This window comes from Schistocerca gregaria, chromosome 5, assembly GCF_023897955.1.
Source record: "Schistocerca gregaria isolate iqSchGreg1 chromosome 5, iqSchGreg1.2, whole genome shotgun sequence".
Taxonomy (NCBI): domain Eukaryota; kingdom Metazoa; phylum Arthropoda; class Insecta; order Orthoptera; family Acrididae; genus Schistocerca; species Schistocerca gregaria.
The window spans coordinates 475,064,576-475,352,933 of NC_064924.1; the positions used below are offsets into that span (position 1 = coordinate 475,064,576).

Here is a 288,358-nt window from a genome sequence, read left to right on the forward strand (position 1 = left end):
TTAAATGTTTGAAGAGATTTAGAGATTGCAGCCAGTTGTTGTAAATTTCACTCCTAGGTGTTTTGACAAGACACCTGCCAGTCAGCTTCAGGTGAGCCATCAAAGACTGATGAAAATGTTCTCCACTCTGTCTTACATAGTGTGCTGAGAGTACTGTCATGCATGCGTCAAAGTCACATTACCAGAAGGACCACAGTGCTCGGAGGCAGTGCCCTTGCTGGCAGAACTGCAAAGATCAGCTGTCTTCAGCACTGCCGCTTGCCACAGCCATTCGAACATTCTAGCGTATTTGTCTGAAGCAAATCATTGAGGCAATTGGATTCCTTGCATTATCTAGCTGGCAGCTGCTGTCATGGTTCATTACATATTCTTGATGTGTATTTCAATGGATACCTTCATAATGGAGTCCCACAAAGATGATGCTGTAGCCAAAATTAATGTTTTGTCGTACTCCATTAAATATCTATTGTAGATATAATATTTTGTAGATGCAATGTTTGCTATGGCCAAAGTTATTTTTTGTCATACTCAATTAGATGTAGTTTCGATACACTATGTTTCGCAATCACAGACTTGCTGGGTTGCAGAAGGCAAATGCAACATTTATGTTCTGTGTAACGTTCTTCCACTGTGCGTGTTGTTTGTCCTATATAGGCTATACACACTGGCAAGGTGTTATGTAAGTTCTGAACTTTCACAATAACAAATTATCCTTCACTGACCCAACAGATCCAAAACCTTAGATGGTGGGCAGAAAATCATTTTCACCTAAACTTTACTAAGGATTCTTGCTGTTTAGAAGGAAATATTTCCAATCAAAGGAAGAAAAGCAGAGATTTTGCTGGTGTATTCTCCTCTCTATCCACTTCCCAGTTCGTGGTTTTAGCTGAGAATGCCCCTTTAATTTGCCAAGTCAAGTATCCATCATCCCTGGACACTGTCCTTAAACGTACAAGCTCTTTAGCCAAGCTATCTGCATTCAACTCTGGATGTGCCTTGTGTACAAGGGTTTTAAGCACACTCATGGTTTGGGAAGGGTGATGGCAACTTCAAGAGTGCAAGTAAAAATCAGTGTGAGTGCACTTACGATAAACAGAATGTCCCAGAGAGCTGTCACTCTTCTGACAAACCAAAACATCCAGGAATGGGAGACAACCATCTTTCACTAATTCCATAATAAACTGAAAGTTCTCATGAATGGAGTTATCTTCCCCATGGGGCCACACTGTGAAAGTATCAATCATGTACCTCCAAAAAACAGTTGGTTTAAGAACTGCTGATCCAAGTTGTCTTCTCTCAAAACCTCCATAAAATAGTTAGCCACCAGGGGAGACAAAGGCCTGCCCATGGCAACATCATCAGTCTGTTTAAAATATTCTTGGTTAAACATAAAATAGGTTGAAAAAGAGCATTCCAAAACAAAGCTGTGATATCTGATTGAAACTGTTTACCAGTTAGTGCCAAGAAATCAGCAAGAGGTACATCTACAAAAAGAGATACTACATCAAAACTCTCTATAAGATCTCAGGTACTTAGGTGGAAAGCCCCCAGTCTGTTCATAAAAATATCCAAGTTCTGTATATGATGCGGACATTTGCCAACCACTGTTCTCTGCAAGAAAGCAAGGTGTTTGGCTAAATCATAAGTGGGATGTCAATATTACTCTCTATAGACTGTAAGTGAAGACCATCTTTGTGCACTTTAGGAAGATCATACAATCTTGGAGGCACCTAAGTAGTTCAGATCTTTTAGTAAGTGGCAGTTCTCTGGGACATCATTCTGTTTATTGTAAGCCACCCACAATGATTTCTAATTGCACTCTTCAAGTTGCCAGCATCCATGCTAAATGGTAAGTGTGCTTAAAACCCTTGTACACAGGGCCCATACAGGGTTGAATGCAGATAGTTTGGCTAAAGAGCTTGCATGTTTAAGGAAAGTGTTCAGTGACAATGGATACTCAACTCGGCAAATTAACAGAGCATTCTCAGCTAAAACCAAGAACTGGGAAGTGGATAAAGAGAAGAATACACCAACAAAATCCCCTGCTTTTCTTCCTTTCATTGGACATATTTCTTTCAAAATACCAAGCATCCTTAGTAATTTACAGGTGAAAGTGATTTTCTGCCCACCATCTAAGATTTTAAACCTGCTGGGACGAGTGAAGGATAATTTGTTGTTGTGAAAGCTGAGAATTTACATAATACCTTGCCAGTGTGGTATGGCCTATATAGGACAAACAACATACAGAGTGAAAGAATGTTGCACAGAACATAAATGTTGCAGTTGCCTTCTGCAAACCAGCTAGTCTGTGACTGCGAAACATAGTGTCTCGAAACTACATCTAATGGAGTATGACAAAAAATAACTTTGGCCATAACAACACCCCTTTTGGACTCCATTATAAAAGAATTCATTGAAATACACAGTGTGGAAAACCTAATGTACTGTGACAGTGGCTACCAATTAGATAATGCATGGAATTCCACCATCTCCATGATTTGATACAGACGAAGATGTCAGAATACTTCAATGACTGCATCAAGAAAGTAAGTATCAGGAGCAGACTAAATTCTCTGAGGAGTATTCAGATCTTCATAAAAAGTAACTGCAACAAAACTATTCCATTTGCCTTTAAGGATAATGGATTCAGGCAAATTACACTCAGGCTTCAAGAAGCATTTAGTAATCATAACTCCATAGAAAGCAGATGCTGGCTAGCCAAACCACCAGGTTGCCCAGAGTATAGCTTGGTACAGAAATGAAACCGTGGCAATGAGGAGTACAGACAAGAAGAGCACAGAAGCTTTTGAAATCTTATGCTACAGATCAGTGCTGAAGATTAAGGGGGTGGGAGGTAGTTTGTATAGTTATGGGGGTGCAGAATATGAAGTAGTCAAGAAATATTTTAAATTCATAGCATCTGACAAAAGTAACCTCTCAGACATCCACCTGAAGTCAGTTAAGATAGATATTCTTTGCTTTCAGCAGTCTGGTCCTGGCTATTGAATACTTAATGTATGCTTTTAACTTGAGCAGTTTTATTAGGAATGAAGTGTGTTTTTTCAACCCCATTGCATATTTGTATACTTCTATTAACTCCTCTACGGTAATAAGTTCATAGCTAATGAGAAGTACTGAATCAAAAGGAGAAGAAAAGAAATTTATGGTACAACCTGATGCTTAAGGAAGTAGTGAATTTGGTAATGGAGGGAAGTATGCAGTGTAAATCATAGAGGGAAACAAAGACTTGAATATAGCAAGAAGTTTTAAGTGGATGTGGGGTGCAATAATTGTCCTCCCATTTCTTGATTTTTCATGTCTAACAATGACAATTACTTTAGCCCAGGTCTGTTTCTTTATCTGCCAGTGGAAATGAATTGATGTGTAATGGTCAATACTTTTTCTTACTTTTCCGTGCAAAGTTTCATTTCTCTTTCTGTCGTTGATAGCTTTCTTACTTTTTTTATCCTGTGTAACCTCCCTTGCTATTCTAGTTATATCCATCCATATTTCATTTTAACTATCATGTTGATTCCTATCAGTTATTGATTCTCTCAGTTTTTTTATTGATAAATCTTCCTTTTTGCTTTTTCTTTCAAATTTTATGGAAGGCATCTTTCTGTTTGTGATGCTTTTCTGTTGATGTTAGTCTGATACTGCAATTTGCTAGCACTAGTACATGATCACTGCCTGTCTAGTTCTGAATAACTATATAGCTTTACCCCATTTTTATGTATCTGTATAACTAGAATGTAGTCTAGCAGTTGTCTTTTATTATTTGGTGAGTTACCTGTTCATTTTGACTGGAAAAATCAGTGAACATATGTCTTCTTTCATTTTTTTTCCAGTCTAACATTATCTGCAGTCTTCTTGTTTACAGGTAACCAGTTATGGAATAAAATCATTATTGACTTTTATACTATCCCAACCTTTTTACTAGTTCATTATTTATTCATTAGTTCCACACATGGTTCTTTGTGGGTTGAAGTAGGTAAGTATACTTGAATATTTACCATTTCAACAGATGCAGAATTTATCTTCACCATCATGCCAGTCATTGATGCAGTATGTTCTGTATATAATTTTTGTCCATTTACCTCTTATTATTGTGGAAGCTTTATTCCTTCCATTTGCATAATGTACAAAACTGTATGTGCTTACAATCTTGTCCCAGATAGCCCTAGAACATGTGTTTCATTGTTTCTCTTATCATATTTTATGTCCTCCATACTTCTCATTTTCAGTCAAATCTGTACATCCCATAAACTTATACTGATATTGGCTTGAGAGAAATCCAATGTGCTCAATTGTACTTTTGAATTTCATTACTAAGTACAAATTGCTTGTAATATCCCCAAGAATCTTTCGTAGAATGGTTTCCCATTGCACTTCTCTGTTGCCCTACTCTGCTCTATATATCATCATCCCTTAAGGGATGATTCCTCTCCTGAAGGACAAGAAATATTTCTGTTGTACTCCAGTTTTCAGCTGGAATACATGGTTGCTATCATGCATCATGTGATGTCAGCACTACAAAGTCCCAATTTTTGAGAACAGCTTTCAAAGAACAATGTACTTATCTTTTGTCAGAAAAATCTTCTGGACATTGAACCTGCATTGTTGAGTGTCTCGGGATCATTTTCAGTTCCATACAGTTCCTATCATAATAGGCTCTATTCTATTTGAATTGGAAATGCTAGCTGTATAATTCAGTTTGAGAGACACATTACCTAAGTGGTGGATTGATTCTTTCACAGTGTAACATCACATTACACAGTCAGTGCTTCTATTGCATAATACTTTAATAGACAAGAATACTTTACAAACACATCTGCTCATATCATGTCAAGAAAGTGTATGTGATTTCATATCAAAAGTGTTCAGACAGGTGGAATTACTTCCAGTTTCTAGTGATCAATTACATTTTGACCTCCTTATGCAGGTGATTAACACAAAACAATATTTCTGATAATAGCAGATCAGCTGTCAATGATTGTGATGAACAAATTATGTAGTTTTGAGTCCATTTATTTTTTAGTTTCTACATCTACATCTGAAAGCCATCAATGGTACACAGCAGAGGGTATGAAAGGGAAATGACTTCTAGTCAATTCCCTTTTGGTTCCACTCACAAACAGAGATTGGTAAAAAGGACTGTCTATATGTCTCCATACAAGTCCTAATCTGTCTAATATTATCTTTATGGTCCTTACACAAAACATATGTTGGTGGCAGCAGAATCACTCTGCAGTCAGCCTCAAATGTCAGTTCTCTGAATTTTCTTAATAGTGCTCCTTTAAAATAATATTGCCTTTCTTCCAGTTATTTTCATTTGAGTTCCTGAAACATCTCCATTATACTTGCATATTGCTGGAATCTTTTGGTGACAATTTAGATAAGAATTACATTCAGTTTCTGTTCCATAGGCCCAAAAAATGAGATGATTCTCATGGGTGTGGAACATGTCAGAAAGTATAACATAAAAACATAATAAAACATTTGAATTTAACACTTACCACCCTGATCATTTGTCAGGAGATGGTCAAAATAGTCAAATACAATGTGATAAATGGGAAAAGCTAATATTTACAGAATTAACACACTGTCAGAATGAAACATCGTTACGCACTGTTAATAAATTTATCATACACACAATACCTAATCTTGACTGTTGTGGCCAAGTTCTGTCAAAACTGAAATCTAACAGACATTTTTATTAAGCTGGCTTTACAGTCTCTGTTAAGATATTCATCTATAGAGTAGAAGGAGTGGCCTACCAAAAAGTATTTCAATCTTTGTTTAAACTATGCTTTTTCTGAAACCAAGTTTTTAATGGCTGCTGGCAATTTATTGAAAATGTGTGTTCTTTAACATTGGATCCCTTTTTGGACCAAGGTAAGTGATTTTCATTCATTATGCAGATTGTTTTTATTCCTAGCATTGATACTATGTATTGTATTGTGTTGTATTGTATTGCATTTTTATTGATCCAGGCAAACATAGTATTGTACAACTGTACATATGATATTGGACAGGTCATGAGAGCTATTTACAAGTAATTTTTACATTATTTTGTAGCAAGGAAATTATCCATCTTAAACAAAACAGTTAATACAAATGTTGTATGGTAAAATACAAACAGCCAATACAAATGTAATAGTAAAGTAATCCAGTGTATTTCATAGACATGCACAGTATATAATAATCCAGTATATTTCATAGACATGCACAGTATATAATTTTCAGACCTAATTGAACATTTATCATAAAATTGTTTACAATTTTAACCCCTTTCAAAAAAAATGATCAACTGCATAAAAGCAATGGTCCAAGAGATATTTTTTTAACTTATGTGTGAAGGCTCTTGGGTTCTTTGTTGCTTTGATTTCATTTGGTAAATTATTATACATTTGTATCCCAACATTTAAAACACTTTTTTGGTAGCAGGTAGTTCTAGACTGAATCATCTGTAGGTGAGATTGCTGCCTTGTTGCATAGTTATGAATATCTCCATTGAATTGTAGTGTGCAGTCATTGTTTAACAGGTATGACTTGACAAATGAGACAATACTATAAATGTAAGCAGAGGGAAGTGTCATAATGCCATTTGTTTTGAAATGTTGTCTGCAGGATTCATTATGTCTTAGATTACATATTATGCGTATTGCATTTTTTTTGCATTTTGAAAATATATTCACCTCCAGGCAAGTTCCCCCAAAATATGATTCCATACTGTAATGTAGAATGGAAGTAAGCATAATATACATGTATGAGAACAGATTTTGTGACTGATTTTTTGAGTATCCTTAAAATGTAACACACAGTTGATAGCATTGTATTGAACTATTGGTTGTAAATAGAGATATGTTACATGCAACAAATTTCATTGAGGAAGAAATGTACTGAGAAGCAGTGGTTAGAATAACCTGTTCCTTGAACAGGTTTTTACATGATGTTCTTGAATCTGATTACACACTTTTGCACTCTAAAAACTTTTATTTGGTTTAGTGAGTTGCACGAAAATTTAGTTCTATATGATATTATAAAATGAAAGTAAGTAAAGTACGCAAGTCTTTGTTTATATATATATATATCTCCTACATATGACACCATTTCATTGCAAATACAGACTAGTTTAGCTGATTCAGAATTCTGTGGTAAGTCCTCCTCTAATGAACTTACTATCGAATTGTAGCCCCATAAATTTAACACAGTCAGCCTCTTCGATCTACATGTCTTCATATGTTATACACATGCTGTAAGGAAATCTCTTACAGATTCTGAACTGCAGATAAGGGGCTCCTCAAAGTTTACTGACAGTGAATTAGCTTTGAGTCATTTATTCATGTCATTGAAAATGCGATTAGCAGCTGTTTCTAAACCTGTACTTGACTTGCTTATTGCAATGTTTGTATCATCTGCAAACAAGACAAACGCAACAGATGACTGGTCATTAATGTACACAAGTAAAAGCAATGGACTCAAAATGGAACTTTGATGAGCGTCATATGTAATTAATTATGACAGATGAAGACTGACTGCTTACTGTACAGGTATTTCACAGCAACAGACTTCATTTCCTGTTAAACAGATAAGACTGAAACCATTTCTCAGCATGGCCAGTAACACCACAATATTCTAATTTACTTAAGAGAACACTGTGGTTTACACAGTCAAAGGCTTTTTTGACAGGTTGCAGAAAATGCCAGTAGCTTCTAATTTATTATCTAATGAGTTAAGTACATTCTCACTGTAAGTGTAAATAGCTTTCTCTATATCAGAACCCTTAAGAAATCCAAACTGTGACTTCGACAATGTATTATTTGCAGTCAGATGCTTAAGGAGATAATTGAACACAACCTTTTCAAATTTTTCTGAGAAAGCCAGCAAAAGTGAAATTGGTTGATAGTTTGATGGTATCTCTTTATTCCCCTTCTTGTAAAGAGGCTTAAATTCAGCATATTTTAGCCAGTCTGGAAATGTTCTGGTGATAATATATTGATTACACAAATAACTTTAGATAGAACTCAACTCGCAGCAGCACTCTTTGATTAACTTCATTCATGTGTTATCATACCCACTGGAATACTTAGATTTTACGGATTTTATGATGGATCCTACTTCTTTTGGAGACATGAGTGTTATTTCGATTTTACTGAAGTTATTTTTAAAGACTGGTCTCCGGTACTCTTTTGCACTGTTTACTAAACCTGATAACCCCAAGCTGTCAGTAACAGAAATGAAGTACTCATTTAAGAGGTTTGCAACAGTGTATGCACTTATACCAAAGTCTCATCTATTTTTAGAGCTATCTGTTCCTCTTCCTTTGTGGATCTGCCTGTCTTTGTCTTCACTATATCCCCAACAGCTTATATTTTGTTGCTTGATGTAATTATCTTTTTCTCATAATAAAGCTGCTAGAATTTCTGGATTACTTGATACTTTTCAGCATTCTTTGCAAAGCATTATAGTTCTAATATCACAGCTGTTCCTAGATAGTCTCTTTTTTCCCACATGATATCTTTGTTCCTTGAGTAACCCATGACTTATTTTTTGATTTCTGTGGGATTTGAGTTACCTTTAAGGGAAAACAATTTTCAAAAGTGGAAGAAACCTTATTAATGAATGCTTTGTATTTTCCATTTGAGTCTGAAGCATTGTAAACATCTATCCAATTTATATCTTTGAGCAGTTTCCTGAACTTCTCAATTTTTGACTTATTTATTATCCTCCTGTACTCAGATTTAATAAATATTTTATCTGACAAGTTTCAACATTTAACACAAGATGCTGCATGTCATGATCAGATAGCCCATTTACTATTGATTTTGTGATATGACTTTTTTCCCTAGATTTGTCTACAGAGATATCATTAGCTGTCTCAGAGCATTTACTTATCTTAGTTGCAAAGTTCACAGTAGGGACTAAATTCAGTGATAATGTTACTGACTGCAATAATTGTTCATTGACAGAGCTTTTCAATAAATCTACATTAAAATCACAAGCAATCACTATTTCCTTGTTTTTCTTTTTAACAGAGTTTCCAGATTTTTTATAAAGAGGTTAAAATTTCCTGAAGGTGATCTGTATATACCTACTACTATGAAGGACTTATTATGAAACAGTACTGCTGTTGCACAAGCTTCTTAGTGCTGCTGTGAGCAAAATTTACTAATATCTATATTCTTGAAAACAAAACAGTTTCTGGCAAATGTGGCAACTCCTCCTTTCTCCATATTTCTCTACAGAAGTAAGAAGCTAACTTGAATTCTGTTACATTTAACAAATCTATACCAGTGGTCACATGATGTTCAGAGAGGCAGATTATATCAACTGGTTTGCTCAACTCTAATTCTTCAACACAAACAAGCAACTCATTAAGCTTATCCCTTAATCCTTGGATATTCTGATGTCATAAGGATAAATGATTTTGTGCACTGGCTGAATTACAACTGAATGAACCTAATTTCCCTGTCAATTTTTGAGTATCTCTAGTATCAATCAGAGGCAGTCTGCATGAACTGTGTACATTAAAATTTGCTTTCTGGCTGCCTGTTTTATCAATGTGAATGTCATTTTCACCCTGTCTCTGAACATCTTTTGTTTCTGCCCTCCCTACCCTAAAAACACTGCTGATCTGTCACTTGTAAACTTGTAACCACTGGTGACAGTGCCCCCCCCCCCCCCCCCCCCCCCCGCTCCCTTTTAAGTTATTTGCAATTAGCCCAGACTGTTTTCCCTTTCCTGTTGAGGTGAAGGCTGTGCCAAGTATAGTCTCACCTGCTCATAGAGTCAACAGGAACCACACCAATATGAGACCCCACCTGATCCAAGCAGCTGTTCCACCTTTAAATTAACTCTCGTAACAGAAGAGTTGAAATGAAGCTGGTCATGGTGCCTCAGAACTGACACAACCCCAACACCAGTATGTCTTGTTGCTGAATCTATCATTACTAGGTCACTCTCAATTGAATAATTAGGGTTCCTATCCATGCTGTTGTCCACCCCACCCACTATTACCATGGTGTCTTCCTTTGTGAAGTCTTTGCAAAGTGAACCTACATCCTCTATCACTTGGCCCAGACTTGCACTAGGTTTAAAAAAACTTGTGACCTGGTAACCTGACCCTAGTTCATCCTGCAGCATTTGGCCAACACCTCTCCCATGTGATCTACCTAACAACAAAATTTTCTACTTCTTCACAACTTTTTCTCACTTCTTACTTTTCAAGCTTTTTTTGAAAGTATGTTGTGTTCTGCCTACTCCTAAATCTACTTGGGGCTCATTAGTTTCCAACTGTGACAACAGATCAAACACTGTCTGATAACATCCTATTTCTATTTTTTCTATAACCTGTTGTCACTTCCAACCTCTCTTTTCCTTTCTCTAGCGGCTTATCTCTGAATTGCCTTTAGTAGTAGAGGTACTTTGTGTATGGTATTTGCTTTGAAAGTCACTTGATAACTATGAATTTTAAAGTCAGTTTGCCTCAGAATGTGAAGTATTGTTTATCAAATTAAGAGTATGCTGATTGAAAGAGAATTCTGGTATTATACTTCATCTCCTAAATTTTCAGATGACCTTTGCATCCTTAAAAAGGCAAAAACCTGAAGACGCCTGAATAAGGTGAAACGCATCGTTGAAAAATTAAAAAAAAAAATTAAAATTGCAACCGAGTCTGTTTTTAACCAATACTAAATTGCTTTTTGTAATAAGCAAATTTGTAAGTTCAAGTGGCTTCTTAGCTTCTTACAAACACTGCAATCATTATCAAACTAGTCTGAATACTATTGTTATTTAAATTTCTTTGATTCTGTTGGTTTTGGATGTGTGCATTTGTCAAACACGTCCATAATTATGGCTTGTAAACAGACAAACTCTCTTTGATAAACATAAAAGTATGAGCCAGCTATTATGACAGTGTCTAGGTGTAGGTATCGCAGATCGCATATCAAAGTTTGTTATTTTAACTATCAGTATTATTTGCTGATACAAAGTGTGAAAACTTCAGCTGAAGAATGCAGTGCCAAGCACCATATGATTCAGTGTTCAGTACCTGACCAGATTAGTTCTTGAATCAACCAAAACCACATCTAAAATGTCATAATTCTTGGGAAATTATGCCAACAATAATCATGTGATGTTATCAAAACTCACTGAAAAACTGTAATATTTTGAAAGCAATTAAGACTAATGATTACTGTTTTGCATTATATCTCCTGTTTTGTGTTCCCTCATTCTGAATTTAGTTATACTCCATTGGTACAGATTGACACATTGTTTTGTGTTATAAAACTATGATTCTATACATGTAAGAGGGCTACATTGCTTAATCCACCTAGAGATTTTTTGCAACCGTATAATATCATTAGATATTTAATTTTTATTTTCACCAATTTGATTTCGTAATGTTTTATAGTTTACACAAACAAAGACCTCACTACTGTAAGAGAATGTTGGCCTATTAATGTGATAACTTTCTTGTTTAGCTCTTCCTGGACTTCATTTTTTAGACAAAATATGGCTATCTCTATGTCATACCCTCTGACACACCAACCAAGGGGACATTTAATAAGTTCCAGCCAGATAATTTACGGAGTATGCTGTTCAGTACAAACCCTCATAAAATGTTGAGAAGACTCAAAGGAATGAAACAGATGTATAAATAGAAGTGGTTTGCATTTCTCCATTTTTCATTGATGGTTGTGATAAAATACTCAGATAAAGGTACAATATAAATACAAAGAGTGTGCTGACTAGTGGTATACACAAACACATGGTTATAATAAAATAACCTGACATTTTATGTTGTTGGGTACACACAATTGATATGGACAGTCTCCCAGATGTGATCCTCACCATTTCAAGAAAATCGTAAGTAAGCAGGTAAACGTTTCCAGTTGGTATAAATATATTTTAAGTGTTGTTACATTAGTGGAAGTGTTAGTGAAGTGTTAAATAAGATTAAATGGGGTAAGAAGTTTATTTTCCTTCTCACGCCTATAGCACAGACTTAAGGCTGCGCCGCGTGTATCATAAGTAAACAATGACTTAAACTTATATATAATCACCAGTGTTTTTTATTCATTACTCTTTCAACTTATTTATATCTGCCTGAATAGTTTCTAGGGTCCTTTGTTTACGTATTACCCAGTACTTAAATCAGTTTATATGATTTCTGTTTTTGCCATGAGTGATAAGTGTGTGACATGCCGTAGGATCGTTAGTTCCGGGGTATGGTGTGATGGGTGTTGTAGTTTCTTTCATTGGGGTGAATGTAGTGGCGTGGGAAATGGGAACATAAATGAGGCTCACCAGTGGTATTGTAGAATCTGCAGTAGAGATAGGAAAATACTGGAAGAGGAAGGGAAAATTGCAGCTCTTGAAGCTGACCTAGACAAGACAATGGGGGATCTGGACAGGTTAAAGACAGAGAAGGGTGAACAGAGGTGGGAAGTGGCAACAGGTAATAGGGGGAAAAGGCAAAGGAGTGCATCAGACAGCTTTGTGATGAATCTTGAAAATAGATTTGACCTGTTGCCTCAGTCAGAATCGGATGAGCCTCACGTAGCTGAAGCTGTAGAAAGGGCACAACAAGCTTTCAAGGACTTGAAAAAGGTAGGGAAATTTGTAAAGAGAAAGAAAGTTCTGTTGTTAGGTACTTGCCATGGTAGAGGTGTCGGCCAACTACTGCAGGAAAATCTAGGTCCAGAGTACCAGGTCACAAACTTTTTTCAAGCCTAGTGCAGATCTGGGTCAGGTAACAGAGGATATAGGTTCTTTATGCAAGGATTTCACGAAGGAGGATGCTGTGGTTATAGTAGGTGGTCTGGCAAACAGCATTGACAGAGACTCTGAATATTCCATAGAGAGTGACCTGGTGAAGATAGCATCAGCAACGAAGCATACAAGTGTGGGACTTGTGTCTGTGTTGAAACGCCATGATCGGCCTCATTTGAACTCTTCTGTAGGGAGGGTGAACTTGGAGTTGGAGTGGCTGCTTAGGACGGATATATGGTCCCATATTGGTTTGATTCCTATGGATGCTATTGATAGGTGGGACTACACTAGGCATGGCCTTCACCTCAATAGGAAAGGGAAGGGAAAACTGTCTGGCTTGATTGCAGAAAACTTAAGGGGGGACACTGTCACAAGTGGTAAAATACCAGTGGTCACAGGTGTTAGAGGGATGCCTTTTTTAGGATAGGGAAGGGGGATAGAAAATGAGTTTTAAGAGAGATTGGCAGACACACTCAGTTTGAGAAAATATATGAACAGGAGTCAGATTTTAGCGTACAGCCTCCATTTAAACAATGTTTCGCAGAAAGTAATCAGAAACTGCCAGTTCATCTTCACCAAAGCAGTTATAATCCCATTAGTATGCAGTATCAGTTATCTTTATTACACCAGAACATTCCGGGACTCAGAAATAAAGTTGATGAACTACTCATTTGTATCAATGAAATGAATTCATTTAACCAAATTGACATAATCTGCCTCTCTGAACATCAAGTGACCACTGGTATAGATATGTTAGACATTTCAGGATTAAAGCTAGCTTCCTACTTCTGCAGAGTAGATATGGATGGAGGAGGAGTTGCCACATTTATTAAAAGCTGCCATAAATTCAAGAACATTGACATTAATAAATTCAGTTTAGAGCAGCATCTAGAAGCATGTGCAACAGAAGTAGAGATCCATAACAGATCCTATATAGTAGTAACTATTTACCGAACACCTGCAGGAAATTATAATCTATTCATAAATCATCTAGAAGCTCTTCTGGGTTATTTAACAGTAAGAAACAAAGAAATTTTGATTGCTGGTGACTTTAATGCACATTTTCTAATTAAATCTTCCAGTAAACATTTACTGCAGTTAGTAATGTTGTCTTTCAATCTAACTCACACTGTAAACTTTCCAACTAGGATCACTAAATCCTCAAGGACAGCCATTGATAACATTTTCATAGACAAATCAAAGGAACAAAATCATATCATAAAACCTGTAATAAATGGACTATCAGATCATGACAGGTAGCTCCTTGTTTTAGATGTAAATTCAAAGCAGATTATCAAGACTGCTAAATCTGAGTACAGGAGAGTATTCAATCAACCAAAAATTGAGTGTTTTAGAAAACTGCTCAAAGATATGAACTGGAAAGATGTTTATAGTTCTCATGACATGAATGAAAAATATAACACATTCATGAACAATGTCAGAACCATGTTTGAAAACTGTTTTCCTCTAAAAGTTACTCAAATTAAACAGAAGTCTATAATAAAACCATGGATCACACAAGGAATAAAGATTTCCTGTAAGACAAAAAGCAAAATGTATCTGTCAACCAAGAATAGCTCCAATGCTGATGAGTTAGCTAAATACAAGGAATACTGTAAAATATTTAAAAAACTAATTCAGACATCTACACAAATACACTACGAGAAGAAGATAGCAATGTCAGGGAACAAAATAAAAACAATATGGGATATAGTGAAAGAGGAGACTGATAGAACCAGAAAGGAACAGGAGCAAATAGCACTAAGGGTAGATGACACATTAGTAGCCGATGGGCAAAGTGTGGCAAATCGATTTAACAAGTACTTTATATCCATTACTGATAGAATGGGATTGTCAGGATCAGTAAATAATGCCCTTGAATATCTGAATCTAGCCTTTACAAATAGCTTCAGGTACATGAATATATCACTCACTTCACCAAAGAAATAACTTCCATAATAAAATCTTTAAAAACAAAGCATTCTAGTGGTTACAATGAAATATCAACAAAGTTAATTAAGGCATGTTCTTGTGAGTTTAGTACAATTCTAAGCTACTTGTGTAACCAGTCAATTATAACTGGGACATTTCCTGACTGGCTGAAATATGCAGATGTTAAGCCTCTATTCAAGAAAGGGGATAATGAGATGCCATCAAACTACAGATCGATTTCACTTCTACCAGCATTCTCAAAAATTTTAGAAAAAGTAATGTACAGGCAGCTTCTTAACCCTCTGACCACAAATAACATATTATCAAGAACACAGTTTGGATTTCCGAAGGGTTCTGATATCCAAAAGGCTATTTACACCTACAGTGAAAATGTACTTAATTCATTAAATAACAAGTTACAAGCAGCAGGTATTTTCTGTGGTTTGTCAAAGGCATTCGATTATGCAAACACAACATCCTTTTAAATAAATTAGAATTCTATGGTGACACGGGCAGTGCTGCAAAATGGTTCAAGTCATACCTTACTAACAGGAAACAAAGGGTGTCAGTACAAGGGAATAGTGAATTAAGTCATCAGTCATCATCAGAATGGGAAGAAATTACATGTGGTGTCCCACAAGGATTCATCTTATGGCCATTGCTTTTTCTTGTGTACAGTAATGATCTCTCGTCAGTTACACTGTCAGAAGCAGAGTTTGTTTTGTTTGCAGATGACACAAGTATTGCAATAAATAGTATGTCGAGTGTAGTTCTAGAAAGATCTGCTAATGATATTTTCATGTATATTAATAAATGGTTTAAAGCCAACTCACTAACATTAAACTTCGGAAAGACTCACTATATGCAATTCAGAACCTGTAAGAGGTTTCCACCCAGCATATGCATAAAGTACGAAGAAGAGCAGATAGAAGAGGTTGACAGTCTTAAATTCCTGGGATTACAACTTGATAATAAATGCAGTTGGGAGGAGCACACCACAGAACTGCAGAAACGCCTTAACAAATTTGTATTTGCAATTCGAGTGTTAGCAGAAATAGGCGACATACAAGTGAAAAAGCTTGCATACTTTGCCATTTCATAATGTCATATGGTATAATACTTTGAGGTAGTTCTTCAAGACAAAGAAAAGTTTTCAGAGTCCAAAAGCGAGTAATACGTATTATTTGTGGAGTAAACTCACGGACATCTTGCAGAAACCTCTTCAAAGAACTGGGTATACTAACTACTGCCTCTCAGTATATTTACTCCTTAATGAAATTTGTCCTAAATAATATATCTCTTTTTCCAACAAACAGCTCAGTTCATACATAGAATACCAGGAACAAAAATGATCTGCACAAGGACTTAAAAGCACTTACTTTAGTTCAAAAAGGGGTCCACTACTCAGGAACACTCATCTTCAATAATTTGCCAGCAAACATAAAAAATTTAGTTACAAATAAAGATCAGTTTAAAAGGAGCCTGAAAGACTTACTAGTGGCCAACTCCTTCTACTCCACTGACGAATTTTTTAAAAGAAACAAATGATGTGTTGTATATATTCATACTATTAGTATTGTTATTTCAGCTTTAAAAAAAAAAAAAAAGTGACATGTTCCACATCCACGTGGATCTCCTCAACACTGATCTATGGAACGAAAAACTAATCTAATCAGCACTGAATTGCATGGTGCACGCATTTGAATGTGCACAAATGTTTACTGCGGAGCAGACAAATGTACTCCTGATATTCAATATAGGGGCACCACAATGAAAGCTGCTGTGTGCACTATGGTTAACAGAGTTAAAATATGTAAGACTTGTTCAGTGGCATGCAAGAAGAGAATAGAGCATGGATCCTCCCACACATAAATTCATTTGTCAGTGGGACAGACTTCTTCAAGAAATGGGAAGTTTGTTTTCAAATGCTGGAAAACATTATAAAACATGTGTGAATGAAGAGGCCGTGGAACATGTGTTTGAAGTATTCACTAGAAGCCCACATACATTCATTAGATAAGGAAGTAAAGAACTACCCATCCCTTATTTGATGGTGCATGACATTACGCACAGATGTCTCTGGTTGCATGCTTACAGACTCCAACTTTTGCATTACATTAAGCCTGAGGATCACTGCATATTATGTAATTTTTGTGTTGAAACATTGCATCATACAGGTGAAAACAATGACTACCGTATTTACTCGAATCCAAACCACTCGAATCTAAGCCACACTTGAAAAATGAGACTCGAAATCAAAGGATAAAAAATTTCCCGAATCTAAGCCGCAGCGGAAATTTGAGACTCGAAACTCAAGGGGAGAGAAAAGTTTATGGCCGCTCCTCCAAATCGAAACAAAGTTGGTCGATTGTACTATGAGGCACAATTTAGGTCGAATGAATGACGATACAGCCACAGTAGTTTGGTTCGAGTCGTAGCTTAGCAGTTAAGCTTTACCAGGGAACCATTGCTATGCGTCAGGCGCTTCGTCCGTATTTATACGGGTACCCTTCCTTCTTCACGTGCTTCGTCTCGTTTGAATTCCTTTCTTGTTTTTCTTTGATCTGATAAGTGCCGTTCTCTTTGTTATAGGTGTTTACGTCATTCTAAGCTGAAAATGCCTTATTGTACTGTGTCATCCATTTGTTGTCGCATTCCGATGATGAGTGTTTACGACTTGTCGCCGATTGCGGCATGACTTGCTTTAGAGCGCGCTGCCGCTGCTTACAATTTAAAAAAGAAAGAGAAAGGAATCGTCATTAGTGAAACAATGGCATGAGACTGCTATTTGTTGTTACTTACACTGCTGCTTTCTTTGATAATGATCAACAAGAACCAAATAATAGACTGCGTATGATAGAAGATGTTCTGAACAAGAATTTGGCAAAATTTTTCTCCGTTTGAAAATCTTTGCAGGCGCCTCTTTAGTACATTACATTTTGCACAGAAATTAGAGTCATCTTAGATTTAAAAATCTAGTCAACTGCCGTGCATCATTTATGACTGTATCACTATTAGTTATAAGAATAATACGAATATAAACGTGACGTGATATGTATATTCTTCCGCGTTTGCTGTTGTCTCACTCTAGTTTCGTTGTTTATGAAGCAGACAGGATTTAAATGAGATAGCAGCAAACACGAAACAATACATGGCAAAATGTTTATGTTCGTATTATTCTTATGGTGAAGAGTATACTACATGTGATTCACAATTCACAAAAGTTCATATTAGCAACCATCTCTTCTCACAAGTTGGAAAAAATTCAGAACGTAGAGTTGACCATATTGACAAACATCCCAAACAGTCTCGCCAGTGGATTTTCGTAGTACATTGAAATGCTGCTACATACGAAAATGAACAATACGGAATTTGTATTTACTTCGTTGGATAATGTGTGAAAATGCAGTGGTCGAAACACGGGGCGGAGAAAAAAGCTCGTCTTCCACCTTTTTTTTATATTTATTTACTGACGCAGAGGTTTTGGCGCCAGTATTTATCTCTGTGCCTGCAAAGCATGCCTATGTAGTGCTACATGTACTCGACAGCAGAAGTTCGTTGTGGCTGCACCTACCAACATTTTTCAGAACTTCCGCTTGCTTTGCACTCGATTCTAAGCCGCAGATGGTTTTTTGGATTACAAAAACCGGAAAAAAAAGTGCGGCTTAGATTCGAGTAAATACGGTACCTCAATGCAGTGATATTCAGTGATGAATCTACCTTCCACATCCATGGCAAAGTTAACTGATATAACTGTTGAATATGGGGAAATGATGTTCCAGGAGAAATAACAGAGTATGAAAGGGATAGATTGAGAGTTAATGTGTGTTTGGTATTGGTGTGATTGATCCATTTTTACAGAATCTGTAAAGACAGGGCACACCTATCTCACCATGTTGGAAAACTATGCAGTTCCATGGATGCCTCTCAGTGCCATTTTACAGAAGCATGGTGTCCCATTCCACTATCATGGAAATGTTACCACATTGCTCCATGAGTGTTGGAAGGGAAAGGAGGTGGGTTCCCATTGCACTCAGTCTCCCAATCTGATTTGACTGGATTTCAGTGCATAGAGGTTTATTAAGAACGTTGTTCACAAAACAAAGATTCAAGATTTGGTAGATTTGAGATAATGGATTTACACTGCAGCAGAAGCCATTACACTTGTCAAGTTTATGAAAATGTGATCAGAATTAGTGTACCATTTCAGTATCTGTTGAGCTACAAATGGTGCTTACACTGAACTGTACCAACATGCATTAAAATGTTTGAGCTCATGTGTCAAATTTTAGATAAATAAAGTTATGAATCTTAATAGTTACTGAAATACAAACAGATGTTTTCTATATCTCAAGCCTGGGCATCATGTATAAGTTTGTAATGTAGGGAACTTAAATCCAATTTTTGCGCGTGTAGGTATTCCCCAGTCCTATTGCTTGTTATACAATGGTATGGTCTTAAATGTTATTGAATTGAAAACATAGGCTATAAGAAATGATCTGATTGAATACTGTGGCCAAGTGATAGCCTTAAGGCTGATCAGTAGTAAAACAGTAAGTGGTCACATCCAAGTTAAACATGCTAAAATTATAAATATTGAATCCACTAGACAGTTTACAAGTAGTTTACAGGCAGACACAATGGACCAGATACTCAATCCCTTTCTGAACTTATTTCTTGAACATTTTGAACCCTGATTCCCCGAAAAATTGATTAAAATCAAACCAACTTATAGTGGAAGGAAAGGATGGTTAACAAACAGCATTAAAATATCATGTGCCAAAGAGAGGAATTTGTATACAAAAACCTATCAGTGAAATTACATTACAAGAAATAGTGTGAAATTCCAATGAGTGTGATCAGGAAGGCCAAGCTCATACATTATGCACAAAATGTTAGCAGCTGAAAAATATAGTAAAAATCATATGGAACATAATAAGAAGTGAGACAAATAAAAACATAAAATCAGAACAAACAGGGATACTACAGTAAAGGTAAACACCAAAATAATCAAGATATTTCAGCATCAGATTTCAATAGGTTTTTCTCATAACAGCTGAAAAGACAGGAAACCAAAATAAACAATCTCACAGAAACCATAGAGCTACTTAATGGCATGCAAATCATACCATTTCACTTCAAAAGCACAACCCCTAAATACGTAAGAACTACAAAATTACTCACCTTACTACCTCTCAGTCTTCCAGATGTAATGGTCTACCAAATAGGATTTTAATATTATGTGTGCACTTAATCAGTCAAATATTGTACTATTTGTTTAAACGGTCGATGACAACTGGGGTAGTTCCATTTAGACTAACACATGTGGTACTGATGACAATCCTCAAAGCTATTGGCCCATTTCTCACAGATATTTTAGGAAATAGTGTATGACAGGATTTATAATCATGCTACACAAAATGACTTACGGATACCTACACAGTTCTGCTTTCATAAGGGACTGTCCACACAGAAAGCTGTATTTAATAAAGCAGATGAGTTTCCCGATGAACTAAATTTCAGAAGGTATCCAGTGGAGAACTACCATGACCTTACTGATGGATTCAACTGTGTACTTCATAATGTATAAAGCTTCCACAATATGGCATCAAAGACATAACTTTCTTGGCTAGATTTTCACAATTTAAGGATGACACAGATAAAGTATCATGAAACATTAACAGCTTGACTGAAATGAATTCATGTGTGGGGTCATGTTGCCAAAGGTCTCTCAACTGTGCACAGAAAGCTGGAAGTCACATGGCTGGTGTCAGATTGACTGAAGTGTCAGGTGGTGCTAGCCCCACAACTTAAGGTAACTTCAAATAGGACAGAATCATCAAAAGCCTGGAAAAAGGATGAAGTGTGATGAGTCTAGCCCAGGAGTTTGGTATTGCTCACAGTATTGTTTCACGTGCATGAGGTGCATTCCAGACCACACACACTGCTGCATAACAGAGAGGAAGTGGTTGATCTCACCCAATTACAACAGTAGATGACTGCTGCATTGTGCAACAAGTAAGAAGAAGCCTATATCAATCTGTGGGTGTAATTCCAACCATATTTAACAGGACTGCAAGGCATGTGGTCTCGCACTTTACCGAGGCACAATGACTGCACAGGGGTTGTTTCTTTGCCCAATGAGTATATTGTATTCCATTGACACCCACGCATCCATAACACTTTTTTATGGTTGTGCCATTAAGACAGAGTGACACTCACTGCATGTCTGTTCCATTCAAATGCCAAGCCTCATCTCTCGGTGTCCCTCCCCCCCCCCCCCCCCCCTCCCTTCCCCCAGTTCATGACTCTTTGTGGCACTGAGGTCAGACTCCACCATTTAACAAATTTTTACTCTGTTCGGAATCACATCAGTCTCTCCTGTTTACACACATGAAGACAAACTCTGAACATCTCTATAATAAATATGGCAAACTCTCTACTATATGCCACAATAAAATGTAAGGTGGACCATTTTTTCTTGCTGCTGGATCTACCAATGGACTCATTCACAGAAACAACCACCATAACAATCACAAATAGAACACAAAGTGACACACATTTTAGATACAGAAGAAAAATTTCAGCTGACATATATAGAATACAAAGACACAAATACAGACTTTAGACCATTCTTGCATAGACCACCAAATAACCCACAAGTCAAAACAACAATAACAACTATCAACACAATCATAAACAACAAAATAAATGGAAATACAACTATGGAAGAGTTACAACTACTGGTTTATATAGGAGCACTCACTACACTAAATATACACACTAGGCAGAGATCAGAACCAACCAACACACAGAAGAAACCCACCAAACCAGCATGGCAACAAAGACTACAGATCAGAATAGAAAAACTGAGAAAAGACATTGGACAGCTAACACAATTTATAAGAAATGAAATATCAGACAAAAAATGAAAAAGTTAGGTAAAATCTCACAACAAGAAGCAATAGAGCAATTAGATGAAAAGAAACAGAAATTACAAACGACTTAAAAGATACAAAAAAGTGAAAATAGAAGGAAACAAAACGAAACATTCAACACAAACCAAAAGAAATTTTACCAGATAATAGATAACACACACATTGAAATAGACAATCCACCAAACATAACAGACATGGAACACTTCTGGAGCAACATATCGTCAAACCCAGTACAACATAACAGGCATGCACGGTGCATACAAGCAGAAACAGACACATACAAGATGATACCACAAATTCCTGAAGTGATACTTTTGCAACATGAAGTCACCCAAGCAGTTCATTCTACTCGCAATTGGAAATCCCCTGGAAAAGATAAAATAGCAAATTTCTGGCTAAAGAAGTTCACCTCAACACAATCACATCTAACTAAATTATTTAACAGTTACATTGCAGACCCATACACATTCCCTGATACACTTACACATGGAATAACTTATCTGAAACCTAAAGATCAAGCAGACACAGCAAACCCAGCTAAATATTGCCCCATAACATACCTAGTCTATTAAAAACCATATCTCAGCTTTTGTAATGCCCAGAGGATCATGAATAATTACAGTGACCTGAATTCATGGTTCCCCATCAAGTAATTTTTAACAAATTTTATTTTGAAAGCATTGGCCATGTCATATGTAAAGTTTTAATTACAGTGTCAAAAAGGCTGCAGGTTTCCATCTCAGGGGAAGCTTTTTCTTGGTGGAAGCTTTTTCTGGGAAAGTTCCCCTATGCACTCCCAAGGCTGCTATTGAAACTTTTTTGCATTATCCTTTCCTGAAGCTCTACAAATTTTTTGGTAAGATGTTTAACCACATTGTTATCAACATCTTTCTTGAAGTCACAAACATGACTATGAATGCCAAAATCTGCCAGTCAGTGTTAGTTTTAAAATATTCGACTTTCACATCAAAAAATTATTTTGTCTGAACTACTACTTTTTGAACACCATTTGTATATGGCCAGTGCTCCATTGTTTAACTTTCAATAAGCCTCATTAACAGGTTGCAGGCAAGCATCCACATACTTCTACAATAGTTTACAGTTGAACACCATGATCAGTAAAAGCTTAATCATACAGTTCACTGTTCTTATAGAATAATAAGGTGTGTATGGAACAGAGACTGTCATTGCTTTAACGCATGCCCTATTGGTGTAACATTTATTTCATAGTTAAGTGGATGCATTGTTGTTGTTCTAACCAACATGTGTTCCTTGTCTGAAACTCAGCCGTGGACTGACTGTCTTGCGACCAAAAATCAAGCCCTCTTGTATTCTCACAATAAGAGGTACTGAAACTACACATTGTTTGAAGTTAAATTTACAGAAATTACAATTAAAGCTTAACTCATCAAATTAAGTGAATACATTGAAAAATTGGTTCTTTTTAACAGTTTCTTCCACTACAAGGGTTGCCTAATTATTTGTTTAAAGATGAAATTAACAAATATCATTACACAAACAATACTTTTTAGAAAACTGTTAATTATTTTGGAATTAATTAAGAGCTGGCTTTGCTAACATGTTTTTGAATGAAGTGAAACTAGTCCTTTAAGAATACTATTAGTTGTTCCTTCAATTGTTTATAATTAGTACAGAACTTATATTTGTTCATACATCAACAACAGAATTTAAGTTATGAAACAATTACTGATTTCACCTTATAACAAAAGTTTTAACTAGTAATAGTCAAAATAAATTAGAAAATGAATAGGTACATAAAACTAAGCACGAAGTTAGATCTGGTGTTATAGTCTTTAAAACTGAGGGCCAACCTTCCTCTTTTATGAAAATGCAGATTATACTCACATATGTTAATTGTAATTAGTTAAAAGCGCAAAAATGAATTTTAAGGAGGCAGTTGGCAAAATAAGAGGGAATGTAAAATTTTCCCAGCTTGCTTTGCCACAACTTGTCCTACCTGCTGACATTGCACAGCCTATTACTGATGGCCATCAACAAGACTTACCACCACTCATAGAGTGCATCCACCAGGACATTCAGAAGGTGCACTTCCCACTTCCACCTCCCCATACATCCCCCCAAGGTATTCAGACACAAAGATCTCTCTACATGGGAATTTGTCTTTGTGAGAAAGGAGATGGTTGGGCAACCCTGCAGCCACTGTACACTGGCTCATATCAGGTACTCCAATTATGGATGCAGATATTTGTTATCTTGCTTCACAGCAAGACCACTACAGTCTCCCTTGACTCATCTGTGCTTGGGCCCTACAAGATGTTCTGGGTACACTGCATCCTGAGGGCTACATCACAGCCGACACTACTGTCGACACCATCAGCAGAGTCATGACTGATCTGATGATCACCACCATCACCCCCAGATTTGCCATTTGTGTCATATTATGGCCATGTATGAGATCCATCACAGCATCTGGCACCACGACACATCTACAACCTATGCTTCAATTATGACAGTCACTTGAGAAACAGTCTGGCCGTGTCCACTTACATGCCAGCCATGACATGGCCAACCAAGTGCACACATGCCTTCATCACCTCACCTACTGCTCCACTCCATGCCACACCTAAGTAACAACAATTGAAAATGCAGCCACCACAAGAAGCGGTCCAGCTGCATCCACTAGTGCACAAGCGATGACACAGTCATTCAGGCGCACCTGCACTGCTGCATTTGTTATTTATGGTTACTGTAAATACCAACCCACACTGTGATCTACTTGCACAGTTTAAAAACAAAAAAAACATATATAATTTATATAAACAACAATTTACATACAGTAATGCTTTGAGACGTGTCTCATTTGATTTGCTAAGTAATCTGGTCAGTTGTCTAGCACTGAATCACATCTTGCTGTGCACCAGTGTCTTCAGCTGAAGTTTTTATGTTTTGTTTCAGCAAATAACACTTATAATTGAAATTTCAACCATTGAAATACTGATTGAAATAGCCATATTTACTTAATACTTTATTACTATATCTTCGTCGTTTACCAGCCATGGCTGGACACACTGCGTCACAAATACAATGTTTATCAGCTAACATTTATACAACACCACATACAAAATTTATATTACAAATAAAAGTAAATATTTATGCAGTGCACAAAAGCACATAGAACATAGAGAAAATGAAATATAACTAAACAGGAAAGTAAAACTTCATAGCAGCAAATGAAAATACCATAAAGCAAAATGTTTACAAGACCATGTAGATCACACACTTGAAGTTTCATTTTGGCAAAACATGCACTTTAAGTAAAACACAAAATTAAATGTGGAGTTAACTGAGAACATAAAAAAAGATTAAATGTAGGCAAACTTGTATATAAAACATAACAATATTTATTATTTTGTCCATTCACTAGAACCACTGTTGAAAAACTTTTCTAAGGAATATAGTTGATGTTTTTTCAAGTCCTGAGCAATTTTTTTCTGAAATAATTCAGGTGGCAGGGATTTCACTTCTGGAGGTAGTTGACTGTACATTTTTAATGCGACTGTTGGAAAGCTGTCTTGTGTACTTGACAGGCGACACCTTTTCACTTTAATGTTCCTTTTACAGCAAGTGTCATGATTATGTATTTCTTGTCTTATGCTAAAATTCCTTTTATTTTCGTTTATATAAATGAGGCAGAAAAACACATACTGACTAAAAACAGTCATTATGCCTAGCCTGGTGAAAATAGGCTTACAGTGGTCAAGTCTTTTGCTAGAGGATATGATCCTGATGGCTTTTTTTGTAATAGCAACACATCTTTTCTGCCTGAGGAGTGTCCCCACAACAACAGTCCATAGCTAATGTGGCTGTGGAAGAGTGCATGGTAGACTATTGTGAGAAACTGGTCAGTTATTACCCTCTTCAGCTTCCTCAGGAGGTATATCACATGAGAAAGTCATAACAGCCACCTTACTCTTCTTATTAGCAAGGTTTATTGACACACTATAATTGCAACCTTGTTTCAAAACAAGCAATTATCCAAAATTAATAGATGACAAAGCAGTGTAAATCACAATAGCACTCAAATAAGTTTGAAATGACTAAAACATTTCAATAGATATCTGAATTATTACAGAATAGAAATGGAACATAAATTGATGAAATATGTTACTGGCAAAATCACTTCTTACAAAATGTAATTAACTTTTTATGGATTTATATCTCATCAGGGAGCTTAGGAGATGCAATACCTGGAAAACAATTTTGTATTATGTGATATTTTCTGGGCATTATAATAACAGTGTTGGAGTAAAGTTGCTGCAGAATGGAAATATTTTGAGATTAAAGGAGACCACTCATTGAGAGGCAGAAGCATTGAGTTCCCAATAGGCATACAGAACAAGGCAACAGCGTGACAATTGATTAATTTCCATTGAGAAAATTGGCAATATCAGAGATCATAGCACAGCCAATGTCATGTGATTGACAGCAGTGCCCTCTGGATGGCTTATATATATGGCACTCACTCGTGCTCTCATTGCAGTTCACCAGTTGTCCTCGGAGGATGCCTTCCACAGTTGAAGGCGAAACGTCAGGGGAGAGTCTTATGTATGGACCACGGCATCTCAACCCAGAAGTGTTAAGTGAAGACAGAGGCCATTTGGATGCCCTAATGAGCACAGAGCAGACATGGATGTAATGTGATTATGGCATAATAATACCACTGACTGTGCGATATATTGTCACACTGTGTTTAAGTTAATGTACCTGTAAACAAATGGCTTTATGCAAAGAAAATTGAGAGGACAGAATTTTTATTTCTAGCAAAGTATATCCTATTAAACACTATCACAATAATAATGAGCCTGGAGAAAACCTATGCTGCAACTTCACTATGGAAAATATTGATGTGATATGGGATAAATAAAGTTTCATTTAACTGTTTGGTCATTCTGGATATTTCTGAGTTTGTTGTACTGACCTCACATAAAAAGTAATTCCACTTACCGATTCTAGGCAAGATTTCTGATACCAGTTTCAGTACATACAGGTCATATCTGACAAGGATGGGACATAATCATCCATGGCCTTTTAATAAGAATCATTAAGGCATTTACCTGAAGTAATGCAGAGAAATCATGGAAAATCTACATCATGTTGGTTGGATGAGGCAATTATTTTTCCAACAAACTATTCACAAATGGAATGGAAAAGAGAGGAAGTGACATTGGTAGAGAAAGAATCCTCTGCCACACACCACATAGTGGCTTGTAGAGCATAGATGCAGATGCAGATGTAGGTGTACGTTTAAATACTGTTTTGGTTATAGTGATAAGCCATAACATTATGACTGCTGCCCACCACAAAATTGGATGCTGCCTGGTGACACTACAGGCACCTGATACAGTAACAAAAGTATGTATGAGGAGCAGACACAAATAGGGGATTGTCCTAGTGAAGATATGGGGTGCAAATGGGAAAAATCCTTTGAGATAAGCAACATTGACAAAGAGTAGGTTATTATTACACAGAGCTTGTAAATAAGTACCTCAAAAATGGTGAAGCTGCTAGAATGTTGACTTGCTACTGTTGCAAGCATCTACAGAAAGAGGTAGAAGGACAGTGACACTACCACTAGGCGCTAAATGGTTGGACATCCACAGCGCTAACACAGAACATGGGGTTTAGAGGCTTGTGTGCTCTGTAAAGTAGGACAGATGGTGGTCTGTGCCATCTCTGGTGAAAGAGTACAATTCCAATGCACATGCAAGTGTTTTGGAGCATACCATTCATTTACATTGTTGTATATGGGGCTCCACAGCAGATGACCACTACATGTTCACACATTGATCCAATAACACCATCAGTCATGATTGCAGTGGGGCACAGGACCATTGGGATTTGATCATCAAGCAATTGAAATATGTCGACTCTTTGGGTGAATCATATTTTTGCTGCACTAGATCTTCTTCACAAACATCAACATTGAGGAGAACAGTGGCTCAAAATGTGCAGCACACCATAGGCACAGGCTGCCAGGAGCAGCAGTACACAATGGGAAACATTCTCTTGTGCTTGCATGGGACCTGTAGTAGTGATTGAAGACACTGTTAACTGTGAGCTACCTTTGGCCCTTCATGCTTGAGGTCTTCCCTGACAGTGATGTCATATTTCAGTAGTATAACTGTCTTAAGTCATAACTGTGCTGCGGTGATTTGAGGAGCAGTATAGTGAACTCATATTGATGTCTCAGTGACCAAATTCACCTGGTGTAAAACCTATGGCATCCCTCTGGGTCACTTCTGGGCACCATCTCCAGATACACAAAGCAGGGGCCCATTATTTAGTGAATTACATTACCTGTGCATAGACATCTAATGCCGCATACATCCAATAACCTACCAACAAATTGTCAGATACCTGATATGCAGATCAGTGATGTATTTCATCCAAAAAATAGACAAACAACCTATTAAGCAAGTGTTCATAATGTTTTGGCCAATCGGTGTATACATACTTACATGAAGTTATTTCATAATTAAGCACACTAGTGCTACACTGTTCACTTTTATCTCAACACTAATTATTGTAAACACTACAGACATTATCGGATGACATTAGGACCACAGTGGTGATATTTGGTTTCCATTTTGTGTACTGCTGCTTAGCATTTATGTATGTGCAAAACTGAGTAAATATCCCTCTATAATGAGTCAGATGTTGAACTCAGGAAGAGGACCAGCTGTTAGTGTCATCCATTGCACAGCTTTGATGTAAGCTTTTCTGGGAAAAGAGAATCATTATGGTACAAAATTGTGTGTGAGAAACAAGTAGTGAATTATTAACATGCAAAAGTCTGCATAATCATGTCAGTAGCTCTGCTCACTGCTTACAATTTGTATTTAAGTAAAGACTTTGAAATCTAAATGTAAATTTGTTCAAATTTCCACACAGCATAAATGCCTTATTGTAGTAGATTGGTGCACTTAATTTACTAAATTCGTGACTGAAAGTCTACCGGGAGACATTTTTAGACTGTATAGTACACAAAACCCATCCAAAGAGTGAGCTTTTTGGGGGCCATGAACAGAAAGAAAACAAAATTCAATTGAAAGATTTACTGGAACAGGTACAAGAAATATTGAGCTAGTTTTTCAACATATTCACCTCTGGAATTCAGATTTTTGTCATATTGTGGGACCAAATTTTATATTGTAATGTCATAGAAGTCTTCCTCCTAGCATTGGAACCATGTAAGACAAAAATCTCTACCTTTTGAAAATGCTGACTTTGACAGACAGGAATTCCTTGGGTTTCCACAACAGCTGTAAATCACTGTGAGCAAGATCCAACCTGTAGGGTGGACGACAAAACACCTCCTAGCAGAATAATTACATGAGCTCTGTTGTTCTTTGAAATGTGTGTGAGCAAGTATTATGATGCAGCAAGACAACACCAGCACTAAGTATCCTGCACTGCTTGTTCTGAATGGCTCATTGCAGTTTCTGCATTTTTTGCAGTAATGCTCAGCAATCACTATCTCACCTTTGGTCATAAATTTGATGAAGTCAACTCATCACTTGTCCCAGAGCACTGAACACAGCACTTTCCACACCAACACAGCTCGAGTGAGAGCTATGGTAGAGCCATGGTGATAATGCACTGACTACTACTTGTGTTCTGAAGTATTGTGCGTGACCCACACCTCACCACATGTGATGGTCTAGTCCAAAAACTTGTCTGCATCATAATGCTACTACTGCAGAAAAATCAAAGCTGGTCCCATGTGCTTTGTTTTGTGTTAAATGCTTTGAAAAGGAGACTGAACAGCAAGCAGGAAATGGAAGGGAGCAAGTCTCCTTGACAGCTGTATCAGTGAGTTCATTTCTTCAGATTCCAATGCACCCTGGAACCCTGTAGAAAATTATTTTCTTCTCCTACCTTGCAATATAAGGTGAGTGTCCTGAATATCTTGCATGCTCCTGTCTGCTGGTATATGTCATCAATAGCAAGAAAGGCACTTTGGGAATCTGAGCAGAAGAGGGATTTCTTGCCATAGCGCCACCTTATCTGCTACAGTGCCCTCAGGATAGCAAACAATTCTGAATATTAACAGGAAACTCTTCTGTGAATCCTGTCCTAGGGATGAATTCAGGGAACATGACAGAGTAGCGTAGAGTAGAGGAATTCCCTCCTGGTTTAGACCCATTAGTGTGAATACTAACAAAATCTGGATGGAGATTTTAAAGCTAGTAAAACTTTTTCTTAAAAATATAATCTGGTGTACAATTCTTCCTATAAAAATGAAATTCAGAAATGATACTGGGCCTCTTCAGTAGCCCCAATCCTGGCTGTGTACATAAATGCCCTCCACCTGCAATGAGTCAAGACTCTCCTTTGTATAGATCCCAAATGGCTTATTGCCCAAGTATAGTTGTGCGACATACAATCCATTAGTGACTTGGCAATGGAGATGGAAACTGACAATTTTGGAACAGACATATACGCTAACTTTTTGATACCATGAGGAGAAGATGTCAAATAGACAGTGGAGGCTCACTAGTCTCTGCACACAAGCTAGAAACTAGACTTATTTGATAACCCCTATAAAAAGACTAATACTTTTCTTGTGAACTGCAATGGGCATTCAGAGGTACAAAGATCTTGCTGATCCATAAATTTGTCACCAGTATTTAGACCAAGGTCACATGAAGGCTTAATGAAACTGGAGCAGACAAACCCGGTCGGCTCCTCAAGACATATGACTGCTGCATTTAAGACTGTTTTAAGACTTCAGGCATTTCATTTTCAGTTCCTTAAGATGTGACAGCCATATTAACAACTAGAGAGGTGACGCAATGGTTAGCACACTGGACTCACATTCTGGAGGACGACAGTTCAAACCTGTGTCCAGCCATCCTGATTTAGCTCTTCCATGATTGCCCTAAATTATATGAGACAAATGTCAGGATGGTTCCTTTGAAAGGGCACAGCCAACTTCCTTCCCCATCCTTCCATTATCTGATTGGACTGGTGATCTAGCTGTTCCCCAAATCAATCAACCAACCACATTAACATCCCATTAAAAGTGAGGCTAAGCTAGTTAATGTTTTCCTTAAAAATGAGAACAGTTTCTTCCAGTTTTTGAAATATGTAAATCAAAAAGAGATCAGGAGTGATTAAAATCAATATAAACTGTTTTATTCAGAGAGTACTCCAATCCCCTGACGTCAGTTGTAATTGCTGAGTGGCTGTTGCAGGGCTGGAGGACACTTGAAAAATGGGGAAGGCACCTACAAATAAGGAGGCCTAAGTGGACCACATACTATAGATTAAATACTGTTGATCAGAGTGACAAATGCCATTGTACATAAAATAATCACTTGAGGGATGCCATTCTACTGCTTAAATTGATCAGACGGGATGTTCCTGACGCTATATCTAAAATACCTTTCTTATAGGTAGGAATGGTGGAAAGTGGGGCGATACCCTTGGAAACCTCAATTGCGGAGATGCAACGATATATTATGCCTGCAGGTAGTATTGCAGGCCTTTTCCAAATTGAAGAATGCACTGACAAGTAGTTGTTTATGGTGACCAGGAAGGCTGTGTGTTTTCCTTGCTAAAACTACAGGTTTTAGGTACATTTTTCTTGGATACTACTTAAGATATTAGGATGAAATTTTTACATGTTGTTAAACAGGCTTTATTTAGTATTTAAAAATGTTTGGAAGCAATGGACTGTAATTTGAAAAATAATATTTTCTTACCTGAAACTAATATTTTATCAAAAAATAACACATAGAATATTGCATAACATTTTTTCTGTAACATGAAATTCAGCAGAAACATTTTAAAATAGTAAACATACCTATTAAAACAGCATGTGAACGTTTGAGCACTGTATGTATTATAGTTTTAAAGAAAATGATGCTTATAACGTAAAAAAACATAAATTTGAGAAACGAAGCTTTGAAATTTGTTGCCTGTTTATAACATTCCAGCTGCATAGGATGGATTATCAGTCTTCACTCTCATGTAATAGTTATATTTTTTACACTTTTTTCTGTTGAAGTTTGTTCTCATAAGCAGTTTGTATCCTTTCAGCATTTCTTCTTCTTTCACAGTCTATCACAGCCATGAATTGAATTGTGAAGCATCCTGGCTTTAGTCCTAGCCTCTTCAGACCTTCAAATTTAGTCACATTTTCTTTGTTGTAAACAGCTGCTGCATCACAGACTCCAAAATGTAGAGTACTAATTTCCACAAAAACCCTTTTGGGAATGCAGCTTCAAATTACATTATTCACACTTTTGTTGCAATTTTGTGTTTTTCCATGTAGACATTTCTCCAATAATGTTTGATTTGACAGTTCTCTAAATATTGGCTTAATTTCTTCCAAAATTGCTGGAGGTAAATTGTGTTTGTAGTCAAAGATTTCTCCTGTGTTTTTCATTTTCTTATACTTACACCATTACAATGGACCAAGTGGACATAAACTGTGCTCAGGTTTTGCATCTGTCAACATCATATGGAAAAATAATTACAAAATTGCCTTTCTCATATCACTTACAAATTTGATAGCCTGCCTTGTACAAAGCCCCATAATGTCTCTGCAATCTATCTAAGACATCATCTGTCAGCCTGTTCATACCTCCAATTGGCTTTCCATCAACAAGTTGTTTTCTTTCTAATTTTGTTTTGAACTGCCTCAGTCATGACTCTGTTCTCTTCTGAATGTGACCAATTCACTCCAATCTTTTTGCTTGTATGTCATTACCACAGGGTTTCAATCCTCAATTGTTTTGAAACTTTTGCAGTCACCATTACCTTGGAAATTGACGTATGTAGCATTATACTGTTAGATAGATCTTTACCCCTTCAACTTGCATACCACCACTGCTTCCACTATAATAAGCTTGATAGCTTTCAGAATGTTTATTTTTAATTCTGTCATGGCATCTGCATTGGTACCACATCATTGAGTGACTGATGCCTCCTCTTTTGCCAGGAATCCTCTAAGCCCTCAGTAAGGTCCCTTTTGTTGAGACTGTCATTGACACAAACAGCTTCTTCAACTGCTTCCTGCATAGTTGCTTGTGCAATATCTCCACTACAGACCTTAATTTTTTACTGTAAATACTAAATTTTGTGAGAGGCTTTGCTAAGTTCATAAGACCACACATCATTCGTCCTGCGTTTGCATGTTTTCCAATAGAGTGAAGGGTGTGAACCAGTCTCAAATTCAGTTCAGATAACTTTCCTAACTCACTTTGCACAGAGTGACAGTTAAAAATTGATACTTTGTAATCACACATATCATGTGACAGCACTATTTCACATGCAAGGCCAACATGTTGCTTGACTTGAAGCTCAGTACCTTCCTGATATAAATTTTAAAAATATCTGACAGTACACTTAGCTCAAATATTTCATTTACAATGTTTTGATCTGTTTCCTGAGACATTTTATTGTAGCTGTCTTCACTAGTATTTAGTTTCCTCTTGGATTCACTGCACTGGGACCAAGAAGTCTCACTATCTGCTTCAGACCTAATCTCTACATTTGCAGAAACGTTTTTCCAAACATGCTTCTTCCTTTTGTCTCTCCACTTTTTAAACGTTCTATTATTCATGGAATTTTCTCTAAAAAAGTGATATTCAGACAAGAATGCACCCACTCTGTCTGCCTACTTAATGCACTTCAGAACAAAACTCTCAAAGTGTGCTCGAAAACCACACAACAACAAACTTCAGTATACAACTGTCTTATTTTATGCCAGAGCTGCCACAGAGTCCACATGTTGAAGAAAATAGAGGGAAGTTTAAAAGATGTAAAAACCTTTCTTAAAATAAAAAAAATTAAGGTAGATGTGTGGTTCTTGAAGCAAATTAATCAGAAAACTCAGCAAATTTGAATATGCAGTAACAAAAATTCCACATTTTTCACCTTCTGGGTGCCCTATTTCAGAAAACTTGGTGAAATGCTGTTCTGAAGAGGATCAGGTTATTGAACCCACACTGAAAGCAACTAAGAAATGACCTGATTTAAAGAATTCATACTACGCACCAGTAGACAATATGTTCCAGTATCTTACCATTACACCTTGTGGGACTGATTCTAAGGTGACTACTCACTTTAGTAATATCCTACCATGGTTTTAGAACTAGGAATAAAATATTTTTCTTCCATGAGTTGGGAAATACTACTGTCATTCACATTTCATTCTAGCTGGGGGAGAACCTCCTTTGACTGCTGGTTCAACTGCTTTAACATACTGTTTTACTAGGTTGTGACCAGGTGCAGTATCAAGAACTATGGACATTTCAGAAGCCAGCTCCCAGAGACAGAAAAGCTAAATGTATTCCTACTTACTAGTGGTATGGAAGTTGCAACCAGTTGTGCCCTGTATCACCTGATCACAATGGAAAGCTGGATCCCGGCTAGAATTGACCATAATATTCTTGTAAGATTCAGCCATTGTCCCAAAAAATATTCTTAGTGGTGTTAGGAGACATTCCAGCCCTCTTACGGCTGCTATTAATAGTCATGAAATCCACTTGGAAATTCTCCTAGTGACTTCCCATTCCTTATTGGTGTTGTGGATGGACCTATTGATGGAGCCTAGGAACTCTTTCCAAAACCTCTGCTTAAACTGTAGGGGCAAATTTAAACTCCATCAATGACAAGTTGAGAAAACTTCTGCTCAAAATATTTTTAAATGTTTTTGGTGAAAACTAAATGTATTGGAACTGTACTCTTAGTGTGAACACATTACACTTATTAGCAGCAAACAAGCCTGGTATCTCTGAGGATGTTCACTTAGAGGTTGGGATCAGCAGCCACGTAACTGTTGTAGCAGCAATGATCAGCAAGGTATCGAGGATTATAAAAAAGCAAGTAGAAAAGACTACAAGTTCACTGAAATGTGAAGCCATTGATATTAAAGTACCTTGACTGAGGTCTTCTCCCTCATTCAGATGATGTATAAGTTGGTGCTTGGAATTGTTTTAAATAACACCCCAAAATGATACTATGGATTTTCAACTACAGAAGATTCATTTTTTGTAACCATACTAGCCGACAAACCTGGCAGTGCCTGGCTATTCATTTTGCCAATTTTCTGTTTGAAACAAAAACAAGTCATGAACTGTGTTTGAAATGTAATATTCTGGACAGTTTCTGTACACTGGATGCAGCTTCTCTGTGTGTCTACAGTACAGTCGTGTAAATGTCTCTATGACAACACCCCTTTGTAGCTCTATAGAGAGTGATGTTTTCGAAGATTTCTCCTGCATTTTTCAGTTTCTTACACTTACAACATTACAATGGACCAAATGGACATAAACTGTGCTCAGGTTTTGCATCTGTCAACATCATATGGAAAAATAATTACAAAATTGCCTTTCTCATATCACTTACAAATTTGATAGCCTGCCTTGTACAAAGCCCATAATGTCTCTGCAATCTATCTAAGACATCATCTGTCAGCCTGTTCATACCTCCAATAGGCTTTCCATCAGCAAGTTGTTTTCTTTCTAATTTTGTTTTGAGCTGCCTCAGTCATGACTCCGTTCTCTTCTGAATGTGACCAATTCACTCCAACCTTTTTACTCGTCTCATTGTTTATCATGCCATCTCCCCTGAACTATGATAGGTAGGCGATTCTTACCCCAATGGCAATTGTCAACAAAGATTCCAAGACTTACCAAGCGTGAAAGCGCTGGTAGACAGGCACAATAAAGTAACACACAAACACACACAAAATTTCTAGCTTTTGCATCCAATGGATGCTTCTTCAGGAAAGAGGGAAGGAGAGGGAAAGACGAAAGGATGTGGGTTTTAAGGGAGAGGGTAAGGAGTCATTCCAATCCCGGGAGCGGAAAGACTTACTATAGGGGGAAAAAAGGACAGGTGTACACTCACACACACACACACACACACACACACACACACACACACACACACACACACACACACACACACACACACACACATATCCATCCGCACATACACAGACACAAGCAGACATTTGTAAAAGCCTTCCCCCTTGGTAAGTCTTGGAATCTTTGTTTTTCATATATACACTCCTGAAAATGGAAAAAAGAACACATTGACACCGGTGTGTCAGACCCACCATACTTGCTTCGGACACCGCGAGAGGGCTGTACAAGCAATGATCACAAGCACAGCACAGCGGACACACCAGGAACCGCGGTGTTGGCCGTCGAATGGCGCTAGCTGCGCAGCATTTGTACACCGCCGCCGTCAGTGTCAGCCAGTATGCCGTGGCATACGGAGTTCCATTGCAGTCTTTAACACTGGTAGCATGCCGCGACAGCGTGGACGTGAACCGTATGTGCAGTTGACGGACTTTGAGCGAGGGCGTATAGTGGGCATGCGGGAGGCCGGGTGGACGTACCACCAAATTGCTCAACACGTGGGGCGTGAGGTCTCCACAGTACATCGATGTTGTCGCCAGTGGTCGGCGGAAGGTGCACGTGCCCATCGACCTGGGACCGGACCGCAGCGACGCACGGATGCACGCCAAGGCCGTAGGATCCTACACAGTGCCTTAGGGGTCCGCACCACCACTTCCCAGCAAATTAGGGACACTGTTGCTCCTGGGGTATCGGCGAGGACCATTCGCAACCGTCTCCATGAAGCTGGGCTACGGTCCCGCACACCGTTAGGCCGTCTTCCACTCACGCCCCAACATCGTGCAGCCCGCCTCCAGTGGTGTCGCGACAGGCGTGAATGGAGGGACGAATGGAGACGTGTCGTCTTCAGCGATGAGAGTCGCTTCTGCCTTGGTGCCAATGATGGTCGTATGCGTGTTTGGCGCCGTGCAGGTGAGCGCCACAATCAGGACTGCATACGACCGAGGCACACAAGGCCAACACCCGGCATCATGGTGTGGGAAGCAATCTCTTACACTGGCCGTACACCTCTCGTGATCATCGAGGGGACACTGAATAGTGCACGGTACATCCAAACCATCATCGAACCCATCGTTCTACCATTCCTAGACCGGCAAGGGAACTTGATGTTCCAACAGGACAATGCACGTCCGCATGTATCCCGTGCCACCCAACATGCTCTAGAAGGTGTAAGTCAACTGCCCTGGCCAGCAAGATCTCCGGATCTGTCCCCCATTGAGCATGTTTGGGACTGGATGAAGCGTCGTCTCACGCGGTCTGCACGTCCAGCACGAACGCTGGTCCAACTGAGGCGCCAGTTGGAAATGGCATGGCAAGCCGTTCCACAGGACTACATCCAGCATCTCTACGATCGTCTCCATGGGAGAATAGCAGCCTGCATTGCTACGAAAGGTGGATATACACTGTACTAGTGCCGACATTGTGCATGCTCTGTTGCCTGTGTCTATGTGCCTGTGGTTCTGTCAGTGTGATCATGTGATGTATCTGACCCCAGGAATGTGTCAATAAAGTTTCCCCTTCCTGGGACAATGAATTCACGGTGTTCTTATTTCAATTTCCAGGAGTGTATATGGATTTACATGAATAAGGTTGCTACTGCTAAAGTTTGTTAAGAATAGCACACCACATAGCCTCCATTGATCTAACCTTAATTACATAAGCAGTTGTACTGCATAACAGTGACTCCATAATGCTAAAGAAGGGCTGACTTCGGTAACATCTTTCAGTTAATGCTGATTGATGATGCAGTAAAATTGATTGCACTCTACTGTAGCTCAGTGTTGACTAAGTGCTGATTTGTCCTTGCCTATGCAGTGGTGCTCAAGTCAGAGGTAAGTTGATTCAAATCTGCTGGTGAATGAAATTCTCACTGTCAACATATGGCAGGAAAGAAGAGTAGAAGTGGTAGCATGAATTTTCTGATCGCCAGTATTTGCACCAATATCATGGATTAAATTCCAAACCTCTGTGCAGTTTCTCATGAATTGAGGCCATATTACACTGTTGTTGGCAATCCTCTCATTGAATGAAGATGTTAAGGTCAGTGGTCCCCTTTGAGCTATTCAAGAGAAATAGGTTATATGCTAGTACAGTGTTTTGCCATCTCACTACTCTGACCATCAAAATCATAATCATAATCATCCAACACAAACATAACATTACCCTATACATGCGTCCATTACACTCCACACATATATTTACAACACTATTGGCCTTGGAGGTGATGATGTCCATGTCTGTAAGCATAGCCGAATCTTGCAGAAGAGCTTCTGTAAAGTTTGGAAGGTAGGAGACGAGGTAGTGGCAGAAGTAAAGCTGTGAGTACCAGGCGTGAGTCATGCTTTGGTAGCTCAGGTGGTAGAGCACTTGCCTGCAAAATCCAAAGGTCTCGAGTTCGAGTCTCGGTTGGGCACACAGTTTTAATCTGCCAGGAAGTTTCATATCAGTGCACACTCCGCTGCAGAGTGAAAATCTCATTCTGGAAACATTCCCCAGGCTGTGGCTAAACCATGTCTCTGCTATATCCTTTATTTCAGGAGTGCTAGTTCCGCAAGGTTTGCAGAAGAGCTTCTGTAAAATTTGGAAGGTAGGAGATGAGATACTGGCAGAAGTAAAGCTGTGAGTGCCGGGCGTGTGTCGTGCTTTGGTAGCTCAGATTGTAGAGCACCTGCCCGCGAAAGGCAATGGTCCCGAGTTAGCGTATCGGTCGGGCACACAGTTTTAATCTGTCAGGAAGTTTCATATCAGTGCACACTCCGCTGCAGAGTAAAAATCTCGTTTTGGAAACATTCCCCAGGCTGTGGCTAAGCCATGTATCTGCTATATCCTTTCTTTCAGGAGTGCTAGTTCAGCATGGTTCGCAGAAGAGCTTCTGTAAAGTTTGGAAGGTAGGAGACGAGATAATGGCAGAAGTAAACCTGTGAGTACCGGGCATGAGTTGTGCATCGGTAGCTCAGATGGTGTTGCACTTGCCCGCGAAAGGCAAAGGTCCCGAGTTCGAGTCTCAGTCGGGCACACAGTTTTAATCTGCCAGAAAGTTTCATATCAGTGCACACTCCGCTGCAGAGTGAAAATGTCATTCTGGAAACATTCCCCAGGCTATGGCTAAGCCATGTCTCCGCTATATCCTTTCTTTCAGGAGCGTTAGTTCTGCAAGTTTCCCAGAAGAGTTTCTATAAAGTTTGGAAGGTAGGAGACAAGATACTGGCAGAAGTAAAGCTGTAAGTACTGGGCATGAGTCGTGCTTCGGTGGCTCAGATGGTAGAGGACTTACCCGCAAAAGGCAAAGGTTCTGAGTTCGAGTCTTGGTCGGACACACAGTTTTAATCTGCCAGAAAGTTTCATATCAGTGCACACTCCGCTGCAGAGTGAAAATGTCATTCTGGAAACATTCCCCAGGCTGTGGCTAAGCCATGTCTCCGATATATCCTTTCTTTCAGGATTGCTAGTTCTGCAAGTTTCCGAGAGGAGTTTCTTTAAAGTTTAGAAGGTAGGAGACGAGATACTGGCAGAAGTAAAGCTGTGAGTACCGTTTGTGACTGTGCTTCAGTAGCTCAGATGGTAGAGCACATGAGGCAATAACAGATAAGAATAGGGTTGAGGTTGTAGGAAGAGAGGATGTACTGATGGAGTTTTCACAAAAAAATGAACGCTGATTTGAACAAAAAACACGATGGTCATGAGTGAAATATGAACAAAAAATTTGAGCAAGAAAATAAAAAACTGGGTCAAAATGTTAGATGAAGAAGGTGAATTTTTGTAATGAGTTTCAGAGACAGTTTAATGATTTTGCTCAGTAATGTGTGAAACAATTGGGGTCCATGCACAAGTTTGCAACATGGTGTCAAAAGATTAAAGGCATTGTAACTGAGTTACAGAAACAAGTCAATTCACAAATGGAAGTAGTAAAACAAGCTTCACCGAGCAGTGCCAGTTATAAATAATGAGGTAGTTCAAGCTCAAATTGCATGTGAGGAAAATAAGAAATTGGTCATTAAAGTATTATCAGGGTGCAACAACAATGTTCCAATCTAGAATAAAAAATATTGGCAATGGAAGGCACAGTGGAGAATATAAGAATATCCCATACCCCAGTAGGTACAAACATTATCTGACAAGAAACAGAAATGTTAATTCAAGAAAAACATGGTACAGGTGGTTGTAAAAACCTAGTTAACAGTGTCCTTTGTCAAGCAAAGTTTAAAGAATTTGTCCATATAACCAATTACATCCCATGGATTTCATGAAACAGTTTAAAGTTGCATTTGTATGAATTCAAAATGAATCAGAAAAAACCAATATCTGTGTGAGACATGTGAATACTAGGATTAGATTATATTAGATTAGATTAATACTTGTTCCATAGATCATGAATACGACACTTCGTAATGATGTGGAATGTGTCAGGTTAATAAAAGATGTCTGTACAAGAAATTACATTACACAAAATATTGCATGGCACTAATGATTAAGTTTTTTTTTTTACTTAGTTTATATCTAAAAATTCAACCAATGAGTAGAAGGAGTTGTCATCTAGAAATTCTTTTAATTTATTTTTAAATGTTAGTTGGCTATCTGTCAGGCTTTTGATGCTGTTTGGTAGGTGCCCAAAGACTTTTGTGGCAGCATAATTTACCCCTTTCTGTGCCAAAGTCAGATTTAACCCTGCATAGTGAAGATCATCCTTTCTCCTGGTGTTATAGGTATGCACACTGCTATTACTTTTGAATTGGGTTGGATTATTATCAACAAATTTCATAAGGGAATATATATACTGTGAGGTTACTGTGAGGATCCCTAGATCCTTAAATAGATGTCTGCAGGATGACCATGGGTGGGCTCCAGCAATTATTCTGATTACACGTTTTTGTGCAATGAATACTTTTCTACTCAACGATGAATTACCCCAGAATATGATGCCATACGAAAGCAGTGAATGAAAGTAGGCATAGTAAGCTAATTTACTGAGATTCTTATCACCAAAATTTGCAATAACCCTAATAGCATACGTAGCTGAACTCAGACGTTTCAGCAGACCATCAATGTGTTGCTTCCAGTTTAACCTCTCATCAATGGACACACCTAAAAATTTTGAAAATTCTACCTTAGCTACAGACTTCTGTTCAAATTCTATATTTATTACTGGAGTTGTGCCATTTACTGTACGGAACTGCATATACTGTGTTTTATCAAAATTTAAAGAGAGTCCGTTTGCTGAGAACCACTTAATAATTTTGTGAAAAACATCATTTACAATTACATCACTTAGTTCTTGGTTTTTGGATGTTATTACTATACTTGTATCATCAGCAAAAAGAACTAACTTTGCATCTTCGTCAATGTGGAATGGTAAGTCATTAATGTATATCAAGAACAGTAAAGGACCTAAGACCGAACCCTGTGGGACCCCGTGCTTGATAGCACCCCAGTTTGGGGAATCAGCTGTTGTTTTAACATTATACGAACCACTTATTTCAACTTTTTGCATTCTTCCAGTTAAGTATGAATTAAACCATTTGTGCACTGCCCCACTCAAACCATAATGATTTAGCTTATCTAAAAGAATTCCATGATTTACACAATCAAAGGCCTTGGAGAGATCACAAAAAATACCAATGGGTGATGTCCGGTTATTCAGAGCATTTAATATTTGATCAGTGAAAGCATATATAGCATTTTCTGTTGAAAAGCCTTTCTGAAAACCAAACTGACATTTTGTTAGTACTTTATTTTTACAAATATGGGAGGCTACTCTTGAATACATTACTTTCTCAAAAATTTTTGATAGAGCTGTCAGAAGAGAGATTGGGCGGTAGTTGTTGACATCCGACGTATCCCCCTTTTTATGCAATGGTTTTACAATGGCATATTTCAGTCTATCAGGGAAAACACCCTGCTCCAAAGAGCTATTACATACGTGGCTGAGAATCCTACTTATCTGTGGGGAACAAGCTTTAAGTACTTTGCTGGAAATGCCATCAATTCCGTAAGAGCTTTTACTTTTCAGTGAGTTTATTATTTTACTGATTTCAGAGGGAGAGGTTGGTGGAATTACAGTTGTTTCAAACTGCGCAGGTATGGCCTCTTCTATTAATAGCCTTGCCTCTTCTAGTGAAGATCTAGATCCTATTTTCTCCACAACATTTAAAAAATGATTATTCAAAATATTTTCAATTTCTGATTGTTTGTTAGTGCACTTGTCATTCAGTTTTATTGCACTAAAGTCTTCCTGTGCTCTTGGTTGCCCTGTTTCCCTTTCAATAATATTCCAAATTGCTTTAATTTTATTATCAGAGTTACTGATCTCAGACATGATACACATGCTTCTGGACTTTTTAATAACTTTTCTTAGTACTGCACAATAGTTTTTATAATATTGAACAATTTCGGGGTCAGTACTCCCTCTTGCTGTTAGATACAGTTCTCTTTTGCGGTTGCAAGATATTCTTATTCCTTTAGTTAGCCAAGGTTTTTTATATGTTTTCTTGGAATTATGTTTAACTATTTTCTTGGGAAAACAATTTTCAAATACCCTTAAAAATGTATTGTGAAATAAGTTATATTTCAAGTTTGCATCGGGTTCCTTATACACTTCATCCCAGTCTAGCTGCTGTAGGCTTTCCCTAAAGTTTGCAATATTTATATTGTTAATTGAACGCACTGCTTTGAAAGTCTGATTTATTATACTGCATGGAGCTATGTCATGTACTGTAACAAGCTGTGCACTATGATCTGAAAGACCATTCTCAACAGGATAAGCATTTATGTCCTTAAACTTATCTTGGTCTATAAAAAAGTTATCTATCAATGTACTGCTGTTCTTTGTTATCTGAGTAGGAAAATCAATGACGGAGCTCAAATTGAAAGAACTGAGTAATACTAAAAGGTCATCCTTCCTATTACACTCTTTCAGGGAATCAACATTGAAATCCCCACAAATGATAATTTGCTTCCCCCTGTCTGACAGATAGCACAACAAAGCATCCAAGTTTTCTAGAAATAGCTGGAAATTCCCTGAGGGGGACCTATACATGGGGAGATTGATCGGTATACTACAATTGCAGACTCTGAAAGAGCATTTCTTCACAAATGCTGGTTGCACGGGAAACAATAAAACATAAAAGAGAAATTATTTGCCATGGATAATTATGATCCTATTAGTGATGGTGATTTGATCACAATTATGATAAAGCATTTGCCATGGAAAGTAAGGGAACAGTGTCATGAAAATTTGATGATTTTGATGAGTTATTATGAGTAGCTGGTTGTTTAGAAGAAATAGATAATGAAGGAACTCTGGGTGGATCAGAGTTAAATTCGACTGATCATGATCAACAGTTTCAATGAAATGATGCACTGTGTCAAGAAAATTATGGATTTCAGTTGGAGGGACCAACAACGTAACAATTAACAGCAACACAATGACATGTGAGAAGATGAATGTTTGAGAAATTACCAGTGTAATGATGACCAAATTCAAAACAATGAGAAGAGGAAAATGATTTAGGTAAGGGTAACCAGCAGACAGTAGATGATGAAAGAGTTTAGGATCATTTGTCACTAAGAGATACAAATGACAGACATTGACAACATGTGCAGTAAACTAGAAGTTTCAGATGATACCCACTTCAAAGTGCAACTGGTGTTGAGGATTTTTTCCATTGAGTTAGGATAAGAAACTGGTTGAGGTTTCTCCCTGTGATCTGTTAGGAAGTTGTTAATTACAATGAATTTATGAATAGTTTGATTTTTTGCAAGTTCTATGAGGTGATATATCCTGTGAAAGTTTTCAGACTTAATTTGTTTAGGAATTTTTACAATGTGAATATAATTTGTGTTGCACAGTTTTGAATTGTACTGTGTGCATGTGATGATTACATTTGTTTTTGTTGCTGCATGAATTGCTAAAGTGAAGTGATCCTACTGCATGTTTTCTTTCTGTTCTTACGGGGTACCCTAACCTGACGACACTACACCACCAATACATCAGAGCATGCAAGCTGCTGGCTCATGGGAAATAACCAGTGCCACAACACGTGACATCCAACAGTTTATGAATTCTCTGCTGAGGGGCACATGGTGACAACAAGACATGCCATATTACCGCCACTGCTGTATCACAATTGGCAGTTCAATCATCATAACTCCCCTCCCCCCCTTCCCCCGCTCCACCAGAGCATCTCTGTTTGCAGTCCCTCTATCCAGCAGGCCACAGACAATGGGGAATTTATCAACAAACCATGTGATGTCGAGTGGCAACAGCATTGAGAATCCTGTGGAAGTATTTACTGTGACAGTTAGGTATTTATCAAAAAAGCAAAGTAACAATGAGTGTAATGATTAAATGTGTTACAAAAGTGCAATGAAAAAATATTTTTCGGTACTGCAAAGATGCAAGGTGTTTATGTATTTGTTTACTTGTTCCATGGACTGCATGTTACTGAAATAATATTTGCCCCCTTATTCCTTTTGAATCTCTGATAGTGGATGTCACTTTGATTACTAATTTATCTGTGTGCGTGCTTTGTGAAGTCTGTGATTACTTCTTTTTTTTGTTGTGTCATGACAATATTTTACCTTTGGTTATGATGATACCAAGGACATTACATTTTATTAATGATTTTTGCTGACCAGTTTATCAGTGCTTTATTGACTAATCTTATGAAATTTATTACTTCACTGACTAATTAAAAGGTTGATAGCTTCATTAGTTACTTTAATGATGAACTTTAAATTTGATGAATTGAGTTAGGAACTGAAGACAGAAAAATTTTAATTTGCACACAGAGGCAAATAAATTAATATATATTTGCAGTACAGACATTGAAAGTTCATGACTTAATGTTTTTAACTTTCTTTATTTATGTTTCATGGACAAAAATTGGATTGTTTTGATGATGTTAAAAATACTTTCTTTTGGTAATGTTGTGATGTAGTAACACTCTTAGAATGTCAAGAACGTCAATATTTCTTTATTTAAGGTTATATTTTATTCTCTTCTTCTCTTTCCTGTTTACTGGGCCCTTCTTACATGATCAAATATATATATTAAAAACAAAGATTCCAAGACTTACCAAGAGGGAAAGCGCCGGTAGATAGGCACAATAAATAAAACACACACAGAGAATTTTGAGCTTTCACAACCGGCGGCTGCTTCGTCAGGAAAGAGGGAAGGAAAAGGAAAGATGAAAGGATGTGGGTTTTAAGGGAGAGGGTAAGGAGTCATTCCAATCCCGGGAGCGGAAAGACTTACCTTAGGGGGAAAAAAGGATAGGTATATACTCGCGCACACACACGCACAAACACACACACACACACACACACACACACACACACACACACACACACACACACACATATCCATCCATACATATACAGACACAAGCAGACATATATTATTTGGCCTTTAAATATGTCTGCTTGTGTGTGTAGATGTATGGATGGATATGTGTGTGTGTGTGTGTGTGCGCGAGTATATACCTATCCTTTTTTCCCCCTAAGGTAAGTCTTTCCGCTCCCGGGATTGGAATGACTCCTTACCCTCTCCCTTAAAACCCACATCCTTTCATCTTTCCTTTTCCTTCCCTCTTTCCTGACGAAGCAACCGTTGCTATTCACAATATACGTAAATGACCTGGTGGATGACATTGGAAGTTCACTGATGCTTTTTGCAGATGATGCTGTGGTGTATCGAGAGGTTGGAACAATGAAAAATTGTACTGAAATGCAGGAAGATCTGCAGCGAATTGACGCATGGTGCAGGGAATGGCAATTGAATCTCAATGTAGGCAAGTGTAATGTGCTGCAAATACATAGAAAGATAGATCCCTTATCATTTAGCTACAAAATAGCAGGTCAGCAACTGGAAGCAGTTAATTCCATAAATTATCTGGGAGTACACATTCGGAGTGATTTAAAACGGAATGATCATATTAAGTTGATCGTCAGTAAAGCAGATGCCAGACTGAGATTCATTGGAAGAATCCTAAGGAAATGCAATCCGAAAACAAAGGAAGTAAGTTACAGTACGCTTGTTCACCCACTGCTTGAATACTGCTCAACAGTGTGGGATCCGTACCAGACAGGGTTGATAGAAGAGATAGAGAAGATCCAACGGAGAGCATCGTGCTTCGTTACAGGATCATTTAGTAATCGCGAAAGCATTACAGAAATGATAGATAAACTCCAGTGGAAGACTCTGCAGGAGAGATGCTCAGTAGCTCGGTACGGGCTTTTGTTAAAGTTTCGAGAACATACCTCCACCGAAGAGTCAAGCAGTATATTCCTGCCTCCTATGTATATCTCGTGAAGAGACCATGAGGATAAAATCAGAGAGATTAGAGCCCACACAGAAGCATACCGACAATCCTTCTTTCCACGAACAATACGAGACTGGAATAGAAGGGAGAACCGATAGAGGTACTCAGGGTACCCTCCGCCACACACCGTCAGGTGGCTTGCGGAGTATGGATGTAGATGTAGATGTAGATGCTTCTTCAGGAAAGAAAAACCCACATCCTTTTGTCTTTCCTTCTCCTTCCCTCTTTCCTGAAGAAACAACTGTCAGTTGCGAAAGCTAGAAATTCTGTGTGTGTGTTTTATTTATTGTGCCTATCTACCGGCACTTTCCCGCTTGGTAAGTCTTGGAATCTTTATTATATATATATATATATATATATATATATATATATATATATATATATATAAAACAGAATGAAACTTCCACATGGGAAAAATATATTAAAAATAAAGATTCCAAGACTTACCAAGCGGGAAAGCGCCGGCAGACAGGCACATGAACAAAACACACAAACACACACACAACAAAATTACGAGCTTTCGCAACTGGCAGTTGCTTCGTCAGGAAGGAAGGAAGGAGAGGGAAAAATGAAAGGGTGTGGGTTTTAAGGGAGAGGGTAAGGAGTCATTCCAATCCCGGGAGCGGAAAGACTTCCCTTAGGGGAAAAAAAAGGACAGGTGTACACTCGCACACACACACACATATCCATCCGCACATACACAGACACAAGCAGCTGCTTGTGTCTGTGTATGTGCGGATGGATATGTGTGTGTGTGTGCGAGTGTACACCTGTCCTTTTTTTTCCCCTAAGGGAAGTCTTTCCGCTCCCGGGATTGGAATGACTCCTTACCCTCTCCCTTAAAACCCACACCCTTTCATTTTTCCCTCTCCTTCCTTCCTTCCTGACGAAGCAACTGCCAGTTGCGAAAGCTCGTAATTTTGTTGTGTGTGTGTTTGTGTGTTTTGTTCATGCGCCTGTCTGCCGGCGCTTTCCCGCTTGGTAAGTCTTGGAATCTTTATTTTTAATATATATATATATATATATATATATATATATATATATATATATATATATATATATGTGCGGATGGATGTGTGTGTGTGTGTGTGTGTGTGTGTGTGTGTGTGTGTGTGTGTGTGTGTGTGTGTGTGTGCGCCAGTGTACACCTGTCCTTTTTTTACCCCTAAGGGAAGTCTTTCCGCTCCCGGGATTGGAATGACTCCTTACCGTCTCCCTTAAAACCCACATCCTTTCGTCTTTCCCTCTCCTTCCTGAAGAAGCAACCATCAGTTGCGAAAGCTAGTAATTCTGTGTGTGTGTTTGTGTGTTTTATTCATTGTGCCTGTCTGCCGGCGCTTTCCCACTTGGTAAGTCTTGGAATCTTTGTTTTTAATATATTTTTCCCATGTGAACAAAAACAAAGATTCCAAGACTTACCAAGCGAGAAAGCGCCGGCAGACAGGCACAATGAACAAAACACACAAACACACACACAGAATCACTAGCCCTCGCAACCGATGGTTGCTTCTTCAGGAAGGAGAGGGAAAGACGAAAGGATGTGGGTTTTAAGGGAGAGGGTAAGGAGTCATTCCAGTCCCGGGAGCGGAAAGACTTCCCTTAGGGGGAAAAAAAGGACAGGTGTACACTCGCGCGCACACACACACACACACACACACACACACACACACACACACACACACACACACACATATATCCATCCGCACATACACAAACACAAGCAGCAATGTTATGTCTGTACCTATGACTATCCCACCACAGGTGCAGCTAAATGATGCATGCCCTCTGGCGTGGACCATGCAGAGAACAGATCGCTGAGGGCAAGGGATAAAAGTGTGCTGAGTGCCCCCAGAAGCTCAGTTCATCAGCACACCTAATAACATCTTTTCTCTGATGTGTCTTTTATCACATAACTGTTGTACATGCTTGGAACTATGAACTGGCATAACACTGTTTGGTCAATGGATATGCCAGGAGAAACTCAAGAATGGCACTGCATACCTTTAGAGGAAGGAGATGTATCATGCAGCATGACAAAATTTGACAAGCTGCACCATCAAAGATGCTGTTAGCTTAGTGTTGTGCATTTTTGTAGAGATGTTGTGCCGAGCATGTTGTGTAGAACTTTACTAATGCCATGCATCACATCATTTCAGTGGAAAATAGGAGAATGAAGAAGCCCTACCTTGGTATGTGACAGGGCACAATTTACTCACCAGAGCATTGAGTTCAACTCCAAGACACTATTTATACCACATCTACAGCTGGCCAATCATTTTTACCTCTATACATGAAATTGGATTGATGGGGTAGCCACTTCTGCACATAGGATGGCTACAGGACGTTGAACATATACATTTTTATTTATCTTTGGCAGACCAGCTCATGAAGCTACATGTAAGACTGTCATCAATCAGCCTAACATTCAACTGAGTAGATATGTAGTTTCAGTTCTGCTCCCACCACTGCCTGAAGCAGCTGAAATAGTATGTTGTGCTCTGATGAATACTAAACCTATGAAACCAAACATTAACAGCAGAGACAGAGCAGCCATTTGGGACCTGAGAGCATGCCCTGAGCTTGTTGTCTTATCTGCTGGCAAATACAATGCTTCTATTGTTCCCTCCCAAAAGGACTACACTGAGAAAGTGCAGACCTTGCTAGATGTTGACTCCTATAGGAATATCAACACTGACCTCAACAAGAAGGTGGAGAACAATACCAAGGTACTTCTCAATGACAGATTTTAGAGAAGAGAACACCAAGAAATTGTTAGCACAAGGACCTGTGCCACAAAGAATTCGGTTCTCTAAGACCCCAGAGATGGGGTGACATTATGTTCCATTGTCAGCAACATCGGGGCTCCTAAATATTGGCCTTAAATGGTTAAATGACCCCACCACACCTCAGTAACTTCAGGTGGAAGGACTCAGATATCCTGGTGAGATTTGATGTTGGTTCACTGGAACTCACTGGTCAGAAATTTGACAGGATGGGCACTGAACTTTTTTGGCTTCCACATATTTTCTGTTTAATGAAGAATGCCATGAACAAACAGAGGAATGGGCAGCTGACATATCTGTGGTCGTGAATTTGTATATGGATAATCTTAGGAAGAGGCCCTAACATCATCCAAATGGAAACACACTTTCTTTTCCCAGTATGCATATGACATGTTTGTCATCTGCTCCACTGAAGAGACAAACATGTTGACTTGCACATCATCTCTTAAGAAGTAACACCGTCTATGTTACAATTTTTTTGTGATGAAACTAAGCTGTTATTGGCATCATTGTCAAAGTGATGCCAAAATTTCTACCTCTCCATACAGTAAGGCTGAAAATTCATAGTAAACACTGCGTATCTCCTTTAAATTGTAAAGGAACCAATGACAGCACTGCTTATGCCACATAAAATTATAGTTTTACTAATTAAGTTAAAATTTTTAATAAAATACAATAAAAGCAACAACAATAAGTATAAAAAACATAAAAATGGAGGTCCACTAAAATTTTAACAAGTTTTATGCTGTTTTTTCTCTCCTGAAAACTGTCAGAAGTGAAACAAACTTTAAAACATTGGGATAGTGTCATTAGACAGACCATTGTAATTCACGCCAGGCCAGTCTAATCAACTGAGACTGATGCTGCAATCTCAAAAAGGCTTGGGAACCACCACTGGATCTAATCAAGAAGACACTCAGCAAACACAACAATCTGGTGGCTAATGTGGACAGAGTAACAACACCTATGCTACCACAGATATTCATACCCTCTCATCCACAGCCAACACCACGTGTCCTAATGTGCAGACTGCTTAAGGAGTGGCTCATAGTGGGAGGGGATATAAATCAGCTGCAAACACCCAGGAACTCAGTTCATCAGCACACTTGATGATGGTAACATGTCTGATCACCAAAATATTGTACCCGTTGGACACTGTGAAACTGCAGCTCATCCATGGATGGTTTGATCATATGTAAAATGTGCCTATATTTTCTGTTGAGCATGTTGCCACGTAAGGGAACTGACTATCCAGAATTTCTGTGGATCCATATCAATGGTGGGCAACGGCCTTGCCACAGTGGATACACCGGTTCCCGTGAGATCACTGAAGTTAATCACTGTCGGGTGTGGCCGGCACTTGGATGGGTGACCATCCAGCAGCCATGCACTGTTGCCATTTTTCGGGGTGCACTCAGCCTCGTGATGCCAATTGAGTAGCTACTCGGCCGAATAGTAGCGGCTCCGGTTAAAGAAAACCATCATAGCGACATGTTATGAGTGGTGTGGTGACCACATGCCCCTCCTATCCGCATCCTCACCTGAGGATGACACGGTGGTCGGATGGTCCCGATGGGCCACTTGTGGCCTGAAGACAGAGTCCATATCGATGGTGGAATGTAGTAATGTTTTATGGGGAATTTTGATATTTTAAAAATGATTGTCTTTCATTTATAATCTTTTATGATCGTTGCCTGTGTCGTGAAGATATGTGCTGTGAGACTGTAAAATATACCAATACTATAAACTCATGTTGTCACTGCCGTTGCTCAGTCAGCAACACAGCTTACTTAAAAGCAACATAAATGAGATCAAACTCAGGTTCAAATGCACTTTGACAGACCCAGAGGTGTAACGTACATGATAAGTGCCTGTTTGCAAAAATAAAAATTCTGACCCCCTGACAAAAATGTATAACCTATCATTAACTAACATAACTTTCATTACTGCAGGTAGATATAGAAATTTCATGGAGTATGTTGTAAAATTCCATGAAATATAAATTATTATATTTGAAGTATTAAACAAGAATTATTAATACTGATAAATGTTTTTAAAAATTAAACACATTATAGTGATTGACAGTCAATATCAATAATCATAGGCTTGTAGTTCTATCTGTTGTTTGATTGATTTGTGTTTATAAAGCCTCACTGTACACAATTTGACCTCTAGTGAAACTGGACCATGCATTGTACTTTCTGTGAAGGAAGGTATTGATTATTTCAGAGGCATCAATAGATCACTTTGGATACCGTGGAGGTTGAGTTCAATAACTCTGTCTTCAGTCATAGAATACCACAGATAGTTTATTTTAATAAGTATGAGCTTCAAAAATAAGGAATGAGTTGAAGAAAAAGCAACAAGAATAGTTGTAAACAGATAAAATTTTGTGCATTCATCTGGAATGCTGCAGCTATGACTGAATTCTCTGTTACTAATGGTGTAGTGGAGGTTAATGAGGCCATTTATTTTTTCAGACCTTTTTGGTCTTCGAATTAATTGGATAAAACCTCCTCACAATCATTTTGAAACATTACTATGGCATTGTGAATCTCATCGTTGGAAGCAAAATTTATAAATTTTGGGAAAATAATTTTGTAGAAATAGTTAACATTATGTATACCCTCAGATTTACTCTTTGGCTACAACGATGACCAAACAGCCATTAAAATGTCCCATTTATTTTCCAGAGATGTAGTCACTAACATTACTTCTTAAAAATAGTGTCAATCGCAAGATTAATTATCAGCTCCATCTGAATAAGAGAACATGTTTTATGAAGCTCTACATTTTCCATCAGTATAATTTACAATGCTAAATTGCAAAGCTTTAATTGCAGCACTATCTGAAATATGAATCCACATTTTTCTGATTGGTTTTTCAAAACAACTGCTTGTTGTTACTTAGATGCCAATATTGACTTTTTACAGAGCCTTAAGCAGCCTAATAGACACAAGCATAATGCAGGGCTTTTAAAGACTGGTATCTTGAAGATGAACCTGATGGGCTAAATATTTCTAAAGTGCCATCTTTTAATTCTATGACTGATGAAAAAATACATTTCTACTGTGTTGTAAAAGCACCTTATTTCTTGTATTCCACATGTAGCATCGTTAACTGTTAGACTTAATGTGTGCACTGCACAATGTGCAGATTTTTTTCGGGTTGACGATGGTTCAAACCGGTTGAGCCATCTTGATTTAGGTTTTCTGTGATTTCTCTAAATTACTTAAGGCAAATGCTGGTATGGTTCCTTTGAAAGAGCATAGCTGACTTCCTTTCTTATCCTTCCCTGATCAATGACCTTGTTGTTTGGTCCTCTCACCCAGGTCAACCAACAAACATATTTTGCTGTCTTTTGTCTTTGTTGAATTCTTGTACTGACAGCTTTGTGTATCCCTGACATATTATCATAACCATCATAAACTTGACCACAGCATTTTGTTAATAAGTCCCTTTTCAATTCTGGCACATAGAATTCCCTTTTCTGTTACTAAGGCAATTTGATCTTTTATTTCATGAATGCTTTAAAAGCTTTCATGTATCTTCACATCACAAGGCTTTCCACTGAAACATATCTGAATATCTGAGGTAACTGATATTTTTATGTAATGTTCTATGTTGCTTGTGTAATAGCAGACAATAATGGTGAGGTGTGGCAATTATTGACTGCAAGAGTCGACCGCCTCATCTTTGAGAACGAACTTCTTTGAAAACTGCTGATCTCAGTGTGTTCTGAACTCTGTATTCGAGCAGATATGTTTGTATCGATGTGATCAAAATAAAGTTAATTCATTATAAACGAGCAAATACTTAATGTTGGGTTCGATATTACCATACATAACATCTCGATCCCCACACTGGTGACCCTGACACTCATGAACGTCGCTTAAGACACCAGAAATGTGTACTGGAACATCACCATGGACAAACAATGCAGCAACACTTTGTCGGATTTCTACGTCCATCAACTTTGCATCGCGCCGCACCTGGATGCAGTGTATGGGAAGTGTAATTAGTGTGTAAATTCCCAACTTTTGTGTGAATTGTGCTTTTTGGTAACTTTGTCACCTTCTCATACATCAAAAATGTGACCGATGTGCACATGTCGTCCATTGAAACCCACTCAACGCGTTGGTAATTTCACTTCCGGACGGTGCAGTGCTCCTTCGCTCATTAATTTGGACAATTTTGACTTGCTTTTGTGTAATGAATTAAATTTGTGCAGTGCTTCGACATTGGACAGTCATGCCATACAATGGACTGCAACAAACGGGGACTATGTTTCAAATCCCAGTTCGCACAAACTTCGAACTTCAGCTAAATAGCATGCCTGGTCGAATTCACAAACGCCCGTCATGACTATCATGTCTTCCACACCGCATGCAATTCGTTCAACCCGGTTTCCGCACAGCCCGTCTTCCAGAGTTCAAATGTTCGTGCCAACTTTTCCGCCACTTCTCCATGCTTGTCCCTCATTTGCAGCATCACCGATGAAAATGAAAAATACCTCGTACTCTTCAGGCACCTCAAGGACTATCATCATATAATTATGGACATTTTCTGTGACAATTTGAATGACAAGTACACCAGAGCGAAAGCCGCTTTAATTCAGCACCTGTCACCAACATCACAGGAACAATTTCATCAAAGGCATCCTACCAATCAACGACAATACACCAATTACACCGACAACAATGCCAGCTGTTCCTCAGTGGAACACTGCACGTGCCACACCTCCCTCTACCAACAGCGACGTCATGGCCGCCGCCTGCTGGCTCACTGACCTCGACCCAGTCAAAACAAACAGCTGCGTGATATATGCTCCTGCCATGGCTACCACACCCGCATCTTGTCAACAACTCGCCAACACTATCCACGCTTACCGCCCGGCCGTTCACTACTCGATCACGCCCACAACTTGTTCACCTACTCCAGAAGACGATTTCAGCCATATCAATGCTTCATACAGCAGTGAACGCGTTCTCACTCCGCCACCACCAAGTACTGAGTTTCACATTCGTGATAGCACATATGATCTCTTCTACTCGAACTGTTACATCAACACTGTGCCGCTGACCTTGTCTTGTACATCAGGCTACCCTTTGATAGAGACAGATTCTGATTTTGAGCCCATCTTACTCAGTGATACACAGCAGACTGCTTCATGACATACATTTTCGCCCGAACAACTGCAACAGCTACGTGAGCAAATTGCGACATACAACTTGTTGGTACAAGATCAGTTATACATGCTGCAGCCGACACCAACCGAGCACGACATGCAGCGAGATGCTCCTGTCATTGTTCTGCCTCTGACTGCTGATGATCCTCTGCCATTAGTAGCAGATACAACTAATATCCTGACGATCACGCTACATGGATCTATGTCCCAGATGTAACAACTGTCATCATCAGGCCGCCTCAAGTGGAAATTCTACGTTACTGATGTAATACAAGCAACTTACTTATGCTGCTGCCACCTTTCCTCAGTAGTTCCAGACACTTCGTTTCTGAACCACGGCATAACCAGCCACATTCCAGTGCCGCTTGCTTTGCCACCCTCTTCACTACCTCCTCAATTTACAACCAACACATCTGCCATTTCTGCTTCGACGAGTGAGCACCTTTCCGCTCCGACACACGACCGTGCAGCAGTTTCACGTGAGCAGCTCGCAGTCTTATGACTCGGCTGCAGCACCAACAGCAACAGCACACACGCAGCTCCAGTTCCATCGAACTGTGTCGCCTCTCCGCCACGGACCAGTAGTTCATCCGCCGATTCGACTTCTTCACATTCACATCACATCTTATTACCTTCCTGCTCTGACCATGGTTTCGCTGGCCACGTCCGCCTTCCACCACCTCTCGCTGTCGCCATGCCTCATGCTCAGGGCTCAGGGCCACGCCCCCCAACCTTCGATCATGCCTGTTTCGCACATCAAAACACTGACACTGTCAACTCCGCGTGAAACATCTTGCCATCTACTGCTGTAACACACTCACCGTCCACGGACTCTGAGGTGATGCTTCCGTCGACACCGAAGTCATCCACTGTCAAGGTCAGTCATGTGCAGCTTGCTGTTTTCTCACCTGCTGCAACATCAAGCACCTCTATAACTCCATCATTATCGCAAGTGTTGCTCATCCGGCATCTCTTACGCAACCTGCTAAGCCACAGCATGCTTGCTCCTTTATGTCATACGGCCAATAACAAACTGTTACCAGACATGTTGCACTGACCACAGTGCTCACCGGCAAATACTTTGGCAATACATCACATCATATCTTCGACGCACTCCGCGCCTTTGATCAGATCAAAACCCCACTGCGCTGCACGGCCTCGGCCTGGCAATGTTCTCCCCACCGACATGCCACTGCCTTCTGCTTTCACTGTGCCATCAGCAGCATGGCACGGCCAACCTGTGGATGCCTTCCGCGCCTCCTTCCCTCCACTGGTCGTGCCCACAAAGACATCAATAAACGGTCCAATCACTCCTCGCACCAGCAGTTAAGAAAAATTGGTGATGAAAGGGAGGATCCAGATGCCCCAGGTTGTGAAGCAGCCATTGAAATCAAGAATGTTATGTTCAGCTGCATGTTGTGCCACACGGTGATCCAGTTTCCTCTTAGCAACAGTTTGTCAGTGGCCATTCATCCTGGTTGACAGCTTGTTGGTAGTCACACCAACTTAAAAAGTTGTTCAATGATTGCAGCAGAGCTGGCATATGATGTGGCTGCTTTCACAGGTGATCCAGCCTCTTATATGATAGGATACTGATGTTCCACCAGACACTGCCGATTCATTTTTGCTCACCGGTCCCCTGCTTTCCTGACCCCTTCCCTGCCCCACTCTAGCCTTTTGCTCCCATTCAAAATGAATCATTGCACTCTGTGCAGAGTGACCAGAGATAGCAGTCATTTGTGTATGAGGTGTGCTTGCTTGTGTCAATGTGCAAACATTTTTGTTTTTCTGAGAAGGCTCTGCCTGAAAGCTTATGTGTAACAGTCTTTCCATCTTGTCTATCTGTGACTCAGCATGTCATCATTACAGTGAGTAGCAATCTATCCTTTTCATAATATTGTTGTTATTCCAACCTGGACTTTCAATTGAGTAAGAACAAAATTTCTGAAAGTGGGAAACTGACATACTCTGCATCTCATGCTCTACAGTGAGGGAGTTGTGCAACAAAGCAGCTGGTAGCATTTTGAACGTTATAATAGAGTCTGCTGTAGTCATTTTGTCCTCATACATTGCATTCTGTTATCAAGATAGTGTTTTATAGTTTTATAAATTGTTTGATAACAATTTTATTATGAGTCACAGCTCACAATGTATTATTCTCCAACTCAACATTTATAATTCTGCTGATTGGTAACTGATGATGATTGTTGTCAACCAAGTTACCTTCAGTGCTGATTCTCTCATAGACATTGTGTCTGGTTTCTGAAAATAAAAGTATGTTGTGATGTTGAACTCAACTGGATGAAACTGTGATTCTTTTCTACGAATGAAAATAGAAAAAAGAGCTCAGTGAACAGTTTCATATGATATTTCATGATAAGTACATTATTATTATTATTATTATTATTATTATTAGTAGTAGTAGTAGTAGTAGTAGTAGTAGCAGCAGCTGGTAGTTGTAGAATCAGAAGTTGTTGTTCTTGCTTTTGTGGTTTGGAATTCAAAATTAAGAGTTCTCAGGTCACCAGTAATAACTTATTCACCTTCTGTTTTCCAGAAACTGAGATCACTGCAAAATACCCACCACATTTCAGTGGACTAGTGGTTGAAAAGGTTGTCACTGTTACCACATATGACCACTCTTCTATTTGTATCTATCACATCATTTCATCTACCCTAATAAATAATGTGTAATTTTTTGGCAGACAGACAGGCTGGTTGTTGGGGTGACTAATCAGAGAGAGAGAGAGAGAGAGAGAGAGAGAGAGAGAGAGACCCTAACTCAACAATAAAATATCATAATTCTTAGGACAAAGAATATGCATAAGCTGTCAGTACAGTAGGCAGAGGCAAAATGTAGAAGGAATGCTTTGTCACTCAAACACTGACACATTCTATTTTGAGCTTACACGTATATGGCGAGTTACTACTTTTTTGTGTCATTTCAGGTAAGTACAGTTTGCTGTTACTTGCAGTGTAAGCTAATATTGATAAATAAGTAAAGCATCAGACTTCTCAATTTAATATTAATCATGAAAACAGATTGCATATTTCAGATTTGCTGCTGATGTACACTGCATAAAGAATATTGGTAACTTTATTAAGTGTGTGTTGAAATTTGTTGATCATGGCTGTGTAAGCTGCCACCAAGTTCTTACATTTAGGCAGCTCCCTAAACAGACAGCTGTAGGTAAAATATAGTTTCCCATCTATTGCATCACATCAAATCTTCACAAGCAAATGGTTTTTCTTTGTCTCTATCAAACATGTTCCAAACAATATTCATCCTGTTTACAGTAGAGACTTTCCATTCAAAATTGAATTTGGAAGTCAGGAACTTCAAACTCATTTAACTGATAAACAGAAGCAAGCAACTGATATCACAGATATTCATTGCCATGTGGAGGGAATGGCAACATCAATGGATGTCCTAAAGAGCTCTGGAGCATAACCTATTCAGAGGTGAGCAGCCAGTCAAGACATTAGTTGCACTATTAGTTTTTGGAAAAAATTGTTAGGATATTAGAGAATGAATAATCTTGACCGATGTAATTATTAGTTTAATACTGCATTCACCACTATAAACTGTTGCTAAGAGGAAACTGGATCACCGTGTGGCACAACATGCAGCTGAACATAACATTCTTGATTTCAATGGCTGCTTCACAACCTGGGGCATCTGGATCCTCCCTTTCATCACCAATTTTTCTTAACTGCTGGTGCGAGGAGTGATTGGACCGTTTATTGATGTCTTTGTGGGCACGACCAGTGGAGGGAAGGAGGCGCGGAAGGCATCCACAGGTTGGCCGTGCCATGCTGCTGATGGCACAGTGAAAGCAGAAGGCAGTGGCATGTCGGTGGGGAGAACATTGCCAGACCGAGGCCGTGCAGCGCAGTGGGGTTTTGATCTGATCAAAGGCGCGGAGTGCGTCGAAGATATGATGCGATGTATTGCCAAAGTATTTGCCGGTGAGCACTGTGGTCAGTGCAACATGTCTGGTAACAGTTTGTTATTGGCCGTATGACATAAAGGAGCAAGCATGCTGTGGCTTAACAATTAATGAAATTTATGAAAAACCTACATTCAGAGGATACAGGGTGTTACAAAAAGGTACGGCCAAATTTTCAGGAAACATTCCTCACACACAAATACAGAAAAGATGTTATGTGGACATGTGTCCGGAAATACTTAATTTCCATGTTAGAGCTCATTTTAGTTTCATCAGTATGTACTGTACTTCCTCGATTGGCCTAATTGAAGGAAGGTTAATGTTGACTTTGGTGCTGGGTTGACATGTGACTCATTGCTCTACAGTACTAGCATTAAGCACATCAGTACGTAGCATCAATGGGTTAGTGTTCATCATGAACGTGGTTTTGCAGTCAGTGCAATGTTTACAAATGCGCATTTGGCAGATGCCCGTTTGATGTATGGTACGTTTGTATCGAGACAGATTTCCAGAACGAAGGTGTCCTGACAGGAAGACATTCGAAGCAATTGATTGGCGTCTTAGGGAGCATGGAACATTCCAGCCTATGACTCGTGACTGGGGAAGGCCTAGAACGATGACACCTGCAATGGACGAGGCAATTCTTCGCGCAGTTGAAGATAACCCTAATGTCAGCATCAGAGAAGCTGCTGCTGTACAAGGTAACATTGACCACGTCACTGTATGGAGAGTGATACGGGAGAACCAGTTGTTTCCGTACCATGTACAGCGTGTGCAGGCACTATCAGCAGCTGATTGGCCTCCACGGGTACACTTCTGCGAATGGTTCATCCAACAATGTGTCAATCCTCATTTCAGTGCAAATGTTCTCTTTACGGATGAGGCTTCATTCCAATGTGATCAAATTGTAAATTTTCACAATTAACATGTGTGGGCTGATGAGAATCAGGACGCAATTGTGTAATCACGTCATCAACACAGATTTTCTGTGAACGTTTGGGCAGGCATTGTTGGTGATGTCTTGATTGGGCCCCATGATCCTCCACCTACGCTCAATGTAGCCGATTATCATGATTTCATATGGGAAACTCTACCTGTGCTACTAGAATATGTGCCTTTACAAGTACGTCATAACATGTGGTTCATGCACGATGGAGCTCGTGCACATTTCAGTCGAAGTGTTCGTATGCTTCTCAACAACAGATTTGGTGACCGATGGATTGGTAGAGGCGGACCAATTCCATGGCCTCCACGCTCTCCTGACCTCAACCCTCTTGACTTTCTTTTATGGGGGCATTTGAAAGCTCTTGTCTATGCAATCCCGGTACCAAATGTAGAGACTCTTCGTACTCATATTGTGGATGGCTGTGATACAATACATCATTCTCCAGGGCTTCATCAGCGCATCAGGGATTCCATGCGACGGAGGGTGGACGCGTGTATTCTCACTAACGGAGGACATTTTGAACATATCCTGTAACAAAGTGTTTGTAGTCATGCTGGTACATTCTGTTGCTGTGTGTTTCTATTCCATGATTAATGTGATTTGAAGAGAAGTAATAAAATGAGCTCTAACATGGAAAGTAAGTGTTTCCGGACTCATGTCCACATAACATATTTTCTTTCTTTGTGTGTGAGGAATGTTTCCTGAAAGTTTGGCTGTACCTTTTTGTAACACCCTGTATAGGGATTTACCCAGTATGTCATCAGTGACTGGACAGAAATTAACGTTTGTGTTGCCCACTGAGTCATATTCAGGTACCAATGGAGCACTAATATGGTAACAATATGCTCCAATGTACCTCAATAATTGTAAGTATTCTGATAGACTAAAAGACATTGTTAGTTTTAAACTATAAGAATATTAATTTAGAACAAACTGCATGAACTTTGTGGTGTACTTTGTAGCACCACATTACCGTCTCAGCTCACTGAGCCATGTAATTTTAATTATAACGTAGATTGCAATCAGCACATCTGAACACAATTCCTAGTTGCACTTTACCTTCTTACATCATGTACATAAATGCAAATCAGGCTGTAAGGGAGATGCTCTTGTTATTTTGGTGTTGCTTCAGCTTGGCACCCCACTACACCTCACATCTGAATCAGTACAATTTGGGCTGTGCTTAACAATGGAAGAAGTTTGGATCAGCTCAAGAAATGGATTACCTTCCTTTTGATAGTGTAATTTTGAGTTGACAAAACTGTGGGAAATGTTACAAAAACTTTTATCTTGCACTGATTTACAGGTGCCTTGCTTCATTATCTGATTAAGTTTACTCAATATTCCATTAAACAATTTAACTGTTTTGTCGATCTATTAAATAATCTGAATGATTCACATGTAAGATGATCCACTGAATATGTAAATTTAATTTTTCAACTTCAGGGAGGTTGTTTCATGTATTTGTTGCAACTAATTATATCAGCCATAGTGTGGGATGTCTGCATTAAACAACAGAGCAATGAGGGAGTAGTTTACAGTTGGAGTACTGTGCTACTTTAAGAGTTTAGCTCTCACTGTAGAGCCATAATAATTTAAGTTAGACACCTTTTGTTTCTTTTCTTTTTCTTTCTTTTTCTTAAAGAAAGAAAAAGACAGTTGGAAATCACCAAGACAAAATTCAGTGATGAAATCATGAGAAAAGCTCTGCATTAATACTGCTAGTATTGCATCAACATTTGATAATCATCAACATTTTACTTGAGGGTGACCATGTTCATTCATTACTGTCACTATTTTTTCAGGTATCAGAGCCATCTTACATCAGTGGAGTAGCAGCAGAAGCAGTTACCAGTGAATTTCTAGGTTGCTGTCGGCTTCATCATAACTGTCACCAGAAGCAACTGTCTTTCCTGTCTGCCCTCTTAGCTGAGTGGTCAGCACAACTGACTGCCGTGCAGTGGGCCTGGATTTGATTGGATTGGATTGGCTGGGTTGCAGATTTGTTTCCACTCAGGGACTGCATATTGTGTTGCCCTCATCACTTCATCATCATAGACACACAAGTTGTCCAATGTGGCATCAACTGAAGAGACTTGCAACTCAGTGGCGGAACTTTCCAGGTCTGGACTCTGGCCATCAATGCCATATGATTTTGTTTCACTGTCTTTCCTCACTCATGTTGACTTTAATGGGGAAAGTTAACTACATGTTGTTGAGATTGAGGAACAAGTAAAATATCAGTATTATGAAACATGCATCAGTGCTGTACATGCCTACCTTTAACTGTGAATTTAGCATTGTTATTATTATTATTATTATTGTTGTTGTTGTTGTTGTTGTTGTTGCTGTCGTTGTCATCATCATCCACTTTTCCCATATAGCTAGTCTAAAATAGTAGACAATTCCAGAATCAGTTTTTACAATGTGTATCTTATGCTTCGTGTATCTTCTGTGCTGGAAGAAACTTTTCTAAAGAGTTTAATAGTGTTGATTTTTCTTGCATTTTGTTCATAGTTGATGTGAGACAGTGTTGATCCTTCTCCATACTGTCTGAAATATCTTCCAAAAAATGAAGGTATGAAATATCTGTGACTGGGTTCATTTGGTTCCCATAAGTTAGATACAGCATTTAAAACAGATTTTCTTCTATATTTGGAAAACACATATCACAATAAACATATATATGTACTGTCATTCATTTTACAATGTAATTTATGTGAAACTATACACAAGAAATTGTATTAAACACTAATGTAAAGCTACAACATTTGACTTTAAATCACAGTTAACTTTTTCAGTCTCTTGTGTTAACTCAGTAGAAAGACACCAGGGTAATGAAATGGTGACAGCTGACTTATTCCCCTGAGTCATAACACAGATAAACAAGATCACTTTTATAGTCACTTGTTTCCACTAGAGGATGACGAATGCGAAGGAGGTGGTTTTCCAAGCGACAATCCAAGGCTGTGATGATGCCAACAAGTTGGCACCTTCCTTAGCTGACTCTCATTCACAAGTGTTGTGTGTCTGTACAAAATAAATACATAACTTTTACTTTTGACTTATAAGTGTATAATACACAGTTTCTACTATTTCACGAATAGCAATTATTTCTTGCAAGTCAGTCATGTTATGGAAATACCTTGGATCAAAAATAAATGAGTATGTGAAATGTGGCTTTGACATAGGGTCAGCCATGGGTAAAATGATTGGCAACAACTAACATAAAAAATCTACTTACAAAATTTTATTTAAAGAACCATTTTTCACTGAGGAATCTAGGAATATCCTGCACCCCCTACATATCACTTCCACACTGACTGAAAATAAAATAATGTTAGGTACAACTCAAGCATAGACTTACTTCCCAGTAATGGAAAAAAATGAGAACACTCAGTTTATGGTTCAAACTAAAGAAATTTTTGCTACAGATATAAATTAAATGAAAAAGGAGAGCAAGGGTAACCTTGTTGGACACCTTGTCTCATTGTTGTCTTTTTCTTAACTCTGTTGATACCTACAGAAATAGATATCAAGGTCAATAAGAAAAAGGCTAGGACAAGAAAAGGCACCTGAAAAGGCTGACCTCTCTCCCCTTAATTTATTTACAAAAAGTGCAGAACGAACAGTAAAAAGCGGCACCAAAGAGCTCAAAATTTACGTTAAACAAATATATTGCATTCCATTTGCTCTTGGTATAGTAGTCTTAGAACTTTCTGAAAAGGACCTGAATTATATGTAAAAAAAGTTACTGATGGGCTTGGATAGCGACAGAATGAAAATAAATGACAAGACTAAAACAATGGTGAGAGATACACTGAACAGAGACATATGGGTGATCATTAAGGTAGAAAATAAAATGCTAATGAAAACGAATGACTTCTGCTACTTAGGAAGTACAGTAACACATTACAGGAGTTGAAAGAGACTTCAAACTACAGAAATGAGCAGTGAGGTTAATATGTGGCATCTCTAACAGAGCATCATGCAGAGGTCTCTTTAAGACTCTCAGGATATTTATGTTACAAAGCAATATATATACTCACTGATGATGTCAGTAGCCAGGAACAGGGAATTATTGCAGAAAAACTGTCACATTCACAAGCATAACACAAAGCAGGGGAAAAATTTCCACCAAGCCTCTGCAACTCTCACAAATGTCCTTAGGGGAGTAACCGAGTCAGGGATAAAAATGTATAACAAGCTTCCCAGCAGTATAAAAAAAGAAAATCAATAACTTGCAGGTTTTCAAAAGGAAACTGGAAACATTCCTCAGAGAACAAACTTATTATAAAATGAATGAGCTCCTACAGTAATAAGGTATATTTTTGAGTAAAGAAGGGGGAAAAAAATCTTTTTTATGCCATGAACGTAAAATTGTACACTCCTAACATAAATAATATGATAAAATGTAAATTCATTTATATGACAGGTTAACATGTATACTACCATTTATTCTACACTATTAAGTATTCACTTGAGATTACTTATCTGATGCAGATAAAATTTTTGTATTTTAATTTGAAATGTAAATTTCATTATTTATTTTTGACACTGAGATAAAAAAATGTGTTCTTTCATTCATCTGCTATTTTAAGCACTCACCTGGACATATAAAAGTAAAACGCAGACTGTAATATTGTTTATGTGTGACTTTTTGTGCACACTACTGTGTATGTTTCTTATTTATGACGTAACTAGTTATAGCCTGCATGTATTGCAATACCTCTTTTAATTTCCAAATAGATGCACATATACAAAGCAGACACACATTTACATTTTCAAAATAAATGAAAGATGATGATTTTTTTGTACATTAAATTAAATCTGGAATTACTCTTTGCCTATAGCTTCATCTGTGCATTGTGACACACACACACACACACACACACACACACAAAGAGAAGAGAGAGAGAGAGAGAGAGAGAGAGAGAGAGAGAGAGAGAGAGATAATACACATATTTTTTCACTAACACTTAACATATTTCACACATATTCCATTGTTGTTGCTGTTGTTGTTGTGGTCTTCTGTCTGAAGAATGGTTTCATGCAGCTCTATGGTACTCTATCTTGGGCAAGCCTCTTCATCTCCAGATAACTATTGTAACCTGCATCCATCCAAATCTGCTTATGGTATTCACCTATCATTCTCCATCTGTGACTTCTACCCCTTGCACTTGTTACCAATATTAAATGGTCTTGATGTCTCAGAATGTATGCTCTCTACCAATCGCTTCTCTTAGTCAAACGTGTCACACATCTCTTGTCTCCACAATTCCACTAAATACCTCCACATTAGATACACAATATATCCATCTAATCTTCAGCATTCTTCTGTAGCACCACATTTCAAAAGCTGCTGTTTACTTCTTGTCCAGACTATTTGTTGTCCATGCTTCACTTTCATACATGGCTACACTCCAGACAAATACCTTCAGTAAAGATTTACTAACACTTAAATCCATATTCGATATTAAAAAATTTCTTCTCTTCAGAAATTCTTTCCTCACCATTGCTAGTCTACATTTTATATCCTCTCTAGTTCAGCCATCATGAGTTACTGAACAAAAACAATAGTACTGAACAAGGAAAAGGGACACAAGGTTCATAAAATTATAGTATTCCAAGTTAACTGACTGCAGGAAAGAAATATCAACAGGTAATTTTTTGTAGTTTATACACGTGGAATACTTTTAAATTATTAAGTGTGATCTGTCTCTTATCTGTGTTATGACCATAATAAATTTTTCTCTATAGAAAGTGAGACATATGCCATATTTGGCAGAAATTCCTTCAGGGTTTACAGAGACAACCAGACATGTCTTGGCACACATGTAACTATACCCTAATTCCAATGGTTAAATATCATTGTAACTATCATCAATAATTGCTCCCTTCCAGTATGAAGGATGGCAGTGGGCAGCAATAACATGATTCAGTGAACTTACAAAATTGTCAAAGTTGCACAGAAGTTTGTTTTTATTTGAGTGGTGACCAGTTTTGGACTTCTGTCCATTATCAAGCCATCCACATAAGTCCTAACATAACATCATAATGTTTGTACATGGCCACAATGCTTGTGAGTGGCTAAGTGCAAGATACATTTGCATATGACAGTCCAGTACTACATGCACCAGTAAGTCTAGTGACTCTGAAAACCATGGATTTGATACAAATGTTGGTTGTTATCGAATATCTTTACATGTCACATTTTCTCATTCCTCCTCCCCTCCCCAGCATTTGGGGTGGTAGGGGTATATTACCACTAAAATATTTTTATACAAATAATTATACAAATAATGCATCATGTATACACAAAATTTTATTGAAATTTCTCCAAATGTTTCTGTGTTAAGCTTCTGTGTCACCCTATTTAACCCCCAGCCCAATGTGTGGTAGACGCCAATCACTTTTATTCTAGCAGACATAACTATTCTCAACTTAAAAGAATTTTTTTTTTAAATTAAAAAGGATTTTCAGGATGTTCTTCAACTTAACATAAGATTCTAACCCCTCTTCTCTAGGTGATAAGACTCTCTGCAAAAGAGAAGAGTTCTACCTAAACAGCTCCATAACACACAATAGTGTGCACATAAGCAAAATACGCTGCCTTTGTACCCATGTTGACCAAGACATCAATGTGAGTTCACTATCATGCTCCTCAAACCTCTGTAGATGATTCTGCCCTAGTGATATTAACAGTTATCCTCATGGAAGATATCATTGTCATTGTCAAGGTGTCCAGCATGAAGGGAAAGTAGGTATTGCATAATAATGTTCATGTAGTCCATAGCTGTTATATTACTTCTACAGCTTCCACAGAATCTCAGCCAAATGCAACCATAACAGTACTGCTACCATTGATCTATTTCCATGGTGCAGTACATCATTCAATCATCCATTCACATTGACAATGGTGTGTACAGATGTGATCAGCCACACAATGTTACAACAACAATGATTCGCCTGAACAAGCAACATTTTTCCATTGATTCACAGTCCAATCTTGACACAACTAAAACTGAAAATGTAGTTATGTCACCTGCTACAGAGCTCAATGTTCTTCAATGTGCACTGACTGGTGTGCTCTGAAACACTTTTGCCTCTACCAGCACTGTACTCTGTTATCAAATCTGCCACAAATCACCACTTAGTCTGCTTTATAGGGCACTCAAGCCTCCAAACTCCATGTTCAGTTGTGAGACATGGACCCCAATGCCTCATTGCCTGCTCTTGATTTCACCATCCTTCAACTATTTTCCACAGATGTTTACTGCAGTAACAAGACAACAGTCAACAAGCTTCACTGTTTCTAAAATATTCTTGTTGAAGTGCCTTGCCAGAACAAACTTCTCTTAGTCAGATCACTTATGGTAGTGGATTTCTCTATTTGCAGACAATATTGTCATTAGAATGATTCACCATTCATTTCATCTCTGCTGTACACTTTCTTTAATGCAACACATGCCAGTAATGCAACCAGGTAATTCAGTCTCTCAGTGGACAACAGCCATAATGTTTTGGCACATCAGTGTATCTTAATGAGCTGTAATTATGAATTATAAGAGCACCTTATTGATGGATGTAGATGACACCAGCATGGTGAATGAATATTTGGCAACTGCACACACAGATAACCTCTTTCAAACAGTGCTTAAGAGGTTTACCATTAATTCACTTCATTCAGTTTCATGAAAGCCATAAGAAAAGAGAGGAATTTATGGTGTATTACAGAAACATATTTAATGAGAGCAGACAGCACTAAGCTCATAACTTTAAACTGAACTGAGAATGTCACACAGTTCACACCACTAAGATACTGAACTCATTTGACTATACTTTAAGAATATTTTCTTATACTGGTGACCAGAAAAGAGTGAAGGCATCTTATTTAGCTATACTCCATTATGTGTTATGGAGCTACTTAGGTAGAACACTTCCCTTTGCAAAAGATCTTCATCACCTAGAGATGAAGGGTTAGAATCTTATGTTGAGGTGATGAACCTCTTGCCACAAATTTTTTAGGCAGTTGAGGATACTTACATTTACTAAAAAAAAGTGATTCACACTATATAACAGTAATGGCTGACTGCAACGCCAAACATTCTTCAGTAGGAAACTTTAGAGTGTATACAAGAAATTGTATAGGGAACATGGTAATGGAATTCATTGAGAAAAACTGAATGTGTAATCAAACATATTCTTCAAGAAGATCCCAGACAGAAAATTGGCATGGAAGGGTCACATGGAAATTAAATTGAGGCTGATTTTGTATTGCCAAACAACAAATGAATTATGCAGGATGTGTTAGTTTTGAACAAGTTCAGGATTTCAAGTGACCCTAGACTAGTAAGATGCAAAATAAAATTAGACACACAGTCAGAAAGAACTAAACTCACTAAGCTAAACTCCCATTTCATTGGGCTTAATAAATTTAGGTGTAAATGAGGTGGAAAACCAAATAAAATTAATATCAGTAAATAGGTTAAGCATCTAGAGAATGAAGAACCATTAACTTAAATATGATAAATGGTGTTTTGTAAGGTTTGTACTGGAAACAACAAAAAATGTTGCAGGAGCATTGAGGAACAAACAAAATGAATCTGAGTATGCAAGACAGTCGATGAATAAGATGAAATGATAACCGTTGTTGAAAATTAACTGAACTAAATAAAATTATTTAGAGTTGTTTACAAGGAAATGTCAGAAAGTAGAATGAGGCATCATATCACAGGAGTTATGTTGATAGAAGGCTAGGTTAGAATGAACTTGTGAATTTACGAGCCTGGATGACTCCTGGCTTGGGGGTGAAGGAGGCCTTAGCAATTGAAGTATGTAATTTTACATTATTGGCTCAATGGAGCTCAGTCTGGACAGAATGTGAGGAAATAATGAGCATTCAGTAGATAATGGCCTTGAAAATCCTAGAGAGGGACCTAATGACCAAGTCAGCAATGGGAAAATTAATTACTGCAGATTTGCCTTCTGCCACTGATGAAATATAACTCAAGGTTCTACACATAAAAATATTAAAAATAGTCTTCTGGAACTACATAATAAATGATGATATCAAATTGTGTGCCTTGAAGTCACAAGTACAGTGCACGACACTGAACAAAGTCCACTTTTTAACTAAGTGATTTTTGTGAGCAATGGTTGCAAAAATACTTTAAATTACACTACTGGTAAACCAAAACTGCTACAATCACAAACAATATGTTGGATGTAAGCTGGACCCCTACAGTGAATACATACTAATGCCAATTGTCTGTAGCTTAAATTAATCCAGAACATTAAGCCTTTAATTAAAACTGTTTAATTAAATTGAGCAAAATGGATTGCTCTCTACAATTATACATATTATGAAGATAGCATGAAATGTCCTTTGTCTTCAACATTATGAATATGAGTTTAGATATGTAAGCTACTTCAGTGTTAAATTAAGTATAATTCAGTTTTATTGAAACAAGTCTTGAGTTAAACTGGCCATATCTTAATTGCGTAGGCTTCCGTGGTCAGAGTCAGTTGACATAAACGTTTCCTGGGTATGGTACCAAGTCATATTGTACAAAACTACTGCTGGAGAAAACCAATCTGTTTTCAATGCCTAAGTGATGCCCAAAACATAACACGCGAGCTTAAAAGGCTATGCACAATATTTCTAGCCAATGGCTACAGCCATAAGTTGATCCACATAGCCTTATCAAAGACTATATGTAAGCAAGATATGGAAGAAATGGACAAACTGCAGCCAGCAGTGTATTTATATTATGTGAAAAATGTCACTGACCAAATAGGCAAACACCTTTGCTGGGTTGGGGTGCAACCTGTTTTTTATAGTGGCTGCAGGATCGCAGATGTTCTAGGCTCTACTAGGAACAAGTAGCCAGTAGCAATGTGCATTGGGGAACACGGGTGCTATATTTTTCTAAGGCAACATAACAAGCAGTGGTAGAACATCAGCAAGATTGCGGAAAACAAAATTCAGTGGAGCCTGTTTGTTGGCCAAGCAGCCAGTCATGATGGAATGTACAATTAGAGAGGCCATTGAAATACTTAAACACCCTAAGAACATGAATAGAGTGGATGGACTCAGGGTTGTCCCATCTTAGCTGCCAGCAATCAGGGACCAAAAGAGCGCACTGTCAACATGAGGCATGGGCGTTGGCATTACCACCGAGTAACTGCTGCCATGGGGCCTATGTCCAGCATTTGGTAAACAGGAACCAACTTCTCATTCACTGATGACCACCAATCATAGCACATAATACAAGAGCTAATAGACAACAGAGGTTACACTCTCCCCCTCCACCTCAGTAACTTATTAAAATAAAGTTCCCTCTCCTTCTTCCTTAAGTGACCAATGAAATAAACTATCTTTTTTAAAAATTATGGTGTAATGGCATGTGCAGTGAACAGCAATAACAAAATATAAGGGGCACTGCATAGTTAGAACGTACCAGTAGACCCAGAAGAAGGCCGCTGCAACCATAACTGAAATGTTGGTTTTCTCAAGCAGTAGTTTTATACAATATGACACGATACCAACCCAGAAAACTTTTATGTTGACTGCTCATATATTGAATTTGGTGAGTTTTATACATATGCCAGTAATGCCATGTAAAAGAGCAGGTAAGCATGCTCTGATCTGAAATATAATATTTCTTTGTGTAGTAATATTTTCTTGTATTTATTAAATAAATCAATTGTGTACTATGTTACCATATCATATTTTTATAATTGATGTGATATTTATGTGAAACCGATTTATAACATCGGAAAAAGAGCTGTGTGGAGTGGCACTCCTTTTAGTATGCATCAAATTAAGAAAACATAGAATTTAAATGATGGTCACTGTAAAAAAAATTTAAGAACTGTAGGTAGGATTAACACTAGAATGGTTGAAAGGGTCAAAATGACACCTGCTTTTTTTTTTTTTTTTTTTTTTTTTTTTTTTTTTTTTTTTTTTTTTTTTTTTGAGTTCACTGTCATATTCAATTCATTTTCTTTGTTAATGAAATTATATGACTTTTTCTAATTTTTTTCCTCTTTCTGAAGATGTTTTAGTGTTTACAAAATATTTTAATTTGCTTTTCCACTTCATCCAGTATACCTAGAATGGCAGAAGGGGTCAAATTGACCCCAGTGTAATTTTGTCTTCTAAATACAAGTAAGTTATCCAGTAACAGAGTCAACAGTGAGCAGTAATGCAGATAAGTTGCTGCTCATTGTTGCAACTTGGCACATATACATTCCAGTCTGCCACAGCTTATGATGTTGTGTCACTCAGGCAGTCTTTGACCATGAGACATGTTTTCAGTCACGTATTGTCAAGCATGGGGTTTCTGATGAAGAAGTGTTAAATCTCTCAGAGAATTCCAAAGCTGAATCTGAAATTGACTTCACTGATGAAGATGATGATTATGTACCTGACACAAGTGAAGATGCAGACATTGTGAAGGAGGGTTGATTAGTGGAAGAGGATTCAGATGCTGACATACATCAACAGTCACCTCTTCCACCCCAGCAGGCACAGTTGGAAGCATCTACAAACATGATTTTGAGGGATGGAACCTTGTGGGACATTGGAAATTATTCATCTTATGGAAGGTGGTCAGCTGTAATGCTCTGAAGGAGAGAGGAAGTCCCACTGCTTATGCTTGCCAATGAGTAGACAGCTCTGTCATCAGTGTCTTCTGTCTTATTTTTGATCAAGCAATGCTACATCTCACCTAGAAATACTCAGAACCAAATTCTCAAAAAGTACTAAAAAGCAATGACTGGACTGTATCACTTGAGGAACTGGAGAAATTGATAGTCATCATATATGTTTGGGGTGTATTGTGCACAAAAGGTATATCTGTGGATGATCTCTGGTCACTCTCTTGGGGGCCTGCTTTTATCAAGGACATTATGCCATGGGGTTGATTTCAGGAGCTTCTCAGATTTCTCCATTTTGATTAAAAATCAAACTGCACTGAATGCCAGGCAGCCAACAAATTCACTCTTATATCTGAAATTTGGGGAAAGTTAATTGAAAACAGTATTTGCACTTACCGCCCTGGAGAAAATATAAGCATTGATGAGCAACTGTTATGAAGTAAAGCAAGATGCAGGTTTACTCGATTCATATCCAACAAATCATACAAATGTGGCCTCAAATTCTGGTTGGCTGTTGATGTAATGGCAAAGTATATTTAATGCTTTCCCATACTTCGGGACAGAGGACATGCACAGAGAGAAACAACCACTTGGATAACACGTCATTCTGGGTCTCATGAAGCCATTTGTAAATCAAGGAAGAAATGTGATCACAGACAACTTCTTTTCATCTCTTCAACTTGCTAACAAAACTCAAATAAAAGAAAACTTCATTAGGTGGTAGAATGAACAAGATCCACCATGGAATTTCTGATGAAGTAAGGAAGCCAAATGCTGAAATACACTCCCCCTCAATACTGCACAATAGTGGCAACACAAACTGCACCTTGACTGTATACGAAGGAAAGAAGAATGAACATGTCATTGTTCTGAGTACACTGGATGCTGAAGAAGCAATAAACAAGGAAGGAAAGAAAAAACCTAAAACTGCAAAGTTCTACAATGCAAGAAAGTATGGGGTGGACATGGTTGATCAAATGGCCTGTAAATATACTACGAAAGTTGCATGTAGGAGATGGTCAATGAATTACTTCTATACATACTGGACATGGTGGCAATAAATGCATGGGTCATCTATAACATGGTAATGAACAAAAAAATGGAAAGGAAGAAGTTCAAGAATGAACTGGCACATGAACTCAAGGAAACAAAAGGGCAAGAAAATCAGGCAAAGGAAGAGGATATGGGACTGAAGTCATCTAGATAGCAGAGGAAGTGCTAAATCAGCCTCTGCAAAGGCTACAAGACCAGCTAAAAATGTGAGGGTAAAATGGACCAAATATAGTAAATGTATCTACAAGGTTGTAAGAATAGTTAATAAATTAAAATCTGTAGTTAAGAAACTGATTAGCAGTAGCAACAATAAATTTGTATGATACATTGTTGTTAAAATAAATTATTAATTATTATTTATAATTGTGAATAATTGTTGTGATTACTAGATATAAAATATGGATTAACAAACACTAAAAAATACTTGTTTAAGCCAAATATGAAAATATTTCATGTGGGGTCAAAAGATGCCTTACTGCCATTTTAGGAATGTCAGAAATTTCGCAGTTAACATGGTACAGATCCACAAGGTTATAAATAGGTAGCTTTCAAGCATTTTGTGGCGACTTCTGCTTAGGGTTTTAGGAGGTTTTTCATGGCTGGAAGGTGAATAGATAATTGTCCTTAATAATACCCTCCAAATAAATTCCTAATTGGCATATATAAGAACCCACTCAACTTCACAGAAATAACAATGAAAGTATGAAGAGAATAATGTAACACACTAACAGACCACCACCCTCCATAAGAAGATGGGATGAAAAGTAATAAAAAATTAAGAAAGCACTCTATGGCACCTGAGTCATGTGAGATCCTGGAGAAGTTGGTGGGAAATGCTGAGTCTATATAGGCCTTGGGTTGTTGTTGAACTTAGTTTCTAGGCAACAAGTTAACCACACAGTTTTGGTACTTTGAAATTTTATGGGTGATAGAATTTTGAGCAGTATGTTGGGAATCATACATTTTCATTCTGATTTCAAGTGGTGTAAAGTTACGTGACTGGTGGCTTTGTTCATGATGAAATTTTGCAGACAGTAAAGCAGCATCATTGATGGACTTTAACATTACAGCAAAGCCATGACTTAGTTTCTTGTCCTGTTTTCACTGTAGATAATCTAACCAGAGAATCTATGTAAGCTCTTTACGAAAACTTCACTGCACACAGCTCTTATTTCATTTTCTGATTTTAAGCATTGGAACTCATACACTAGTATGAAATTGATAGGTTGCTAACCACCATGCAGTGGAAATGTTAAACTGCAAACCAACAGAACAAAAAGTCTACTGAACATATAGGGTTTCAGACAGGAGGCCTTCTTCTGAAATAGACAACATACACACACACATTCACGCAAATGCCGCTCTCTGGCTGCTGAGGCTTGGTGCCTGAAGAGACTGCACTCAGCAGCCAGAAACAGTAGTCATATGTGTGTGAGCTACATTTGTGTGAATGTGTGTGTGTATGTTGTCTATTTCACTAGAAGGCCTTCTGGCTGAAAGTTTATGCATTTAATAGTCTTTTTGTTGTGCCTGTCTGCAACTCAGTATCTCCACTATATGATGAGTAGCAATATACCCTTTTCATAATATTATCATTATTTCATACTGGACTTTGCATTGTCAGAGCTCATATAGGCCTACTTTTATTAATAATTTGAAACAAATCCACACATATTTTCATGATTTAGTTTGAACGGTGTGTAGAATTCAAAATTATCTTTCCTACTTTGTCAACTAAAGTCATTAATTTATTTCTACAATTTTTTGTTTAACTTGTTTATTCAATTACTTTTGGAATAAATGTCTGCCTCTCTGTGTGTAATTGGTGCTTGCCTGGTAAAACCCTGTCTTAAACAGCTGATGCTGGTATTAAGGCTTATGCATAGCATTGTATAATGCTCGACAAAGACAGCAGAACCATTCTGTACATCAGGGACATTCACTAGCCTGAACATCAGTTAAACATCCAAGTAAATTTGAAACTATTTACTCCTTTTGTGATGAGTGTGGTGTACATTCAAAAATTGGTAGACATTACCAGAGGTATTTGAAATTTCTTCTAAAGTGCGTATGGGGTACCTAAAGAAATTGACATTGAGATAGTAGACAGTGACAGTAGATACACTCTGAAAGCATTACAAGAAGCAGGGCATGCAGTTGATAAAAGGAATGAGGAAAAGGCCCTGGATATGACTGAAAACAATAAATAATAAAAGCAACGGCCAATGAGGCAAAAGCAAACCATGAACAGTTGTTCCAAGAATGTTAACAAATAAATACCCCACTCATACGGTTATAGTTGGTGGGGACTTCAACCTACCCTCGGTATGTTGGCAAAAATACTTGTTCAAAACCGGTGGTAGGCAGAAAACGTCTTCCGAGATTGTCCTAAATGCTTTCTCCGAAAACTATTTCGAGCAGTTAGTCCACGAACCCACGCAAATTGTAAATGGTTGCGAAAACACACTTGTCCTCTTAGCCACAAACAATCCAGAGCTGATAGAGAGCATCATGACTGATACAGGGATTAGTGATCACAAGGTCATTGTAGCTAGGCTCAATACCATTTCTTCCAAATCCATCAGAAACAAACGCAAAATAATTTTATTTAAAAAAGCAGATAAAGTGCCACTAGAAGCCTTCCTAAAAGACAATTTCCATTCCTTCCGAACTGACTATGCGAATGTAGACGAGATGTGGCTCAAATTCAAAGATATAGTAGCAACAGCAATTGAGATATTCATACCTCATAAATTGGTAAGAGATGGAACGGATCCCCCGTGGTACACAAAAAAGGTCCGAACGCTGTTGCAGAGGCAACGGAAAAAGCATGCGAAGTTCAGAAGAACGCGAAATCCCGAAGATGGGCAAAAATTTACAGACGCGCGAAATTTGGCACGTTCTTCAATGCGAGATGCCTTTAATAGGTTCCACAACGAAACATTGTCTCAAAGTTTGGTAGAAAATCAGAAGAAATTCTGGTCGTATGTAAAGTACACAAGCGACAATACGCAGTCAATACCTTCGCTGCGCAGTGCCGATGGTACTGTTATCGGCGACTGTGCCGCTAAAGCGGAGTTATTGAACGCAGTTTTCCGAAATTCCTTCACCAGGGAAGACGAATGGAATATTCCAGAATTTGAAACACGAACATCTGCTAGCATGAGTTTCTTAGAAGTAGATACCTTAGGGGTTGCGAAGCAACTCAAATCACTTGATACGGGCAAGTCTTCAGGTCCAGATTGTATACCGATTAGGTTCCTTTCAGATTACGCTGATACTATAGCTCCCTACTTAGCACTCATATACAACCGCTCGCTCACCGATAGATCTGTACCTACAGATTGGAAAATTGCGCAGGTCGCACCAGTGTTCAAGAAGGGTAGTAGGAGTAATCCATTTAACTACAGACCTATATCATTGACGTCGGTTTGCAGTAGGGTTTTGGAGCATATACTGTATTCAAACATTATGAATTACCTCGAAGGGAACAATCTATTGACACGTAATCAGCATGGCTTCAGAAAACATCGCTCTTGTGCAACGCAGCTAGCTCTTTATTCGCACGAAGTAATGGCCGCTATCGACAGGGGATCTCAAGTTGATTCCGTATTTCTAGATTTCCGGAAAGTTTTTGACACTGTTCCTCATAAGCGACTTCTAATCAAGCTGCGGAGCTATGGGGTAACGTCTCAGTTGTATGACTGGATTCGTGATTTCCTGTCAGGAAGGTCGCAGTTTGTAGTAATAGACGGCAAATCATCGAGTAAAACTGAAGTGATATCAGGTGTTCCCCAGGGAAGCGTCCTGGGACCTCTACTGTTCCTGATCTATATAAATGACCTGGGTGACAATCTGAGCAGTTCTCTTAGACTGTTCGCAGATGATGCTGTAATTTACCGTCTAGTAAGGTCATCCGAAGACCAGTATCAGTTGCAAAGCGATTTAGAAAAGGTTGCTGTATGGTGTGTCAGGTGGCAGTTGACGCTAAATAACGAAAAGTGTGAGATGATCCACTTGAGTTCCAAAAGAAATCTGTTGGAATTCAATTACTCGATAAATAGTACAATTCTCAAGGCTGTCAATTCAACTAAGTACCTGGGTGTTAAAATTACGAACAACTTCAGTTGGAAGGACCACATAGATAATATTGTCGGGAAGGCGAGCCAAAGGTTGCGTTTCATTGGCAGGACACTTAGAAGTTGCAACAAGTCCACTAAAGAGACAGCTTACACTACACTCGTTCGTCCTCTGTTAGAATATTGCTGTGCAGTGTGGGATCCTTACCAGGTGGGATTGACGGAGGACATCGAAAGGGTGCAAAAAAGGGCAGCTCGTTTTGTATTATCACGTTATAGGGGAGAGAGTGTGGCAGATATGATACATGAGTTGGGATGGAACTCATTAAAGCATAGACGTTTTTCGTCGTGGCGAGACCTTTTTACGAAATTTCAGTCACCAACTTTCTCTTCCGAATGCGAAAATATTTTGTTGAGCCCAACCTACATAGATAGGAATGATCATCAAAATAAAATAAGAGAAATCAGAGCTCGAACAGAAAGGTTTAGGTGTTCGTTTTTCCCGCTCGCTGTTCGGGAGTGGAATAGTAGAGAGATAGTATGATTGTGGTTCGATGAACCCTCTGCGAAGCACTTAAATGTGAATTGCAGAGTAGTCATGTAGATGTAGATGTAGATGTAGATGTTAGCATACCAGGATGAAACTTCATAGTTCAAACAATGCTTTCAGTTTTATAATTGACAAGAAAGAGAGCAGTGAAGATGTGAAGAACTATAGGCCTATTAGTCTTTTTTAGGTGTATACAGAGTTTTTAGAAAAACCTTTACTAACTACCTAGAAAGGTTGAGTCTTTTTACCAGAATAATGTCTCTTTAGAAGTGAGTATAGTACAACAGACCATACAACATTTGATTACAAGAGTGTCAAAACTTCAGAACTGAAGGAAATTAGTGAATGGAACTATATTTCATCAGAATTATTTTCTGAAGGCTTGTAAGAGGTCTTCAGAGAACTAAACTGACAGATGAAAATAGGAGAATAAATTGATTATCTGACCCTCCTTTGATTTTCAGGTGATACTGTTGTGTTGCTTAAGATCCAAGAGAGCTTCAGCAAAGAATGGAGCAACTGACTGAATACCTTTGACTACCAACCAGATGAAAGTAATATAGAAATCTAAGAGATGTCAAAACATTTTTATCTATGCTCCGTCTACTATTTTCTAGTGTTAGTCACCTTTCATTTCATTATTTGGCACTTATTTAACTTAGTTACTGGATGTCTCCCTTGTCACCACAGATTTAACTTAATATAATGAAAGAAATTTGTGTCTGTTCATAATAGGAACTTTATTTATGTGTTAACATATTTTAATTGTTAATGTACTGTGGTTTCTGAGAATCAAATTGGAGATTGGTATGGCTTCAGTTTCCTCTTTTCAGTTTCCTCTTTTGTATGCTAGCACACTAATCATCATGCTGTAAGAGCTGGTCCTTACTTGCACTTAACTGATGGGAATTTGGGACAGAGATAATCAGAACTGATTTTAGATAAATTGGATAAACTCTAAACCATAAAATAAATTGTTCACAACAAATCCAGTATAGCAGCAAAAGCTAAATCACTGCTCCTGGGTGAGAAGTTCATTGTGTTACATATTACTCCAGAATCTGTGTAATCCTATGTTTGTCTTTCTGTCAAATGATGCTGATGAACAATTCTTAGATAATTAAATAGAGACATTTATTGAGAAATGAGGTAAATGAACAGCTTAGGGAAGTAATATGGATATAAAGCAGATTAAGTAATTTACTGAGGTATACAAACAAATTTCAGACACTAGAGTATGAATTAATGTCTTAGAGCAAAGTGTGGCAACATCAGTGATCAGAATCAAATCTGACCAAGATACTGATTATTTTAATCTTTAACCTAAACTCAGGATCTTAGTTCCAGCAGTTCCCACTAGCTTCTTGAGTTGTGTGTTTCGTAGTAACATGCTGTGTATCTGGCAGATGTATAATCGTGAAAATAAAATGTGGGATTCTTAGCCAGAAAGTCACCATGAGTCCATATTACAAAAATACCAATGTACCTAAACCAAACCAGAGGCTGAAGGCTTACGAACCTCAGGCAATCCCCCTTCAAGTGACCCACAAAAAGGTTGGCATATGAAGAGGCCATCCTGGTTCCCATGGTCATACACCTGGTCTATTTATATGTCTGCCTGCCAGTGAATCAGGTTTAAACCATTTATTAATATCAGAGAAAAATTGATTAGCAGCCATTTCTAAATTTGTATTTGACTTGCTTTTTATTGCAATGTTTGTATCATCTGCTAACAAAAGAAACTTAACATCTGGAAGTGTAACAGATGAGAGGTCATTAATGTATACAAGAAAAAGCAACAGACCCAAGGAGGAACCTTGAGAAATACCACATGTAATTAATTCCCAATGACATGAAGAAAGATTGCTTACTTCACAGGTATTTCACAATAACAACCTTTGTTTCCTGTTATTTAGGTAAAACTCAAACCATTTCACAGCAGTTTTGGTGACGCCATAATACTATATTTTACTTAAGAGAATGCTGTGATTCACATAATCTAAGGCTTTCGACAGCTCACAGAATATGACAGTAGCCTCTCATTTGTCATCTAATGAATTAAATACATTGTCACTCTATACGTAAACAGCCTCCTCTACATCAGAGTCCTTAAGGAACCCAAACTGTGACTTGGATACTGTATTACTTGTAGTCAGACGCTTAAGAAGGCACTTGAACACAACCTTTTCAAACAGTTTTTAAAAAAGTGGGCAAAAGTGAAATTGGTCAATAGTGTGTTGGTGTCACTTCATCACCTTCTTGTAAAGAGGCTTAACTTCAGCATATTTTAGTGTTTGGAAATGTTCTGCTGATAACACATTGATTACAGAAATGTACAGAAATAACTTAAGACAGAACTCAAGTCGCATAATCACTCTTTGAGTAACTTCATTGATATGTTATCATAACCACTAGAATTCTTTGCTTTTAAGAAGCATTTTACTCAAGTTATTTGTAAAGACTGGTTTCAGGTTTTCTATTGCACTGTTTACTAAACCTAGTAATTCCAACCTATCAGTAAAAGAAATATAGTACTTGTTTAGTGATTTGCAACACTACATGTACCTTTTTTGAAAGAAATCATCTTTCTGCCAGTGACTGTTATAAGTTTTTATTGTACTATTGCAATTTTGGCCTTAGGCCATTATCAAGTGATATTATGGCTTTAATCCACATCAACAGAATGTAAGCTGACACATTTGTACATTATGTACAAACTTACATTACAAACTTATAACAGTCACTGGCGGAAAGATGATATCCTTCAAAAAAAATTTTATGACTGTGAACCAGCTACAACAAATTTACTACCTGTACTTGTTACCAATTTTTAGACATATCTGTTTCCATTCCTTTTTGGCCCCACCTGTCTCTAACTTCACTATATCCCACATAGATTTTATTTTGTTGCCCGATGTAATTATCTTTTTCTCATAACAAAGCTGCTTAGATTTTTGGATTACTTGCTTCAATATTGTGCAGTATTCTTTGTAATGCATTACAATGTGAACGTCAGAGGTTTTCCTAGATAGTAGATACAGCCCCCTTTTTGTCCCACATGCTACCTTTATTCTTTGTGTAATCAATGGTTTATTTTTAGACTTCTATTTGATCTGGATTACTTTTAGGAGAAAACTGATTTCAGAAGTGGAAGTAACTTTATTAATAAATGCTTTGTATCAAGTTCATATGTTTGAACAATCTCCAAAAATTATCAAGTTTTGGCTGGTTTATTACCCTCCTGTAGTCAGATTTAATAGATTTTATATTCTGACAAGTTTCAACATATAAGAAGCTGCATGTCATGATCATACCTCTGCTTCTGACACCTAGACTTCATTCCCTAGTTCTAAACAGACATCCAGTATGTGGACAAGAGGGAAACATGATAGCAGACTATATAACCCACATCTATTCTGTCAGTACATTAATTAACTGCTAGAAACTGGCAAACGCATGAGGACAAGAGGGTCATTTGTGTGAATCCTTAGATGATCCCAACACAGGGCTACAGCCTGAGATAATAAGGATACTCAACTCTTGTTGAACTATGATGCGACACATCACAGGGGAATCACAAGGGAGACCGCTCCCACTGATTCTGTTGCCATTTAGGAAATTGATATTTGATAGCCTTCACAATCTGTCATACCGCACTGTTTACAGCACCTCATGTCTCCTTACACAACATTTTGTTGGCTCGGCACTGAAGTAGACTGCATGAAACAGACACAAGCCTGCATTCTTTGCCAGCTTAGTGAGACTGGATGGCACTCATCCCTACCACAAGGCGCTTTCACTGTACCAGAAGGACATTTCCAACATGTACGATTGGACTTGGTCAGCCTTTACCCGAGTCCAAAGCTTACTAATACATTCTATCAGCCATTGACCACATGTCCCATTGGGTGAAAGCAATCTCTTTACAAGATGTAGCAGCCAAATCAGTGGCATGAGCTTTCATGAACACTTGGATTTCCCCTTTCAGTTGCCCTCTATCTATCACAACTGACCATACAAATGATGTCATCACTAATGGAAATGCTGTACAGTGAATGCTCACACTACCAGCCAACTTTCATTCACCTTACTCACCTTTGACACCTGCAGAACTACCTTCATTACTACAGAATTTCCAATGTCACATTAGCAACATTGTCACACCCCCACCTCATGCTCAGGGTTTACATGCAATTTTCATCCACAAGAGGCTAAGCGAGTGCTCCCATGTCATGTTTTAAGAAGATACAGCAACCACACACTAGTCCATACAAAGCACTCTGGTGAGGGAATGAACATTTTTGCCTCTTGTGAAGCAAAAGCCTACAATAGGGTTGGTCCACTGGCTCAGACTTGCTTAGGTGCACAGCACAGAAGAATGACAATCTCTCCCTCCCTCTGTTCCCAACGTCCCCCATCTCCAGTCCTCCCAATATGGGTCTTTACACTGATATATCAGCTTTGATGTTAGGACTATAGGCACATCCACATGCTTCCAAAATTGCCAGTGATGAATCCCGTCACTCCTGCTATGGCAGACCTCTCCACCCCATCATTCTATGAGACTATATGTTGGAATAAACTTCCACCTCCATTTTCTATGCAGTACTCTGAGATGGGAGCAGGGGGAGGTGGCTCTACAGTAGCACTGATCATCAGAATCGACTCCACCCAACATACAGACTGTAGCAACTACAAACATATTTTGATATGTAACCTAAAGTCATCATCTTTGTTTCAGCAGTTCCCATGGCTTCTTGAGTTGTGAGTTTTGTGAAAACATATTCTGTACCTGTTTGATGTATAATATTGATAATAAAGTGTGGAATTCTTTGCCAGAGTGTCAGTACTACATTCTACCTACCTCCAGCTACCAAAGATCAGAACAAAAGTAAAGATTCAGATGAAGCTAAAATCTTGGGTTCCACTCTTGCAATGTTGGAGGAATGTGTTGATGGTTCAGTTGAATGACACACTCATCAAATGATTGGGTCATTTGTTAATGCACCTTTTTTGTTTGATACTATCTGTAAACAATGTATTTAAGAGAAAAAATTTAAATTTAGTACACAGTTACAACTGGATTGATAGGGTAAGTATAGAACTGAATTTTTTGGACACTGTAGATGTAATAGCAATTAATTTGGTCATTAATTAGTATTTAATGTCAATTTATCTGAAACGCATAAAATTTTGTGATCCTAACTTAGTATTGGTGTTGAAGGATAAGATTACTTGGTTCATCACTGTACTCCTTCATGATTTATTTTCTGTACAACAGGCCTTCACTTCTACAATCCTATTTACTTTAAAATCATTTTCTTCTACTATCTCTAGCTATGACCTTGAGTTCATTTACAAAAGAGATATGGTTTCAGTAATTAAGTAACACAAAGTACATATAATGGAAACATAAAAGAGAAATGTTTCCCTAAATATAAACTATAACAACATGCTATACTAGTAAACATTTAAAAAAAGAATAGCTGGGATTATTTGACTATACACTGCATTATGATTTTGGTACAAAAATCTTAGCAGTAGCACAGGTGAAGATTAAGCAATGCCTCACTGGATGAAAAACATGATTTATTATTTTCTAAAATCAGTGCTGTAATAAAAGGTAATCATGTGAATTCATAGCAGCAAAGTTAGCATTCCATTTGGTAACCAAATATACATTTTTTAAAAAGACTACATGAATGGTATTTATATTACTAATGGACTAAATGATGCATGTTAAGCCAGTTCAAGTTGCAAGTTGCCTATCTAACAACTTCCAGAAGCAACAAAAATTTAACTGTCAGTATTATATGTAATTATTGATTGAATTTAAAAAAGTTTCATAATCTACTCATTAAGAGTTTAATCTTCTGTTACAGAATTAACTCAAAAAAACAAGTATTGAATTTCAAAACTATATACACCGTGAGGTAGCAGAACTCAGGGCATGCAAATACCAGGACAACATTTATCCAGTATTTGAGAATTAGAGCAATTAGCAACTTCCAACAAATTTTAAACATAATCTCAAGCCTTTCTAAACTTTTTCTCACCTACATGCTTATTGTCTAATATTTGACACATTAACTCCATTTGTAAAGTGATCAGAAGTTTGAAGTTGTAGGAGAGATAAAAGTAAGAATAATTTTTAAACAAATTGAAAGGAAACAGAGTAAGTGCACCAAGGAAGGAGAACCAACACCTGGTTTGAGGAAAGAGAGATGAGTATACATGGTCCAGCCACATTAATGTGACTACCACCTATGTTTGATCTCATTGTGCAATAACCACTCACAGATGGCAGGCAGTAGCAGTAGCAATGGGTGGTATGTAAAGTATGTCAAGAGAACACAGAAAACAATGCAATTGTTGTTATATTTTGGAAACAGAGCAATTTATATGGCATCCAAAAGAGTATGGTCATAGGATTTTGGGACAAGGATGGAGGCATTTCTGAAATGACTAACTCTGTAAACTGTTCACAAGCTACTGTGGTTAAAGTTCACGAAGCACAGCAAAATGGTGGTGTCTAGAACCAGCACCAATGCAATTGTGGTCCCCCTTGAGCTGTAGATGACAAGGATCAATAATGGCTGCAGAGATGGGTATGGGTGAATAGACATGCACCTGTGCAACTGACCATCCAAATGAACCAAGGGGCTACCAACCATGCTCCTCAATGACTGTTCAGCAGATGTTGCTGAATACTGGTCTCGAATTCAAGTACCCATGCTGACTGCTGTTCATTGGTAATGAAGGCTGGAATACTATAACTGGATCTCCTCTGAGGGATGACAGATGAATCACAATTTATGCTCCATAGAGCAACAAATGTCTGAAGGCAAATACTCTGCAACAACTGTCAGATGGGTCCAGGCTAGAGGACAAAACATTATGGTATGGAAATGTTTTCATGGATTCTATTTGCAATTTCATCACTCTGGAAGGAAGAATGGATCAACATAACTATGCATCTATCTTTGGTGCTGTGTCCACCCCTACATGCAGTTTGTTTTTTCCTCAGCATGATGGCATCCACCAGCAGGAGAATGGAACAAGTCACATGACTCACTGCGTACGTGCATGGTCTGAAGAGCACCAGGAAGCATTTACCGTACCCCTCAGGCCACCAAATTCCCTGGATCTACAACCACTCGAGAATCTGTGGGACCACCTGAATTGGGCTGTCCACGCTGACAAACCTGCACAGCTGGCCATGACACTGGAGTCAGAATGGCTCCACATTCAGATCAATACCATCCAGAACCTCGCTGAAAATTACTGACTCTCTCCCTGCATGTCAGCACTGCAAAATGTGGTTATTCAGACATTAATATGATAGGATGGTGTATGCAGAGGCACCATCACTATGAAAAGAGAGTACAATACATCATTAAATACGTGAAATAATTCTGAGGAAAGAGATGTCATTGATTGTTTATGCAAAGATGGAATACTTAATGTTTTCAGGCTTACTCCAACTTTGTACAGAAGAATCTTGCCTGAGTTGTAGTTGGTTTTTGAGTATAATAATTACAAAATTACTGAAAATGGAAGAAAGTGTTAGTATGTTTGGCTTGAATACAGAAAGTTTAGGAAGCAACAGAGTCACAATATTCAAACTGTAAGAAATTCTAAGACTACTAAGTGCTCCTCAAAATGTATCATTACCTGTATGGTAACTGAGATAAAATTATTTTTGGTGGTTACAGCAAGCAGAATCTAATGTGTTATCACAAAGGCTGCATATTTTTGAACAGATATATCTTATAAATAGGTTTTTGAAGGACATTATTAAAAATGTGCTGCAGTTGCCTGGTGAGGAAAATACATGGAGAAGAAACAATATTAAATGCAAAATATAGGTAAAATAAAATAACTATTTTGCAGTGAATGTTAAGTTTGAATGTGATTTATGTTTAAAAAATATTGTGCGCACAAATGGAAGCACTATACTGAATTATAGTTGAAACCTAGTAGCTGGTGTATGGTTGTATTAAGGATAGCAACGAGACATCTAATGAAAGAAAACATGAATCATAATGATATATTCTAAAATGAAAATATTAACTTTATAAAGCAGCAGTATAAATAAAGATTTTTGTATAAAGATTTGACTGTTATTGTGAAGTGTTATACTTATTTGCAGAAGTTAACATATGACTAAAGTATAGTAACTAAACCAGTTGCAAGATCATTTATTTAGGTAGGGGGATATGTGGTCTCGTGTATCACTCTGGTTGAATGATGTGTAACCCTATGTTTGCCTTTCTGATGAAAGACTCTCACAAATGATGAAAATATAAAATAAATTACTATACAAGAGAGCATAACTACTTTGTGAATTTATTATTTATTTCATGTAGCATGCTCCAACAATGCATATTGTCAATGTGGGAAGGTGATTGCAGTAATCTTATGGGAAAAAATACCTGTGTGGACATGATATTGACACTGAGTGTATCACCAGTCTTTGTTGGAGGAGTTGACCATAACTGAAACAAATGCTGAAATGGAGCAATGACTGTGTATACTTTAAAAGACAAACGAATACTGTGTTATAATTAATATTCCAATCTGTCATTTGGAACTGTCAATTCACATTCTGAACTCCGAGTTTGTCAATAATATTCACAATTCCATTATGATGATGAAAATATTTCTTATGAGAACAATATTCCATTGAATTTGAGGAATACATGAAACATATATATGAGAAGTGTTGTTATAATTATTTCAAGAAAATTGTAAATTGTCTTCTATCATTGACTTCATGGATATATTGCAGAATCAAGTGAAGAAGACTGAGCTAGCTGTGGTCTATGAAGCAAATGTCACATACCAGAATAATATTTTAATAGTCGCTGCTTGAAACAAATCTAAACTTTAAAGTATCAAGTGTAATTCTACAAGCCAGAAAAAAGTATGAACTATCAGTGAGTTCATATAATTATGGTATAGTCTGTACTTTTCTGAAAATGTGGGAAGCAGGTCACCTAAGAACTAAAATAATCAACAAATTCCTATCTACTAATCAATTCCCAGATGCCTTACAACTAATGTATGCATTACTTGTTCATAAAATAGGAACCCCAATGAAGTCTCAGGCTACAGGCTTATCTACATAATTCTAGTCCTGACTAAATTCTGGTATTCATAGGTTAAAACAGTGTGTTGTATTTTGGAGTACTTGCATATAAAAACTATGTATTCAGTATATATGTATTTGCACCACTGTGTGTTACACACAGATATCTGTGCATCTTCATGTCCTCCTTGACATGTTGCAGGAATTAATCTTTGTGATGCTCAAAATAAATCTGAAAGTGACAGAATTTAGAAGTTTGAGGATGAATAACCTGTTCTCCTCCACAACTAAGTGGCCAGCATGTTTGACTATGTGCGGAACCCTGATTCAATATCCAGTATTGTCAAGGAATTTTTCTTTCATGGAAGGTGTGACGTGGGAAAATCCCAGTCTTGTTATGCCTATTGTGGATTCAGCTGTTAAGTAATGGCTACAATGTCTGAAAAACTGATAATGACTGGGAGAGCAGTATGCTGGCCTAACGACCTTCCATGCTGTATCCAAATTATTCGATTTTCAAAGGACGCTGTAGCAGCCAGTCAGTATTATATAGGCTAGTAGCAAAGATTGTTGGATGAATTATCTGAAAATAACATGTAGCAATGAGTTGCAGATTGCCATACTTTGTTGGCACTGTTTTCTAATCCAAGTCTTGCTCAACAGTGTTATTTTATGATGAATGTGCAATATGTCTAAGGAAAAACATGCATGAGTTGTTATGAGATGGTAATTTGGAATAGCATATCATCACAAGAATATGTGAATGAAAATACCATATTTTAAGGATATGTGAAGGCAAATTTTTATTTGGGCACATTGTAAATGTGATTAACACCTGTGTTCAAAGATGAGGTAATCATGACTCGTCCAGTTACAGCAGGATGGAACTCCAGCACACTTTGCTATTGAGGTGCTACTAACATAATCCAGCACTTGCATCTGTGTTGTCTCAGTGATATTGTCCATTTGTCTATTTCATTCATTCATACATACACACATTGTTTTACTAAAATGCCATAGTGAAGGAGAGCCATCAGGGTTGATGGAGAAGTCCTGTGCTGCCTCAGTGTTGCTCATGAGCAGCACCCACCACACACACACACACACAGACACACACACACACACACACACACACACACACACACACACACACACACACACACACACACACACACACATATATATATATATATATATATATATATATATATATATATATATATATATACACACTTTAAAATTTTACTTTTGTTTGGGGGCAATGCCCATCATTGTCCCAAAAAATAATTCCAATCCCCCAGTTCCAATCAAGGTTTTGATGTGGTTTTTCCTAGGTTGTCAAAGTGAATGCTGGAACTAGTCATCCAGCTTTCATATATCTGTAATTGGGACTCACTGTCCTTTGTTCCACTACCAGCTAACCTGTTACTTGGATGAAAAGAACCAAAACTTTATAAAATAGTTCCAATCCCCTTCCCTGGTTCTGATCAAGGTTTTAGGAAGGTTCCTCTTAGTTGAAAGCAAATGTTGGAATAGACAGTTCCCTCCCATTTATATGCAATCTGAAAACCTCTCTGACCCATTAACATATTGCTTCATATTTGAATAAAAGAAGTGAGGCTCTATAATATGCCAGTTCTCAAGCAGCCTATACTATCCCTTGGACTAGAGAGTGAAAAGTGCCAAAAAGAAGTATGAGGTGGTTCTCCAAAGAGATTGGTACATTCAATAGTCAATGGCTTATTTTGTCCAGAAAAATAACAGTGTGTAATGGAAAATATCTATATAAAATCTAAAAAAATATTTAGTAGTGCCTTTTTAAGTTATCAGTGCCTGTATTGAACTATCAGATCACAATATTTTAGATACTGCCTGGAAACAGAATGGGGGAGACAATATGGACAAAAATCAACTCAGTCACTAGCACAATAACTTTCTGGTAGGCTATAAGACCTGGGGACATAATGTGATCCGTATACTAACTAACAAGCTTAATAATCTATGCAACAAAATGTCAAGTAATTCCCATATTTATTTATGTGCTACTGCATGTCTTATTTAGTTTTATGTTTTGGCATAAAGATCAGATCATTGATCAGATACAGGTAGCCTAGAAAATGTTATTTTATCAGTTGAATTAAATTCTCTGAAACAAATCAAAAGGGAGTGTAATCAACTAAATATTAAAATATGTTCAGGATTGCTGAACCTGCAGTTTAATGAATAATGAAAAATAAAAATATATGGCACAGTAAGATTCAAATGTAGATCTCCTAGTTGAATTGACCAGTCATCTTTTTTTTTCCAGCCATATTACATTCACCTAATCCTTGCACTTCAGCCCATAGTTGCACTCAACATAATCAAATTCATTGGCATTGGTTCTTCAACTGTACTGTCATCTAAAGCATGGCTATTTTAGCCACAACAAGACAAAATACATTTTCTCAAGAAATGATAACTTGTTCTTAATGTACAGATAATTCTTCTCTAAATTGATCACTTGCCAGTAAATATGGCCTCTTCTATGTAAAACTGTCTTTTTAATTTTTTTATCTAATTTTATTGAATTTCTTTTGAAATTTACACTCTTGAGCATATCACTTCTTGAGTTAAAATAAAACCTTTGTACAGTTTGAAACGATATTTCCTACAATAGAGCTAACTAAAAATAACTTATTTAGACATCTTCTCTTAAAAAAAGATACAAGAACTGACCCACAGAATTACAGACTAGTGTCCTTAACATTGTTTGCTGCAGAATTCTGGATCTTATTCTGACTGTAATAAATTTCCTAGACCTTATGTCACCAAATCATTATGGTTTTAGAAAGCATCACTCATGCAAAATTCGGCTTGCCCTTTTCTCACCAGATATACACAGCACAGTATGTTGTCCTTAACCGTTAACAGTACATGTTCATCAGAGACAAGGGTAATGTCAGTAGTGCCTCACGGAAGTTTGTTAGGACCACTATTATTCCCTATACGAGCAAACGATGTGTCTGACAGGGTGGGCAGTAATTTGTAGTAGTTTGCTGATGATGCTGTGGTGTATAAGAAAGTGTTGAAGTTGAGTGACTGTAGGAGGAAACAAGATGACTTAGACAAACGTTCTAGTTGGTTCAACAAATGTACCTAGGTCTAAAAATAGAAAATTGTAATTAATGTGGATGAGTAGGAAACAGACCTGTAATGTTTGGATACAGCATTAGTGGTGTCCTGCTTGATACAGTCACATTGTTAAACTATATGGTTGTAACGCTGCAAAGCAAATATGTTAGGATTGTGGCAGGGAAGGCATATGGTAAACTTCAGTTCATTGGGAGAATTTTAGGAAAGTGTGGTTCATTGATAAAGGAGACCACACATAGGATGCTAGTGTGACCTATTCTTTTGGGATCTGCATCAGGTTGGATTGAAAGAAGATAGTGAGGCGGTCTGCTAGATTTGTTATTTGTAGGTTCGAACAAAAAGCAAGAGTTATGGAGATGCTTTGAGATCTCAAATGGGAATCCATAGAGGAAAGATAACATTCTTTTTGACGATCACTATTGAGAAAACTTACAGAACAGACATTTTAAGCTGACTGCAGAGTGATTCTACTGCCAGCAACATACATTTTGCATAAGGACCACCAAGATAAGATATGAGACATTAGGGCTCATATGTAGGCATGTAGACAATCATTTTTCCTTTGCTCTGTTTGTGAATGGTATAGGAAAGGAAATGACTAGTAGTGGTATAAGGTACTATCTGCCATGCACCATACAGTGACTTTTTGAGTATGTAAGTAGATGTAGATGTAAATAAAACAGAAAGAAACTTCCACATGGGAAAAATATATTAAAAATAAAGATTCCAAGACTTACCAAGCGGGAAAGCGCCGGCAGACAGGCACATGAACAAAACACACAAACACACACACAGAATTACAAGCTTTCGCAACTGGCAGTTGCTTCGTCAGGAAGGAAGGAAGGAGAGGGAAAAATGAAAGGGTGTGGGTTTTAAGGGAGAGGGTAAGGAGTCATTCCAATCCCGGGAGCGGAAAGACTTCCCTTAGGGGAAAAAAAAAGGACAGGTATACACTCGCACACACACACACACACATATCCATCCGCACATACACAGACACAAGCAGACATATTTAAAGCTGCTTGTGTCTGTGTATGTGCGGATGGATATGTGTGTTTGTGTGTGTGCGAGTGTATACCTGTCCTTTTTTTTCCCCTAAGGGAAGTCTTTCCGCTCCCGGGATTGGAATGACTCCTTACCCTCTCCCTTAAAACCCACACCCTTTCATTTTTCCCTCTCCTTCCTTCCTTCCTGACGAAGCAACTGCCAGTTGCGAAAGCTTGTAATTCTGTGTGTGTGTTTGTGTGTTTTGTTCATGTGCCTGTCTGCCGGCGCTTTCCCGCTTGGTAAGTAGATGTAGATGTAGACATTAAAGAGACTTCAACAGAAAACAATATCATTAGCTCGCAATCAAATTTTCTGAAATCCCACCAAATTAATTACAAAAATTATTAGATTTTACTGATTGAATTTACATAATGTGGAACTGTTTTTTTTCCCTGTATTATAAAATTTTGCATGCATTCTTTTATTTAGTAAGTGAGCTTACTGTGAAAATAGGCTACAGCATTACATTTATTTTAAACATAATAGAAACAGAACTTTTCTTTGCAAAATGTATTATTTATAGTAACCTAAAATCCACGTGAAACTTTTACTCTTTGCAGTAGCAAACCGCCGGCTGTTGTGGCCGAGTAGTTCTAGGCGCTTGAGTCTGGAACCGCGTGATCGCTACGGTTGCAGGTTCGAATCCTGCCTCGGGAATGGATGTGTGTGATGTCCTTAGATTAGTTAGGTTCAAGTTGTTCTAAGTTCTAGGGGACTGATGACCTCAGCTGTTAAGTCTCATAGTGCTCAGAGCCATTTGAGCCAGTAGCAGACCATGACTATTCTGATTTCAAAATATAGTCACAAACTATTAGGCCATCTGATACCACCTCCAGACTGGAAAAAGATATTCAGTGGCACTAACACTTTCTTCACAGTTTTGTGATCATACAACCAAATGTCATCGCTTTGGGAAAAGCACCGCCAGTAGAATGGATATGACCTGCCTTAGCGATGTGAATCAATAAAATTAAGTTCACAGACATGGAACGAAAGGAATCAATAAGGATGGAACCAACAGAATGCATCAATGTTACATATCAGAGGAAAGTCTCTTGTTGTTTGAAAAATTGGGGGAAAAAACAGATGGCACTGAATATTTGAGTCGGTCATGGAATTGCTCAAATGACATTATACGTGCCCCCCCCCCCCCCCATTCCCCCCGCCCCTACTTCCTCTTCCACCAACCATGGAGTGTTATGGTTTAATGCAGCAAGATGTCCAAGCAGATTTTGTTTTCGATAACATTGTTTCTTTTTGTAAGCCCACAAGACAAAATATTAGACACTCCATTAGAAGAGCACACTAATCACGCTGGAGTGCTGTAGATGGCACAGAACTTGAACACAGAGTCATGTGACCCTCTTCTGCTGATTTGCTCATAGTTATGAAGTGGTATGTATCTGTCTCAGTTGTAGTAGAATAAGATTGGCCCGGCTGGAACCATGAGACAATGGCAAAAAGTAACTATCGTATTTGGACTTGGATGCTAGGTGTTGACTGCACAAATGGCCAAATGGTGTGTTTAAACCACAGTGTGTAGAAGGTGTAGCTCAAGCTGGAGGCTGGTCTGTGATATTTTGGGAGTATTCTTTCATGACATGACTTGGGACCAACAATAAGTTTACTGTGGATGTTACATGATTGTGTGGTGTCTGTTCATCAGATGCCTAGCTAGGCAATGGATCCCCCTTCTTCAGAGTGGATGCACAATCGCATCCAACCTTCTGTGGGAATCTCAGAGTAGCGAACAGGAGTATAATGGACAGGGACTGCGGATAAGTGGCACTCAGTGGGAATGTGGATCGGCCATAAGGCATGCCAAGATAGTCCGTGCAGTTGTGATAATGCTGTGTCCCAGATGGCACAGCGGTTATCACGCTTGCCAAGTAAGCAGGAGATCCTGGATTTGAGTCCCAGTCAGGTACACAGTTTCGTTTGGCGCTGCTGATTCCCCATAAAATCCTGCTGCAGCTGACAGCAATGATTCCCTTCAATTTACATTACTGTGAATGATCATTTCAACATTTCCGGTGACAAAAGATTGCTCTTTCTTTTGCATTTTCATGTTGAGTACACAATGACCACTACTACCACCTTCCATGATGTCTACAGGGCTGCAATCATACGTTCCTCACATGACAAACACTCAGATACTCCATTGCACGCCAAATGGTCTGTTAAATCACCTAATCTTAATCATGTAGTAAATGTGTAGGACATTTGCTCTCACCCTTCTGTCCATCTCATTTTCCCCACTCTCTCTGGCCTTGAGCTTTATTTTGCTATTCTGTATTGGTGTTCTAATCATAAACCAAAATGCCATAAATACAACCTTCCTGTTTACTAATAATGTTTAATGTTTATTACAGTTACGTTTAAAAATTCGACGTAAATTGGGAGGGAACATTTTGAGATTTTTGGTAACAATGTATTCCCTTTATATGATACACACAAACGCACTGACAAATCCACAACCACAACCACTCTTGCATTTTCTCAGCTGATTGAAACTGATGTCCACGCAAACCACAATCAGTGTGTAGCGCTAAGAAGACACTGTGCATAAATTGCGACATGCCATAAATTCAAAATGCTGAGGAGTTCTGTCAGATGGAATCATCCCATTGCACTATAATGCCTGGCCCCACACTGGCAGTAAGATGAAGGCTACGCTACAGCGATTTGGTTGGGAAGTCCTGTAGCATCCTGTGTATAGCTTGGATCTTTCACTGTGTGACTCTCACATTGTTGCCGACCTGAATAAAACCATGTCTGTCGGACAAGGAGGTGCAAGAACAGGTACTGTTGTGGATCCGTCAGTGGGTAACTGTGTTCTACAAAACTGGAACTGATCATCACGTCTCCCGGTGCGACAAAGTCTTAATACATGTAATGATTACTTTTGAATGGAACCATTCCACTGTCTTGATGAAGTGGGCGTTCGGTTTTCATTTGACAGCCTCTTGTACATTTCACCAGCAACTTCATACGGACATATGCCCTATTCCGAATGGTTTCAGAGGAAGAACACACACATTTAATACCGTAACACTTTTGTATGTTCATCTTGAATAACTGGAAAACCGCACCCTCGAGCGAAAACGTGTCACAGGACAAAATTAAACTACATTAAATTTCCTACAATAAAGGTCATATTCTTTTTTTTCTCTAGAACTAATGGTTTGTGCGAAGAGAGCGCGAGATTGTTGAAAAACTCGCTCGACGCGCATGCGCTGTTGCTTACGAAGTTTCTGTAGGCCAATTTGAGGTAGTTTTCCGACTTGATAGACCAAAAGTGTCCCGTATCAAACTGTTCCTCCCAACGTGTTACCTCAATACGTTGCCTCAAATTGGCTACAAAAACTACGTAAGCTACAGCGTAAGCGCGTCGAGCGAGTTTTTCAACATTCTCGCGCTCTCTTCGTCAAACCATTAGTTCTAGAGAAAAAAAATGAATAGGACCTCTTTTGTAGGAAATTTAATGTAGTTTATATATTACTGCGACACGTTTTCGCTGGAGGGTGCGGTTTTCGAGTTATTCAAGATAAACGTAAAAAAGTTATATATAATGTGTTCTATCTTGGAAACCATTCGGAATAGGGCATACGTCCATATGAAGTTCTTTGTTCACAATCGCTAATACTATCACCCCTCAAGGCATGAGCCTTTCCTCCTGAGTCACCCTGTGTGTGTGTGTGTGTGTGTGTGTATTAAAATATTCAAATATACATGTATTACAGAAATAGGTGTCTAAAAACACACGTTGTTAGGATACAACATTGTGTCCAAATTTCAAAGTTGTCGGTCAAGAACTTTTGGTGACACACGATTTTGAACAAATGAATATTTGCCGTGTTTTACAGACTATAAGACACACCTTAGTTTTCAATCAATTTTTTAAAAATTTAACATTTTTATTATCAGACTTCAAAGCAAGATTAAAAAAGTTCTTAGTTTATAAAACTGAACTGGCCTTTAAAATCCCTGAAAATCCTTATCTGAACTTTCTTCTTCTTCTTCTTCTTCTTCTTCTTCTTCTTCCTCTTAGTCGTCATTGTTGTCCTCTTCATACACAGGCATAAGATGGTCTTCAGCGCCATCGAGAGCGTTACTTATACCGTACTTCTTGAAAGATTTAACAACAATATCTTCTCTCACTCTAGATCACGACTGTTTTATCCAGTGGCATGCTTATGTGATTGCAGGCCGTTTTAAGGTTCTCTTCGGCTTGAATCCATGTTGGGTTTCATCCATCTTGTCATATACGCTTTAAATGATTTATTTGTTGAGACATCAGGAGGTTGAAATTGTGAAGTAAGTCCTCCCGTAATAAAAGCAAGCTCTGTATTTCCCTGTCTCAATTTCTCTTTCGCAGTTTTTCAAATGACTACTTGGGGTAAATTTAGTACCGATAGCACATCCCGAAAGGACAGCAATGTAGTGCATTTTTTCATGTCCACTTGTTTTTATAGTTACAGTTCTGTTATTCGGCACATCAAATGTCAGAGGAGTTCCGTCCATATCTGCTATTGGGCTTAGTTCTACACTGGTTTTCTTTCGATGCTGAAAATTAAAGCAATGAAAAGATAATATTTTCGCTTCTTTCTCTTGTGGGATTCTCTGAGATATTTTGGTTTGTGTTCGCACGCCAAGTCCATGATGCTTCATAAACCTTAGAACCAACCAACTCCACCATTAATGTCTTAAGTTCCACTGTAGCGCTAGCTTACGAGCGTGTATTTGAATCATTTATGTATTAATTGCAATGCTTTTTTGACGGTGTCCTTGAAACCATTCAATAGCGTCATCTTCTAGTTTTGGCCATTTTGTATTCAGTCCTCTATTTGCACATTTAGTCTTCCTCAGTATTTTTTTTCCAGTTCTTTACTAGCCGGCCAATCGTTGGTGGAGGGCCGAAATGACGTTCAGCTGTTCTATTTTCATGTCCTTCGGCATGTGCTATTACTTTCAATTTATAGCCCGCATCATATGTACATCTTTTATGTTTTTCCATTACGAAACTAGCTACTAACAAAAATATTGTACTGTTACCAGTAACTCAAATCACTTTCAGTTCCAGTTTACTGATACTGTGGACTGCAATGACGCATTATAGGCTATACACCGTTATGGGTTTGTGATGGCAGGGAGGGAGGGCGACAGTTTTAGCAAGCTGGTGAATCCACACAACTCGTGTCGACACATCGGTGCACAGTTGCTGTCAGTTGTCTCCAATGTTGCCAGATACACGCAGGTTTCCCGCGGCATGGTCATTTTTAAGACTGGCGAGAGCTTTAAATCAAACACCAGACATTTTTATATTAACTTCGAATATAAGATGCACCTGAAATTTGGAGGCAGTTTTTCGAAGAAAAAAGTGCGTCTGTAGTCCGTAAAATACGACATATTATTATTATTATTATTATTATTTGTAGATCAATTAAGGGTCTGAAAGGCAAAAGAAAATTAAAGGGCATAGTGGGCGCCGGGAGTCGAACTCACAATCACCTATAAATAGCGTCGCGAGATCAGGAACAGTACAATCCGGTTCGAGCCATGTGAAGGAGCCGACTGCCTGGGTCATGGAATTATTGTGGAAAAAAACACTATCCTGCTCGACCAGTGTTACACCATTAATCAGTCACGCCGAGAAAACCCGAGAGATCACATGTATTCCAGTCGACACTGAAAAAAGACTTCTCTAAACCCACAAATGCAGGAAATAGTGGTTTGCCTTTACTTAACCTATCTCCTAAGATAAGTCGAACAGTCACTTTTGCTTTGTGTGTTCCTACATTTCTCTGGAACCCAAAGCGATCTTCTCCTAGGTCGGTTTTTACCAGTTTTTACATTCTTCTGTAAATAATTCGCCTCAGTATTTCGCTAGTATAAGCTATTAAATGGGTAGTTAGGTAATATTTACACCCGTCAGCACCCACCTTCATTATAACTGTATTCATTACATTCTCCTTGATGTCAGAGAGTATCTCACCAGTCACATGCATCTTGCTCTCAACACGGAATTTTTCTGTGACATGTGGCTCTCCCAGTAATCCAAACAGTTCTGAGGGAACTTCATCTATTCCAGGGACCTTGTTTTGACGTAGGTCCAGTGGTTCAAAAAATGGTTCAAATGGCTTTGAGCACTATGGGACTTAACTACTGTGGTCATCAGTCCCCTAGAACTTAGAACTACTTAAACCTAACTAACCTAAGGACATCAGACACATCCATGCCCGAGGCAGGATTCGAACCTGCGACCGTAGCAGTCGCGTGGTTCCGGACTGCGCGCCTAGAACCGCTAGACCACCGCAGCCGGCGTAGGTCCAGTGCTCTGTGCAATTATTCTCGCAGTATCATGCGTTCAATCTCTACTTTATCTACTTCCTCTTCGCTTTCCTTAGTATTGCCTTCAAGTCTGTTTCTCTCGTGTAGGCCTTTTGTATATTCCTTCTCCCTTGCAGCTTTCCGTTCTTTCCTTAGTAAAAGCTTGATGTCTGAGATCGTGGTAATGACGTAGCTTCTTTTACACATTCCAGAGGTCTCTCTAATTTTGCTATAGTGTCTTTCCCCTAGTTAAGCACGCTTCTACATTCACGCGTTACTCGTCTAGGATTCCTGCTTTGCCATTTTACACTTCCTGTCAATCTCAATTTTTAGACGTTTGTACGTATTGCCTCCCGTCCGCTTCATTTGTTGCATTTTTTATATTTTCTCTTTTCGTCAATAAGATTCAGTATGTAGTCCTTTATCCAAGTATTTCTACTGGGATTTGTCCTTTCGCTCATTTGATCCTCTGCTTCCTTCACTATTTTGTCTCTCAAGGCTACCCAATCGTCTTTTGTTGTGTATCTTACCTTTATTTCAGTTAATCGTTGCCTAATCATCGCTTTGAAATTCTCAACAACTTCTAGTTCTTTCAGTTTACCCAGATCTCTTCTCCAAATTTTCTACGTTTTTGCAGTTTCTTCAATTTCAGTTTGCAGTTTATAAGCAATAAATTATGGTCACAGCCCACATCCGTCCCTGGAAACGTTTTGCAGTTTAAAATCTGGTTTTGAAATCTCTGTCTTACAATTATGTAATTTACTTGAAACCTTTCTTTGTGTCCAGACCTCTTCCAGGTATATAACCTATTTTCATGATTTATGTAGGTGGATTTCGCTATTTACGATCCGTATAGTCGTTAGACTGCAGTGCCACGTGGCGCTAATATAGTCTTGCGATGGGCAGTGGCCGTATTATTTTGGCTGATCAGCACATATGACAGAAACCTGTCGAATAAGGCACAATTTTCATTCCTAAAGTACGAGTTAAGAAAAGGGGGAGGTGGGGGGGGGGGGGGCAAATACTAAACTACTGCGGGACATTCGTTGTCCATTTCCGGTCTCTTGTAACATTTTCAAACGTCACGATGTATTAAAGGTTGCTTTAATTCTGACTAACGAGGAAAACACGGCAAGTAACATAAACCGCTCAATAGAAGAGTGGTCAAAATAAGCGAAAGCGTGTCTTCACTTATCCGTAGATAGTCGACCGTTTCTGAAAAAACACTGTCAAAATTTTCGAGGTATTTTCCATGTACTTCATATACCTTTTACCGCACCAGATCTCCTGGCGAACCGGTGCGACCGCGGTCAGCGTCACGAGTTTTTAATTTTGCGTCCCATGATCTAAACCAAATCACTACCTTTTGTTTTTCCGGTAGAAGATTGCCACGCAAATGTTTTCCAGTGGATACCGATATAACGTTGTCCTTATTCATCTACTAATTGTACGTCTGATAAAGGACTAAAAAATAAAAGAAATGAAACTGTCGTCGGTAAAATTACTGTAGTTTATCTTGATTCTTAATCGCCGGCCGCGGTAGCCGAGCTGTTCTAGTCTCTTCAGTCTGGAACTGCGCGAATGCTACGGTCGCAGGTTCGAATCCTGCCTCGGGCATGGATGTGTGTGATGTCCTTAGGTTAGTTAGGTTTAAGTAGTTCTAAGTTCTAGGGGACTGATGACCTCAGATGTTGAGTCCTATAGTGCTCAGAACCATTTGATTCTTAATCAATTGCAAGCGCCAGTTTCCGGAAAAGTGATTCCATATGCTTGGTTCATAGCGAAACGATTGCCAAAGCGCTAAATCTTCATTAATGTTAACGGTGTTTCTTTCCAGAGCGGGATGCATTCTAAGAAATGTTACTGTGGCAAACCTGCCTTCGCTCTGTGCTCATGGTGTTCGGAGTATCAGTGTTTCGAATGTTTCTATGATCAGTATCATCCAAGGGAATGCACCAGCTCTTCCTGAAGAATAAACATATGAATAAAATGCAAGAATTAATATAAGAATTGACTTGAGAACGACATAGCAGAATATGAGAATTTATAAAAGATTGTAACCCCTCAACATACCAAACACACATATACGAGGGTTGGAACTTAAATAGTGGCAACTATTTATTCACAACCGATACAAAAGAGCTACATGTTTGCACCTGTTACTGTCCTTCAGAGTAATCACCAGCGTTGTGTAGAACCCGTTGCCACCGATGTGGAAGGCGTAGAATAATGTGCGAGTGGAGCGGTCTACTACCTGTCGAATCTCTGGAACAGTTCTGAATCGAATGCTACGAAGTGGTTCCTTCATTTTTGGAATCAAATAAAAGTCACAAGGACTTAAGTCGTATTACTGTTCGTTTTTGGAGCATCACCTGCGACCAGCTTTGCGAAAGAAGCGGCGACACTTCCTGCGCAACCAACCCATCATTTTACACCGGCACATACAGCGTAAGCTGTGGCTGCTCTGTTGGGTCGACGGGACTGGGGAGTACTGTACCACCGACCATACTCCCCGGACTTAAGTCCTTGTGACTCTGATTTGATTCCGAAGATGAATGAACTACTTCGTGGCATTCGCTTCAGAATTGTTCCAGAGATTCGACAGGCAGTAAACCGCTCCATTCGCACCATCAACACAACAGACTCTGCTAACGATATAGTACGCCTTCCACAGCGCTGGCAACGGGTTCTACACAATTCTAGTTACTACTTTGAAGGACAGTAACAGGCGCAACATGTAACTCTTTTATATCGGTTGTGAATATATTGTTGTCACTATTTAAGTTCGAACCCTCGTAGTGTATAATAAATGTTTGCATTTACTGTGCAATCAATTTGTAATTGAGAAATTAATGTAACGCCCTTGCATCCCCTAATTTGATAAGAAACATTCGTGTAGTAATCTTCTAGGGACATGTAAGGTGTCAGGCAAATCCAACACCTTCCATGAAAACCCTGACATGACAAGCAAACCCAGTAGTGTGTCACATAGCTCCGAATAAATCGTGACATTAAATTAATCAAAGTAATACGAGTAACGAGTGAGCAAATGGAATACCACAGACCAGCACAAGAATGCCTAAATGCATGTCATACCTTCCCACCATGAGACAGACGCAGTTCCGAGGGGAGAAACGAGAACAGAAGCCGAGAGCAGAACCGTGTTAAGTTAGAAGGCCCTACTATAAGGGACGGACACCCACGTCGCCAGCTAACCGTTAGGACCACCCCCAGCCCATGTTAAAAGCTAGAGCCTTAGCGTGGGACTTTTTTGCGTCTCTGTTATGTCAGGACCACCCCTCCCCCCCAGCCCATGTTAAAAGCTAAAGCCCTCCAGAAAAACAGTATAGATCTTACGATAACACAAAAAGGGCCACACCACCCGCAAGTTTTAGCGTGAGACTTTTTCGCGTCTGTTACGTTAGGACCACCCCCAGCCCATGTTAAAAGATAGAGCCCTCCAGAAGAACAGTATAGATCTTACGATAACGCTAAAAGGACCACATCAGCTGCAAGTTTTAGCTTGAGACTTTTTCGCGTCTCTGTTATGTTGCAAACTTTAAAAACATTGCCCCACCACGAAAAGTATAGACAGAATTTTTGTAGGCGGAGCTTAAGGTTAACATTGAGACCCTGATTGGTCAGATGAAAACACAGCCAGATAGATTTTTTTAAAACCAACTTCGGCAAATTGTAGTAAGGAGAAGTTAGGAGAGAGTTGCTTCGGAGACGGCGAGGTGAGCGGAGCTGTGCTGCCCACCGCCCCCTGACGAACACCGACAAGGTAATGAACGCACGCTATGCCGCATAATAGCGCATAAAGCTTCACTCAGAACTGCGGAAGTCTCATCTGTTACACCCCCTTTTTACGTAATACTAGTGTTGATCGTCAATTAAAGCTCATGGTGTTCACATTTGCCACTTGAAGTAAAAATCTGAAACGCGATGATGTTTCTGTTATATAGTTATTGATAAGCCACATCAGTCACTGTAATTTACGACAAGTTAGATAAGTAATTAAAGATAATTGAGGATCACTGTAGACCATTTTGATAGTTTTCTCTCTTGTGAAACTTAATTTAAACCTAGATTATAGATGTGATATGGCATAGGTCATCCTTCAATCCATTGTAGAACTTGGAAACCCATTCAGGGAATATTCGTTCACATTTTTGTTTAACGCAGTTGGTTTTTACCATCCTGTATTAAAACATTTCCTTTTATCAATAGTGCAATTTATAAACAATGTTTTGTGAGTAGAATAAAATTTCCAATGGTAAACTTAACTGCTTTTTCGACGTTATTTTACCAGCTAACTAAAAATAGGAAAGCCTAGAACCCCTTCCACTAAATTTAGTTAGTATTAAGATTCTTTTACAGGGAGTGCAGCGGAGCTGACGCTGAAATAATTAAGTATTTGGTATTATCAATAGTCCCACTGAACTCTTCTGAATTCTACATGTCATGTGTGGTCTGACGTCTCCTTACCAGCAACAGGTCCCAAATTCAAACTAGTCAATTCCCTAAAAAGCACGCTCAGAGCGTCGTTGCGCGAAAGTGGTAGGGAGACACGATATAGAACAAACAGACACCACGCAGAATGTTAGAACATGAGTAGGTACATGAAAACAATAAACTATAAAATTTAACATAATAAATAAAAACAATAATCGCGTTTCGACGACGGGGTGAAAAATTGAAAAGACCGCGACGCTAACCAGTAAGCCTCCATGTCGTCTGATTAGATCGCACATTAAAAGACACGTAAAATGTCTTTAAAATACGTTGAAAACTTGGACTATCGTTTATTCAGAAACGGTTGAATATCTGCGGATAAGTCTAGGCTACTGCCGTTGATAAAATATCGATATATTAATACGCTGATACTTTATCCAGAAAGTATAGACATATACCGGTGATATTTTGTCTCCCCACATATCGATATCAAAATGATAATATCAAGTATTTTTAAAAATGGCTCGGAGCACTATGTGACTTAACTTCTGAGGTCATCAGTCGCCTAGAACTTATAACTAATTAAACCTAACTAACCTAAGGACATCACACACATCCATGCCCGAGGCAGGATTCGAACCTGCGACCGTAGCGGTCGCTCGGTTCCAAACTGTAGCGCCTAGAACCGCACGGTCACACCGGCCGGCAAGTATTTTTATTTTGTATTATTTTTCCCCAATTTTCGGTAAATATTTGAAGTTGTTGTTTCGAAATTGTAGAAGAATAAATACCGACAGAAACTGAAACGTTTAGCTTCACCATGCAATTTTGACACTATAAGTGCTAGGTCGCTGGCGTTGGCAGAAACGAAAAAACGGGGGAGTCGACATGAAGTGTTCCGGACAAATTCATTATGTGACGAAACCGAATGACGGACCCATCTGACCCCTTTTCTTGTACCACCTACATGCAATTAGCACTGTTAGCAAAGTTGTTATCGCCAATTGTGAACATGCATCGGTTTCCTTTCAGTTGTTGCTTTAAGGGGGATAGGCAGGCTGCTAGCATTTGTGCAGAATATCTTTTAATTAATCAGTATTAAAATAAACAGCTCTAAAACCGGCAGTGTATTTACCATGTGCAGCTGTTATTTTTGTAGGCAGCTAGTTCGTTACTTATTCCGACGATATATCGATAAATTTCGATATATTGAGAGCCAGTAATGATACCTTTTAAGTGTCGATTTATCGGATTCCCGATGTTATTAAAAATATGAGCAGTCCTAGCCGAGGTAAGTCTCCGCTTAGTTTGACTTCCCTTACACTGAGCAAGGTTCCCGGGAAATCGGGTGACGGTGCTTGCCGTGTTCTTCTCGGAAGTGAAAATCTGTTCAAATAGTTCAAATGGCTCTGAGCACTATGGAACTTAACTTCTGAGGTCATCCGTCCCCCAAGAACTTAGAACTACTTAAAACTAACTAACCTAAGGACATTACACAAATCCATGCCCAAGGCAGGATTCGAACCTGCGACCGGAGCGGTCGCGCGGTTCCAGTCTGAAGCGCCTAGAACAGCTCGGTCACTCTGGCCGGCGAAAATCTGTTCACATGAACCTTTCTGTCACACGCCTCTTTAAGATTGCTGCGCACCATGAAGGAAATTGGAAAGAGTGCGCAATTTTTTATAGTTACCTGTTGTCATCGTCGTCGTCCTCGTCCCTCTCGACCTTGATGGCGGGCGTGGTGAGAACGAGCAGCCCGTTGGTGCCGTGGCCGTGGCTGTGCTCCCTCTTGAGGACACTCGCTGCGGTCCCCACTTCCCGCTTCACCAGCGGCTGCACCCCCACGTCGCGATGCCTGCCGCCGTTGTGCATGTGGTGTTGCAGCCCGTTGCTGCTGTTGTTGTGGTTGTTGTTGAGGAAGAACTTTTGGGGCTGCTGCTGTTGTTGTTGTTGCAGCTGTTGCTGTTTCTGCCAGTCGAGGACGTTAGTCAGCAGTCTGATATACCTGCGGGTCGGATATGAAATCTGATTAAGTGCAATACGCCCACACATTTCACACATCTACATACATGTGTTCTCGATAGGACACTGTACGCCGTATCGTGAAACTTCCTATGTCAGAATGCAGAGAAATATTATTCTACAAGTACTGAAGCATTGGAAATCACTTCAGCTGATGTATTGCATCTTACTGGGTTGGTGCATAAGATCGTAGCGTTTTTCCTTAAGATTATTAAGCACAGCAGATATACACAACGTAGCCTTTAGTCATCAATAATACAGGGTGATTTATTCCACCGTGTACAAACTCTAGGGATTGATCGATGAGAGGATACGGAACAAAAAAGGTCTAATAAACTTCTGTCCGGAAATGTATTGTTTCCATGCTAGAGACCATTCATTCAATCATAATTTGTTACAGAGACTGCGGCCTAATACACGCTGTACCATGCAGCCACAGTTACAGTATGTGTTGAAAATGATTTACATGTGCCTCACCGCACGCATGGACCCGCCGTAGCATGTTCTGTCTCACACGTTCACATCGGCCAGGCTGCATCCGAACAGTATCAAAGGCAGCATGAATACACTGCTCCAGTGTCTCCACATCTGGAATGGGATCTTCATACACGACACTTTCGAGAGGCCCTCGAGACTAGAAATCGCTGGGATTGAGATCTGGTGAACGAACAGGCCAAGTAACTGGACCGCTTTGTCCGATCAATCGACCAGGGATGACACGATTGAGATGAGTCGGGACGTTAACGGCGAAGTAGGCTGGAGCAGAATCATTTAGCAGACAAATGAACCTTCGAATCATCAATGGAACTAACTTCCAGCGGGGGAAGCAAATTCAACCGCAACAAACGCCTCTAGTTCCGGCCTGTTGGGCTACGTGGAAGGAAGACTGGTCCCAAAAAAAGGCCACCAATTATACCCTACCACACATTCCGGCTCCATCGATGGTGATGATTCGCTGTCATCATACCATGGGGGTTCTGCATACTATCCCACAGATGACCGTTATGAAAATTGAAGATACCACCAGTGTAAAGGTGGCCTCATCTGTGAATAGGATGGATGACACAAATCCCGGAATCTTGGTTGCCTATTGAAGTAACCCGTTACAAAACTGCTCCCGATGTGGAAAGTCCGTCGCTAATAAGTCTTGCATACGCTGTAAGTGATAAGGATGGAAACAATCATCATGAAGAATATTTCACACAGTCGTCTGACTTACTTTGTTCTGGCGGTCCAACTGCTTGGTACTGACAAAGCGCTCGCCTTTCACAGTGTTAATCAAATTTTCCTCCATGTCTGGTGTCTGCATATTTCGGGTAAGTCCTTCATGACTTCCTGCTTCCTGAAACGACCCCGTCTCAGATAAACAGCGAAACACTGTTGCAAACATTGAATTCTGAGGTGGTTGTCGGCGGGGATAGGTCTCCTGATACAACCTTGCTACCCGCAGCTCATTGCCATTTGCATTTTCTTTAAGTAAACACCATGTCGGCAAGCTGTCGATACGAATACCGAACCATTGTGTACAACGCCGTACCTCATCCACTACAAGGTGAGTCAGCAAGAGAAGTGAATCAGACAGAACATTACCATTCACTATGGTAGGAAGGGCGCTAAGACATGACGTATGAGGAACAGTACCATCCTCTAGGAGGAAACCGATACAGAGCAGTCTCTGTAACAAAATAATTGAATAAGTTACTTCCAGTATGGACATCATGCATTTCCGGACATACGTTCATTACATCTTTTTAGTTAGGTATCATCTCATCGCCTCCCACATGAACCATGACCTTGACGTTGGTGGGGAGCCTTGCGCTCCTCAGGGATATAGACAGCCGTACCGTAGGTGCAACCACAACGGAGGGATATCTGTTGAGAGGCCAGACAAACGCGTGGTTCCTGAAGAGGGGCAGCAGCCTTTTCAGAGTTGCAGGGGCAACAGTCTGGATGATTGATTGGTTAATCTGGCCTTGTAACACTAACCAAAACGGCCTTGATGTGCTGGTACTGCAAACGGCTGAAACCAAGGGGAAATTACAGCCGTAGTTTTTCCCGAGGGCGTGCAGCTTTACTGTTTGGTTAAATAATGATGGCGTCCTCTTGAGTAAAGTATTCCGGAGGTAAAATAGTCCCATTGGGATCTCCGGGTGGGGACTACTCAGGAAAACGTCGTTATCAGGAGAAAGAAAACTGGTGTCCTACGGATTGGAGCGTGGAATGTCACATCAGTTAGTCGGGCAGATAGGTTAGAAAATTTAAAAAGGGAAATGGATAGATTAAAGATAGATATAGTGGGAATTATTGAAGTTCGGTGGCAGGAGAAACAAGACTTCTGGTCAGGTGAATACAGGGTTATAAATACAAAATCAAATAGGGGTAATGCAGGAGTAGGTATAATAAAGAATAAAAAAAGGAGTACGGGTAAGCTACTACAGACAGCATAGTGAACACAATACTGTGGCTAAGATAGACACGAAGCCCACGCGTACCACAGTAGGACAAGTTTATATGCCAACTAGCTCTGCATATGATGAAGAAATTGATGAAATGTATGATGAGACGAAAGAAATTATTCAGATAGTGAAGGGAGACGAAAATTTAATAGTCATGGGTGACTGGAATTCGATAGTAGGAAAAGGAAGAGAAGGAAATGTAGTAGGTGAATATCTAGTGGGGGTAAGAAATGAAAGAGGAAGCCGCCTGGTAGAATTTTGCACAGAGCATAACTTAATCGTAGCTAACACTTAGTTCAAGAATCATAAAAGAAGGTTGTATACATGGAAGAGGCCTGGAGATGCTGGAAGGTTTCAGATAGATTATATAATGGTAAGACAGAGATTTAGGAACCAAGTTTTAAATTGTAAGACATTTCCAGGGGCAGATGTGGATTCTGACCACAATCTATTGGTTATGAACCGTTGATTAAAACAGAAGAAACTGCAAAATGGAGGGAATTTAAGGAGATGGGACGTGGACAAACTGACAGAATCAGAGGTTGTAGAGAGTTTCAGGGAGAGCATAAGGGAACAATTGACAGGAATGGGGGAAAGAAATACAGTAGAAGAAGGACGGGTAGCTTTGAGAGATGAAATAGTGAAGGCAACAGAGGATCAAGTAGGTTAAAGGAAGAGGGCTAATAGAAATCCTTGGGTAACAGAAGAAGTACTGAATTTAATTGATGAAAGGAGAAAACACAAAAATGCAGTAAATGAAGCAGGCAAAAGGGAATAAATACGTCTCAAAAATGAGATCAACAGAAAGCGCAAATTGGCTAAGCATGGATGGCTAGAGGACAATTGTAAGGATGTAGAGGTGTATATCACTAGGAGTAAGATAGATACTGACTACAGGAAAATTGTGCCATACGTCTGTATGCGAGATTTCCACACAGCTAATCTTCCTTAGGTCTACTGTTTCCGACGTGATAGTGAAGTGGAAACGTGAAGACACACGTACAGCACAAAAGTGTGCAGGCCGACCTCGTCTGTTGACTGACAGAGACCGCCGACAATTGAAGAAGGTCGTAATGTGCAATAGGCAGACATTTGTCCAGACCTTTGCACAGGAATTCCAAACTGCATCAGGATCCACTGCAAGTACTATGACAGGCGGGAGGTGAGGAATCTTTGATTTCATGGTCGAGTGGCTGCTCAAAAGCCACACATCACGCTGGTAAATGCCAAACGACACTTCGCTTGGTGTAAGGAGCATAAACGTTGGACGACTGAATAGTGGAAAAACGTTGTGTGAAGTGACGAATCACGGTACACAACGTGGCGATCCGATGACTGCATGTGGGTATGGCGAATGCCCGGTGAACGTCATCTGCCATCGTGTGTAGTGCCAACAGCAAAATTCGGAGGGGGTGGTGTTATGATATGGTCGTGTTTTCCTTGGAGGGGGCTTGCACCCCTTGTTGTTTTATGTGGCAGTATCACAGCAGAGGCTTACAATGATGTTTAAAGCACCTTCTTGCTTCCCACTGTAGAAGTGCAACTCGGGGATGGCGACTGCATCTTCCATTACGATCGAGCACCTGCTCATAATGCACGGCCTATGGTGGAGTGGTTACACGACAGTAACATCCGGGATGTTTTTGAAAGCCGACATTGTGCCAGACCTCACCGACTGACGTAAGTACCTCTCCTCAGTGCAGCACTCCTTGAAAAATGGGCTACCATTACCAAGAAACATTCCAGCACCTGAGAGTGGAAGTTGTCATCAAGGCTAAGGTTGGGCCAACACCGTATTGAATTCCAGCGTTACCGATGGAGGGCGCCACGAGCTTGTAAGTCATTTTCAGTCAGGTGTTTGGGTACTTTTGATCACGCAATGTATGTCAGCTCCATGATAACTTTCCCATCACTTCGTTAACGATCATAGTTATTGTGGTGTCTGCATTTAGGTAAGATAACGTGCGAAATTGAAAAAAGCTTGTAATGGAAAATAGGGATCGCTATGATACTGCATTGGTTGCAAATTACATAATATGTTGCTGTGCATGAAATCCAGCTAACATATTTCTTTTTTTTTTTTAAGAGTTACGTGGTGTTCTCCACCTGTAACTAATCTCGAGAGAATTGATCTGATGTAGCACACTCATCTACGATTGCGCGTCGCTATAAAGGTAGAATGAAAGTGTATAGGATATTCCTCACGTTTGATAAGCGGTTTGAGATTTTAAAATGAGATTTTGGAAAATGATAGCTAGCAGAAGGAGATTATTTTCCAAACGATTAGTAGGCAAAACCTCCACTCAGTACAGTCTTTTTCGATGAAAGTATGTAATTTTAAGGACCATCAATAGCTACTAAAACGAGAAATGTTGTGGGTTTTGGAATAGCGTAAGTGAAGGCATTACAGTTTCTTTTTGTACCAAGGTTGGGTTTTTCATAAGCTGTTGTTCTTATCTTTCCCCAATTCTCACTTAATAGACCACAATTTCAGAACATACTCTTAATTGCATCTGCACATCATATTGATCAGACGACACTGTGGAATATGCGCTATATTTTGAAAAAAAGAGAAAATTTTAACATGACAACAAGAGAAATGTAGGTTTTATGCAAAACTCGCCATTCGAGACGCTTCTGAGAGTCACAAATGGTTAATAAGCCACGCTAAAATACACAACTACTGTTGTATTTTCAGTGGAATTTTTTCTAGGCGCCAACCAAAGCAGAGGTGACAGTAGATCTTTTTGGATGGTCACCATGAAAGTACACTACTGGCCATTAAAATTGCCACACCAAGAAGAAATGCAGATGATAAACGGGTATTCGTTGGACAGATATATTATACTAGAACTGACATGTGATTACATTTTCACGCAATTTGGGTGCATAGATCCTGAGAAATCAGTACCCAGAGAACCACATATGGCCGTATTAACGGCCTTGATACGCCTTGGAATTGAGTCAAACAGAGCTTGGATGGCGTGTGCGAGTACAGCTGCCCATGGAGCTTCAACACGATACCACAGTACATCAAGAGTAGTGACTGGCGTATTGTTACGATACAGTAGCTCGGCCACCATTGACCAGACGATTTCAATTGGTGACAGATCTGGAGAATGTGCTGGCCAGGGCAGTAGTCGAACATTTTCTGTATCCAGAAAGGCCCGTACAGGACCTGCAACATGCGGTCGTCCATTATCCTGCTGAAATGTAGAGTTTCGCAGGGATCGAATGAAGGGTAGATCCACGGGTCGTAACACATCTGAAATGTAACGTCCACTATTCAAAGTGCCGTCAATGCGAGCAAGAGGTGACCGAGACCTGTAACCAATGGCTCCCCATACCATCAAGCCAGGTGATACGCCAGTATGGCGATGCCGAATACACGCTTCCAACGTGCGTTCACCACGATATCGCCAAACACGGATGCGACCATCATGATGCTGTAAACAGAACCTGGATTCATCCGAAAAAATTACTTTTTGCCGTTCGTGCACCCAGGTTCGTCGTTGAGTACACCGTCGCAGGCGCTCCTGTCTGTGATGCAGTGTCAAGGGTAACCGCAGCTATGGTGTCCGAGCTGATAGTCCGTGCTGCTGCAAACGTCGTCGAACTGTTCGTGCAAATGGTTGTCTTGCAAACGTCCCCATCTGTTGACTCAGGGATCGAGATGTGGCTGCACGATCCGTTACAGCCATGCTGTCATCTCGACTGCTAGTGATACGAGGCCGTTGGGATCCAGCACGGCGTTCCGTATTACCCTCCTGAACCCGCCGATTCCATATTCTGCTAACAGTCATTGAATCTCGACCAACGCGAGCAGCAGTGTCGCGATACGATAAAACGCAATCGCGATAGGCTACAATCCGACCTTTATCAAAGCCGGAAACGTGTTGGTACGAATTTCACAACAACGTTTCACCAGGCAACGCCAGTCAACTGCTGTTTGTGTATGAGAAATCGGTTGGAAGCTTTCCTCATGTCAGCACGTTGTAGGTGTCGCCACCGGCGCCAACCTTGTGTGAATGCTCTGAAAAGCTAATCATTTGCATATCACAGCATCTTCTTCCTGTTGGTTAAATTTCGCGTCTGTAGCACGTCATCTTCGTGGTGTAGCAATTTTAATGGACAGTAGTGTATGGGTGTGGAGGTCCCCCGCATAGTATTTACAAAAAATGTGACGTAGGCTTCAGTTTAGAATGGCACTTCTCCTCTAGCGATCGGATTTTCCCCTAGCAGCGTCTGCCCGCAACTACCATGACTACTGCTCTCCCTATGCATGCCCTGCCGATTAGGTATCTAGCGGCCACGGTATACCCCACTACGTAGTGAAACTGTTGGATGTTGAGTTTTCTGTAAGCTCAGCGGCAGTTCATTTAAAGGGAACCAGGTAACACATGCCAAGAAGTTTTTGTTTAGCTTTTCAAAATAAGTTTCTCCATAAGACTCCATTATAATACTTGCATCATCAGCAAAAAGAAATACTTCAGCTTCTTTAATACACAAGAAAAAGTGTGGATCTGATACTGATCCTTGTGCTGTTCCTGTATTATTCAGGTCATGTCTCTTGGTTGTGTAGACATCATCGGTTTCTAAATACGACACTGAAGTTTTTGAGTTACATAAGATGAAAACTAGTTACCACCAAGTTAGCGATACTTTAATATTTGAGCCCCCCATTGCTGAAACATACTTTTGACAACTCACAGGAGATACCAATTGCCATTTGGTCATTATAATTTATTATTATGTGATCGGAACTAAAAAACAGTATGCTATGTGGAGAGGCCTTTTCGAAGTTTTGAGGTTGGTGTGTTATAGTACTTCCAAGTGGAACTTTTCCAGTACGTTTGAGAAAGAGGTAAAAACAAGACTGGTCTACAATTATTAATATTTGTTTTAGGAACTTTCTTGGAAAGTGGTATGATGACAACATATTTCAGCCTGTCTCAGAAGGTTCGCTCTGATGATGCACTACATATATGACGCTCAGTTTCCTTCAGTAACTGATTTCGGTTATCATCAACTTCGTGGATTCTTTCTTTCTTCATAAAGTTACTCACATTCTTAATTCCTTTTCCAGACCGTGGAGTAATTGTGATTTGCCTATGTATATGTGGCACTGTTACCAACTGTACTCTGTTGCCTTAGTCCTTGTACTCCCCACGCCAATCTTGTGAGCTTCTTCCGAGATGTGATTATTAAAAATGTTAGCTACCTGAATGCCATCACTTATTATTTTGCTTTTTTCCTTTAATAACTAAATCCTACCATTCATTAAGAGATTTCCTCATTTCTCTTTCAACAATCACCCATACTCCATTTATTTTATAATCTGAATTATTAGTGTCTGGCATAATAGAGGACACTTTTGTTAAGAGAGCACAGTATATCTCGTAATATAAAATTAGTCGTTATTAAAATAATACAGAAGCTTTTATAATGTAGAAACGTCAATGAGACAACGAAACTGGTCTGCATTAAAAACCACAGCGATACAACCGATAACCAGAATGCTGACTAGCTCCCAAAGGATGGTGTACCGGCGCGACCGAAAGGCAAGGGATCATTGCTGAAAGACAGGTACTTGCCATAACTGTCCATATCGTTTAGGCGCAGAAAAAACATAAATCAAGTAATTCTGTGGATGTACGAAATTCTCTGCTCAGAAAACGAAACGATGCATGACTTTAAGGAAACTGGGTATCCCTCTCCTACCTGTAAACAATCTATCCTGGGATGTATCGTACGATAGCCGTAAACAACAAAGACACAGTTATATAAATTTAACATTCAAAACAGATGCATTAAAAAGTTGTTTATGTATGAATGCTAGACTTAAACTGCAACATAAAATTTTAGTTCAATGTAATGTGTTTCTTTTTAGTCGCTGCATACAATTAGATCTTAACAGCTTAGTTTCATTTCATAAATTCCTAGACAATGTGTGTGTACATACATATGTATATTAATTTATGAACAGTTTCTGTGTTAGATAATTCTTGTTTTCGATATTACCTAAACTGCAATCATACAATAGTTGCTCTGCCGTATTAAAGCAATAATAATATGTGTCATAGTATTCGCCAGTTCTTTTTCACACTTTGAAAATCTGGCAGGAGAATGAATTCTTTTTGCTTTCCAGAAATCACAGGCCATTATCTTTTCATGAATAACTGTGTGAAAGGAAAGTAAAGGAAATGGTTGGGTAAAAGCTTCGAAGGAAGCGCATTGCGGCAATGCAATGGCGTGAGTTGAAAGTAAGTAAAAACAACAACAACAAATATTAAAGCATAAATAGACATAAAGACCGCCCTTCTGGTGGAACCGCCATCAGACACCACATCCGTTGCTACTGTTAATTAACATGTCTATGGATCTTTCTAACCCGTCATTAGGGCCGGGCACATCTTCACAAAGAAAGGGTTCATATGGTTCCTCCACTTGTTCTGGTCCATTACGTAAAACTGACATGCACAAAGTTAGCTTCTCATACCCAGAACACCCCAATTGCAGGGAAGGTCAAGACGACACAACCCAGATAATTAGGAAAGTATTGGCGGTAGGGTGGGTAGCATCGCAGACGAGTGAATGTTCCAATAGAAAGATCCAAAAATCGAGAAAGTGATTGTCACCATCCCAGTAGAGATACAGTAGAGACAACCCTTGATCTATATCACTGCATTCACCTTAATAGATGGATATAAATGTCTTGTGACGAGGGCCTCCCGTCGGGTATACCGCTCGGCTGATGCAAGTCTTTCGACTTGACTCCACTTCGGCGACTTGCGCGTCGAAGTAGGTGGATAAAATGGCGGGACATTCGCTGAATGAGGGCCAACGTCAGTCTCATCAACCTCCACACATCCACGCCAGACCCACATTCCAGGTGGTGTTGAGATAGATGGCACTGGGGACATAACGGAGACTGTGACACACATATGGAATTGAGTCTCTGGTGATTCATATATTTGTGGTAGACCAGAGCGCTCTGGCATTGGATAAATAAACATCAAGGGTCCTCTGCAGCCACTCAATGGGTAGGTCAGCGTTCACATAACTGAAGTCTACAAAAAACTCCTAGAGGTGAGAAGTGTCAGTGAAATATGCGCCACTGAAATTGGTGGTTCATGAGAGGTGGGGGGCAGACTTCCCGTGAAGCTGTGCTGACATTGAGTCCACATCTTCATCATCGTGAAACGTACATGCAGCTGTTCTAACCTGCACATGGATCAGACCAAGACCGTTCTTTGTGGTAGGGAGGATGAGCGTATCGTATCTCATTTTGATAATCATTCCAACAATGGCGAAGTAACCAAATATTGACTGTAAACTGCTTGCTGTAGTCTTCGGCATATTAAGGAGCATAACCAGATGGGGGTATCATGGATGCCAGGTAGATGTTGATATAAGCTACCTGCTGGACCATGTTCAAAGACTGCGGCACATAGCTACATCCGTAAGTACGCCTTATAGGAGATGAGTAAAGGTAAGGTGTGCTATCCATCGACTGTCAGGTATAAAAATAGCCCCCAAACATTTGATTGTCTCCCACAGTGGGTATGGGACCAAATCTAGCCCACTGCACTAAAAACACTAGTTCGTCCGCTTACGCATGGCAGACGAAGAGATGGTCTCTCACTGCAAGTCCCTGCAGCCAGCTTAGTGGTCGGTATTACAGAGGCTCCATGGCAATGGCATACATAACCATCGATCGGGGGCAATATTACCTCAGAGAGTGGACTGTAGTGATCTTGACTATAACCTGCGCAGTTGAGCCATGCAGAAGGCGCAAGATGATGCTTAAGAAGGACTGGGAGAAGGTCAGCTGCCACAGCACCTTCTCAAGATAGCCGTGACTCACCCTATCGAAAGTGTGGTCCAAGTCCACTGATACGACATACCTCCGCCAGTGTGATGATATCATGGTAATAACTGAGCGCTGTCTGTATGATGCTGTTACCACCAAGACATCTCTGGTCTGTAGGGACGACTTGGTGGAGGATACTCTAAATCTGGGCAGCCAGAATTCTCGTAAGGATCTTGAAATCGCTGTTGAGCAGCGTAAGTGGCCAGTGGCCAGTAATGGTCAACTCCTTTTCTTGTCTGCACTGCAGGGCTCACCAGTTCTTGGTGTCAAAGAAGATATTCAATTTTAGTTGTCTTATTCTCATATTTTTTGTCAGCAGCTCGTTGTCTCGCGGTAGCGTTACCCGCTTCCCGAGCACGGGGTCCCGGTTTCGATTCCCGGCGGGGTCAGGGATTTTCATCTTCCTTGAGATGACTGGGTGTTGTTGTATCGTCTTCATCATTATCATTCATCCCCAGAAAGGCAATGGCAATCACCTTCGCTAGGACCTTGCCTAGTACGGCGATGCGGGTCTCCTGCAGCGTCCCCTACGCTCTGTCGAGGATTACGGGACTTCATCATCATCATGAGCATCATCATCATTCTCAGGTTTAAAGATACGTTTACATTTTGGTCAAAAAAAAACCCGAGAACCATGTGCTGAAGCAGCATTTTTTTTCTGCACCGCACACTGCCACAGATTACCCCAAAATCGTAAAACAACACATTCACGTACAAAGGAAAACTGCACCTGATGGTGGACGTATAAACCTTCGAAACGCGTTGCGGCTATAAATAAACAGTGACAGGTAGGAGTAAACTTGTTCCCAGAACGAGAATTTCTCTCTGTAGTGGAGTTTACACTGATATGAAACTTCCTGAGAAATTAAAATTATGTTACGGACTGAGACTCGAACTCTGGACCTTTGTCTTCCGCGGGAAAGTGTCCTACCATCTGAGCTACCCAAGCACGACCCACGATCAACCCCCACAGCTTCAATTCTGCCAGTATCCTTTCTTTCAGGAGTGCAAGGTTCGCAGAAGAGCTTCTGCGAAGTTTGGAAGGTAGGAGACGAGATAATGGCAGAATTGGAGCTGTGAAAGCGGATTGTGAGTCGTGCTTGGGTATCTCAGATGGTCTCTGTAATAAAAAAAATGAGTAAAGGAATCAACGATCAACTTGAACGGATCTCTTGTGACGTCCGCCCAGACCAAGCGTAACGAACTATATCGAACAAAGTGAAAAAAAAAAAAGATTGTAGAGCGTTTGGGCGCGAAAGGCAAAGGTCCTGAGTTCGAGTCACGGTCCGGCACACAGTTTTAATCTGTAAGGAAGTTTAGTAAACTTGTTGTATCATTCGATTACTTAAAGCGACATGTTTCTCTCGTCATTCTCGAAAGTCTTGGAATGTCCAGGTCAAATATCTTGGCATTATCGATATCGATGACAGGCAAAAATTGTCGATATTCTCGATTTCTTGGATGGATGAACTATCTGTAGATAATAAAGTTTGTACGGAACCTCGGTGCGCGAGTCCTATTCACACTCCTCTGTTATTTTATCTAAAATGCAACGTTATCTTTTATCCGACATGCTTTTGGTATCAGATGTTTCAAATGCTTTTAACAGCCGATTGCTCAGTAATGTAGAATACACTTCCTTGATTTCATCTGTGACTGCAGTTTTAGATCCTCTTTCAAGTTGGTCACATTTAAGAAAGAGTGGCATTATTTTAATTCAGCCGTTGATTTCTTGAGTGTTGACTAGAAGGAAGATTAGAATTTGACGTACCGTCTATGGCCAGGTCCTTAGAGACGGAGAACTCCGATGAAGCAAGGATGAGGGAGGAAATGAGACAAGTTCTTTTCGAAGAAAGTATTCTGATATTCGTCTGAAGTGATTCAGCAATACCACGGAAAAATCAAACCCGAATCCCCGGACGGGGATTAGAGCCCCCTGCAAAATATTAAATGCATGTTCTGATATAGCTACTGTGCGCCCCGATAGCTGAGTGGTCAGCGTGACGGATTGCCGTCCTACGGGCCCGGGTTCTATTCCCGGCTGGGTCGGGAATTTTCTCCGCTCAAGGACTGGGTGTTGTGCTGTCTTCACCATCATTTCATCCCCATCCGGTGCGCAGGTCGCCCAGTGTGGCGTCGCATGTAATAAGACCTGCACCAAGGCGGCCGGACCTGCCCCGCTAGGGGCCTCCCGGCCAATGACGCCAAACGCTCATTTCCATTTCCATATAGCTACTATACTCAACTCTGTGACCCAATAATTTCACAAGGCGTCTCACCATAGAAACCATGTTATACGATTTTTATAACCCTCATAATGAAGTTATTGCAACTATCGGCCAGTATCGTTATTAGCGTCCCTCTCAAAAGTTTTGGAAAAGATAATGTACTTAAGAAAGGTTGAGCATATCTGCAGATATGACAATCTGAATCAGTGACGATTAGGAATCTAGACGGTCTGTATTGCAGAAGGGATTGTCCACTGAATATGCCATCTACCGTTTCAACGATTGTATAATGAAATGTTCGAATTATATCATCTACTGAGATTTTTTTATGATACAAGAGTCTTCTATCGTTCATATCACGTTCTTCGGGAGAGAGTGCGTTTATGGCTTTCAGGAAACAATGAGTAAATCGATTACTTCACATTTAACTCGTATGAAAGAATGAGTCATGATAGATTGCTCACACAGTTTTCGTAATGAAGCTTTTTATGAACAGTGGCAAACTGCTGCTCAGGGCAGATCTACTCTGTTGAAGCGACGAAGCCGTATAAAGGTGCAAAAACAGTTGCGACAAAAAAATTCTTAGAAAACTCATTGCTCGACTATCGGTGTAAATCGTCTATCACTTAATTTAGAATAAAACACAGATGATTCTGTTCCACACAATGCAGGATAAATAACGTTCAATAGCAACGGACCATAGAGGAAAGTAAATATATAAAACCGGATGTTCAAAATTTCTGGGTGTGCTTGATGATCAAAATGTGAGTTCAAAGTCACATACAGGGTGTCCCAGGAGGAATGATCAATATTTCAGTATATTGGTTAAAACAACAGTCGAGATCGCAAACATTATGAACGGTTTCGGCTTATGTTAAAGCCACCCTAAGATGTTTTGAGCCTCTATGAGTCTTCGGATGTTCATGCCTTCACTGCTAAGGACACTTCATGTACAATGAACAGTTACTCCTCCTTATCCGACTGACAATACACTTTCAACTCATTAAAGCAACAATGCAAATGAGCTTGTTTCAGAGGCAAAAATAATCTCGGTATGCTCACACGTGCCCAGCGATTAGTGTATATGTCCTAATATTTATAGTTGCTTATTGGAACAAAATGGTTGCTATATCCAGGTATTAGGCATTATAGTTGCTTATTGGAACAAAATGGTTACTATATCCAGGTATTTGACAGGAACGCTCATTTGAAACAAGAAAGTTCATATGGACTCATGTCTTATTCCGTATGATATCTGATGTACAAAGCATTTGATATATTTTTGTTTTTGGGCGAGCGGCGAGCACGATATGTGCCTTACCTACTTTGCACCCAACCTCTTTGACATTTGTCCCAGCCTGACGTGCCTCGTTGCTTTCTACCTCTTTGCTCAGGATGTCTTTCTGCCATTAAACTGCCATGCTGAACCCGCCAGTTGTCCATGGTGTGTCGTGGGTGAAGTGGTGCAACTGATTGACAGTGAACCAGAGACAAGCAACGATTAACTATCATACGTTTGTACACGCGTCACACATTTACACTAATGAAGAAAATGCAGATAGGCAGCTGCTGCCGAAAAATGACATCGGCGCTTTCCTACATTTCGTATTCCTGATCCTGGAGCGTTTATCACAGTTTTAAGAAACATTGTGTAAGACAGGTATTCTTCCAAGTTCCCAATTTGCTTCTGAACATACAATTCAACAACCAGTGCAGGAACAGCAACATATCGTGCAGCGTAGCCCTGCCACTAGCACACGGCGACTTCCTACACTTATTTTATCGTGGTCCATCGAACACGTGTATGGCCAAAAGCTTGTACACATTTCACACATATCGTGACCACAATCTTCATACTGGCGACAATACCACATGTCTTTAATTTTGTCTCTGATTGAATAACAACCAATTGCTTCCATTGTACACTGTACACAGATAAAGCCACGTTTACACGGAAGGAAATCAACAGCACACGTGATAATAATCGACAGTGGCGGGAAAATCTACACGCTGCGGTGGAAACCAATTTCAGTTTTCTATCAGTGTTTGGTGCTGCATGATCGTTAGCATGTTGCTAGGTCCAGTCACTTCATAAGAGCGAATGTCAGTGGATCTCCCCATATGGGGCCCAGATCATCACAAGAAAGATTCCCTCAACGTATTTCCTCGCCTTAGATGCTTCCCTTACCGCATCACGTATCCGCAAGGCCATTATAATCCAATTAAAATTACTTGATAGCTGACGTCTGTAACTAGCCGCTACAGCTTTGCCACTTTGGCTGCGGGCTACCGCTCGATTGTAGGCGACACACTAACACGGCCGGTCACTTCACAGATACTGTTAATGTGCAACGCGGGCCCATGTTGGAACTGGCCACCGCGAGGTATAGCGGAAACGCGAAATGTTTTGTCGACATCTGAGTTTAAGTGACCAATGACTGAACGCGTTTTCTACACATGAATTTAAACTCATGTCCTGAGGTAATCACGATCTCGTGATGTGTAACAAATCCGAGGAAAAGCCGCTCAACAATCTGCGGCAGAAAAAATTCGCGATCGCTATGTTACGGCGATTAAAGCCAACCTTTAAGAACAAACTACAAAAAAATTAAAAAAAAATCACTTTCAACGATAAAAGCAAACTAATTTTTTCTATCGTTGGTTACCTGAAACTATCCTCACACTGGCTACAGTAGCTGCCCCGATACCAACCGATGAGCAGTCCTCATTGTCACTTGGTTGCAGACTACAGGCAGATTCCGAACAAGAAAAGAGTAATAGGAAGAAAAATGAGCAAATAATTGTTGCAGAGGCAACGGAAAAAGCATGCGAAGTTCAGAAGAACGCGAAATCCCGAAGATGGGCTAAAATTTACAGACGCGCGAAATTTGGCACGTACTTCGATGCGAGATGCCTTTAATAGGTTCCACAACGAAACATTGTCTCGAAATTTGGTAGAAAATCCGAAGAAATTCTGGTCGTATGTAAAATACACAAGCGGCAAGACGCAGTCAATACCTTCGCTGCGCAGTGCCGATGGTACTGTTATCGACGACTGTGCCGCTAAAGCGGAGTTATTGAACGCAGTTTTCCGAAATTCCTTCACCAGGGAAGACGAATGGAATATTCCAGAATTTGAAACACGAACATCTGCTAGCATGAGTTTCTTAGAAGTAGATACCTTAGGGGTTGCGAAGCAACTCAAATCGCTTAATACGGGCAAGTCTTCAGGTCCAGATTGTATACCGATTAGGTTCCTTTCAGATTACGCTGATACTATAGCTCCCTACTTAGCACTCATATACAACCGCTCGCTCACCGATAGATCTGTACCTACAGATTGGAAAATTGCGCAGGTCGCACCAGTGTTTAAGAAGGGTAGTAGGAGTAATCCATTTAACTACAGACCTATATCATTGACGTCGGTTTGCAGTAGGGTTTTGGCGCATATACTGTATTCAAACATTATGAACCACCTCGAAGGGAACGATCTATTGACACGTAATCAGCATGGCTTCAGAAAACATCGCTCTTGTGCAACGCAGCTAGCTCTTTATTCGCACGAAGTAATGGCCGCTATCGACAGGGGATCTCAAGTTGATTCCGTATTTCTAGATTTCTGGGAAGCTTTTGACACCGTTCCTCACAAGCGACTTCTAATCAAGCTGCGGAGCTATGGGGTATCGTCTCAGTTGTGCGACTGGATTCGTGATTTCCTGTCAGGAAGGTCGCAGTTCGTAGTAATAGACGGCAAATCATCGAGTAAAACTGAAGTGATATCAGGTGTTCCCCAGGGAAGCGTCCTGGGACCTCTACTGTTCCTGATCTATATAAATGACCTGGGTGACAATCTGAGCAGTTCTCTTAGACTGTTCGCAGATGATGCTGTAATTTACCGTCTAGTAAGGTCATCCGAAGACCAGTATCAGCTGCAAAGCGATTTAGAAAAGATTGCTGTATGGTGTGTCAGGTGGCAGTTGACGCTAAATAACGAAAAGTGTGAGATGATCCACATGAGTTCCAAAAGAAATCCGTTGGAATTCGATTACTCGATAAATAGTACAATTCTCAAGGCTGTCAATTCAACTAAGTACCTGGGTGTTAAAATTACGAACAACTTCAGTTGGAAGGACCACATAGATAATATTGTCGGGAAGGCGAGCCAAAGGTTGCGTTTCATTGGCAGGACACTTAGCAGATGCAACAAGTCCACTAAAGAGACAGCTTACACTACACTCGTTCGTCCTCTGTTAGAATATTGCTGCGCGGTGTGGGATCCTTACCAGGTGGGATTGACGGAGGACATCGAAAGGGTGCAAAAAAGGGCAGCTCGTTTTGTATTATCGCGTTATAGGGGAGAGAGTGTGGCAGATATGGTAAGCGAGTTGGGATGGAAGTCATTACAGCATAGACGTTTTTCGTCGCGGCGAGACCTTCTTACGAAATTTCAGTCACCAACTTTCTCTTCCGAATGCGAAAATATTTTGTTGAGCCCAACCTACATAGGTAGGAATGATCATCAAAATAAAATAAGAGAAATCAGAGCTCGAACAGAAAGGTTTAGGTGTTCGTTTTTCCCGCTCGCTGTTCGGGAGTGGAATAGTAGATAGATAGTATGATTGTGGTTCGATGAACCCTCTGCCAAGCACTTAAATGTGAATTGCAGAGTAGTCATGTAGATGTAAGGTCAAAACGATTATGAAAATGACGCGGTAAAGAATTAAAAATTTAAAAAAATGCATTTGAACCAATTAACTGAATAAAAATAATAATCAAACTTTTTTGATTAGATTTAGAACTTATAAAAGTATCATACATTTGACGGGATTCGAACCTACAATCTTCTATACGTCAGGATAATAGACTAACTACTGCTCTATGTAACAACACTGTATTTAGTAGTTATAGTACGACTGTGGTGACTGTTGCGCCGGCGGGTGTGGCCTCGCGCATGGATGTGTGTGATGTCTTTAGGTTAGTTAGGTTTAAGTAGTTCTAAGTTCTAGGGGAATGATGACCTCAGAGGTTAAGTCCCATAGTGCTAAGAGCCATTTGAACATTTTTTATTTACTCTGTTGCAACAATGAATTGCAATCTTCAAACATTCGGCTTCATGGGATGTTGTGCGAAGCTTACCTACTGCAAGTCGATCTCTGTAATTATAACTGTATATATGAGGCTGAAACGCATCTTGTGCGGAAAAATCAAGTACTGTTTGGTTAGTGCTGTGTATGAAACGTGTGTCATTCATTAGCAGCAGTGTGTGTCTGTATGCGTGTTTTTGCTGTGCTTTTTATGTGTTATGAAATACGAAATAAATGCGGGCCAAGCGAGGTGGCGCTGTGGTTAGTACACTGGACTCGCGTTAAGGAGGACAACGGTTCAATTCCGCCTCCGGCCATCCTGATTTAGGTTTTCCGTGATATCCCTAAATCGCTTCGCGCAAATGCCGGGATGGTTCCTGTGAAAGGGCATCCTTACCTCATCCGATGGGACCGATGACCTAGCTGTTTGGTCCCCTTCTCCTAAATCAATCAATCAACCCCTGATTCGGCATCGAAACAAATGGTTCAAATGGCTCTGAGCACTATGAGACTGAGGTCATCAGTCCCCTATAACTTAGAGCTACTTAAACCTAACCAACCTAAAGACATCACACACATCCATGCGCGAGGCACGATTCGAACCTGCGACCGTAGCGGTGGCACGGTTCCAGACTGAAGCGCCTAGAACCGTACGGCCAGAATGGCCGGCATGGCATCGAAACACGCCACGAAAAAATGTTCAAATGTGCGTGAAATCTTATGGGACTTAATTGCTAAGGTCATCAGTCCCTAAGCTTACACACTACTTAACCTAAATTATCCTAAGGATAAACACACACACACCGATGCCCGAGGGAGGACTCGAACCTCCGCCGGGATCAGCTGCACTGTCCATGACTGCAGCGCCTGAGACCGCTCGGCTAATCCCGCGCGGCACGTCATGAAATAATGCCAATTGGAAGTGAAGTGAACAATTGTTACGGCAGTCTGGCAATGGCGAACTGTTCGAGCGTGGAGTGGAAGGAAATAGGTATAATGCGTGATGTGTCAACTAACAAGCAATTTTAATCGGACTACAGGCGGTATTCAATCTCGCGTTGGGCAACGGTCATAATGTTTTGGCTCATCATTATGGGCAAGTAAGTAACTACTGAGTTTTGTTTCGTGCACGAGGTCGCTTACCGAATGGCCATGCGGAGGATCTCGTTCTTGGAGAGCTTCTTGTCGGGCGGGTGCGTGGGCACGAGCTTGCGCAGCTCGGCGAAGGCGCCGCTGACGTTCTGCTGGCGCCAGCGCTCGCGGCTGTTGGTGAACATCTTGCGCACGGCGACGCCGCCGCCGCCGCCGCGCGCCGGCCCGCAGCCGCCCACGCCGCCCCCGAGCGCGGCCAGCCCGGCGCCGCCCACCGCCGCCTCCTCGGACGCGTCTTCCGAGTCGGCCAGCGACAGCTCGTCCGACAGGGCGTCGTCCTCGGACGGGCAGCGGCGCGACCCCGACGCCGAGGCGGACGCCGACGCCTCGCCGCCCGGCGACGACGTCGTGCTGTGGTCGGTGGCGTCGCCGTCGCCGTCGCCGTCCCACTCCACCTCGAACAGGCAGGCACGCGGCAAGGTGATGGGCGGCTGCAACAACCGCCGACACGTCGCCCGGCGCAGGCTGGCGATCTTGCATGTCAGCCGGCGCCGCCACCGCAGTCCGCTGACTTGCCAGTGGCGGCGCCCGTATGTTGCTGACATGTCAGCCGAGGCATTGCTCACTGCTGTTCGTCATGTTCAGTGCGGTACCCACAGAGTGCAGACACGTTTGAGGTACCCACAAAAATGTGACATTTCACTAAAGGATACCTGTATAAACAGTGTGTCCCACTTCCGTTAGGACTGTAGCTATGAAAAACAGAAGTCATGGATTACACTGACGAACCAAAACGTTATGATCGCTCCCCAGCGCGTGGCTGAATGTCTCCTAGTGCTGCGACGGACACTAATGCATTAACGAGAGAATGTAAGCGGAAGGGAGACAAATGGGCAATCATTATGGTGAAGACACGGGCCGAAAATGCGGAAATACACTGACACACCCGGTTTTGGCTGAAGGACATTGCTACGAGGGTAATCCCAAAAGTAAGGTCTCCTATTTTTTTTATAAGTACATAACCTGTTTATTTCTACAATGGTTTACATCAGTTTACAGCTTGAACATTTAGCTATTGAGCCGTGGCGGGAATGGTGCCAGGGCTATCTTTGGTTAGGCACTATCGATTCCCTCTGGCAGAAGTTTGTCTTTGGAGCCAGGGCCGGCTCAGGATATAGGGAGCAGTAAGGAGTGGAAAGGGAGAACAACGTTGGGCACGGAGAGCGGAAGTGCGCATATTAGCGAGACGTTGGAGAGACGACAGCGAGCACGGTATGCCTGAGTACGGGCGACAGCGGTTGATCGTACTGGGGACAGTAACAGCGGGCCGGCGCTGCGGCTTCTTGGCAACCTAGTGAAGCAATGCATGTGCTCGCTTCTGTGAAGCAACACGCTATTACTATCGGACTAAGCAGCGTCAGGTGTCTTCGCCACATCGATTCAGCAGCTGGCATCAAGTTAAGTAATTCAAGTCCTACCAACGAACAGTGAAGCAGCAAAGCGTTGCAAGGACTGTTGTGTAATATTTCATGCCTCTTATTAAGTGTGTGCTTCGCTCCTTAATAGTATTGATCTTACTTTAGCCGGCAAGTGTCTAAAACATTGATACGTGTGTCCAGCCTTACCAAACGATCTATATTCCATGTCTAAAGATTCCCGTGTGGTACCTTACAGGCCCACATAAGGTGCTCCATGTGATGCTTCGGTTTTAATGAGCCAGTTCCGTTTGCATCATTCGTGTACGTGGTTCTGCTTAAAGGAATGAAATCAGTTTTATTATTGTCAATTGCATCGAAGTAGTTTTCTGTATAAGTTTGAGTATTAAGGTGAAGGAAGAGTTGTTTGGTTCCCTGTTGTCGCTTCTGATTTATGTTTCAAAGATCGGAAGCAGTGGGCCACCGAAGTGCAGAGCCTCTCCTTTTAAATTACTAGCGGGCGTACGGGCGTGGACTTCACCTGAACTCGCGTGTGCTGTTTGGTTCCGGTTTCGGTGTTCTGAACGGGTGGAAGTACAAACGGAGTCCACATCTTAATTCGATGATAAGTAATCTGTCGCCTCCACCGTTAGTAGCCAAGTCGCGGTCGCACGATCTCGGACTTCAGTTATTGTACAAGCTGCAGTTTTCTAAGACTTGTGGTGGCTCTGAAAGATTGCCGGGTTAAATGTTTTAAATATTTGTCTTAAGAATTTTGAGAGATTTCTAGAAGAATGTGTCTTAATTGAAACCGTTTTCTAAAATTGCGGTGCAATTCAGCCTTAGTGGCGTATGTCAATTTTGATGGGGAAATAACTGGGTTATTATTGATCAAAGTGTCTATAACCTTCTAAAATTGGTTGGTAATATCTTGCCCGGGGGGGCGGTTTTCAATCTATGTGGAAATAATAATTGATTTCTTGGTTATCTGAAGTAAAGTTTATTTTAAATGATTTACTTGGCCTGAGTGGCCGTTTTTTAATATGTTTTTTAAAGAGATTAATTCGTTTGTGGTTTTATATAACAAGCAGTTTGTAAAGTTTGCCTGAATGGCGTTTCATAAAGAAATTATATGATTTATGATTGTAATTCTCTTATTGATTTATCTATGATGCAAATAAATATGTTGATATGAAGTGGTCACTGTATGGGTCAAGTCCTTCCACACTCTTTATATTAAAGGTTAAGGAAATTGCCGTTCAAAATAGAAATAACGTTCCAGCTATTTTTCGACATAATCACCATTTCTGTCGATGCATTTTTGTAGACGCTATGGCAGTTTTTGTATGCCCATGTCATACCAGCTCGCCGCCATGCTTTTCAGAAAGATATGAGCCTCTTCTTTCACATCGTCGTCGGAGCTGAATCGCTGGTACCACAATTAGCGCTGACAGGTACTGTGAGACTGAAAAAACTCAAACCGGCAATTCAGAACTGGAGAAGAGGACTGTTGAGCAAGGGCGTACACATTCTCCATGACAACGCTCGAACACACATCGCTCGGCAAACCGTTGCTCTCCTGCAACAGTTTCAGTGGAACATAATCACCCACCCACCCTATAGTCCTGAATTGGTGCCCAGTGACTATCATCTGTTCCCTAGGTTAAAAGAACATTTGGCCGGAAAGCGATTCAGCTCCGACGACGAGTTGAAAGAAGAGGTTCATAACTTTCTAAACAGCATGGCAGCGAGCTGGTATGACACGGGCATACAAAAACTTCCATAGCGTCTACAAAAATGCATCGACAGAAATAGTGATTATGTCGAAAAATGGCTAAATGTTCAAGCTGTAAACTGATGTAAACCATTGTAGAAATAAACAGGTCTATGTACCTATAAAAAAATAGGAGACCTTACTTTTGGGATTACCTTCGTATGATCCTATGGCTGGAAACGAGAATCTAAAGGCGAGGCTGGTCGACTGTTGGTGTACTACTGCTGTGAGCATCTATGGAAAGTGGTTGCAGGATGGTGAAATAACGAGTAGGCCGCATGGTATTGGTCGACCGCGTCTCGTCACAAAACATAGAGGTTGGAGGATCCCATGCTGTGTAATCCAGGATGGGCTGCGCTCTGTGGCAGATCTGACGACAGTGCTGGTACAGGCACAAGTGCTTCGGAGCACACTGTTCAAAGGCCACTGTTGAACATGCAGCTCCACAGCAGTCGACCCCTACGTGTCCCTGTGTTGAGCCAATGACATCGTCAATTATGATTGCAGTGGGCACACCATCACTGAGTTTTCACCGTGGATCAATAGAAAGGTGTCGCCTGTCGAATGACTCTCGCTTCTTGTTGCACCACATCGGTGATTGGGTCCTTACACACTGTCTTCCAGGGCGAATGGCTGCACAAAACACTCGCAGCGCCACAGATGCGAGTCGGGGATGGGATGGCAGATATATGCTATGGGGTGCAGTGAGTTGGGCTTCCATGGGACGTGTGGTGGTAATCGAAGACGACAGCAGTAAAACCACGCGAACATTAGTGCGGATCACTTTCATCGCTTCATGATTGAAGTCTCCCCTTCTGCCTTGGCATCTTCCAACGGCTGTCAGGGTTCCAAGGTTAGAACCGTGCTACAGTGGTTTGAGGGGCATTACAGTGAACTCACATAGATTTCTTGGCCAGAAAATGTGCCTGGTCTGTACCAATTGGAACACATATTGGAATCCACCTCTATGACCGTAAACCACCATCCCGTAATTTGATGGAATTGCTTCAACTGTTAGTCGACATTTCGTGTCACATACTTCTGGAATCCTTTCAAGGGCTTGTACAATTCATGCCAAGCACAATTTCTGTTTGTTTGAAATGTGAACAACATGCTATTAGACAGGTGCCCATAATGTTTTGGCTCATCATTGTATCTTTACTAAATAACTGTACTTATTTAAAACAGTTTTCCCTTGAAACTATACACACCTAAAATCGTTTTAAAAGTGTTTCGAAACAGACACTATAGCCCTTCCCCGGGGGTATTTTTGTATCGTCGTTACAACTACAAGAAAATGCGTGTTTTTCTCACCTGATACGTTTAGTTTATCGAAGTAAAGCATCATCAGTGGTCTGTAATTAAAGATATTCACAATTTGTTTTCTTAGATCGAAAAAAATAGTTCGTTAACGATTTGTTTTTACTTACGGTAATTTCTGCGTGGTTTTTCGCCTGCATCAGGAAATGCCATATGTGTTTGGCTTCTTTCTTCATTAGACTCTGATACTTGTGATATAATTTTTCGCTGCTTTGAGGAACTATGCATTTTTTACCCTTTGCACAGCACACTTTTCCGTACACCATTGTTCACTGTTTCTCTGCGTACTTTTAAGTTTATATTGTGTTTTGTAGTGTTGTAACACTTCAAAGCAAATCACAGAACTGAAACCAAAGCCAGACAGATACCAACAATCTGGTATCTATTAGCTCAATTCCCAAGGTTTTTTAAAATATATATATATATATATATATATATATATATATATACATTGGGATGACTGGCAGAACATTTGACAAGATATGAAAAACACATCAGGGCACTGAAATAAAATATAAACCATTAAACATTTGCAGACAATCTAAAACAGATAAAACCGTAGACCAAGCACTGTGGAAAGAGAGATGAACATCATAAGAAGCAGTTAAGACAGACACTACCTCTTTTTCCAAGACAATTTTCACATACACAAAGCATTAACACAAAGTAAACAATTGCACAGTGACCAAACAAATATTAGAAACCAGACACTATATAAAATAATTTCATTTCACTTCTGGCTCCTTACCTCTTAATCCAGTTCACTCTCTACCACACTACTATACACTTATATCCAATCATCTTTGCTTCTCGCTCCTCCATCTATTCACCACAAAAAATTCCTTCACTATGCCTTCATTATTAAGTGTATAAAACACATCGCCATAATTAAATAGAATAATATGTGTATAATTAACTATAGAAAAAAAGAAAAAAACATAGCTCAAAGATAAACTAGAGGCGATGTTGAAAACACTACGAAACACATTACACTCTTAGAAGTATACAAATAAACAGTGAACAGTGGTGTACCGAAAAATGTGCTGTGTGAAACGTAAAAAATGCACAGTTCTTCAAAGCATCGAAAAATTAGACCACAAGTAACAGTGTCTAATGAAGAAAGAAGCCAATTAGCAGCTAACAGATGTCATTTCCTGACGGAGGCGAAAAACCAATGGTAAATTACCGTAAGTAAAAACCAACATAGTGTTGACGAATTATTTTTCGACCTAAACAGCAAACCAGATTGTAAGTATCTTTAATTGCAGACCGCTGATGATGCTTTAGTTCACTAAAGCGAAGCGCGTCTAGTGAAAAAACGCACATTTTATTATAGCTGTAACGACGGAAAAAAAATCCTCAGGAGTTGTAAAGCAACTACAGACAATATGGCCATACAAATGAAGACCACAGCGCTCTTTGGAATTGCGTTTAGTGTTGCAGTACAATTTTCACGGATATCTTCAATTGCATCGTAATTCTGTCCTTTATTGCGACATTCAAATAGGGAGACGACCAGAAATCGGCTGGGGGTCACTACAGCGAATAAAACGGGTGCTCCATAACTATGATCCATTTTCTGGCCAGAAACTCGCACGCAGTCTTAACTTTGGGGGCTGGGTCATTGTTGTGGAGGAGCGACCAGGAATCTGCCTCTCGGCACTCGGGTCGAATTCGATGAATTGTCGCCCAGAAAGAAGACTGCTCCACCGCCGTGTCAGACACGCACTGCTACATTCGCGGTCAGGACGCCTACTGCTGTGACCCTCTACAATCTACATGGTTGTTGAAACTTCGTACATCATAACGCCCAAAACTGCTCCGAGATGGCATTGCAATTCGGAATTTCATACAAGCAGTCCTAATGGAACTGGAACACACTTCGTATTTCGGACATTCTCTTCATATGGGGCACCGCAGCCGTATACTAGTTGAAGGACATTGCGAATATTCCATCTCACCTGTTGTTTAGCTTTATTTACTTGATTTAATCTCACACGATTGGCCGATTTCAGCCGTGCAGGCAATTCGCAACTGTTTACTGCGTCTATTAGCTCTAAGAACGACATATTACCTATATTATTCCATGGTTTTGCTGCAACCGACACTTCATTAATTCCTGATAAGAATATCACGACGAGTTCCATTGGACAGTTTCTGTCATTTTCAAGTAATCCTGCAATAACAATTCAAAAAAATGTTCGAATTTGAGTGAATTCCTAAGGGACCAAAATGCTGAGGTCATCGGTTGCTATTCTTACACATTACTTACACTATCTTACGCTAAGAACAACACACACACCCATGCCCGAGGGAGGACTCGAACCTCTGGGCGAAGGGGCCGCAATAATAGTACTTTTTATTACTATACGATAAAATTTTACTGAAACGTGTGTGTTAGTAGTCGTCTGTCTGCAATGTGTGCCACAATACGATGTGCTAGAAGAGTATATGCCTTATGTCTTTGCTAGTGGTTGTTTCCTCTATATTTCAATATAATGTAGTTTAGAAGTAAGTGGCTTATATGTATGTTAGTAGTTGTTTGCTTTATGCCTCAAATGTTAAGACATTCAATATTGTATTCTCGAGCGTCTGCAGAAAAAAGCAGACAAAATAGAAAATACAGTGAAAATTCTACATAGGATACCCAATACAGGGAATATCCTGGAAGAAATGGAAATTTACACACGCACACACACACACACACACACACACACACACACACACACACACACACACACACACACACACAGTGAGGGGAGAGAGAGAGAGACGCATATCCACATATTCATAGAAAATCTTTCATGAAAAGGCAGAATTAAAACGTAAAAAACTTGTTAATATCCTAAAATGAAAAGGATAAATTTTCAACAGATCACGACATAAAAAACAATAGGATTCTCACCACTATCAACTTTGCACGAGGAACGAAAAAGTTCAGTTATAAAGTCTTTGTTATGTACTTCTTATCACCTATAACACTTTAAGAATGGCTTGTAAGGACGAAATTGGCCAACCGTGTGAAATTAAATAAATACTTCTAAACAGTAACAGAGGTGGAGGCTTCACAATGTCCTTATTTCCGACTAAGGTGTAAACAAAGCGTGACATGGTAAATGAGTATCTGCACATTGCTGACAAGTTAACCATCGTATCGGCATATTGCCGACATGCTAAATTGGTTACAGTTAGAATGATGGCAACTTAATTGGAGTATCCTCACAGTTCTGGTAAGTTAGCTGGTATATATACAGAATGTTGTCGTATTACCTGAGGTACTTGCATGTGGCTGTCATATTAGCCATTATACGTTTCTTCAGATTGCTGATATTTTGCTTGGGATTTCTATATCCACTGAAAGTTAATATGTCAGCTTCGATACGTGTGCATTACTGACTAGTTAATCATTATTATCTGCATATTTCTGACATGTTAACTGAAGCGTCTGCATATTGCTGACATGTTGGCCTAGGTACCCAAAGAATTTGGCCTGTTAGCCGAGGTACCTGTATATTTCTGATGTATTAGCCATTACAATTGAATATTTCTGGTAAGTTAGCTGAGCTAACTGCAGAGTATTACGTTAACTGACATACACACATATTGCTGTCATGTTAGCTGAGGTGCACATAAAGAGTTTACCCCTTAGTTGGGGTACACACCAAGTGCTGATATGTTAGGCACATGAACCTAAGTGAAATGTTAAGTGAGGTATTTGCCCATAAATGACACACCGAGCGAAGTGGCACTCAGGAAGACGGCAGTTCAAATCCCTGTCCAGCCTTACAAGTTTTGATTATCTACTGTTGCCCGAAATAGATTAAGGCAAATGTCAAATGCTTCCTTCGAGACGTGGTCGATTCCTTCTCTCTCCTTTCTTTGATCCATGCCTGTGCTCCCCTCGTCGACGAGATGCTAAAGCCCAAGCTTCCTTCTTAACTAACGTGTTAATCACAGAGTCCTAACATGTTAGCCAAGCTACCAACACAGCACTGATACGGTGGTATGATACTATATCAATAAAGATCATTCGCGTCCGACAGGCAAGATACTCTGAAAGTTTAGGGTGGTGACCTGCCAGCTGGTAAACCCACACAGTGCTGACAGGTCAGCATCTAAGGTAACATATTTTCGTGTATATTTTTCACGCGAATTTCGTTAGCAAGCTATGTATTTTTGTCACCTACAAATGGAGATGATTTTTCGCAGCATGCAATTTATATGTAATTTAGGTAATTTTTTTAATTATGTAGAAAAACGGGACCAGAGGAGTTTAAATGTGAAGCGACAGATTTTAATTGTAGAAGATATAGTTGTTCTCTACCCTCTAATAAATGTCAATAGGATTGTCCTTATTTTCTGTGGTTTTATGGCGAAGAAAATGTTCTGGTTTTTTTTCTGGAAGAACGAGAAAAGGGGCCTGTGAGCTTATGGACATGGATTTCGCTCTGAGATTATAAAAGGAATCGTATTGAGAACTAAAAAAGGTTTCAAGATAATGTAAATGAAACTTATTTCGTTCTCGACGGCAGTCCAGTGTAAATTACTTGACATTATGTCTTTTCATCATCCAGATTGTAGCCTGCTAATTTTTGCTGTGATAGAGGGAAAACAAACTGAACTCGAACCACACTGCAGTTGACGTGGGGCCGAGTACTAATTTAAGTTACAGATAGCTGCGTAGCTCGGCGTCCCATACTCAAGTAAGTGAAAGTAAAATATCAATTTCTTGAGACTAGTTGACGTATGACTTATATTGTGGCAATGCCAATTATTTTACGGTGGTTCTGGCCTTCCAACATATGATGTGTTAGATGCAACAACTTTCTTCACAAATTTGAATACATTTTTTAATTTTTTTTCTAACTACGTACTGCAAATAGCTACACGACACAGGTACCACTGCAGTTTCTCAATCGAAAAGCGTATGTCTTGCAAAACTCGGTTCTTAACTTTACTGCATATTACATTATCAACAGCAAACTCGCCTTATTTGCTTTCTGATGTAGGTTATTGGCCCGGTATCTTGGCGGCCGAATTTAAATATTTACTACGTACTGTTCTTCGTTCGCCTCACGAACGGCTTTTTACTGGCAGACGGCCATACACAGGGCTACCATTTCGTGACCGGACATCATAGTAAACTGCCAGTACGGTATTACAGATGGATTATCACTCCACAAGCGGGAGAAACCAGTGTCACTAGCAGTCGAGATGACAGTAATCTTATCCGCATTGCTGTAACGGATCGTGCAGCCACGTTTCGATCCCTGAATCAACAAAAAAATGGTTCAAATGGCTCTGAGCACTATGGGACTCAACTGCTGTGGTCATCAGTCCCCTAGAACTTAGAACTACTTAAACCTAACTAACCTAAGCACATCACACACATCCATGCCCGAGGCAGGATTGGAACCTGCGACCATAGCAGTCGCACGGTTCCGGACTGCGCGCCTAGAACCGCGAGACCACCGCGGCCGGCCTGAATCAACAGATGGGGACGTTTGCAAGACAACAACCATCTGCACGAACAGTTCGACGACGTTTGCAGCAGTATGGACTATCAGCTCAGAGACCATGGCTGCAGTTACCCTTGACGCTGCATCACAGACAGGAGCGCCTGCGATGGTATACTCAACGACGAATCTGGGTGCACGAATGGCGACACGTAATTTTTCGGATGAATCCAGGTTCTGTTTACAGCATCATGATGGTCGCATCCGTGTTTGGCGACATCGCTGTGAACGCATATTGGAAGCGTGTATTCGTCATCGCCATGCTGGCGTATCACCCGGCGTGATGGTATGGGGTACCATTGGTTACATGTCTCGGTCACCTCTTGTTCGCATTGACGGCACTTTCAACAGTGGACGTTACATTTCAGATGTGTTACGACCCGTGGCTCTACCCTTCATTCGATCCCTGAGAAACCCTACATTACATCAGGATAATGCACGACCACATGTTGCAAGTCCTGTACGGGCCTTTCTGGATACAGAAAATGTTCGACTGCTGCCCTGGCCAGCACATTCTCCAGATCTCTCACCAACTGTAAACGTCTAGTCAATGGTGGCCTAGCAACTGGCTCGTCACAATACGCCCGTCACTACTCTTGATGAACTGCGGTATCGTGTTGAAGCTGCATGGGCAGCTGTCTGTACCTGTACACGCCATTCAAGCTCTATTTGACTCAATGCCCAGGCGTATGAAGGCCGTTATTACGGCCAGAGGTGGTTGTTCTGGGTTCTGATTTCTCAGGATCTATGCACCCAAACAGCGTGAAAATGTCAATTCTAGTATAATATATTTGTCCCATGAATATCCGTTTATGGTCTTCATTTCTTCTTGGTGTGGCAATTTTAATGTCCAGTAGTGTATGAATGTAGGGTTCATATCTCCTCTGGACCAATTTCGACCAAACTTGGTTCGCATATCATTTACTGTTTGGAAATAATGACTGTGAGTGGTGGGGTGGAGATAAAATTCGATACAGCCCACGACACGAGGATACCCATACTTCAATCATCCAGTATTTTACAATGAGAGCACTTAGAGACTTGCAACAGTTTACACGCAATTTCAAATCTTTATGAAATTTTTTCTCTTTGATGAACCCCACAAAACGATGAAAGGAAAAAAAAATTGTCGCTTACCACATTTTCGCTGTTCATACAGTGAAACTGCAGCATGAAGCATGACGTTTTAGTTTATTACATTTATACAGTTAGTTCTAGTTGCGATACAGTTTGCAGACAGTAATCGCATACAGCAGTAAATGTACCAGCGAAAGTGTATCATTGTATGACCCTTGGTTCAGAAAACGACGTCAGACAATGAATGCATGAAAAACTACCGCATCATGCACGACATTGAAGTATATTACTTAATTGCTACTAACTCTATTCGTAACACGTTTCGCTGACAGCATCCACATATGCCACTGAATGTACAATGCAAAATATATCGATTTACGAGACATAATTCAGTAGAAATGACATCATAAACACTGAAATGAATGAGATGCTACCGCAACATGCATGACATTTTAATTTACTACTTCTTTACTATTCGCAGCACAATTCGCAGACAGAAAGAACATATACCACTGGATGTACCTACAAAATTATGTCATTGTACAGCACTTAGTTCAGGAGATATGACGTCATTAACATTAAGCTGCGTGGAAATGAAACCGCACGGCGAAAGGGGAGGTGATGAACAAAGAGAGAGGAGGGGGGGGGGGGGGAGAAAATGGATAGAGAGAAGGGTAGCAGAGAGAATGGGGTCTGAGGAATGGAGTAGGTAGAGAGAGAGAGAGAGGGGGGGGGGGGTACAGATGGACAGAGGGGGATGAAGGAGAAGGAATAATAGAAGTTTGGAAAAAAATACATGCCCGAGTAATGTAGGGTACCCAGATAGTCCAGCATAAACCGCAGAATATCGCGCGATCGTCATGATGCGAACATTTTCGCACTTGAGAAGGCGTTCAGGTGTAAGATGTTTGCCCTACCATTTAGGCAAACCAGAAAGCAGCACGAAGCAGGTTAGTCACAAAGATTTCTCAGTAAGACGGAGGTAACCGGTTCGAATCCTAGTGGAGGAACAAACCACCACCACTACGAAATCGCCTAGGCGATGCTAATTTCCCCTCATCTGGGCCCAACGCTCTTTTATTGAGTTCTGCACAAACTTTGACTTAGTCTTATTATAACGGGATGTGAAACCAGGTGTTACATGGCAGACACAACAAAATCAGACGGTTTGTGCTCCGGTCACCCGACAGAATGAAAATTTACCGATCGGTATCGCTGGTCAACCCTTTGGATAAAGAAGGATGTTGTAAAATTAGGAGAAAGCAGGGAACGTCATCTACGATCATCTGGGAAATTTGTTGGTTATAACGTTATTTGCAATAAGAGAAGACGTTGCTGTGTCAGGTAGAAGAGTAATTGTGTGAAGACTGATTTGGTGGATCTCTCTATGCTATTCTATCTGGTGTAAATGCTTTCATATCTGCGTAACTACTGCTCTCTACGTAATTCTGAACATGGTTATTGTGTTCGAATCTCGATCTTCCTTTTCAATTTTTACTGTCATTACCCACCACCACCACTTACACACTTCCCTTTATCACCAAACTATTTCTTGATGTCTCAGAATGCGTTCTGTTTTACCCTACACTTTCAGCCAAGCTGTGCCATATAGCTCTTTCCCAGTATGATTGGGCACTTCTATGTTATTTGCTCTATTTACCCAATGAATCTTCAGCATTCTTCTGTTTCACAACATTTCAAAAGTTTCTATTCCCTTTTTATCTGTAATCTTTATCATTCACGTTTGACTTGCATACAAGGCTAAACTCCAAACAAATACTTTCAGAAAAGTCTTCCTATCACTTAAATTTATATTCTGTGTTGGTATGGTTCTCTTCTTCACTAAAGGTTTTCTGGATTTTTTTGTCAGTTTGCGTATTATACCGACTTTCATTCTGATCTGCTCAGTTTTTTACACTTTCGTATGGAAAGCTGACTACCTTTGGCAAGTTTAAAAACTGGATGTGACTGGTATAAGTGCAGATATTTCGACTGCTGGCTTAGGACGGTGTACTGAACAACATATCAGATTTACGTCATTTTCAGCCTAATAATTGTAACTGTTAGGAATGTTACGTTTTTAGGTTCGTTAGTACCTGTGACAAGAGCGAGCCATTAATGTTTATTTTCCCCTGGATAAGTGTTGCAGTGTGTACATGTGCACGCAAAACGGTGGGTCTATACTGACAGTGGTAGCTTCTTTAATGGTGCAGTTATGATGGTGCAGAAAACATGAGGTAGTAAATTAAGTGACGTCTTTCTAAGAAGACTGTTAGACACAGAGAAAAATCAACCAACACAGATGTGTGTACATATTACGGACGATACAGAAAAATACGAGTATCTACATTTACACTCGTTACAACCTGTATGATACAAAAACGCAGACAACATGGCAAGCTCATGTCTATCAGCAATAGATACTGGCTCCGCCATCTACAAATACGCAGCCCAACACCGGGCAGTCACAAGGACGCTGACAAAACGTGAATCACAAACAAAACGCACTCGAGAATCGACACTGACTGCCGACTTTGTAATCAAATAGACCTCTTTGATGACTTGATTAAATTGACTTTGATGACTTGATTAGAATGCAGAAGCGAAACCACTGTTGTTGGCTCTGCACACAACGCCCTTGCAAACAGTAACTTCACCACTACTGACACATCCTGCCATCCCGACCTCAACTGTCACTCTCGGCAGCATAAGCCGCCAACATGCCTCCCATCCGTCTAGAACATTGCATAGAATTTTTCTCACGGCTTACCTTGGAACGTTGTCCTTCTGCCCTGTACAGCTACCCTTGAAACATTTCTGTACACCCCACTGACGGGAAAAAAATGCGAAACCCTCAAGGACAAGGTCATTTAATTGACAAGGAGGTGACTGGTAGTGTACTCCATTCTGGTGGCAACGCAGGCGTGTGTGGAGCCGAATAGCATCCCGTGATAGACTGGACCAAGCATCTCGCGCCTTTTGTCGCAATTGGACAATGTCTCTTGTAGGCCCTGGACAAGGAGTAAGTTCCCGCTTCATCACGTCCCATACGTATTCAATTGGCGAGAGATCTGGTGATCTCGCTGACCTGGGCTGTTGTTGTACGCTATGAAGAGCATGTTGCGTTGCAGGAGTTGTATGTGGACCTGCACTATCCTACTGAAAAGGCAAATCACCTTCCTGTGTAACAAATGGCTGTAGCTCTGGGATAAAACCCCGTGCAATGTAGCAGGCACTGGTTGCTTTACCATGCAGTAGCATGAAGTGTGACTGGGAGGTGTGACTAATGCCCCCTCTCCCACCACCACACCATGAAGCCTGGGATGGGACCGGTGTATCTACATCTACATCTACATCCATACTCCGCAAGCCACCTGTCGGTGTGTGGCGGAGGGTACTTTGAGTACCTCTACCGGTTCTCCCTTCTATTCCAGTCTCGTATTGTTCGTGGAAAGAAAGATTGTCGGTATGCCTCTGTTTGGGCTCTAATCTCTCTGATTTTATCCTCATGGTCTCTTCGCGAGATATACGTAGGAGGGAGCAGTATACTGCTTGACTTCTCCGTGTATCATGGGTGAACGCACTCACATAAGGGCAGAACCTACTGACATCACTGAAGACAACAGGGCACCACTCCAGTCACCTGTCGACACTTTCACGACACTAGTGCAGCTATGCTTGGTCCTGTCATGGTGTCAGTGGTAGCCTGGCCAGAGGCACAAACAAATAAAACCATCCCAACAGGCCTTGAAGGCCCAGTGGTACCGACCGGCCACCATGTCATACTCAGCCTTAGGCGTCATCAGGTACAGATACTGAGGGGCATGCACTCAGCACACTGGTTTCCTACCGTTGTCAGTTTTCGTGACCAGTGTCACTAATTCTTAACCAAGTAGCACCTCAACTGCCCTCACAGGGGCTGAGTACACACCACTGGCAAATAGCACTCGGCAGACCCGGACGGTGAAGTATCCAAGAGGTAGCCAATCGCGACAGTACTTAACTTCGGTGATCTGACGGGAACCGGTATTACCACTACGGCAAGGCCGTTAGCTGGCCAGAGGCACAGGTGGTCTTAACCCTGCTGCAAGCAGACGGTTTCCAACCACAGCAGGTGCTACATGTGTACAGATTTCGTCCCTGAATGACGTTGAGTCAGTCACCCCGATTCTAACAATGTGTCGATCTTGTACATCTGTGCAGAATCTGATGTAAAGGTGTAAGAATGTCCCACAAACCAGTGTTGAAAGCAATGGCACACCACAGATATATTGTGCCCAACGTGTGCAGCATCTCGATCGTCCATCCAGCTTCCAGCAGACCCACAATAGGGCCTCGTTCAAGCTGTTCAGCAGGAGTACATACTTGTCAGTGGGGCATGGCTGTACCCTTGAATTAATGTTGCACACACTGTCGACCACTAAACTGAGCACAGTTACCGTTTGCAAAGTCAGAACAGAGGATGCACAGACAGGTTTCCTGGGCGTCATCTGGTCGCCGATCACCGTGAGAAATGAATATCTAATATTTTTCCCAGCAGTATGTGTCCCATCTAGGACCATATAATGGGTGATCACGCGCATACCTATGCGATGTGAAATGTCTGATAAGCGATGACGTCGAGGCTATTAAAACTTTCTGACCCTGAAACTTTGTCCACGGTCGAGGGCTACTGTTACCCAGCCGTTACCATGCTGCAAGGTATCACTGTTGCCAGTAATAAAGTTGAGAAGACGCGTGCATATCGTGGCATCTTATGAATTCCAAAATAGCAGAGTATCCCTTTCCCACAGGTGACAGAATGCTTTGTGATGATCACCACGCAAGTGCGCGTGGAATGACTCGGTCTCCATAAGTTGCGGAATCGACACGCGCAGGCACTATACAACAGTATTTTCAGCCCATTGTGTATAACCATTACACGGTCAAGCCGACAATATGGTCCATCCTGACGGTAAGAGAATAGAGGTGGTCATGGGCAGAGACCATATGGAGGCCAATTAAGCTACCGTTTCCTATCTGCTGGAATTTCCCGCAACGTGCTGCATAAAACTCCCCACTCGCACAATGGAAATATGCTAGACCGTTTTCCTAGGATGTGGACAACGCAGTGAAGTTGCGGGCCCTGCCTACAGGAAACGCTTCATACTTCGGGAGGAGTCTGACCCGCATGTCGCAGAGATTTGTTTGGTTGGAGAAGTAGGCGAGATCGAACTGAGCACCTAGGGGACAGGTGCAGTAATTGAATCGCGCCCACGGGCAGCAAGAGGGTAGGTAAGTCTTCCGATGTACGAGGGGTGCTTTTTTAAGTGAGTACCGTTGTGCCACACCGCGGCCGCAGCGCTGCGGTCGGCGTTCTGCGCATGCGCACTGGGTACCTACATCTGTTGTCTACGCACTGACACCATTACAATCTGATTCTTCCTTGTTTACGTTGTGTACTGAGTGTTTAACATGCCTCCCATAATCGTGAGTGCCACCGATTGTGAAATACGCGATGTTATAAGATTTCTTAATGGTTCATATGGCTCTGAGCACTATGGGACTTAACTTCTGAGGTCATCAGTCCCCTAGAACTACTTAAACCTTAACTAACCTAAGGACATCACACACATCCATGTCCGAGGCAGGATTCGAACCTGCGACCGTAGCTGTCGCACGGTTCCAGACTGTATCGCCTAGAACAGCTCGGCCACTCCGGCCAGCCATTTCTTAGTGCTAAAGGCCTAAAAGCGATCGATATTCATCGCGAGACCTATGCAGTTTACGGAGAAAACATGATGAGTGATGGAATGGTAAGAAAGTGGGTGAGAGCGTTTAAAAATGGCCGCACAAATGTGCATGATGAACAACAGAGTGGGCGTCCTTCGGTCGTTAATGAAAGTTCGGTGAAGGAAGTGGACAATAAGGTGAGCGAAAACAGACGCTTTATGATTTCCTCCTTGCAGGGTGACTTTCCTAATGTTTCTTGGTTTTGCATGGCATTGTGACCGAGCACTTGAATTACCGAAAACTGTGAGCACGTTGGGTATCGAACATGTTGACGGATGTGCACAAAACCAAATGTTTAGACAGTGCATTGACTTTCCTTGAGCGATACCACAACGACGGTTATGATTTCTTAAGCCAAATTGTTATGGGCGATGAAACATGGGTGGTTTTCGTCACACCAGAATCAAAGCAACAGTCCATGGAATGGCGGCATTCAGATTCTCCCAGAAAAGTGAAGTTTAAGCAAACAATTTCTGCCAGGAAAATCATGTGCGCTGTTTTCTGGGACTGAAAAGGAGTATTGCTTGTGGAATTTATGCCTCGTAATGAGACAAAGAATGCAGCAGCTTACTGTAAGACATTGCACAATCTGCGCCGTTCAATTCAGAACAAAAGACGTGGCAAGTTGACCAAGAGCATCGTTTTGCTACAAGACAAAGCCCGACCGCATGTGGCGAATCAGACCAAAGATCTCATCACATCTTTGCGATGGGAAACTCTAGATCATCCTCCGTACAGCCCCAAGTCTTGCGACCAGTGACTAACATCTGTTCCTGCACTTGAAGAAACACTTAGGCGGTCAGCGTCTTCAAGACGATGACGAAGTCAAAACAGTGGTGATGCAGTGGTTAACAAGTCAGGTGGCAGACTTCTGTGAAGAGGGTATTCAAAAACTGGTACAACGTTATGACAAGTGCCTCAATATTGACGGAAATTATGTAGAAAAGTAGATTAAGGTACAGTCTTTCATGTAAAAATAAAATTGAGATGTCTTAGCACATCTTTTCTTAATTTCAAAATGGTACTTACTTAAAAAACACTCCCCGTAATTACTGAAACATTCACCAGAAGTGTCGGTTGATCGCTTCTGTGCCTCAGAGGTTGAGCAGCACATCGATTAGGATCCGAAGACCGTATTTTGTAGAACGTGTCTGATGTCCAGTTGAAAACCCACATGTGAAAGGATTCGACAGAAGTCTGAATAAAACTGAATGAAACATGTAAGAAGAAATGTCTTTGATTGCACTGTGCTTTTGATCACGGTTAAAATGAGTAGCATATTGTTGTGGTTATTGTGATCAGTACTGTGAACGAAGATTAAAATTCCGACCGTTTAGATAACCGGTGAATCCGCTCCTCAGAGAGATTCCCTCCACTTTGGAGTCCTCGGCCACTTCATTAATTTCTGTTAGTCTGCGTTATAAGGTAGTGGGATGTGGCCAGGGCCACCAGGGTATAATATGTCCATGCTGAAGGGGTGTAGTATTCCTCCACGTCGCCGAGCAACTGTTTTTGTTACTAAAATGTCGTATGCTTGTTCTACTTCACGATGTAAGAACATTTGTCTGATTTCTTCGCGCTTCCTGAGTACTCTTTCCAGTACTATACAGTCTCCTTGCTCTTTTCCAACTTCCATCTACTTCCGGAGTTTCTTTTGTCATTTGTTATCCGACTTCAGGCTTGAAACTTTAAATATTCTGGGAAGTTTTGGAAACACTGTCAGTATCAATGTAGATAACAGGCAAAAACGGTCAACATCCTCTATTCTCAAAATGGATGAGCTGTTTATACAGGGTGGCCCATTGATAGTTTACCTGGCCAAATATTTGACGAAATAAGCATCAAACGAAAAAACTACAAAGAACGAAACTTGTCTAGCTTGAAGGGGGAAACCAGATGGTGCTATGGTTGCACCGCTAGATGGCGCTGCCATAGGTCAAACGGATATCAACTGCGTTTAAAAAAAAATAGGAACCCCAATTTTTTACTACATATTCGTGTAGTACGTAAAGAAATTTGAATGTTTTAGTTAGGCCACTTTATTCACTTTGTGATAGATGGCGCTTTAATAGTCACAAACATATGGCTCACAATTTTAGACAAACAATTGGTAACCGGTAGGTTTTTTAAATTAAAATATAGAACTTAGGTACGTTTGAACATTTTAGTTCCGTTGTTCCAGTGTGATAAATGTACCTTTGTGAACTTATCATTTCTGAGAACGCATGCTGTTACAGCGTGATTACCTGTAAATACCACATTAATGCAATAAATACTCCAAATGATGTCCGTCAACCTCAGTACATTTGGCAATACGTGTAACGACATTCCTCTCAACAGCGAATAGCTCGCCTTCCGTAATGTTCGCACATGCATTGACAATGCGCTGACGCATGTCGTCAGGCGTTGTCGGTGGATCACGATAGCAAATATGCTTCAACTTTTCGCACAGAAAGAAATCCGGGCACGTCAGATCCGGTGAACGTACGGGTCATGGTATGGTGCTTCGACGACCAATCCACCTGTCGTGAAATATACTATTCAATACCGCTTCAACGGCACGCGAGCTATGTGCCGGACATCAATCATGTTGGAAGTAGAATGAGATTTTCACTCTTCAGCGGAGTGTGCGCTGATATGAAACTTCCTGGCAGATTAAAACTGTCTGCCGGACCGAGACCCGAACTCGGGACCTTGCCTTTCGCGGGCAGGTGCTCTACCAAGTGAGCTACCTAAGCACGACTCACGCCCCGTCCTCACAGCTGTACTTCTGCCAGTATTTCGTCTCCTACCTTCCAAACTCTTGCAGAAGTTCTCCTGCGAAACTTGCAGAACTAGCACTCCTGAAAGAAAGGATATTGTGGAGACATGGCTTAGCCACAGCCTTGGGGACGTTTCCAGAACGAGAATCTCATTCCAGAATGAGAGAATCTTTCTTTCAGGAGTGTTTAGGAGATACGGCGTGATAAATGTTAGATAGTGCGAAATACCAGCTTTCCTTAAAAGCGTAAATATTCCTCAGCACAAAATTGTCAGTGAATTAAAGAAAAGTGTCAGAAGGGAGCTCTCGTATCACTGTTTTTTACAGTTGTCAAGTTATAAAAATCTCCACTTTCATTTTTTTACGTTCTAACCGTCACCGTCCCGTGCCCGAGGAAATCGTTTCACCGCAGTGTCTGCGGCATCCATTGGACAGCGAAAGTAGTGCTGGAGACTCACAAACAAAAGGGGAAAACTGCCAAAGCGCCGCGTCTATTTGTGGGCAGATAGCAGCGAGCGGGGGTGGGGTGGAGGGGGGCGACCTTGCCTCTGCGGGCGCGCGCGCGCGGGCGGGCGACCTGGCTGCGATGTCCGGCGGAAGCGGGCCGGCGCCGGCATCTGGCGGAAGGCGCAGATAGGATAAGCGCGGCACTGCCGCGGGGGCTGCGCGCCCAGCCGCGGACCACGTGCCAGATAGGCGCGCCGGCGCGCGACGGGCTGCCGGTGCGTGCGCGCGGCCTGCGCTCCTGCCTCCACCTGCCCAGCTGCGGCCGCCGTCCACCGCTGCCACAGGTTCATCTTCCCACTGCAACCAAGGCCGGCCGCACCGAATACGCCAACTGGGCAGTCATCTGTGGTGCTGAAACTTGGGCGGCCATCCAAAAAACTAAAGAAAACGCGAATATCTGTGCGTGACGTAACGGCCTTGCCGCATTGGGTACACAGGTTCCCGTGAACCGGGCGCTGTCGGGCGTGGTCGGCACTTGGATGGGTGACCATCCAGGCCGCCATGCGCTCTTGCCATTTTTCGGGGAGCACTCAGCCTCGTGATGCCAATTGATGAACTACCTAATACACTCCTGGAAATTGAAATAAGAACACTGTGAATTCATTGTCCCAGGTAGGGGAAACTTTATTGACACATTCCTGGGGTCAGATACATCACATGATCACACTGACAGAACCACAGGCACATAGACACAGGCAACAGAGCATGCACAATGTCGGCACTAGTACAGTGTATATCCACCTTTCGCAGCAATGCAGGCTGCTATTCTCCCATGGAGACGATCGTAGAGATGCTGCATGTAGTCCTGTGGAACGGCTTGCCATGCCATTTCCGTCTGGCGCCTCAGTTGGACCAGCGTTCGTGCTGGACGTGCAGACCGCGTGAGACGACGCTTCATCCACTCCCAAACATGCTCAATGGGGGACAGATCCCGAGATCTTGCTGACCAGGGTAGTTGACTTACACTTCTAGAGCACGTTGGGTGGCACGGGATACATGCGGACGTGCATTGTCCTGTTGGAACAGCAAGTTCCCTTGCCGGTCTAGGAATGGTAGAACGATGGGTTCGATGACGGTTTGGACGTACCGTGCACTATTCAGTGTCCCCTCGACGATCACCAGAGGTGTACGGCCAGTGTAGGAGATCGCTCCCCACACCATGATGCCGGGTGTTGGCCCTGTGTGTCTCGGTCGTATGCAGTCCTGATTGTGGCGCTCACCTGCACGGCGTCAAACACGCATACGACCATCATTGGCACCAAGGCAGAAGCGACTCTCATCGCTGAAGACGACACGTCTCCATTCGTCCCTCCATTCACGCCTGTCGCGACACCACTGGAGGCGGGCTGCACGATGCTGGGGCGTGAGCGGAAGACGGCCTAACGGTGTGCGGGACCGTAGCCCAGCTTCATGGAGACGGTTGCGAATGGTCCTCGCCGATACCCCAGGAGCAACAGTGTCCCTAATTTGCTGGGAAGTGGCGGTGCGGTCCCGTACGCCACTGCGTAGGATCCTTCGGTCTTGGCGTGCATCCGTGCGTCGCTGCGGTCCGGTCCCAGGTCGACGGGCACGTGCACCTTCCGCCGACCACTGGCGACAACATCGATGTACTGTGGAGACCTCACGCCCCACGTGTTGAGCAATTCGGCGGTACGTCCACCCGGCCTCCCGCATGCCCACTATACGCCCTCGCTCAAAGTCCGTCAACTGCACATACGGTTCACGTCCACGCTGTCGCGGCATGCTACCAGTGTTAAAGACTGCGATGGAGCTCCGTATGCCACGGCAAACTGGCTGACACTGACGGCGGCGATGCACAAATGCTGCGCAGCTAGCGCCATTCGACGGCCAACACCGCGGTTCCTGGTATGTCCGCTGTGCCGTGCGTGTGATCATTGCTTGTACAGCCCTCTCGCAGTGTCCGGAGCAAGTATGGTGGGTCTGACACACCGGTGTCAATGTGTTCTTTTTTCCATTTCCAGGAGTGTAGTAGCGGCTTCTGTCAAGAATACCATCATAACGACCGGGAGAGCGGTGTGCTGACCCCATGCCCCTCCTGCCCCTCCATGAGGATGACACGGCGGTCGGATGGTCCCGGTAGGCCACTCGTGGCCTGAAGACGGAGTACTTTTGAAGCTCTTTGTGGTTTGTACCTCTGCAGCGTCTACTCTTGACCTACTCGCGTTACACGGGGTCGTCTTTTCAAATCTGAGATACCTGCTGGTTATAATTAAAGTGCAGCCACTCGCGGAGGTGCAGTGTCCGCTGCAATCATCGTACGGCAGCGAAACCTGGCAGATATGCTAATGGATCTTTACCGCATTAGCATACCTACTAGAAAAAAATTATTTCCAGCTTTGGTCACCAGGTGTAAATCTAACGCTGTACAACCACTCCTCGACATCTCCACTACTCATACTGAACAAATTGTTTAAGCAGCAGTTAATAATAAAATCACTTGTTTGATCTTTTCTGCCCACTATCCGTTTCTAATCCATTATGTTTGAAAACATCTCTATATGTCTCTCTTACCGTTACAGAACCAAATTTCCGTCTGGTGGCCAAGATTTACATTCATACAGGAAAGCGGAAAAAACGCACCTGTCCAGGCATAACACAAACGAAAGGCCGACCAGGGTGGCCGAGCGGTTCTAGGCGCTACAGTATGGAACCGCGCGACCGCTACAGTCGCAGGTTCGAATCCTACCTTGGGCATGGATGTGTGGGATGTCCTTATGTTAGTTAGGTTTAAGTAGGTCTAAGTTCTATGGGAGTGATGACCTCAGAAGTTAAGTCCCATAGTGCTCAGAGCCCTTTGAACCAACAAACGAAAGGGTTTGTTGAGCGATCTTGATGGTCGGTCATCGAAGCGTACTGTGAAGAAAAATAAGAGGACGGCAGCTAGAAAAATCACTGCAGAACTGAATGTCGCACTCGCGAACCTTATCAGCACCAGAACAACCCGAAGGGAGCTCCAGAGGCAGGGAATTGGAGGACGTGGTGGAATTTCGAAACTACACAACAGTGATTCGAATGAATGTAACAGGAAAACGTGCTGCCGAAGCCATGAAATATGGACTGTGGATCAATGGAATGAACTCATCTGGTCGGATGAGACTTGTTTCACATAGTTTCCAACTTCTGGCCGAGGTTACGTCCCAAGACTGGAACATGGCGGGGCTTAGCTGACGATTTGGGCAGCCATGTCGTGGAATTCCATGGGCCCGATGGTTACTCTGAGAGGTCGCATAACTGACAAGTATTGTGTAACTATTCTGGCTGATCAGGTCCATCCTGTGGTAAAATGTTTGCTCCCCACAGTTGATGGTGTGTACAAAGACAACAGGTCTGCTGCTCATAGAGCTTGCGTTCAGGATTGTTTTCTGAGCGTGACGATGAATGTGGGTACCACTTTCACCAGACTTCAGCATTACTGAGCTTTTTTGGTCTGTTTTGGAGATAAGGGTACGTGATCGCTACCCACCTCCGTCATCGTTGCCTGAATTTTCCACTGTTTTTCAGGAAGATGGTATAAGAATCCCTTGAAAATCATGCAACATCTATATTTACCCATTACGATGCGGCAGGGACCTGTTTTGAATGCCAACGGAATTCCTATACAGCATTAGCCACGGTAATTTTTGTGTTTTTGGTGTTTCCATGCTCCTATCCATGCTCTGTATATAAGCGGAGCAGAGACGAATGGAAATCATTCTCGCAGCAATACGGCTTTAAAATGGAGAAATCCAGTCATAAACGATTCTGACAAGGGACAGATTCTTTTGGCCCGCTGACTGGGAAAGAGCAGTTCGAAAACGTCGAAGCTGATTGGCTGTTCACGGGCTACTGTCGTGAGCGTCTATGGTAAGTGGTCCGAGGACGGCGAAACCACCAGTGGGCGGGAGGGCGCCCGACGTCCACGCTTCATTAAGACAGGTGGCGATCATTAGAGTATCTGACGACAGAGTACAACACTGCTCCATATAGCTACCAGAATCTCGGAGCACACAACGGAGTGGGCATTGTTGAACATGGGATATTGCAGCACACGACCCCTACGTCTTCCTAAGTTCATCCAACGACTTCGTTAATTACGACGGAAAGGGGCACAGGATCACCGAGACTGGGCCGTGGATAAATGGAAACGCATCCCCTGGTCGTTTCTTGTTACGCCAGTTAGACAGAATCACGGGGCCCGTGAGAAATACGGGTCACGCAACAAACCTATGACGTCACACAGACCCTGGAGGTAAAAAGATCTGGAAACTTCAGCGAATTGTGGATCATCTAAGTAAAGCATTTCTAAATGCTTTCCATAACAAATTGTGCAATGACGAAAGTTTAGTTCTCTACAAAAGTCATGTCTCCTTCAAACAGTACATTCCATCCAAACGCCATAGATTTGGCGTAGGCCTAAGGCTATTCATGTTGTATGATTGCGAATTCCATGGTACTAGAGGGAGCTGTAGGGGGCAAAAACTGTAGAGGAAGACAGAGATTGGAATACATCCAGCAAATAATTGAGGACGTAGGTTGCAAGTGCTACTCTGAGATGAAGAGGTTAGCACAGGAAAGGAATTCGTGGCGGGCCGCATCAAACCAGTCAGTAGACTGACGGAAAAAAAATTGCGAATTTGGATATATTCATGATTTGATTATTTATGTAGGTACTGCAACATAAGTAAAAAAGAAACTAATTTTGATGTAAATGTTGGAGTACCCGGAAGCATTGTTCTCACTTTACTAGAAAGCCAACTTGGTACAGATCATACACCGCATGTTGACAATTGGTACACTAACCTGTCGTTAATGCCAATGCTTGTGGAAGCTGTAAGGAAAACCGTAAAGACATGTTTGCTTTATCAAAAGACTTAAAACAGGAGCGATCGAGTTTATATCAACAGATAAACTTCTTGCTTTCGAGTGTCAGGACAAGCGGAAAGTGAGGATGCTTTTCATTTCTTCATACTCGTACAAGCGAAATTATAGCGACTGAAAAACTGACAGAAGCACATATCAAGTAAAAGGAAAACCAGCTTGCGCCGCCAGCTACAACGAAAATATAGGAGCCGTCGACAGGAGCTGCATGATGTAGCATTCTACATGATGTAGAGTGTGTACGACAAACCGTACAATGGTATGGTTCATTTGGTGGATTTGTCTCTGCTGAAGACGCACATGTTGTATAAAACTCAAAGGGGAGGGAATATTAAAAAAAACTAATATTCAGTAGAAACTCACCAAGGAGATCCTAAAGATTCACCACCGACCGCAAACAGAGGGCCGTCCTGGAAGGATTTTATACAAACGTAATGCACCTTTATGTTTGAAGTTTTGTTTCGAAAGATACCACACTAGTGCACTAGTGAATAAATTACGTTTCTTATCCTTCTACTAAAATACCTTTTTGAAAAAAATAGGATTGTCTCTATAATGATTGAAAAAAGAAACAATTTAACATGATAATATTGCATTTTGCGTCAAGAGATTTTCTCAGTAATGACGATAGACCGCTACAGTCGTTTGTATATACACCACTTGAAAGTTACTCACGCAAGTGGCCGCACAGACTAAATGCGCAGTAGGTAAACGACATTTTTTATGTGCGTTCGCCGGAATGTCGTGATATCGTCGGCGAGAGGAGTCGAACTAAAAGCGTGCGAATTGACACAAGAAATCGTGATTAGTTTACCCATATGTGTCAAAAAATTAAGGCTTTAATCAGCTTGTGACTTTTGGTATTGTGCTGTAAAGTATTATAATGCGACTTATTATTCAAGACAAACTTCTACGAGGATGAATTTGCTAGTTAACCAACACTAACAACAGCTACGCAAAGGCAATGACGACAACGGAGAGCTGAATCCTGAAAAGAAGAAGTGCGTTGAAGAATCTGTGCATATGGTGTCAAATATAAACGAAGCAAAATCGATTTCAAATTAAATAACATTAACAAAGGAAACACGCAAATCTGAAATAAAATGAAAATACATTTGCGAAAAATAAAAATAAAAAATGGAGAGGAAATGAAATCGCGGCTGAAAACTTTTTGACGAATTTGGATATAATTGTTCCGCGTGCGACAGGTTGTGATTAACTGAACACTTGACAGGTGTGGTGGAACAACAATCTATAAAATGATATTATAAACTTATTTTAATCTTAAAAGTGGTGTGTGGAGATGAAGTCCAATAACAAAAAAGGGATGAATGTCAAATCTGAGCTGAGTATGAGAAGGAAGAGTATCAAAAGAAGTTTAACCTTATAAATCGAACGGTAGCAGAGCCATATGACAAAGGAAACATGCGTAATAGCTCCTTCTGTGACCCTAAAGAAGAGAAAGAATTTTAATTTATTCCGTCTCATACAGACGTACTCACACCCTCTGGCAGAAACACAGCCTGTAATGGTTTTGAGATGTTAACGATGTTAGTGATTTATTTATCCTTGGATGAATAGGCAAACAAATGGGAAAGAAAAGTGGCTAACTCGTTTTCATAATCTCTTAGATAAATACATAACCACTTACTAACTGTCATAGACTTCTCGATGACACAAACTCATCGATATAATTAGTTCGTAACTCTGGCAAGAAATTTCTCGGTAAATGGAATTTAGAAGTGTAATTTCCTAGAGACGCCAACACGAAGTTTATACTTCTCTCAGTAGTGCTGTAGGAGATATTTGGTAAATTGTCTCTAACCTATCGAACGACTTGAACAGAGGAACAGAACGAACGTCAGCGCAGATCAAATATGTGGTGAGGCATTCTAAAACATAGTCTGCTGTCGGTAAAACAACATTTACATGTGGATTGAATCATCGAACAGATTTATATTGCAGCAGTTACTAGTATTTTAGCTTCTGCTCTACATCAATGGTAACTTTCCGATCTCGAAAGTATTTTTTCTTCTCCTAGTACTAATGAAGGTGTGATGAGTTTGACACGAACTCTTCTGCCTTTGGATCTACTGCTGCCGATGCATTTCGCTGACAATGCCGTTATGTTCGCTATGCCGCAAGTGGATGTCGTAAGTTGCCCGATTAAGTAGATGTCGCTTTCCGGAAGTTCACGAAGCGCCAAATTTAGTTACCAATCATTGAAGATATTGTAATAAATCAGTGTCAAAGGAAATGTAAATCTGTTGTTTCATTTTCAGATTTTCTCATACTGGTCTACCACAACGCCGATAACACACACATTGCAGACTGCATTACAAACTCCTGTGAATATGCTTCGGAGCTCTAATTTCTTCCCCAAATGCAACCTTCTACTGGACGCCATATAAATGCCGCTAAATGTTCGCAGAACGATGTTATGTGATCGATTCATTTTAGAAATATTACTGGTCTCTCACTGATTAAAACTCAAGAATCACAGATATGCGATTAAAATAGTTTGACGTCGACAAAAGATAGGCTACGATCATTGGAAATCTCTACAAAATAAAATACACCGAAGTAAGCTCTTTCCGACGCTCCTATATGACTATCAGAGCACCTATCAAAATATTTCTGTAAAACATGAAGATTTTTTTCTGCATAAGAAAAGGGTAGTTTTAACCTATGTCGTACCTGGAAGAAAAACAGCAGCTTATATACTCAAATATGTACAGGCGAATCAACAATGTATACGGAAAAAACACAATGGTTGCGCTTTCTTCTGTCTAAAAGTGCTGATGCCGCGACAAATGTGTAAAAGTAAATCTGAAATATATTAGACAAAACCAACATGAGTGGAAATGCCGTCAGTGCTAGGTAAGTACCGAGAAAAACAAAATAATGAACTTGTCAAAGTCAAAAGAAATTAAATAATAACTGTGCTAACAGAAGGACTAATGATAACCATTTTAAAATATCAAAATCTTCCATTCGTAAAATAAACGTACAAAGCACTTCGTTTTCGTGAAGGATAAGCCTGAATCCTCGTTAAATACAGTGGTGGAGAATACTACAACAGAGACAAGTCAACTAAAAACGGACGATTAATTTTCTCAAACTGGTCTACCGGCGGGAGTGACGTGTATAAAACCGAAAGCAAGCCAGCCTGCAATGTTCTCGAAACATACTTCTGAAACTGTTTTATGTGAAATCATAGTCACAAACTTGCCAGTTCGAGAAGAAGTTAGGTATCGGAATTCTGAGCTAAGAAAATTGTATGATGTTATGTTTAACTTTACATTTGCTAGACGGTTGTGAAATGAACTGTGATGAACACGTAAGTCATGGACTGCATGTAAACAGAACGGGGAAGGCCAAACTGGTTTACAAGATGAGTGCCGAAAAACAAGTGTGGAGGAGGAACCAACAGCTGTACACTACAAGCAGGAAGCCTTTTTTAGGATAAAGGCAATCATAGGTTTCCTTGTGTGCAGGATTGTAGTTCTGACGTGCCTGATCCCTATTCACTTGAAGAAAAGCCAGGATATGAAATAAGTGACCAGCCAATGCGACACAATACTGAAGACCCAGTTATTGCGATAGCTTATCGTCAAGAAATTAAATAAATTTAATATCTCAGAAGTCAGGAAGAAGGGATAACACTCTTAAAGGAGATTCACTTAAATGTTCAGTATCTCATGAACAATTAGACTTATTGCAAACATTCGTGGAGGAGCACTGACCACGTGTGTTAGTAATAACTGAGCATTTACTAAAATTAAGTGAAATAATACGCTATGTGATCAAAAGAATCCGGACACCTGGCTGAAAATGACTTACAAGTTCTTGGCGCCTTCCATCGGTAACCTTGATAACAGCTTCCACTCTTGCAGGCGCACGTTCAATCAGGTGCTGGAAGGTTTCTTGGAGAAACTTCACTGAGGAGAGGTATCGATGACGGTCGGTGATGTCTGGCACAATGTCGGCGTTCAAAAACATCCCATAGGTGTTCTGTAGGATTCAGGTGAGGACTCTGTGCAGACCAGTCCATTACAGTGATGTTATTGTCGTGTAACCATTCCGCCACAGGTCGTGCATTTTGAACAGGTACTCGATCGTGTTGAAAGATGCAACCACCATCCCCGAATTGCACTTCAAAGTGGGAAGGAAGAAGGTGCTTCAAATATCAATGTAGGCCTGCCCTGTGATAGTGCCCCACGCAACAAGAGGTGCAAGCCCCCTCCATGAGAAACACTACCACACCATAACACCACCGCCTCCGAGTTTTACTGTTGGCACAACATACGCTGGCAGATGACGTTCACTGGGCATTTGCCATATCCACACTCTGCCATCGGATCGCCACACTGTGTACCGTGATTCCTCACTCCACACAACGTTTTTCAACTGTTTAGTCGTCCAATGTTTACGATCTTTACACCAAGCGAGGCGTCGTTTGGCATTTACCGGCGCGATGTGTGGCTTTTGAGCAGCCGCTCGACCATAAAATCGAAGTTTTCTCACCTCCCGTCGAACTGTCATAGTAGTTGCAATGAATCCTGATGCAGTTTGAAATTCCTGTGTGATAGTCTGGATATATGTCTGCCTATTACACATTACGACCCTCTTCAAGCGTCAGCGGTGTCTGTCAGTCAGAAGACGAGGTCGGCCTGTACGCTTTTATACTGTAGGTGTCCCTCCACGTTTCCACTTCACTATCGCATCGGAAACTGTGGACCTAGGGGCGTTTAGGAGTGTATAAATCTCTCATACAGACGTATGACACAAGTGACACCAAATCACCCCACCACGTTCGAAGTCCGTGAGTTCAGCGGAGCGCCCTATTCTGCTCCCTCACGATGTCACGGTATTGAGGTTGTTGATATGGATTACCTGGCAGTAGGTGGCAGCACAATGCACCTAATACGAAGAACGTATGTTTTTGGTGGTGTCCGGATACTTTTGATCATATAGTGTATGTTGTACACTAGAAGGTCACTTCTAACAGACCATTACTGCAGATAATACCGGAGAGGTGGTGGTATGGCAGTTTATGTTAGTAACGATATATCAGTTAAACAAATTTCCTTTCTCGAACTCCTCGCCAATGAAGGATCTATCGAAATGTCAGGTGTTGTGCTTTACAGTAATTAATTTAGTACAGCATAAAATGGTTAGAGTATGTTGCCCGCCAAACGCTGACGTAGTGGGGCTTACGGATAGACCAACAGTGTAGTTGGACAAACTGGTTCTAATAGCCTTACTATATTTTGGTGACAAACATACTATATGTGCAAATTCAAAGAGTATAGTGAACTTGAAACTTACTGTTGCACTGAGGTCGTACAATCTCTTAAACATAGTAATCTCAAACACCAGATTAACGAACACGTAGATCACTAGAACTGATTATGTTGTAATCAACAAACATAATCACAGAAAAGGTACATTACAGTAGCCTAGATTGTCACTATTCTGATGACTCTTGTCAGTTGATAAAGTTCCGTGTTGTGGTCCCAGACGGGCCAATTAGGCCCGACCAACGGCCGTGTCGTCCTCTGCCAATGCCGTCATCGGATGGAGTATGGACCGGCGTGGCGTCAGCACATCGTTCTCCCGATCGTTGTCGGGTTCTGTTGACGTTGGATCCACTTCTAATCGGCCGAGTAGCTCCTCAGTCAGACTCACGGGGCTGAGTGCACCGTGCTCCAGTCCTTCTACCAAGGGAAAATCCCTGACAGTACCGGGATCCAACTCGGTGCTCCATGTGGCAGTTAGCCGCGCTGAGTACTCAGCTACGGAGGCGGAACTTGTCATGTGACTGAGTATATAAATTCATTTGTACTGAAAATAACAAAATGTTGTTCTGCAGAAATGAATTCTGAATGAATTAGACTTCACCGCCTGTAAGCACAGACCAGCACAGGAAAAATGGGACACTATGCACCAGGTGAAAGGGTCTGACGACAAATTGAATGAGTTACGTCCGAATCTGTTGAGTCGTCATTACCATTGCTGCGCTTTCAGAGAAATCCAGACTATTCTCAAAATTGGCAAGATGTAAGTTATCCTAGACTGAAACTCCCACCAAGTCTGATGACGCTCAGAAAGAGTATGCAGTCATGATCAAAGCCTACTGTATAAAGTTACTAATACGCAGATCAGGCAAAGAAAACTTTAAAACTGAAATTGCTAACCTCAGGAAGCAGACTAAGAGCAAAGTAACAAAGCGGTTCTATAATATGAAGTACACCGTCCAGGGACCTGGGAGCTAATTGACAAATACCGTAAAAGTCCGAAGAAGATGAAACGGAATCTTTCAGTAAGCGTACCAAACATGACGGTAGCAGTGTGAAAACCCAAATACTATATCTAGAATTTTTAATAACTATTTCTCTTCTGCTATTAACCAATCAGTTCTTATTATAGATGCACAGATCGATATTCTATATTCCCACGCTCAATGTACCGAGGTTTAATTTACGAAAACGGCTGAGCAAGAAGAATGCTACGTAATGCGCACATCTAAGAAAATAATTTAATCTGTGCGGGATGGCCTACCCAGTACAGTTATTAACGTGGGCTTAACAGGAATCTTAAAACCTCTCACCTACCTTATCAACTGCAGTATTAGAGAAAACATGCGTCCAACAGTTCTAAAAATGAGTGTTGCGAAACCAGTGTATAAAAAGGGAAGTAAGGAAAATATCTCCAGCTATATATCAATAAAATTAACTCCCACCTTTAGTAAGATGTTCGAAAGTATTGCCCTGTCCCAGCTTAGCGTCTTTTCCGCTGCACACAAACTTTTTACACATTTTCAGCATATGTTAGTATAGCACGACCACAGAAATTACACAGTTCTTCCATGAAGTGTATTACCTGTTGGACCAGAGGATGCAAGCTGAATCTATAATTTTAGATGTGACAAAAGATTTCGACACAGTAAACCATAAGTAACTTCTAAAAAAAAAGTGAAGTCATATCGTACTGAGGATCCGTCTACGCGCCACATATCTGTTGAATCGTAAGCAATCTACCAAACTGACATACAAATTAGATGATAAAATTATAAACTTTCAATACACCACTGAAACAACAATACAACTGAACTTCAGGGTTCAATTTTTGGTCTCTTCCTCTTCCTCATATACTGTATATTAACGACACTGCACGGACCATTAAATCTCATACAATAAGCTATGCAGGTGATACCTTATCTTATTCTATGGTAGAGAATGTAAGGTGCTGGCAACTTTTGCTGCTAGTAGTGTAATATGAGTGTAACATTTCGGCAACAGAAACTGGCAACTGTAAATTTCTGTGTGTGTAGGTTGATTAAAAGTTAAGGTAGATAAACAACACTAGTATTTTCTGTAGGAGAGTCATTATTTGGCTTATAGCTCCTCAGCTAATTCACAGATATATAAGGGACAATCAGATGAAAACAAGACATGCAAAAAAGGAAGTAAACTGTTTATTACTTCAAAGGCAGTCGCCGTAACTGTTAATATATTTATCCCACGGTGAGACAGGACGGTCAGTGGCTTCATGGAAAAGTACTTGCGGTTGATACGGAAACACGATGGTGTCCAGGAGTGCATCTCTTCGTCCGAAGTGAATCCACACTCACTAATGTCTTTCTTCAGGGCTCCAAAAATATGGAAATCGCATGCGGAGAGGATCTGTAAGGGCTTCCCAGCAAAACTTCTGCAGCGCAGTCGAAAAAAACTTGGCGACATTGTGAGCTCGTACTGTTTATATCCATATTTCCTATTACTTGACCGCACTGTTAGTTTCAATTTTTAAACTGTTTTACAGCGACTGCACCTAATCGCAATTCTTTGTTATCTAGCATTAATTATTTTATTTCTGCAACATGTTTCGAGATATAACGTCTCCACTAGGCTAGCACGATGCACAAAAAATTATCTTAATATAAATTCATTTTATTGTAGTGTCTTTCAGCCTCGGCGTATGCTGTGCACCACCCCTACGGACAAAAGGAAGTTTAATATGTTTGGAAAGGCGTTCTCTTCGTTTCTTGGTCCGTTATTGACATAAAAATGTAAATAATAACTCAGTTCATCAGAATCGGCTGTCATCTTGAGAGATATTGTTTTCCATCCGTCCCTGTGGGATCTGGACTATGTGGTCCATAGTATATAATCTCGAAAGTAAAACTAACAACACGCTATTTATTGTGTATAACATTACCATTCACTAGACCAAGGCAGCGATTAAACAGACGCTTGGTTTGACTTTACTGCCGATGTATTCACGTTGATATTTGTAATGTCTTCTGCGTCCTTGAAGCTTCTTTGATGTTAGTAGATGACTTGTGAGGCAATATTACTTCTAAAGAAGAACATCTAATTGCACTGTAATCTCGAAGACACTTTTTGAAATTCATATATTTAATGATTATTACGGATTTTCTAATTTAACAGCACTGAATAAAAATTAATGACTAAACGATGAACACAGTGATTGAGTATTTATATTTTTATGTTGACTATACAGCAACAAACGAAGTAATCGCTGTTTCAAAATTCTCTTTCTGCGCCGTCTGAGACCTGCATAAGCCAAGACTAAAAGTCACTACAGTGAAAAACTATGCATATTTAAGTTAAATCTTTTGCGTTGCACTTTTGGTCTGACGATGAGATCAGGTCCCGAAACACGGTACAGAAATAAATAATTTAAGCGGGAGAACAAAGAACTGTGACTGGTGGCAGTCTTTATGAAACCTGTTTGTAACTGGAACATACTGACCTCGAACTACCTTCTCCACTACCGGTATCAGGCATTTGCTTGATACGGTGCCCATCTCTCACTTGGCGTTCCTCGACTTCTTCGGCCTAGCGAATTATAAATTTCGACTCTGAAAGATAGTCTGGACCATTTCATTATGTCAAAATATACACTCCATTCTCTTCTGTTGTCTTCAAGTTTGTTTCTTACGCTGTGTGTTTAATTCCTTCGTAATGACGCTGTCTACTGCAGTACAGCCTTTCACAGCCCAAAGGAATCTCATTTCAACTGCCTGGATTTTTCATTCTTGCCGTTTGTAAATGACTCACGGCTCACTTCCATAGATTACTGTGGGGACGGCCGTTACTTTACGAAATTTCATTCACATTATTTTTTGTGTCTTGTTTCTACAGTACCTGTTTACTGTTCTACGTATGTTCCCACATTTTGTAACTTTCTTCTTCTTCTTCTTCTTCTCTCTCTCTCTCTCTCTCTCTCTCTCTCTCTCTCTCTCTCTCTCTCTCTCTCTTTGCCACACCATATGTGATATCACGTCCCAGGTAATTAATAATGACTGAACTTTTTTGCGGCCGTAATTTTCACCACTAATTTTGTTCTTATGGTGATCTGTTTCATTACAAACATTGCTTCTGTTGTCAATCTTCCATTCCTGAAGCCTATTTGTTCTTCTTTTAATAAACATTCCACCCTCGTACTACTCGCTTACAAATTATCAACCTGTTTTTCGCCTACGTTCATCTCATCCTTTGTTGACTCGTGAGACGAGGGATGTAACGGTATTTTCTGATAAGTCTTGTTGGTTATGTGAATTATATTACATATACACAGGAGAAGATGTAGATATAATGCATTAGAATGCTGCGTCACAATTTCTTGTGTGTAAGTGATTATACAAAAATTTACTGCTTACGGGCAAACCAACATCAGAATATCTGAGGACAATTCATACATTGGTACGGAGATGCAGATGTACTTTGGACATCAGGTGCATATTTCTCAATTACCTATACGTAATGATCACTTGAGAACGATCGACCACTCTGGCCGTAATCTTCTGACTGTGCTGGATACATAGGCGGTAGCGTTATTATTACAGGTAAGTAAATGAACAGTGACTTGGCGCAAAAACCCAATTATAACTCACAGTGCCAAGCAACTGTTCGGGAAATGAGACAACTTGGAGACACTGGCAGGAAGGAGACTTGTTGCAGGAAATGAAGTTATCTGCAGCACCCCACTTTGTCATTAGACTGCCACTTCACTACGGAGCAGTACAACAATCAAATTCTGAGAGCAATATCCATACATATTTCCAACTTAGCCGTTATCTGCACTGTGCTATCGTGTTTCCTAATGTGACTACAGAAAACCTTACACAGTCACGTCATGATCAATTTTAAAGCACGAATGTATTCGATCCGAATATTAAAATGTTCCCACGTTTAAGATTCAACAGTGACATCGTTGGAAAGAGTGTTTCTGTTTAGTTTGAGATGATCGGTGGAAGAATTGGCTTCGAATACCGATGAAGAAACTTTTCCCAAATAGGAAATTACTGGAAATTAAAAGGGTAACAACGAATGGTTAAGACTGTGGATCCACATTCAGAAAATGAGAGATAAATTTCAAATTCTGCTATCCCTGAGATTTCTTGAGTCATCTCTAACGAGAGGTCCCCTTCGTGAAGATCTCGGCTGATCACTTTAGGAATTCTTATTTAATTGAGGTTGTGGCTCCCTCTGCCAACGTGAGCAGGACAGTCACAAGTCTCTAAATACAAAAGTGCAAGCAATCTAAAACATTAAATGCACATATCTTTTAGAGTATTAACAATGTTTAATAATACATAAAAACGAAACACCTCTCGCTGCCCAAGGATTGTAAGGGAAGCTTTAGAATGTCAGTCGGCAGTTGACCATCGAGTAGTTTACTTCCAACTAATTCTAGATGTTCTTGGAAAACGCAGCCAAGTACTCGCAAAACCACGACAGAATAAAATATTTCTCATTCTCCACTGAGGACTCGTGTTGGCAAGCACATTAAACTTACTAAACTTCTTAGTTCTCGGATGTGTATTCACTTCCGTTTAGCCCTTATTTCACCTATTATCTAGAATTACGTTGCAAAAAACGAGTGTAAAACATGCATTATCTATACTTTAAATACGAGTGAACGCAGAAACGTAGAATTTATTTTAATAATGAAGTTTTTGAAGTCGGGAATTCTGACCCGCTTGTATAGCGTAAGGCGCGCTAGCATACGAGAAGGGGCGGCGGATTAACGACCATGGGCTGGTACACCATCCAGCCAGAGTGCGGTTTTTAGGCGGTTTCTCAAGCTCGTTTAAGTAAATGCTGGGCTGGTCATCAATTTCGACTTAGGGAATATGACAAAGTGAATCGATGGAAGATGGTAACTGGGGTGTGATGCCTATTAAGTTCTGCTATTTCACTGTGTCAAGAGAGCACAGCACTCTGTGATCAATTAATTCCTTGAGTCCAAGTCTCAAGCAGCAAGTGGTAGGTGCAGATGTAACGGATATTTTTCATCTTTTGGGAGTCAAAAAGCTGTGATATGTATTAAAATTTACGCTGTAAAATAATGGCAGGCTTTTATAAAAACAATAATAATGGGTTCTATACATTTACACCAGTGTTGGTTGTGCGTTTTCATGTACTCTGTATCTTGAAGTATGTGTGTGTCTAGTTACTTCCAGTTTGCTGCCATGCTGCGACAAATACTACAACTTGTATCTCACTCTGATATCTGGGAAAGACAGCAAATTTTCTTTCGGGTTAGATGTACATTCGCAACAACTTTTATTTATTTGCAGACGATGCCTAGAAATTACGTAAAATAGTGGCAGAAATAAAGACCAGGGGAGTGAAAACAGCCTCCGGTTAGCAACGGAGGACGTAAAACCGGTGGCAAGAACTGTTTTCAAACTTCTCAGGCGTATGGCATTTTATATCGGACATGTATATCGCGTGTGTTGTAAAACAGTAAATATCAACCATAGAACGGTCGGTAATTGCAGTACAAACTTTTATTTGGTAGTACTTCACAGTAAAATTTATAGTAAAATTGGTGGTGTTATCAAATTTATTTTGCCACATTACCCCGATCTTCTAGGTGAGATGCCTCTCACATAAATCGGTTTCTGTTTGAAGGAACCTTGCCAAGCATGTGTAGTCAGTCTCACTATGAAAATCTTAAAATTTCCCGTATAATTTCATATAGAGTAAAAACTCTGCACAAGAAGTTAAATTACGATAACATACAGAATGTAGGTTACACGATTCACGACAGATGGCGCACACAACTTTCCTACCATAGGTTAGCTTCACGACTCTGGATGCAGGAAGGGCATCCAGTCACCACAATTAACAAAATTAAATTTGACAAATCCCAAAAAAAGTGGACCCCGTACGAGATGGGAGAAGCGCTAGGGAAAGAAGAAGAAGGAAAAAAAAACACTGAAGACAAGTATTCGCACAAAATATTTCATTGTTTGATCCATCTACGACTTATCAGCCACTGTCAAGATTCCATGAATGATTCAGAGGCTGCATCAAAATACCCTGTGGTGACAAAATCATGGGACAGTGATCTGCAGATATACAGGTGGCGGTAGTATCGCGTACACCAGGTACAAGAGGGCAGTGCTTTGGTGGAGCTGTCGTTTGGTCTCAGGTGATTCTTGTGAATAGGTTTCCGAAGTGATTGTAGCCGCACGACGGGAATTAACAGAGTTTGAACTTGGAACGGTCGTTGGAGCTAGCTGCATGGGACATTCCAAATTGGAAATTTGTGGAAATTCCATATTCTGCGGTCCACAATGTCAAGAGTCTGCCGAGAGTACCACATTTCAGGCATTACCTCTCACCACGAAGGACGTAGTGGCCGGCGGCCTTCTCTTAACGACCGACAGCAGCGGCGTTTGTGTAGAGTTTTCCGTGCTAACAGAGGAGCAACATTGAGCGAAATAACCGCAGAAATCAGTGGTGAACATAGGACGAACGTATTTGTCATTAATCAGCTGTGGCCACAGACAACCAACGTGAGTGCCTTTGCTAACAGCACATTGGCTGCAGCGTCTCTCCAGGGCTCCCATATCGGTTGGATACTACAAGCATGGAAAACCGTGGCTTGGTCAGATAAATCCCGATTTCAGTTGGTGACAGCTCATTGTAGGGCTAGAGTATGGCGCAGACCCCATGAAGCCACGGATACAAGTTGTCAACAAGGCACTGTGCAAGCTGGTAGAGGGTCCATAATGGAGTGGGCTGTCTCTACGTGGAATGGACTGGGTACTCTGGTCCAACTGAACCGATCATTGACTGGAAATGGTTATTTTCGACTATCTGGATACCATTTGCAGCCATTCATGGACTTCATGTTCACAAACAACGATAGAAATTTTATGGATGACATTACGCCATGTGACCGGGCCACAATTGTTCGCGACTGGTTTGAAAAACGTTGTGGACAATTCGAACTAATGGTTTGGCCACCCAGTTGGCCTGACTTGAATCCCATCGATCATTTGTGAGACATAATTGAGAGGTCAGTTTCTCGCTCAAACTCCTGCACCGGCAAACTTCCACAATTATGGACGGAGGTAGCATGGCTCAGTATTTCTGCAGGGGACTTCCATCAAACTGTTAAGTCTATGCCACGTAGAGCTGGTGCACTACGCCGGCCACAAGGAGGTTCGACACGACATTAGGAGGTATCCCATGACTTTCAAAAATGTTCAAATGTGTGTGAAATCTTATGGGACTTAACTGCTAAGGTCATCAGTCCCTAAGCTTACACACTAATTAACCTAAATTATCCTAAGGACAAACACACACACCCATGCCCGAGGGAGGACTCGAAGCTCCGCCGGGACCAGCCGCACAGTCCATGACTGCAGCGACTTAAGACCGCTCGGCTAATCCCGCGCGGCTCCCATGACTTTGCCTCCTCCCGTCGGAGGTCAGTCCTTCCTCGGGCATGGGTGTGTGTGTTGTCCTTAGCGTAAGTTAGTTTAAGCTAGATTAAGTAGTGTGTAAGCCTAGCGACCGATCACCCAAGCAGTTTGGTCCCATACAACTTACCACAAATTTCCCAATTTATTTTTTTCCTCGTCTGTGCATGTTGAGGCTCCTACCATATTTTCACGTACCGCGTAGATTACTCATTCATGGGCTATTGAAAATGGCTGATACATCGAAAATTATTTTGCCATGGATATATGCGAGTATTTGGTTCGAATAAATTTAAGTGTTAAAAACGTTTCTCGTAGCTGCTCTCCACCAGTAAGGTGACAAACAAGCACAAAAAAAGAAATGATTCAAATGGCTCTGAGCACTATGGTACTTAACATCTATGGTCATCAGTCCCCTAGAACTTAGAACTACTTAAACCTAACTAACCTAAGGACATCACACAACACCCAGCCATCACGAGGCAGAGAAAATCCCTGACCCCGCCGGGAATCGAACCCGGGAACCCGGGCGTGGGAAGCGAGAACGCTACCGCACGACCACGAGATGCGGGCAAACATGCACAAAACATAGAATTTCGCTGCGAATTATTCTACTAACATTTAAAATAATTATTATAGAAATCACTAGAGCGCAAAAAGTTTTTGATAACACTTCTCGTTAAAAAGCTGAAGTGGTCTGATTAGCTGCACAGTTCTGAGGTTCTAAAAAATTCCTTTCTCTTTAGTGTGATATAAAAATTATACTCTCCATACATACAAACGTGGATAAAATTGTAAATTTGAAATTAACATGAACTGCAGTCTGGTTCAAATGGTTCAAATGGCTCTGAGCACTATGGGACTTAACTTCTGAGGTCATCAGTCCCCTAGAACTTAGAACTACTTAAACCTAACTAACCTAAGGACATCACACACATCCATGCCCGAGGCAGGATTCGAACCTGCGACCGTAGCGGTCGCGCGGTTCCAGACTGCAGCGCCTAGAACCGCTCGGCCACTCTGGCCGGCAACTGCAGTCAGGCTAAGAGATAATTGCGGTGATGGAGGGGGGGGGGGGGGGAGTGTGAAGAGGTTAAGTAGACACAAATTTGGTATGTCGTGATAAGGGGAGAGGAGAAACTTACCTGATACTTGACGTCATTAAAATATTATAGTGCCTCCAATGTCTCGCCATTCCAAATAGAAATTGTAACACCAATTATTATCGAGAAGTCAATGCCAGAATCTATTACCGAATCGCAGCACATGTTGCACCAAAATTTTTCTACGATTTGTTTCGACCCGGACGCCATTTTCAATGGTTAGCAACTAACAGCACAGTGTCAGATAGGGTGTGTTCCTAATGTGTCCGGCGCCCTCCACCCTAAACGGCCGTTCCCATTGCTGAATCGTGGAAACTTAAAAGGGCCTAAGGGTCGAAACCGGTCGTGGAGAAAACCTGGAGCAACTAGTGCTGCAGTTCGGTAAAAATAATACCGGCAGTTGCGGTTATCTTGGACAAAATAACAATTCCATGATCACACGGATTAAAGGATCGATGTGCCTCATAGAGATCTGCTGTTTCGGAAACAGTGCACGCAATATTTTCTATACCCCCCCCCCCCAAAAAAAAATTGTCCAGCAGAGGTGCAAAAGAAGATTCGTTCCTTGCGGCCCAGTTCTAGGTCGCAATGCGTCTTCTTTTCGGAATGCGCAGCGTTTGGAATCCTGAGTAAACAATAGCTAGTACTGGGAATTCAAAAAAAGAGTAGCAAACCTGCAGAGTCTACGCAGCCACTCACAAACAAGGAACTAGTTTAAAATAACTACCACTAGAAACAGTTATTAATAATGTGCATTCGCTTTTGTGTCTGAAATAAGTATACGGAAATAATTTTTTGAAATCTCGAGACTGTAAACTTTACGGTAACGCCTTTTTCCAGAACTTCAGTATCATATTATGAATATGTCGATATTTCGCGAAAATAGCTTGACTTAAATCACCGATGGTCTCAAAGTGGTTCTTGTAATATTTGATTAGACTACTTCAAAAATTAAGTGGCTCTTTACATATAGCTTATTTCTTAAATGATTTTCTGTGCATAAAGATATTAGTAAAAACACGTCTAGTAATTGAAAAATCATTCACCAAGGCCGCGTCTAACTGTTCTCGGTTCCATAATGTGAAGAGCGATATCAGTTTTGGGAACTCTTAATTCTGCCCATCATTACGCTGGAATATGCAGCGTAAATAGCAGCATGGTGACGAGAAAATTGCATTAATTTTTGTGTGATTTCAAAATTAACATGGAGTACTTTGGTAACATGAGTTGCGTAATTTGTGTTGTTCTAGTTTTTTGCGAGTAGTATTTGTAAACAGAGGCAGTGTCAAATGTAAATCGATCATCATTAGATATTCAAATAACGGAACGACGAGCTAACGCTACTACTGAGTGGATGCCTCACCCACAGTTTCATTACGAAGACATACCACTGACATAAAAAGCGTAGGCTCAGTATGCGTAGTAGTACAGTGATACTGCTTAATGTGTCACACTTACCGCGAACTGTGTCACGACACAAGTTTTCGAATTTGCAGGCACATAGTTTCTGTAAAACTCTTCTGGTTGTACGTCACGCTGAAATTGCCACAGAGCCACTGGCTTTAGCACGATGACGATATGTACTTACATTACGCAAACGTAGTTCCCAGCCGTTCTTTCATGCAAGAAGTATTACACTTGTAAGAGCAGAGAAACACGGCTGTATAATTTACAGACGCGGGAGAAGAAAAGTAATTATGTATGATTATTATTACACATGTAGTAGTATCACAATCCATCGTTGATGCTGGTATACCACATGTTCAACATGACTTCAAGAAGGACATGTCATATACAGTTTTTACTTTTTACTGTTGCACTGGTACCTTAAAAGAAAGAAGACAATTCGTTTACCCACGTATCAGGTGTTCGTAGACCGCGAGAAAGTATTTGACGGGAAAATTGTGGTTAATATAGAAAAATATTGAAGTACCAGCGCGCCTGATCTCAGGAATATAATCTCTGCACGTTAATGATAAAAGGAAAATCTGATTTTGAAAAGTGGTACACCCTCTGCAAATATTAAGCAAGGAAGACCACAATAACCCACACTTTTTAATCTTTGCAAATGAAAAATTATAAACAATGTCAGAAAACAATAAAAAGTACTTTATCAGTAAGAATGTTAAGTTCAAACTTTACTTCATTATTTGAGGATGATTAGATGAACGTTGACAAGGATGAAGTCGCAGTCAAATCAGTGGTACAGAAAATAAGGTTGTCGTTAATAAGGTAAGATAATTTTAGCAATTAAAAATAAAGTGGTGTTGAGGATTTTGTTCTATTAAAGCTGAAATCATTAAAAGTGGATACGCAAATTAATGACCAGCCACGTAAATTTTAGCCGAACAAAGTACGAGCATGTGGAAATGAAGCTCCAGGTATTTCAACTTTTCTGTGGTATGATGCAGCAAACACTGAAACGAAAAGTTCAAAAGGAATAACATTGCCTAAATTTTCTAGGGTTATGGTCCATTCTTAATACTAAATAGGTGCAAGAACTGAAGTCTTCCGTCTGCTGAACCAAAATAAACAGGATCCTTTGCTGTGAAATTCCTTCTTTAGACAGTAGGATAATCACTTCTCAGGTACAACAACAATATTGAAACCAGACGAATATTTAGTCTAGAACCAGCTGCAGAAACTGTAAAGAAATACAGAAAAACTGTACAGATAATTCTACAGTACAACAGCAAAGAAAACCGGAATGTGTGATGTCCTTTAAAATGTTGGCTTGAATAATTTAGATGTGGAAGGAGACAGTAGATCTAACAATTCTATTCGATAACAGTGATGTAGGCCTCCAGCAACTCGTAACATCAGAACCTTTTCCATAAAGTAATGGCCGCTATCGACAGGGGATCTCAAGTTGATTCCGTATTTCTAGATTTCCGGAAAGCTTTTGACACCGTTCCTCATAAGCGACTTCTAATCAAGCTGCGGAGCTATGGGGTATCGTCTCAGTTGTGCGACTGGATTCGTGATTTCCTGTCAGGAAGGTCGCAGTTCGTAGTAATAGACGGCAAATCATCGAGTAAAACTGAAGTGATATCAGGTGTTCCCCAGGGAAGCGTCCTAGGACCTCTACTGTTCCTGATCTATATAAATGACCTGGGTGACAATCTGAGCAGTTCTCTTAGACTGTTCGCAGATGATGCTGTAATTTACCGTCTAGTAAGGTCATTCGAAGACCAGTATCAGTTGCAAAGCGATTTAGAAAAGATTGCTGTATGGTGTGTCAGGTGGCAGTTGACGCTAAATAACGAAAAGTGTGAGATGATCCACATGAGTTACAAAAGAAATCCGTTGGAATTCGATTACTCGATAAATAGTACAATTCTCAAGGCTGTCAATTCAACTAAGTACCTGGGTGTTAAAATTACGAACAACTTCAGTTGAAAGGACCACATAGATAATATTGTCGGGAAGGCGAGCCAAAGGTTGCGTTTCATTGGCAGGACACTTAGAAGATGCAACAAGTCCACTAAAGAGACAGCTTACACTACACTCGTTCGTCCTCTGTTAGAATATTGCTGCGCGGTGTGGGATCCTTACCAGGTGGGATTGACGGAGGACATCGAAAGGGTGCAAAAAAGGGCAGCTCGTTTTGTATTATCACGTTATAGGGGAGAGAGTGTGGCAGATATGATACACGAGTTGGGACGGAAGTCATTACAGCATAGACGTTTTTCGTCGCGGCGAGACATTTGTACGAAATTTCAGTCACCAACTTTCTCTTCCGAATGCGAAAATATTTTGTTGAGCCCAACCTAGATAGGTAGGAATGATCATCAAAATAAAATAAGAGAAATCAGAGCTCGAACAGAAAGGTTTAGGTGTTCGTTTTTCCCGCTCGCTGTTCGGGAGTGGAATAGTAGAGAGATAGTATGATTGTGGTTCGATGAACCCTCTGCGAAGCACTTAAATGTGAATTGCAGAGTAGTCATGTAGATGGTGCGTACGGAAAAGTCTAAGTTAGTAGAAGTGTCTTGTGACACATTTTTCCAGTAGCGTCAATATGGAACATAAGATGAATTCCACTCCGAAGGTGTTACGTTCCAGCAGTTGACTACCGTCATTCAGTGCTCCTTGCTCCGTGCACAGCCACTGTCCATCAATATGGTTCGAGGTCTGAAGACCATCATTTGATGATCAAAATCGGCCACCTTTTAATAACCGTGTCTTGCGATCTAGGCTGTTTTATAATTAATTTAAATTATTACATAGTGATCTCCGCCTTTCTACAAAAATGTTTTCAAATACAACGTCAAGGTAGACATTCTCAGAGGAACATGAGGGGACAGACCTTCGCTAATTATCAGAAACGAAGAACGTAGGTATCTGCTGCAAAAGAAAACTAGTAAAGTTGCAGCTTCAATATGTACCAATAAGGGGTACTTCCGATTTTGCATTTGTACAAACTGCAGAGGAGAGAATTCCAATGCCCTTAATTGTCATTAAGAATACAGCGAGGTTTTCACTGTATTTCTGTTGTGCCTGTATTTTATTTATTCGACCTGTAATGTAGTACTAAAAATCCTTCAGGCTTCTCCCATACTATGTATGGTAATGAGTAGTACGCAGTTATTTTTACTTTTCCACTTTCGGATACGGTGTCCTGTACCGGAGCAGTGTATCACCTGTGATTATTGAGAGAGGCGATGTCATCATCAAGCCAGTTCTACCCTCGTCAATTTCCGCATTGCTACTGTCGCAGTTTGTCCTCTGTATCTTGCAAGATGCACGTATGACACGAAGGTGAAAGACCGACATATTTCGAAGAGCTGTTTGTTGCAATCTGTCTATTTACAGCTTTGTAACACACGGCTCGTGGTTTCCAACTGACGAGTGGCTTGTATATATTGAGTCCGATTTATTTCCAGTTTTTTATGTTGCTGTTACCTTCAGCCAGAAGATGCAGTTCTTCACGTTAGTCTGTCCTGTGCAAGATCCTTCATTTATGATTGACTACCCAACCTACGTCCATACGAAATTGCTTACTGTATTGCGAGCCTTTATCTTCCTCTACAACTTACAGTCCCTCCTTTACTCTCTCTCTCTCTCGCTCACTCTTCCCTCCAAACTATTATCTGAAACCACCATGTGACATTACTGGCCGGAACACTCCGTCTGAGGTTGTTCGGCCGTCAGTGCCAGTCCTTCTATTTGGCGAGAACTTTGAGGACGAATACGTCTGATGAAGATGAGATAAGTGATTAGAGAAACAAAAACACCGAGACCTAAGAAAATCCCAGATCCGGCGGGGAATCCAACTAGGGACCCGCATTCCAGAAGGACGGAAGGAAAATGCAGGTCCCGTCAAGAATGAGGTCATTAAAGGCTGAGCGCTAGTCGGATTAGCTAAGGATGAGGAAGGAAATGGGCTGTGTCCTTGCAAAAAAACTACTCCGTTATTTGCCTGGTGCGATTTAGAGAGCTCACGGAAAAGCTAAATCTAGATGTTTGGAAAGGAATTTTAACCGTCGTCCTCCTGAATGCGAATCCAGTGTGTTAACTAAGATTCCTATAACCTGAGCTGAATTGTCCGTCATGTTTTATTCAAAGTACAGGATATTCACACTTGTTTACATAAGAGTCGAGATGCGAGAGGAGATTTCTAATTAAATGTATTGAAAAATGTTCTGTCAATTTTGGCTGCTGAGCTGTAGTTACAATAACCATTGCAAAAATGTTTTTCGCACATGCAGATTCCCAAGTGAGACCGAATAATAAAAAAAAAAGAAGAGAGGCCTTAAATTGCCGCAAAGCCAACTGGAAACCAGGACCTGGCGCTCAATTGTGTAGTGTAAATGTTGTTGTTGTTGTGGTCTTTAGTTCAGAGACTGGTTTGATGCAGCGCTACGTGTTATTCTATTCTGCGCAACCTTCTTCAAGTAACTACTGCAACCTACAGCCTTCCGAATCTCTTGATCTCCCTCTATGATATTTACCCTCTGCGCTGCCCTCCAATACTAAATTGGTGATCCCTTGATGCCTCAGAACATGCCCAACCAACCGATCCCTTCTTCTAGCCGTGCCACTAATTCCTCTTCTCCCCAATTCTATTCAGTAACTCCTCATTAGTTATGCGGTCTACCTATCTAATCTCCAGCATTCTTCTGTAATACCACATTTCGAAAGCTTCTATTCTATTTTTGTCTAAACTAGTTATCGTCCATGTTTCACTCCAAACATGGCTACACTCCTTACAAATACTTTCAGAAACGACTTCGTGACACTTAAATCTATACTCGATGTTAACAAAATTTGTCTTCTTCAGAAACGCTTTCCTTGCCGTTGCCAGTCTACATTTTATACCCTCTCGAAATCGACCATCATCAGTTATTTTGCTACCCAAATAGTAAAACTCATCTACTACTTTAAGTGTCTCATTTCCTAATCTAACTCCCTCAGCTTCACCTGATTTAATTCGACTACATACAATTATCCTCGTTCTATTTTTGTTGATGTTCAACTTATATCCTCCTTTCAAGACACTGCCCATTGTGTTCAATTGCTCTTCCAGGTCCTTTGCTCTCTCCGACAGAATTACAATGTCATCGGCAAACCTCAAAGTTTTTATTTCTTCTTCATGGATTTTAATTCCTGCTCTAAATTTTTATTTTGTTTCCGTTACTGCTTGCTCTATATACAGTATTGTAAATACATGTTAATAAAAGTAGTCATAAAGATGAAATTACTTGTATGCAATTGCGTTTCTTCCCCCAGTTGGAAACTACAGTGAAACAATTGGTCTCGAAATTTTTCAGTTCCTGAGACATTTTCACAATTAGCAGAGTAGAGATGAATATTTGTTGTCATACATTTATACGCCCTTATCGTAAACATATGTGCACAAACTGAATAATACTTAACACCATTTCTTATATTGGTATGGAAGGGCGAGTGATAATTAACATATTTTTTATAGCGGATTGGTCATCATGAGGAAACCTGCACATTTAACGTAATAAAATGTTGACAAATCAAAAGGGGAGGGAACGGGGGCGGGGGGAGTGGCTACTCAGACCTCCCTGCTGGACAGGTGCTACTTTACTCCGATAAAGAAAATTGTTTCACTGTAATACTGTAACATGAAACTATACTGCTTCCCCCCCCCCCCCCCCACCTCCTGCATTTCTTGAAGTACCTACTTACGATTAAAAATAAACACCACCACTTCTAGATTTGACTATATATGGACGAAAACTGATAAATAGGCACAGGTTGTTACTGCCTAACACCCACATTTGGAGACATTGTTTCCGACTTCTTAACTTATTACATTTAATATTTACAAACTGCCATGCAAATTCCGAGTTTACATTTTTATAGCCTTGTAATATCATATTTCATTTTTCTGTCAATGAAAAGTGCACATTAATTACTATTTGGTACACATAAATTACTATTCGGTACACTTCATACACTCAGTATCAAATATTTTATAAGACATACCATAAAAAGTTGCGTGAAGAGGTTAAACACCCACAAGGTAAACATTGCTCAATTCTCAGACTCTGGGAAACATCGCGGACGGTTCAGCCACTATATGTGATAACCACTGTGCCCAATCGCTTTGTGCCGCGATCTAGAAGCATCGACTTTAGCCTCTAGACCACGAGCTGATGAGAACAATTCGTTGATCACTCAAGAAGTATCCTATCAACTGATCCCTTCTTTTAGTCACTTCTTACTTCTGTGCAAGGCAACATCCCAAACAGTTATCTTCAGAAAAGAATTTTTAATATTTGCATTTATATTCTACGTTAATAAACTGTTCTGTTTCAGAAATGCTTTTCTTCCCATTTCCGACCTGCATTTTAGATCCTCTCTGCTTCATACGTCATCAGCTATTTCGCTACCCGAAGAACAAAACTCATGTACTTTTCTAATTCCTTCATCATCGCCTGATTTAATTTCACTACCCTCCATTACCCGTGTTTGACTTTTATTGATGTTCATTTCATAATTCAAGAGGCTACCCATCCCCTTCAACTGATCTTGAAATTCCTTTGCCGTCTCTAAGAGAACTACAATGTCTTCAATAAACCAAAAAGTTTTTATTTCTTCTCCATGAACTTTAATTCACTTTCTAGGTTACTTTAGATTTTCTTCACAACTTGCTTATTGTACATGTTGAAAAAGACTGGGCCGGCCGGGGTGGCCGAGCGGTTCTAGGCGCTACAGTCTGGAACCGCGCGACCGCTACAGTCGCAGGTTCCAATCCTGCCTCGGGCATTGGCGTGTGTGATGTCCTTAGGTTAGTTAGGCTTAAGTAGATCTAAGTTCTAGGGGACTGATGACCTCAGAAGTTAAGTCCCATAGTGCTTAGAGCCATTTGAACCATTTGAATAAGTCTGGACATAGGCTACAGCCCTATCTCACTTCCTTCTCAAAGTCTGCTTTTCTTTCATGCCCTGCGACTCATATCTATAGTCCGGTTACCGTACAAGTTGTATATAACCGTTCGCTCCTTGTGTTTCTTCCCTGCTACCTTCAGAATTTCACAGAACAAGCTACATTTATATGAGATCTGCCGTTGCATTGCATTGTGACTTTTTAGGATTCCGTACCTCCATCGGTAAAAACGAAACCTTTATAGAATCACTTTGTTGTCTGTCTGTCTGTCTGTCTGTCCGACCCCTTATCAGTGTAAAATATTGAAGCGTCAATGTTAGCGCAATCGAAAGAGACTGTGATTTATGTCACATATTTTGATATTCGCGAACTCACCTATCAAAACCAATAGGGTACTTTCTGTTCATCTAGAGTGGCCGTGAGGTTCTAGGAGCTACAGTCTGTAACCCCCAAAACCGCTACAGTCGCAGGTTCGAATCCTGCCTCGGGCATGGATGTGTGTGATGTTCTTAAGTTAGTTAGGTTTAAGTGGTTCTAAGTTCTAGGGGCTGATGACCTCAGAAGTTGAGTCCTATAGTGCTCAGAGCCATTTAGAGTAATGAAATTTGGCAGGAAGCGAGGGAAAAAACCTAAAATTGTTGATTTGTAATTATGTCAGAAATTTTTTTTTGTCGTTTTTCATCCGTCTGTCTGTCCATCTGTTAAATTGCTCTGCGGTGTAAGAAATTTAACTTTCACGTCAATGCAATCAGCAGGTACAACCATTTGGGTCATATTTTTGATATCTTGACGCTATCGATACCAATAACAGGCAAAAATGGCCGAAATTCTCGATACCCGGGATGGATGAACTATCTATAAGACATATTTAAGTTTATATAGAACCCTCGGTGCGCCAGTCCCGCTCGTACATATTCGGAATTTTTTTTTTTTTAGGTGGGATGTTTCGCTGTAACGCTTTTCGCGTATATAACGCCCAGTTTTAAAATATGGAAGTGGCAGCTGAAGACCTGCACGTCAATTTACTCTCTTCTAACTACATAATTTTATGTGTTTTATATCACGTAGATCTCATGATACGTCATTTGTAGAATTGTATGCACAATTTTCATTATTGCAGCCTGTTACGTGAGTCACCGAACAGCCCTTTGTAACCAGCTCAATATTTGCCTCAGTGTGATAAATATTTGGGGATAAGGACCATATTTTTGGAAAAGCTGTGCTAAGTTTACATGGTACTTTTTCGCAATCAGCAGATCTCTACGTGCATATTGACTTATTAATTTCCAATCTCGCTTGCACTTCTTTTAAACTTGCTCTCCACACTATACAAGAGGTATTTGTAAAGTGTCTTTGAGTTAAATTCCAAAGGCTTTTGTCACATGACTGCATCCTATTCAGCAGTGCTGCGTCCTGTTATATATTTAATTTTCGACTTGCGAAAATTTACTGTGGCTACTATGGCCTTGGATGCTTTTGAATAAGTACTGAGTCGCTGTCGGATTTTACTTACGCCGGTGTATCTGGTGGTTGTTATGTTTTCGTCGTCAGTATATGAGCACACTGTTAGTTTCTCTCCGCAAAATGATGTTCCCCTGACTTCTTAATGAACTTCCGATAGCCGTAGTTCGAGGACGCATTTCATTTACTCAGGACAATTTTAGAGAAAATAATTATAGCTATTGAGCCACGTCATTGTAAACTACTAAAAGAACTAAATTTTCCCTCTGAAGAGGATCGCAGCAAGTTGTTCGAAACGTCAGCAATTTAGTTGTTTAATAGATTACTACGACGAGGACCAATAGCAAAAATTACTTTATCCAAAATGACGCCGGCCGTGGAAGCCCACGAACGTGTATTAGAGCAATTTTCTCTGAGGGATCTCGTTATCTGGATTGCTCTGCTCAGTTTTTCTTTGATTAGGCTTCGTGATGTAGTCTCATAAATCAATCCAAAGAAATCGCGACGTATTTCTGTCTTCAATAATACTATGTAGAAACTCAGATGGCAACACAGTCAAACACTTTTTGCGGGTGGACGTGTAAAATAAGGAATTATATTTGCACTTCCGCTGCGTCACTGACTATGATTGCGTCTGGTATGTCCAGGTAGTGTTGCGATAAATGTCTGTTAGTTCCCCGTAAACTTATGAACAATGTGTAATCATATGTATAAAGAAGCTTCAAACATATGATTACTTTGCGAATGAGTTAACGTGTTTAATATTTGGTGTTAAACATTAAAATCTTTATGGCTGCAGAGCCTAATTATTTTCCTTTTATTAGTTTAGGAATATCCACTAGATGAGTATAATCAAAGTAATTTGCGCTACTTTTTAAGAAAAGTTAGTTTTTCACGCATCTGAGTGCATATGAGGTCATATTTTTTGAACTATGTGTTGCATAATGATGTAAGTTTGCAGATATATTCGGTGGTATATGTGGATACTATCTGCAAAACGTGTTGCGAAATCAGTTAGTAGTGAAAACATAAGAAAACATCGTTCCTGATGCTGAATTTTCAGTGAATAAATAGCGAAAATGTAGTAAGCGATACACTTTTTTCTTTTCATTATTTTCCGGTTTGTGTCGGCGAGAAAAATATTGGAAAATGTTTCAAATTAAGTGTAGAGCTTGTTGGAAATCGTCTGGTGTCCTCATTGTCAAATACTGTCTGAATATAGTCTGTGTCATTCGCAATTTGCTCGCTATGACTTACATTACATTGAGATATACACACGGGTTATCACTTTAAAACTTGGCTAGTTGTTTTAATCCTTTAACGTAAGATTGTACCTGTTAATGGGTAGATTATGACGCCATTTCAAGTTTTTAAAATGTGTCAATAATTGTGTAAAACATCGAAACTCAATTTTTTGTTGCCCCTAGAAGCCGTTAGATAGGCAACACTGTGCTGGGCCCGTGCACCATTTTAGCCGTTGAGCAGGCTAATTTTTCGATGCGCGTTTTTCCAGGGTTTTTGGAAACATTATTAGTACCTCACACTTCCATTATAGTGGATACATTTGTATGCAGGGAGATTTTAGTGTATCTTACCGGATTTTTGTTTTTACCTTCCCAATTTCCTGGAAGTCTTTAGCGGTAAACTCAATTAGAAATCGAACAAGAAAGAAATAAGCACACAGCAACTGTTAGAACTGGAAAAAAGTTCCACAATTTGCTCTTCACAGCAGAGAACTTGGATTAGGCTGTACTTCTGTAAGACTTATAACAGTGAAGCAAGTACATTTTACGAATTAAAGTCTATTGGATGTTAATATTTCGGTTTTTATATTTCATTTCCGATAAGTACGGGAAATAAAATCTAAGTCAGAAACACAGAAGATCAACCGACTTTTATTCTCCCTAAGTGGCATACGATACCCTTTTGGATTCGTTAATAAAATGAACAAACTGTTTCATTTCTTGCAACTTATATTGCTACACTGCTCAAATGACATATCACACGAACAACTGCATTATTTAAATTTCATCAGAACCGCTGTCCTTAAGATTTCGTCCACCTCGTGCCCTGTCATGTATATTAGAACAACATTCAATCCCGCACGCAGTGACTAAAGACGAAGTTTTCTCTGAGGTTGACACGACAGTGCTACGCAAGGTAGAATTTGTTGGCTGGAGTGGAGTGAGGGCCGGCTGTTGGGTGGTCCTATCCGTCCGACATCCCCATAAGGAATGTCCGTCGGTCGGCCGGTCAAAACGCCTACACACGTCCAATTTTTCGGTCGGTTGGTGCGAGTGTGTGACCCTGTGAGCCACACGGGCATGCGCGGTGGCGCTAGTGTGATTAGCGAGTGTCAGAGTGATTAGCGTGTGTCCGAACCGTCGATCGGAGGAGTGGAGGAACGGCTCAGCGTGACGCCAGGGAGTGAACACCAATACGTGGCGAGCCGGTACCATCTGTTGTGGCGTGGCTCCGAGCGCGAATTTTGGGCCGTTGGCCGCCCGGGATCGTACAGAGGCTCACTTGCATGGTTACTGAAGAACTGTTGATATTTTTAGAAATATAGGGAATCGAGCAAGTGTTGACAGATGTGAAAATTACCGAACAATCAGTTTAATAAGCCACAGCTGCTAAATACTAACACGAATTATTTACAGACGAATGGAAAAACTAGTAGAAGCCGACCTCGGGGAAGATCAGTTTGGATTCCATAGAAACACTGGAACACGTGAGGCAATACTGACCTTGCGACTTATCTGAGAAGAAAGAGTAAGAAAAGGCAAACCTACGTTTGTAGCATTTGCTGACTTAGAGAAAGCTTTTGACAATGTTGACTGAAATACTCTCTTTCAAATTCTAAAGGTGGCAGGGGTAAAATACAGGGAGCGAAAGGCTATTTACTATTTGTACAGAAACCAGATGGCAGTTATAAGAGTCGAGGGACATGAGAGGGAAGCAGTGGTTGGGAAGGGAGTAAGCCAGGGTTGTAGCCTCTCCCCGATGTTATTCAATCTGTATATTCAGCAAGCAGTAAAGGAAACAAAAGAAAAATTCGGAGTAGGTATTAAAATCCATAGGGAAGAAATAAAAACTTTGAGGTTCGCCGATGACATTGTAATTCTGTCAGAGACAGCAAAGGACTTGGAAGAGCAATTGAACGGAATGGACAGTGTCTTGAAAGGAGGGTATAAGATGAACATCAACAAAAGCAAAACGAGGATAACGGAATGTAGTCGAATTAAGTCGGGTGATGCTGAGGGAATTAGATTAGGAAATGAGACACTTAAAGTAGTAAAGGAGTTTTGCTATTTGGGGAGCAAAATAACTGATGATGCTCGAAGTAGAGAGGACATAAAATGTAGACTGGCAATGGCAAGGGAAGCGTTTTTAACGAAGAGAAATTTTTTAACATAGAGTATTGATTTAAGTGTGAGGAAGTCGTTTCTGAAAGTATTTGTATGGAATGTAGCCATGTATGGCAGAGAAACATGGACGATAAGTAATTTAGACAAAAAGAGAATAGAAGCTTTCGAAATGTGGTGCTACAGAATAATGCTGAAGATTAGATGGGTAGATCACATAACTAATGAGGAAGTATTGAATAGGACTGGGGAGAAAAGAAGTTTGTGGCACAACTTGACCAGAAGAAGGGATCGGTTGGTAGGACATGTTCTGAGGCATCAAGGGATCACCAATTTAGCATTGGAGGGCAACGTGGAGGGTAAAAATCGTAGAGGGAGACCAAGAGATGAATACACTAAGCAGATTCAGAAGGATGTAGGTTGCAGTAGGTACTGGGAGATGAAGAAGCCTGCACAGGATAGAATAGCATGGAGAGCTGCATCAAACCAGCCTCAGGACTGAAGACCACAACAACAAAACAGGGAATCGAGGATATTGATATTAATAAAAATATAATTATCGTCGATTGATATATCGATAAAAGTATCGATGCATCGTCGGAAGTGTATCGAAGTGCAGGCCTCTGAAAATATCGGATGCACATTGTAAGTATACTGCCGCTTTCAGGGCTGTATACTTCAGTATTGATTTATTATTAGATGTTCTGGACATCAACATGATAGCAGCCTCCTTATCACCCTTAGAGCAAAAATTGAAAGGAAAACGATGCACCTTCACACTTGGCTGTAACCACTTTCTAACTATTTGTAACTGGCACAATAAAAGATGTCGGGTCCGTCCTTCAGTTTCGGCACTCATCGGAATTCTCCGAAACACTTCAAGTCGATTTCCCGGTTTTTTCATATCTCCAAACGCCAGCGACGTAGCGGTTGTAGTGTCAAAACTGCGTGGTGGAGTTGAGCGTTGCAGTTTCAGCTGGTAGCACCAAGCGCCGATTGCATAAGGTTTCCTCACGTCTCCGCCCATCGCAAAGACCAGTCTTGTCATTTACATTTTTCTTCATCATTTTCAGCAACTGCTTTTGAAGAATGCCGATGTAAAGAAATACACAAACTGCATTAAAAAAAAATTTTTAACGCAACTGATGTGCTCCTTCTTCACATCAGAAATCTTGTTATTTCATCCAAACCGCCACCCCTCCGTGCAATCGAACTGCTTCTTTGTGCTACCTATACTTGCTTTACACAGTCAAAGAGAAAGACTGGACGTGATGAACATTCAAAAACTAGTAAGACACCTTCACACAGCGAAAGTAAAATTATGATTTACTACAATACCACTAGAAAGGTTCTAACATTAAACGAGAATTGCGAAAAAATATGATATGAAATAATACGAATTGCCATTTTGATATCGATATATTGGGTAAAAAATGCTGGCGAAATAAATCAATATGTTTTAGAAAAAATATCCATATTTTATCAACAGCCCTAGGTTACTGGGTCGTACCGTGCGGCCGTAGTCGGCGAACGCTTTGCTCTGAATTTCATGCACCTTGATGTCAACTGCCTTTACCGGGAATATGAACGTATTAATTCACATGGTTATTATGAGGTGAACATTCTTCTTGCCTGTGTAACGGCACTGTAGTTTTTATGTGCTTGCCGGCGTGTGACTTACTTTTAGATTCACTGTAAAATCTGCAATAGCAGCTTGTTCTGTTGTATTATAGGAGAAACCACAATATAAGTGGTGGTTGAACCGGTGCAATCCGTGTTCTGTGGGAAATTGTCTATTTGGGTAAAGGCAACACGAGGCATACGCATAGTAATCTTTGTGTGTTTGGTACTTCATAATTAAGCTATGAACGTCAAACTAGGTAAAACTGCTGAGTAACCTTGTTAATGTTTCTATTTAACAATAAGTGAAACATTCTCTTGTACGACTGAGACCAAAGTGCCTTCGATCTTGATAACCGTAGTCTCAGGTACTATGCAACTTCTCGTATTGAGGAAACTGCTTATAAATTTATGTTACTTACGTTGTAAAGCTGCTGTGCAGTCGGAATCACACAGTGGAGTCACTTTAGCGCCTTGTGCTAAGGACTGAGCTCCTGTGTCATTACGTCGTTTATTTCACAAACGACAGTTGCCGCTCAGAGGCTGTTTTACGGCCGTTTTCTTTTATTTTCGTTGAGGTTAATCAAGTAAATATAAGTTTCACACCGTGGCTAGCTCTGGCCGTTCTGAATTTAAAAAAATATCCTCAAGCTGGTACTTGCTCTTAAGCTAACCTTTTTAAAATATTTGTAATACATTTCTTATCAACAGTGATATTGAAACATGAGGCCTCCTGGAAGCGTATTGGAATTTTCTTAAAGATTCCAAGGATGAAATTATTTGTGGCCGTTTGTGCTCGATCAAGTGCAGCATCAAAATTTTTTTGTGCACATTGTATTGCTGCTCTGCCATAATTTAAGATTTTAATGTAGTTTTGGTCAAAGAAGAAAGAAGAGAATATTATTGGGGTTCCGTTAATATTTAAAATGTAGTCCTAATTTTTAGTCTATTGTAGTTATTGTAACAACGTTTCTATCATTGTCTGTGGGGACCTGTGGGTGATCCTATTACGATGACTGTACCTCCAGGTATTCTGTCGCCGTTGGCGCCTACCTAAATATTCTTGTTCAAGTTTCTATTTTTTGTAAACGGTTTACAATCAAGGTACAAGTAATTTCACTGTAAGTAATGCGGAAACTAATTCTCTAAAATAAATGTTTGTTGAACTTTGTTATTTAATTGTAAATAATGCTTGAAATGTTATCTCAGATTAATTCTGGCCTGCTCTTACACCCAACAGCTGATTATTCTGACGTGAAGGTGACATACTACATTTCATTTACCATATTTTATGGACTATAAGACTCACTTTCTTCTTCGAAAAATTCCGTCCAAAATTCAGGTGCTTCTTATACTCGAAGTTAATAAAAAAGCGTTCAGTGATCGATTTAAAATTCTCACCAGTCTTAAAAATGACCATATATTCGATGCCGCGGGAACCCTATCTCTATCTGGAAGCCCAGGATTGAACTGGCAGCAGCAATGCATCGAAGACACGAACATGAATTGCGGGGTTTAACAAGGTTGCTAACACCATCTCCCTGCCTCCCTGCCATCACAAACTCATAACACTGTCTAGCCTACGATGCGTCCAAAAACTGGTTCAAATGGCTCTGAGCACTATGGGACTTAACTTCTGAGGTCATCAGTCCCCTAGAACATAGAACTACTTAAACGTAACTAACCTAAGGACACCACACACAACCATGACCGAGGCAGGATTCGAACCTGCGACCGCAGCGGTCGCGCGGCTCCAGACTGTAGCGCCTAGAACCGCTCGGCCACTGCGGCCGGCCCTATGATGCGTCATTGCAGTCGATGGTAGTAGTAAACTTTAACTGAAAGAGATTTGTTTTACTGGTAACAGTACTATATTTTTGTTAGTAACTAGTTTCGTAACGGAAAAAATAAAAGATATACATATGATGTGGGCTATAAACTGAAAGTAATAGCACATGCAGAAGAACGTGGAAATAGAGCAGCTGAACGGCATTTCAGTCCTCCACTAACAGAAAAAACATTAGCGATTAGGGCTAGTAAAGAAGATAAGGACTGAATTCAAAATTTCCAAAACTAGAAGATAGCGTATTGAAGTGGATGCAAGAACCGTCAAAATGGCACTGGAATTAATACAAAAATGATTCAAATACACGCTCATAAGCTAGCGCTACAGTGGAACTTCAGTTAGGCCTACTTTGAGGGTAGAATTAGTTGGGGCTGCAGGTTTATTAAGCGTCATGGTCTCAGCTTGCGGAGCAAACCCAAAATATCTCGGAAAATGCCACAAGAGTATGAAGGGAAAATATTCTCTCTCCATAACTTTATTATTCAACATCGAAAGAAAACCAGTGTGTCACTAAGCCAAATAGCGAATTTGGACGAAACTTCTCTTGACATCTTATGTGCCGATTAATTGAACACTTGCCATGAAAGGTGACAAACTGTAACTAGAGAAACAAGAGGACATGAAAAACTGCACCACAATGATGTCCTTTCACGACGTGCTGTCGCTGCCACGCTTAATCCAATTATCACTTTCAAGCTCAAAACAATGCCAAAACTTCTGAAATACCAACAAATGTTGTTGTTCACGTACATGACAGGAGTTGGATGGAGGAGGTTGGCATGATATTGAGGATTAACAGAGTGTGGGAGAGAACGAAAAGTGCCTTAGTGAAGAAGTTCTCTACATGTGCTAAATCAGTTTACAACTCATTTGAAAAATTCTGTGGAAGAGAAACTGAGACAGGAAAATACAGAGCTTGCTGTTATTGCGGGCGGACTTACTTCACAATGGCAACCTCTTGATGTCTCGATAAATAAACTATTTAAAATGTATATGAGAGAGGATTTGGACAAATGGATGGTTAAAACCGACCTACAATCAAACATGTGTGTCATGGATAAAACAGTCGTGGTCTAGAGTGAGAGAAGACGTTATTGTTAAATCTTTCACGAAGTGCGGCATATGTAGCGATCTCGATGGCAGTGAAGACCATCTTATTTATGAAGAGGTCAACGATGACGACGAAGAGGAAGAAGAAGAAGAAGAAGAAGAAAGTCCAAGCGACGATTTTCAGTGATTTTAAAAATCGGTTGGGTTTTACAAAGTTGGAACCATTTTTCAGTCTGGCTTTGCAGTCTAATAATAAAAACTGGTTCAAAATTAGGGTGCGTCTTATAGTCGGTAGCGTCTCACAGCTCGCAAAATAGGGTGTATCTTCTCGATCGTCATTTGGGTGGTTTGTTTCTGTAAGTAGTTTTCACTGCTAGCATGTCGGGCCTGGTGATCTAACGGTGGCGCGTGTGCCTGAAAACAGTGTGGTCATGGGTTCGAACCCTGATCGGACCACCAAAATTTTCTGTCTCTAATGTAGCCTTCGCCTGTCACCGATTTGACGATACCACGTTAAACTATGGTTTTCCTTTCCCTCGTTAGTTAAATGAGATAGGTTAGGGACATGCAATTCACCGAAATGGAGTCAAACTGAAAGATTTGAACCTGGCTATTGAACCGCAATAACTACTAGTGTCTCTTAGCGTACTTAAAACATATGCGGTGAGGTTAGTGTACTCTGTGGTGCCAATCACAGTGTTGATTTCATGATCTTTGTGTTGTCCGGACCACAACGTCCATAACAAGTAGGTGGAAATTATGTTTCAAACACCACCATGCCTTCCTCCTTTCTTATGAATTTCCCACTATTTTCTAGTATTGATTACGGAGAAAAGTCGTGAGCTAGAATAGTTAGCGCGAAAGTTCCATTGTCTCCTTCTTCATGCTTAGCTGAGAGTGATGGTTACGGTCTAGCTAATTTAATGGCAGTGCGGTGATTTTCTTATGGAAACATTCCACCTTAAAACGTCCAAACGAGCTGCACAGCGCACAAGTTCTCGGCTGTGCACTGCACATTACGAGAGCACTGTACCCATCCAACGATACGTAGGGGGGAGTGCGTCATTTCTGTGAGCCCTTGTATATTTTTTTATTCTTAAGTTAACTGATATTACAAATGCGTCAGTCTCAAGACTATTAATAACAGAATGTTATTTAAGGAGGGAATAATTGTAAAAACGCTGTAAGAACTATATACTTTTCAAATTCGTCATCTGCAGCTACAAAAGCATCCCCAGTCGCTATTCGTTGTTAGCATTTCGCACAGTACCTGAATATTCAGAATGCTGTAATTTTGCATTTTGTTTAAGAATCATCTATGCAAATGTCTGACGATACAGCAGCTCGGTTACAAACATTAAGTCATGTATCTTGAAAAAATCATAACTCGACGCATTAAAGGGTTTTGTGTGGATTGTGAGTGTGAAGTTACATGATAAGTCGGCACATTCCAAAATATTTTCGACGTAAGTGGTTGTACTGAACCGTTAGGAAACGAATTGATGGCATTGATTTCGTTGTTGTTGTCTTCGTCCTGAGACTGGTTTGATGCAGCTCTCCATGCTACTCTATCCTGTGCAAGCTTCTTCATCTCCCAGTACCTACTGCAACCTACATCCTTCTGAATCTGCTTAGTGTATTCATCTCTTGGTCTCCCTCTACGATTTTTACCCTCCACGCTGTCCTCCAATGCTAAATTTGTGATCCCTTGATGCCTCAAAACATGTCCTATCAACCGATCCCTTCTTCTAGTCAAGTTGTGCCACAAACTTCTCTTCTCCCCAAACCTATTCAATACCTCCTCATTAGTTACGTGATTTATCCACCTTATCTTCAGCATTCTTCTGTAGCACCACATTTCGAAAGATTATATTCTCTTCTCGTCCAAACTAGTTATCGTCCATGTTTCACTTCCATACATGGCTACACTCCAAACAAATACTTTCAGAAACGACTTCCTGATATATAAATCTATATTCGATGTTAACAAATTTCTCTTCTTCAGAAACGCTTTCTTTGCCATTGCCAGTCTACATTTTATATCCTCTCTACTTCGACCATCATCAGTTATTTTACTTCCTAAATAGCAAAACTCCTTTACTACTTTAAGTGTCTCATTTCCTAATCTAATTCCCTCAGCATCACCCGACTTAATTCGACTACATTCCATTGGTTTCATAGCTCATAAAACTATAAAAACTGAGCAAGAAGTAAAAGAATACAGTCTAAGCACAGGAAGCAGTATTATAATGTACAGAAGTAAGAAGTAAGGAGTTCGAACGAAAAGGCAGCGAAAGCAGATTGGAAGTATCTTGCTCCTTGGAATATCAGACTAAACAGTAGTTTAAAATCTGCAAAGAAACTTAATGGACGAACTATCAAATGCAGATACAGTTTGCGTAAGAAAGCTCAAGAAATAACTCAGTGGGAAACAGTGTGTGAAAGAAAAAACAAGTATGTACAGGGTGTTTTAAAATGAATATACGTGTTTCAAGGCTATGTAGTACTTATTACGTTCAACTTACAATTACAAATAATACATCAAGTCAAAGAGCAACTGAAACGGTTTTTCGTACAAGATTCAATGTGAGCAGCATTCGTCACACATCGAGTAGATAGGCTAATTCTTCCCAAATCCTGCTCAATGTGTCCGGAGTAATTGTTGCAATAATGCTGTTTCTAAAGTCGAGTAACTCATCTGGTAGTGGAGGCACATATACATGATCCTTTATCAACCCACAAAGGTACAACACGCATAGTTTCAGATCTTGTGCGAACGCGGAGGCCATACAAAACAAGCTCTCTTCTCCGGACAACCCAGCGGTCGGGTACAACGTCGTTTAACCAATCGTGTACTGAGTTATATCAATGAGGCGGCGCACCATCTAGCTGGAAAATAAAGTTCGGTGGTTCAGCTTCTTCCAGCTGAGGAAAGAGCCATAGTTCTAGCGGATCAAGATAAGAAACACCAGTTAGAGTTGTTTCACCGAAGAATAAAGGTCCATAAACTTTCCGCCGGTATTTGGCACAAGAAAACATTCCAGATAGCGGAGTCTTGTTACATCTGCACCATCTCGTGAGGATTTTCTGACCGCCAGATTTGCGCTTTACGTGTGTCAACATTTCCACTTAGGTGAAATAGGTACATCACTGAAGACGACACGTCTAGAAAATCATCGTCACGCAGCAACATTTCGTTTGCAAAGTTGTCATGTAAACCTAGTCTGTAGGCGAATGATAAGCACTGGTTGTACGCGTGTCCTTAACTGTCTTCACACAGACGTCACTGGAATTGCTAATACACTACTAGCCTTACGAACTGATATCTTGGGGCTCGCGTGAAAAACTCTCACTCATTCAACACGTTCTTTAGTCACGTTCCATTCTCTTCCCTTTCAGCGCAGGTTTACAAACCGAGTCGTTTGAGTTGCCCCTTCATTTTACGTATTATTTATAATTGTAAATTAAAGGCAATAAATGCTACAAAGCCTTAAAACTCGTATATTCATTTTGAAACATCATGTATAGTTGGGATTCTAAGTCAAACCACCCACGCACTAACGGGAGAATTACACAAAAACTAACGTAGGAGCAGACACCAGATTATGAGGCTGGTGTTGCAGGGCTACAGGGTGACGAAAAGTTAAGGAAAGAAGACGGCGCATCAAAGCGGTTTAGTCTCACGTGAAAGGATTATAGGATAAAAACGTAATTGGGAAAGGACATGAGGGAGGGGGTTAGGCGGTGGAATGACTGCTAATAACTAAATAATCAGTGGCAATAAAGCAAAACATAATGGGATTAGAAAAATAATGATTTCACACGACATGTTTCTGCATCTTCGGACAGTAGCCTACTAACTACATAAAGACAGGATATTGTTTAATGCTGTTACCAAAATAAAAGCTCTTGTCCGATATACTTAAAATTTTTGCACAATGCTCCAATAAACATTTGGGAGGACTTAGCCTACATTTTTTAAATAACAATGTACAAGTTTTCTGTTAAAGCTGACTGCGAAAAATAAAATTCTGTGTTGCACTGTGAATATGTGCGGCTTAGCTACTTTCTCACAGTCAGTTTTGAATATGACAGCAGAGCTTTTAATCCACAGGACAGACTGATTGTCCCATATACTGTTTATTTGTTCTGCTGACATACAGTTTTTAAGAAAGTGGATACACAGCAATGCGTTGTTTTGTTTTCTTCCTCGCTGTCCGTTTTAATTGCAAACAGAAAAGTTGTATTTATGGATTATCAGTTTACACTTTGAATAGTACTACGGAATCTGAACCGTATGAAGCTTTGTAATGTTATCCTTTTCGCAGACTGAAACTATGTGAAGTACTTTCATTGGAGCTACTATCCTCACAGATCCAGCTGCTGAAGTCTCTTTCATATCCCGTATAGCAATGATCGCAACCAATTTACGCGCTCATTTTAAGCGATTTCGATTGTCAATCAAGGTTTTGTTTGCAAAAACAGTAAACAAGGCTCAAGGTCAGAGAGACTGGGGAAGAGGAGGTGGACAGAGAGGGGGGCGGGAGGAGATATGGGCATGGAGAGGGGTAAGGAGGACATGGAGAGAGAGAGAGAGAGAGAGAGAGAGAGAGAGAGAGAGAGAGGAGGTGGTAGGCGGCGGCGGGGGTAGGAGAGGAGAAGATGATAGAGGGAGGGGGAAGAAGAAGGTTACAACATATTCCAAATCTGATACATATTTCGCGGTTTTGAACATGGCTGTTACTCAGCAACCGTACACTAGCTTCAACATAGGATTATACAGCCAACCGGTTCCAAAAAGTGAAATCTGACTTCAGCATAGCTACTCTAAATTCTGACCATTGCTTTTTAGCATTGTAATTTTACTATTTATCAAAATTTTAGCCTGGTGAAGACACCCTCAGTAGGTGTCGAAACCTAAGTCAATGTACGTAACAGTTATTTGCAACCAATTGGCTGTATAATCCTATGTTGAAACATTTATAGCAGTTGCGAATCTCTGCCGCGTTCACTAGTTATGAATAAAAGCAACGTAAGAATGAGAAGTTTTATATAGACATTATTAGCTCCTAAAAGGAAAACTTTACCAAGATGGCAAAGACCAAAACATGAAAACATGCAACGTGGGATAATATGATTAAAAATTTCGTAACCATGGAATTATTTACAGATATTATGATCGTGGTCAGAATTTTATTTCGTTTTATTACCGTTATTAATAACCAGTTAATGTAAATTATGTTGCTACATCGCTTCGCTACGATCATAAACATTCAGTGTAGTTTATCACTACAGCAGATCTCGGAATTTCAATCATAAATGGCAAAAGTCAAGACTGAATAATAACCTTTCTTTTCTCGTACTACAACACTGTTTCTCCTGTATCTTTTACAGAAGTGTCAATGTTGATATCTCCCTCCAGAGCTCATTTGGCTCCACCAGTGTGCTACGTCGCACAGATAAGAATTCTCAACTCTTAGCGACAAAATTCGCTTCAGTGGTTGCTTGGTAGCCCCTGGAGAATGATAATATAGACGCTGTCACTCTTAGCAGCTGATAACTACTCCGGATAATGGTGACGTAAATATTCTTATCACCAATCTTTGCTCCATGACATATTTCTGAAGTGATTGTGTTTCATTACAAGGAACTGCATGCCACATTGGCATTGTTATCGCTACTTTGCAAAGCAATGCACAATCGCCTTAAATGTGTCCAAGGTGAAGTTTACCACCGTTAATAATTCATGACTGGTTATCTGTTCAAGTATGAACAGTCAAACGTTTTAATTGTAACGGTTTTTAATCGTGACACAAACATGTTGTTATATCAATTTAAATAAGTGAGACAAAGATAAAATAAGTAAAAATGGCCCACTCACATGCGAAACGTTTATCAAGAAAGCAACAGAGGGAGACTACAGTCTTAATCTAGGCGCTGGACAGAGATTTGAATCCAACAAAGAGCAAATACAATTTTCTTTCACTGTTAAGAGTAGTATTCATTAAATAAAACCAGTAAAAATGCTACTTGTTCTTAATAAACAGAATTGTTAAGAGTGACTGGTTCATGTTTTTACTTTTTTCCTTAGAACTACCAGTACTGTAACACATTCACTCCCTAACCTTGTCAATTTTGGAAAAGACAGCTCGCATATAAAAATAATTGCAGCGAAATAAGCCACACACTTCAAGATTTGCTTTGGAGGCTGCAGGGATAAGAAGTTACAGGGGGGAAAGGATGGGCAGGAAAGTTGCGCTGGCGGTTGCCTGGCTCACCATTTGGTGCAGGGTTCGCCGCTTCTGTGGTACTGGTCCGGTGTCCCTCTGCCCGCTGCTCTTACCGGCTGACCTCCCACGCGCGAACTCCGGCGACCCCCGCTGCACACGACACTGTGTATTGCTTCCAGCCTCGTTGGGGGAGGGATACGCGCATGCGCCAGCCGCGCGACGACCAATCCGGCGCCAGGTTCCGCGCGGTTGTAGGCGGGGCCACGGCTGGTCCCGCCCACTCTATTTCCTGTTGCATACAACTGCTTCCTCCGATACCGAGTGTAGTGTCGAGCAGCGCACGAATTTGCGATCAATAGCGCTGCAGCACCCAACCCCCGAAAAACTGCAACCGAGCTGTAAACATGGGTCGCGTCCTGCCTAGAGCGACGAAACATTCGAGACGAACTTACTGGATTTTCGGTGAAGGACACAAAATCTGAGCGTGGAGTATCACTTTGCAACTGACATTTGGATTCTTCAACGCACAACTAGTATACAGCTAGCACAATCCCACAAAAGATTTTTTAAAGAATCTAACTCCCGTGCACTAAACGTCATAGGTACCGAATTACATGTCGTACAATTATATAACATCGCAGGTGCATTCAGTAGTATATGTGGACAGCGTCTGCAAAATGTGAAAAGAGTTAGTGGTAAAGAAGTAAGAAGTGGAGTTTTACTGCATGCACGACGAAAATAAGTGAGCGATGAACTTTTTTCCTTTCTTCGTTTTGTGGGATTTTCAACGAGACAAAGTTTAGTAAAGTTTTGAAATTAGACACAGACTTTGCTGGAAGGTTTGATACCTTCTCAAAGTCTTGATGAATATAGCTTGGTAATTTATTCCTCGAGACATAAACACAGGTCGTAGTTGTAATACTAGACTTACTGCGTTAAAGCTTTAGAATAAGATTATAGCTCTTAATGGGCAGTTTATTCGCATGACAGAATTCTAATATTTTAAATTCAGTCAATAGCCATATGAAGTACTGAGAATTAATATGTTGCCCCTGGTAGCAGTTACATAGGCAACCAGCAACTGAAATTGTGCCCCATGTCAGTCGTTTATTACAATACTCGTCGATCCCGTAGGTAGTGTTTTAAAGCTCTGCAACATTCGTTTACTAGCAGTGTCAAATACCATGGGCTGTTGTCCAATAATCGGTAGTAAGAATGTAACTCTGCAATATTTACTAGGTCTTTTGAGTTTCGAAAGTTCACTTTGTGTGCTTTACTTAATAGTCACACATCCACTCCCTTTCCAGACATACTATATTTTTAAATTGACACATTTGCGCCTTCTTCAGTGAGCATCTCGCTTCTGATAATAGCACGTACACATGTAACGCCCAGACTTAAGATCATCGCGGAAAAAGAAACAATTTTCTTATCAAGTACACCATGTTCCGAGCCTGTTGGCTATTTTACAAAAACATCGTACCCTGTCTTCCAAGATTTTGCCTTCAGTTCAGGTGCAAAGCGTTGTTTCCTTTATTTAAAATTGCAAGTCAACGAAAGGAAGTATGGGTTCGATATTTCACTAAACCTAAAAAAAAACTGTAAATAAAATATTAATTACAGCAAATTAAATTCATCTACTACCTTGTACCACTAGTGGACCTGCTGCCTATTCGGCCACATACTAAAATTATTCGATCAGGTAACCTCAAAGGTTGATTAACTGGGAAGTCTTCCATTCCGCGGAATGAGATACTGTCGCAGGCGCACGCCTGTTTCATGGGAGTAAAGTTGCGAGGTGCCGGGGCTAGCAGTGTATTTAACACTAAATTCTTCTAGAATCTACATATGTAAATGATACTCTAAGCCCCCCTATTCTAACTCCGACTTTTGCTGTTGCACATGGATTAAAAAGATAAGCGAACTGACTGTAATCGACCCTGCAAGTGGAATAGAAAAGAGTTTGGCACCTGCAATAATTTAATTTGATAAATAAGTTAAATAAAGGAAGGTTTCATTAACGTAGTGAGAAATGATAGGGTTGATCTACCGATTAACAGAATGAAAATTCTGTCCAAAATAACAATATGATTTATTAAGACTAAACACAAAATAATAAACAAAAACACATGAAACATTTACAATACATCAAATTGGATCAAATTGGATACTCAAATAAATGCTGTGAAGGTGAAGTTGTCCATAAACTAGATTGTGACATTTATGACGAAGTGGTATGTGGAGCCAATCCCTTGCAACTCAAATCTTAAGAGAAAAACACACAACCAACCCAACATTAATTGCTGCTTCAGTAGTGAGAACTCAGACAATGAACACCCAAGACAGAACAAAGTTAGAAAAAGACGAACAGGCACGCTCTGATGAGTTCTGATTATCACAGTGCAAATTCCCTAATCTTCCGGTGCTGCGGACATACATTACCAAGCTGTCTTCTTAACTGCAAGGACACGATCTGGCGTACCGGAAGCGATGGCTGGTTACTTCGACGTCCCGTCGTGGTGATGATAATGTCGCGAGTATAGCCCGAAACAAATTGTCCTAGTCTGGTTATTCCAGACTGAAGACTTCCTAGCAGCACAAATGCGCCTCTGAGGGAGACGAAGAAGGCTTGCCACACAATCACTGACGGTACAGTGATTGATTTTCACAAGCGAAGTCACACAGTAACTCCAATACAGTCAACTTCAGCCAAAACTGCTCAAGACAGACAACATAGGTCGCTTGTACGCAGATCGCTCATTACGTTGAAGTCGAAACTTCAGCAACTTCGTTAAACAGTTACAATCAAATAAAAGTATATTAGACAGCCAACGGAAGGCAGGCTGTCCAGAGCAGCGAGAGCTCAGTCTTGTAACCTACTCCGACCGAAAGGCGAGAGCCGAGTACCACAAGAGCACCCGTACAAGCCGAACACAGAACATTCCCGCTCCCACGACAGTGGCCGTGGTTAAACGTTCCAATCAGCAACTCGAAAACCGGCAAAAAAATCCACTCTATTGCCGAAGCACTACCACTCCACCAATGGAGATTCTTGGCGCCAATTTCTGCGCTGATTTTGCTACGTCACGGAGCTATGCCCTGAGCAAGCCAATCATAGTTACGATTTGGCAGAAAACGCGGGAATTTGCCCGCCAAGGCTGCTTGGGAACACAAGTCATTCCCACGCCTCGCTGGTAGCCTGCCAGAAAGTGTTTTCGCTAAGTTTCTGCGAATCTCTAGCCCAGCCGCTCCTTCAGGCCGCTGCGAGCGTGTCTCCGTCGCTATTATATGTCGGCGTCTGGAAAGCATCCACTCGACTCCCTCACACCCGTCGGCTTACCCTTTCAAGATCAGCAAAGCCCGCCTGTCACCGAACCACCCGGGCGACGAGAGACGCTGCGTGGGAAGTACGCGTGTGAAGGAATAGCAACTTTTTCCCGCATGCAATTAGAGAGGAAGATAGAATTACTCAGACTAAGATAGATATATGAGAGGGGGCTCATGTCACCTCTCAAAGTAAGCGTTCTGTTAGAGCAATCAAACGGAAATGTTTCTAGCAGTAGTGAATGGACTGACTCAAAACGCCTTTATTGCTTATGTTGCAAGTACTGAATAATTTTTTTTGTTTGTGTTACGTGGCATGACAATAACTATCGCATATTATATATGTTTAATCATTCTCCTGCTAAGTATTCTTCGTTGGTGACTCTTTCTGTAGTTACATTAACATTCAGCAACTAAGTGTAAACTATGTGACAAATGGTTCAAATGGCTCTGAGCACTATGGGACTTAACATCTGTGGTCATCAGTCCCCTAGAACTCAGAACTACTTAAACCTAACTAACCTAAGGACATCACACACACCCATGCCCGAGGCAGGATTCGAACCTGCGACTGTAGCGGTCACGCGGTTCCATACTGAAGTGCCTAGAACCGCAACTGGGTGACGCCTGCAACTGCGTGTCGGCGGCCGCGGTGGCCGTGCGGTTCTGGCGCTGCAGTCCGGAACCGCGGGACTGCTACGGTCGCAGGTTCGAAATCTGCTCGTTCATGGGTGTGTGTGATGTCCTTAGGTTAGTTAGGTTTAAGTAGTTCTAAGTTCTAGGGGACTTATGACCTAAGATGTTGAGTCCCATTGTGCTCAGAGCCATTTGAACGAACTGCGTGACAAAATGTACTTCCATGCATTTATGGAGAATGATTTACTTTTACTTTACTCAAAGGTATATTTTTTAATGTCTCGTACACTTCTCATTTTGACGGTTGTACTATTATCAATTCATCATCATATAACTGATCTTAGGGCAAAGCATTGCCGATTTCTTGTAGCAGCAAGCGTTTTGGGAATATCGTTACGATGAGTCTTGTACTGGTAGCCCTGGCCTAAAGTAGCATTAACAAGCAACGATATCACATAGCGAATAGTTTTACAGTCATTAAAGGAAATTTTTGTACATGATATGTGCTGCATTCGTATATAAAAATCTCTTATCTTTCCGCTGTATGATAAATGACAATGTACATTTACTTAAAACGAGCCTCCCATCGTCTTAACAGCAGTGGATAATATAAAAAGCTCGTCATAAGACGTAGAAATGGTAACATTTTCATTCGGATTAACTGCCGCAATTTTCTTCGTACCGTCCAGCTAGTGCGAAACTCAGCTTGCCCTTTTCTCACATGATATGCTGCGAACTGTGGATGAAGGGCAACAAGCATATTCCATATTTCTAGATTTCCTGAAAGCATTTGACATGGTGTCCCATTGCGGGCTGTTATCGGAGGTACTGGCATATGGAATAAATTCAAAACTGGTTCAAATGGCTCTGATCACTGTGGGACTTAACATCTTAGGTCATCAGTCCCCTAGAACTTAGAACTACTTAAACCTAACCTAAGGACATCACACACATCCATGCCCGAGGCAGGATTCGAACCTGCGACCGTAGCAGTCCCGCGGTTCCGGACTGCAGCGCCTAGAATCGCACGGCTTCCGCGGCTGGGGAATAAATTCATACATATGTGAATGGCTCTAAGATTTCTTAAGTAACAGAACCCAGTACGTTGTCCTCGATGGCGAATGTTCATCAAAGACAAGAATATCGTCAGGTATGCCTCAAGGAAGTGTGACAGGGCCGGTGTTATTCTCTGTATACGTAAAAGACCTGGCGGACAGGGTGGGCAGCAATCTATATTCATTTCCTGATGATGTTGTGGTGTACGGTAAGGTGTCGAAGGTAAATGACTGTGGGAAGATACAAGACGATTCGGACAAAATTTCTAGTGGTGCGATGAATGGCATCTAGCTCTAAATGTGGAAAAAGTGCACTTAATGTGGATGAGTAGGAAGGACAAACCAGTAATGTTCGATTGCAGTATTAGTAGTGTCCTGTTTGACACAATCAAGTCGTTTAAATATCGGAGCGTAACGTTGCAAAGCGATATGAAATGGAGGGAGCATGTGAGAGCTGTGGCAGACCTTCGGTTTATTGGGAGTATTTTAAGAAAGAGTGGTTCACCTGTAAAGGAGACCGCATATTGGACGCTGGTGCGACCTATTCTTCAGTACCGCTCGACTGTTTGAGACCCTTACCAGGTCGGGTTGAAGGAAGACATCGAAAACAATTCTGAGTGGGCTGCTATATTTGAAACCGGTAAGTTCGAAAAAGTTAGAGTTAGCGAGACACTCCGATGAACTCGAATGGGAAGCCCCGGTGGGAAGGTGACGCTCTTTCCGAGAAACACAACTGAGGAAATTTAGAGAACTGGCATTTGAAGCTGAATGCCGAAGATTTGACTGTCGCCAACATACATTCCTCGTAAGGCCAACGAAGAGAAGAGTCGAGAAATTAGGGCTGATATAGAGGCATAGAGTCAGTCTTCCCTCGCTCTAATTGCGAGTAAAACAGGAAAGGGAAAGACTGGTGATAATACAGGATGCCGTACGCCACGCACCGTACTGAGGCTTGCGGAGTATCTATGAAGATGTCAATACTGAGTACCTATGTAGACGCAGATGCACATTCAGATGCAGATGTAGAATGTACCCAGCTGTTTATTCCCTTCAGTGAATGCTACCACTAGTCTAATTTTATGTTCCTGCGGGGACAGTACATGAAAGACAAAATATATTTTTATGCCACTCTGACACTCGACTGATGTGAATTCTGATCAGCTGAAGATGTAAAGACTTTGAACGAGTCCGCGATCATGTTTAGTATTTTATCGATAAATTCCCGTCTTGATTGCACATTGCTAGACATATCGCAATGACCGGTTTTGGCCGGTTCTAGGCGCTACAGTCTGGAGCCGAGCGACCGCTACGGTCGCAGGTTCGAATCCTGCCTCGGGCATGGATATGTGTGATGTCTTTAGGTTAGTTAGGTTTAATTAGTTCTAAGTTCTAGGCGACTGATGACCTCAGAAGTTAAGTCGCATAGTGCTCAGAGCCATTTGAACCGGTTTTGCCTTATTGCATGACATAGCGTTAAGAGTATTCTGATACCAATATAAAAGTCAAATAACTTGTACACGCAGGTACATTAGCAAGTTAATAATTTCTTAACTCCCATTTTAATTCATGAATATTAGAATCCTGTTTTAAGATATTGAATCTGTATTGGTGGACACGTAAGTCAACAAATTATTAGCACCCTCTGCTGGCCATTGGTCGTGTTCTGTAAGTACAGAACGACTTCGGGCAATCACTAGCACTTATTACATACCTGCGCGCTTTTGACGTTGATATTGGTATCAGAATACTCTTAATGGTGTACTGCGGCTGTCAGCCATGTTCTCGTATTTATGTAGTGTTAGAATTTTTCTTGCAATTGGATTTGTGCTAACTGAACCTAAAATTGTTACAGAGCTTTTTTCTCCGTTTTGTAACAGATCTGATGATGGTAACAAGCCGAAACTGGTCACTGTGAATTTTTAAAGTAATGTTTGATCAGTACAGAGATTTATGAGAAAAGTTTTATAAAAGACATTTCGTTGTGTGATTTGTTACTACAAAATGGATTCTCGATCCTGTTGGCGCATTCTCGAGGTAGCTAATAATATTATTCTGCTGTACATTGTGGGATACTTTCACTTTGTTTAGAAGTGGTACGGAGATACATTGAAGTTTACTGTAGTCTCTTCCATTCCTACGAACTGTGTCAAAAATTCCTTATTTCCTGTCTGTTAAGTTTGTTGAAGTCATCGTGATTATATTCAGGAAGTAGCCTACATCTGCAATTTTTCTTTCTTGCCTAGTGCAACTGATTGCTAGTTATTTATCAGATTTGTTCGGTCATGGCTCTTTCGATGTGCGTCGACCTCTTTCCTGGCAATGTGTTGTTGCCCAGTACTCCAGTAACTTTGTAGCTTACGAAGTTTGCATTAATTTTTGGGCTCAGTAAGCTATTTTATCCATACTGGCTTCCTCCTCGTATTTATTACGCTGGTTAGAGCCCTCCCAGTCGTACTGTAATCCGTTACGAATGTTAAGTCTGCCCCAGTTGGCTGTCGTCGGCTGGATTAAAATGCCCTTTTAGTCTCTAATCATCACTACGCTACAGTTCTGGCGATGTAGTTTTCAAGTGAGTGTTATGTAACACGTTAAGCGGACGTATCTGGATTATAGTCTGGATGTTCGTCTACTCGTACATTGTTAAAGGGTAGTGGGTTGCCATGACTTTAAAATTCATTTAATCGTTCAAAGAAATTGTTTTGGCTCTGGACACCATTGCGAATAGAAAACTGGAGACATAAGTCTGTTATGGTGTACACCTTTTTATGTAAAACATGGCTAATTTAGTAAAATCGGTTTAGATGCCCACTTATAGCGTACTAAGAGGAAAGGCAAATCAAGTAACTTTTAATATCTATATTCGGCGCTCTCATTTCTTTCCTTACCTACCCACTTATAGCTCTTGCAGAGACGTGACAAGGCTTTTGAAACACGGTCACGATTGGTGGTGAAGTAAGTACACTGCGAAGTTGCTTGATCTCGACAATACCAAATAAACTCCGTCCGAAACAAGCCATGAAGGCCCAGTGGTACCGACTGACCGCCGCATTATCCTCAGCCCACAGGAGGCGTCGCTGGATGCGGATACGGAAGGGCATGTGGTCAGCATTCCGCTCTCCCGGCCGTATGTCGGTTTACGAGATCGACAATACCATACACGACTAATATAATTTTTAAATTGCACTGTAATTGATTTATGGCAGGGGAAGCAACATTTCACCTTAGAGAGACGTCGACGGTAATAAATCCGTGTGGTTCAATGGCCTCATGCAAGTCTTTCAATTAGCGTCACTTCGGCGACTTGAATGTCTCTAACCTATTCCATTATGGCTACCGAGGAAAGAGGACCTGCAGTTTAATGTGGAATCACGTGGCGTACCTGGTCAATCTTCACATATTTGAGAGGTAAAGGCTATATTAAAGGCAGGTTGAAAATTCCGCAGTTCGACAGTGACTTGCGTCCTTTCGGTTTCCGAGCCATCACTTAAGTAGACCACCTGGACGACAAGAAACGCTCTTACGTAGTTTGAAATAAAAACCAGTGACTTATTAATCCAAAAATGGATATTAATTGCCACATACTACGTGAAACCATTTCTGCGAAAAAAAAGTTTTGTAGATAGATAACAAGTTGAAAATGACTCGGCAGATGGCTGTAAACTTCTTTGTAATTTTGGTTATTTCTGATTACACTGATCTGCAGATAAAAGTTTTGACCTATTTTGTATACTTCCTGTTGTACCTTGGAGTAATTTTCTGTGTTACTCTACGCGGTTGGTAAAGTGGTGCTCGGTACGCCGTTATTAGTGTAAGAGGCTGCCAGGTCTGTTACTATTCCCAGCAAGTCATCTCTAAACCTGTAACGAAACAATAACGGGTCCTCCGTCAATTTACGTGCAATGTATCAAATTTATTTATGTTAAAGCTGAAGTGTCAGTAGCTCGGATAGTAGAGAGAGAGAGAGAGAGGGAAAGAGAGAAAGAGAGAGAGAGAGAGAGAGAGAGAGAGACAGATTGTTGAACACGAGGTGTAATGCTTGCTTATACGAAGGTACAAGCATATGGAATAGGTTCCCAGACATGAGTGACTCAAACACTTATTTAGTAATAGAACTCAGCATGTTGTCCGTTGTCCTCGGTGGTTCGTCAGAGACAAGGATATAGCCAGGAGCGCTCAGGGAAGCGTAATAGGATAGGGCATCTGTTATTTTCTGTTTACGTTAAGTGATCTGGTGGACACGTAAAGCAGCAAACTGCGTCTGTAACTGATGGTGGTGTGGTGTACGGGAAAGTGGTATCGTTGAGAAGTTTCTAGTTGGTGTGATGAATGGCGGCTAGCTCTAAATGAAGAAAAATGTAAATTAATGCAGATAAGTAGAAAATCAGCTCAGTTAAATTAGAATACAGCATTACTAGTGTCCTGCTTGACACAGTCATGTCAATTAACGTTACGCTGCAAAGCGATATGAAACGTAACGAGCACCTTCAGTTTATTGCTAGTATTTTAGGAAAGTGTGGTTGTCCTGCAAAGGAGACCGCGTATGGGATACAAGTGCGACCAATTCTTGATTACTGTTCCAATGTTTGGGACCCCTACGAGAATAGATTAAAGAAAGATATCGAAGCAATTCAGACGCTGGCTGGTTGGTTTGAACAACACACAAGTATTACGGAGAAGCTTCGTGAACTGTCATGGGAACCCCTGGAGGGAATGCAACGTTCTTTTCAAGGAAAACTGTTAAGAAAATTTAGAGAACTGGCATCTGAAGCTAACTGCAGAATGATTCTACAGCGCCAACGTCCATTTCGTGTATTGACCACGAAGATACGATGAGAGAAATCAGGACTCGTACAAAGACATACAGATAATTGATTTTCCCGCGCTCTATTTGCGAGTGGAATAGAAAAGAAAATGGCGGTAAAGGTATCCTCTGCCACGTAACAATCGGCGATTTGCTTAGTATGTACGTAGATGTAGAACGCTCACCATGCATTAGGACATGTTAAACCAGGGGCCGTACGAAAGACACACTAAAAGAGAGCAGAATATATCTCCAAGGAGTTATAGCTATATTTTAAATTACATTTAAATTTAAACAGTAATATTGCTTTCCGATATTAATTTAATGACATCGGTAAAACAGTTACACATTGTTCTCCTCAAAAACTTAAATAATTTTGTTGTTGAAACTGGGACGTTTAATGAACTCAACTGCTGCATAAATGTTCTCTTTGCAACTTCATAGTCTGCCGCTGTGACCGAGCGGTTCTAGGCGCTTCAGTCCGGTACCACGCGTCTGCTACGGTCGCAGGTTCGAATCCTGCCTCGGACATGGATGTGTGTGATGTCCTTAGGTTAGATAGGTTTACGTAGTTCTAAGTCTAAGGAACTGATAACCACAGATGTTAAGTCCCATAGCGCTTAGAGCCATTTAAAATATCTGTGCAACTTTATACTTGCTTGAAGAGATCAATAGATGCTTTACATTTTCGACCAGTTCTTTCTGACGGTCACGAAATTCTGCACAAAATTCTGCTGCATTGATGCTGATTCCAAACACATGAGGCTGAAGATGTCCGTGTTTAAATCTTGCCCTACAAATAGTTGTGATGGTTAGTTTTCACAAACTGCAATGTTTAAACCAAGTTTCGGTCGGGATAGTAGGCTGTACCTTAGCGTAGTGTCTTTGCCAAATGAGATTTGACGTCAAACTTCCTGGCAGATTAAAACTGTGTGCCCGACCGAGACTCGAACTCGGGAACTTTGCCTTTCGCGGGCAAGTGCTCTACCATCTGTGCTACCGAAGCACAACTCACGCCCGGTCCTCACAGCTTTTCTTCTGCCAGTATCTCGTCTCCGTTCCCGAGTTCGAGTCTCGGTCGGGCACACAGTTTTAATCTGCCAAGAAGTTTCATATCAGCGCACACTCCGCTGCAGAGTGAAAATCTCATTCTGAGATTTGACGTCATTTGCGCTCTGGTGTTTCACGTGACAATATTTACGATGTGATTACAGCCGCAAGAGAGGAATTAACAGACTTTGAACGCGGAATGACAGCTGAAGCTAGACACATGTAACATTCAGTTTCGGAAATAGTTAGTGAATTTAATATTCCGAGTCTACAGCGTCAAGAGTGTACTGAGAATAACACATTTCAGGCATCACCTCTTACCAAGAACAACGCAGTGGCCGACGACCTTCACCTAGCGACCCAAAGCAGCAGAGTTTGTGTAGAGTTGTCGGGGCTAACAGACAAGCAACACTGCTGGAAATAGCTACAGATATCAATGTGGGACGTGCGATGAACGGATCCACGAGGACAGTGCAGAAATGGTTCCTCGTAGTATCTGGCAATTAATATCAATTTCTGGACCAATAAGTCAATCTCGCCGGTGGTCTACTTAAGAGACTCCTTGGAAACCAGAAGGACGCAAGTCCTTGTCGGACTACGGAATTTTCAACCTGCTTTTAATCTAGCCTTTACCTCTCAAAGAAGTGAAGATTCGCCAGGTACACCACGTGATTCTGATTCCACATTAAACTGCAGGTCCTCTTTTCTCGGTAGTAATACTGGTATGGGTTAGAGACATTCAAGTCACCGAAGTGATGCCAGCTGAAAGACTTGCATCAGGCCGCCGTCCTTTGTGGCCGAGCGGTTCTAGGCGCTTCAGTCCGAAACCGCGATGCTACTACGGTCCCAGGTTAGAATCCTGCTTCGGGCATGGATGTGTGTGCTGTCCTTAGGTTATTTAGGTTTAAGTATTTCTAAGGATAGGGGACTGATGACCTCAGATGTTAAGTCCCATAGTGCTCAGAGCCATTTCAATCATTTGAACTTGCATCAGGCCATTGACGTTAATGGGCTATGGCAGCGCCTGCAGCGTGTCTCCTAGGCTCTTGACCACAGTTAGACCCTAGACGACTGGAAAACCGTGACCTGGTCAGATGAATCCCGGTTTCAGTTGGTAACAGCTGACAGTAGGTTTCGAGGGTGATCCAGACTCCACGAATCCATGGACCGAAGTTGTCAACAAGGCACAGTGAAAGCTAATGGTGACTACGTAATGGTGTGAGCTGTGTTTACATGGAATGTACAGGGTACTGTGGTCCATATGAACCGAACATTGACCGGAAATGGTTGGCTACCATCTGCAGCAAACAACGATGGTATTTTAATAAATTATGAGTCGCTATGTCACCGTGCCACAACTGATCACGATTGGTTTGAAGAACGTTTTGGACAATGAGGTGGCCATCCAGATGGTCCAACATGAGTCCTAACGGACATTTATGGGACATAATCGAGATGTCAGTTAGCACAGCAAACTGTGCATCGGCAACACTTTTACTATTATGAATGGCTGTAGGGGCAGCAGGGCTCAGTATTTGTGCAGGGGACTTCCAAAGACTTGCTGCATCTATGCCACATCGAGTTGCTGCACTACACCAGGTCCGACACTATACTAAGAGGTACCTCATGACTTTCGTCATCTCAGTGTATTACGATATTGCAGTGCATCTACTGTTAAGAAGAACGATGCAGTGATCGTTCTTCTTAAAAACACAGGCACAGAAATATCGTAATATAAGACTGGGGTAAATAAGGAACCGGAAAACGCAGAATGCTCACGCAGTAAAACATAAACAGAGTAAAGAATTCCAGTGAACGTTGACTTGGCTGCAGTATCTGAGTGGGCAGTTTTTATCAACCTTCCCGTCGTCCCGGACTGCAGCGTCTGGGGTGGCGGCCACGGCGTCCCTTGGGAATCGCGGCAGACTTCTCTGGGGACCGCCAGGCTTCCATGCCTGACAGGCAACAGCCGTCGAGGGACTCTGGCTATCATACTGACAGACTGACGTTTTGACAGTAGCTGACAACGCGGAGAAAACAACGCCGGATGTGTTTCAGCTCTCGGCTTTTGCTATCCTCAGTGGCCTTCAGAATGTTCAAATGTGTGTGAAATCTTATGGGACTTAACTGCTAAGGTTATCAGTCCCTAAGCTTACACACTCTTAGACCGCTCGGCTATCAGTGGCCTTCCAAAATTCTATCTTGACCGTAATGTGAAATTCTACTTTGTCGATATCTGTCATTCAACGCCTATAAAAATGATAGGATTCAGTTGTCCTTACATGACTGTCACGTCCGAGACTTTTGCGTAATGAGTAGGAATATCAGTTAAGATTCTAAACGGATTAATTTTATCGTACTGAAACAACCGACAGTTTTTTGCCAATAGTGTCAAAATGTTGTTTCGCGTTGGAAGTCAATTTTCTAGTCTTATTCGATCATAGTGTCAAACGCACTATTTCGACAACAGAACTCAATAAGATATTGAGTGTTATTGTAGAGTTCGCGTTATTAGCATTGTGTAGCGGGGGATAGCATTTCATCTGGGGCCTAACCCATCCAGAAACCATCGAGACTAGATTAATGAAAAAAAGATAAAAATTATGATTATGGTTTTAGAGTTTCAAAGGTCCTCCTCCACTTGAGTTAATGCAACCATGTGAAGGGCCAGTGAGGTCCTCCTTTGGGAAGTTGTTCCCGCGCCTCATTTGCACCTTTTTCGGCCTTGACGAACAGTCAAAGACCCATTTTCTGTACTTAACTGTTTCGTGGTAGATTCGAATTGATAACACGAAGTCTCGTGACCCGTGATGAGTTTTTCCAAGAAAGAACTGTCCGCGTATTTCAATTGAGTTGTGACAGGCGCCCAATCGTCATTGTTTTCTGATCGGGAGTTTTGGTATGTGGGATAAACTTTGCAGGCAGTTATCTCTCCTTCTAAACGTACGGAATAATGTCTTTAACACTTGGTTTAGAGATTTTGTTCCATTGCGATTTGTAACACCTTGACACACTACTGCCGCATGTTCACTACTTTAAGTCTGCCTGTTCACATGTGCATCCGTTGTTTACTGTTGTCAGTTCAAGCTGCCACCGTAGTTACTGTGCTGACGCAGAAGTAAAATCAGTATCGGAACTTTTTGGGAGGGCGGCGTATACATCCACATGTACACTGTAATTTAAAATCTACTTTTGCCTGATGATGATCAGTAAAAATCGAAACTAACAGCAATAATGAAGAGTTACATAGCGGCTTACGGTCCGCAACATGTTTTTCGAGTAATAAGTGTGAGAAAAAGTGTTTTCTTGTGTATTTATTCACAATGTTCTACCATGAAAAACTGTCAAGTCAGTTAAAATGACTTATCGTACTCCGTAACAAAGAGCTCAAAACATTAACTTGCATTTTCGCGCCAAAGTGGCATTGCTATTTCGCATTTAAACTGTCATATCTCCGCTGCACCCACCTGCTCTGCCATTGTTCACCAAGTTTCTGCTTTGCAAAGCGCAGATCATTTTTGTTTGCACTTTATCATCTCTGTATATTACATCTCGTAGTCAAAATCACATTTTATCGATGGCTATATTATACCTTTTGCGCAGAATTAATTTATTCTTAATATGTATGTTAGTCGCACTGCAGCCAATAAAATACCCTTCACTCTTACAAACTGAAATTAGCATCGTTATTATCATAGGAAACCGTACTGAATAATGTCTCTGACCTCTAATCAATGCATTCCATCTTAGCAGTTGCTTGTAGTAATAGTAGTGGTAGTAGTAGTAGTTGTTGTTGTTGTGTTGTTTTCTTCGGTCTAACGACTGATTTCATTCATCTCTCCAAGCTAGCCTATTCTGTGCATGTCTGTTCAAGTCTGCATGACTACTGCAGATCACATCCATTTGAACCTGGTTACTGTAATGAGACCTTGGTACCTCTCTACCATTTTATCCCCCCACTCCCCCCCCCCCCTCCCCCATATTTCTTGATCTCTCAGGATGGGGCCAATCAAAATATCCCTTCTTTTATTCAAGTTGTACCATAAATTTCTTTTCCCCCCTTATCCCATTCAGTACCTGTTCTTTAATTATCCGACCCAATAATTTAATCTAGTTCTCTAAGCCAACACTTCAGGAGCTCTTTTCTGAATCATTTATCGTCCACATTTCACATTCGTACAGCGCTACACTCCAGGAAAATACTTTTAGAAAACACATGAAATATATTCGCATTTGTGAATACGGACAACCATCAGCTGTATAACGCAATTACGAAAATGGAAATGTGTGCCGGACCGGAAGTTGAGCGATCGGTCGCCATAACGTTAGGCTACCCGAGCACGACTCACGGCCAGACCCAAACTTCCACACGCCTCAGCCACGTGTCTGCAACCTGTATAGTCCCGTACATTCATTATGTATATTCAGATACAGAGGAGACAATTTAATTGAATTCGTTTGCTCGGTGTTGGTGGATAAATTCGATATTGCAGTGACTATGTTGTATAAACGACGAGGCGAAGTTCCTTCGTCCTTCCATTGTACAACTGATGGTTGCCATTATTCATAACTGTGAGTATCTTTCATGTATTTCATAACGGATGTAGTAGCCACGTTGCCTGCTGCTTTGGACTTACGAGTACATCCGAAGGAACTTTGCAACGTTCTTCTGAACAACACAGGCACTGCAACATCGTACATTCAGAAAAGACGTCCTAACACTTAAATATATATTCAGTGTTAGTAAAAAGGCTCGATCCCAATAGAAGCGCTTCTCAGCTACTGTTTCCCTTCAATGTCCTTCGTCTCTTCCTGTAGAAGTTTTAGATAATCTTTCGCTCAAAAATGGTTCAAATGGCTCTGAGCACTATGGGACTCAACTTCTGTGGTCATTAGTCCCCTAGAACTTAGAACTACTTAAACCTAACTAACCTAAGGACATCACACACATCCATGCCCGAGGCAGGATTCGAACCTGCGACCGTAGCAGTCGCACGGTTCCGGACTACGCTCCTAGAACCGCGAGACCACCGCGGCCGGCAATCTTTCGCTCCTTGTATTATATCCCTGCTACTTGCAGAACTCGCATGCTTTGGAATGTATTCCAGTAGAAACTGTCAAGCGCTTCTTCTGAATCTACAAATGCAGTATACATAGGTTTCCATTTCCTCAGTCTGTCTTCTGAGAGAAGTCGTAGGATCAGGATTGCCTTCCGTGTTACTGCCTTTCTCCGTAATCCAAACTGATCTAAGGTTTCTTATGCCAGTCTTGTATTCTTCTGTTTATAATTATATTTAATATTTTACGACTGTTACTTTCTATATTGGCTGTCTACATTCTGAATAAAATTCATCCTCAAAACTCCCGGAATAAGGTGATATCTACACTCCACCAATGGTGTCGTCAAAGAGGGCGTACGAGTACATATTTTCATAGCACCTTCTTGTCCTTGGGATGAGAAATTGTCTAGTAAGTTATAAGAATCAGCACTGATCAATGACATGAACATGCGGAAGGTAATGGAAACGATTGTATTAACGACAGATAAAGTTTTTTTCACAGGAAACGCGGCCTGTAACTTAAAAAAAGTGTGGTGATGACCTGTCTATTGGCAAAAGATTATGTATTGGTTCCCATTCGGATCTCTTGGAGGGGCGTACCAAGGATAACGTGATCATGAGAAAGAGATTGAAAAGCCAACAAACGGGTCATATTCTAGGTGATGGAGATTATAATGTTCGACGATTAAACATGGTGGGGAAGCTAGAAAGTCTTAAAAGGCAAATACAAAGGCTTAATCTAGATATAGTGGTTTTTTCGAAGTAAAATATAAAGAAGACAAGGATACAAAATCAGATGAATACAGGGTAAAATCAATAGAAGCAAAAGAGGTATAGTGAGAATAGGATTCGTTACGATTTGGAACATATGACAGAGACTGAGGAATTTGAAGAAACAGGGGAATTAGGTGATGCAGGAGGGAAAGGGAGGCGATCCACTTCCACTGCAGTTGTTTAGGACGTGTACAGTGCGGGATACGCCTCAAAACCTGCAGCTAGTGCTTGAAACGGGTTTTGTCTCTCCCCTGGTTAAGTCTAAAAGATTTTGCGGTACATTTTACGTTGGTATCCCTACAAGATCCATAATCTCTACCAAATGTAGGCCGAAGATAGGTTACAATACTGTGACTTTGCCCTTAATTCTTTGGAGCGCATGGAAATGTATGACATGTGGCCGGGGAATATTCTTTTGACGGACGAGGCACATTTTACTCTGCACGGCGGCGTGAATGCATAGAACTGTCGCATATTGTGTTATAGTCACCCCACGTTGTGCAGGAACTTCCACTGCACTCAGCTAATGGTGTGGTTACATAAGCTCCTTCATTCTCGGTCTATTTTTCTTCGAGGAGATGGCACCACGAGGTCCTGTTATGTGTAGAGTGATATCTGCACGTTATAAAGACCTCATTGTACAACACGTGATTCCATCTTTGCAAGAAGGCAACTTTGTTCACGCTACCTTTTTCATGCAAGCTGGGTCGCATTCCAGGTGAAAAATTTGCTTCGATAAACCTTCGGTAATGACCGCATCATCAACTAGGCAATTTCATGATGTGCGGCCTTGCACATCCCCCAGACTAAATCCATGTGACTCCTGGTTGTGTTTATCTTGGATGTATTCGGGCAATTTGTGATCTGAAAGACAGCATGCGACGACACATCGCTGTGATTATATGCTACGAGCAACTGTCGACCATGCCGTGATACGGATGCAGCGTGTTGCTGAGACCATTCTCAACACACGTTGTAACTTGTGAACATATCCTAATAAATGTGCCACAACCACCGTATCATGTGTTTGATCGTTCTCCCCTTTCTTGCACCCACATCACATTCTGACTGCTTACAGCGCCACATTTTCACCTCGTGTCAGCTTACTCTGCGAGCTCACTTAAGATGTTTCAGGATTCTGCGACGTATACAGCTCACATTGCAACACTCGGAACACCGTCAGTTTAATTCTAACCAGCCGACACCTATCTCTCGCACTCACAAGCAGCAGTGCCTCAAATCCATAATAACGGAAGCATTATAGGACAGTTCTGTTGTTCGTCTGTTGTCTGCCCGACTGTTAAGGATACTTTTGCTATGGGAAGGGTTGACGAATCAAGTTCAAAGTTATGTCACATAATAATCTCTATAGTGCTTTGGTGGCGTAAAAATTGTAAGCTTTGAAGTCAATGCAAACATTTATTTCTCGTCTTTTGATACTTGAAAACTCACTCATCAAAACCTAGTGCGTATTTCTAGTTGACCTAGAATCAAGAAATTCGGAAAGAAGTAAGATTTCACAGTACAAGTAAAGTAAAAAATCAAGAATTTATTAAATTACATCACATAAAAATATCTTTTGGCATGTGAACATACATTGCATTCATCATCCGTTAAACACATAATTGACGTACATTAACACATGAACATAAAACACAAGTTTTAGCCATGTTTTAAGAAATAAATAAAAAGTTTTTACTATATATTCTCTCTCTACAAATAGAAACTGAAGTTACCTGCTCGTTTCTTTTTGTATGTCCGGGCTAGTCTGAGGAATTATTGTAGATATTTTGATACGGGGTTGGAATTACCAGAACCAACATCTTGCCAGTATCGATATCGATAACAGGCGCCGGCCGGTGTGGCCCAGTGGTTCTAGGCGCTTCAGTTTGTAACCACGCGACCGCTACGGTCGCATGTTCGAATCCTGTATCGGGCATGGATGTTTGTGATGTCCTTAGGTTATTTAGGTTTAAGTGGCTCTACGTTCTAGGGGACTGATGACCTCAGATGTTAAGTCCCACAGTGCACAGAGCCATTTGAACCATTTGATAACTGGCAAAAACTGTAGAGATTCTCGATTTCAGGGTGGATGAACTAAATATATATACAAAAAGTTTTTACGGAGCCCACAGTGCGCACGTGACCAATTATTAAAATTAAATTTCCTTTTTTTAAGATAATGATTGTTCCTATGAAGTTAGTATATCAGGTTGAAATCCTTAATGATTTCAGTTATTTCAGTTTTTGTAGTCTCATGGATTCGTAGAATCGTAAAGTGTATAGCAAATTTTTATTCAGTTAAATAATAAAATTTAAATGCTGCATTACAGGATTTTAATTCGAAAAATGCTATTTTTGTGCGATAAAAAAATGGTTTAAATGGCTCTGAGCACTATGGGACTCAACTGCTGTGGTCATCAGTCCCCTAGAACTTAGAACTACTTAAACCTAACTAACCTAAGGACATCACACAACACCCAGTCATCACGAGGCAGAGAAAATCCCTGCCCCACCGGGAATCGAACCCGGGAACCCGGGCGTGATGTTGTGGGATATTTTCCACAGAATTACTCCTGGAGCGGCCCGCAACACAGATTTAGCCTAGGAGTTCGTAGATTCTGCATACGGCCATGATGAACAAACGAATAAAATCGTCAATTGATCACTCTAAGCTGACTGTGTAGACATGTACAATTCCCTTCGTGATATTTTGGCGAAAAGAAAATGAAGTTTACGGATCTGAGAAGTTTTATTGATCTTTAGTGATCAAATACTGTTCGATTATTCACCCTCATTAAAGCAGCAGCAGGCAGTTAATATTGTTTTCGCCATAAGATATATGCTTTTTCTTATTAACATAGTTATTTACAACCCATTTAGGATCGACTCTTCTTCCCCTCTGCCGCCCTCTCCCTTTTTTTGCCCGTACGTCACATACGTAACATACAACATAGTAGTCCGTACCAGTGCTAGAGTACCGCTTTTGGCCTGACACTTTAATCTTTGAGTATGAAGTAGTGTAAGATTTATTTGTGTATAGCGTCTTCGTAAACTTCATTACGCTTGCGTATTGATGTAGATGTATAGTTGTAAAGTGTCAAAGATCTTTATAAAATCAATCTTTGTACGGCTATAAACTGTCGTTGACTCTGTATGGACTGTGTTTTTTAGCCTTAAGTTATCTGAGTATGGCCTAGAAAGGGGAAAGCTGGTCCATAATGAACTATAAAGTAAATATTATTGGGGAAAATCATACGGTGTATTTAAGTTTTTAATAACGTTCCTGCTATTTGTTGCATGCACCTGGAAGTCTTAAATTGCTTCTTCACATCTATTTGCTTTCTTTTTTAAGCATACCCTGCTGTATTGTATTTTATGATAACCAGGGACCTAGAAACGACGGAGAGGCTCCGTCCCCGCTGCGGCCTCTGTGGCCCACAACACCACGACGACTACCGCAGTCCACTTCACCCCTCCGCCGCCCCACACCGAACCCAGGGTTATTGTACGGTTCGGCCCCCGGTGGACGCCCCAGGGAACGTCTCACACCAGACGAGTGTAACCCCTATGTTTGCGTGGTAGAGTAATGGTGGTGTATGCGTACGTGGAGAACTTGTTTGCGCAGCAATCGCCGACATAGTCTAACTGAGGCGGAATAAGGGGAACCAGCCCGCATTCGCCGAAGCAGTTGGAAAACCGCCTAAAAACCATTCACAGATTGGCCGGTTCACCGGACCTCGACACAAATCTGCCGGGCGGATTCGTGCCGGGGACCTCCTACTGTATTAGTTTCAAATGTAACAATGTTCTGCCAGCAGTGACGAAAGGGTCCACTTTTAAGATTCACGTTAGTGCCGTCAAACAGAAATAATTTGTATTATTTGTATTTCTGAAACTGTGTACCAGTTTTGATCCATTAGCTTGAACCAACATGTAATCTCGTTGAATAAATGCCGAAATATCATATGAATAACCTGGAGATATTTCTGAAAATGTGTACCAGTTTTGATCCATAAACTTGGACCAACATCAAATCTCGTCGAATAAATGCCGAAATATCATATGAATAACCTGGAGATATTTCTGAAAATGTGTACCAGTTTGATCCGTAAGCCTGGACCAACATGTAATCTCGTTGACTAAATGCCGAAATATGATATGAATAATGTGGAGATTCACTTCTCCAGAGGCGCCATTCTGTCTAAGACGAAACTGGCTTACGAAACTCCGCTTTAGAACTGCTTAATCCCATCATAGTGAGTGTAATTTGAGAGCGAGTCGGGCCGCTCGAATACAGCTGAGATTAGCGCTAATGATACAATAACAGTCCTATAAGACATTCACTAGTAAGGATCTTTCTTAGCGAACAAAGTGCCCCTGAGAAGACAGCTTTCCGGCAAAGCTGACGCCTTTAGTACTTAACGACACCTGTGTGCGTTAATCTCGAGTCTGTCGACTTCCTCGCTACGATGCAAACTACTGAATGCTACATTTCCTAGTGTTTTCCGTAACACATCCAAATAACATTTCCCTCCGAGCTGCGTGCATAGGGAACTGCGTGGCTGTTTCGAAAGCGGCTACTATCTTCAACCTCATTTCTTTACGTTGGACTCGGAGCGGAGTTAAGACTCTTAATCGTCAAGATTATAAAGTTGCAGAAGGGTTCCTCCGCTTCGGCGTTTAATTCTCAAGTCCAGAGGGATTAAATGCATCTCGCTGAGCCAGCGAAAGATCGAACAATATTTGAGAACCAGGGGCAACACAGACATTACGTAAGAGGAGTAACTTCATCAAGAAGTTCCAGAATCACTGCCCTTTCCTCAGGGATTTAATGCAGTAAGTAGCGGAAAAGATTTTCCCGGTTAATCGCAGCACTCGCTCGTCTAAAGAGGAAATTAAAGCAGCTTAACTGCCCTGTAAAACGGCAAGAGATCACTCGGTTGAAAAAAAAAACGTTAAAGTAACAAAGGAAACACCTTCTGCAGAGAAGTGGTGACGCAGTAACGATCCAGGATGTTCAGCAGGGTACCATGGGCCCTAAAGGATACGGTATGCCTTTGTCTGGTTTCGACGCAGGAAAATATTTGCATGGGGAATACTTATTTTAAGCAGAATAGCAGATATCGAGAACATTGAGAAGAGAAAACGAAAAACCACACAGAAAATCCTGGAGCTAATGTACAGGTGAACAGTCCTGATCAAGATGCAAGAGTGATATAAAGTTTAACATGAATACAAGCACAGTTGTTTCACAGACAGATAGAGGTGGATGTAGTAACCTCGTTTATGAGCGACAATAAATTCTGATAGGCACAGGGGTGTTGAATCACGATTGTTGGAAATTATGGCTCACATTTATGGGGTGGACAGTCGAGCAGTGGGTAGCACACTGGACTCTCATTCGGGAGGACCACGGTTCAAACCCGCATCCGGCCATCCTGAGTTAGGTTTTCCGTAAGTCAGTTAAGGCAAATGCCGGGATTGTTCCTTTGAAAGGGAAAGGCCGACTTCCTTTCCCATTGTTGCCTAATTCGATGGGACAGATAACCTCGCTGTTTGGCCCCCTCCCTGAATTAACCAACCAACCTTTATTTTGCCACTACGCGCTTCAATAGTTCACACCATCATCTTCAGCCGGAGAATAGTTTAGTTACGTGGCTGGTGTTGGTGAAGAGTCGCAGACCAAGGACAGTGTAGGTTATTTTGCGTCTTGTGTTAATGATAGAAATTGTTTGTCTAGAAAAGGCACTTTAGAAGTTAAGAAACATGAATTTCGGGCAGTGAACTGTACTTACAGGGACGGTAGAGCTGTAAAAGGTTTGCGTACAGTGTCTGATGTATGTCCTCGCCACTGCACATTACATTTACACTGTCTTTTCAAAGATGATGTACGTGTTACAAATATGTTTGTTTACATTGGATACAGAGATATAAGATCAAATAACTTTTATAAAAGTGTACTGACATGTGCACAACTCAGTTATTATATTAGGTAGCTATACAAACATTTATTAATATATATTTTTATTTAATGTGGGTGTGCTGCAGCACTGGATACAAAATAATGATTAAACTGTTATGCAAATAAATATGTTTTCCTTTAAAGAATGTTAATGGGCTGCTCTTCAGTATAGATAAATGTACATTTCAATTATTATGTTACTTTCTTACATATAAGAAGATTACAACAGATCATGCATATTCGTTATAAGTTGAACTTATTGAGGGATGAATGGGAGTGACTACATTAATTTCTGTGCATTGAAACTGTAATTATGGGAATGTTTTAAGTACTTTGTCAAAGCTTTTGAAAAAGTTGGTTGAGTCTATTTCACTATTGTCATTGAGTAGATGTTCCCCAAGTTTCTTTCTATGTATGTAGATTTCTAGTCCTTCATACAGAGACATTCCGTGTCCTTTGTTCAGTGTACGTGGTATTTTGAGGAAGGTTGTTTTTTGCATTGTCAGATGGATCTCCTGTATCTTTTATATGGGAGGCTATTGCAGATTTGTGTGGGGCGTTGTATCGGAAGGCGATGATGTGTTATTTGAAACTGGTGTGGAATTTACGGCCTGTTTGAACTACGTATTGAGCCCGGCATTTACAACATATGATTTCATTCACTGAGGCGTCAAAGAAATTGGTATAGGCAGGCATATTTAAACACAGAGATATGTAAATAGGGGGAATACGGCACTGCGGTCGGCAACGCCTATATAAGACAATAATTGTCTGGCGCAGTTGTTAGATCTGTTCCTGCTGCTGCAATGGCACGTTATCAAGACTCAAGGGAGATTAAACGTGGTGTTATAGTCGGCGCACGGGCGATGGGACACTGAAACTCCGAGGTAGTGATGAAGTGGGGATTTTCCCTTACGCACATTTCACGACTGTCTCCTGAATATCAGGAAACCGGTGAAACATCAGATCTCCAACATCGCTTCAACCGAAAATAGATCCTGTAAGGACGGGACCAACGACTACTGAAGTGAATTGTTCAACGCGACAAAAGTGCAACCCTTCCGCAAATTGCTGCAGATTTCAATGCTGGGCCATTAACAAGTGCCGGCCGCGGTGGTCTCGCGGTTCTAGGCGCGCAGTCCGGAACCGTGCGACTGCTACGGTCGCAGGTTCGAATCCTGCCTCGGGCATAGATGTGTGTGATGTCCTTAGGTTGGTTAGGTTTAAGTAGTTGTAAGTTCTAGGGGACTGATGGCCACAGCAGTTGAGTCCCATAGTGCTCAGAGCCACTTGAACCATTAACAAGTGGCAGTGCGTGAATCTCTCAACTAAACATCGACATGGGCTTTCGCAGCCGAAGGCCCACTCGTGTGCCCTTGATGACTGCACGGCACGAAGCCTGACGTCTCACCTGCGCCCTTCAACATCAACAATGGACTGTTAATGACTGGAAACATGTTGCCCGGTCGGACGAGTATCGCTTCGAGTGGATGGACGTGCACGGGTATGGTGACAATCTCATGAATCCATGGACCCTGTATGTTAGCAGGGAGCTGTTCGAGAAGGTGGAGGCTCTGTAATGGCGTGGGGCGTGTGCAGTTGGAGTGATATGAGACCCTTGATATGCCTAAATACGACTCTAACAGGTGAGACGTACGTAAACATCCTTTCTGGTCAGCTGCGTCCATTCATGTATGACGGACTTTGGCAATTCCAGAACAACAGTGCGACATCCCACACGTCCAGAATTGCTACAGAGTGGCTCCAGGAACACTCTTCTAAGTTTAAACATTTCCGTCGGCTACCAAACTCCGCAGACATGAACATTATTGACCATATCTTTGATGGCTTGCAACGTGCTGTTCAGAAGACATCTCCGCCCCCTCATACTCTTACAAATATATGGCCGGCAGGATTTATGGTGTTAATTTCCTCCAGCACTACTTGAGACATTAGTCTAGTCCTTTTGCGTGTTCGCGGGGACCTTACACGGTATTAGGCAGATGTACCAGTTTCTTTGGCTCCTCAGTGTATATGCCAGAAGATGAAAATTTATTTCGACTGCTTTTTAAGTTTTGATGAAATCTGTGGCATACTACACTGCTCTTGGTCTGCCACTGTGAAACAACGTCTGTACTCTTCACCAACACCAACCACGTAAATAAACAATTCTTCATCTGAAGATGATGGTGTGAACCATCGAAACGCGTTGTGGCAAAATAAACAAGTGACTGGCCCAGAAACTGTTTTATCTGTTGTAGAAATAATTCAAAAGGCAAGATCGCTTAAATACTGTTTACTGGATAACCGGTTTCAACACACTAAAGGTGCCTCATCGGGTCTGAATGTAGATTAACATTTATAAACCCTTTGGATATAACGATACATGACGCAGACCAGCTGATATAAAATCATAGTCACAAATCCAAATGGTTTATAAATGTTAATCTACATTTAAATCCGATGATGGTACCTTTAATGTGTTGAAACCGGTTATCCAGTAAACAGTATTAAAGCTATCTCGGCTTTTGAATTATTTCTGCAACAAATTGATCGCCCCGCTACGCACTGTGTGTCCACTGCAAGTGTTTCATCTGTATTGATCAACAGTCGCAATCCTCATAAACTTGTGGACGAAATATTCAAACGGGGAAGTGAAGATAGCTTCTAATGTATTTCTCTAAACTAAATAACGTTTCCGAAACTATCTACCGATGTGGATAATTTTCTACAAAGAGACTCTGACATCTAAAGGGAAGAACATTAAAAGCCCAGAAGTTGTTCAACTAGCGATGTGCGGTGGGAATTGCTCGGAGAGAAAAGGAAACGAGCAAATGGATCAGAGCACAGACTGGAAAGGAGGACGTAATTACGACTATAATTAATATGAAATGGAGGTGGACTGGACATTTAGGCGTACGAAGGGTGGCAGATAGCTAAAGCAAGTCCCATGCTCGATTCAGGGGGCGGAACTCAGGGGGGAGGGAGGCAATGGGAGCCATGACACACCCCAAAAAAGTAATTAGTACGAGGATTTGTATATTAAAATATATCAGTCTCCTAATATCACTGCTGATTTTATGAAAATAAAATAGTTTGACAGTCCCGAAGAAGACAAGGAACTGTAGAAGTTACAAGCATCAGGAGAATGGAATATATGGTAGAAGCGACAACGCGGAACCTCAGATTGGATCCCGGAGAAATATAGGAAAACTTTAGACTAGTTGTCCTTACAAGATAGGCCGAAGAAGAGCAAACCTACGTTTAAGACATTAGTAAATTTGGAAAAGGCTTTTGGTAATGTTGACTGGAGTATACTCTCAGAAATTTTGAAGGTATCACGGATAAAGTACAGGGATCCGACGGCTATTTACTACTCGTACAGAAAACGGACAGTAGTGACACTGATCAGCCAGAACATTATGACCACCGACCTGCTATCGATATTAAGCTGTCACCTGATGGGGAATGACTGCTAGTCGGACACACGCACTTTGCATGTTGTATCAGGGAGTGTGCTGTCCGTGTATAGAATGGGGAGCCTGTCCAAGGACAGACTGTGATGGCCTGAAGGCTCGCACAAGCTTTTCCGAAGCTGCCGGACTAGTCGGGTGTTCGAAGAGCGCTGTGATGAGTGTCTTCAACAAGTGGTGGACCAAGGTGAAACCAAATCCAGAGTCGTGGGGTTGGGCCGCCATCCCTCATTACAGACGTCGGACGTCTATGCTGGGCAGACTCGTAAAACACGACTGGCGGCAAACTGTGGCGGAACTAACATCAGACTTTAATGCTGGGCAGGGCACAAGTGTTTGTGAACACACAGCGCACCGAACACTCCTGGTAATGGGCCTCCACAGTCAAAGACACATACATGTGCCAATGTTAACACCACGACAATGGCAACTACCGCTGAAATGATCACTCGACTATCGGGACTGGACGTTCGCACAGTGGAGTAGCGTTGCATGGTCCGACGAATCCCAATACCTTCTTGATGACGCCAATGGGAGGGAGCTAATCCGTCGTCTTCCAAGGGAACAGGTTCTTGACACCTGTACTGCGGGGCAGACACAAGCTGGCGGCGACTCCATTACGCTCTGGGTAGCATTCACGCGGGCACCCATGGGTCGAGTGTAGCTTCTCCAAGCACCATGACAACCAGGGAGTATAGTACATGAGCCGGCCGTGAACTCCGAGCGGTTCTAGGCGCTTCAGTCCGGAACCGCGCTGCTTCTACGGTCGCAGGTTCGAATCCTGCCTCGAGCATGGATGTGTGTGATGTCCTTAGGTTAGTTAGGTTTAAGTAGTTCTAAGTCTAGGGGACTGATGACCTTCGATGTCAAGTCCCATAGTGCTTAGAGCCATTTGAACCTTTTTGAAGTATAGTATGTGCTTGTAGACCACGACACCCCTTCATGAAGGTCGTGTTACAGTGGCATTTTCAGCAAGATAATGCGTGATGGAGTGGTTCGAAGAGCACAGTGGCGAGTTCCAATTGACGTGCTGACCCCCGAACATGCCTGAACACGTCTGAGATGTGATGGAAGTTCATTGCCCCTGTCCTCAGAATTTATGGGAATTAGGTGACTTGCGTGTGCAGATGATGTGCCAACTCCCCCCCCCAAGCGATCTAACAAGGCCCCTTTGCTTCCATGCTACGACGCATCGCCGTTGTTATCTGTGCCAAAAATGGACCTACCGGCTATTAGGTAAGTGATAATAATGTTTTGGCTCATCAGCGTGTAAGAGTCGAAGTGAAGCCGTGGCTGAAAAGGGCTGAGACAGGGTTGTAATTATCGAATCTGTACACTGAGCGAGGAATAAAGGAGACTGTTGTGTCCTCGCCAGTGGATGAAACCGGTGCTGGCTTGTTGAGACAGTTTCCGTCTGGCACCACAGGTGACGCTTTGAAGTTCACCCCCAGCCACAAGCGTGCCCCAATCAGCAAACTCCGCGCTGCCACCAATTACATGGATTTTCGCGTTATGATAAGCAGCGGCCACAGGCATTATTTTCGGCATTGGTTTATGACAGTTCTAGTACGGTGTTCCAGCGTTGTTGTTCGTAATTACTGTTCGTAGCGGAGGTCAGCCTACGAGGCTTAGTCTACAAATGGACTCCCCTATAGACTTCGCATCGGAGCAAGTGTTTACCAATTGACAGAAAGTGTGGCGTGCAGGACGGACATAGTCTTATTGACACTGGATTCAGTAACACACGCCCTGACAGGCTAAAATGGTTCAAATGGCTCTGAGCACTATGCGACTTAGCTTCTGAGGTCATCAGTCGCCTAGAACTTAGAACTACTTAAACCTAACTAACCTAAGGACATCACAAACATCAATGCCCGTTGCAGGATTCGAACCTGCGACGGTAGCGGTCGCTCGGTTCCAGACTGGAGCGCCTAGAACAGCACGGCCACTCCGGCCGGCCCTTGACAGGCCAATGCTCTGTTGAATCTGTCTGCAAACACATCGGACGAGTTGTCGTACAACTTTAGTTAAGTATCGCAGTGCAATAAAGTGTAAATTTCTGTGTCACTAATTAATTATACTGTCACAGCTCTTCCGCCCACATCGACGCACCCAAACCTAATACGATGTGCGCGGGCCATTGTACTCAGACGACCTGTACCTTTCAGCTCGCGACATCATTCCGAATACACTGCGATGCATCACTGTGTCAGTTTGCTGTCCTTGCTTACTAGTTCGTTAACTTTTAGTGCTTGTGGAAATTTTCTGTTCCACTTTTGTGTTCCTCGTTTTTACTATTTACTTGGTGCGCTGGCATAGTCCAAAAGCTAGCTTTAGGATTTATTGTGTGTATGTATTGGCATTTGTTTGCCGTGTCAGACCCATCGTTCCAAACAGCTCATTTGTCTGCCTCACAATTAGCGGCGCGACGGCTCGGTCTAAATCAGTTTCTTCAGTTACAGAAGTAGTGAATGAACCGGCTTACGGAAGAGATGAAGGGGTTCATCCAGTCGTAGATGGCAGCAACTGAGATACAGAATCAGACTCCGTTACCCACCGCAACCTTCGCTGCTGCCTGTATTTAGAAAATTGGAAGAAGAAAAGGAAGACTAGTAAGAATATTTGCCGCTATCTGAAGCGCTCCTGGTTGCTCGTCAAATCCATTGTACTGTGAAGCAGTCTGTTTTCTGTCCACCGTTGGTGTCGCCGTTCACCGCATTTGTGCGAAGTTATTTTCTACTACAACGCCAGAACTAGTTAGTGATGAGAGGAGTTTATTCAAGCATTGAACAAATATTACGACGATAAAGTCAATGTGGTGGCTGCCAGATTTAAATTCTTTAGACTCAACAAACAACCAGTTCAAAGGTACAGGCAATGGTGACACAACTGCAGCGGCTCACAAGACAGTGGAAATCTAAGTTGAATGTGGGAAATATTTTAGTGGTTTGATGATTCATAACGCTGTTATTCAAATCGTGGCAGACAGTAGGACCGTGAACAAATCTTAAAATACTCTGACCCTACGCTACAACAGGTTTTGCAGATTATTGACTTTAAAGATTAGTGTGACAGTGCAGATGATAATTTTCAAGCAGGTAACATTTGTGCCGTAGCCCCAAGAGATAACATTGCACAGCAACGTAAGCAGCCCACTTAGACGTAAATACACAGCGACCCAATTGGGTACGCCACAGTTCCTCACGTAAACAACCTGACCGGAAATCTACCGGCGTGAAGTCTTACCCGCGCAGTTTCAAATCTCACAAACATGAACGGCGCCCTTCGTGTTACGCGACTTGTTTTGCATGTGATATGAACGAGCATGTTCAAGCTGTTGTCTGTAGGTGCCAAAGATGCACACATAACTTGAACTTTCAAGTTCATGTTGTTCATTCTGAGTAGAGCTGTGAGACTAGTGTAGAGCGTAACAGTGAAATTGTGTAATACAAATAATCTGTAGTTTCCTCAGTGCAAAGACACTCCAACAAACTTTTTGTGGGCCTTGGTATAGCTGACCAAAGTGTTGAGTTTCATTCAGACGCGGGTGCTTCAGTGTCATAGCTTAGGCGCAATACTTACTATCTGCTTGACAAACATAAGTTACAGAAGTCAACAGCTACGCTGACACCTTGTAATGGGCAGGATATTTGAGTATTTGGTTCTTGTAGCCTTCCTGCCGCCTATCAAAATTTGCAAAAGACTGTGTCATTCCAGGTTTTGTGTTCACGAAACAGTGCTAATATGTTTTACCTTGATTTGTTTGGCTTGGTTGGATTGCGTATTGTAGACAATGAGCTAGCAGTTATTTCGTTTGACTCTAGAGACAGTGTTTCTCAGCTGTGTGACAAATTTAAAGATTTGTTGCTGAGAGCTTGGGTAAAACTACAAATTCTGTTGCTCATGTAACGATGAAAGACAATGCGCAGCTTCGCTTTTGCAGAGTTCCCGCTGTACCGCACGCGCTCGTTGAATACGCTGCAAAAGAACTTGCACAGTGGCACGAAATAGGCATTATTGCTCCCATCATAGCTAGTTTGTAGAAATCCCTGTCAGTTTTCGTGAATAAACCATCAGGGAAACTGAGAATCTGCGCAGACTTTAAGGCGACAATGAATGCTCAGACAGTAGTTGATAATTCTCACCACCGCGATCTGATGAGCTTATGGACTGCGTAGGAGCCGGTCGCTACTTCTTGAAGATTGATTTGCGCGATGCCTACTTACAGATTCCAGTAGATGAACAGTTACAGGAAGTGTTTGTGATTAATACACCCATGGGACTCAACAAAATTCTTCGCTTCTCTTTCGGCAACGCATCCGCATCAGCGATCTTTCAACGATATCTGGAACAATTAACTGCATCTATACTTTCATGTAAAAATGACTTGGATGGCATTGTGGTATCAGGCTGCATAGCAGAAGAGCACCACAGTAATTTGGACGCCCTATTCGAAGTGTTGTCAGAGGCAGGCCTCAAATGTAACAATGACAAGTGTGTGTTCTTCCGGACTGAAATTGAGTACTTAAGTCATGTGATCAATTCCTAAGGTGTTCATCCGAAGAAGTTGCACTTTCAGTCTAATCGTGACCTCAAACTTCCAAGAAATCTCTCTGAGTTGCTATCAGTACTAGCGAATCTCACCTCTTGCATCTGCTTCATTTCTCAGGCAGCTCAAATCACGGCATACTTACATCATTTTCGGCGTGGTCCCACGAATGTGACATGGCATTGCAGAAATTAGAGACGCTTTGCTGAGCTATCTTTGTCTGATCCATTTCGATCCTGGAAAACCAGGCCACAGATGCGTCATCATACCGCACTGGCGCAGTACTTTCACACAGAATTGGTTCTACAGATAGAACTGTAGCTTTCGCCCCCGAACTTCTCTACAGGGCGCAGACCAATTATTCACAGAAAGAGAACGAGGCTTTTGCAGTCATTTATGGAGTGACTAAATTTCACCGGTCCTTGTATGACAGGAAATTATACTTAGCCACTGATCACAAATCACTTCAGTCACTTTTCAACCTAGCCAACTCTTTTCCAAGCCACACTGCACAAAAATAGCGACAAAGGGCTCTTATTCTCTTGTATAATCAGTACGAGATAATTTTCAGGCCCACATCCAAGAGTGCTAGTGCAGACACGCTCTCGACCTTCCCGTATGACCGGATGCAGACTTTGATACATCAGAAGCATCATGTTGCCACATCGTCGCACAGGAGTTAGTAGACCAATTCCCTTAGATCATCACCGAGCGAGGTGGCGCAGTGGTTAGCACACTGGACTCGCATTCGGGAGGACGACGGTTCAATCCCGTCTCCAGCCATCCTGATTTAGGTTTTCCGTGATTTCCCTAAATCGTTTCAGGCAAATGCCGGGATGGTTCCTTTGAAAGGGCACGGCCGATTTCCCTCCCAATCCTTCCCTAACCCGAGCTTGCGCTCCGTCTCTCATGACCTCGTTGTTGACGGGACGTTAAACACTAACCACCACCACCACCACCCTTAGATCATCGGAAGGTTGTCCAGGCAATGGGAGCGGACCTGTACTTCAAGAATTTGATGCACTTCGCCCACTTGGGTAGGCCTCGCTCAGTGAAACAAATCATTAACCTGGTGATGCGCCAATACTTTGCATGTTGGCATGACTTCTCACTGCTTCAAGGAGCTATTTTGCTACGAACTGAATCAGAACACTCGTATGTGGTGCTCCCAAAGGCTTTCCAGAGACATGTACTCATCTTTCTCCACCAGGTCCACTCGGACATGGATCGCACGAAACAATTAGCTCGCAGACACTGCACTTGGTTCTGCATGGATGCTGAAATAGAACCGATGATGACATAGCGTCATACTTGTGCGGAATACCAGGCAGCCTTTCCTCAACATTTCTTTGACTGGCCATAACCAGAAGCACCTTGGCAGTGCATTCTTTTGGACTTTGCTGGACCCTACTGGAACATTCGCTGGGTAATATTCAAAGTTCCCTTCTGTCGTCCCCATGAATTCAACATTCACATTTTGCACACTCCAGTCTTTTTGCAGTCCATATTTTGCATTGAAGGCCTGTCAGAGTTGTTAGTGAGTGACAATGAACCTCAATTTGTGTCAGCAGAACTTGAGGATTTTTGTGCAACCAACGGCATTCGCCACATCACCAGTGATCCTCTTCACCAACAATCAGACGAGGAAGGGGAGTGCTTCGCGCGCACTTTCAAACAGCAGATGCACAAACTACCAGGCCCGCAACGGCCATTCACTGGCTGAGTTGCCCCATGGCAGGCGCCACCACACTGTTTAAGCTGCTGCGGCCGTCACGGTGGCTTGCGACTGCTGCACTCACCCAGGTTAATGTATGAAGCTAATCAACAATTTTTTTTCAGATCGTACAGCAGACCTGAGAGCGCGGCAGTATTGTAAAATCATCAGGAAGATCCATGTTTCTTGTACAGGGTTCAGGAGGTCTGCAGGGGCAGCCCGGGAACCAATGTAATTTGCGTGATAGTGCTGCCGAGTCTTTGCTTACAGGTGGGTTGCCTGCCCAGATGATGAAGCCTACACTGCATCTGGCGGCCTGGAGTCCCGCATCGCCACTACCAGGCCCCGAAACCATGCACATTCCCACAACGCCTCAGCCAGCAATGAGTGAACAGTAGACGTATTCCGTTGATGGTCCACCCGCGGTCTACCAAGGGACTGCCATCCCACATCACAACGTCACTGTGGGTCAGAACCATGAATATTGCGCTCCATTGTCGGATGCAGGAGTGTGCCCTCCGCCTCGTTTTTCGGCTGTCGTTCTGGGGTGGCCGCAAGGAAAATGCCGGGGCACAAGCAGGGGTCGGCACCAGTTACACACTCGGCTTCCGTTCCGTAATTGGTTGCTGCCTCCACACCTTCCCATGCCGTTGTAGTAGCAGCAACCAACACTACGCGTCAACGTTGTAAAAGTGGAGTTAAAATGTTTAAAGCCTCGAAAAAGTACCTGCTAAATGACTCTGAGTGAACATCACATTTCTTATTTGCTGCTTGATTTTGTACAACCAGTGCTTTATGAGTGACGAGTTATCTCAGAAAATTTTTCCATTTGACACCGAGGAGTGGAAATGTGTAAAATATATTAGGAGGCTGATACCTATCGTTCCAAAACTAGCAATCATACGAAGAGCAAAAGCAGCTGAAAGTAACTGTATCACTAGCTCAGTAATCTTTCTTACAGTTTTCATCACTATGCATATTCAAACATTTTCAACTTCATACCCTGTTTACTGGTTCCAGTTCACGTTCTGCATCAGTTTGTGCTACGACTGTTTTACAGAACTCAATAGAGAGACCAGAGTGACTTTTCACTCTGCAACAAAGTGCGCGCTCATTTGAAACCTTCTGGCAGATAGAACTATATGCTCAACTGGGACTCGAACCTCAGACCTTTGACTTGCGTGCGGAAGTTCTCTACGGACTGAGCTATCCATATATGACTCACGACTGACTTACAAAGCTTCGTATATACTGTGCTTTCTCAGAATTTAGGGACAGTCGCTTTTCAGAAACAGTTTAACAATCCTTTGAAAAAAATCACTAAAAATATCTTCTGTTGCCTCTTCCCCAATGGTATTTGTTATAACGCTAATATCGTCTACAAAAGGCATCAATTCAGCTTGGTGAATGTTAAGTGTTATTGACACATACAAGGAAAAGGAGTGGACCCAATATTGAACCCTGTGGGACTTAATTTGTGATTTCTTCCGAGTCATCTTCCTGATGTTCTAATAAGTGTTGTTATTATATATAGCAGCAGCAATAGCTCCGAGAAGAGAAGGACAAATAGAGAGGATCGTTGAGAAAGAACCGACTTGACTACACCCCATGCTCTGTTGACAGTGAGTCGGCTAAAGCGTCCCTCATTACACACGCCCTCGCGGCTTTAAAGTCAACACAACACAATGTGAAGCTGCGCCGCCCGCTGAGAGGTCGTGTGGAGGGGATTATGCAAAGTGTCCTGGGGTCGGGCGCCCCCTGGCTCTTGCAGTGGGATCAGCAGACCAGGGACTAGAGTCGTGTGCCGCAAGCGTTGCATTCGAAATCCCATCCGACCGTCTTGATTTAGGTTTTCTGTTGTTTCCATGAAACACCTCACTTGCACATCTATACGAGGAATGGGCGACATTTAGTGACCCGCAGGGCCTGGTCCACATGCTTAAGCTCGCGAGTTGCCTTGTCACGTGACGCGACAGGAACTCTGGTGGTGCACAAAGTCAAAACTTTTGCGTCTGTGACAGTAGTGTATATAAGCTAACGTACCTAAAGGAATGGTACACCTTTCCCAGAAAGCAACACATACAAATCATGTCTCAAAACATACATTTTTGAGAGTATATTCAATTTATGTTCTCACTACCTTCATATGTTTACATGTACTTATGCATGGTGAACATTGTTTCTTTACATAGAAAGTTTTGCAGTAGCTGTCTTAAAAAGTTACGTTGCTTTTGCAGTGGGATCAGCAGACCAGGGACTAGAGTCGTGTGCCGCAAGCGTTGCATTCGAAATCCCATCCGACCGTCTTGATTTAGGTTTTCTGTTGTTTCCATGAAACACCTCACTTGCAACGCTGTTAGCAAGAAAACGATGTTTACAAAACGTAAATAAATGTAAGCATCTGAAGATGCGAAGTCAAGCACCTTCAAATGTAATCATGGGAAAATAAACGGAATTACTAATAAAAGTAACTGGTTGCAGCCAATCTTTATACATAAAACGGAATGTCCTGACTGATTGAGACATTCGATGACTCATTATTGCCCAACCCAAACAGCTAAGGATAGAAACTTCAAATCTGGAGAGGATGTCGTTCTTACACTGTAGATATCGTTTTAGGAGTGTTCGAAATCCTATTCTTAAAGGGGGTAAAATAGGGGATGAAAGCCATCGAAAATTAGTATTTGCTTTCTCAGACAGAAATTAAAAAACTTGTGTTTCAGGATTTTTTTGATGAATCAACGATTAGGGATGTACAATAGTATGTTAAATTTTTTGGAAATAATTCATTATTACAGAACCACTAAAGCATTTTTAAAACTACATGTATGAAAAATTGCTATTTGACTTCTTGGTTAGAAATAAAAAAATATACGTGTGTCAGTGCTTTTGGGAATTCAGCCCCATAAGGCACTGAAATATGGGATGAAATGTTTTATGAAATTATTTCATTATGAAGAAACATTTTCTATTTAAGTCTATGGAAATTTATGATTGGCTTCTCTCTTAGAAATTAAAAAAAATGTGTTTCACTGCTTTTGGAAAATCAGTCACTTAGGGGGAGAAACAGGGGGTAGAAATTACGAAGGAAATATTTCGTTATGTTAAAAAAATTTGTAAGTTAAGACTACGCTAGTTAGTATTTCACTTCTCGGTTAGATATAAAGAAATATGTGTCAGGGGCTGAAAAAGTTCCTATGAAAATATCACCACAAGAACGAAAAAGACATGATTGACAAAAACCTTGGACTCAGCTACCAGACCCATTTTTTGCTCAGAAGTACATTCGGAAAAGACCATGGCCTTAAGTAGCTTGAAAAGTTTAGAAAATGTTGTAATTTGTGAACAACATAAGAAATTGAATTAAGGAAAAGAACCCTAGTTCATTACAAAGCACCTTCAATTTCCACAGTTGCAGTGCTGCAATACGTCCACAACAGTCAAAAATTAGTTACAGACAGTATCAGCCGGTGAAAGGGTTCCTTGATGCGTGTCTGATGCTTCTCTTAACTGTTTGGGTGGCATCTAATGGTGGCCGACAGTGGTCATTATCTCCACAACTAACGCCAAACAACAGATACAAAGCTTTCGTAAGTTAGATGAAGATGGTTGTCAGTGTCAGTGGTTCCACCACAAAATTTCATTTTGTCTCGGATTAACAGTAATCCCAATCTTTGTTCTCCTGATGCGATCTGCAGAGTGGCGCACGTAAAACCGGCCCCTGCGCCGAAAGGAATATAAATGAAGAAAACCTACGTACGTCATCGCTTTCTTACATTTTTATTGTACAGTTTCATTATTAACTATGTAATTAACAGTTTAAGTAACAGATTTACTTTTATTAGTTTAATAAGTATATTTTAGAAAGGAAATTAAAGTCTGTATTCAAAATGTTCTCCGCCAACATCCAAGGAAAGTTGTGCACGTCGAAGCGTGTTAAGGAATACACTTTACAGTAATCTTTGAGGAATGCTCGAAATTTCTTCACATGCGTTGTTTTTTAAGGTGTCAATTGTCCTGGGATTGTTGCGGTAGACTCTAGCCTTTAGAAATCCCCTCGTCTCTTCTGTAAAATCAGTATGTATACAAGCTAGGAAAAAATCCGACGTAGGAGAAATTGCCCCATATTGCTGGAAATATGAACAACATTTTTAGTTTGGACTTAACACAGCCGACAATTCATTGTAGAGTTGCAAGCAAACATGTGTGTTGACAGTTTCGTGGAAGAACAATGGCCTGATAATTGTGTTACCAGATACAGCACACCATACTCCAATTTTTAAATCGTGTAACGGCTTTTGCAATATGCCATGGGGAGTCTCTATAGTCCAGTGTCTTGTGTTTTGTGAATTGACGTAACCCGACAGATAAAACCAAGCTTCATCCGTCCAAGACAGGAGGAACGGATCAAAATGTCCTCCTGCGACATTTTGCAGCAACCAATTACAGTAATGTGTATGCTTACCCTTGTCCGCTTCTTTTATTTGCTGAACACCACTCACACGGTAAGGTTTCATTTTCAAGCCATGAAGGATGCGTTGACAAGACCTGCTAGATATTCCACATTGTTGTGATAATCGTCGTGTTGACTTGTAGGGACTTCTTTCATTGTGTGCCGTCACGTTTGCCACTACTTCAGTTGTACGTACAATCGGTATCTTATTTCTCTCTGAATTAACAACACTGCCTGTCGAATGCCACTTTCTCACTAGATCCTGAATAGCTGATTTTGCAGTAACACTACTTTTGGAAACTTTTAATGAAAAGTGTCACGAACAACTCTAATGGATTCAGACCGCACATATTCTTCAACAATGAACACACGTTCTTCAATGGAGAAAGGCACGACAGTGTGAAGTACACGGTTTATAACGACTACTTTGCGTATGAACTATTCACACGCCACTGCTGTTGGAAGGTGGCAAGGAAACCGTCAAGCTAGTAATGGTACTCATGCGCGTTCGCATTCCGGTTCGGGCCGGTATTATGTGCGCCATTTTGTACAACGAAATACTATTTGTATAAAAAAAATCACAGACCTCCAACTAGATCTTCATCAGATTTAAAATTGGTGCAAATACTAGGAGTTGCTTTACAGTTCAGAAACGCAAAAGAGTGCGTTTTGCAAAACCCAAAATCGAGGTATGATTACGATATCAATGAGTCACAAATGGAAACAGTCAACTCATATAAATAGAGGGTGTTTCAAAAATGACCGGTATATTTGAAACGGCAATACAAACTAAACGAGCAGCGATAGAAATACACCGTTTGTTGCAATATGCTTGGGACAACAGTACGTTTCCAGGCGGACAAACTTTCGAAATTACAGTAGTAACAATTGTCAACAACAGATGGCGCTGCGGTCTGGGAAACTCTATAGTACTATATTTTCCACATATCCACCATGCGTAGCAATAATATGGCGTAGTCTCTGAATGAAAATACCCGAAACCTGTGACAACGTGTCTGGCGGAATGGCTTCACATGCAGATGAGATGTACTGCTTCAGCTGTTCAATTGTTTCTGGATTCTGGCGGTACACCTGGTCTTTCAAGTGTCCCCACAGAAAGAAGTCACAGGGGTTCATGTCTGGCGAGTAGGGAGGCCAATCCACGCCGCCTCCTGTATGTTTCGGATAGCCCAAAGCAATCATACGATCATCGAAATATTCATTCAGGAAATTAAAGACGTCGGCCGTGCGATGTGGCCGGGCACCATCTTGCATAAACCACGAGGTGTTCGCAGTGTCGTCTAAGGCAGTTTGTACCACCACAAATTCACGAAGAATGTCCAGATAGCGTGATGCAGTAATCGTTTCGGATCTGAAAAATGGGCCAATGATTCCTTTGGAAGAAATGGCGGCCCAGACCAGTACTTTTTGAGGATGCAGGGACGATGGGACTGCAACGTGGGGCTTTTCGGTTCCCCATATGCGCCAGTTCTGTTTATTGACGAAGCCGTCCAGGTAAAAATAAGCTTCATCAGTAAACCAAATGCTGCCCACATGCATATCGCCGTCATCAATCCTGTGCACTATATCGTATCGAATGTCTTTCATGCAGCCAGTTCTGTTTATTGACGAAGCCGTCCAGATAAAAATAGGCTTCGTCAGTAAACCATATGCTGCCCACATGCATATCGCCGTCATCAATCCTGTGCACTATATCGTTAGCGAAAGTCTCTCCTGCAGCAATGGTAGCGGCGCTGAGGGGTTGCCACGTTTGAATTTCGTATGTATAGAGGTGTAAACTCTGGCGCATGTGACGATACGTGGACGTTGGCGTCATTTGGACCGCAGCTGCAACACGGCGAACGGAAACCCGAGGCCGCTGTTGGATCACCTGCTGCACTAGCTGCGCGTTGCCCTCTGTGGTTGCCGTACGCGGTCGCCCTACCTTTCCAGCACGTTCGTCCGTCATGTTCCCAGTCCGTTGAAATTTTTCAAACAGATCCTTTATTGCATCGCTTTTCGGTCCTTTGGTTACATTAAGCCTCCGTTGAAAACTTCGTCTTGTTGCAACAACACTGTGTTCTAGGCGGTGGAATTCCAACACCAGAAAAATCCTCTGTTCTAAGGAATAAACCATGTTGTTCACAGCACACTTGCACGTTGTGAACAGCACACGCTTACAGCAGAAAGACGACGTACAGAATGGCGCACCCACAGACTGTGTTGTCTTCTATATCTTTCACATCACTTGCAGCGCCATCTGTTGTTGAAAATTGTAACTACTGTAATTTCGAAAGTTTGTCCGCCTGAAAATGTACTGTTGTCCCAAGCATATTACAACAAACGGTGTATTTCTATCGCTGCTCGTTTAGTTTTTATTACCGTTTCAAATATACCGGTCATTTTTGAAACACCCTGTATCAGGGTGTGACGTTTCTGGGGATACGAAACAGAGTTATCGCGTAAGTTCAGTCGTAGATAAAGCATGTCTCAGACTTCGCTTCGTTGCCAACATACAAGGAGGTAGCTTACAAAACACTCGGGCAACCCATCGAGGAATATTGCTCAAGTTCCTGGGACCTATGGTAAATAGGTTTGCAAAAAAAAAGGCATCACAAATGGTCAGAGGTTTGTTCAGTCGTGGAAGAGCATCATCGAAATGCTGAACAGCGTGAATAAAGACGTTAACCACCCTCAGGTACGAATTACAAATCACGGAAACACCAAAAGTTGTGCTGATGAATATTTATTCGCACACAACCACTTTCGGTCAAGCGATCACCTTCAAGTCATGGATTAACACGACGTAAGATGACTTAACGATCCAGTGCGTTGAATACGTAACTAATTTTAGACACAGGACCTGTGCACATGTACGAGGGTTGTGGGACCTATTTATAGTGGCACCTATTTATTTACAACTTACACAAAATAGACACATCTTTCAAAGTTCAAAATGGCTCTAAGCAATATGGGACTTAACATCTGAGGTCATCAGTCCCCTGGACTTAGAACTAATTAAACCTAACTACCCTAAGGACATCACACACATCCATGCCTGAGGAAGGATTCGAACCTGCGACCGTAGCAGCCGCGTGGTTCCGGACTAAAGCGCCTAGAACCGCTCTAACACAGCGGCCGGTAGCTTTCAAAGATTTACACTCCTTTAAAGTAATCACCAGGAATGTGTATAACGCACAGACAGCGATGTAGAAGTCGTAGTATATCCTCAGCAACGCCAGCTGTTTTGGTAGTTCTAGTGGAGCATTTTATTGCCAACAAATTTCTGTAACAGTTCTGAAGCGATTGCCATGAAGTGCTTCCTTCAATTTAGGTATCAATTTGAAGTCACAAGGGCGTATGTGCGGATACTGGTTGATTTGCGTGTGGATTTTCCGTTGCCTATATTCGACAATTCTGTATATTGACATATCCTGTCAGATGGAAGTGGGCTTCGTCTGTCCACAAAATCTTCCATGGCCAATCATTGTCCACTTCCATGTGAGAAAGAACTTCTAAAGCAAAGGTCTCTCTTGCTGGCAGGTCAACAGCAAACAATCCGTGCACATTGGTAATTTTGAATGGATAGCAAAGTATGTCTAATGTTCCATCAGCTCTCCGTGCACTAAACGTTTGCGCACCGCCGCTCGTCTGCTCCTCCATTTTTTGTGGCCAATGTTTCCACTGACGTCGAATCAACTCGTTTCCTCCCTCTACCAGGTTGTACACCAAAAGAAACCGCCTTTTCGAATTTCCGAAACATTTTCTCCAGACTCACGGCAGTCATCGGACAAACTTTTTTTTCAAACCCTTCAATATCCGGAACTTCTGTAGAGCAACGTATGCACAGTCATCATTTTTGTAATTCGGCTTCACAAGCAGAGCGCGATCTTGCATTTTGACAGTCATGGCAGACGTGAAAGGAGGAAAAGCCACGTACTCGGCTTGTTTATGATATCTTCAGTGGGTCGTGCGCATGACAAGTGTTTTCATTTACGTAGTCTGACGTATACAGGGCCATCTATTGACCAATTTTCGCACTATTTTTTTCTGCTGCCATACGTTTCCCCCTTCTCCGATAATATTCTGTTGGAATTTGACATCATTCTGACCAGTGGTATTATTTCTAAAGCATTTTGAAAGTTTAACTTTAATTATAATCACCCTGTATATCCGATGTTGTGACACAGGACTCGTATTCACAATAATGGCGGTTCAAGTCTCCGCCCCGTCGTCAACCTCAACCTTTTTGTTAAAAAGCCCGTCGTTGTCATCGTCGACGGCATGACTTTAAAGCCTAATCTTCCTTTTTCTCCATCTCTAAGAAGCTCAATTTTAAGACAGTTCAGTTAATAGGCGAAGCTCTACATTCGATGTAAAGATTTACACCCATAGCTACGTCGGTACTCCTCGAGCCATAGTACGGTTTGTGGGAGAGAGTACATTATCGAGGTCTCGTCTCATTTCCCACCTTACTACGAGGGCCACTCCAAAAAAAATACACTATTTTTGTAAAAATACAGTTTTCATTCTGCATGTGTGAAAGTTTTACACTGTGTAGATACATCATTCCCGCATGTTTTCAAACTTAGTTCGACCTGTTCCCGTGAGTGGCGCTGTCACAGCATATCTTCAAGATTGCTGCTACACGTGCTGTCATAGAATTCCTATGGTGTGAAAACGAGGCACTGGGTAACATTCACAAGAGGTTGAAAAAGGTGAATGGAGAAGCTGCTGTCGATCGCAGTACAGTTAGTCGGTCGGCAAGCAGGTTACGTGATGAACGCGGGCGCGGCAATATTGAGGATTCTCCTCGCAGCGGCAGGCCTCGTACTGCACACACTCCAGGCAATGTGCAGAGTGTTAACGAACTGGTGACTGATGACAGACGCATCACAGTGAGCGAATAGTCACGCTACATTGGGATAGGGGAAAGAAGTGTTTGCAGAATACTGAAAGTGTTGGCGTTAAACAGGGTTTGTGCCAGGTGGGTTCCCAGGATGTTGACAGTTGCGCACAAAGAAACCAGAAAAACGGTATGCAGCGAACTTTTGGAACAGTACGAGAATGGTGGAGATGAATTTCTTGGAAGAATTTTGACAGGTGATGAACATGGCTCCATCATTTTTCACCAGAGACGAAGAGGTAAACAATGTAGTGGCATCATGCAAATGGCTACAGTGTTTTTCGATTCCGAAGGACTTTTGCTTGTGGACATCATGCCAAGTGGAACCACCATAAATCCTGATGCATATGTGACGACAATGAAGAAATTTCAAGCTTGACTGAGTCGTGTTCGACCACATCGGCAAAAGCAGGATGTTTTGCTGTTGCACGACAATGAATGGCCACATGTCGGTCAGAAAACCATGGAAGCGAACACAAAACTCGGATGGACAACACTGTAACACCCGCCTTGCAATCTTGACCTGGCTCCATGTGACTATCATCTCTTTGGGAAACTGAAAGACTCTCTTCGTGGAACAAGGTTTGAAGATGATGACTCCTTTGTGCGGGCTGTTAAAGAGTGGCTCCAACAGGTTGGCCCAGAATTTTACCGTGGGGGTATACAGGCGCTGGTTCCTAGATGGCGTAAGGCAAATAGAGGGATGGAAATTATGTGTAAAAATGAAACTATTGTTCCTAAGGGATGTATCTACACACTGTAAAGCTTTCAAACATTAGAATAAAAGTTAGATTAAAAAAAAAAAGTGTGCATTTCTTTTGGAGTGACGCTGGTATTCTAGCTGCGAATGGTGTATGCTAATGGTGTGTGCTAAATTAGTCGTTTTCGTTTCTCAGATGCCTGGACTCACTATGGGTGTGCTGAAATTTAAAACTTTTACTCAAAATTAAAAAAAAGGAATCATCGACCTAATCGAGTATTGATTGTTGCTCCGTAAGTGGCTTTAACCTCAGCCACTCTTCCTCCTACTGAAATATGATCTCTTATGCCTCAGCAGCGAGGTAATCATTTTAGTGAGTGACAGTTAACTGCTTCCTATGTGAACCCAGTGTGAAGTGTTATAGCACCCGGGAGAATGACATATCCCCGCTCTGCTTCTGTAGGCGGATAAGTAAGTCCTAGAAAGTCGGCTTGTTACAAGCGCTGTATAAACTGAAAGACACTTAGGAAGATACAACAGATCTGGAATTGCGTAGTGTGAATACGTCATGTGTTCAAGAACGTGAATACACTCATACTCAGAAAAAAAAAGAAACAGAGCACCTCGAATGACGAGAGATAGGTCGTTCATATTCAAGGACATGTACATTATTATGTTCTGCAGGAATGATTAGCGTTTGAACCTCGTCGATACTCTTGTTCAAGGTCAACAACACCATCTACTGGTAAAATGGCCTGCCGTTCTCGTTATCGCTGTAAATCGCAGGTAAGTGACCAGTGTGACTAGAGGAGACGTCCAGGATATCTCGCAGAGGTATGTGCGAACCGTACCGTCAAATGATCGAGTTTGAAAGAGGGTGCATTTTTGGCATGAGAGAATGTGATGCATCCATCCAGAAAATTGCTTGTCGAATGGGACGAAGCGTTTCGACAGTGCAACGGGTGTGTGCCGAATGGTTCACCGAAGGCAGCTGAATACGACGAGACGGCTGTCATACGAACCAAACCATCCTGCAAGAAGATCGACACCACATCCGAATGGCATTGCAGGACAGATCTTCGTCCTTCTCCGCTCTGGCACAGCAATGGAACAGTGTAACACATAGTACACTATCTGGGCTGACAGTCCTTCGCCGTTTATTACGGCATGGGTTACGTGCGCGTCGTACTCTTCTCCGCCTACCTTTGACAAATGTGCAGAAACATGCTGGACGGCAATGGTGTATGGAACGACGTCATTGTGGATACGAATGGCATCAGTGTTTTCGGACGAGTCCAGGTTCTGTTTATTTGGAAATGATGGTTTCATTTTGATTCGCTGCGGACAAGGGGAGCGGCATAACGGTGACTGCTTTCGCACAATACATACAGCGCGAACTCAGAGCCTTATGGTGGGGGATGCTATCCGATACAACCACAAATAAGAGGTGGTGCGTCTCCAGCGTATTCTGAACAGTGTGACCTACGTGAATGACATTCTGCCACCCGTAATCCTACCCTTTCTGCACCCCAGACGCCATTTTCCAGCAAGACAATGCATGAATACGTGTTTCGGCATGAACACGTGCCTTCTTGGTGTGACAGGATGCCAGACTTTTGCCCAGGCCCTCCAGATCACCAGGCTTGTCACCAGTCGAAAATGTGTGGTGAATGTTGAAATGACGGATGCAGCACTGTGACTCAGTGCCAACCAATACAGATGAACCTTGGAACCAGGTGAATGCAGCATGAATGGCTACACCACAGGACGCCATTCACGCCTTATATGGTTCAAATGGCTCTGAACACTATGGGACTTGACGGCTGAGATCATCAGTCCCCTAGAACTTAGAACGACTTAAAACTAACTAATCTAAGGGCATCACACACATCCATGCCCGAGGCAGGATTCGAACCTGCTACCGTAGTGGGCGCGGGGTTCCAGACTGTAGCGCCTAGAACCGCTCTGCCACAACGTCCGGCTCACGCCTTATATGCGTCGATGACATACGCATAGAGCAAATTATCAGGGCCCAAAGCGGACCCTGTGATTACTAGGCAACAGGACACATGCTGAACCGTGGTGACTGAAACGATAATCATTTCTGAAGAACATACTAATGTACATGTGCTGTGAATATGAGCATCCTATCTCTAGTCGTTCAAGATGTTCTGTTTTACTCTGAACGTGAGTGTACAAAGATGAGCCACTGTCTAGCACAAGAATTAGTGCCTCCTGGTGTCGTCTTGTGACACTGAATGGAAAGTATACAAGCGGGGAGAGACAAATGGCAGGTCATCCTATCTACGGACCGCAAATGGGAAAATCAAATGACATAAGCGACTTTGACAAATGTCAGATTGATAAGGTCCTGCACATGGGCTCAAATGGCTCTGAGTTCTATGGGACTTAACATCTGAGGTCATCAGTCCCCTAGAACTTAGAACTACTTAAACCTAACTAACCTAAGGACGTCACACACATTCATGCCCGAGGCAGGATTCGAACCTGCGACCGTAGCAGTCGCGCGGTTCCGAACTGAAGCGCCTAGAACCGCTTGGCCACAGCGGCCGGCCCAGCACATGGGGACGAGCATCTCAGAAATAGCGAAGTTGTTCGGCTACTTGTGTGCTACTGTCGTGAGCATCCATGGAAAGTGGTTGACGGGCACTGAAACCACGAGTAAGCGACAATGTGTTGGGCGTTCACGCCTCATCACAGAACGTGGAAGTCGCAGGCTTCCCAGCTCTGTAATGAAGTATATGCCGCAGAGTGTGGCAGATCTGATTAGAAAGTACAATACTGGTGAGGGCAGAAGTGTACTGGAGCAGACTATTCAGTGCCCACTGTTGAGCATGGGGTTCCACAACTGATGACCTTACGTGTTCCCATGTTGGCCCAACGACATAGTTAATTACGGTTGCAGTGGGCACGGAATTACCGAGTTTGGACCGTGTATCAATCGAAAAGCATCGTCTGGTCCAATGAAGCACGTTTCTTGATACACCAAGCCAATGATCGCATCCGAATACGCCGTCTACCAAGCGAGTAGCTGCTCGAAATATGACTGCACCACGGTGTGAGTCCTAGGACAGACATTCACGTGGGCATTCATCTGACCTATGGTAGTGATAGAAGACCCCATGATAGCTGTTGGCAGTGCGAACATTAATGCGGGCTACAGGCATGCCTTCATATTTGACGTCTACCCAGACGGCGATGGCATTTCACTGCAGGATAACTTTCCACGCCGCAAGGCCTGAGTAGTGCTGTAGCGGTCGGAGGAGCTTAATAGTGAACTCAGGTTCATGTCTTTGTCACCTAATTTGCTTGATCTAAACCGATAACGTACACTATGTGGTCAAAAGTATGCGGACACCCCCAAAACAAAAACACTATTTTTTTATTTTATATGTTTGAAAGTTTTACAGTGTGTACATACATCCATTAGGAACAGTAGTTTCATTTTTACACATAATTTCCATCCCTCTATTTGCCTTACGCCATATTGGAACCAGCGCCTGTGTATCCGCATGGTAAAATTCTGGACCAACCTGTTGGAGCCACTCTTTAACAGCGCGCACAAGGAAGTCATCATCTTCAAACCTTGTTCCACGAAGAGAGTCTTTCAGTTGCCCAAAGAGGTGATAGTCACATGGAGCAGGTCAGGACTGTAAGGCGGGTGTTACAGTGTTGTCCATCCGAGTTTTGTGTTCGCTTCCATGGTTTTCTGACTGACATGTGGCCATGCATTGTCGTGCAACAGCAAAACATCCTGCTTTTGCAGATGTGGTCGAACACGACTCAGTCAAGCTTGAAATTTCTTCATTGTCGTCACATATGCATCAGGATTTATGGTGGTTCCACTTGGCATGATGTCCACAAGCAAGAGTCCTTCGGAATCGAAAAACACCGTATCCATAACGTTTCCAGCAGAAGGTGTGGTTTTGATTTGTTTTTCTTGGGTGAATTTGCATGATGCCACTCCATCGATTGCCTCTTCGTCTCTGGTGAAAAATGATAGTGCCATGTTTCATCACCTATCACAATTCTTCCAAGAAATTCATCTCCACCATTCTCGTACTGATCCAAAGTTCGCTACATACCATTTTTCTTGTTTCTTTGTGCGCCACTGTCAACATCATGGAAACCCACCTGGCACAAACACTGTGTAACGCCAACACTTACAGTATTCTGCAAACACTTCTTTCCCCTATCCCAATGTAGCGTGACAATTCGTTCACCATGATGCATCTGTTAGCAGTCATCCATTCGTTAACTCTCTGCACATTGTCTGGAGTGTGTGCAGTACGAGGCCTGCCACTGCGAGGACAATCCGCAATATTGGCGTGCCCGCTTTCATCAAGTAAACTGCTTGCCCACCGGCTAACTGTACTGCGATCGACAGGAGCATCTCTATACACATTTTACAACCTCTTGTCGATGTTTCCCACTGTCTCTATTTCACAGCACAGGAATTCTATGACAGCAAGTTTTTCTGACGAACGTCAAGTGTAGCTGTGACGACGCCACTCACGGGAACAGCTTGAACTAAGTTGGAAAACAAGCGGGAAGGATGTATCTACACAGTGTAAAACTTTCGCACATTTAGAACGAAAACTGAAATTTTACAAAAATAGTGAGGATTTCTTTTGGAGTGACCTTCGTAGGTTCTAGCTAGTCCATATCAGCGATATCAGTAGTCATTAGACATCGTGAGAGAGCAGAATGGGGCGCTCCGTGGAACTCACGGACTTAGAGGTGGTCAGGTGATTGGGTGTCACTTTTGTCATACGTCTGTACGCGAGATTACCCCACTCTTAAACATCCCTTGGTGCACTGTTTCCTTTATGTTAGTCAAGTGGAAACGTGAAGGGACACGAACAGCACAAAAGCGTGCAGGCTGACCTCGTCTCTTGAGTGACAGAGACCGCCGACAGTTGAAGATGGTCGTTATGTGTAATTTGCAGACACCTATCCAGACCGTCACACAGGAGTGCCCAGCTGCATCAGTATCCCCTGCAAGCACTATGACAGTTAGGCGAGAGGTGAAAAAACTAGGATTTCATGGTCGAGCGACTGCTCATAAGCCACACATCACGCCGGTCAATGCCAAACGACGCCTCGCTTGGTGTAAGGAGCGTAAACATTGGACGATTGAACACTGGAAAAACGCTGTGTGGAGTGACGAATCACGGGACGCAATGTGACGACCCTATGGCAGGGTGTGGGCATAGGGAATGCCCGGTGAAGGACTTTTGCCAGGGTGTGTAGTGGCAACAATAAAATTCGGAGGCAGTGGTGTTATGGTGTGGTCGTGTTTTTCATGGAGGGGGCTTACACCTCTCGTTGTTTTGCGAGGTACTATCACAGAACATGCCTACATTGATGTTTTAAGCACCTTCTTGATTCCCGCTGTTGAAGAGCAATTCGAAGGTGGCGATTGCATCTTTCAACACAATCGTGCACCTGTTCATAATGCACAGCCTGTGGCGGAGTCGTTACACGAGAATGATAACCCAGTAATGGACTGACCTGCACAGAGTCCTGAGCTAAATCGTATAGCACACTTCTGGGATGTTTACGAACGCCGACTTCGTGTCAGGCCTCACCGACCGATATCGATACCTCTCCTCAGTGCAGCACTGCATGAAGAATGGGCTGCCATTCCCCAAGAAACCTTCCAAAACTTATTGAACGTATGCCTGAAAGAGTGGAAGCTGTCATCTAGGCTATGGATGGGCCAGCACTATATTGAATTCCAGCATTACAGACGGAGGATGCCACGAAGCTGGTAAGTCATTTTCAGCCAAGTGTCCGAATACTTTTTATCACATAGTGTACTTCGGCTTCATTCCATAAAGTAACGATGATATGGCTTGACTTCATACGTGTACAAATACAAAGAGAACAGAATACGAAGTACATTTATTACTATTCTATATTAGTTTTTTGAATTTCTGTTGTGGTGGCAGAGTGATCTGAAGCACATCCCGAATTCTAGCTTTGTTTGGAAGTTGACAGTTCGGGCGTGTGTTGAGGAAGCAGCATAGGGCGCTTTTATTAATTCGAACTGTGTGTAAATAACTGGTGTTACATACCTTCGGAAATTTACAAACAACTCCTCTAAACCATTTTATGAAGAATCGCTGCTATACAGCTTTCCAAACGTGGAACAATCTCTATCAGTAGGCTACATAGTATTTTGGCTCATTGGTGTATCTCCACATAATAAAAATACGTGATAAGACATTCTTTAGAACACATTTGGGGCCGGCCGGAGTGGCCGTGCGGTTCTAGGCGCTGCAATCTGGAGCTGCAGGTTCGAATCCTTCCTCGGGCATGGATGTGTGTAATGTCCTTAGGTTAGTTAGGTTTAATTAGTTTTAAGTTCTAGGCGACTGATGACCTCAGAAGTTAAGTCGCATAGTGCTCAGAGCCATTTGAACCATTTGAACACATTTGAGAAATACCACGAAGTCCCAGATAAGATATTCTGTTTATACCGTATAACCATCCGATAGGCGCGCGTATGTGCCAGATACGCAGCAACAATGTCCGTTACCTTCTCTTGGAAAGTGGGAGGGTTGGAAATCCCCCTTTCTTCTAGCCTCCTCTCTTGACCGCACCCTACTTCCGTCCTGGCTGCTGCCCGCTGCGATAAAGAACAAGCTAGTAACACATGTTTCCTATCTGAGGAATATGCACGATACTCCGTGTAAGTTATTAACTTTTCATTTTCCATTATTTATTGTTAAATGTTGAATGCTTAGTAGTATTTTAATTAGTGTACATGGTGAATTTACATCTGTCTCTAATCGACAGTGAAATTAAACTAAATTGTGTGTGTCAGATACGCTCGAACTCCAGTGTTGGCATCTTGTTATTTATTCAGTTTCGTTGCATCTTTATTTTTAGATGCTAAGGGAGACACAGAGGTGTACAATTCAAACCATCCTTTGGATGTTGAAGCTGTGATAAATGCAGTTCAGCGTGATAGTGATCATGTGGGTGATCAGGACAACAGTTTTATAGAGGACAGTGACACTGATGAAGAAGAACACGTATTGGAAAGAGTTGGAGATTCTGATGTGGAACTGAGTGTTCAGTCCAGTTCAGAAACCGACGAGGGTGAAAACACCAAACCGACATATCTACATCTACATCCATACTCCGCATGCCACCTGTGTGTGGCGGAGTGTACTTTGAGTACCTCTATCGGTTCTCCCTTCTATTCCAGTCTCGTATTCTTCGTGGAAAGAAAGATTTTCGGTATGCCTCTGTGTGGGCTTTAACCTCTCTGATTTTATCCTCATGGTCTCTTCATGAGATATACGTAGGAGGGAGCAATATACTGCTTGACTTCTCGGTGAAGGTACGTTCTCGAAACTTCAGCCGGCCGCGGTGGTCTCGCGGTTCTAGGCGCGCAGTCCGGAACCGTCCGACTGCTACGGTCGCAGGTTCGAATCCTGCCTCGGGCATGGATGTGTGTGATGTCCTTAGGTTAGTTAAGTTTAAGTAGTTCTAAGTTCTAGGGGACTAATGACCACAGCAGTTGAGTCCCATAGTGCTCAGAGCCATTTGAACCATTTTTTTCGAAACTTCAACAAAAGTCCGTACCGAGCTACTGAGCGTCTCTCTGCACAGTTTTCTACTGGAGTTTATCCATCATCTCCGTAACGCTTTCGTGATTACTAAATGATCCTGTAACGAAGCGCGCTGCTCTCCGTTGGATCTTCTCTGTCTCTTCTACCAAACCTATCAACCACACTGGTGTGCAATATTCAAGCAGTGGGCGAACAAGTGTACTGTAGCCTACTTCCTTTGTTTTCGGATTGCATTTCCTTAGGATTCTCCCAATGAATCTCAGTCTGGCATCTGCTTTACCGACGATCAACTTTATATGATCATTCCATTTTATATCACTCCTAATACCTACTCCCAGGTAATTTATGGAATTAACTGCTTCCAGTTGCTGACCTGCTATATTGCAGGTAAATGATAAAGGATCTTTCTTTCTGTGTATTCGCAGACTTGTCTACATTGAGATTCAATTGGCATTCCCTGCACCATGCGTCAATTCGTTGCAGATCCTCCTGCATTTCAGTAGAATTTTCCATTGTTACTACGTCTCGATACACCACAGCATCATCCGAAAAAAGCCGCAGTGAACTTCCGATGTTATCCACAAGTTCATTTACGTATATTGTGAATAGCAACGGTCCTACGACACTCACCTGCGGAACACCTGAAATCACTCTTGCTTCGGAAGACTTCTCTCCATTGAGAATGACAAACTGCGTCCTGTTATCTAGAAAATCTTCAATCCAATCACACAATTGGTCTGATAGTTCATGTGCTCTTACTTTGTTCATTAAACGACTGTGCGGAACTGTATAAAACGCCTTGCGGAAGTCAAGAAACACGGCATCTACCTGGGGACCCGTGTCTATGGCCCTCTGAGTCTCGTGGACGAGTAGCGAGCGCGAGCTGGGTTTCACACGATCGTCTTTTTCGAAACCCATGCTGATTCCTACAGAGTAGATTTCTAGTCTCCAGAAAAATCATTTCAAGCTGTTCAAAAGAAAAGTTAAAAAATAATCGAGGCTTGGTTATGGCAAAAAAGCCAAGGAACAGGCAAAGACGAGGTAAACAAAATATTTTACATCATGTGCCCGGAGTAATCGGACCTGAGGAAAACGTGACTAATATTCTAGATTCATGGAAATGCCTCATTCCTGAGACAATGATTCAGCCTATTGTAGAAAATACAAATAAATTTATTCCTAAATTACAAGATAGTTATTCTCGTTCAAGGGACGCTCAACAGACAGAGACAGTGGAAATGAAAGCCTTATTCGGGATGCTTTTTCTCACTGGGGTGTACCGCTCGAATCGTCTGAATCTCGACGACTTATGGCGGTTGGATGACTTCCTAACTGTCGCGAGTGTAAAAAGATTTCAGTTTTTAATGCGATATAATCGTTTTGATTATGTGGAAACAAGATAACGAAGAAAACCTGACCACCTAGCTCCTATAAGAATTATTTTTGAAAAATTCCTTGTGATCTGCCAAAACTGCTATTCAGTTGGTGAAAAGTCACAACCGATGAAAAGGTTGAGGTTTTTCGAGGTATATGCGATTTCATACAATTTATGCCAAGAAAAATCAAGCAAATCTGCCATAAAAATTTATGCTTTGGTCGACTGTCGGCTATATTATGCATATAAAGTGGAAATAAACGCTGGAACCCAACTAGAAGGTCCATTCAGTGTAAGCAATAAATTATCCGACGTTGTGGAAAGGTTAGCAGCACTCATTTTCTAGTGGGGGAAATGTCACGGCCGACAACTAGTTTAGGGATTACGATTTCGTAAAGGAATTGTCATTAAAAAATTTCATACGTTGGTACGTTACTAAAAATAAGCCTTAGATTCCTGCAGAATTCACATCGACCAGAAAGCGAGAGCCCCCCTCAAGTCTGGTTTTTGCAAAGAGGCAACACTTGTTCAATACGTGCCTAAGAAGTACAAGAATGTTTTGTTGATATGTGGTACAGCCTTCACAACGATGTAAAAATCGAAGAGGGAGCAGGTGATCTCATGAAACCAGAAATTATAACTTTTTACAGTGACACCGAATGTGGCGTTGACACTGTCGGCAAACTTTTTGGGTCTTTCAATGATGTGAGAAGCACAAAGCGATGGCCTCTGGTGGTGTTTTTTGGATGACAAACGTTGTTGCCATAAATTAATTTAAATTCCGGAAAGGAAACACCAGCAATAATTTCAAGAGAAGGAAGTTTCTCAGATATCTTTCGAACGACCTTGTACAAGGGCATGTAAAAAGGAGAAGTACTAAAGTGACTGGAGACCTCTGTGCAAAAGTTTTAGGTGTGTCGCACACAGAAGACGAAGGTGTGTCGCACACAGAAGACGAAGGTGTGTCGCACACAGAAGACGAACACCAATAGCAACGAGGAAGAGGAGAAGATCAACCTCAGGAGCCTCTGAAGAAAAGATGTAGGTCATGTTTAGTTAGTAAGAAAATGAGAATGATCCGTTTCAAACGTAAAATATTTGGACTGTTTATTTTTTTACAGCATTCAAAAAATGTTTGCAATGATTGTATTTCAGCTTCTAAATAATCATCCATTTCAGATGTCAGGTATATAGACGGTATGTTTTGTTTACATCATTCAAGAAATGTTTACTTTGATTGTATTTCAGCTTCTAAATAACTTTTGTGTATTGAGAAACCAGAATTTCACGCATAATCCTGTACAAATTTGACAATCGTACACGAAAAGTATAAGTACCTCGAGAAGCTGTGGGAAAGAAATGTGTGTTTTGGAACACAACTTATTTTTAAATAAATTGAACTTGCTTTTGTTTGTATAACCCATGAATAATACCTGATATTACTTTTATTATAAAAATTTAATGCTTAAAGAGACATAAAGTTTATTAACAACGAGTGGTATCTGCGAGATAATCGCGACCGCCCTTGTCCGACTAGAAGGCGCGCCTATCGGAAAGCGGCATGGAACGCTTTTATTAATTCGAACTGTGTGTAGATAACTGGTGTTACATACCTTCGGAAACGTACCAACAACTCCTCTAAACCATTCTATGTATATGCTATACTGCGTTCCAAACGTGGAACAAACGATATCAGCAGGCGGCTTAGTATGTTGGCTCATTGGTGCATCGTCACATAATAAAAGTATCTGATAAGATAGACTTTAGAACACGTATGTGGAAAACCACAAAGTCAGGGTGTAGGATACTTCGTATTAAAACTGTCCATGTCGTGTTCCATTCACATAAGAAATAAAGGGATATAATGGTTTCTTGTATGTTTCCATTCGCAGTCTGGTCTCAGTTATATTATATGGGACTGTAGAGTCGAGACAACGGAAATGTTATACAGACTTCCTTGAATGTTAGTTTACCCAATGCTAATTTTACCAGGAAGGTTACTGGAGAAGCATGTCGCCATTCTTCCCCCCATTCCCTCTTATGTTCCCCGAACATCTGTGCTACTCATTTGTTCGGGCTATGCAGACCTTTTAGATTACAGCAGCATGTGTCTCAACACGTTCCATGTCTGTTATCGTGAATGGCTGACAAGAACTCTAATCACTGAAGCAGTACTGTGGAACAGATCGCACTAGATTCTTTTATGAGCAATTTTAATGGTATTACAAGCTGCAAAATTTGTTCGCTTGCGGTAAACTTCGTTATATTTTTTCTGTTTGTACGAATCATCTTGTCTGTTGTCCACATTTGAGTGGACTTGCTGGAAACGGTATCTAAGTCAGGATTTTGAACCATCTCTTGATGCGAAGTGTACATTGACTACGAATAAACTTATGGATACTGAGAATCATCCAGTGATAATACTTCGTGGGGTTAATTTGAACCTCCATACATTAGGCGACTCCTTTGACCTGTGGAGTAATGACGTTGTGAAGTAAGACAGCATACGCGCGCCAACACAGATGGAACAGAACACTAAATAACAATTATTTTACCTTTCACAACATAAATTGTGCTGAGAGATTGATCTGTAGCGTAGCCAGAGGTATAGTTCAGGTTCGCATGTGCTACTTTGGTTCACTTAGTGAATACAACAAATGCCAGGTCATGAGAATAACTATGATTATCGTCACGGCTTCTATTTTAGGTACAATATATTGTATTTTGATGAGTGTTTTATCTTCGCTATATTGATGACGTTATGAGTATCAGTAGATTCTATAAAGTAGAGAGTCGTGTAATCAGAAATCCAAGAATGCTGGTGAACTTGTGTGACAAATTATATAAAGGGTATCCCAGGAGAAATGGTCAGTATTTAGAGGTATGACAGGGATGGCCATTTGAAGCAAAATATTCTAGTAAATTCGATCTCTAATATACATACTTCAAGAGCTACGAACACTTCTTTGTCTTCGATACTGTGAAACAAATCTCTTCTATGCAAGCTCTTTAGTTACCATGTTTTCAGAGGTGGCGGCATAGACCTTTTTAAAAAATAAAAAATAAATCTAGTAACATTGTAAGGTGTCAGGCAAATCCAACACCTTCCATGAAAACCCTGACATAATAAGCAAATCTAGTAGTATGTCACATAGCTCCGAATAAATCGTGACATTAAATTAACCAAAGTAATACAAGTAACGAGTGAGCAAATGGAATACCACAGACTAACACAAGAATACCTAAATGCATGTCGTACCTTCCCACCGAGAGACCGACGCAGTTTCGAGGGGAGAAACGAGAACAGAAGCCGAGAGCAGAACCGTGTTAAGCTAGAAGGCCCTACGATAAGGGACGAACTGGACACCCACGCCGCCAGCTAACCACTAGGGCTCACCACCGGCACGTTTTAGCGTGAGACTTTTTAGCGTCTCAGGTACGTCAAGGACCCCCCCCCCCCCCCCCCCAGCCCATGTTACAAGATAGAGCCATCCAGAAGAACAGTATAGATCTTACGATAACGCTAAAAGGACCACACCAGCTGCAGGTTTTAGCATGAGACTTTTTAGCGTCTCTGTTACGTTGCAAACTTTAAAAACATTGCCCCACCACGAAAAGTATAACGTTTCTCATTGGATAGACAGAATTTCTGTAGGCGGAGCTTAAGGTTAATATTGAGACCCTGATTGGTCAGATGAAAACACAGCCAGATAGTTTTTTTAAACCAACTTCCGTAAATTGTAGTAAGGAGAAATTAGGAGAGTTGCTTCCGAGATGGCGAGGTGAGCGGAGCTGTGCTGCCCGCCGCTGCCCTGGCGCTGCCTAAACACCGACAAGGTAATGAACGCACGCGATGCCGCATTTTTGAGTGCGTAAGGCTTCACTCAGAACTGCAGAAGTCTCATCTGTTACACCCCCTTTTTGCGTAATACTAGTGTCGATTGTTAATTAAAACTCATGGTGTTCACAGTTGCCACTTGAAGTAAAAATCTGAAACGCGATGATTTTTCTTTTATATAGTTATTGAGAAGCCACATCAGCCACTGTAATTTACGACAAGTTAGATAAGTAATTATAAATAATTGAGGGTCACTGTAGACCATTTTGATAGTTTTCTCTTTTGTGAAACTTAATTTAAACCTAGATTATAGATGTGATATGGCATAGGCCTAGATTATAGATGTGATATGGCATAGGTCATCCTTCGATCCATTGTAGAACTTTGAAACCCATTCAGGGAACATTCGTTCACATTTTTGTTGAACGCAGTTTGTTTTTACCATCCTGTATTAAAACATTTCCTTTTATCAATAGTGCAATTTATAAACGATGTTTTGTGAGCAGAATAAAATTTCGAATGGTAAACTTAACTGCTTTTTCGACGTTATTTTACCAGCTAACTAATAATAGGAAAGCCTTGAACCCCTTCCACTAAATTTAGTTAGTATTAAGATTCTTTTACAGGGAGTGCAGTGGAGCTGACGCTGAGATCAATACATATTTGATTATATCATCGCTAGTCTCACTGAACTCTTCTGAATTCTACATGTCATGTGTGGTCTGGCGTCTCCTTACCAGTAACAGGTCCCAGTTTCAAACTAGTTAATTCCCTAAAAAACACGCTCAGAGCGTCGTTGCGCGAAAGTGGTAGGGAGACACGATATAGAACAAACAGACACCACCATGGATGTTTAGAACATGAGCCCTAAATTCCGCACCATAAGAGTTACGAACCCTTTTTTATCTTCGCTACTGTGAACATCTTTCCAACCGAAAAACTGCCCATGGCTCTTAAAGTATGCAGTTTAGAGCTTATGTCTAATAGACATGTTTTTGCTTGGTCCATACTGCCACCTCTTCTAACATGAAAACCAAAGAAATAACAGAAGAAGAGGTTTGTGTCACAGTATTGAAGTATTGAAGATAAAGAAGTGCTCATAGCTCGTAAGTTACGCATTTTAGAGCCCATGTTTACTAGATTTTTTTGCTTTGAATGATCTTTCCTGTCGTATCCCTGAATATTGACCATTCCTCGTGGTACGACCTGTCCATGTATTAAAATGTTAGGAGTCGTACTGCTCATCTTTAGAACTCTTTTCGTTTCTACTGACATTTCGCTTTTTTTCCTTTATTGAATTTCGATTTCCCCCTCTTAAGGGGACGGGCTGGCAGCAGCTTAGTACGCTGCTCTTCAGTCTCACATTTCACCGTTTTGAGGCTGCTTCAAGCATTTGCTGGATAAAGGCGTTTTGAGATTTGACCACGTAGAGAGATACCACTTGTCATTACACTTATGCGATGTTATGAAATATTTAACAGTTTGAGAGATTCGTCCTGTAAACGTACGAGGTGCAGCAGGATACTGTCTACTGGGAAAACATTACAGTTTTCGTATTAACTGCGCTGTTTCCGAGGGAGTGAGAAAGCGCCTATTACCGCCGGAGAGCCGTGGCTGGTTCCGTCTGCCCCGTTGGGGTGTCGCTGGCCAGCGCATGCGCAGTGGCCACCTGGCTGGCGGCGTGCGATAAGCGGGCCGCCCACCCCCCGCAAATTGATTCCACAGCGCGCCGCCCTCCCCCTCCCCCACACCCCGCCCACTTGCACTGTATAATCCCCTTCCGTCGCGCTACTCACCGCTCCTCGCAGCTATTCGCGATTTGAGACCCCTGCTTGTGCCGACGGACGTCCACATCAAATAATGCGCTGTTAATCGTGATGCGCAATGAGACTCCACGCTACCAGGCGAAGGCAAGACAGTTATAATGTCAAAGGAAGGACCATGTAGACACAGTGTTTCAGAAATAACATTACAGAGGACAGGTTCATTACATCAAAACAAGAAAAAAGTCAGTATAAAGATACATCCGAAAATCATTAGTATTCGAGTTATTAATGAAGCTGACATTCAACGGCTTTCCCTGTACAGCCCAAAAACTTCACTTATCTGAGCACCCGTTTTAACTCTTTGTATCGTTGATAGCATTGTGTTGCAAGGTGTAATGATTCTTTATTTACGTGACCATTACGGCACTCCAACCCCACTTCTCCATACCAGTAATATCGTACTACTTTTCTGCGAAGTAACAGACATATTTTTGTGACAATATTCACATTTAATTTTATTAATGTATATGTACTCCGGTGTATCGATAAATTACAATGAGATGGTTCTTGTGCGTATTCATTTCTGTGAGACTGTCATAATCTTTGACTTACTTGTAACCGTTTTGGCGCGAATGCGCACAGAGCAGTCTTTGTTTCACTTTGCAGAAGTTAAGTTGTTATTTCGCTTTGTAAAAGAACAGTCAAGTATTTGGTTAAAGTGGAAATTTAATATATGATGATTGGTGCAAAACTGTTTTCTTGATGGTGTGACAATTAAGAAGAAGTATATGTGAATTAACAAGAAGTTTATTAAAAATGTGGACCGTGAACACCAAGTCAAAAATTATTTCTACCATACCATTGTTCTGATCTGGGATTGTTTGATCATTAAGAATTTCCTGAAAAACGCATTTGTTAGGTCTTCAGTTATTGTTAAAATACAGATCTGGACCTTCTATCAGTCAAAGTGGAATCACCCTACAATCAACAAGATGAGGCATAACAACTTCGACGAAATCTACGTCGGAATCCATTCAAGACAAGTGCCAAAATTAATGACTTTTTTACAGTGACTTCATTATTTCCATTCTGACGATACCATGCACAGTCAATAACTTTGTTGTTGCCGGATAAAGCGAACATACGCTGCGTGAGCAACATTATTAATCTGATTTCTAACCTACTTTGCAAGAGGTGCTATTGTTAGAAAGGGAAGCTTGTTTACATTTCTTATTCATCTGTCTTCAATGTGTCCATTATGTACATGTTATACAGCTAGTGCGATAGCTGAAAGTGCTCCGTTCAAACGTGGCAGGATATTCATTTCGTGATCAGTCAGACATGATTTTTCTGTATACGACTGCGAGAACAGTAATGGCCAGGGCGCTGTAGGTCTGTATCAGACAGCACTTTCAGATGGAAGAGAGCAGACTGTTGGCGCAGGAAAACCACGTGTTGCTTGTAAGCCACGTTCTACGTGCTGCTGAAAAGAACCAGGTATAAGAGCAAGACAAATGGCCCTGACATGAGATGCATTGCCAAGTTCAGCACGAAGGATACGAGGTGTATGAGAAAAGTAATGAGACTGACATGACAGGTGATCTCGCACCGATGTGTTGTTCTACTTGTGTAAAACGGTGTTTTCATTCCTTCCAGATGGTCAGTCCGCGTTTCAGATCCGTACGGTCGTCACGTGATTTTTCAGAATGCCCTCAATGAAGGTGTGTTTTTGTTGTGTGCTACGAAAATGGAAAGTGGTATTTAGAACAACCTTTTCCCACCAAGTTTTGCGTTGAACCTCGGGAATCCGAGAGTGTGACCTTTGAAAAGTTCAAACTGGCCTATGGGGAACATTTCTCTTCAAGAGCACAAGTTCTGCGCTGGAAAAAATCATTTTTGGGAGACCGAGAACATGTTGAAGATGAGCCTTGCTCAGGCAGACCTTCAACTTCAAAAACCGACGAAAAGGTCGAACTTGTGCGTGCTCTTGTGAGATCTGGTCGACGTTTAGCAATATGGATGATGGGTGATCTGTTAAACTTAAGCACTTTCACGGTACATGAAAGTTTGACTGAAGATTTGCACATTGCAGACAAGTGGATGCTGCATCACGACAACGCCCCTTGTCACACGGCCGCTTCCATCACGGAACTTTTGACACGAAGAGGCAGTCCTCTTGTTCCATTGACTTCATACTGAGTTCAACTGAGTCCTTGTGACTTTATTTTCCTAATTTGATACATTAAAAGGACGAAATTTTGGCTCTATGGACAGGTTTAAGAGATGGTGATCATTATATTAAAGGCCTCACTAGATGAAGCCTTTCAGCGCTGATACCAAGTCTGAGAACAACGACTACGCTGCTGTTTAGCTACTGAATGGAACTATTTTGAAGGGGACAATATTGTTGTTTGAAAAAATAAAAACTTTGCTACATAAAAAATCAGTGTTATTATTTTTCTCGCACACTCCGTACGTCATGAGCAACTCATTCACCCATATTATCTTCAATACGTGCAGTCCTTCCCACCACAGGAGAACTTTTGGCAATGGTTTGTTGCACAGATTGCCCGTCCGATGTTTGTCCCTTACCAATAGAAAGGGTCAGTGAGTATTTGAAAGGGTGCGACAGTCCATGATTCTATGAGCTCATGCACGTTTAGAAGCAAAAGTAGTGCATTTCGAGCGTTTATGAAGAGTGTGGATGAGCTCCATCATCTACATTGTAAACTGTCATGAACAAGTCAAAAACGAAGGATTTTAGGACGTATGTTTATGTACACATCAAAAACAAATTTGCATCACCCCTGTTACCAGAACTCCTGAAGACAGACGTTGACTGTGGATATTGTATCACAGACACAGTCCCTCTGTACAGAGATGTCACTAAACCCGCCTATAGATGTAAACAACCATGCACGAGGAGAACCTGTCAGACGGAGGGTGGCCAATCAGTTCCAGTCATTCCACCAGGAAGGAAGTACATGGCTCGTGATGTCTGTAGATAAACCATGCCTAGACCAATCGAAAGGGTCAGTGAGTATTTGAAAGGGTGCGACAGTCCATGATTCTAAGAGCTCATGCACGTTTAGAAGCAAAAGTAGTGCATTTCGAGCGTTTATGAAGAGTGTGGATGAGCTTCATCATCTACATTGTAAACTGTCATGAACAAGTCAAAAACGAAGGATTGTAGGACGTATGTTTATACACACATCAAAAACAAATTTGCATCACCCCCGTTACCAGAACTCCTGAAGACAGACGTTGACTGTGGATATTGTATCACAGACACAGTCCCTCTGCCATTGTAGTGTCGGGCAGCGGCAGCTGGATGCTAACAGCGCGTAGCGTTGCGCAGTTGGAGGTGAGCCGCCAGCAGTGGTGGACGTGGGGAGAGAGATGGCGGAGTTTTGAAATTTGTAAGAATTGGTGTCATGAACTGCTATATATATTATGACTAGTGAGGTAAATACATTGTTTGTTCTCTATTAAAATCTTTCATTTGCTAACTATGCCTATCAGTAGTTAGTGCCTTCAGTAGTTTGAATCTTTTATTTAGCTGGCAGTAGTGGCGCTCGCTGTATTGCAGTAGCTTGAGTAACGAAGATTTTTGTGAGGTAAGTGATTTGTGAAACGTATAGGTTAATGTCAGTCAGGGCCATTCTTTCGTAGGGATTTTTGGAAGTCAGATTGCGTTGCGCTAAAAACTATTGTGTGTCAGTTTAAGCACAGTCGTGTATATAATTTTCTAAGGGGACGTTTCACTATGCACGAGGAGAACCTGTCAGACAGAGGGTGGCCAATCAGTTCCAGTCATTCCAGCAGGAAGGAGGTACACGGCTCGTGATGTCTGTAGTTAAACCATGTCTAGACGGTCAGTACTGCTGTTCGAACGCGTTCGCATTGTTGCTTTGTGCCAGGAAGGTCTCTCAACGAGGGAAGTGTCCAGGCGTCTCGGAGTGAACCAAAGTGACCTTGTTCGGACTACGGATTATGGCTCGGAGGAACCCTGACAGCAACGCCACCATGTTGAATAATGCTTTTCGTACAGCCACAGGACGTCATGTTAAGACTCAAAATGTGCGCAGTAGGCTGCATGATGCGTAACTTCACTCCCGACGTCCATGGCGAGGTCCAACACGACACCATGCAGCGCGGTACAGATGGGTCCAACAACACACCGAATGGACCGCTCAGGATTGGCATCACGTTCTCTTCACGGTCACCTATGCCTTCAACCAGACAATCGTCGGAGACGTGTTTGGAGGCAACATTGTCAGGTTGAACGTCTTAGACACACTGTCCAGCGAGTGCAGCAAGGTGGAGGTTCCCTGCTGTTTTGGTGTGGCGTTATGTGGGACCGACGTACGCTGCACCTGTCAGCTTCTAGTTCTGCCTATCCATTAATGGATGTTGGCGACAACACGATGCCTATTTATTCTATGTACCACAGTATGTAGTAGTTGATGTGCACTTGTAAATCATGTTCAGTGCTTCATGTTATCTAATCAAGATACTCTTCTTAGACCTTTCCTACGTTTATCCTCGATCTCCACTTTCATTGTAAACTGTAGAACTATGTACAGAAGACGGACAAAAATATAGGAACTCCACAAACACAGCACATTACCATGCCCATTACAGTGTAGGAAAACGCCATTCAAAACAGCTTCCACTCATCTTGAAATGGATGAATACAAGTCGTGCATGGTTTTCAAGGGATTTTAATGCCATTCTACAAAATAGTAGCAAGTTCAGGTAACAGTTATGGAGGGGGATAGCAATCACTCACCTTTCTCTTTAAAGTAGACCACAAAGACTCAATAGTAGCATTGAGATATAGTGACTGTGTTACCCAGAGGAGATGTGACCGTCCTCCCGCTCACAAAACCAGTCCCGGGCGATGTGGGATGTGTGAGCAGCGCCCATGTCGTCTTGGAAGGCTGCATCACCACTGGGGAACAAATAATACACCATAGGATGGACCTGATCCGCCAAAATGGTCACATAATCCTTGACAGCAATGCAAACTTCCAGAATAAAGATGGGGCCCGTCTAATACCACGATACGGCTACCCGAATCATCACCGAACTCCTACCATGTTTCACTCTTGACCTGAAACTCGGGGTAACGTACACTGTAGGATGGTCCTGGTAGAGTGTAGCGAGGCAGTTCGTCACCCATCATCCTTGTGATTCTTACATTTCTCGCCATATGTTCAGCATAAATACGGTTATGGCAAGAGAAGAAATCTGCCTATAGAGGTTGGTGAACACTGTAAATTGTACTCAGCTCCACACTGAAGAGCCAAAGAAACTTGTACATCTGCCTAATATCGTGTAGGGCACCCGCCCCGCGAGCACGCAGAAGTCCCGCTACACGACGTGGCATGGACTCGAGTAATACCTGAAGTGGTGCCGGAGGGGATTGACACCATGAATCCTGCAGGGCTGTCCATAACTCCGTAAGAGTACCAGAGGGCTGTGATCTCTTCTGAATAGCACGTTGCAAGGAATTTGGTGGTCAGTCGAAGTGTTTAAGCTCAGAAGAGTGTTCCTGGAGCTACTTTGTAGCATAGTCCAGCTGGAATTCCCAAAGTCCGTCGGAATGCACAATGTGCATGAATGGATACGGTGACGCACGTGTCACCTGTCAGAGTCGTATCTAGACGTATCATAGGTCCCATACCACTCCAACTGCACACACCCCACACCATCACAGAGCCTCAGCCGGCTTGAACAGTCCCATGCTGACTTTCAGGGTCCACAGATTCATGAGGTTGTCTCCATATCCGTACACGTTCATGCGCTCGATACAATTTGGAACGAGACTCTTCCGGCCAGGCAACATGTTTCCAGTCATCTGCAGGCTATTGTCTCCGTTGACGGGCCGAAGCAAGGCGAAAAGCTTTGTGTCGTGCAGTCATCAAGGGTACACGAGTGGGCCTTCGTCTCCGAAAGCCCATATCGATGATGTTTCGTTGAATGGTTCGCACGCTGTCACTTGCTGATGGTCCAGCACTGAAATGTGCAACATTTTGCGGAAGGGTTACACTTATGTCACTCTGAACGATTCTCTTCAGCCGTCGTTGGTCCCGTTCTTGCAGGATATTTTTCCGGCCGCTGCGATGTCGTAGATTTGATGTTTTACCGGATTCCAGATATTCACGGTACACTCGTGAAACTGCCATACGGAAAAATCCCCACTTCATCGCTACCTCAGAGATTCTGTGTCCCATCGCTTCTGCGCCGACTTTAATACCACGTACAGACACACTTAAATCTTGATAACTTGCCGTTGTAGCAGCAGTAACAGATCGAACAACTGCGCCAGACACTTGTTGTCTTATACAGGCGTTGCCGACCCCAGCGCCTTACTCTGTCTGTTTACGTATCTCTGTGTTTGAATACGGATGACTACAGCAGTTTCTTGGACGCATCATTGTGTATAGAAATGTCTTTCCCACAGTCATTCAACATCCATGACACGTTTCAAGAAAATCATCTACAGATCAGTGATCTACAAAACACGCATTTCAAAAATGTACGAAATACAAAGGGAGAATCAAGCATGAAAAGGCAAAGTAAAATAAATACTAACAAAAACAATATCAGTACATATCAGCGTCCATTACAGATTCACCTACCATGCACATCTGTATACAACCCAGTCAGGTCACAATGGAGGGATGTAGATCAGGAGTCCCACAAGGATCAGTACTAAGCCTATTACTATTCTTATTGTATGGTAGTAATGTGTCAACTATTCTCTCTCACCGCAGACACCACCTACACGCTGACGACATTCAGTTATATCTAAGTGCAAGTCTAACAAACTTGAGCACAGCCATCCAGCCTGTATATGCCGATTTACTTTCCATATCAGATGGGAACAGTGCATAGGTTTAAAACTTAACCCATCTAAAACACAAGCAGTTTTAGTCTTTCACAAAAGACTTATTACCCCTCATTTCAGAAAACCACTTCCACCATGAATCCTAAACGTCACAGAAGTAACTTTTTCTTCTTATCGAAAGAACTAGGGGATAGTTCTGGACCATCATTTGAACTGGACTGGACATACAACGGCAGTCACTTCACAATGTGCAGAAATGTAAAAAAAAAAAGGATAAAAAACCTTTCGAGCTTACAAAGAAACTCGTAGAGACGCTGATACTCGCCACGCTTAGCTATGTTGTTGTTGTTGTGGTCTTCAGTCCTGAGACTGGTTTGATGCAGCTCTCCATGCTACTCTATCCTGTGCAAGCTTCTTCATCTCCCAGTAGCTACTGCAGCCTACATCCTTCTAAATCTTCTTAGTGTATTCATGTCTAGGTCTCCCTCTACGATTTTTACGCTCCACGCTGCCCTCCAGTACTAAATTGGTGATCCCTTGATGCCTCAGAACATGTCCTACCAACCGATCCCTTCTTCTCGTCAAGTTGTGCCACAAACTTCTCTTCTCCCCAATCCTATTCAATACCTCCTCGTTAGTTATGTGATCTACCCATCTAATCTTCAGCATTATTCTGTAGCACCAAATTTCGAAAGCTTCTATTCTCTTCTGGTCCAAACTATTTATCGTCCATGTTTCACTTTCATAGATGGCTACACTCCATACAAATACTTTCAGAAACGACTTCCTCAAACTTAAATCAATACTCGATGTCAAAAAAACTTCTCTTCTTTAGAAACGCTTTCCTTGCCATTGCCAGTCTACATTTTATATCCTCTCTACTTCGAGCATCATCAATTATTTTGCTCCCCAAACAGCAAAACTCCTTTACTACTTTAAGTGTCTCATTTCCTAATCTAATTCCCTCAGCATCACCCAACTTAATTCGACTACATTCCGTTATCCTCGTTTTGCTTTTGTTGATGTTCATCTTATACCCTCCTTTCAAGACACTGTCCATTCCGTTCAATTGCTCTTCCAAGTCCTTTGCTGTCTCTGACAGAATTACAATGTCATCGGCAAACCTCAAAGTTTTTATTGCTTCTCCATGGATTTTAATACCTTCTCCGAACTTTTCTTTTGTTTCCTTTACTGCTTGCTGAATATATAGATTGAATAGCATCTCGGAGAGGCTAAAACCCTGTTTCGCTCCCTTCCCAACCACTGTTTCCCTTTCATGTCCCTCGACTTTTATAACTGCCATCTGATTTCTGTTCAAATTGTAAATAGCCTTTGGCTCCCTGTATTTTACCCCTGCCACCTTCAAAATTTGAAAGAGAGTATTCCAGTCAACATTGTCAAAAGCTTTCTCTAAGTCTACAAATGCTAGAAATGTAGGTTTGCCTTTTCTTACTCTTTCTTCTAAGATAAGTCGTAGGGTCAGCATTGCCTCATGTGTTCCAAAATTTCTACGGAATCCAAACTGATCTTCCACGAGGTTGGCCTCTACCAGTATTTTTATTCGTCTGTAAAGAATTCGCGTTAGAATTTTCACATCTGTCAACACCTGCTTTCTTTGGGATTGGAATTATTATATTCCTCTTGAAGTCTGGGGGAATTTCGCCTGTCTCATTCATCTTGCTCACCAGATGGTAGAATTTTGTCAGTACTGGCTCTCTCAAGGCTGTGTGTAGTTCTAATGGAATGTTGTCTACTCCCGGGGCCTTATTTCGACTTAGGTCTTTCAGTGCTCTGTCAAACTCTTCACACAGCAGCATATCTCCCATTTCATCTTCATCTACATCCTCTTCCATTTCCATAATATTGTCCTCAAGAACATCGCCCCTGTATAGACCCTCTATATACTCCTTCCACCTTTCTATTTTCCCTTCTTTGCTTAGAACTGGGTTTCAATCTGAGCAAGTGGTTCTGTTTTCTCCAAAGGTCTCTTTAATTTTCCTGTTGGCAGTATCTATCTTACCACTCGTGAGATAAACCTCTAGAGCCTTACATTTGTCCTCTAGCCATCCCTGCTTGGCTATAGCGATGCCATTCCCCAAGGACTTTCTTACAAAAGCTTATCCAGACAGGAACTGGCGATGAATGCTTGTGCACTACTCGTTTATGATGTACGCATTTTTGACCATACCACAACATGCTACGAATAATTATATTGACTACGTGTCGATAAGTGTAGAGACTATCGTACTCTGTTTGCTCAATTGTCTTCTCAATTAATGCACTCTGTCTTATCTGTCTTCAACGATTACTCTACTTCCTGATTAGCGCAGCAGGAATACTCGTTCTCAACATCGTAAAATTTTCTCTGCATTGTCACATAGCACTGCTGTGTTCTCTAAATATTTTTCAGTATCAGGAACAATCTTTCTCGAAAGATCATAGAAATTAAATTCCTTCCAAACTTCAAAAGACAGCTAGTGATCCAACTTCTGTTACAATAGCGATGTCTCCTGCATCCTGTGCAGTCATTCTATTCAATCCCCATACCCCAGAACTTGTCTCTACCCTTTGTTGGCTGATTTCTGTATTTATATCCTATTTTTTCCTAACGGCCACTGTCACTGCCACTGTCAATCATCTCCTCTTCCTTGTCCATTTCACTTCAGATAATAATAAACATGGTTTAAAATGTCCTAAGCTAATCTATATCATTCTAAATACCCTTTACTATTATAATTATATTTATAATTGGTTTTTGAAGTCAGTTATTACTATTACCACTATTATTGTTATTATTATTATTATTGGGAAGGTTTGTAATATCTTTTGTATGTGTTGCTCCTGCTCAGATGTAAGACAGGACCTTAAGGCCGTAAGCTGGTTAGGCTAAACAAGCAAGAAATAAATAAATAATATGCTACTTTTGTCCTTAATATAAATCCTTGGCAAAATATGCACGTCCTGTTGCTTTACACGACAAGGTCTAATAATTAGTGCTTATCTTTTTTTGTGCCCTCATCGCATTGCATATGGATTTTGAAATCATGTAGTCCCTATTTTTATGGCTACTTCTGTCCGTTGTACACCATAGCCTGTTATAGTATTAAGTACTGTAACAAAAACGTTATTATTTTATTCCCTAGTGTAGTTACATTTCTTGCATTTCTTTACGCACTGCTTCTTATGATGGTTCATTTTATACCTCAGACGCCTTATATGACTATGGCTGTTACTTTGTTTTGTATTTTTGGTAGCTATTTTTGTCCTCATCACAACATTTGAGCTTCATTGGAATATGAAAGGGTATGTGTAATAAAATAAAATATCAGTATATCAGCTACAAGTATGTTAAGGCTGGTTACATGCTTAATGGTGCATAGAAACGGTTTGATGCTGATAGACAACAGAGGAATGAGCTGAGTTATGCACCATCTAACGAAATCAGCATGGCTTCCAATGATCTTCAGTCCCATATCGACATATTCTCTGGTAATATTATGGGAGTCCCGTGACTTCGTAACATCTCCATTCCATAGTTCGGTCAATTACAATGGAATTAACACATTATCTACTGAAAATTCGTGGCTATGAAGGTGTCGAAAACTCGAGATTGCTGACAAATCTGACGTAGCAAGAATTCTGTGAAGCATTTATTCTGGAGTAGTTCATAGTATCCACTAATCTTACCAACAAGGGGAAGGGATGATTATCATATTACAGGATTGCAGAACAGCACTTATTCTCCTGAAGCATTTATGAGGAAGTGATGACCCTACTGAGTGTAGCATGTAGGAAACCTAACCTTATTCCTTCAACTATCAGTAAGTGACAGCCTTTGCTGAATAAAGGAACAGTAAGGCATTAACGGGAACGAAATGGTGGATATTTTAGCTAAAACGCCACTCACTATAGAGTCTCAGCTACATATTCCTACACAGATTTAGAGCTTCAGCCGTAGGATGGTAGGAGTACTCCAGAAGTAGATAAAGAACTTACCCATGAGAATATTCTTCATTACCTGTGCTTCACTTGTTTAATGCTGTCCATGTCCGAAGAGCTTGATAGCCACAGTTGCATGCCTTAATTACAGGCTTGGCTGCTTCAGAAAATAACTGTACTGCGTAGTTCTTACTCCATCTCCGATCTGTGCCTGTGTTCTTCACTCTCTTCTTCACTTGTATTATTCAGCGTGACGCGACCGTTACAATGCCGTTTTTTCGGTATCAATCCCGTAAAGTATGTAAAATCATAATTAAAAGGCCCATTCGATTGACATAATAAACTGACAGTGAGAAATGTGATGTGTAGCAGAACTAGTAATTGTCGGTAGCTGGATAAGATAACTTACTCTTTATTTACTCTTTTACTCGAATTTGCATGCCTTATACGAGGTCTGTTTAAAAAATCCCGGAACATTCGTAACTTCGCGCCACTAGTGTGTTGGAGCGAAAGGCGGTTGACATCTCTGCCCACGCTTGTGTTTAATGTGTAACTGCTGGAAGTATCATTGCTGTATGTCTGTTAGTTATTGTTCAGATCTGTATTCAGTAGAACCTTGTGTCGCACAGTTTGCGAATTTCGAGATGGTAGAGTTAGAGCAGCAAAGCGCCTGCATTAAATTTGCGTGAAACTCTAGAAAACCTTTACAGAGACACACCAAATGGTGTGCTTAAGCTGTACTCGATGTTAGGAATGGTTCACACGGTTTAAAAATGGCTGGACGGAAGTTATTAAAGTTGACTCTCGTTCAGGACGCCCTTCGACATCTACCGACGACGCTCACATCAGGAACATTTACGAAACTATGCATGCCAATTGAAGACTGACTGTCCGAGAGATTGAACAAGAATGTAACATTTTAGTTGGATCATGTCATGAAGTCCTGACACAGCATCTTGGAATGCGTCGTGTTGCCGCGAAGCTCGTCCCACGTCTCATGAGTTAAGACAAGAAACGCCTTCGCTTCGCAATCTCTGAAGAGCTTTTGGATCGCGCAAATGAGAACGAGATGTTCCATAAGCGAATCATAGCTGTTGATGAGACATGGGTCTACGGTTGTAATGTTGAGACCAAGGTTCTGTCTTCACAATGGGCCGGGAAAAGGTTCTCCAAGACCAAAAACAGTTCATCAGACCAGGCCAGATGTCAAAGTCATGCTGACAGTTTTCTTTGACTCTGAAGCATTAGTTCATCATGAATTTGTCCCACAGGGACAAACTCTTAATCGATGGTACTATCGGGACGTGTTGCGACGCCTGCGAGAAAATGTGAGAAGAAAACAGCCTGAAATGTGTCGAGACAATTCATCCCGATGACGCACCCGCACATTCGTCTCTGTTGACGTGTGACTATTGCACTAAAAATGAGACCACTGTGCTGTCCGATCCTCCGCACTCTCCAGAACTGGCCACTGTGGACTTTTTTTATTTCTGAAGTTGAAGATCCCGTTGAAAAGACGAAGACTTGCAATGATAGACGAGAGAAAAGAAAATTCGCAGACGGTGCTTCGCGTGATCCAGCAAGGGGTGTACCATGACTGCTTCCGGGAGAGGAAACGGCGTTCGGAGAGTATTTCGAAGGAGACCATGAACAATCGGTAAAAGGTAAGCCTAGAAAAATTTGGTGGACAATTTTTTGAACAGACCTCATATAATGAAGGGGTCGTTGAAAGCAGATTGGGAATAGCCGACAGTGCCATGGAATTACGCAGGCCAACACTGTCGAAATGGTTCTCGGAAAGGGTTAACGGGAGGGGCTCAGGGTCTGTGGCGTGCAGGCCACTGGACAGCCTCTTGTAGTACCGCTGTTGGGCGCCAAAAGCACTGCAGGCGAACATAGATAAGATCTCCTGTGGTGCAAGATCCCAAGCTGTGGCCAATTTTACAACCTAGAGATGTAATGAGAAGGAATGTCATTTTTACGGAAGTCTAAAATGCAACTATTATGCACAAAACTTAGAAAACTTTTTTGTCTCCAAAAAGCAAGGAATGCTGTAGATGCTGTCTGGAGTGGAGACCTGCAATTGTGGAACTGTTTGAAGGTGTGAGACGCCACTGAACGTTGGCTTCATAAGAACCAAATGTTTACGTAACATTAGAATTCCCAGGATAGCGTAATAAACTAAGAGGTCAGACAGAGAAATTCGATCGTGCCACAAGGGCCCACCTCACTGGCGACAGACAGACATGGAAAGAGAGTGAGATTCCCTTTTCCAGTGTTAAATGGTAGGACCCTTGTTACTGGTTAACCACCTACAGAATAGCCCAGGGAAGGGGAGCAGCGTTCTCTAAGGAACATTTATAACGGTCGGTGCTCGAAAGATTCGTAGCCAAGCCAATCCAAGTAGAGCAAAGGCCAAAAATATGGAAATTCGAGTTTTCCTTTTAGCGAACACTCGGTACAAAATTTCTTCTTTGGAGAGAGCATTCACGCCTTCTTCTTTTCACAGCTTCTTCACAGCTTCATCTTTACCTACGAGAGCCAGGCGGCGATATGTGAGGTAACGAGCTCGTTAGCAACCGCGTGGTGCCAAACGTTAGCCAGACGAGAGGGGTAGCCCCAGCGCTTGGTCCAGCCGCGTGGCTGGGAATTCCGCTGAGACGGGGACAGTGCTTTGTGGCGATGAAGGAGATGTCTATGCCGGGAGTGCCAAAGATGGCGGACTTTGTGAAACCTTAATGGCAGACATTTCACAGTTCGTATAGAAATTAATAGTAGCCACAGAATCATGATACCTCAAAAATAAACATGTACATTACCATTATTTGCACGACGATTATGATGGTGTAAATAGCTTTTCAATATCTTTATTAGTTTACAGTTTAGTATCTGACTGTAAATTATACAAGTAACATCCAGCAACGAATTTCCAAAATCTAAACTGTTCATCCGATTTCTTCGATCTACGTGTCTTTAGAAAGCTAAATTGGTATGAATTACAGGCATGTAACTTAAATAGTACATGAGTTATTGGAGGTCAAAGTGGCCGATTACTATCGATCGCATCAAGCCAAAAGTGCTCCACAGTTACACGAAAAAACGGTAGCAGTGTGCTTATAAATATATTTATTCATCTATGTCGTTTATATATGATAAACACTATTCATGACAAAATTGGTTAAATATTTACTGTGTTTTGGAAGGGATGGAGACATTAGGCTACTGGCCTACCTTTTGTTCTATTCCTTCGATATATGTTTAATTCTAATAATGTGTGTTAGAGCGTGTTTATGGTCCAACCGAAGGAATATTTATTTAATTTCAAGTATTTAAATGTAAATCCAGTATTTCGAACATGTTTCATTATGTTTGTGAGAGTACGTTGGCATGGAGACATGGAGGGAGCTATCTAGCAATCACAGCGCTCGTTACTAAGAGAGACGTATGGAGGTTGACGAGGAGCATCGTTTGGAGATAGGACACGAGGTCAGCTCCAGCAGGGGGCAGTTCTGGACGGTACAGCACAGGGCACGGGAATGAGTGCTGGACGTGGACAGTACGGCGATACGGACGCACAGTCGACGGAAAGACTTGGAGAGTGGAGCAGTTTGCGCCTGGTCGCGGAGGATAGAAATATTTCGTGGTGCCGACCTGTGCTCTTGTGTGATTTCCGTGGCTTCTGCAGTGAAGACGTAGTGTGCATTTACAAGTGAATATCTCGCGAGCTATGTTGTTGTTCATTATTAATTACGTGCAGTAGGAATCTATTGTTTCCCTGTTATTCAACTCATATTTTATGTAATCGCTGGACCATCGACACCAATAAGTGTTTTACAGAAATATACCGCATTCTCAAAACTACTTTTACTGTCGTGTTTATCATTTAAAGTCGTTAAGACAGTACCTTCAGATTTTATTTAATTGCAATCTTTCATTTATAAATTTATATGTTACATTCATAATTCGCAATTGCCGAGTGATAGAAACCTTCTACCATACGAGTCATGTACGTATTCTTATCGTGTACTGTAGACTTGGCAGTATTTGGCCTGTAATGTGCCAACTACGTATCCCAGTCGTTTTGAAAGCCCGCACATACCAACAGTCCAGATGAGTTGAGGGACTTAGAGAGTCTTCCGCCCGAATCGCACTTGGCCGTTGGCGAGTGTGGTTCCGATGACTGATTCTGCAGCCTCTTCAGCCTCCACTTACAATTTAATATAGCGAGATCGAGCCGCAACCACGAGATGATGTGAATAAACATACAATTTTATAGAATCTTATGACCTCAAGCTTCACTTTGAAGACGTGCGTTCAGATTCAATCAACAGCTTTCTTTCAACTCCGCCAATAGGTTCAACACATTGCCTTCTTTAGTAATATCTGTTCCCACAACTGATATCATGACAATCACAGTACAATTTTGCAGTGCAATTATTTCGTTTATGTAATTGTTGGAATTTTACCCCAGACCCATTTATTACATGTGCCAAGGCTTTACTATAATAATATTACCATAGTTGGTCAAATATCTTCTTTAATCGAATAAAGCAAATTAATTGCGATGCTTGTTTCATTTAATAGCCATTTAATCCCTAATTCATTATTTTGGAGGTTTTTAATTAATGTATGTCAGATACAGGGCCAAATTTCCTCACCTGCAACTTTGACTCACACGACTACCTAGTATTCGTTAATCTGTGATCTACTGACGCCGTAGTTAAGACCTATGAAACTTAAATTTTTGTAAAAGGACTTGGGTTGCTTCTTAAAACATTATCAAATTCACTAAACTTAAAATATAATTTTAAGTGTTGGCACATAACCATTTGTGTATTCTTTTCAGTGAGGAAAAGTTGGTATTATCCGTCACTGTTTAGCTGCAAACCATCATTGAACTTTTGGAGGAGATTTTATTTATTCTGCCTATGTCTGATGTTACGATGGGGTCTAATTTCACCATGAAGGCAGAGATAAAAATTTTGCAATAGGATAGTTAGTTTTGTCTTGAATGTCAGGTGCGTTTAAATCTTAACAATTTTGTTAGGGGATGTCAGGGTTTATTGGGGCAAGGGCAAAAAGTTCAGCACGAATGAGCAATGCAGAGAAGGAAATCTCAAGTAGTTTTGAAGCATTAAACCGTGGTTCAATTGTGGAGGTGTCACCAGAAAATGATCGGGAAGAATATACGAGTGAGCAGTGTGAAGTACGATCTATGAATGAAACTAACATAATTAACGATCAAGATGAGAAACAAAGTAGTGGCGAAATGTGAGGTAGAAATTAGGAGAGAAGAGCAGCGTGAAACTTCACGTGCTGCGGCAAACTCAGAAATTACCGGCCACGAAAATGCAGCACAGACTGACACCCAGCACCATTCCCACCTGCAGTATCGAACAGTTTAAGAAGAATGACGAAGAGCTTAAGAAAAACGCGCAACTACTAAACAAAAGTGAAGAAAAAACTGAGGTAAAATTCCAAAAAATTAGGGGAACAACTCGAACAAAGCAAGAGCCTATGAGAGGATAGAGAAGAAACCAGGAACCCATAATTTGAGGCAAATAAGCAACAGTTTAAAAACTTAAACTTGAAGTTATGAACAAATAGGATTCATTAACCGGAAACTAGAAGACCGCAGTAAAAAATGCGAAGAGCTGGAAAAACTTTAAACAAGAAAATTGATGACAAGACGCAAAAGTAAATTGAAAAGTGGATCATTAACGCAGAGCACTAAAAGCAAGACAAACAGATTAACGACGGATGTCGATACCAATACGAATAAGACTAATACAAAGAATACTAAGACATATGCAAAGAATTTTGACAGCAGTACTAAAGATAGTGAAGAAAGTCATGGAAGGAGGAGTGCATAAACTCAAAAAAGACGGAGAAGGCGAGAATCGAAAGACTAACCAGTGCATTGGAGCAACTATCGAATCGTATTGAAACATTTTGACCAGACGGTAACAACAAACATAGGAGAACATACCATAATAATAAAGTTACTGCCATTTAATAATGCACAGGAAACTGTAGTCAGGAGACTAGTAGACTTTTGATGAGCAATAGCGGGAGAGAGTGTGACAATTCAAAGTGTAGAATAACGCAACAGAAAGAAACAATAGTTGCGAGATCTGACCAAAAGATTATGCCGCATCAGGAGAAAGCGGTCACCTTCAGACCCGCCAGTAATTATCACCACAGCCTCCGAAACGGTATCGTGTGACGTGGATGAGGAATAAATTAGGAAGCAGTTCTTTTGAGTACAAAAATTTTCACTGTTTCAGGACATTGCAAACCGCCTACGCCGAAAGCTGTGAATCGAAGAATTTCGTTAAACACTTCCGAAATCTTGGCCATATGTATTAGATGCGTATGTGCTCACTTAAGGGAGTAGCAGCGACAAAAATACGAAAAATCTCCGGGCAGTGCAAGACGTATGACGATTTTACGCGCGCCTTTTTCGAAGAATATTCGTCGAATGGAAAACAAGAACAGATAATCATGATGACTGAAAATTATGTACAGTTGAAGCGGATGCACCCACTGCAGCTTCTCAAAGGTATGGCACGGAGGAACCATTTTTTAGATGTGCCACATTGATTATCGGAACTCAAACAACTCTGCTAAGCGAAGAAACTCCCACGTCGATTTCAGGAGAATATAAGAGTCCCTGGCAGAAACATGCATGACATTAGAGGTTTCCAGCAACTACTGCAAAAATTATGGTACTCAAAGAAAATTTCCACCAACAAACCAGCAAGTAAAGAACCGGAAGTGGGGAATGAAACAAGCACCAAAAAGGAACGGAAATGGATGGGATGGAGGAAACAACCGTCATTGGGGACCTCACTATCGAACGAATGTCAAGAGAACTAACTAGAGATGTGGCGATAGACCAAATAATGATAGACGAGATGACAGCAAGAAGGAAAAGTAAAGACTATTGAAGTTAGAGGACTTGAATACTGGCAACAACCCGGGAATGAGGAGCAGAGGGACGATTCACGAAATTGACGGAAATACACGCTCCATAATGGACAGTTCACTGTGCTAGAACAGCTGCAGGATTCTACATAGATCTTGAAGAACTTAGAAATATATTATTAGGAGAAGAGGATGAGGCTAAAGTTTTTAAGTACCCGTTGCAAACGTAGATTTTAATGTCAAATTAGTCCAGTATGTACTTGATACAGCTAACCAAATTTCTATTTTAGATTAGAGTATGTAAGATGTTATTGATAAGGAAAAGAGATCGCCAGCGTTGAAGATGTCAAAAGTAAAGGTTAGAGGAGTCGTAAATGCCAAGAGCGCAGGAGCGAAGGAGCAAGTGCAATTTGATTTCAAGTGTCGAGCTCATGATTTTTTCATGCAGATTTTCTGGTGATACAGGTCTTGACAGTTTAGGCAATATTGGGAATTGGTTTCTTGAAAAAGCATTACATGGTTCTGCACTTAGCAGAGGATTTCGTTGCTGCAAAAATAGTAGATAAAATTGAGGTTCTGCATTTCAATCACTATGTGGGAAAAGATGAAGAATAAGAAGTCGTGGTATTGAGATTAGCAGAAACCCACGAGGACAAAATGTGTGCAGTTTAAGAAAAATAGAGTGAAAGCTTAGACGCACTGAATCCGAAGACGCAACAGCAGCACAAGAACATCTTTTAAAATCATTAGAGTTCTGGCATGCACCAGAGACAATCCAAACCTTTATATACACTCCTGGAAATTGAAATAAGAACACCGTGAATTCATTGTCCCAGGAAGGGGAAACTATATTGACACATTCCTGGGGTCAGATACATCAAATGATCACACTGACAGAACCACAGGCACATAGACACAGGCAACAGAGCATGCACAATGTCGGCACTAGTACAGTGTATATCCACCTTTCGCAGAAATGCAGGCTGCTATTCTCCCATGGAGACGATCGTAGAGATGCTGGATGTAGTCCTGTGGAACGTCTTGCCATGCCATTTCCACCTGGCACCTCAGATGGACCAGCGTTCGTGCTGGACGTGCAGACCGCGTGAGACGACGCTTCATCCAGTCCCAAACATGCTCAATGGGGGACAGATCCGGAGATCTTGCTGGCCAGGGTAGTTGACTTACACCTTCTAGAGCACGTTGGGTAGCACGGGATACATGCGGACGTGCATTGTCCTGTTGGAACAGCAAGTTCCCTTGCCGGTCTAGGAATGGTAGAACGCTGGGTTCGATGACGGTTTGGATGTACCGTGCACTATTCAGTGTCCCCTCGACGATCACCAGAGGTGTACGGCCAGTGTAGGAGATCGCTCCCCACACCATGATGCCGGGTGTTGGCCCTGTGTGCCTCGGTCGTATGCAGTCCTGATTGTGGCGCTCACCTGCACGGCGCCAAACACGCATACGACCATCATTGGCACCAAGGCAGAAGCGACTCTCATCGCTGAAGACGACACGTCTCCATTCGTCCCTCCATTCACGCCTGTCGCGACACCACTGGAGGCGGGCTGCACGATGTTGGGGCGTGAGCGGAAGACGGCCTAACGGTGTGCGGGACCGTAGCCCAGCTTCATGGAGACGGTTGCGAATGGTCCTCGCCGATACCCCAGGAGCAACAGTGTCCCTAATTTGCTGGGAAGTGGCGGTGCGGTCCCCTAGGGCACTGCGTAGGATCCTACGGTCTTGGCGTGCATCCGTGCGTCGCTGCGATCCGGTCCCAGGTCGACGGGCACGTGCACCTTCCGCCGACCACTGGCGACAACATCGATGTACTGTGGAGACCTCACGCCTCACGTGTTGAGCAATTCGGCGGTACGTCCACCCGGCGTCCCGCATGCCCACTATATGCCCTCGCTCAAAGTCCGTCAACTGCACATACGGTTCACGTCCACGCTGTCGCGGCATGCTACCAGTGTTAAAGACTGCGATGGAGCTCCGTATGCCACGGCAAACTGGCTGACACTGACGGCGGCGGTGCACAAATGCTGCGCAGCTAGCGCCATTCGACGGCCAACACCGCGGTTCCTGGTGTGTCCGCTGTGCCGTGCGTGTGGTCATTGCTTGTACAGCCCTCTCGCAGTGTCCGGAGCAAGTATGGTGGGTCTGACACATCGGTGTCAATGTGTTCTTTTTTCCATTTCCAGGAGTGTATAAAGTCAAAGTTAAGGAGCATCAAAAAAAATTTTTGGTTGATCCTCGCCAAGTGCCAATCATTTATAAGGAAAAGATACAGAACGAAATCAAGACAATGTTGAAGAAAGGAGTCGCAGAATAGGAAGTTAGTTCATACAACACTCTGCGTTGTGTCAGGAAAAAGGATGGATCTATTAGACTTGCACTTGATTCCAGGAAAATACACGCAACAGACCCAGAGGCAGATAGGCGAGAGACGTTAGAAGAATTATTGCAGTGTTCGATTGATGTCCTGATATCGATTGATTTGCAGGTTAGCTACTGGCAAATAAAATATGATCCGCATTGCAGCCAGCACACAGGGTTTTTGTGTTACAGACATTGTTTCCTGTTTAAGATGTTACCGTTTCGGTTGAACGTTTTGTTGTCTGCTTATATTAGAGGACTAGGATCCATAACCCTGGAGACAATGAAGGACAAGATCATTTTGTATGTTGCTGACATACTCATTGCAGGGAAGACGTAGGAAGGACACCATGAAATTTTGCGTCAGTTACTCGAAGCCGTTGAGAAATATGGAGTTACCATCGGCCTGGAAATGTCGGAATTCAGATGCAAGGAAGTAGACCCCTTAGTCCATGTAATTTCCGCTTGTGGAATCCAGTCAGACTCAAAGAAGTTAGAGGCCTTCGAGAATTAGTCAGTGCCTTAGATGAATCGTCAAGTACTTGCTTTTTAAGGTTAACAGATATCTACAACTGATTCATTACATGCACTGTAATACACCGAATTTGTTCCCCTTGGCAGGAATGGCTATCACCTGGAAGTGGACTGAAATAGAGCAATGGGATTTGAAGATTTTAAGGGAGCATTACTGAGATCGCCGGTTTTGTTTCATCCCGGCGTGAGCAAGGTATTCTGTATGAGCCCTGATGTGTTAAGATGAGGTCTGAGCGGGCGTCTATTCCAGGAGACAGAACAGAATGGAGGGACAGTAAAGAGAACCATCACTTTTGGAAGCCACGTTCTCAGCTAAGCAGAGAAGAATTAGTCCGTGACTGAGTTAGAAGCCTAGCTGTTGTTTGGGGTCTTAGTAAATTTAGATATTTTTCTACAATAGAAATGACGAAAGTGCACACCGAACGTAAGGTTCTAGAAATTTTAATGACAGCTAAACTGCTCTCGGGTTGGGCTACTTATTTGGGAGAGTGTCACTTTTATGTAGCGCATATTTCCGGGAAAGACAAGGTCGAAGCGAATGCATTGTCACGAGCACCCACGGGACTGACAGGAGAGAGAGTAATCGAGATTAAGAATGCAAATTTTAAAGTACTTTACCTATGATTGTGACATCCAAAAAAATTGTGAGGACAACGCTTACAACAATGGAAAAGAACGAGGCAGAGATCCAGCCTTACGAACAGCAAACGAGGAATGGCAAGGTCGATTGTCCGCTACCTTGGACAGTTTTACTTGATTAGGAATGGCATTTTGTTTAGGTACACTAACGTAATGGAAGGTACATTGGCTACTGTCTATCTTGGATAAATCCATGAAGAAGCTGATTTGGTATGCACGCCCTAGTCATGCACACACTCTACCCCGCAAATGCTTTACTAAGCTCAGAGAGTCGGTATGCGTCAAGGGCATGGACAGATGCATAAGAAACATACTGAACAAATGCGCATCGTGTTACAAAGCTGAACCAACCACAGTTACGCGTGGAGCGCCCATGTTTCCTGTCGTGACAGACAGAGACATTACAGCTACGGATCTAAGCTTTTAGCAGTTTGAACTTTTTATTTGAGATTTTATTTTTGGGTGGAACCAAGGCAGTGATTAACCAATTCCTTAGTCCAGTCTCATTCACTGAGTGATAATAACATGACTGATCTCTATAGTGCAATGACATTACGAAAACTTTTGCGCTGTCAAGTACTACTGTGTAAATATGGTCTAAGACATATGTCAACTAAAAACGTAACATCACTTTTGGTGCACATCGTTTTGTAACAGTTTTTAATACGATTCATAGTCGTTGCAAACTGTACGGAGAGGAGAAGGGCAGAAGGAAAAGGGGTGGGAATCTCATACTCTGGGAGTTATACCAAAGCATTAGCTTGCTCTTATAATACATATACGCCTTAGAGTGAATGTCAGTTTAGTTCAAAGATCTTTGGCCTCTCAGTTTCCTGAATATGATACTGTGACAGCAGCAGAGCCTACGGCGAGCCTTTTGAATGCTAGAGGGCAGGGCACACGTATTGATCAGTCACCCGGGGGTCTTTTCGCTGTCACAGGCTGTAGCACAATGGTAGCAAGCGAAAGCTAAAAATCGCGCCTTTCAAACATATAAGTCACTATTGTAGTTAAGCATGGCACGCTGATGTGTAAAACTAGCAGATGAAGTGCAATGAAAGGGAAGACGAATGAACCTGGAACCAGAAAATAGCTTTCATAACATATACTGCAGTATTAATTCTGCATATGCGAACATATTAACTCACAAGAAAAAGGTTTGGATAAACTTCTCTCGGTTCTATTGCCACGTTTGATTGAATTGATAACTTAAGTTTTCGATGACATCCTCCGTTGTCAGCGTTATCAAGTACTGCCTTAAATAGTGATGTGGTGCTGTTTTAGACCGCATTACGTGGTCGGAATATAGGCTGGGTTCCGGGGAAACAATGCAGTAAACCTACACTCCGTCCGTTCAAGAAGACGAAGGTTGTATTGCACTTGATAAATTATTTATAACATTTTTTTTAGTGTGCAAACATCTCTTGTGCTAGTGAGTCCATGCACACTGTGTCGGTAGGTATTTATTATCGGCTTGTAGCATACATTCTTACTAGCCGTCACAAGTTAAAATGTTTTATAAACACAGAAAAGTAGCATTTGGCCATCTCAATATGTAAATTACAGAGCACACATTCCTAAATTCGAAGTCTGGACGAAATTTATACAGAAAAACAACTAGAATATAAATTATTTGTATTAACAATATTTAGTGCAGTCATTACATTAAAGGAGAGTATATTTGTAATAATTTCAACCTGAGATCAAATATAAGAATGTCCTCTCCATAATGTGTGTATGAAGATGGTCAACCATTGCGTCCATCTTTCCGTTTAGATTCTTATGTGCTCTCTTACTATAAACGCAATATAGCAGCGATTCTACGTGGTGGGGAGACTAGAAGTAGTTGCTTGGTTTCCGGAGGTTTGTGGGCACCAGATTCCTACGCACAGGTTATGCAGCTTCTGTTACTTACGGTCCATTCGGTGGTTCGTGGGCACAGATAGCGTGCCAGACGTGTTCCGTCGGGTTCATATCAGATGAATTTGGTGGTCAAGACAGCCAAGTGAGTTCAGCACCGTGGTCCTCAAACACCTGTAGCACTATTATGGCGTTGTGACACGGACAGTTACCCTGCTTTGATGCCATCAGCGTCGTCTGAGATATAAAGTATGAAGGACTGCAGGTGGTCGCCAGTAATGTTCACGCTTTCTATAGGTGCCTTGGTGCCTTCGATTACCACCAACGGTCCCGTGGAAGCTCAGGTTTAAGTCCCCCACAGGACAACGCTGCGTCAGCCGGCTCCATCTTTTACATTTTCATATACTGGGTGATTACAAGCGATTCATTGGTTTTTGGATGACTCATATCACAAAACATTACATAAAATGTTGTGAATGTGACATTGTCTGAAAAAGCACTTTTTAAAGTTTCTACCACATCGTTACAAATGTTCCTTGTACTATCCCCGTGTTACCAGACAAACATCTATGCGGGAGCCAACTTCGATCCATACACGTTCGAGTATGTTACTGTCAATATTCACCAGCGCTGCAGAAATGAGATGCTGGAATTCAGTCTATGTTGTCGGTGATGGTAGGAGTAAGTAAACACTGTCTTTCATTTATCCCCAAAGAAAAAAGTCACAAGCTGTAAGGTTAGGAGCCGCTGGGGGCCACAAGAAGTGTAGCACCTAATTCTGAACGCAGCGCTCAGTCCACTGATTTGGAAATTCCTTGTACTGTGCCAGTGTAGGTGACACAGAGTTATCGAGTGACCCATGGTACGTCAACTAACCAAACCACTGTTTAAGTCATGACTGTTACATCAAGCGAGTCATATATGTACAGTAATCGGTGCCAATACCAAAGATTTAAGGATTAAATCTTGAGAATCCAAACCAGATTATGTATCTTGTACAGGAAGACTCGCCCAGATTAACATCAACTGGTATCACTCACCGTTCATCAAGTTTTTGTTCGAGGTTTCACTAGCTGTCAGAGTTGATTAGGTAGCGAGGCGTTATTACTTCCCCTTGTGAGGTAACGGGCGAGTTGTGGCGCTCTGGAAATATTCTAAGTTCAGAGTTGACGCCAACCGCTCGGGCAGCTCGGCAAGCTGCGGCTCGTTAGCAAACGCATGATGCTGCACAATGGCCGGACCACGTGGTCCAGCGACCGCGTGGCAAGGAATTCCATAGTGACGCTGTGTCGATGAAGGGGACATACCAGGAGTGCCAATGATGGCGGACTTTGTGAAACCTTAATGGCAGACATTTCACATTTCATATAGACACTAATGGTAGCCAGAGGAATCGTGATACATTCAAAATAAACATATAAATTACCACTATCTGCACGACGATTCTGATAGTGTAATCATATTTTCAATACCTTTATTAGTTTAAAGTTTAGTATCTGACGATAAAAGATACAAGTAACACCCAGCAACGAATTTTCTAAATCTATATGGTTATCCGATTTTGTCGACCGACATGTCTTTAGGAGGCTATTAGTGTAAACCTGAATTGGTATAAATTACAGGCATGTAACTTGAATAGCACTGGGTGATCAAAAAGTTAGTAGAAATTTGAAAACTTAATAAACCACGGAATAATGTACATAGGGAGGTACAAATTTACACACATGCTTGGAATGACATGGGGTTTTATTAGAATATAAAAAAAAACAAAGTTCACAAACTGTCCGACAGACGGCGCTGGACAGCAAAACATCAGTGACTGCGCATGGCAATCGTGTATCAATGGAGCTGTAATGAGAGAGAGAATCAGGTGCGCCGGCAGTCGCAGCATGCTGACGTTACCTGAAAAGGCGCTTTTAGTGAAGCTGTATTATCAGAATGAGGAACGTGCTAGTTCAGCGTTACGATCCTATCGCTATAGGAAGGGGATTCGAACGGGTAAAGGTCCGTTGACAAATGCAGCTGTGGCGAGAATGATTTAGACGTTCGAAGCCACGGGTTGTGTAGACGATAGACCCCGTAGTGATCGAACGAGCACAAGGCGTAATGCTGCTAAGACAGTTCAGGAAGAAATGGAGACTGTAGCGGGCTCGTCTATGCACGGGGAAGTTGCAGTCTCACGTCGCACTGGCATTCCATACACTACTGTTTGGTTGGCACTTAGACGTACCCTCCGATGCTATCCGTACAAAATCCATCGGCATCATGAACCTGGCGATTTACTGAAGCCGAGTGCATTTGCGGTGTGGGCGTTTCAAAAGATGGCGGAAGATGACGATTGGTTGAGTAACGTGTTATGGACCGACGAAGCTCATTTCACGCTCCGATGGTCTGTCAACGCCCACAACTGCAGAATTTGGGCTACCGAAAATCCTAGAACTGTCGTCGAAACTCCATTGCACGACGAGAAAGTCAGGGTATGGGTTGGATTTACTACATCTACCGTTATCGGGCCTTTTTTCTCCGAGGAAATGCGTGATTCTGGTTTTGTAACTGCTACCGTGACGTGTGAGAGGTACGCCGATATGTTACAGAATCGCTTCATCCCCAGCCTGGCTGATAAACACCTGCTGGAATGTACGATGTTTATGCAGGATGGCGCTCCACTCCATATTCCTAGACGCGTGAAAGATCTCTTGTGCGCGTCGTTTGGTGATGATCGTGTGCTCAGCCGCCACTTTCGTCATGCTTGGCCTCCCAGGCCCCCAGACCTCAGTCCGTGCGATTATTGGCTTTGGGGTTACCTGAAATCGCAAGTGTATCGTGATCGACCGGAATCTCTACGGATGCTGAAAGACAACACCCGACGCAAATGCCTCACCATAACTCCGGACATGCTTTACAGTGTTGTTCACAACATTATTCCTCGACTACAGCTATTGTTGAGGAATGATGGTGGACATATTGAGCATTTCCTGTAAAGAACATCATCTTTGCTTTGTCTTACTTTGTTATGCTAATTATTGCTATTCTGATCAGATGAAGCGCCTTTTGTCGGAATTTTTTTGAACTTTTACATTTTTTTGGGTTCTAATAAAATCCCATGTCATTCCAAGTAAGTGTGTCAATTTGTACCTCTCTATCTACATTATTCCGTGATTTATTCAGTTTTGAAATTTACATTGACTTTTTGATCACCCGGTACACGAATCATTGGAGGTCAAAGTGGACTATTACTATCGATCGCGTCAGGCCATAAGTACTCTACAGTTACACGAATAAACTGTAGCAGCATGCTTATAAATATTTTTATTCATCTATGTCTTTGTTTATATCCGATATAAACTATTCAAGAAGAAATTGGTCAATTATTTACAGTGTTTTAGAAAGCACAGAGACATTAACCTAATGGCTTACTTCTGTTCTATTCCTCTGAGACCTGTTTCTTTAATCTGTTTATGTTTTTAATAGTGTGTGTTAGAGCGTGTTTATGGTCCAGCCGTGGGAATATTTATTTAATTTCAAGTTATTTAAATGTAAAGCCAGTATTTCGAATGTGTTTCATTATGTTTGTGAGTGTGCGTTGGCTTGGAGACAGGGCAGGAGCGCTCTAGGCAATCACAGCGATCCTTCCAAAATAGACACGTGGAGAGACTGTATGGAAGTGGAAGGGGGGGGGGGGGCATCGTTTCGAGAGAGGACAAGGGAGTTCTGGGCAGTACGGGAGAGGACACGAGAGAGTCCTGGACAGTACAGGAGAGAACACGAGGCAGAGCACTGAACAGTACGGCGCCACGGACAGCGAGTGGCGGGAAAGACTTGGAGAGTGGAGCAGTTTGCTCGTGTTCGCGGGAGATAGAAATATTTCGTAGTGCCGACTTGTGCACTTGTGAGACTTTCGTGGCTTCTGTAGCGGAGACGTGGTACGCGTTTAGAAGTGAGTATCTCGCGAGCTATGTTGCTGTTCATAACTAATTACGTAAAGTAGGAATCTATCGTTTCCCTGTTATTCAACTTATATTTTATTTATCTGCTGGACCGTTGACACCAATAAGTGTTTTACAGTAATAAAGGGAATTCTTAAAGGTACTTCTGCTATCGTCCACATCATTTAAAGTCGTTAAAATAGTACCTGCAAAATTTATCTAATTGCAATCTTTCATTTATAAATGTCTATGTTACGTTCAAAATTCGCAATTGCCGAGTTATACTAACCTTCCACCATACGATTCACGTGTATATTGATATTGTATACTGTAGACTCAGCAGTATTTGGCTTGTAATGCTGCAACTACGTATCCCAGCCATTAGAAAACGAAACGAGCCAAAACTTAATATTTCAGCTCAGAGTCAGAGGGTACGTCGTTGAAGGCCACTCATTGCATTTTTTTATTTGAAAGCCCGCACCCTCTAGTATACGACTGGTAGGTTGTTGTTGCTGAGAGCCCACAGGTTACACTGATGCAAGCGTCAGTAATACAGAATGTCAGTCGTCAGTTAAACTAGATACCTAATTGGCAATAAACATCAAATAAATTTTCGTACCCTGTTGTAAAGCGCACCTTGATCGCCCTACACTACATACTACAAACGATATAGAACCTAACTACAGCAGATTCATTAAACGTAACGTGGCCACGATGCGGCAATTCTTTCTAAGAAGACAATGCTCGGATAAAGTACTGAAATTACCCATTATTTACTCGTTAGGGGAAAAACCCTTATTACAGGTGCTTAGAGTTATTGCTTGCGTAATTACTATATACTTATAAGATACCGGAAAGTAATCAACACTAGCAAGACGTACGGTGCAATACGTCACACCAACATTAATTAATAACAGTGGCTTCCCTAAAGCATTTTCTACTAAGTTTGTCACACGTGGTCTATCGAATCTTCAAGATTACAGTATGCCGCTAAAAACGATGACTCACGCCCCAAAAAGAACTACACAGATATATAACCAAATTCAGTTAAAAATTAAAGGAAAGGAAATCACTAAGTCACCACTGCCATTTTGAGCCTTAACCTTAATCCGTGATTCACACAGGTAGACCTCTTCAGGCGTTGGCTTCTAAGTAACATGACTCTTTTCCCAAATTAATTCCAATGGTCACTTGTTGAACAGTTACTTTAATCAGTGGCTAACTCTCTCCACCTGTCGTCACAATCGTTCCAAATAAAATTACCCATCACTATACAGCAAATGATGTTGTAGGGCCATATGCGTTAGCCTACACGCTCTCGCGAGAAGTGCAGTGCTGTGCAGTGTCGCGTGTGCATGCCTGGTTAACGGGGGACGTCGAAGAAAAACACACACTATTTCAAAAATGCACCAAACCCACAGTTTTTGAGATATGGAAATTAATTTTGTACCACGATTTTCATGAAATTAACACATTTACATATAAAATCCTTTGACTATATATATTAAACTTTTTTTGAATGAAATTTGAAGTTTTATATTCTAAAAATAATGTATGTGCCGTTTTCTCAGAAAGTATTCAAGAGATTTCTACAAACATTTGTCTGTTGCATCTCTTTATATGTTGTAAGCTTCTCTCATGAGGTTTTTGGAATAGGTCAAATAGGAGAATTTTCATAATTTTTAAATTGTAATTCCACAAGTACAATTTTAAATTCATGCAAAATTCCCAGCACTTTTTCCCATGTCTCAGCTTGCAATCAGAATCTGAAAATTTGCTCCAAATAACGTTTATTAGGTTTACAGAAATATGTGTACAAAATTTCATAATTCATAGTATCTGAGGAATAGGTGCATAAACTTCAGAAAACAAACTTTTCAGGAAAGGCAATTTAAATTTCAACCTAACTTCTTTCCTTACGTCACTTCTTCAGAAGGCACCACATTTGTACTCTGGATCGTCTTTCCCTTCTCTTCTGGTTTCTTGTCTGTCTTCTTGCCTTTACCAGGTCTTGAACTGACTTTTCAGCTGCAGAGACGCACTGTAAATCTATTTTTCCCAAGATGTATTGAGTAAAATTTCCTATCTTGAAGCCCATTCTTTCTAATACCTTCATCCTTCCGACGCTCCCATCGTTAAATACAATAACTGCATCATAAGTTGCAATTCTGAGAACTGTAGCAGATGCAAATGTGTTTTTAGGGCATCGTTTCCATATGAGTGGATTTAGAGACTCATTTGGATTTGGGTTTTGCCAAGAAATCACTTTTTCAGAAGTGTAGGGTCGGCCATAAAACTGTAAGTGGGCTTGAGAAGATCCAGGATACAACTTGGAAGCCTCTCCTTGTGAATGTAAGGCTTGTTATCCCTCTGAGCTTGGCGTGGCAGAGAGGCAGCGTCACACTTTTAATTAGTTTTCAGGCACTTCGGATGCGATTTCAACATTGAAACTTTGGGAACTACTTATTGTCCATGAGTTGTAGTAACAAATAAAAAATAAATCGAAAATTCACATTTTTGGTCAATTTCATCAACGTCCCTCCCTTAATAGTTATCGACTAGTCCGGCGCGTAGCCACCATAGGCACTGCGTCACACGTGTGATTCGTTTCTCCAAGTGCACGTTTATTCTTTGATTTAAATTTATTTTCTGTTGTTGTTCTATTCGACTACTCTCTGAAATCCTGCGGCAAAGTTTCCCATCGTTCCTTCTGATTAAAAAAAATTGTAATTCTGCAATGAGACTAACACTTCAGTAGAGTTATCTCGGAATTACAAGTGGAGAATAGCCTTACGTGTTGGAACTGATGAAAATCACCGTTTTTATAAAACACAGATCTGAAGATGGTCATTATAGACAGAAACCGGTAATCGGTGAACAAAAAGTTTGTGACCATATACGTAAATTAAAGGAAATTTATTGATAAAAATCCGTTCTTCCGTTCCTCAGTGTATTTCCTCTACTTATAGCACACCTCAAACACCATTTGCCCAGCAAGAACCGACAAGTGGTGACCCCGACGTGATCGGGATGAAGAGTACTGAGGCAGAGTCTCAGTGAATCTCGCAATGGTCGAAGAGCGCGCCGTTTCTAGTTTAGCAGTTCGTTTGCCCCCGTTCTGGCCAGACAACCCTGTCCTTTGGTTTGCGCTAGCAGAAGCAAGTTTCTGCTGCGCGGGAGTAACAGGCGACGAGACTAAATCCGCCCTTATCGTAAGTCAGTTGGACCACAGATTTGCAGCCGAGGTACGAGACATCATTAACGCGCCATCCGAGGCGGAATCGTACACTAAACTCAAGACAGAAGTGATAGGACTTTTGCTGCCTCCCACGAATATCGCATTAGGCAAATGTCAACACAAGAAGAGATCGGCGATAGGTAGCCATCGCAGTGGCTGCGTCATCTGCGCAGTAAAGTTTACACAGGAACGGTACGGTACTACCCACGTTATGGAGCAGCCGCTTGCCACCACAGATCACGGAAATAGTCGCCTCGCAGAGGGATATGCCGCTGGACGCCGTTGCGGAGTTAGCCGACCGCATTGAAGATGGACAAGAACAGCGTCAACGGTAGCGCGGCAAGACCTTGACTCGATTCTGGCAAGAGTCGAAATGTTTTGTGTCCAACACGGTGCACTGTTATCGTGCGACTGCGCCGGAAACAGTAGAGGACGGCACTGACGACGTTCGAGTAGGTCTGCCGGTCGCCCCACGACTCAATCGAGCGACACATAGATATGTTAGAATCACCACCGGTTTGATGATCAGGCGACAAGACTTCACTACCTTGCTAGTTCCCAAATGCCGCCGGAAGTCGGTAGCAGGTGCATCTGACTACCAAACTTCCTCTAAGCGCCTGTTTGTAACCGATCAAGGATCCGGCAGAATATTCCTAGGAGACACTGACTCGGACCTTAGTATATTGCCTCGAACCTTCTATGCGTCGTCGGCGGCGGCCAACCGATTTTCGTCCGACAGCCGTTAACAACTCTTCAATCGTTGCGTACGGCACTTGTAAGGACAGCGCAGTCCAAAGTTAAGCTCCAACCACGTGTGGCATTTCACCGTTGCTGAGATCACAGAGGCCGCTCAGAGAATCACAGAAGGGGTGTCCGTCAGAATTTGGGCACGTAAAACACAGTAAGGTAGTTGTAGAAACGATTGGTACTGTAGTTGTAAATTGTCGTAGCTGTGTTGGGAAAGAACCAGAGCTCCAAGCCCTAATAAAAGCACTGAAGCTTAAATAGTTGTTGGTACAGAGAGCTGGCTAAAGCCGGAAATAAGTTCAGCCGAAATTTTTTCAAACGATCTGACAGTGTTCAGAAAGGATAGATTAAATACGGTTGGTGGTGGAGTATTTATTGCTTTCAGAGGTAGTTTGCCTTGTAGCGAAATTGAAGTAGATAGTTAATGTGAAATAATATGGGCAGATAGTTCATGTAAAATAGTATGGGGAGAGGTTATACCAGACAATTGGACTAAACTATTAATTGGATCGTTTTACCGACCCTCGACTCAGAAGACATAGTTGCTGAACAGTTCAAAGAAAACTTGAATCTCATTTCAAATAAGTACCCCGCTCATACAATTATAGTCTGTGGCGACTTCAATCTACCCTCGATATGCTGGAAAAATTATACGTTTAAAGCAGGCGGCAGGCATAAAACATCATCCGAAATTGTACTGAATGCTTTCTCAGAAAATTATTTTGAACAATTAGTTCATGAACCCACTCGAAGTATAAATGGCTTTTTTAGCGACAAATAATCCTGGACAAATAGTGAGAGTTGTGACTAATACATGGATTAGCACCACAAGGCAGTTGCTGCTAGGCTGAATACCGTAACACCTACAACCATCAAAAAGAAACGAAAAGTATATCTATTTTAAAAATCTGATAAAAATGCTCTTAACGCCTTTTTATGAGAGAGTCTTCACCCCTTCCGATCTGATCATGTAAGTGTAGAAACGTTGTGGAATGTTTTCAAACAGATAGTATCAACAGCAATTGATATATATATATATATATATATATATATATATATATATATATATATATATATATACCACATAAATTAATACGTGATGGTGCTGATCCTCCATGGTACACAAAACGGGCCAGATCGTTGTTGCAGAAGCAACGAAAAAAGCTTGCCAAATTTAAAAGAATGCAAAATCCCCAACATTGGCAAAGTTTTTCAGAAGTTCGAAATAAGGCTCGTACTTCAATGCGAGATGCTTTTAATAATTTCCACAACGAGCAGAGTTCTTAAACACGGTTTCCCGAAACTCCTTCACCAAAGAAGACGAAGTAAATATTCCTGAATTCCAATCAAGAATAACTGCCAAGGTGAGGAACGTAGAAGTAGGTATCCGCGGTGTAACAAAGCAGCTTAACTCACTTAATAAAGGCAAGGCCTCCCGTCAAGATTGTATACCAATCAGGTTCTTCTCAGAATACGCTGATAAAATACCTCCATATTTAGCAATTATATACAACCACTCGCTCACAGAAAGATCCGTACCTAAAGATTGGAAAATTGCTCGAGTCACACCAATACCCAAAAAGGGAAGCAAGAGTAATCCGCTGAATTACAGGACTATATCACTAACGTCTATTTGCAGTAGGGTTTTGTCACATATACTGTATTCGAACATTATGAAGTACCTCGAAGAAAACGATTTATTGACATATAGTCAGCACGGATTCAGAAACTATCGTTCTTGTGAAACACAACTAGCTCTTTATACTCATGAACTAATAAGTGCTATTGACAGGGGATGCCAAATTGTATCCATATTTTTAGATTTCCAGAAGGCTTTTGACACCGTTCCTCAGAAGCGTCTTCTAATCAAATTGCGTGCCAGTTGTGAAACTGGATTCGTGATTTCCTGTCAGAAAGGTCACAGTTCGTAGTAATAGACGGAAAGTCATCGAGTAAAACAGAAGTAATACCCGGCGTCCCCTGAGGAAGTGTTATAGGCCCTCTATTGTTCCTGATCTATATTAACGACATAGGAGACAATCTGAGTAGCCGTCTTAGATTGTTTGCAGATGATGCTGTCATTTACCGTCTTGTAAAGTCATAAGATGATCAAAACGACTTGCAAAATGATTTATATATCTGTATAGTGCGAAAAAGTGGCAATTGACCTTGAACAAAGAAAAGTGTGAAGTTATTCACATGAGTACTAAAAGAAATCAGCTAACTTTCGATTACGCGTTAAGTCACACAAATCTGAGGGCTATAAATTCAACTGCCATAAATACTTAGAGATTACAATTACAAATAACCTAAATTAGAACGATGACATAGATAATATTGTGGGTAGAGCAAACGAAAGACTGCGATTCACTGGCAGAACACTTAGAAGGTGCAACAGGTCTACCAAAGAGACTGCTTACACTACGTTTGTCCACCCTATTCTGGAGTACTGCTTTGCGGTGAGGGATCCGCATCAGGTGGGAGTGACGGATGACATCGAAGAAGTATAAAGAAGAGCAGCTTGTATTATTGCGAAATAGGGGAGATAGTGTCACAGACATGAAACGTGAGTTGGAGTGGCAATCATTAAAACAAATGAGTTTTTCGTTGCGACGGGATATTTTCATGAAATTTCAATCACCAGTTTTCTCCTCCGATTGCGGAAACATTCTGTTTGCACCCACTTACATAGTGAGATATGATCATCACGATAAAATATGACATATCAGGGCATGCGAAGAAAAATTTAAGTGCTCGTTTTTCCCGCGTGCCGTTCGATGGTGGAAAGGTAGAGAGACAGCATGAAGATGGTCCATTGAACCTTCTGCCAGGCACTTTATTGTGAATAGCAGAGTAATCACGTAGATGTAGATCGTCGGAGGAGATCTCCTGGCGCAGTGTCGCCTACTGTCCAAGGTGGCGAATGCCCCCTTGGTGGACAGATATCTTTTCTCAATCGTTTTGCAGTTTGTTTTGATCTCCTGATGACTTTATTAGTCGATAAACGACAGTGTCATCTGCAAACAACCGAAGACAGCTGCCCAGATTGTCTCCCAAATCGTTTATATTAAGGAACGGCAAAGGGCCTATAACACTACCTTGAGGAACGCCAGAAATCACTTCTGTTTTACTCGATGACTTTCCGTCCATTTCTACGAACTGTGACCTCTCTGACAGGAAATCACAAATCCAGTCACATAACTGAGACGATATTCCATGAGTACGCAATTTCACTACGAGCCGCTTGTGTGGTACGTAGATGTTGCGTGGGTGTTGCGGCCAGGATGTCAGATCCCTACAAGTCCGTGCGGCCTGTCGAACTGATTTTTGGCTAGAGGCGCGGGGGCTTATTAAGGCCGGTTGGTGGATGGATCTTCTGTGACGTGAGTGGAGTAGGAAATTGTCCGCTTGTTGATGGCGATCTCTGGCGCTGCTGTCGATAGACGGTGCTCGGGCAACAGGCCCTGACGGTCGTTGGCTGAGACGCGAGGCTGTGGTTTCGCCTCCAGGTGTACCTTAAAAACTTGCTTTGGTTTTACACGCCGTCATGAAGGCATCCCGCATCTCTGTTCTGTGATGCGGGTTGCCGATGACGCAGGCCGATAGGATAGGCGCTGCAGACACCTCGTGGCGTGCTGGCCTAGACATTTGGCTCCAGACCGTTCAGCAATTACGAAGGTCGAATTTGATTCAATATTACGGGAAGGCATAATACCCGCCAGGGTAGCCGAGAGAGCTAACGCGCTGCTTCCTGGACTCGGGTAGGCGCAACGGCCCCGGATCGAATCCGCCTGGCAGATTAACGACGACGGCCGGTGTGCCGGTCAGCCTGGATCTGGTTTTTAGGCGGTTTTCCACATCCTCCTAGGTGAATACCGGGCTGGTCGCCACGTACCGCCTCAGTTACACTACTCGCTGATACCTGAGACACATTCACACTATTTCACGATTTACACTAGACACAGACAGCTGGGGTACACAACTTCCGTCCTGGGGGGTATGGAGTGGCGACAGGAAGGGAATCTGGCCACCCCTTCAAATTAACCATGCAAATTCCTTACTTAACGCTGCCGACAGAGAAATTTATAGTCCATTCTTCAGGAACTACCTTTCTGCTTCCATACCTTGACGATGTCCTGGTGCTCTCCGCCAATTCAGAACATTAACAGCACCTGTTTAAGGTCCTCAGACGACTAGAACAATACGGATTCGTACAGAACGAAGCCAAGTGTGTTTATGAACACCTAGCTATAAGATCTCAGCTGGTGGTCCCTTCCTCTAACTGAGAAGGTAGAGGCAATACTACACCTATCCAGAACAGCTACAGTCAAGGAATTACGACGTTTCTTGAGTATGCTTAATTTCTGCAGGCTCAACATTCCAATGCGGCAGAGTTACAGGAACTTTTGACGGCAGAATTTACGGGTTCTATTGTTAATAGCAAATCCTTTGTACAATGGACAGAGGAGATGTGTTCCGCACTCCTAGCTGCAAAGAAGAGCATGGCTGATGCAGCCCTTTTAGCTTGATGTGTCTGTAACTGTCGTCGTGGATGCGAGCCAGACAGCCTTTGGTGTGGCACCCCAACAATTGGTGGGCAAAGGCTGATAGCCACTGGCCTATTACTCCCACAAACTGTCGCCTTCACAAAGGAAATGGAGTACATATGACGCGAGGTCCTGGCTGGGTCCCAGGCAGTCAGATATTTTCTTCCGCAAGTCGAAGTGCGATGTTTTACAATCTCTGCAGACCAAATGCCCTTGAAATTTGCTTTCAAGCATTCGTGCCATAATTAAAACCAGAGTAGTATGTAACACGTGTAATACCATTTGGAACCATTAACACTAGTAAATGAGCAGCGTTGACCACACTTTCAACAATTGATATATTTTTGCTCGTGGCCGTTCCGTCGTCGGATACTGGCCAGCTCGTCGACTGCCCCTCTTCTTCTTTTCCGTACGGCGGCGCGGCCTTTGACCATCTTTGGTTGCGCCCACTGTTGAGACGTAATCTCTCACAACTTATTCTTTCTGCAATATTGTAAATACAACAAACATATAACATCTTCACATTAAGAATCACCATTCCACTTAGTAGTGCAACATTATAAATGCTGCTTTGTCCGCGATAATGAGCTGATGCGAAATAAATCCATACTGCACCTCACATTTCAAACTCACACATTACATCTGCTGTCTGATGGCGACGCGCTACTGTACGCCAATGAGGCGGAGTTCCGTCTTATTGGAACATGAAGTCTGGGATGTCTTCTATAAACAAACAATCTCGCAACATGGGTAGGTACATTTTATACGTTAGTTTTCCGAGGAAAAAAGTAGAACCCACATCCTTTGCTAAGTGAAACAGCATTGAAGAATCTCTTTCATCTCCACTGTAACACCAGGATTTGTCGTGCCCCATATGAGAATATTGTCACGGTTCACTTGGCCGTTTACGTGGAATGTGGTCTCGTTACTGAACAGGATGGTTCTGAGAGGCGCTGAGAAGGGAGGAAGGAGATGCGCGTCCCATTGGAGTGGTCGCTTGGCCGTAAACGTTACAGCAGCTGTGTGTGGTATGGTTTCTGATGTAAACACTTTCGGACTATCTTCCACACAATTCGATACTTAAACGACTTGTTGATTTGTTTGGGCCGCGAAAGACCGCTTCTCGAACACTCTCCACTGTTTCAGCTGCAATAATTGGACCTTTGAAACGTTCTTCTTTGCAGAAGCAATCTGTGCTCGCGAACTATTGATACCATCGTAGAGTTCTTTGATGAGTTGATGGCTGTACGCTGTACTGTCTTTGGAATGCACGTTGCTGGTTCTGGCGGATTTACTCTTCTCATAACGCAAGACACACAATGCTTTCTGTTGATTAATTGCCTTTGCAAATTGTTATCACCCTGACACTTGACGAATCACAAAGAAACCGGAAATGGCACAAGAAATTTTTGAAATTTACTGTTTTTATTGCTTGTTTGAAATTATGCTTCAAGTCGCTAAATCATATCATTACGCAACACTGGATCAATACAGTTTGGGTAATTTGCATCTATCTTCTACAAAAAGTTAGTTTTTCACGCATCTCAATGTTTTATGACGTCATATCTCTTTAACTGTGTGTCGTACAATGATATAATTTTGCAGATAGCTTCAGCGGTATACGTCGATACGGTCCGCAAACTCTGTTTCCAATAGATTTGACAGTAAAGGCGTAATAAATTAAAGCGTCATGTCTGATGATGAAGTTTTACTGTATGAACGGCGAACTGTAGTAGGTGATAAACGTTTTTGTTTTCATCATTTGTGTGGATTGTCAGCGAGAAAAAGTTTCGTAAAGGTTTTCAAACTATGTGTTAAGGTCGTTGGAAGTCGCTCTTATATTGTATTGTATGTTACCTAGGGGCCGAGAAACGACGGAGAGGCTCCGTCCCCGTCGCAGCCGCAGCGGTCCACAACCCCACCACGACTGCCGCAGTCCACTTCAGCCCTCCGCCGCCGCACACCGACCACTCTTTCAGGGTTACTGTGCGGTTCGGCTCCCGGGGGACCTCCTCAGGGAACGTCTCACACCAAACGAGTGTAACCCCTATGTTTGGGTGGTAGAGTAATGCTGGTGTACGCGTACGTGTAGAACTTGTTTGCACAGCAATTGCCGACATAGTGCAGCTCAGGCGGAATAAGGGGAACCAGCCTGCATTCGGCGAGGCAGATGGAAAACCGCCTAAAAACCATCCACAGACTGGCCGGCTCACCGGACCTTGACCCAAGTCGGCGGGCGGATTCGTGCCGGGGACCAGGCGCTCCTTCCGTCTCCGGAAAGACGTGCGTTAGATCACACGGCTAACTGGGCAGGCTAAGCCGCTCTTTCTCAAGTAGCGGATGCATAACGTCCAGGTACTTGCGCGCCATCAGTTAACGGCGCCGCAAGACATGCACGGTTTGTAATTGTAATACTTGTCTTTTAACGTAAGATTGTATCGCTTAATGAGTAAATTATTACTACATTTAAAATTTTTATATCCGGCCAATATCTACACGAAATACAGAGAGTCAAGTTTTTGTTGGCCTTGTAAGCCGTTAGATAGGGAACCTGCAACTGATATTGGGTTCTTGGGTAGTAGCTTACTAGTAAACGAGGGGCATTCAGTAAGTAATGCAACACATTTTTTTCTGAAAGCAGGCTGGATTTATTCGGGGTTAGAATACCCCACATTTCGGTACACTCGTTTGGCCACAAAACTCTATTTTTCAACGTATTTTCGTTGAATGCAACGGCCTTACGCCACCTTACTGGGATGGTCTGTATGCCGCATGGAACCACTCTTCTCGTCGACGTCAGGCATGAATAACCTCCTCATTATCCGTTACATTGCTGCAAGCAGAGTACATCCATCCTTCTTTGGGCCAAAACAGATGGAAGTCGGAAGGTGTGAGATCAGGGCCGCAGGGTGAACGAGGAAGAACAGTCGCATGAAGTTTTGTGAGCTTTTCTCGAGCGTACAGACTTGCTTGAGGCCTTGTGTTGTCATGGAGAAGCTGAAGTTAGTTTGCATTTTTGTCGCTACGAACACGCTGAAATCGTTTCTCAATTTCCTGATGGTAAGACAGTACGCTTCAGAATTGATCGTTCCTTGGCGAGGAAGAACATCAAGTAGAATAACCCCTACAGAGTCCGAGAAGACCGTCGCCATGACCTTACCGGCTGAGGGTGCAGTTTTGAACTCTTTCTTCGGAGGAGAGATGGTGTGACACCACTTTATGGATTGCCATTTTGTTTCCAGTTCGAAGTGATGAACCCATGTTTCAGTGACAACATTCGACAAAAAATTGTCACGATCAGCCTCGTAACGTGCACGCAGTTCCACACAGATGACCTATTTTGATCTTCAAGATCTTCTGCTCGGCGGCGATGAACCCAGAAGGCACAGACCTTTCAGCATCCCAGCTGATGCACGAATGTCTCAACACTACCAGTAAAGAGGCCCTGCTGTGGAGCGAGGTGTTTGGCTACGATCCATCGATCAGCACGAATGAGAGTGTCCACACGTTCCAGCACTACTGGAGTCACAACTGCGTGCAGCCGGCCGGCGCTCTCGAGATCGGACAGGTTTACGAAATGTTGTTGTGATGATGAAAGACGCCTCACCCAACAGCTCACGCTGCTTTTGTACACTGCCAAGTCTCCGTAGACGTTCTGCAAGCGCCTATGAATATGTACGATGTCCTGGTTTTCCGTCAAAAGAAACTGAGTGACAGCTCCCTGCTTGGAATGCACCTCCGTTCCAGACTCTGTTTTGAAGGCAACGTATGGCGCCACCACAAATAGGAATTTCATGAAACTGCAGTGTCAGAAGCTGCCACACTGCACGATGTCGTATAACAAATTCCGCATTTTTTCAACAGAAACTGGTCTAGAAAAAAAAACATGTTGCATTACTTGTTGAAGGCCCTTGGTACGTGTGTGGGCATTATACAGGATCGTTTAAAACTTGCACCACAAATATTGCGGAAATGGGAAGTGGTATTGATGTGCGGTTCTCACAGAATGGACTGGTAGTCATTTGCTCGTATTGTTACTGTAACAATACATAGAAAGTGTATTTTTTGTGCAAACATTCGCTTTCTTAAACTAAACAGTGGCTATTGGCATTAACAAACTAAAATTTGGGTAAATTAGAATGTCAGTGGTGTTTGTAGCAGGTTTCTAGCGCGAGTCGTTCACGAAATATCGTACTGTGAGAAGTTTCCACACCGAAGCTCGTTCGTGCCATTCAACCCGCGTAGTTGCTAGGTACGATTTTGTAATGTTTTCTTACAGTGTTCTTGTCAATTCCTCGAGTGCATTGCGACTTGCTAGTCAATAAGTGCGAGACAGTCCAACAGTAGATCGTCAGTGAACGATGAGATTTACCAAAGCAGAATAAGCCGACATATTCATGGAGAATGTAGGAAGAATGCAGTTCGTTTTTGTACGTTGCATGAGGCAAGGATTCCCAATAGACATCAAACATTGATACTTACCCTTTGAAAATTAAGAATGGCAGTGCAGGAAAAGCTCTTACGTTATTTGATTGTCAAACAGCTGAGTAAATCTGAACATATTCAGACATTTCTCTCTTTACTCATCCTGATCATCACTAAACTGACACAATATTTTTTTCAGCGCAACGCAATCTGACTTTCAATAATCCCTATAAAGGAATCGCCCTGACTAACAATAACCAATACCTTTCATGAATCATTTACCTCACAAAAATCTTCGTTACTCGAACTACTCCAATACAGTGAGCGCCAGTACTGCCAACTAAATAAAAGATTCTAACTACTGAAGTCACTAGCTACTGATGGGCACAGCAAATGAAAGATTCTGATAGAGAACAAACAATGTATTTACCTTAATAGTGTTCAAAAGTCATATCATGACATCTAGTCTTACAAATTTCCTTTTTCTGACGGACACACGTCCAGATCATCCGCTCTCAAAATTCTGCAATCTCTCCTCCCACATCCACCACTGCTGGCGGCTCACCTCTAACTGCGCAACGCTACGCGCTGTTCACATCCAACAGGCAAATATTCCAACAATGAGTCCAACCAGCCACAGACTGCACACAGAGCAGTCAGTGATTTTCATACAGAGCACTGCGTGGCGTTACCGACATAAAAACCTAAACAGCCTACTTACAACATCTCGCTAATTATTTATAAATTTCTTGAACCAGTTACGTGAAAGTGGTAATGTATTACCTAAACAACGTAATAGATGGAAACAAGCGAACGCAGAAGAGGGACGATTAATGTTCTTGCTGCTATTACAGTTGATCCGCACGTTAGCTCCCACGCAATCACACGAGGAAGCGACATGAATCAGGCAAGTGTCCTACGTATTTTTCCGTCCTCTATCGCTGTCTCATGTCTTTCCATCGAGAGCTGCATGGAAACAATTATGAGAATCGTGTTAACCTCTGTACATGGACGCTAAGGCAGGGTATTCCAGATGTATCATGTATCTTGTGTAGTGATGAAGCCACCTTTACTAATCATGGCCAGGTGAACAACTGAAATGTATACTATTGGTCTGTAGACAATCCCCGTTGGCTTCGTCAGGCGGAACGCCAGAAACTATGAAGTATAAACGGGTAGTGTGGGATAGTGAACCATCCGTTCATAGGCTAGTTTTTCATAGACGGAACACTGAACGCGTACAAGTATCGCAGCCTGCTAACAGACGGGACGTTCCTCTGCAGACTAGGGGGAACCAGCGATGCCAACATGATGGCTATCCAGCTGATAGAGCTCGAAGTACTATTGCATATCTCCACGAATTGTTTCTAAACCGTTGGAATGGACATACCTTGGCAGGCCCTTTCCCTGGGCTTGATACGTATAGAAATTTTTCTGTGGGGAAAGCTGAAAGATGCTGTCTACAAGGACATACCAACTACACCCGATGATATGCAACGATGTGTTACTGCAGCCTGCTAGGACATCTCTGGTGAAAAGCTAACATTATTGCAGCAGTCGTTCCATACCTGACTGGAAGCGCGTATTGCCATGTCGGTGGTTGTTAGTCGTCTAGTTACTTGTCAGAATCCACACAACTAGTGTATGCAGTTGTGTTGTTCTTGTTGTTCTTTATTGTGTGCTACCACAGGTATATTGTATACATGTCGGTGTAGGAACTTTTCAAAATACGATATCTCGTAAATCATTCGCACTAGAAACCTGAAACAAACACCACTGACATTCCAATGTGCCCTACTTTTAGTTTGTTAATGTCAATAAGCATTATAACATTTAAAAAGTGTATGTTTACAAAAAATAGGCTTACAATCCATTTATTGGCTAACAATACGAGCCTCTGACTACTAATTAATACTGTGAAAAACTCACATCAACAACACTTTCCATTTCCACAATATTTGCTGCGCAAGTTTTAGGTGATTCATCCTGTATAGGTCCTGTCTGCGAATAGAGTATTAGTAAAGAAGTAATAAATTAAAACATGATGCTTGTTGCTGGAGTTTCAATGCGCACTATTTTAAGCATAAATTAGTTTTCACGGACCTAAGTGTCTGCCACGTCAAATCACCTAAACTTTGTCTCGTACAGACCTGTAGTTCTGAAGGTACATTCAGTGGCATATATGGATATTGTTTGCAAACCGTGTTGCGAGTAGAGTCGGTAGCAAAGGAATAATACATTAAAGCGTCGTACTCATGCTGATGTTCTACTGCTCGAACGGCGAAACTGTAGTAACTCTTTAACTTTTTTCCTTTTTATAATTTTGCTGTGGGGTCAGGGAGAAAGAGTTTCGTAAAGGTTTGAAACTGTATGTCAAGTTTGTTGGAAGTCGCTCAGTGCTCTCGGTCTCATATGCCGGATGAGTAAAGATCGCGAATTTGCGCGCCGTTCTTTGCCTAAGTCAAACACACAGTTCGTAACTGTGACACATGTCTCATTGTTTTAAACCCTGGTCATGAAATTATATCTCTAAATGAGTAGATTATGACACCATTTCAAATTTCTAGCTTCGGCCAGTAATTACGTTGAATCGTGAAAATCAAATTGTTGTTGGCCTAGGAAGTCGTATTGGGTTGCGGGATAGTCGCACGGTAACATAGGTGCGTGGGAATTATACAGGTTGATTATAATTAAACTTTCAAAAAGCTGTAGAAATAACACCACTGGTCAGAATGACGTCAAATTGTAACGGAATATTATCAGAGAAGGGGGAAAACGTATGGCAGAAGAAAAAAAATAGTGCGCAATTTGGTCCATAGATGGCGCTGTATGTCTCAGAATATGCAAATGAAAAGACCTGTCATGCACACGACCCATTGAAGTTGGCATAAACTCGGCGGGTACAGGGATTTTCCTCCCTTCACGTCTGCGACGTTCGCCATGACTGTCTCAACGCAGAATCGAGCTCTGATTATAAAACTGCATTACAAGAATAATGACTGTGCACACATCGCTCTGCAGGAATTCCGGACACTGAAAGGTTTGAAAGAAGGCGTTGGTCCGATGACTGCCGCGGGTCTAGAGGAAATGACTTGGAAATTCTAAAAGACGTGTTCTTTAGGTGTGCTCATTAGTAGAGGGAGGAAGCGAATTGATTCGACGTCCTTGGGAGCAGTGGCCACAGCAATGCAGGAGGAGACGAGCGGTGGTGTGCAAACGTGTAGTGCACGGAGAATTGCCCGAACATTGCACATACTCTTGAGTACGGTGCGTAAAAGCCTACGAAACATCCTTCTTCGTTATCCATTCAAAATTGCCCATGTGCACGAGTTGCTTCCAGTTTACCTGCCAGCAACAAAGACCTTTGCTTTAGAATTCCTTGCTGGCATGGAAGTGGACAATGATTGGCCGTGGAAGATTTTGTGGACAAACGAAGCCCACTTCCATCTGACAAGATATGTCAATATACAGAATTTTCGAATATGGGCAACGGAAAATCCACACGCAAGTCAACCAGTACCACTTCATCCTGAAAATGTCACTGCGTGGTGCGGGTTTACGGTATCATTTATCATAGGGCCATATTTCTTCGAAGAGACAGGTGCTTCTGGTCCTGTTACCTGTACCGTCGCTGTTAAGTGCTATGAGTGCCTTTTGCGCAACCACGTCATACCAGCTCTCCAACAGCGTGGATGTGTGGATGGGATCATTTTTATGCAAGATGGCGCACCTCTGCACATTGGAAATCCAGTTAAACAGCTGCTGAAGCGGCATTTCGAAAATTCTAGAATTACCAGCTGCCATTTTCCTGCAGCCTGGCCGTCCCTGTCACCCGATCTTAATCCGTGTGACTTCTGACTGTGGGGTTATCTGAAAGATGTTGTGTTCACTGCTCCGATTGCAAATTTAGCTGCATTCAAGGCACGCCATTGCGCAACACACTCTGAACCTGACTCCGAAAACACTTCGAGCACTTGTGGAACAAGCTGTTTCTCGATTTCAACTCGTTCCAGAAAACAGCGTATAGCATATTGAACATGCCAATCACACGGAAACTGATAATCCGATCTGATATGGAATGATGCTTTTTATGCGGTTTTTGGCCTCAGGACAATTAGAAACGGATTTTTCCTATCCTATGTGATATGCCGTGGTGGATGGGCTTACGTAACTAACAGTATCACATCTGTGCACCCATGCACTCTGAGTAGTACAGTATGTTTAACGTCCAACGTGATATTAGGCATTGTCATTTTTAGTCGACCACTATTAAATTTTGATGCTTACAGCACCATCTATTGCTACATTTTGTAACTATTTTTCTTCTACCGTTCTTTCTCGCCCTTCTCCGATACTATTGGTGTTATTTCTACAGCGATTTGGAAGTTTAATTATAATCACCCTGTATATCTGAAGCTGTAAGACGACAAAACCCTAAGAATGCTTTGCAGAAGAGTGAGTGTGAACAAAAGTCTGGTCGTGTTTCCAGCTCTCCTACCTGAATGTGAAATGCTTTCTTTTTCTTTCTTCTTAGGGTTCCGTACCTTAATCTGTAAAAACCAAACTCCAATATGATGTTATGATGTCAGCCGAAGTGGCCCAGAGGTTCTAGGATCTACAGTCTGGAACCGCGCGACCACTACTGTCTCAGGTTAGAATCCTGTCTCGGGCATGGATGTGTGTGCTGTCCTTAGGTTAGTTAGGTTTAAGTAGTTCTAAGTTCTAGGGAACTGATGACCACAGCAGTTAAGTGGTATAGTGCTCAGATCATTTTTTTGAACCAATATGATCGCTATGTCGTCCTTTTGTCTCTCTGTCTGCCTGTCCGACTGTTACGAACCTTGTTGTCTGCAATGAGTAAACGTATGAAGTCCAAATTTGTGACACATATGAAGCTCTATAGTCCATTGGCGGCGGATAAATTTTAAGCTTCTAAGGCAATTTAGTCAAGTGATAGGGCCATTTATGTTTGTATGTTTTGATACTAAAATCTTATTAGGGTATCTCGAGCTGACCTAGAATGAAGAATTTTGACGGGAAGTAAGGTTTCGCAGAACAAGTAAAGGAAAAAATCCGAAATTGTTAATTTGTCATTACATCATACGAAAAAATATTTCTTTTGTCATTTTTTATCCGAGTTCAGACATGAGACTTAAATATTCTGGGAAGTTTTGGAATCTCTGTCAGTATCAATATCGATAGGCAAAAAATGTGAACATCCTCGATTCTCGAAATGGATGAGCTGTCTATATACATAATTAAGTTAGTACGAAACGGTCTTTTTTATATCTGAACTTAACACACACAGAAGACAGTTAACAGTACGCAATATTAATTGTGTTTGATACTTTACAAACTTTGCTTTTTTATGTGCTTGGACAAGGCATATTTGTCTATTATGTTGATTATGACGACGTTCTTGCAGTTTCACCTTTTATCTTTTATATCGGACTTCGTATTTGGGACAGCACCCGAAGACGTCGATGGTTCGTGCTGGACGACTATCTTTTCAATTTACGGATCCTTTCTTTGCCAAACCAAGACACCCAACACTCTTACAAATAATTAGTGACACAAAATAAAACATACATGTATTAGTAATAATTATATTTTGAGATAGAAACATAGTTTAAAAATACACTTGCATCATGTGATTACGTTCAAATTGGTTCAAATGGCTCTGAGCACTATAGGACTTAACATCTGTGGCCATCAGTCCCCTAGAACGTAGACCTACTTAAACCTAACCAACCTCAGGACATCACATACATCCATGCCCGAGGCAGGATTCGAACCTGCGACCGTAGCGGTCACGCGGTTCCAGACTGAAGCGGCTGGAAACGCACGGCCACACCGGCCGGCTGTGATTACGAGTGCCGGTGACTGCCACTCGTGAATAAAATATTGAAATAATATAATGTTCGATCTGGACAGGAACTATCAAACAAAAAGTAACCTATACTTTCGTCATCTGACGATCGTAATTCTTCCTCTGTTTTCCAGCGGCTGCAGGAAACTCTTGCACAGCCGTGGATTTCATCTGTGGTTTTTTAATATAACTTTATTTTTCAACTTACAACTACGACTATTTACTAAATAATCGCTCAGTGTGCAAATGTGCCTTTAAATATTCTCGAAATGAATGAGCTGTTTGTATACAGTATGAAGTTAGTACGAAATGCACAATGCGGGTGTCCTACTCGCACCTGACCATTTTTCTCCCCTGGTGTTTGTTTCACGTCTCGTCAGTAAATAGATTGGACGCATCCCCATAGAGCCCCGCGTTGCGCCCGCGCCCTTATGAATATTTCAGACGGGACGCGGGGCACGTGTGTAGGGGTGGCGCTACCCCCCACCCCCCTTGCCCTGCAGCTGTTTTTTACGGGGTCAGCGATTAGTAAAGAAACGAGTAATTGAGAGGCGCCGAGGGCGCGTGCGCCGCCTGGAGAGCGGAGGCAGTCGGCCGGCCCGTGGCAGAGCTGGAGCTGGAGCTGGCGTGAGAACGCGCAGCGGGGCGTGCTCGAGGACCACGCGGCTGGATTAGCGGCACGCGGCTGCGGTCGGCCGCAGCT

General features: G+C 41.4%; 1 protein-coding gene across 2 annotated transcripts; it reads right to left on the reverse strand.

The window, feature by feature from the left end:
* Positions 1-61,407: 61,407 nt before the first annotated feature.
* On the reverse strand, positions 61,408-184,845 carry LOC126272574 (uncharacterized). Of its 2 annotated transcripts, none has more exons than XM_049975498.1 (4): positions 184,769-184,845; positions 120,966-121,369; positions 101,850-102,164; positions 61,408-61,785 (listed from the first exon to the last, which is right to left on the reverse strand). In XM_049975498.1, the coding sequence occupies exons 1-4, from the start codon at positions 184,769-184,771 to the stop codon at positions 61,659-61,661; spliced, it is 849 nt and encodes a 282-aa protein (XP_049831455.1). In that variant the 5' UTR covers positions 184,772-184,845; the 3' UTR covers positions 61,408-61,658. The 2 variants fall into 2 exon arrangements, with proteins under 2 accessions (XP_049831455.1, XP_049831454.1); XM_049975497.1 differs by having other exon boundaries at positions 120,966-121,405.
* Between the last annotated feature and the right edge of the window lie 103,513 nt (positions 184,846-288,358).

Excerpts from the sequence above, each read along its gene's own strand:
- LOC126272574 (XM_049975497.1), bottom strand. Across the intron at positions 102,165-120,965 it reads ATCCTCCGCATGGCCATTCG|GTATATCAGACTGCTGACTA; the intron begins GTAAGCGACCTC and ends TCCGACCCGCAG. Across the intron at positions 61,786-101,849 it reads GACGACGACGATGACAACAG|ACACACAACACTTGTGAATG; the intron begins GTAACTATAAAA and ends TATTTTGTACAG.